At 44.1% G+C, this 213,630-nt stretch overlaps 5 protein-coding genes and 3 non-coding genes across 23 annotated transcripts; 5 read left to right on the top strand and 3 right to left on the bottom strand.

The window, feature by feature from the left end:
* The first annotated feature begins 1,653 nt into the window (after window positions 1-1,653).
* FGFR4 (fibroblast growth factor receptor 4) lies at window positions 1,654-12,436 on the top strand. Of its 4 annotated transcripts, none has more exons than XM_067732729.1 (19): window positions 1,661-1,773; window positions 3,389-3,539; window positions 4,120-4,263; window positions 4,952-5,215; window positions 5,303-5,383; window positions 5,504-5,670; window positions 6,221-6,344; window positions 6,877-7,067; window positions 7,198-7,336; window positions 7,692-7,885; window positions 7,994-8,139; window positions 8,226-8,347; window positions 9,858-9,968; window positions 10,056-10,246; window positions 10,620-10,742; window positions 10,829-10,899; window positions 11,120-11,257; window positions 11,534-11,639; window positions 11,738-12,436. In XM_067732729.1, the coding sequence occupies exons 3-19, from the start codon at window positions 4,173-4,175 to the stop codon at window positions 11,882-11,884; spliced, it is 2,406 nt and encodes an 801-aa protein (XP_067588830.1). In that variant the 5' UTR covers window positions 1,661-1,773; window positions 3,389-3,539; window positions 4,120-4,172; the 3' UTR covers window positions 11,885-12,436. The 4 variants fall into 4 exon arrangements, with proteins under 4 accessions (XP_067588829.1, XP_067588830.1, XP_067588828.1 ...); XM_067732727.1 differs by having other exon boundaries at window positions 1,666-1,773; window positions 3,386-3,539; XM_067732728.1 differs by lacking the exon at window positions 3,389-3,539 and having other exon boundaries at window positions 1,654-1,773.
* Window positions 12,437-31,859: 19,423 nt separating this feature from the next.
* LOC137222827 (U6 spliceosomal RNA) lies at window positions 31,860-31,965 on the top strand. Its single transcript, XR_010942618.1, has one exon. It is a non-coding gene; the product is annotated as a U6 spliceosomal RNA (small nuclear RNA).
* Window positions 31,966-38,215: 6,250 nt separating this feature from the next.
* On the top strand, window positions 38,216-174,954 carry NSD1 (nuclear receptor binding SET domain protein 1). Of its 11 annotated transcripts, none has more exons than XM_067732717.1 (24): window positions 38,220-38,336; window positions 40,259-40,372; window positions 41,113-41,202; window positions 87,803-87,938; window positions 97,578-97,750; window positions 99,971-102,542; window positions 116,536-116,660; window positions 118,658-118,928; window positions 120,492-120,601; window positions 125,335-125,410; window positions 127,893-128,011; window positions 128,951-129,094; window positions 131,746-131,869; window positions 138,242-138,442; window positions 140,569-140,748; window positions 148,401-148,557; window positions 149,902-150,107; window positions 153,046-153,158; window positions 157,527-157,796; window positions 159,645-159,761; window positions 161,069-161,210; window positions 165,563-165,669; window positions 167,232-167,436; window positions 168,555-174,954. In XM_067732717.1, exons 2-24 carry the CDS (start codon window positions 40,343-40,345, stop codon window positions 170,183-170,185), a joined length of 7,299 nt encoding a protein of 2,432 aa, XP_067588818.1. In that variant the 5' UTR covers window positions 38,220-38,336; window positions 40,259-40,342; the 3' UTR covers window positions 170,186-174,954. The 11 variants fall into 11 exon arrangements, with proteins under 11 accessions (XP_067588813.1, XP_067588818.1, XP_067588812.1 ...); XM_067732716.1 differs by lacking the exon at window positions 38,220-38,336 and adding an exon at window positions 38,755-38,816; XM_067732718.1 differs by lacking the exon at window positions 38,220-38,336 and adding an exon at window positions 38,830-38,850.
* TRNAG-CCC (transfer RNA glycine (anticodon CCC)) lies at window positions 53,508-53,580 on the bottom strand. Its single transcript has one exon. It is a non-coding gene; the product is annotated as a tRNA-Gly (tRNA).
* RAB24 (RAB24, member RAS oncogene family) lies at window positions 172,621-178,464 on the bottom strand. 2 transcript variants are annotated; one of them, XM_067732721.1, is made up of 8 exons: window positions 177,939-178,464; window positions 177,787-177,855; window positions 177,501-177,579; window positions 177,324-177,391; window positions 177,137-177,236; window positions 176,859-176,909; window positions 176,658-176,720; window positions 172,621-173,522 (listed from the first exon to the last, which is right to left on the bottom strand). In XM_067732721.1, exons 1-8 carry the CDS (start codon window positions 178,053-178,055, stop codon window positions 173,365-173,367), a joined length of 705 nt encoding a protein of 234 aa, XP_067588822.1. In that variant the 5' UTR covers window positions 178,056-178,464; the 3' UTR covers window positions 172,621-173,364. The 2 variants fall into 2 exon arrangements, with proteins under 2 accessions (XP_067588822.1, XP_067588823.1); XM_067732722.1 differs by lacking the exon at window positions 172,621-173,522 and adding an exon at window positions 176,173-176,538 and having other exon boundaries at window positions 177,939-178,456.
* An 88-nt stretch (window positions 178,465-178,552) lies between these two features.
* On the top strand, window positions 178,553-181,929 carry PRELID1 (PRELI domain containing 1). Of its 2 annotated transcripts, XM_067732723.1 has the most exons (5): window positions 178,557-178,807; window positions 179,380-179,605; window positions 180,871-180,984; window positions 181,098-181,176; window positions 181,387-181,929. In XM_067732723.1, the coding sequence occupies exons 1-5, from the start codon at window positions 178,716-178,718 to the stop codon at window positions 181,533-181,535; spliced, it is 660 nt and encodes a 219-aa protein (XP_067588824.1). In that variant the 5' UTR covers window positions 178,557-178,715; the 3' UTR covers window positions 181,536-181,929. The 2 variants fall into 2 exon arrangements, with proteins under 2 accessions (XP_067588826.1, XP_067588824.1); XM_067732725.1 differs by lacking the exon at window positions 180,871-180,984 and having other exon boundaries at window positions 178,553-178,807.
* A 268-nt stretch (window positions 181,930-182,197) lies between these two features.
* On the bottom strand, window positions 182,198-186,739 carry MXD3 (MAX dimerization protein 3). Its single transcript, XM_067732726.1, has 6 exons — window positions 186,553-186,739; window positions 186,183-186,288; window positions 185,499-185,528; window positions 185,253-185,367; window positions 182,744-182,927; window positions 182,198-182,669 (listed from the first exon to the last, which is right to left on the bottom strand). Exons 1-6 carry the CDS (start codon window positions 186,620-186,622, stop codon window positions 182,554-182,556), a joined length of 621 nt encoding a protein of 206 aa, XP_067588827.1. The 5' UTR covers window positions 186,623-186,739; the 3' UTR covers window positions 182,198-182,553.
* Window positions 186,740-201,179: 14,440 nt separating this feature from the next.
* On the top strand, window positions 201,180-201,286 carry LOC137222807 (U6 spliceosomal RNA). The gene has a single exon (XR_010942599.1). It is a non-coding gene; the product is annotated as a U6 spliceosomal RNA (small nuclear RNA).
* The last annotated feature ends 12,344 nt before the right edge of the window (window positions 201,287-213,630 follow it).

Below are 213,630 nucleotides of genomic sequence, written 5' to 3'. Positions count from 1 at the left end.
CCAGTTGAAGGGTTTCCTTTCTCCTCCAGAAGCCTTCAGAGGAGCACGGGGCTTGGACTTAATGTGAGGGTTGGGTAGAGGTCAAGGGTCGGCTAACCTAGGACATGCTCAGCAGAGCTGTGGGTGCAGGTGAGACAGACCTGAGCCTAGAGGAGCGTGGTAGAGCTATTCCGGGTGCACCTATTGTGTACCAGGCACTTGAGATATAATGGTATGGCCTGCAGGCAGTTCCTGCCTTCTATTTACAGAATTAACTGTTTAGTTACAATTTTGGAACATGTGATGAGGAATTAACAAGTCCTAAATAATCACAGCTAACATTACAAAGCAAGTGCTGTATGTCAGGTAGTGTTCTAAAGGCTTACACATAAGAACATATCTACTTTATTTTTTCTTTTTATTGAGGTATAGTTGCTATACAATCGAATATATATATATATGCCACATCTTTTTTATCCATTCATCTGTTGATGGACGATGCTTAGGTTGCTTCCATATCTTGGCAATTGTAAATAATGCTGCTATGAACATTGGGGTGCATGTACCTTTTCAAATTAGTATTTTCATTTTTTTCCATATACACCCAGGAGTAGAATTGCTGGGTCATATGGTAGTTCTATTTTTAGTTTTTTGAGAAATCTCCATACTGTTTTCCACAGTGGCTGCACCAATTTACATTCTCACCAACAGTGTGTGAGGGAAACATGTCTACTTTTTGCAACCACTTCTTGAGGATGATACTATCATTATACCTGTTTTACTGATGAGAAAACGAAGACACGGGGATGGAGTAACTTGACAAGGCCACGTGTGATGGTGCTGAGATTTGAGTCCTGCAATTAGTGATCTGAATCACTTCACTCTCTGCTTCTTTCCCCATGCTCACAGGAGAGAAGACGTGTAAGAGGAACTGGCAAGTTAAGAGGGCTTCTCTGTGGATGAGCTGAGACCTAAGAATGAGGTGGAACTATCCAGACCTAGAGCGGAAAGCTCATCCCAGGAAGTGGAACCACATGTGCAAGGCCCAGAGGTAGGGTGGGAGCAAGGAAGAAGTGAATGAAGGCTTCATCTGGAGGTGTGGGCGGGGCCAGGTCATGCTAAGAATCTCTATAGGAAACTATTGGGAAGTTTTAAAGAGATGGTTGTGGTCGGTACAGCCAGATTTGTATTTTAAATATCACTCTGAAGGTTGTGAGGAGAACGGATGGGGGTGGGGGCAGAGGGGGTGGTCTGTATGACGATTGCGCAGAAGACAGAGGAGCCAGGTTAAGCCAAGGTCTGTGGAGGTGGCAGCTCTGGACTGCTGGGTCTTGTTCCTTGGGAGGTGAAAAGCAGGGGATGGAGCGATGGACTAGAACTTGGAAGCCAGGCCTGGGTGGGGCAAAAGAGGCGGAGTCTGAAGGGGTGTGCCCAGCCGGGATTGGGCTGGCCTCCTAGGGTGCTCGGCGCATTTGGGTTTGAGGAGTGGCCTCCAGGTGAGCGAGACGCTGTGCCACCCGCTGTCAGGAGCTGGTCTAGGCCAGGCGGGACCAGAGATGGGCGGGGCGCTGGGCCTTTGCAGGCCAAGCAGCTGTCAGGATAGAGCTGGTCCAGGAGGGGCGGGGCCCGAAGTAGGTGAAACCCGAGGTGGGCGGGGCGTTGCACGCCGCTGTCGCGGGTGCTTTCCTGGCTCTCTGGCCGGGGGCTGAGCAGCTCCAGAGCGGAGTCTTCGGTCTCCCTGGCCGCGGGGGTAGGGGCGGGCGGGAGCTGGGACCGGGGCCACGGAGGACCCAGGTGAGTTGGAACCTTGTGCCGGGAGCGGGGCCATCTAGAGGTTCGAGGTGAGCTGGGACCCTGTGCAGGCCCAGGCCGCGCTCCCAGCCGCCAGGGGGCGAGCGGCGGCGGGGCTCCGGGAGCTGACCCCTCCCAGCACTGGGAACCTGGGCGTCCGCTCGGCGAGGGGGTGAAGGGGACGGTAAATCAGTAACCCGCAGCGCACACAAGGGCCTTTTGTCCCGCTCCGTCCAAAGAGCACCCTGGCCGCGGAGCTGGTTACTCATTGCCCACCGGGGCGGGGGCGGGCCAGCTGTCCCTGCAGCTCCCTTCAGGACCCGCTGACAGGCACTTCCCCTCAAGGTGGCCGGGTAGGGGTGGAGGAGGAACAGCGCGCTGGTCCCTCTGCTGCTGGACCGTGTGCGCGCCCCGAATAGAGATGAGCAAGTTGAGGCTCCGAGAGGTGCAGTCATTTGCCCAGGCTCCCCAAGCGCTTGAGTGCGAGAGGCTGGAGAACACAGGACTCCTTGATGCCAGAGTCAGGCCCTTCGACCCCACGTGCAGGGCAGTCAGTCGGTCAGCTGCGGGCAGGTGACCCGACTAAGGTTCTGAGGTCAGGGTAGCCTGGGGGTGGGAATAAAATCCCTGGGCCTCTCACTCCACTCCCAACCCAGAAAACTGCCCTCCCTGCAGAGCAGAGCAGAGTGAGGGGATTTCACAGAGACGGGGCAATGGAAACCGGGGGTGGGCACAGAGACAGTGGCATCTGAACCAGCTGGAGAAGTGGGGACAGAGAGGTATGGGCAAGAGAGAAGACATGCCCGGTTTGGAAAGCCAATGGCTTCCCAGTGCTGAAGAAGCTGACTGTGCAGCCAATGAGATTGACAAAGGCAGGGAGGGAGGCCTTGGATGCTGGATAAACAGTGTGGACTGGATCCTGCTGCACACAGGCAGCCATTAAGGGCTTGTAAGCTGGTGGGTGTTGGGGGGTGGGGGGCGGAACATGGCAGACTTGTAATTTTTAAAACACTGCTGGAGAACCCAGGGAGACGTTTGCAAAGGCCCAAGCTAGAGATGACCATAGCGTGCTCTGGGTTCAGGCAGGGAAGGTGAGATGGACTAGAGGGGGATTGGACAGGTTGTGCTCCAGCTGTAGGGGCAACCCAGGGAAGAAGCAGTTCAAAGGGGGAGATAATGGCTTTGGCCAGGACAGGCTAAGTGTCCCCTGCCTCAGAACCAGAGCTGGACAGGGGGGCAGTGGCTGAGGAGAGAGTGTGCAGTGGAATTCCCGGGCAAGGTGGATCCAGAGACACCAGTGCCACCTGACTGTTACCCAGCCCCAGGTGACAGCAAGTAAGCCCCTGGGACTACACTAGTCACCCTCTTCCCCTGCCAGCTGAGGCTCAGTTTTGAGTGTTCCTTTCAGAGGATGGAGACATCGTTGGTGGCATTTGGAGGAGGGTAACTAGATGGGGTGGGAGTGTACATCACACCTGACAGGAACAGCACCCGCAGCGGAGGTGACTGGCCGAGAGCTGAACAAGGGTGACAGTCATGGGGACGGGGAAGGGGAAGAAAACATTCCAACATTCTGTGTGCCCAGCCCTACATACATTCTCTTTTCTCCTCAAAGCAGTCCTGTGAGGACAGCAGCCCAGAGAAGGACAGGAACTTGCAAGTTGGTAAGAGTCAGGATTTGAAGTTGACTCTGTCAGACACTGGAGTCTACATTCTTTACAAGAACTTGTGTGCCTCTGACGGAGCTGTGGGGACACAAAAAAACAGAGGTAACCCCAGAATGCAATTCTGGTTCAGAATGAGGAAGAGCTTTTGCTTGCCGTAGAATGTACTGCCTTGTTAGTAGTGAGCACCCTGCCACTGCAGGTATCCAAAGCTGGTCATGGAAATGTCAGCAATGCTGTAAGGAGTGGGGGTCAGATCAGATAACATCCAGATGCTGAAGTTTGGCCTTGTATTATATTTCAGATTTTCTTCAGTAATAAATTCATTTATTCAGCAAAAAATAAATTATGTGTGCTGAGAGAGAGCAGAATACGTGTCTCCATTCTCTGCTTCCTTCCAAGGAAAGAATCCCAAGCCTGCCCTTTTTGTGAACTTGTGCCGGGGTCTCAGCAGGACCCAAGGAGAGCAGGAAGCCCAGCCCCAGCTCCGCACCACACAGCCTACTGTGGGGAGGCCTTGGGCTCTGACAACAGCAGAGCTGGTTCTAGTCTCTGCCCTGACGCTGCCTAGCAGGGGCTTGAACAAGTCAGCATTTCTTGTCTCAGTTTCCTCATCTGCAAGATAGCGGCGTAGCGCCAACAAAGGTGCACGTCTAGCAGGAGTTCTTCGCCCTTTCTGTTTCAGGAAGGCAGTCAGTGGGAGGCCCAGCCTGGGTCCCTGCGAGCAGCAAGAAGGAGATGCGGCTGCTGTTGGCCCTGTTGGGGGTCCTGCTGGGGGCACCTGGGGCTCCAGCTTTGTCCCTTGAGGCCTCTGAGGAAGCGGAGCTGGGTATGGCCTCTAAGATGGGAGAGGGTGGCAGGGGTGGGAAGAGTGGGCATCAGGAGGGGGCTGCTGGCTGAGCAAGGCTGGAGAGGATCCTGGCCCAGGCTCTGAGGAAGTGGCAGCAGGGCAGGACCAACCACTGAGACTCAGTGTCTGGCTCCCAGCAAGCATCCACCTATCTCTGTGTCCACAAGAGAGACTGGACTTGCAGGGTGCAGGGCCCTGAGGTGGGCCACAGAGCTGGTGGTGAGCCCCTTGGCTGTGTGTGTGTGTGTGTGTGTGTGTGTGTGTGTGTGTGTGTGTGTGTGTGTGTGTGTTCTGTGCACTGGGTGTGTGGCTTGGGAGGCCCAGCCAGCATGTGTGGTGTATGCACTGTGAGTGTGATATGCCCCAGAGGTGTAGGCGTGTGCCCTACATGTGGCACCTGTAGCATGTGCCTGTGTGTGTATGTGTTTCTTGGGACAGTGGCATGTCCTGTCCAGCATGTGTGCCATGCACCATGTGTGTGATATGCACCAGAGGCATGGCATTTGCCCTGCACATACCGTCTGTGGTTGTGCATGTGGTTGTGTGTATGTGGAAGAGCAGCGGTGTCCAGCATGTGTCGAGGGGTTGCTCCTGCCATGAGTGTGCAGCATGTTCTCTGTATGCAGGGGGCTGACTCAGCTCACTGACCTCTGCCCTCGGCCCACAGAGCCCTGCCTGGCCCCCAGCCCAGAGCAGCAAGAGCAGGAGCTGACTGTGGCGCTTGGGCAGCCTGTGCGGTTATGCTGTGGGTGGGCTGAGCGCAGTGGCCACTGGTACAAGGAGGGCAGTCGTCTGGCACCTGCTGGCCGGGTACGAGGCTGGAGAGGCCGCTTGGAGATCGCCAGCTTCCTACCCGAAGACGCTGGCCGATACCTCTGCCTGACACGAGGCTCCATGCTTGTCTTGCACAATGTCACCTTGGTTGTGGATGGTAAGGGGGTCTGGCAGTGGCTAAGGGGTCCCTGGGGAGAGAAACTCTGTCCTGGGCCTCAAATGCCTCCCTCTGTCCCTGACATAGACTCCATGACCTCCAGCAATGGTGATGAGGACCCCAAGACCCACAGAGGCCCCTCGAATGAGCACATTTACCCCCAGCAAGGTCAGTGTGACTCCTCAAGGACTCATTCCCCTGTCTTCCAGCTGGTCACTGAGAAGAGATCTGTGTGTAAACAGGTGGTCCTCCTGAGGGCACTGAGTTCTCCCTTCCCCTCCCCGCCAGCACCCTACTGGACACACCCCCAGCGCATGGAGAAGAAACTGCATGCAGTGCCTGCCGGGAACACCATCAAGTTCCGCTGTCCAGCTGCAGGCAACCCCATGCCCACCATCCGCTGGCTCAAGGATGGACAGGACTTCCATGGGGAGCATCGCATTGGAGGCATTCGGGTGAGTCTCCGGGTTCCCCCACCGGTCCCCTCAAGTCAAACCCACAGTTCTTTCTCTACTGAGAAAGGCAGCTGCAGGGCCCCAGAAGGAGCACTAGACTGTGGACTTGGACAGCTCTGGTTCAAGTTCCCACTCTGCCACTCTCTGGCAAGTGACTTAACCTCTCGACCTTAGCAACTCCATGTGTAAAGTGGGAAGGATCACTGACCAGCAGGTATTAATATGTTTTAGCAGCTCATTCTCATAAGACCCTACAGGGTCAGTTCCAGGCTGTAGTCTCAGAGGAAGCTGAGACTCAGAGAGGGCAAAAACTGGTTCAAGGGGGCACAGCTCAGAAGAAGTAGAGCTAAAACTCAAGGACTCGAACTCACGGCTCAGATACTTCTTGGGGCCTTCTCCTTTGTTCCAAGGTCCCTAGCCTTGGTGTGGCCTCCCCAGGGCCTAGAGAGCTTGAGAAGACCCCCGCGGGCAGAATATAGCCTCCTCATGCTCTGGTCCCCTGGATGGGCATGGTTCGGTGGCCCCTCATGGACACTTCTCCTGCTCCCAGCTGCGCCACCAGCACTGGAGCCTGGTGATGGAAAGCGTGGTGCCCTCGGACCGTGGCACATACACCTGCCTTGTGGAGAACTCTTTGGGCAGCATCCGCTACAGCTATCTGCTGGACGTGCTGGGTGAGCGGGCGGGCTAGCGGGCGGGCAAGGCGGTGTCAGGGTGGGAGCCCTGACCCTGCCCTCAGGTGGGACCCAGTCTGGCAGGCAAGATGGACTTTTAGATGACTCACTCAAGCTACTCAAATTATCCAGGTGGGTCCAAGAGAAGCACAGGGGATAATGTGGGCTTGGAGGAGCAGGGTTGGGCTGAGGAGAAACATGGGAAAGACATCCAGGCAGAGGGCACAGGCTGAGTAAAGGCCCTAGGCATAAAGAACACAATGCATTTGTGGGGACGTGTATGCCTAGAGTGTGGCATTTAAGCAGAGAGCCAGGCCTGGAGGGTTTTTGAGTGCTAGGCTGAGAAGTTGTCCTTGACCCCAAAGGCAATGGGGAGCCATGGAAGGTTTAAACAGTGTAAGAAGGGGATGAACGAGGTCTGAGCTGAGTATCAGGAAGGTCCCTCACTTGAGCTGGGGGGGAGGCTGGAGGCAGGTGACCAGGGTGCTTCTGTGGGTGCCTGGTCAGGGCTGACGGCCCGGCCCCGCCCCAGAGCGGTCCCCGCACCGGCCCATCCTGCAGGCGGGGCTCCCAGCCAACACCACAGCTGTAGTGGGCAGCGACGTGGAGCTGCTCTGCAAGGTGTACAGCGACGCCCAGCCCCACATCCAGTGGCTGAAGCACATTGTCATCAACGGCAGCAGCTTCGGTGCCGATGGCTTCCCATATGTGCAAGTCTTAAAGGTCCAGTCCCTGCCAGCACCTGACTCTACCATTCTCCCACGGGTGGTAGGGAGTGGTCCCCAGCTCCCTTCCTGGCCGCAGTGTGGCCCCAGGCCCTTCTGTGACCCCTGAATGTGTCCCCCTTCCCCAGACAGCAGACATCAATAGCTCAGAGGTGGAGGTCCTATACCTTCGGAATGTGTCTGCTGAGGATGCAGGCGAGTACACCTGCCTGGCGGGCAATTCCATCGGCCTTTCCTACCAGTCAGCCTGGCTCACGGTGCTGACAGGTGAGCTCCTGAGGGGGCCAGGAGAGGCTGTGGGATTCTGCTGTGGTTCCACAGTGGGCTGTGACCTGTTGGGTAGATAGTCTTCCTTGGCCTGTGGGGTCTGGATTTGGGATGTGGTGTGTGGATTTGTGTGTTTGATTCTGCTTGTAGCAGTCCCTCTATGCGTGTCCACATGTGACTGTCCATGTGACTCTCTGGGGTGTTGGTATGAGGGATGGGGTGTAAATGCAGTTTCCTTGGTGTGTGTCCCTATGTATGTTGGGAGCTATGAGGGCCTCAGTTAGAGGGAATGGGGCCAGCCATCTGATCACTGACTGGTCAGTTTCTCTCTGTCTGTATGTCTCCCTGTGGGCAGAGGAGGATCTCATGTGGTCGGCAACAGCACCTGAGGCCAGGTACACGGACATCATCCTGTACACATCAGGCTCTCTGGCTTTGATGGTGCTCCTGCTTCTGGCCGGGCTGTATCGCAGGCAGGTGCTCCTCGGCCGGCACCCCCGGCAGCCTGCCACTGTGCAGAAATTGTCCCGCTTCCCTCTGGCCCGACAGGTACCAACCATGCTGTCCCCCACCTCTGTGTCCCCGTCGTGAGGCTCTGGGCCTGCTTTCCTGCCTCAGCTGGGCTTCAGCAGACAGACCAAGTCTCTCACTTTGCAGTTCTCCCTGGAGTCAGGCTCCTCAGCCAAGTCAAGCTCGTCCCTGGTGCGGGGTGTCCGTCTCTCCTCCAGCGGCCCCCCCTTGCTTGCGGGCCTCGTGAATCTAGACCTACCTCTCGACCCACTGTGGGAGTTCCCCCGGGACAGGTATGCGGTGCTGAGTGACGGTGGGGATCAGACTCTGGGCAGGAATGATGCCCTGATGGCTGAGGCCTCATCTCTCTCATCTCCAGGCTGGTCCTGGGAAAGCCCCTGGGCGAGGGCTGCTTCGGGCAGGTGGTGTGTGCAGAGGCCTTTGGTATGGACCCCATCCGGCCTGACCAAGCCAGCACTGTGGCCGTCAAGATGCTTAAGGGTGAGTGTGGCAGCCTGGGGGAGATCCAGTGGCCTTGGGAGTAACAGACGGGGCTCTCAGTGCTAGCGGGTGCGCACTGAGGGCCAAGAGAGGCCACCCAATCCCACCCGAGGGCCTGGGGCCCAACTCTGCTACTGACCCTGGCAAGTCATTTCTGAGCTTCAGTTTCCTTACGTGTCACGTGGAGTAAATAATAGTCCCTGCCTCCCAGCCCAAGGTTTGTGGGAAGTGCCTGGTGCCTAAAGTCTTAACCACTGGGATGATGATGACTACAAGGGTTTAGGGTGATGGGTTTGATACCCCGTGTCAGACTTGGCCTCAAATAACCTTGTCAGCCTTGAAGGCCTTCACCTCATTCCCCCACGATTCCCCCACAAATTGCACCCTCAGCCTCCCCCGGGCCCTGTTGCCCTGTGTTCACCACTGTCTCAGAGAACAGCCCAGGCAGCAATCCCAAGGGGCTCAGAGCATACCTGGGACCCACCATCGGGGCCTCTTGCTGCTGTTCCCCAGCCCCCTCTTCAAGAGCAGCCCAAACCGCTGTTCTGCTCCCCCCGGCCCCTCCTCTCTGCACAGCTGGGGCCACCTGGCACTTTCTGGGAGGCAGGGATTGAGAAATGTGCATTGTGAGGTCTGGTGGGGAGGGTATGTCATTGGCCCAGGGCCACAGGTCAGCCCCAGGGGCTCAGCCCCTGGTCCTTAGCCTTCTCAAAAGAAGCTGGAGCAGTGTCTTCCTGGCCTCCTCGTCTGCACCCCACTGGCAGCTCCCTGAATTCCCAGGCCAGATGGACGCCAGGCCTTGGTCAGACAGACCTCAGGTCTCCAGCCCACTTCCCGCCCCCAGGAATTCTCAACCCATTCAGGGAGTAACACCAAGCCCTCCAGACAGAGCTTCCTTCCTGTTCAGAGCTCTTCCCTCTCTCTCCTGTTTCCTGGTCCCACTCACTGGCAGGCCTACCACTTTTTTTTTTTAATTTATTTATTTATTTATTTATTTTTGGCTGTGTTGGGTCTTCGTTTCTGTGCAAGGCCTCTCTCCAGTTGCGGCAAGCGGGGGCCACTGTTCATCGCAGTGCACGGGCCTCTCACTGTCGCGGCCTCTCCCGTTGCGGAGCACAGGCTCCAGACGCGCAGGCTCAGTAGTTGTGGCTCACGGGCTTAGTTGCTTCGCGGCATGTGGGATCTTCCCAGACCAGAGCTCAAACCTGTGTCCCCTGCGTTGGCAGGCAGATTCCCAACCACTGCGCCACCAGGGAAGCCCAGGCCTACCACTTTTAGATCCTTGATCTTGTTGCATCCTTGCAACTGCTATGAGAGTAGGGCACGATCCATTGTCCCGTTTCATACAAGATAATCCTGAGGTTCAGAGAGGTTAAGGGATTGTTTCAAGGCCACACAGCCTAGCAGGAATTCAGGCCCAGACCGTCCTGACTCATGAGTCCAGGGCTCCGTGTCCTGTCCCCAACCCAAAGTCTCGCTTATGTAGTCACCCTGGCTGTCATCCTTACAGACAATGCCTCCGACAAGGATTTGGCAGACCTGGTCTCTGAGATGGAGGTGATGAAGCTGATTGGCCGACACAAGAACATTATCAACCTGCTGGGTGTCTGCACCCAGGAAGGTGGGGTGGGGCAGGGCTAGGGACAGGGACGGTTGGGATGCAGAGCCACAGCCTCAGTAGCTTCCCTGTCCCCCCTCGCCTCTGTAGGGCCCCTGTACGTGATTGTGGAGTGTGCCGCCAAGGGAAACCTGCGGGAGTTCCTGCGGGCCCGCCGCCCCCCAGGCCCTGACCTCAGCCCTGACGGGCCTCGGAGCAGCGAGGGGCCACTCTCCTTCCCTGCCCTGGTCTCCTGCGCCTACCAGGTGGCCCGGGGCATGCAGTACCTGGAGTCGCGGAAGGTACAGGCAGCGGGCAGCACTCTGGACCACTCCAACTGCCCCATCCCCACACTTTCATGCCCTGCATTAAATGCCCCAACTTCTCCCTCCCCTTTTTCATTAGCCTGTGTCCCTCAGTCCTTCTGTACGCAGTTGAAACTGCATATCCCCATTCCTTCCTCACATACTCCCTACCACACAGGTAGGAAGAGGCAGTGCAGGAGAGAGGGTGTGGGCCCTGAAGTTAGTTGGCTTAGGTTTCCTCTCTGTGACTCTTGACTTCCTCTTCTGTAAAATGGGTGGATGATCCCTACCCCGAGGGTTACTGTGAGGTCCTGTGTGCCCAGCTTCCTGCTCTGTCCTCATAAACCCAAGACCCCTGCCCTGCCCCCAGTGCATCCACCGGGATCTGGCTGCCCGCAACGTGCTGGTGACCGAGGACAATGTGATGAAGATCGCTGACTTTGGGCTGGCCCGCGGCATCCACCACATTGACTACTACAAGAAAACTAGCAACGTAAGGGAGGCAGGGCAGAACTCAGTAGGGGCGGGGCACCGGGACCTGTGGGACTTAGCAGCAATGTGCCCTCTTCTCCCCTCCAGGGCCGCCTGCCTGTCAAGTGGATGGCACCTGAGGCCTTGTTTGACAGAGTCTACACACACCAGAGTGACGTGTGGGTCCTAGAAGCTGGGGCCCGGGGTGTCTGCAGGCGATCACAGAAAGGGCAAAGCTCTTGCCCAGGGTCGCACAGCCCTGGGACCTGAATGGGACTAGACTCTAAAAGAAACCCTAATCCTGACCCCCATGGTGGATCATAGCTGTGGGGTCCCCCGTCCTAGTCCCAGGGGTAGGGAGTGAAGCTGTGCCCTGCTGAGCCTGGGTTCTGCCTCCAGGTGGTCATTTGGGATCCTGCTGTGGGAGATCTTTACCCTCGGGGGCTCCCCATACCCTGGCATCCCAGTGGAGGAGCTGTTCTCGCTGCTACGAGAGGGGCATCGGATGGACCGGCCCCCACACTGCCCCCCAGAGCTGTGAGGCCTCACCCCACTCTCCCCCACTTTCCAGTCCTTACCCTCTGCCCTGACCTTGACCTCAGGGCCTGGCCATAGAGAGTGGTTAGCACTAACACTGTCACCACCTCCTCCTCAGCCCAGCAGGGAGGTCCTGGCCTGGTACCCTTCCACTGAATGGCCTCACTTACCCCACATCAAACCCTACCCCTTCCTCACACCCCCCACCCAGGGCCATGAGGTCCCCGCTCACCCAGGCCTGAGGCTCCTTCTGACCCTCCCCCACACTTCTCCCAGGTACGGGCTGATGCGTGAGTGCTGGCACGCAGCACCCTCTCAGAGGCCCACTTTCAAGCAGCTGGTAGAGGCACTGGACAAAGTCCTGCTGGCCGTCTCTGAGGAGGTACTGTGCCCCTATTGTCCCATGACCCCCCTGTGCCCACTGCCCTCTGGGCCTTGTCCCACCTGACCACCAGGGCTGACCAGCACTGTTCCCCATAGTACCTCGACCTCCGCCTAACCTTTGGACCCTACTCCCCTGCTGGCGGGGACACCAGCAGCACCTGCTCCTCCAGCGACTCTGTCTTCAGCCACGACCCCCTGCCCCTGGGGCCCAGCCCCTTCTCCTTCCCTGGGGTGCAGACATGAGAGCGGCACAAAGTTGTATGGGCAGGCCGGCCATCAGCCTTGGGCCTCCTGGCTGAGCTGCAAGCTGGTGGTGCTTGACCTTGGCACCCCCAGGCCCTGACCTAAAGGTACTGTCCCAGATCTCTGGTTCTGCTTTGGGGAGGTCTGTCTTTGGTCCTGGGGTCCCCAGTTGAGACTCCTGCTCTGGCCTCTGGGTCTCAAGCCAGAGTTCAACCCCAGTCTCAAGGCCTTGCCCTTGCCTTGGAGTCATGGCCCCAGTGTTCTAATGGCTTGTTAAGGTTCTGCTTGGCCTCCTGGGCCTGGGCACTCGGTCCTTGTTCCAGGGCTTTGGTTGGTCCTGGCTGTAGGGCTGTCCTAAATCTCCCCACTTCCCTACACCAAGAAAGGTCTTGGGCCTCTGAACCCCATGTCCCCAGGCCTCCCCTGCCTCCCCTCTGCTGCTTATCCCAGCATCTCGGCGGAAGGAGCACTGGCCCCTTTGCTAGCTGAGAGGCTGGAAGCCTGCCAAAACACAGAAGCAAATGGCCTTTTATAAATTATTTTTTTTTGCAATAAACCACTGTGTGCCTGCCTGGTGTCTTCCCTGCAGCGGGTGGAGGGGGAACAGGGTGGAGAGATCCCCGCGCTGGGAGTTTTGCCTGGGTGACACAGACTGAGAGCTCCATGCCCAGCCCTGGGTTTACATCCACCTCCAGCTGCGTCAGGGTGGACCCAGGAGCCTGTCTTAGTCTGTCTGTCTTACCAGCACCATCTTGTATATGTGAGAGTGTGAACGAGTGCTAACGGGCAGCGGAGTCCACACGGCACCATCCACTTGGCAGGACTCCTGTACCCTCTACATATGCGTATGTGTGTGCGTACCCTGGGACTGTCCCCAAGGGAGCTGGCAGCACCCCTCCCCCATCTGCTCAGCATTAACCAAGCTGACCGTTAACACAGCGTGAAAGCCTGAAACTCAGCTTCGAGGCTGCTGCCCGCTCCCACGCTCTGCGGCTCAGGCTGGGGGCTTGTGGGGGCTGTGCCCGCCCCGCCCCACCCTGGCCAGTCTCCCAGGCAACAGCTGGTTGCCGCCTGGCTGGGCTGCAGCTGTCTCTGCCTGCCTGGTCCTTGCCTGGGGAGGCCATCATGGCCCTGTTCTCAAACACCCTCTGGGGGGTGGAGGGATCAGCTTCCCAGGGCTCTGAGCCTGGAACCTTCTCCAGCCCCATCCCAGTGGTTACTGCTGCTCTTCAGCCCCTGAATCACAAGGAAGAGGTACCAGACCCAGTGCCTGGTGTTCTCTTCTGCCCTGCCCTGCTGGAACAGGGGTGCCCATCCAGGACACATCATTTGTGGAAGCTGCCTGGATTGCCCCCATGGCCTCTCAGCGGGTGGTGGCTGAAAATACATACAGAGTCAGAAGGGACTGGATATAAGGATTTGGGACTGGGGCCATCCTGGAAGACTGAGCAGCAGCTCATGGCCATGCTTCTCTTCCTACTCCAGGTCTCCTGACACACCCATTGTGCCCTCTTTGCTTCACCGTGTCCCAAATTGAACTACTCATTTTCCCCCCAAAACTGTACCTCCTCCAGGACGCTCCATCTCAGAGGAAGCACCAGGCCTAAACCCAGGGAGTCATCCCTGACCACTTCCTTTCCTTTAAGAGCCCTGTTCCCTAATGGATGGAGAGAACACTGGACTTGGAGCCAGGAAGTTCAAAGCCTGCCACTTCCAGTGTCCCAAGGCCAGTGCTCTCACTTCTTTGATTGTCACTTTCTTTGCCTATATGAATGGGGTGCTCCTGCCTTGCCTACCTCCCAGGGCTTAGGGTTTAGGATGAAATAGGTCTTGGATGAGTACATGTTTAGGGAAGGACGCCCTGAAGAGTTCACATGGGTCATGCCAAGTGTTTCGCTAAGAACAGGTGCTTGGGGCTTCCCTGGTGATGCAGTGGTTAAGAATCCGCCTGCCAATGCAGGGGACACGGGTCTGAGCCCTGGCCCGGGAAGATCCCACATGCCGCGGAGCAGCTAAGCCCGTGCGCCACAGCTACTGAAGACCGTGTACCTAAAGCCCATGCTCTGCAACAAGAGAAGCCACCGCAATGAGAAGCCCGTGCACCGCAACGGAGACCCAACACAGCCAAAAATAATTTAATTAATTAATTAATTAATTAATTTTAAAAAACCAAACAGGTGCTTGGCCTTTGCGGCGGCCCTGAATGTCCCCCTCCCCGCCCAAGGTCTCCTCCATCCCCTTCCCTCCCATTCCCTTGCGGGTGGCTCTACAGGCAGCTTCCAAAAGCAGCTCTTGGCTTATGCTCCCCCTGCACTCAAGAACCCCCTCTGGCTCCCTGGAGTCCCCCAAACTTTCTGACTAAGCCCCAGTCCCCACTGGGGTCACTGGCCAGTGACTGTGTTCTTCACCAGCCTAGCCCATCACAGGAGAGGCAGATCCCTCACAGCCTGCCTGGGGAGGAAAAGGGTTGGGAGGCTAGAGCAGTGTGTAAGGACAAGAGGGTGACAAATGAGAACCCCCACTTTCCACTTTCCCACTGTGAGCCCACTGCTGTGCCAGGCTCAGCCACCCACCACTCTCTCTCACCACAGCCTCGCCAGATAAAGATTTGTATCCCCAATTTAATGGTAGAGAAACAGGATGTGATGGGCACAGGGTCACAAGGGTTAGGGTCTAAGGAAGGAGATGAGTTGATCTCCCAACCCCAGGTTCCCGGCAGGTCCTGTATACATGGGAGATTCATCAGAGTGACAGGAGCAGCTGCCGCCTGGTAGATCCTGGGGTCCAAGAGGGGCTCAGCTGCCCACCCTGTGCCCCCTCCCTGCTAGCATCCCTGGCAGGCACGTGCTTACTGGGGCCTTTCCACATTCCTCACAGCCCATGTCAGAATGAGACAGATGCTACTAATTCCCCTGTGCAAGCTTTGCTGCTCCATCTCCCCTCCCCCAGGCCTGCTCTGGACATCATGGCAGCATGTGGAGCCTGACCCCCTTGGTCTGCCTGGGTTCTGAGCAGCTTCCTAGCTAGTGTCACCCGCCTCAGGAGCCTTTCCGAAAAGCACTGGGTCACCTCCGGACTCTACCACTTGCTGGCTGCTTGTGTCACTCAAGGCTCTGGTGGGAGCAACAGATAGACAGCCACTCAGATGTCAGAAGCCAGAGCCAAGGGGCAAGAGGCTGCTGGGAGGGAATCAGCGCCTGGGAGGGAGGGGCAAGCTGGCCACAGTGTGTGTGTGTTGCTGTGACTGAAGTTACCCTCTCTGAGCCTGAAACACAGGAATGACAACATGCCTTGAGGAGTGGTTGTAAATGTTCAGTCAAAAATGGCTGTTGCATGGGGATTAGGAGGGAATGGCCCCCAGGCCTGGGTTGCCATGATCTCATGCCCTTTTCATGGTAGCACTTCCCAGGAAGGCATTCTTGTCCCCATTGCCCAGATGAGGACACTGAGGCTCAGGAGGAAGTGACTGGCCCAAGGTTACATGGGGGCAAATGGGAGAGTTGGTGCTTGGGACCAGGTGCCTATCCCACTGCGAGGATCATTCCCAGAGCCCTGGTGGCCCAGCCATTCTGAGGACCAGGAGAAGCTCTGGATTTCCATGAAGAAGAGGATACCTGTTGATGGAATATTCATGCACACTGGTGGATGGTCATTCGTGACACCCAAGCACAGAGTTGCTTGGTCCAGCACTTTGCGCTCCAGCCCTGTGGCCTCCATCCCTGCCACCTCAGGGGCCTCACATGGGCTGTTCCTTCTGGGGGACACTCCTCTTCACCCCCTCACCTGGCTAAGCCCCACGTGCCCTTTAGATCTCACTTAAACCTCATTTCTGGGGTCAGCCTCCCAAGGGCCCCTTCCAAGTTGGGCGCCCCCTTCATGCTGAGCCCTCCTATTCAGAGGCTCTCATTGCTATAGAGAAGGATGCCCACAAGAGTCTCCTCCCCACAAAGTGTGATCCCCAGGAAGCAACCACTGTTTTGGTAGTTTTTTTTGTTTTTGTGTTTTTAAAATAAATTTATTTACTTTATTTATTTTTGCCCACGTTGGGTCTTCGTTGCTGTGCACGGGCTTTCTCTAGTTGTGGCAAGCGGGGGCTACTCTTTGTTGCGGTGCCCAGGATTCCCATTGCAGTGGCTTCTCTTGTTGGGAGCACGGGCTCTAGGCGCGCGGGCTTCAGTAGTTGTGGTACGCAGGCTCAGTAGTGGTGCACAGACTTACTTGCTCCGCAGCATGTCGGATCTGCCCGGACCAGGCCTCGAACCTGTGTCCCCTGCATTGACAGGCGATTCTTAACCACTGAACCACCAGGGAAGCCCGCTTTGGTAGTTTTTCAATCAGTAGTTCTAAAATTTTAGCATGTATCAGAATTACCTGTAGGGGTTGGATTGCTGGGTCCCACCCCAGAATTTTGTATTTGGTAGGTTTGAGGTAAAGCCTGGAAATCTGCATTTCTAGCAAGTTCCCAGGGGATGCAGATGCTGGGCTGGGGCCACACTTTGAGAACCACTTTTTTTTTTTTTTTCGGTACACGGGCCTCTCACTGTTGTGGCCTCTCCCATTGCGGAGCACAGGCTCCGGACGCGCAGGCTCAGCGGCCATGGCTCATGGGCCCAGCCGCTCCGCGGCATGTGGGATCCTCCCAGACCAGGGCACGAACCCGTGTCCCCTGCATCGGCAGGCGGACTCTCAACCACTGCGCCACCAGGGAAGCCCTGAGAACCACTTTTTAAAGAGGCATTCCGTGTTCATGGTTTAAATAATTGAAACAAAAACTTCAATGGCACAAAAAGTTTTCAATGAAAAACTACCCCCTTGTACCTACTCTCTCTCTCTCTCTCTCTCTCTCTCTCTCTCTCTCTCTCTCTCTCTCTCTCTGCTCCCCAGGGAAAACTGCCCCCATTTTCCAAGTCGTCTTGCATTGCCCCCCTTCCCCTGCCCATGTTCATGTAGCCCTTGATCCAGGTTAGCGGTTACTGTCCTTGCCCTCCCAACTCCCACTCAGGGCAGCACCAGGCAGAAGTGAGGCAAAGTAAAGAGTTGAACAAAGGGAGGGATGGAGGAGACCCACTCTCAGGTACAGACACACTCAGGTGTGCGCTGCCACTGCCCGCCCCTTCCCACACTCCGGAACCCTAACTGGGAGCCCCCCTCCTACCCTGCCACCTGCTGTTGGATTTAGCCTAATCCCAGAGTATGTGTGTGAGGCAGCTGCAGCTCTCTCTGGGGGGAGAGGGCCCCCCTCCAGAGGAAATCTCCTTTTATTCTCTTGCTACCGAAATCTGACCTTCATCGGCACCTGGGCCCCAAGGCTGGGGCCTGTCCGCAAGAAGTGGCTAAGGAGATGGCGTGAAATTGCCAACAGCTGAACTCACCCTGCCTCTCCCTGCTTCCTCTCCTACCCAGTCGCAGCTCACATGCCACAGCACCAGCCCCTTCCAGGGCCCCTAGTGCCAACCTCATGTTCTTGTGCTGGTACTTGGGGCCCAGCCTGACCTGGCCCTACTGATCGCACCCGCTGACCCTGCGGCATATGGCTGTGGGCTTCTCGCAGCTTTTGAACCTCCAGACCATCCTTGTTCCCCTCAGGGCTTGGCTCAGCTATCACCTCCTCCAGGAAGCCCACGCTAATCTCACAGCACTGCCTAGGCATTCTGCCTCTATGCGCAACTGGAATGACCCATTTATGGCTCTCTCTGTCTCACTCAGGGCAGGGGCCTCATGGGCTCCCCCTTTAAGTCAGGTCCAGTGCAGGGCAGGCCCACAAAGTTTTCTCAAACGACTGAATGACCTGGTAAGGGCGATGATAAGGCTCCTGGTCAGGGAGGTCCTTTCCTTTAACAGCTGAGACCCCTAGGAAATCAGGTCCCAGGAGAGGAGGGTTGGCTCAAAAGGCTGAGATGGCCAGACCCATATTGGACAGCACAGCTCTACAACCTTGTAAAAGGGGTAGCCCTTGGATCCTGGGGGACTGAGATTATTGTAATTGCTGGGGGACCCACTGCATGTGCTGAGGAAGGCTTCACCTCACATAGCTGAGCTTCTGCCTCTATGGTGTGGCCCCTTCCAAGCCACCCCCTGAAGGCAGACAGGCTAGAAATAAATGATGGATAACATGGAATTCTCTAGAGCAGCACTGTTCAGGAGAACCGTCTGCAGTGATGGAAATATCCTCTATCTGTGCTGTCCAATATGGTAGCCACTGGCCATGCATGGCTATTGAGCACTTGAAATGTGGCTTGTGTGACTGAGGGACACAAGCCATTATTGTAATTAATTTAAATATAAGTTTAAGGAGCTGTGTATTGACAGGACAGCTCTAGAGCCTTCACAAAGGGGCTCTAAGTGTTCTGATGGGGAATTTGCTCTGCGTTACACTACTGAGGGGAAAATTCAAGATGAAGCAGCACATGCGTGTCCCTGTGAAACATGTACCTGCAGTTGTAGGGATGCGATCGCTTGGGAAGGGTGGGCAGGTGGTCACCATGGCTGCTTCTGGGGAGGGGAACTAGGTGGCTGGGGTCAAGGAGGGAGGAGACCTTTGTTTCTTTTGATTTTTGTACCTGATACGTGTACTATTTATCTACAAAAATTGAAATTTGAAATTTTTTTGAAAAAAAAAAGAGGTAATTCCCTGGCAGTCCTGTGGTTAGGATTCTGTGCTTTCACTGCTGTGGGCCCAGTTTCGATCCCTGGTTGGGGTACTAAGATCCTGCAAGTTGCACGGCGTAGCCAAAAAAATAAATTAATTAAAAGAAAAGAAAAGAAAAAATACCAGAGAAGAAAAGTATCCCCTCTGAGTACACACCAGTTTCCAAGGCTGCCTGGCCCAAACCTCAGGCTGCCCCAGAGCCAGTTTCAGAGTTTCCAGGGCCCAGCACCCTCCTACACAGCCACACTCTCCTCCTGCCACTTCACACACCAGCCCAGGCTGAACCCAGGCCCATGGGACGAAGCCTGAACTGACCCCTGCCCACTCCCCAAACTCCTCGCATACCCCTCCCCCATTGATTCTCCACCTCCAGTGACCTTCTTTCTGTTTTTCCACCACCCCAAGTTCATGAGAATCTCCGGGCCTTTTACTTGCAGGTCTCTGCTTGGAATGCTAGTCCACTGGTGTTTCTGGCTAGCTGTCAGAACAAAGGTCATCAGGACTTCCCTGGTGGTCCAGTGGTAAAGAATCCGCCTTCCAATGCAGGGGATGCGGGTTTGATCCCTGGTCAGGAAACTAAGATCTCACATGCCATGGGGCAACTAAGCCTGCTCACCACAACTACTGAGCTCTTGAGCCTCAACTGGAGAGCCTGTGTGCCACAGCTACAGAGCCCACATGCCCTGGAGCCTGTGCACTACAGCTAAAGAAGAGAAAACCTGCATGCCACAACTAGAGAGTAGCCTGCATGCCTCAACGAAGAGCTTGCACACCGCAACGAAATATTCCACATGCCTCATCGAAGATCCTGCGTGCCGCAACTAAGACCCGACACAGCCAAAAATAAATAAATAATAAATAATTTTTTTTAAAAAAGTCAAACACAAAAAAGTGATATAGGGCTTCCCTGGTGGCGCAGTGGTTGAGAATCCGCCTGCCAATGCAGGGGACACGGGTTCGAGCCCCGGTCCGGGAAGATCCCACATGCTGCAGAGCAACTAAGCCCGTGCACCACAACTACGGAGCCTGCGCTCTAGAGACTGAGAGCCACAACTACTGAGCCCGTGTGCCGCAGCTACTGAAGCTTGCGTGCCTAGAGCTCGTGCTTCACAACAAGAGAAGCCACCGCAGTGAGAAGCCCGTACACTGCAACGAAGAGTAGCCCGGCTCGCCTCAACCAGAGGAAGCCCACGTGCAGCAACAAAGACCCAATGTAGCCAAAAATAAATAAAATAAAAATAAATATTTTTAAAAGTGATATAAATTATTAAAGAAAAAAAGAATGAAAGTCATCTCCTAAGAGTGGACTCTCCTGACCGCTCTGGCCAAAGTACCCCCCCACCCCGTTATTCCATATTTTAGCCCCTTGTTTGTCTTCTTCTGTAATTATCTTATTTGCTCACTCTTTACTGGTTGCCACCTCACTAGAAGGCGGGCTCTGAGAAGCCGAGGGACTGTCCCATTCACAGTTGTACCTGAATGTCGACAACGGGGCCTGGCGCATGGTAAGTGCTCCCTAAATGTGCACAGAATGAATACGTGTTGAATGAATTTCTCAGATTCAAAATTTAAATTCCAGGCTGGTGAGCTGATCTCAAAGAGGCTTCCCAGCCCCTTTAGGAGCTAAGACAGTGCCCCCCAAAATACACACATAGTCTTGGACCACAGTGATGAGCCCTACAGTGTCCACCGAGGGATGGTCGACCCTCCTCTCACCCTCTGATGTGGGGCTGGGAACCCCAAGAGGGCTCAGGACCATCACTGCCCTTACAGCACCTAGGCGCCTACAGGGTGTCTGCCTATAAGCCAGCATTCTCCCACACTGTGTCAGGACAGCATGGGGCACCTAAGAAGGGCCTACAAATCCACAAGGAAAAGACACCTCAAAATACTACAGGGACTTCCCAGGTGGTCCAGAGGTTAAGACTCTGTGCTTCCACTGACCGGGTTCGATCCCTGGTCAGAGAACTAAGATCCCAGCAGCTGCACGGTGTGGCCAAAAATTAAAAAAAAAATTTTATGGTGAGGGTATGATGAGGTGATTGAATGACAAGGAAATCAGAGGTTAGCAAGCTTATGAAGAGACCCTGAAACTCAAGAATTATGCAAGAGATGCTCTCCTTTTTCACTTATCAGACTGGTAAAAGTTAGCAAGCTAGAGAATGCCAGGTGTTGACAGGGATATGGGGGGCCCACCTGGACTGTGGGTGCAGCTATCCCAGAGCCACCTGGGAGCTTTCAGCTAATTATATAAACGAATGTTCTATGATCTAGCAATTTTTCCCTGAATATATACTACCCCCTTTCCCAAATCCTCACACGGGACCACATGGGGAAGTTTGGAGGAGGGGTTGGAGGCAATCTGGAGTCCATCACTGGGAGATGGATGGACTACATGTGCAGAAGACCCAGTGGATGTGCAGCCATGTGAAGGGACCTCAGAAGCCTAGTGCTGAGTGGAAAGGGTAAGAAATGTAGTGAGCTCAAAAGCATAAAGCCATTTGCACAAAAGAAATGATGACACAGAGAACACACATGTTACAAGAACACACACAAAACCATTAGCAAGGCTGCCTGGGGCGCAGGGAGATAAGAATGGGGAATGAGGCCCAAAGGGAATTGAAAAGCAAACAAAGGAATGAAGCCCCGAAATGAAGCCCAGGAGCAATGTACACCCAGGGCAGGGGTCAGTGATGCTTTCCAGAGGAGGTGACGTGGGTGACCAAGCTGAAGAAGAAACCACAGAAGAGGGCTGGGAGGCACAGTAAATCAACAAACATTTATTGAGCACCTACTATATACCAGGTGCCATTCTAGTCAGTGGTTATACCCTGTGATGAAGACAAGCCCCTGCCCTGAGGAGCTGGAAATCTAGAGGTGGGGACAGACATTAAATAAACACCCATGGGCTTCCCTGGTGGCACAGTGGTTGAGAGTCCGCCTGCCGATGCAAGGGACACGGGTTCGTGCCCCGGTCCGGGAAGATCCCACATGCCGCGGAGTGGCTAGGCCCGTGAGCCATGGCGGCTGAGCCTGTGTGTCCGGAGCCTGTGCTCCGCAACGGAAGAGGCCACAACAGTGAGAGGCCCGCGTACCGAAAAAACAAAAAAAAAACACCCAGGAAAGCGTTGACTATAATTAACACAGACTCTGAAGATCGATTGGCTGCAGCTGTGAATGTCTACCATGGGGACTGATCCTGGTCCGACCCAGGGAAGGGCTCCATTAGGAAGTGATATGTGAGTTGAGGGAGGGGAGCATTTGGCCTTGTGATGACTGTACGGAAAAGCATTCCAGGCAGAGGGAACTGTCTGCACAGAGGTTTGGAGGCAGGCAGGAGTGGGGAGAATCTGAGCCACTCCAGTTCAGCCAGGGGACAGAGCACAGACAGAGTGAGGGAGGACATGCTGCCGGATGAGGCCACACCACAGAGTGCCTTGCAGGCTTCGGATTTCACTCCCAGAGGAGTGTAGAGACCAGAGAGTGAGGGGCTGCTAGCACAGATGTGGGGAGATGGGCGAGTGGACTTTTTTAGTTCCTGGTTAGAGCTGGAAACTGGGACAGCACCCCCAAAGGACACACGTGGTCTCCCAAGGTGACGGAAGTAATGAGTCCCAGAGCATCCACAGAGGGACTGTCCATTTCCCCTCCCATCCTCTGGCCTGGGACCAGCACCATCCTGCACAGCCACATTGCAGGCCCCCATGGTGGCCAGGCGATGGAAAGAAGTGGAAATTGAAGGATGTCTTTAGAATAAGAGGGCTTGCTAACGGTGGCGGGGGGGAGAGGAAGGTGGTCAAGAACTTGGAGGTTCTTGGGCAATGGCCAGGAGCTGGGTGAACAGGCTGGGTCCCTGTGAGTGTTTCAGGGGCCTGACAATGGGCTGCATGGAGGAGGGTGAGGCACACAATGGTGAAAATCTAAGTCAGACTAATATAACCTGCTTGACCCTGAAAAAAATCAAACGGGAGCCAGTACCACCCCAACTCTCCCGTCCTGTGACTTGCATCCCAACCACCCCTTGGGCCCTTGGCCTCCTCCTCTCCTTTCCTCACTCACCTCTTCTTTCCTCTTTGGTCTCTGCACCCTGGGAGGGGTCTCCAGAGCAGGGAACAGGGTGGAGAGGACACGCTGTGGTGATGGTGCCACCTCCTGGAGGCCACAAGAAGTGTAGCATCCCACTTCAGCCTCGTGTTCGGTGGGGCTGGGACCTTGGGCTGTACCCATAGAGGTTTCAGGTGGGAATCCTGTGAAGAGATGACTTTCCTTGCTGGTGATCACGTCATTCCTGGAGGACTGTTCAGTTCTGGGTGCTCCATTTTTCAGAGCGGTGCTGATATGCCCTCTCTACCCTACCCAGGGGAACCGCTGTAACCGCCCCTGCTCAAAACCCTCCCACTGCCCTCGGAACTGGGGTAAGGATTTGACCCTGGCCTTAGGCATGCCTTGTTCCTATTAGCTTCAATCCCTACCTGTTCCCCTCCCCCAACACATGCAGCTCCATCCCTTTACACAGGTTTGTTCTCTCTTCCCTACCGGTTTTCCAAACTCTACTCCTCTTTCAGGTCTCAAACTCTCCATTCCTCTCCCCACCCACTAGAACTTCCAGCACCTCCACATTAACTACGCAAAGAGAGGAGGGAAGAGTGTTTCAGTCTATGGGAACAGCATTTGCAAAGGTCTAAGGTGGCTTCAAGGAGATGGGAAGGGCCAGAGACCAGAGAAGGTGACAGAGCTGGTAGGGCTATAGCAACTGACCACACATGGCTCACAGGCAGTGGTGAGGGGCTGAGTCCCCAGCGAGCAGTGGGAGGACAAGATCTTCAGCAGCAAAGGACATGATCAGATGTGTGTTTGGAAAGGTCAACACGAGGTTGCCCAGTGAGAAAGGCACTGGAAAAGGCTAGAGTGGGTGTTAGGAGAACAGGTAGGGGCTACATAGGTGATAGCTGATGGGAGCTTGGTCCCCTGAGCCCCTACTTTTTGCTGGCCGGGTCCTGAGCTGGGCCTCCCAGTCATTGATTCCAGCCTCCCTAATGGGACCCCGACTTACCCCAGTTGTGTTCCATACCAGCTCTGACTGCCAGCTGTGATACCCTCCCCACTTCTCATCCCTGGTGTTATGTCCCCAAACACTGCCTGTCCCCTGGAGCCAGCACCTGTGCCTTGTGGGGGCTGCCATCTCATTTAGAGGAAGACAGGATGCTTGAGCTCAAAGTTGGGGAGTCAGTAGTGAGCAACAGAGGTGGGATTTGAAGTGAGGTCTGTCTGCCTTCTCCACCATACTAGGTGTCCTAGCAGTTATAGGCAGGGCTTTGTCACCTGATGGCTGTGCGACTTTGGGTGGATCACTTTACCTTTCTCTGCTTTGGTGTCCTCTTCTATAAAATAGGGGCAATCATAGCAAACTTCCCAACAGGATTTGTGAAGAGTATATGGAAAAAATGCCCATAAGGGGTCCAGCACCAGACACACAGTAGGTGATCAATACATGGTTGCTGTTCACGTGAATACAGTCCCAGGAACTTAACATGCTTACTGGGGAAATGTACTTCAGGGTCCCGAATCAGGGGGAGGACAAAGGGAGCTCAGGAGAGATGGGAAGGGAGGAGAAAACAGAGGGATCATCTCGAGTCAGGTCTGGAGCTAGATGGCCCTGATTTCCAAGCACAGAGCAGGTGTCAAGGGTACCAGCTCTGAAAAGGCTTGAATGACACAGCGCAGAGCCACCAAAAGTTCTACAGTTAGAAAAGGCACAGCCAGTGTCCTAAACCTGGGTGGGATGATTTCTCCTCCACAGGTGATAGCACTGACACTGGAGGCCTGACGGAGCCTAGACAGCAGAGCACTGGCAGCAGGGAGCAAATTCTCAGGTTTCAGAAAGCCCAAGTCTAAGTAGCCCTTTTCAGGCCAAAGAATCTCCCTTATGTAATTTCCCATCTCGTCACACGGTGGCGATAGTGCACCACTGGGAAAATCATCTTTACCTGCTGTCTCTGGGCCAAAACAATAGCTAAGTACCAATGCCTGCTAGATGCCTCTAAGAGCTCTGGGAAAATCCCTACAAATCTCTATGAGGTAGAGTCTATTCATATCTCCAACTTACAGGTGGAAATGTAGGCTCACAGAAGTCCAGTAGGACCCATATGATCACCCGACCAGGATTTGAACTCTGGTCTGTATGTCTCCCAGTCTGCCTGCAGCAGTTGCCTGTCCTAGGATGGCAGCTCCTGGTTCTCTCTCCTGCCCCATCACTGAGCAGTGCTGCCTTTGTGGAGTAGACTGCCCTGGGAGTAGAATATTAGACAGGACAAGGAGGACTTTCACTTCAGCTATTTCTTGTTTACCTTGTTTACCTCACTTACGTAGCTTCTGCATTGAAGGTGAGGTGATGGGACAGTTCCCATCCCTGGCATAGAGAGGAGCTAGGCTGAGGGACGAGGCAACTAACACTGAGCACCTCCTCTGTGCCAGGCACTATGCCGACATTCATTTCTACATGAATTCAGCACACAGTAATGAAGAACCCACTGTGTGCTTGTCACAGGTGACACAGTACTCCCAAGCTTTTGGCACACAGCAGTAAATACTTACATATTTATTTTATATGTAAAGATATGTTTTTAAATATTTATACTGTAAATGAGCCCTCAGTTTAACAAATATTTATTGAATGAAACACCTGCCTTCAGCCTTAGGCACCAGTGAGACATTCAGGTAGCAAGTTTGGAGCTGAAGGACAAATCCAAGCTAGAGACTGAGGCTCAGAAATTACTGGCATTTAGGAGATGCCAGTGACCAGATGGGATCCCTCAGGGAGTCTGGGTAAACAATCAGCAAAGACAGGAAAAAGAGGAGGCATGCCCATGATGGGGCGGCACAGAGAAGGGCTTGGGAAAGAGGTAGGAAGGGACCAGACAAGAGTGGGAGCTCCAGGAAATCTTGTCGGTTCCAAAAGGGTCAACAGAGTCAAATGCTGCAAAGTGGAGCAACAAAGATTATGAAATACCACCGGTTTTGGCCAGAGTGGGACTGCTGGTGATCTGAAGCCAGACTTAAGTGGGATGAGGAGGGAGATGAGAAAGGGAGGCCAGGGTCAGTGGAGGCAAAAAAAAAGGCAGAGTCTGGCTGTAGAGGCGTTGAAATCTTTCTCTTAACAGGGGAAGAGACTACACGGTTTGTGGGCTGCCAGGAAGGAGCAAAAAGACAGGAAGGCTTGGAGCTCCAGGGGAGCAAAAGGAGAAAGATGCACAAAAGCGGGAGGAAGCATTAGGGCGGGACCCAAAGCCCAAGAGGAAGGCTGGTCCAGTCCTCTTTTCTATCTCTGAGCGATGGGGCAGGGCTAGGGGCAAATTCTGATAAATAGGCGTAAAAGGCAACCGCCGGCTGGAACTGGGTTATGCCAGACATTGAAAGCCTTTTCCCAGCGCGGCCCCACGCATAACACAACCTTTTCTGAGGCTCCACGCAGGCAGAGCAGATCGCCCAGCCCACCTCCTGGCCTCTGGTGATTGGCCCGCGGGAGACACCTGACCGAGCCGGCCAATCAGAGGCGCTCTCCCAGGAATGAGGTCCCACGTGTCGGGCAGAGCGGAAGATGAGCTGTTGTGGGACCTCGGGGCTGTGCGGGTGGCGTGGGTACAGCCATTCTCAGCCCCTGCGGAACTCAGAAGTTGAGGCCCGGCCTCCCCCAACTCCGCCCGGTTCCTGCCTATCCGACTGCTACGACCCCAAGTCCTTTTTGCTGAATCTCCTTCTCTCCTGCCAGCTACTGCGGCTAAGCCGCGGTATGGTCATCCCTGTACCACTGCCTTGACTGGTCCAAAGTGGTGATTTGGCGGAAGACAGACCCAAGTTCCAGTCATCGTGTGACCTACGACAGGTGTTTAACATTGCTGACGCTCATCTGTAGAATGGGATTCTTAATGCCTACTGAGGTGTTTTTGTGAGGATTGTAAAGCCCAGTGCCTGTACACCGTGAGCTCCCAAAAACATAGGTTATATTTTTTATGATTGTTGATATGCCTACCTTTCAGGAATTCACAATCCTCATTATTTTTTATTCCTCTTCTCTTATTAGAATGTAAACTGCTTGTCCATGGGAATGTGCCTGTATGCCTTTTTAGTCTTCCAACTCCATTATTCCTTCACTTGGTCTGACAAGGGTAAATTTAACCTACAGAAACAGTAGCGGGACAAAGTATACAAAATCATGGAATATATAGCACGGAAAATCTCAGCAGTTAGCTGGGGATATTCATAATGCAACAGTGATGTACTGGAAAAAAACATCTTAGAAAACTGCCAAGTACCAGCTCTGTGAGTTCAGGCAGATCTTGACCTCTCTGAGCCTCGTGAGAACAATAATCATGACTGTAACAACTGCAGGACTCGCCATGTGCTAGACACTATTTGAAGCTCATATTAACATTTCAACAACATCACTTGACAGAGGACACACAAGCACAGAGAGGTTCTATTACTTCCTTAAGTTCACACAGCTATTAAGCGGTAGAGCAGCGGTTCAAGCGAGGCTTCTGGGCCAGAGGCTGTACCCATAACTTCACTGTGTGCTACCTCTCAGGCACCAGCACAGGCAGCTGGCACACTGAAGACCCACTACACAGAACTATGGAGAGGGCTAGGGCTAACAGGGCAAAGTCTTCTGCATCCAGGAACCAAAGGAGGCCAGTATGGCTGAAGGGTGTAGAGGCAGGGGAACAGGGTAGACAATGAGCCTGGACTTGCAGGCAGGTTCACATCTTGCGCGGTGTTCTAGGCCACAGTGAGGAGCTGGTGTCAGCACAGTGGAAGCATGTGACTAGGTGTTCCGAGGGCATTTCAGACCCCTTGTTGCCACAGACCTGAGATGCAGAAGGCAGCAAGGGCCTCTCTCTTACTGTTAGCTTCAGTCCCTGCCCAGCCTGGAGATCCAGGGCCTATCATATCCCTAAGTCACCTGGCTGTCCTCCAGGGTCCCCTCCCTGGGCAGGGCTAGAGATGCCACCACCTTGAGGCCCCCTCAACTCCTCCTCTCTGGTCTCTTAATTGCCTTAGGCTCATTAATATGACTAATTAGATAGGCCTTCTGAAATCACCTGCATCCTCCCATTGGCTACTATACAAACCCTGAGATGCCCTATTATTTAAGGCCTCTGCAAGTATCCCTGGGGCTTATTATGAACTCTAGACACATCAACTGACTCTCCAGGCAAGGGGCCCAGGATTTGTGGGAGCAGGGAAGCGCTTTTGTTGACTGTCATGCCTTAGTTGTTCATCTCATTGGTTCTGTCTTATCACTGACTCCTCTGGAAACTCCCTGGCATTCTCCTCAGGAAATGTTGCCTGTGGTCAGGGGCCCTGGGCTATGGCTTCCCTCCTGCCTCTGCCAGCCTGGGGCCCAAGGCCAACTTCACATGCACCCTCTCTAGCACTTCCCCCCTTGACCTTTCATCTGATAACCTTTTCACCCTAGAACCCTGGAGGGGATACAATCATGAGTGGAGGGTGCCCACTGGTTAGGCCCAAGACTGGGCTCCAGCCCCAAGGTCACTCAGCTGTCCTCAGCTTCCTTGAGCCTGCAGCCCCTCCCTTCCCCTTCACTTCCTATCTCTGGAGAAAACAGAGGTACTGGGTGGGACCTCTCTCAATTTCCTTCCCTTCCCACTTAAAACATAGCTGAGGCCCCTTGCCTTTCCCTACATGTCCTCTGCTCTGTGGTCCATCCATCCACCTATGACCCCATTCATACACCCTGCACCTCCTTGACCTCAGTGACTTCTCATTATTGTACCCTCAACTTTCCCCTCTCAACTGGCTTCTTCCCAAAAGCATTGTACTTATTCGAGGATTTATTCATTCAATCCACAAATATTTATCAAGCATCTACTCTGCACCAGTCCTTGTTCTGGGCATTGGGAACAGAGCAGTGAACAAGTCCTAACTTCTTGGTACTTCCATTCTAGACAGTGAGAAAGATGGAGGTGTGGACCAAAAAAAAAAAATTAGGCAATTAAGACTTTGTAAGTTGGGGGGAGGGATATATTGGGGGTTTGGGATTGACATGTACACACTGCTATATTTAAAATAAAATGCCTCTCCATAAAAAAAAGAAGACTTTGTAGTACTGGCATAAAGATAGATCTATTGATCAATGGAATATATTGAGAAATGAAAAAGAAACCCATGCTTCTATGGTCAATTGATTTTTTGACAAGGGTGCCAAGACCATTATTCAAGAGGAAAAGATGGTCTCTTAAAAAAATGGTGCTGGAACAACTGGATATCCACATGCAAAAGAATGTGAAGTTTGATCCCTATCTCACACTATAGTAAAGTAACTCAAAGTAGACCAAAGTCCTAAATATAAGGGCTAAAACTATAAAAGTTTAAGGAGAAAGCATAGGGATAAATTTTCATGACCTGGGTTAAGCAATGCTTTCTAAGATATTACCAAAAGCACAGCAACAAAAGAAAAAAATAGATAAATTGGACTTCTTCAAAATTAAAAGCCTTTGTATTTCAAAGGATACTATCAAGAAAGTGAAAACGGGGCTTCCCTGGTGGCGCAGTGGTTGGGGGTCCACCTGCCGATGCAGGGGACACGGGTTCGTGCCCTGGTCCGGGGGGATCCCACATGCCGCGAAGCGGCTGGGCTGGTGAGCCATGGCCGCTGCGCCTGCGCGTCCGGAGCCTGTGCTCCGCAACAGGAGAGGCCACAAACTGTGAGAGGCCCGCGTACCGCAAAAAAAAAGAAAAAGAAAGTGAAAACACAACCTACAGAATGGGAAAAAATATTTGTAAATCTTATATCCAAAAAGGACTTGTATCCAGAATACGTAAAGCATCCTTATAACTCAACAACTAAAAAAGACATTACCCAATTTAAAAAAATGTGCAAAGAGGGGACTTCCCTGGTGATCCAGTGGTTAAGAATCCGCCTTCCAGTGCGAGGGATGCGGGTTTGATCCCTAGTCAGGGAACTAAGATCCCACGTGCCGCAACTACTGAGCACACAGGCCACAACTAGAGAGAAGCCTGCGCACCGCAATGAGGAGCCTGCGCTCCGCAGTGGAGGATCCCACAAGCCGCAAAAAAGATCCCGCATGCCGCAACCAAGACCCAACACAACCAAAAATTTTTTTAAATGGGTTCTCTTTAAAAAATAATAATAAAAGATCAAAAAATGTGCAAAGAATCTGGATAGACATGTCTTTTTAAAAAATAATTTATATTTTTTGGCTGCGGTTGGGTCTTTACTGCTGCACGCGGGCTTTCTCTAGTTGCAGCAAGCAGGGGCTATTCTTCATTGCGGTGCACATGCTTCTCATTGTGGCAGCTTCTCTTGTTGTGGAGCTCTGGCTCTAGGTGCGCGGGCTTCAGTAGTTGTGATGCGTGGGCTCAGTAGTTGTGGCGCACAGGCTTAGTTGCTCAGCGGCATGTGGGATATTCCTGGACCGGGTCTTGATCCTGTGTCCCCTGCATGGGCAAGCAAATTCTTAACCACTGTGCCACCAAGGAAGTCCCTGGATAGACATGTCTTAAAAGAAGATATACAAATGGCCAATAAACACAAGAAAATGTGCTCAACATCACTAGTTGTTAGGGAAATGCACACTGACTGCTAATGGGTACAAGGGTTCTCTTTAAATGATGAAAATGCTCTGGAATTAGATAGTGGTGATGGCTGCACAACTTTGTGAGTATATTAGAAACCACTGGGGAATTCTCTGGCAGTCCAGTGGTTAGGACTCTGTCCATGAAAAAATTTGTACACAAATGTTCATAGCAACATTGTTCATAGTAGCCCCAAAGTGAAACCATCACTGATAAACGAAACATCAACTGATAAGTGAAATGTATATCCATAGAATACAGTATTATTCAGCGATAAAAAGGAATGCAGCACTGCTACATGCCACAACATGGATGAGTCTGGAAAACATCATGCTCAGTGAAAGAAACCAGACATAAAAGACCACATACTGTATGATTCCATGTATATGACATATCCAAAACAGGCAGATCTGTAGAGACAGAGAGTAGATGAGTGGTTGTCAGGGCCTGGGGGGAGGGAGGGAATGGGGAATGACCAACTGCTAATGGGTACAAGGTTTTTCTTTAAGTGATGCAAATGCTCTGGAATTAGATAGTGGTGATGGCTGCACAACTTTGTGAGTATATTAGAAACCACTGGGGAATTCCCTGGCGGTCCAATGGTTAGGACTCTGCCCTCTCACTGCTAAGGGGCTGGAATTTACTCCCTGGTCTGGGAACTAAGATCCCACAAATGCAAGGTGTGGCCAAAAAAAATTTTTTTTTTAGTTAATTAAAAAAAAAGAAAGAAACCACTGGATTGTACATTTAATTTTATTTTTTAAATTTTATTTTTTGGCTGCGCCACATGGCTTGTGGGATCTTAGTTCCCTGACCAGGGATTGAACCCTGGCCCCCTGCAGTGGAAGCTCAGAGTCCTAACCACTGAATCGCCAGGGAATTCCCAGATTGTACACTTTAGAAGGGTGAAGTTCATGGTATATGAATTGTATCTCAATAAAAAGAAAATAAAGAAATAAGTGGGGAAAAATCAGATCATTTCAGAGAATGGTAATTGCTATAAGTTACCTCAACAGGAAGATGTAATAGAGTGACCTTGGGTCAATTAGGGGTCCTCAAGGTGAGGGAGAAGCCAAGTGAGCCTGTCTGAAGAGGGACTCTTGAACTGATAGATGGAAAGAGCCCTGGCAGAGCTGGCAGCGGAATCTTCCAGACATAGGAACACAGGCCCTGAGGTGGAATGGTTTACACAAGACCAAGTCCCTTCTGCCTTTAAAAAAAGCCCTCCCTCCTAGCCCCTCTCCAACAGTTGCTGCCTCCTGTTCTACACAGATACATGTTTTCCAGTCATGGTTTTTGCCTAAGGTCTTCACCTGGGGGATGTGAAGACTTTCCAGATTGTTCCGAGCATAGTTGGAGTTAAGGGTACAAATTCCCAGACCTTTAACTTCCATCTGAACTCCTTGATGTGCCTGAGAAAACACCTCTCTCTAGTTCTTTCAGATGGCTTCCCACTCATGAGAGAAAAGCCACATCTCACCCAGATGAATCTCCCTGAATGGGCACCTCTGGAGAGGAAGGTGCTGGAGAGCCCTCAGAGCTTCCCAAGGACTTACTTCACCCAGTAAACTCAGGGCAAGGCTTTGGCCTTGTCTGTCAGTCCTAGAATTAGAACCCAGCAGGGGGATGGTTGTCATGGGGAGACATATTAACATGCTGGTTTTAATTGAGAAGTGGAGTCAAATCTTTTCCGATTGAAAGTCAGTCTGAGTGCTGCTTCAGCAACACATATACTAAAATTGGAACACCACAGAGAAGATTAGCACGGCCTTTGTGCAAGGATGATATGCAAATTCATAAAGCATTCCATATTCTTATATTAAAAAAAAAGTCAGTTGGCTGAGGGATTTGATGATGGGGCCTGGTTTTGGCATTTCAGACACATGAGAGACGTTTTCTATAAATTGATAGAGTTGAATCTACAGCCCCAAGGTTTTGATTAAGATATATTTAAAGCACACATGTAGTACACCAAAAATTATATTATTTGCAATATATGACTTAAAATTAGATATCGACTTTCAAAGATGAGTGGGTATATACATATTCTCTTAAAATTATTTTCTTATAAGTTTATTTACTTATTTTTTTTTGGCTGCATTTGGTCTCTGTTGCTGCGTGCAGGCTTTCTCTAGTTGCAGCGAGAGGGGGCTACTCTTCTGTGGGCTTCTCGTTGCAGTGTCTTCTCTTGTTGAGGAGCACGGGCTCTAAGCATGTGGGCTTCAGTGGTTGTGGCACATGGGTTCAGTAGTTGTGGCGCACGGGCTTAGTTGCTCCGTGGCATGTGGGATCTTCCCCGACCAGGGCTCGAACCCGTGTCCCCTGCATTGGCAGGCAGATTCTCAACCACTGTGCCACCAGGGAAGCCCCTCTTGAAATTCTTTAAAGGGGTACTTGATCAAAAAATTTGGAAGACTGGGCAGTCCAGTGGTTAAGACTCCGCACTTCCGCTGCAGGGGACCCAGGTTTGATCCCTGGTTGGGGAACTAAGATCCTTCATGCTGCTCCACATGGCCAAAAAAAAAGAAAAAAATTGGAAGACCATCCACTTTACTAAACCCTTACCCCAGAGTCTCATCCCTGCCTTTATATTACCTGAGCTCCTTTTAGTATTTATTGAATGACTACCGGGTATAAACTCTGAGCCACCCCATCACTTGCCAGAGCAGGACCTCTTATAAGCCACTGCTTCTTTCTCAACCTCTGTTTTCATCTGTAAAATAGGATAATATCCTCTTTTTGCAGGGAGAAGATGGGTGGTTGGGTGTAAAATGGTAACCCTTAGGCAGGCAGAAGGTAGAGCCACTCTCCTGGCCACAGGCTACAGACCTCCCCCTTCCTCTGACTGCATCCCCCCAGAACCCAGCATTCTTCAACTTCCCCTTCTTCCCCTGGGAATCAGTATGTTCAGAAGTGCTCCTCTGGAGGCTAAGGGTACATCTGAAAAATCAAGTGCCCAGAGAAGGAGAGGTTTGGGGTTAGGGAGGGAAGACTGACCTGTCGGGCTGGGAAGTCTGGTGGCATCTGAAGGAGGTGTCTTGTGAGCAGCTGCTCTGTGTAGGCCCTGCCTACATTCACATATTTAATCTGCACAACCACCCCATTTGTGAGGCTCAGGGAGAGGATGGAACTTGCTGGTAAGCGGCCCCGGCTGCAATTTAAACCGACATCTATCTAACTCCAGGTCCTATAGGCTCTCTTACACTTTCTGAAACTGTTGTCTGGCACAGAGACTTGTGTGTTCCTCAAACATCCCTGAATCCTTTTAGGGATGGTTTTACACAATCATTTAGTCCACAATTTGAGCTATAATTCTTCTGTCTTTTGGAGACACAGACTTAGAGAAGAGGGGAGGGGATAGATGAAGCATTAGGAAATGTTTCTCCAGCACTTACCCTGATCCTCACAGTCCTGGGCTTGGTCACTGGAGGTCAGAGAAGCATATGCGCTCTGTCTTGTATAAGGGGCTCACCAACTGGCTGGGACCAGAAATGTAAAGCCAATAGTTACTGCAGGGGCTCATTCAGGAAAAAATGACTGCCTGTAAGGGTGGAATCAGGGGAGACTGCCAGGAGGAGGAATCTTCTAAACTGGGCCCTGAAGGATGAGTAGGAGTTTGCATGACAGGGGAAAAGGCAGAGTGACCAGCATGAGTGCAGGCTGGATGGGATGTGGCCTGTCCTGGCACAGTGAGTATACTGGGCAGCTGGGGAAGTGATGAGGGCAGGGGGGCAGGGATTAGTGGCCACTACACACAGGGCTTTCAAAAAAGAATGTCTGAGAGACAGAACAGTTGAAGGTGAAAATTTGAGTCCCTGGGGTGGGGGCTAGGGCCGGGGCTAGAGGGTCAGATTAGCTGACATTTTGGGTAGGAAGGAAACTACTGGAGGGCTGCATGGCTTCAAATGTGGCCAAACCTTCCTCGATCTTAAGTTCCTGATCCAGTTCTGGGGAAACCACTCGGTGAGAGAGAAAGAAAACAATTCTTGGACCCATCACAGGGATGGTTGTGGTGTTCACCAGATTAGTTTGGGACTAATCACCAAAGGCCTCCAAACCTGGCTGTTTCATCAGAAAGCAGATGCTGCTCCTGTCCAGTGAGGATGAAGAGCTTGCACTGGGAGTTGGGGTTGGGAGTTTGACTTTGAATAGGTCACGCTTCCTATCTGGAATATGGGGCTAACAAGAGTGCCCATTTCAGGATTAAATGAGAGAGTGTCTTACAGAGTAGCTGGCACAGAAGAGAAGTCACACTGTTATTATAACCTAACAGTCCTAGCATATCCTAAGGTAAGGCCCTTGTGTTTCTAGAGGAGGAATCAATCTCTTCTGGACACTGCTGGCAGAGTGAGCTTTCAACTGCACAAGTGAGATTCTTAACCTGCTTCTTAACCTTCCATGGCTCCCTGCTGCCTTCCAGATAAAGCCTGAATTCTTTAACTTGACCAAGAAAGCCCTCCACTGTCAGGCCCCTGTGGCTTTCCCCATCTTCATCTGAGGCCTCTTATTGCACTCATCACCTCTACTGCTTCCGCCACGCACTACCCTCTGGTCACACTGAACTGTGGTCAATTCCTCCAAAGCAAGGTATTTCTCTGGGCTCTTCTGCTGGAATCTCTAGCTCATCCCCTTCTTTCCAAACTATTCCTGTGAGTCCTTCTGGACTCCCTCTGGATGTCACTTCTGTGGAAGCCCTTCCCTGACTGTCCCTGAGGCCACCCCAGCTCCCCCAGCAGCTCTCTGGTTTCTCTCTCAGTACTCAGCTCTCTACCTTGTTACTTATTCTCTGCCTTTCCCACAAGGCTCTGAGGGGGAGCTCAATAATTATCTGCTGAATTAATGAATGAAAGGGGGGGCAGTTGTAAGAAAAAAGAAGTACACTGGTGGAATGTCTCGACAGGTATCTCTTTCAGCAGGTTAGGAGTAACAGTAATTTACAGATGAAGAAACTGAGGCTAAGGTAATCTCACTTTGCCTGCCACTCAAATTCCTGAGCACCTGTGGGCAAGACACTGTGCTGGGCCTTCTCACAGACAGTATCTGGAAGGTGTGCTGGCTAAGAGCAAGGGATTTGAGGCTGATCACACCAGATGACAGGATGCTGAGACCTTGCAGAAGGGCTTAATCTTTTGGACCTCATTTCTTCACAGGGCTGCTAAAGGGTTAAAGGAACTCATGTGTGTCAAGTGCAAGTGCCCAGCATGGTGTCCAGTACACAGCATAGACTCAGAGAGTATTATTGATGCTAATCTCTGTCTTAAGGATGGGAGGCGCAGGCCCAGAAAATTTCCCTGTGCTGAGACAAGGAAGGCCAGCCACAGCCAGCCCTATCCCTTCTTCCCCCACTTCAGAAGCCAGTGTCCTTGTGAGAATATTAGGTCCTGTGGGTTCCCTCAGCCCAGATCTGGCACACATGAGGTGCTTGGCCAGTGCCTGCTGGATTGGGGAGGCTCCAGTAGGGGCTGCTGTGAATGAGACCTCTGCAGCCGTATTCCACTCTAAGAGGCAGGAAGGGACACTTGAGTCATTCCAGGAAAGTCCAAGAGATTTTCTCTGGGATTCCAGTCTTTTCCCCGAGACCATCAGTAAGCTGTTCATCCCCAGCTGCCTGTCCCCCTTTAGCCCCTACTCCTATTCCGTGGGGCCTGGGAGGTTGGAGAGCAGGGTTCCTATATATGGCAGGGATGTGTAGAGGTCAGCCCTGGGGGGAACCACTGTCCCGGCCCCTCTTCACACCTTAGCACCTTTATTTAACTGTTTCTTCCTAAGGCCTGGGGCTTCCTAAGGCAGGCATCTCATCCTTTGTTTACCCAGCACCCAGCAATACTGCCTGGAATGCAGGAAATGGTTACTGAATGAAGCGGTGAAACACATTTCAGCATTCATCAAGTGCTTAGTCTGTATAGGCCCCTAACACTTACTTTCACCTTGCAGGATCCTCACAGCCACCCTGTGCATTGGAAGCCATAGGTGAGGAAACTGAGGCCTGGGGCTGTTAATCGACTGGCTCAAGGCCATACAGTGGCAGCTCACAGGCCCTCAGGATGGTCGTGGGAAAGTAAAGTGTTGAGAGTAACCTTAATGAATTGGGGCAACTGGCAGGGGGTAACTGTCAGTCAGAAATGATTGGCTCAAATTATTAGGTGTGAAGAAGGAACCAGTCAGAGCTCCCCCACTGAACTGCCTAGAAGGGATTAGCAGGAGTCACTCCTTAGTAGAACAAAGGGCAGGTCCCTGTAGGGCAGTACCCTGGGGTGTAGACCCAGCTCTTCTCTGGCTGATCCTAGCACACAGAACACTGTCAACTTGATTTCGCACCTGGGAACAGTCAGGGTACCTCATCTCTTCAACAGAAGGAGGCCCTCTGGGGTCACAGTGCTCCCCTCATCACTCTGGTTCCAGGGGGCGCCTTCCTTCAAGACAGCCTGCTGCTCTCTTGGCAGGAACTGCATCCCAGCACTTAGGTGTGGTAAGGACCTGTTGTGTATCTCCTTGGCTGGTCTGTGGGCCTTGGAGGACAGGAGGCTAAGGGTATCCTGAGCTCCAAGCCAACTGGGGCCAGTTTTGGGGTGAAGGTTGGAGAAGGCCGAAGGATGAAATTTAGAGAGCTCCGCGCCAAAGCCAAAACCGCGCAGAGCAACGCCAAAAGTGGCCTTTCTCCCAGGTGGTCTCACGGTTAACAGATAGAAGGATGGCGGGTAAACACTCCACTGGGGCAATAATTATGCACATTTACTAAGCCCTGGGAGGAATGGTAGTCACGTGGCTCTCGAGGGCGCCGCCCTCAGCTTTGAGATGGAGTTAACTCTAATCACAGAAGGCTTTCTGGAGGAGGCGGAATTTTTATGGCGGTCGATTGTGGTTTTCTCTGAATAGCGAGGATGAGTTTAGCACTCTAGGGACCAGATAGGTCCCGAGGTGAGCTTTTTGTCGGGGAGCAAGCCTGGGGCGGGGGTCGGAGTTGGATCGGGTTAGGGGAAGGACCTGGGGGGGTCGGCGTCGCGGGGTCAGGTTGTTTGCGTTCCCCCGCTTGCCTTCACGTTGTCTTTTGTGATTGGACGCGCTGCAGCCGCGCTAGGCCGGTGCTACGGGGCCCCGGGCACTGGGTGCAGGCCTCGAGGTGCCTGGCGCCCGAGAGCAGAGCGCCCCAGGCCAGGGATTAGGCCAGCAGGCTTGGCGGGGCCAGCCCGGCGGTCCGCCCTCCCAGCGCTGTTCCGCCGGGGTCCCGATGCTCAGCCCGCGGGGGTGAGGCGCGCGCTCCCCGGGGAGCAGGGTTGCTGAGCAGGCGGCCTGCGCCGGGCGGAGGTGGCACGAGAGGGCCATCTGCCTGGGTGCAGAGAACTGCAGCGTCCGCGGTGCGAAGCGCGACCCCTCCGGGCCCCCAGCTCGCGTCCACTGCCCCGCGCGCACTCATCTACTGACGCCCGCCCGCGCCCCCGGCCCAAGTCCCAGTGCCAGGCCCAGACCCGGACTAGGCGCGGGAGGCGGTGTAGGGATTGATTAGTGGACCCCTCCCCCAGCACTCCCCTCGCCCCGCCCGAGGCTGCGAGGACCCCTGGGCCCAGGGGTGGTGAGGGAGCTTCGTCCCCGCGGTGCCCGGGCTGGGGACTCGATCTCACTGGGCGGGGGCCGCACCGCGGCAGGCCGAGGTGCGGGCGCGCTGTCAGACTGCTGCCCGGCTCGGGTGCGGGGGGGGGGGCGGTGGGCTCAGCGCGGGGGTCGCCCGGCCTCATCCCCCCTGCCGAGGCCACGGCTGGGCGGGCAGTGCCCGGGCCGGTAACCCGACCCGACCCAGCTCCCGGGAGCCGCTCACCCCGCACGGCCGGGCAGGGGGAGGGAGAGGAATGGGGGGGAGGGGGAAGGGAAGGGGTGGTGGGTGAGGGGCTGTGGGGACCGCAGGGCCGAGTCCCCGGCCTGTCTGCGCTGCTCTAGGGTGGCTGCCTTTGGTGCCTGGACGAGCCAGCCCCCTGCCTCGCGGGCGTCGGGCCTGCGGCAGAAGGGAGCCCTGGGGCTGTACAGGCTTGGCTCGGGGAGGCAGACCCGAGCTGCTGCCTCCATTTTGTTTCCTGCTCAGCTTGGTCTGTAGTGGTGGTGGTGTGGGCTTGGGGTGCGGCCGGGCAGGGGGTTCACCTGCGGCCGCGCCTGCTCGGGGTTTGAGGCCTCGAAGACCCCAGCCCCAGCCCCCAGGTGAGCCCCGCGGTAGGAGGGGGGTTGCCTTGGCCTCGGGCCGAGCGGAGCGGGCTGAGGGCAGGTGCCCAGTGGATGGGGAACCAGGGCTGTAACCTAAGATGGAGGCCGGGACTGACGCGGGCCCGAGCGGGGCTGGCGGGGCGGTCGGACAGGCCTCAGCCCGGCCAGGTGCCGCCGGGGCTGGGGCTCGAGACCGGTAGGGTGCTGGAACCGTGTGCAGCCCGGGGCCGGCGCAGCTCCCTGAGGTAGGTGAGGGGATCGGAGTGCCACCCACGACGCCCGCAGGCCCCGACACTCCGGTGAGGCGCGCGAGGCCCCTGGGGAGCCCGCCTCAGGCCCCGCCCGGGCAGCCGGGCCGGCCCGTAGGCCCGGGCCGCGAGCTGGCGCGCAGGGGGAGGAGAGGGGGCGGCAGCGGCGGCTCCGCTGATTGGGCGGCGCGCTCGCGAGCCCGACTTCACCCGCCCTGAACCCCGAAGAGTGAGGCAAAGGAGCGCGCGCCTTGGGGGAAGGGGTGCGCGCGCACTCGGGGCCCCAGCCGCACGCGGGCCGGCGCGAGGCGCTCGGTCGCTCGCGCCGCCGCGGGGGCGCGCGCGGTGGGGGTGTGAGGAGGAGGAGGCGGCGGCGGAATAGGCCGGGGCAGGTCGCATTCGCTGCCTTCTACCCTGAAGAGAGACGCGGGGGGAGGGGGGTGCGGTGAGCGGCTCCGCGCTCTCCCCACCGCTCCGCTCGCGCCCCAGTGTAATGAGGGTCACCCCCTCCCCCCAGCCGGCCCGGGAGGGGGCACGGGGCACGGTAACTAGTGCGCTGGGGTGGGCGGCGGGCAGGAGCGAGCGGAGGGGGGAGGCGGGCGGGCGGGGAAGATGGTGGTGGCCGTGAGGTGAGGGGCGCGGGGGAGGGCCGGGCGCGGCACAGGGTTGGTGGCCGGCGGCGTTGCAGCCGCAGGCCCCCTCCCCCTCCATCACTACCAGCCGGGCTCAGGCCTAGCCGGCCGGGACGCCGCGAACTTCCTCCCCGCGCGGCCAGTGCCCCGCCGGCCTCCCGCGCGCACCTCGGCCTCCGCCTCCCTTCAGGTAGCCGGCTGGGGGGCACGGGGCCGGCTGCCCTCCTGCAGCAAACTTTGCTTGTTGCTGAATATTGATGAGTGAGATCGGCTCGGCCAGGAGGTGCTGCCGGCGCTGCGGGAAGGAGCGCGGCCCGGGCAGGCGGCGGCGGCGTCGGCAGCAGCCATGTTTGTCAAGCTGTAGCAGCTGCTGCTGCCCTGACTCGGCTTCACTGGCTGCCTCCGTTTCTCCCCCTGCCGCGTTCCAGCCTCTGGGCCCTGCAGCCGTGGACCGAGCAGGCCTGCAGTCAGAAAGGCGAGCTTCGGGGTGCACCCGCTTCGGCCGACTCGCCTGCGGCCAGAGCACGGCCGCTGCAAAGGCTCCGGCGCCGGCTGGGGCGCAGGGTGCAGCGCTATTGTGACCGCTGCGCCCGAGCGAGCCAGAAAGGATGGGGGGGATAACCTTTTTGTGCAGCGTCCCGGAGCCCCCCTCGAACCCTACAGCCCCCTCCCTTCGGGAGATCCGGCCACAGGACCCCCAGCGGGGGAATGGAAGGACTATTGCTGTTTGAGATTTGGAAATTTCTACTGCCAAAGGGATTTTAATTTTAGATCAGCCCAACTGTCCACCAGTCTGCAGTGCAGAAAAAAGGGACGGCTGTTTCCATGTGGCAAGATCTGCCTATCTCCGGGAAGATGGAGTTTGCGGAGTCTCTCCGAGGCCATTTTTCCATCGTCAGCTGGGGAACTTTTTCCGCCCATGGAAGTGCAGTAGAACTAGGCTTCGAGGCCACTAGGCCTCTTGAAGTGGCTGCCATTTTGAAGATAAGAGCCAAATGGCCTATTAACTCAGATTAATTGCTGTGTTTTTGGATTCCAGGTTGATGCTGACCCAGGATGGATCAGACCTGTGAACTACCTAGAAGAAATTGTCTGCTGCCCTTTTCCAATCCAGTGAATTTAGATGCCCCTGAAGACAAGGACAGCCCTTTCGGTAATGGTCAATCCAATTTTTCTGAGCCACTTAATGGGTGTACTATGCAGTTATCGACTGCCAGTGGAACATCCCAAAATGCTTATGGACAAGATTCTCCATCTTGTTACATTCCACTGCGGAGACTACAGGATTTGGCCTCCATGATCAATGTAGAGTATTTAAATGGGTCTGCTGATGGATCAGAATCCTTTCAAGACCCTGAAAAAAGTGATTCAAGAGCTCAGTCGCCAGTTGTTTGCACTTCCTTGAGTCCTGGTGGTCCAACAGCACTTGCTATGAAACAGGAACCCTCTTGTAATAACTCCCCTGAACTCCAGGTAAAAGTAACAAAGACTATCAAGAATGGCTTTCTGCACTTTGAGAATTTTACTTGTGTGGACGATGCAGATGTAGATTCTGAAATGGACCCAGAACAGCCAGTCACAGAGGATGAGAGTATAGAGGAGATCTTTGAGGAAACTCAGACCAATGCCACCTGCAATTATGAGCCTAAATCAGAGAATGGTGTAGACGTGGCCATGGGAAATGAACAAGACAGCACACCAGACAGTAGACACGGTGCAGTCAAATCGCCATTCTTGCCATTAGCTCCTCAAACTGAAACACAGAAAAATAAGCAAAGAAATGAAGTGGACGGCAGCAATGAAAAAGCAGCCCTTCTCCCAGCCCCCCTTTCACTAGGAGATACAACCATTACCATAGAAGAGCAATTAAACTCGATAAATTTATCTTTTCAGGATGATCCAGACTCCAGTACCAGTACATTAGGAAACATGCTAGAATTACCTGGAACTTCATCATCATCTACTTCACAGGAATTGCCATTTGTAAGCAGTTTTTGGTACAACTTAAATATATACATAAATGTATATATACAGGCAACTTAAAGGGAAACTATAAAAACCAGTTATAACTAATTGGTTTTTTGTTGTTTATCAGTTCACAGATGAAAGCCTATTGCTAACGATAAGCTCTTTGGGGAAATTTTACTTTGATTTAAAAAATCATCTTCTATTATATGAGTTTGGTTCTTTTTTGATTTTTCCCAATTAACTCTCCATTGAGGACTGGCTAAGAGTTAAACTTTAAGGGCATTTGATTGAGTTCAGATTTAAATGTTCAAGGTGGAGGTATACATTTGTTTAGCTTTTTCTTTTTTAAGTGAGCCTGGCTTTGGCTTGCTGGTATCATGAGTACAGGTGAACCAGTTAATTACCTGGAGTCCTGTTTCTGCGTAAGGCATGGCTTATATTTTTAGTTGATGGGGTGACTTTTGCTGCAGGTCGAAGTGCATTTGGGGTAAACATTCAGAGTAGCTAAGATGAGAAGGCCTTCTTGGACATCAGTCAGAATTTAAATTGGGCTGATTTTCCTGAACTACCTGTTGTACAGCATCCTATGCTTCAGGTACCTGCCACCATTAAAACCTTTCCAAGTTTTAAATTTTGAAGTGTATAAAAATGTGTGGTATGGGTGTATGTGTATAGAAATGGAAAAAAATGTAATTTGAGTTACTCATTAGTGCTACATACTATTGTTAGATAGTGGTAAATGATAAAGTTTTTTTAAAAGTTTGATCTTACGCGGAATTTTTTGACTATTCCTAGTTAGCTAAATGATCAGTTGACTTCTCTTAGCTTCAGTTTAATCACCTTTAAAATCTGATTGTTTTAACTTGATTGTTAAAAGATTCCTTTCAGCTTTAAATATTTGATTCTGATTTTGTTTCTGTCCAGACACATTGTCATGGTCACCTGTAATGTCACCAAAGAGGGTCCCATTTCCTCCCAATATACTGCTGAAATACTATGTAAAGATTTAATCAGAGAAAATTTTATGGTGTGTGATGATAGTTACGAGTGCATTAAACATTCATTTTACTGTATAGCCCTGCTGTTCTTTAAAGTTAGAGTGAGAATGTGGGTGTGTCACTTTTGTTTCTGTTGATTCATATCTTAAATATGCTTTAGTACTCCTTGATTTCTTAGCTTGCAGTTGCAGATTTAAAAAATTTGTTTTGGTAGTAATCTAGAGTCTGTATTGTCCGAGGTATTTTTCAGGGTAGATAGGCTGTATTGGCAGCCTATTGGCAGCTCAGACAAATCCTTCTTCGTGGGTTCATGTTGAAATTTATTTTACATGTATATAGTTTTGTCTTTTGAACTACATAAAAAAACTTAGATCTGAAGGTGGAGATACATATTTCTCTAGAAGCATACAAATATAAATCTATCAAAGAAATGTCAGTGGAGTATAGGTTCTATTAAAAACAGTTGAAAATACTGGAGCCTATAGAAAGTATGTTATGCATCTAAAATGAGAGTTAACAAACTTATATAAATGTAGAAAAACTTTTTTCAGGTAGAAAATCTAAATTGCTTAAAGATTATGGACTTGAAGAAGCAAGTATCTTTATTCTTTTTTTTGCCCCCCCCACCCAGCTCTGCTGCTTGTGGCTTGCGAGAGCTTAGTTCCCGGACTGGGGACTGAACCCGGGCCACGGCAGTGAAAGCGCCAAGTCCTAACCACTGGACCGCCAGGGAATTCCCATCTTTATTCTTTCATTCCGGTTGTAGATGAAATCTATTGCTTTGATTTTCGCTTTTGATGTGTGTGTATATATATTTTTTGCCTTTGATATTTTTTAACTGAGGATTTAAAGCGAAATCAATCTCAAAATGCAAATGTAGTTGAACAATAAACCACACACTTGATGTTTTGAGACTATTCACAGTTGATTGGTTGATGTGGCAGGTACAGAGTGCTTACTCTGTATTAGATCCTGTGTTCAGGGCTAGAAATTAGAAAATCTTTTGCAAATGCTATTTGTCTTTTTTTCTGTCTGTAATATTGTGATAGAATGAGATTCTCCTGGCGAGATTAAGAGTAGTTATTAGGGTTTTAAGCCCTCTGTCTGGAATTAGGGAAAGACACATAGTTCAGCATCATATTGCCAGTTGTTTTGTACAACTAGCTATCAGCAGACTTTTCGCCTCCTGTCATAAACGAGCAGCCTCTTCAGTTTACCTTCATGTCCTTCAGTTTTTTCTGTATACAGTGATGTGAAATGGTTGTCATTACAGTTAATAATCCTGACCTGGTGCTTTTATATTTAATTGTGTTGATACTGTCTAATTTCTGCCTATGTACATATACAATGTACAGTGCTTTGTACATTGTAGATACTTGGAAAAAATCTTCAAGGAAGGTTGGTCCCCAGAGCTCCAAGTTAAAGCAGTCAATAACTTACAGTTTATTAAGTGCTTTGGTCTGTATTATCTTATTGGGTCTTCATAGCCTTGTAGTAAAAACAGATGTCATAGAAGACATAGATCAACCTTCAAGGCACTTGATGTTATTGGAGACAAGACTGAAACCCTTGAAACCATAGAATTATCTGAGTACTCTTGGTTTTCTTTAGTGACTTTTGAAGGTCTCTGACACTCTTGCCTGGGCCTGAAGTGACTCATGGTTTTCTCACTAGGCTTATTGCAGCAGTTGTTTGTTTGCTACTCTTCCTCACTTAGATATTTTATGGAGATAAATATGAGTAGAGTTAATTTATGCTATGGTGGTATTCATGAATTTGGGGATCCTCAAAGTTCTTAGGATGTAGCCAGCCTCCAGGATGGTCTGACATACACTTTATATTAGTGATCCTCTTTATCTAAAGACTGCTAAAAATGAATACACTCAAAATGAGGACTAAAATTTCATAAGTAAATAAGGAGAAAAAGGTTTATTTAGGATTTTATATTAAAAAGTAAAATTAAGAATTATAAAAGTAAGTTTTATTTATTTATTTTTGAAAAGACACATATATATATCTTTTAAATATTATTTTTTATTTATTTATTTTTGGCTGCCTTGGGTCTTCGTTGCTGCGCGCAGGCTTTCTCTAGTTGCTGTGAGTGGGGACTATTCTTGCGGTGTGCGGGCTTTTTGCGGTGGCTTCTCGTTGCGGAGCACAGGCTCTAGGCACGTGAGCTTCAGTAGTTGTGGCACATGGACTCAGTAGTTGTGGCTCGTGGGCTCTAGAGCGCAGGCTCAGTTGTGGCGCATGGGCTTAGTTTCTCCGCAGCATGTGGTATCTTCGTGGACCAGGGCTGGAACCCGTGTCCCCTGCATTGGTAGGCAGATTCCCAACCACTGCGCCACCAGGGAAGTCCTTAAAAGTAAGTTTTAAACCTTTATCAAAATTTTGATTATGGGACTTCCCAGGTGGTCCAGTGGCTAAGACTCCATGCTCCCAATGCAGGGAGCCTGGGTTTGATCCCTGACTAGATCCCACATGCTGCAACTAAGAGCCCGCACACGGCAACGAAGATCCCACATGCCGCAACTTAAGACCTGGTGCAGCCAAATAAATAAATACTAAAAAAAAATTTTTTTTATTATGATGGCAACTATTTGTTATAATAAGGCAAGAATCAAATAGATTTTTAAAAATTTTGTCCAGCAAAATTGTACCATAGGAGATGGCATACTTTATTTTGCTTCATTTTCTCATTATGATCATAAGGAGGATAAATTTTTAAAAATATTTAAGGACTTAATCAGTTTTACTGAGGTTTTTGTTTTAAGAATATCCATTATGGAAAATTTCAGGTGTATACCGAAAAAGAGAAAATAGTTGAATTTCCATGTGCTCCTCACTTAGCTTCAAGAATTACTGATATTGGGACTTCCCTGGTGGATCAGTGGTTAAGACTCCGCGCTTCCGCTGCAGGGGGTACAGGTTCGATCCCTGGTTGAGGAAGTTACACATCCCGCGAGGTGCAGCTACTCCCCTCCCCCTGCAATAAAAAAGAATCACTGATATTTTGCCAGTCTTGTTCTATCCTCTCTCCACTGTGTCATTCACTAACATTTCTTAACCCTTTGATGTTCATATCACTCTTTGAAGCTCCTGTCCTGTATCCTTATCAGTTGTCACTTGTTTACTGGTTGACCTAGATCAACTTTTCCTTGCCTGTAATTGGGGTGATTCTTCTTTATTATTTACATTGACTTTAAGGAACACAGCATCTTTTTGCCAGATTTGTTTGCAATTTTACCTTGTAATTGACTTGCAATGTAATACTAGTTAGTGCTTCATTAGGTAGTGACAGACACTGTATCGTACATGGGATGGATGTTTGTATAGAGACTTTTTCTTGGCCACTTAAAAATAGATATCTTGGGACTTCCCTGGCGGTCCAGTGGTTAAGAATCCGAGCTTCCACTGTAGGGGGCATGGGTTTGATCCCTGGTTGGGGAACTGAGATCCCGCATGCTGCGTGGTGCGGCCAAAAAAAAAAAAAGGTATCTTGGTGTTGTAACAATATCCACCCGGTACAATCTTGGAGATCCAGAAAATACTCAAAAACCACTCCGTGTACTAAGTTCTGTGCTATGGATGTTTACATGGTTAAGGAGATCAATGGAGAGATGAATGAAACTTAGAGCTTCAAGGAAGAAGTGGGACTTGAATTAGTCTTGACTGGGTTAGGTTTGGTTAGGTTTAGAAGGGTACTTTGGATAAAGAGAACTAAATTGAACATAGTATTTTCAGAAGGTTGGGTAGGATGGGTGTCCTCAGGTAATAAGGCCTAGAAATCCAGACTGTGGCATTTGGTATTGATGTGATAGGAACTGGGATCCAGTGAGCAATTTCAGCTGAGAAGTGATTCAGTGAAATCTGTGTTTGGAAAACTTTGGCTAGTAGAGAGTAGAGGCAATGTTAGGATGTAGGAGTCTGTTGCAGTAGTAATTAAAAATTAGAATTGATCAGAGTCAGTAGTAGAAAGAAAGGGGGTAAGTCCAAAAGATTATTTCAGAGAAGGGAAAATTGGCAGCCCTTTTAGGGTTGCCTGGATTGGAGGCAAAATTGGAGCCTGGATTTAAGGAATGAAGGAAAGAGATAAGTGCAGACGATGTCCACGGCTTGTCATGTTGGTGCCTGAGACAAAAATGATTCCTCAGGGGTTTTCTCCTCTTCCCTTCTCATCATCCCAGCAGTTCTCTACTCCCTGCTTTTCTGTCTCCACACGTCTCAGTTTCTGCTCCTTATCTGACTCTGTCCTTGCTGGAGGCCCTGGTTTTATTCATTACTCTTTCCTCTTTCCCTCTGGGATCTTTATTCTCAACCTTCACTGCATCACTTTTTCTGCCTAAAAACAGAATGACATCTTCCTATTCTAAAGGAATCTTCCTTTATCCTGTAACCTCTCCGATTATCTTTCCTCTTTACTGGTGAATTTCTTGAAAAAGTTGTCTACTTTGTTTACGTCTCCTTAAGCTCTGTGAATTGGCTTCTTTTTTTTTTTTTTTTTTTGCTGTACGTAGGCCTCTCACTGTTGTGGCCCTCTCCCGTTGCGGAGCACAGGCTCCGGACGCGCAGGCTCAGCGGCCATGGCTCACGGTCCCAGCTGCTCCGCGGCACGTGGGATCTTCCCGGACCGGGGCACGAACCCGTGTCCCCTGCATCGGCAGGCGGACTCTCAACCACTGCGCCACCAGGGAAGCCCTGAATTGGCTTCTGTACCCTGTTGAAACTGTTCTTTTCAGAGTCACAAATGACACCTCCATACTTATCCTACTAGATGTGCAGCATTTTGACCACGACTCCTTTTATGACTGCTTGTTCTCTTTTCTTCCTCTTTCCTTCATTCTCTGCAGCCTCATCTGCTTTCATTGATTCACTTTACTGCTTCTCTACTGTGTGAAAACTCTCAATCTGACTTCTGAGCTTCAGACCAAGAAACTCAAACTGCCACCCGAGTTTCTCTTCCATCTGTATCATACTCACTTTTTTTTTAAAGCTTTTAAAAAAATTATTGACATTGCTTTTTTATTTTTATTTGTTTATCTATTTATTTGGCTGCGTTGGGGCTTCTTTGCTGCGCGTGGGCTTTCTCCAGTTGTGGCGATCAGGGGCTCCTTTTTGTTGCGGTGCGTGGGCTTCTCGTTGCGGTGGCTTCTCTTGTTGTGGAGCACGGGCTCTGGGTGTGGGGGCTTCAGTAGTTGTGGCATGCGGGCTCTAGAGTGCAGGATGAGTAGTTGTGGCGCAGGGGCTTAGTTGCTTCGCGGCACGTGGGATCTTCCTGGACCAGGGCTCGAACCCATGTGCCCTGCATTGGCAGACGGATTCTTAACCACTGCGCCACCAGGGAAGTCCCCATACTTACTTACTTTTGACCCTATCTCTTTTATTGCCAAACATGCTTTTCCTTCTGTCTTAATGATGGCATCATCCTCCATTTCTTCTCGAGGCTGGAAACCTTGGAGTCACTTATTTGTTTATATGATTCATAATACATTTGAGTGCCTCCTCTGTGCTATGCACTGCTAGTATTAAAAAAGGGAAAGACGTAGACTTGCTTTTAAGGAACTTTACTGTGGAAAACAAGTGTAAACAATGACAATAACAGAATGCCACGTGGTCTGATAGGTGTTATAGGTACTATGGGAGTGTGGAGGAAGGCATGCCTGGAGTAATCTGGAAGAACTTCATAGAGGGTTATATATAATTTGAGCAGAGACATGCCAGTAAGTAAGAAGGAATAGCATATGCAAGTGGCAGGAAATTCTTTGATAGGAATCTGAGAGGAGTGGGGTTGTCAGGAGATAAAGTGTAAATATAGGCCTTGTATTCCGTGCTGTAGGGTTGAATTTTTATGCTATTTCCATTCTACTATGATGTCTTTATTACTGGTCTTCATATAGTTTTTCTCTCCAGTCTGTCTGGAGAGACAGACAAAATTACCTCTGACCTCCAAAATGAGAAAACTAGGTCTCTGGTTAAAGCTTTATCTTCAGTGCCTCACTCCTCTCCCCATTTGCCTAACAAATAAGCCCAAATTCAGTGTCCTCTTTGATAGGACCTCATCCCGACTTTCCCAAATCTCATATGCTACACCCAGGGAATCCTGGCAGGGTTCAGCCAGGCTGAACTGTTAGCCTTTGTCTCCCTGATGTGATTCATCTTTTTGCATCTTAACGATGTGTAGCATGGTGCCTTCTTTGTAGTAGACACATATATTTATGGAGTAAAAGAATGAATGGTGGGGCTTGCCTGGTGGCGCAATGGTTGGGGGCCCGCCTGCCGATGCAGGGGACATGGGTTTGTGCCCTGGTCCGGGAGGATCCCACATGCCGTGAAGCGGCTGGGCCGGTGAGCCATGGCTGCTGAGCCTGCGCGTCCGGAGCCTGTGCTCCGCAACTGGAGAGGCCACAGCAGTGAGAGGCCCGCGTACCGCAAAAAAAAAAAAAAAAAGAATGAATGGTGCTATTCCAGAGATACAAGTTGGGAATGGGAGTAAATTTTAGGTAGGAAGGTGATGAGTAGACTGTGAATGCTCATCCTCAATGTACCAAATTTCAAAACTTCAGTGATTTTTTTGACTTTATCTCCTCATGCATTTAATTTCTAAGGGCTTTGAATTTGTGCTCCCTGTATCTCAAGCATTCATTTTTCTCTCCATTCTCACATTTAGTCTCTTAATTAAGGATATTAAATCATAATAGTTTTAACTTGGATAGATCCCTTGAGAATGTACTGTGCTACCTGTTTAGTAGAAGTCCCTTTAATCTCTCTGAGGCCCAGTTCCTCATCTCTAAATTGGGCGAATACTGTGTAGCCTACACGTTTGAAAGGATGCAACAAGATAATTTATCTGAAGCAGCTAGCACAGTGCTAGTTCTGAAGTAGGTGCTCAGTAAGTGATGCCTATTATTATTATATGCCAAGAGCCAAATGGACATTTGGAAGAGTTAGTTGTGAATTTTGAGAAACGTATCTTTGCACTTTTGCTTTTTTCTCTATTCTTGTAAACTGTTCTTCCTTAATCGGTAAGATAAAGGCATTAAGTATTTTTTCTGTTTTTGTTTAATAATCAGGAGAATTTGATCCATTTTTTTGTTTGGTAATCAGGAGAATTTGATTTGGGCCATAGGATCAGTATCTCTGCACTCCAGCTATTAAGTAGTTTAACTTTATTACTTGTTGCTTTTTGCCGGTTTTCTTTTGTCATGGATATAAATGTTTCATTTCCACCCCCTGGTTTTCAGGAGAGACCACCTCTTTTCTGGTGGTGGGTTTGATTTTCACTGAATGATCATTTCTGAAACTTTTTTAATGATCTCAAAATGTAGCCTTTTGAAGAAATTGCTATGAATAGTTTTAGTTAGAAAAGTAATATAAATTCATGGTAAAAGTGAAAAATGGAACATTAAAACAAAAAGGAACTTTATTTCTGTCACCCTTCATATGCTCCCTTTTTTTTTTTTTGGGCGGGGGGGGCCCACACTGTGCAGTTTGTGGGATCCCAGTTCCCTGACCAGGGATTGAACCCCAGCCCTCTGCAGTGAAAGCACAGAGTCCTAACCACTGGACCACCGGGGAATTCCCAGTTGTCACTCATGTTCATTCTTTATATTTTATTAGAATTTTCTTTGTGTTTATGTACCTTTTTTATCTTTTGGTAACACGAATGGCCTGATAAACATATTTTTGAATACCTAATGCGTTGAGGATATCCATTCATATGAGCATGTAGGTAGATCTCCATTTTTTTATTATTGAAATTTTTATTGAAATCACTAAGTTCACATGCTGTTGTTAGTTGTTAGAAATAATACAGAGAGATCCCATGTATGTTTTGCTTGATTTTGCAATGATAATGTTTTGCAAAAACACCTAATATCACAACCAGGATATTGACATTGGTATAATCTACCAATCTTATTCAGGTGTCCCAGTTTATGTTTTTCATATTTTTTTTTTCAAGAAAATTCTATAGTTCTATAAGGACATATTCCAGATGTCCCTGGTTTTACTTGTACTTGTTTGTGTGTATGTACTATGTTAAGTTCTCTGCATTTTTATTGCCTGCGTGGGTTTGTATGTGCACTACCACACTCAAGATGTTGAACACTTTTAATGCCACAAGGATATCTTCTGTGGTCCTTTTATATCACACCCATCTTCTTCCTGGCAGTTCCTCCTCCAACTTTTGCCAACTACTAACCTGTCCTTTGTTTCTAAAATTTTGTCATTTCAAAAATGTCCGTAAGTGGAATCATGCAGTATATATATAGCCTTTTGGGATTGGGTTTTTTTCATTTAAAATTCCCTGGAGAGTCATCCAAGTTATTGAGTATATCAATATTTTATACCTTTTTATTACTAAGTAGTATTCCGTGATACGTATCTACCACAGTTTGTTTAACCATTCACCTGTTGAAGGACATCTGGGTTTATTCTAGCTTTTGGCTATTAGAAGTAAAAGTGCTGTGAACATTCATATACAGGTTTTGTGTGAACATAAATTTTCATTTCTCTGGGATAAATGCCCAAGAGTACCATTGCTGAATCATATGGTACTGCATGTTTACTTTTATAAGAAACTGCCAAGCTGATTTCCAGAGTAACTGTACTATTTACATTCTCACCAGTAGTGTATGAGTGATCCAGTTTCTCTTCCTCCTCACCATCATTTAGTGTTTTCACTATTTGTTTTAACCTTTTTTTTTTTTTTTTTTCTTTGCGGTACGCGGGCCTCTCACTGCTATGGCCTCTCCCATTGCGGAGCACAGGCTCCGGACGCGCAGGCTCAGCGGCCATGGCTCACGGGCCCAGCCGCTCCGCGGCATGTGGGATCTTCCCGGACCGGGGCACGAGTCCGTGTCCCCTGCATCGGCAGGCGGACTCTCAACCACTGCGCCACCAGAGAAGCCCTGTTTTAACCATTTTGATAGTTATGTAATGATATCTCATTATGGTTTTTGTTTTTAATTTATTTATTTTACTTTCTTTTTTGGCTGTGTTGGGTCTTCGTTGCTGCACACAGGCTTTCTTTAGTTGTAGTGAGCGGGGGCTACTCTTACTGCGGAACACAGGCTCTAGGCATGCGGGCTTCAGTAGTTGTGGCTTGCGGGCTCTAGAGCGCAGGCTCAGTAGTTGTGGTGCACAGGCTTAACTGCTCTGCGGCATGTGGGATCTTCCCGGACCAGGGCTCGAACCCATGTCCCCTGCATTGGCAGGCAGATTCTTAACCACTGTGCCACCAGGGAAGCCCTCATTATGGTTTTTATTTGCATTTCCCTGATAGCTAATGATGTTGAACATCTTTTGTTTGTTTGTTTGTTTTTGTTTTTGCTGTACACGGGCCTCTCACTGTTGTGGCCTCTCCCATTGCGGGTGCTCCGGAAGCGCAGGCTCAGCGGACATGGCTCACAGGCCCAGCCGCTCCGTGGCATGTGGAATCTTCCCGGACCAGGGCACGGACCCCCGTGTCCCCTGCATTGGCAGGCGGACTCTCAACCACTGCGCCACCAGGGAAACCCTGAACATCTTTTTGTGTGTTTATTTCCCATCTGTATATCCTCTTTGGTGAAATATATTCATGTCTTTTGCCCATTTTCTAATTGGATTGTTTGATTTTAATTGTTGAGTTTTGAGAGTTCTTTATGTATTCTAGATGATCTACATTCTTTATAATACCTGTACACAAGTCATAATTTTTAAGTATTGTTTCTACTTTTAGATAACTTATTAAAGAAACAATAAAATCATACAGACTTGTGGGTTCCCCTTAATAAATTGGAACAGATTTTAGTGTTCGTTACTGTTCTTAGGTGAAATTACTTTATTAAGGCCTCTAAAGTTCTTTTTACATGTCCAGTGACCTTACATAAAATATCAATACCATAGTACTGTGTTAAAGATTGTTGGAAGGATAAAATCCATTTTGGAGGATGAACAATTATATTTACACATTAGATTAAATTAAAAATAATTACTGGTTATATGATGTCTCCCCATATACCAGGCAGAATCTGAAGGTAGTCTTTCTTTGTAAATTACTGAGGGTATATTCCTCTTGGCATCTCTAATTTCTCTTGATGCGGTAATTGGAGCTGTTGGGGATCCCTGGTGAAAGTCGGCAATGTTCAAGTTTTATCTATACCCAGTAAAAATAATAGACATCAATGCCATGCTAATAGTTATTGGATTATTATATCCAAAGGCATTTTTTTAACATTTCAGTTGGTTCAATGGACAATGTATTGAATCTAATCAGCATATGAAGAAAAAACACTTCCACCATGCCATGATCTGTAAAGAATTGCAGAGCAGTTGTTGAGAGGTAATACAGTTCTACATTTGAAGTGCTTCCTTTTTTTTTTTTAAACATAGTAGAGCTTTGAGGCAGAAGTGTTATAGTGCAGGTAATTAAACCACTGAAATTAGTTCTTTGGTGGAGCAGATATTAGAGTTTTAAGTAAAGTCTTGGTAGGTACCTTATTAATTTCATAGTAATGTCTGTGGAATTATTTCCTAAGGATAAACTGCTGGTAGGGGAATTATCAGGGCAATTGGTTAAATGTTTTGTCTCAGATGTACCTACTTCTTTATGGCTTTCCAAAAGGAGTGTACCATTTCACACAGTTCTAAATAGTGTATATACGAGTACAGCATTTTCCTCCCTTTGATAGCATGCCAACTTTGGTAGCATTGATGTTTTAAGTTTTTTACTTCATTAAGTAGGTGTATACTTCTACCGCAAGTTTGATTTTATTAATACAACTTTATTGTTGAAAATTATTTCTTTGTTTCTTGTTTGTGTTTCTCCTGTGGCCTTTGCTGTCCATATCCTTTGCTGACTTATCTGTCTGGATTGTAGTGTTTTATAGCCATTATCCTTTTATCTTACAGACATAAATATTTCTTCTCAGTCTGTTTTTCATTTTAGTTAATTTTCTATAGTTGTAGACTCGAAGTTTCATTTTTCATGTATCCAGATCTGTTTGGAGTAGTTTCTTTTATCGATTCGAAGCTTCTATATGTTGGATAAACCAACTTTACACACTTGTAAAAATTTGAAGAAATTCTGTCTGCTACAGCCTTAAATTGATCTAATAGGGATTTTATTTTAATATCCAGCACTGTGCTGATGATAATTTTTATAGTCTTTAATTTTCTTTTTGAAAACAAATTCATATAGCTGTGCAAGGAATGTTTCCCTTTGTATTAGTTATCTTTTAAAAAAAATATTTATTTATTTGGCGGAGCTGGGTCTTAGTTGCGGCACGCAGGATTTTTCTAGTTGTGGCATGCAGGCTCTTAGTTGCGGCATGTGAGATCTAGTTCCCTGACCAGGGATCGAACCCAGGCCCCCTGCATTGGGAGTGCAGAGTCTTAACCACTGGACCACCAGGGAAATCCTGTATTAGTTATCTATTCTGCCTAACAAATTACCCTCAAACTGAGCAGTCTAAAACAATAAACATTTCTCTCACACAGGGTTAGGAATCAGGGAGTGGTTCAGCTGGATGGTTCTGGCTCAGTCTCTCACGAGATTACAAGCAAGATGTCCATCACTGCTGCAGTCATCTGAAGGCTGTAGGATCCTTGTCCAGTATGGCTCACTCATATGGCTGTTGGCTGAAGGAGGCCTCAGTTCCTTGCTATGTGTGCCTCTCCATAGGGCTGCTCACAGTATGTAGCTGGCTTCCCCCAGAGTGAGTTGTCCAAGAGAGGAGAGACCTAGCAAGGAGATCCAAGGAGATACAATGTGGTAGGGGAATACCCTGAAGTGTGGATCACTGGGGGCCATCTAGGGCAACTGGTTACCACGCCCACCCAATAAGAAATAAGTAGTTTTAATTAAAGGAGAAAGCTTAAGTATACAAAGTAGTGACACTTTAAAAAACGTATTTATTTATTTATTTATTTTTGGCTGCTCTGGGTCTTAGTTGCGGCATACATGATCTTCGTTGTGGCATGCAGGAACTTTAGTTGTGGCATGAGGACTCTTACTTGCGGCATTCGAACTCTTAGTCGTGGAATGCATGTGGGATCTAGTTCCCTGACCAGGGATTGAACCTGGGCCCCTTGCATTGGGAGCATGGAATCTTACCCACTGGACCACCAGAGAAGCCCCATTGACTTTTTTTTTTTTGCGGTTCGCGGGCCTCTCACTGTTGTGGCCTCTCCCGTTGTGGAGCACAGGCTCCGGGTGCGCAGGCTCAGCGGCCATGGCTCACGGGCCTAGCCGCTTCGCGGCATGTGGGATCTTCCCGGACCGGGGCATGAACCCGTGTCCCCTGCATTGGCAGGCGGACTCTCAACCACTGTGCCACCAGGGAAGCCCGCCCCATTAACTTTTTATTTTTATTTTATTTTTTTAATAAATTTATTTATTTATTTTTTGGCTGCATTGGGTCTTCGTTGTTGTCTGCGGGCTTTCTCTAGTTGCAGTGAGTGGGGGCTACTCTTTGTTGCGGTGCACAGGCTTCTCATTGCAGTGGCTTCTCCTGTTGTGGAGCACAGGCTCTAGGTGTGTGGGCTTCAGTAGTTGTGGCTCACGGGCTCTAGAGCTCAGGCTCAGTAGTTGTGGCTCATGGGCCTAGTTGCTCCGCGGCATGTGGGATCTTCCTGGACCAGGGCTCGAACCTGTGTCCCCTGCATTGGCAGGTGGATTCTTAATCACTGTGCCACCAGGGAAGTCCCCCCATTAACTTTTTAAAAAATTAATTAATTAATTATTATTTTTTGGCTGCGTTGGGCCTTTGTTATTGTGCGTGGGCTTTCTCTAGTTGTGGTGATCAGTGGCAGCTCTTCATGCAGTGTGCGGGCTTCTCGTTACGGTGGCTTCTTTTGTTGCGGAGCATGTGCTCTAGGTGCCTGGACTTCAGTAGTTGTGGCACACGGGCTCAGTAGTTGTGGTGCACAGGCTTAGTTGCTCCGCGGCATGTAGAATCTTCCATCCCCTGCATTGGCAGGCAGATTCTTAACCACTGCGCCACCAGGGAAGTCCTAGTTTTAATTTTTTTTTTTTTTTTTTTTGCGGTACGCGGGCCTCTCACTGTTGTGGCCTCTCCCGTTGCGGAGCGCAGGCTCCGGATGCGCAGGCTCAGCGGCCATGGCTCACGGGCCCAGCCGCTCCGCAGCATGTGGGATCCTCCCGGACCGGGGCACGAACCCATGTCCCCTGTATCGGCAGGCGGACTCTCAACCACTGCGCCACCAGGGAAGCCTCTATATTTAATTTTGATAAAATATACATAGCATAAAATTTACCATTCTAACTGTTTTTTTTTTTTTGGCTGTGCGATGTGGCTTGCGGGATCTCAGATCCCCGACCAGGGATTGAACCCAGGGCCGTGGCAGTGAAAGTCCGGCATCCTGACCACTAGGCCACCAGGGAACTCTCCATCCTAACTATTTTGATGTGTACAGTTAAATAACATTAAGTGTGTTCACATTTCGTGCAGCCATTCTCCAGAACTCTTTCCATCTTAGAAAACTTACCAATTGAACAACTTGCCACTTTCCCCTTCCTCCCAGCCCCTGGTAACCACCATTCTGCTTTCTGTATCTGAATTTGACTGCTCTGAATACCTCATGTAGAATTATACAGTATTTATCTTTTTTGTGATTGCCTTATTTTACTTAATGTAATGTCCTTAAGAGTTCACCCATGTTGTAGTCCGTGTCAGAATTTTCTTCCTTTTTAAAGATTTTCTGCTGTATACCACATTTTCTTTATCCATTTATCAGTCGATGGCCACCTTTTGGCTATTGTGAATAATGCTGATATGAACAAATACCTCTTCTGGATTCAGTGGGGATTCTTCTTTTTTTGGGGGGCGCATCATGCAGCTTGTGGGATCTTCGTTTCCCACCCAGGGATTGAGTCTGTGCCCTCAGCAGTGAAAGTGTGGAGTCCCAACCCCACGGGACTGTTTTAACATTTTGAGGAATGGCCAGACTGTTTTTGCACAGTGGCTGTACCATTTTACAGTTGTGATTTCTTCATATTCTTGCCAACATTTGCTTTTTTTTTTTTTTTTTAAGCCATCCTGGTGAGTGTTACATGTTATCTCATTGTGGTTTTGATTTATATTTCCCTGATGATGTTGAGCATCCATTTATGTGCTTTTTGGACATTTGTATAGCTACTTTGGAGTCTATGTTGTAAATCCTTTGCATATTTTTAAAAAATTGGGCTATTTTTATTGTTGAGTTGTAGTTCCTTATATATTCTGGATTAAGTCCCTTATCAGATATGATTTGCAAATATTTTCTTCCATTCTGTGGGTTTTTTCATTTTCTTGATGGTATCCTTGAAGCACAAAATTTTTTTTGTTTTCTTGTTTTTTAAATGTTTTTGTATTTGACCATGCCGTGCAGCTTGTGGGATCCTAGTACCCTGTGCAGGGATCGAACCCTGGCCATCAGCAGTGAAAGCACAGAGTCCACTGGACCACCAGGGACATTCCAAAGGTTTTTAATCTTGATGAAGTCCAATATATCTATTTTTTTTCTTTGCCTTGTGGTGTCATATCTAAGAAACCATTGCCTAATTCAAGATGAAGAAGATTTACTCCTGTGTTTTCTGCTAAAAGTTATGTTCTTACGTCTTACACTTAGGTCTTTGATGCATTTTGAATTTTTGTACATGATGTGTGGTAGGGGCCAAACATCTTTTGCATGTGGGTACCCAGTTGTTCCAGCACCATTTGTTGAAAAGACTATTCTTTCCCTATTGAATGGTCTTGGCACCCTTGTTGAGAACAGATATAGATTTATCTCTGGGCTCTTAGTTCTGTTCTGTCGATTTATATGTCCTTTTTTTTTTTTAAGATTTATTTATTTATTTCGCTACATCGAGTCTTAGTTGTGGCACGTGAGATCTTTATTGTTGCGTGCAGAATCTTTTTTTTAAAATAAATATTTATTTATTTGTTTATTGTTGGCTGTGTTGGGTCTTCGTTGCTGCGTGCAGTCTTTCTCTAGTTGTGGCGAGCGGTGGCTTCTCTTGTTGTTGAGCACGGGCTCTAGGCATGCGGGTTTCAGTAGTTGTGGCACGTGGACTCAGTAGTTGTGGCTTGCAGGCTCTAGAGCGCAGGCTCAGTAGTTGGGGTGCACGGCCTTAGTTGCTCCATGGCATGTGGGATCTTCCCGGACCAGGGCTTGAACCCATGTCCCCTGCATTGGCAGGTGGATTCTTAACCACTGCGCCACCAGGGAAACCCTGGCAGGCGGATTCATAACCACTGTGCGATCAGGGAAGTCCCTGTCATTTTAATTATAATATGTCTTGGTATAGATTTGTTTGGGTTCATCTTGTTTGGGACCCTCTGTGTTTCTTGTACCTGGATATCTGTTTACTTCTTGAAGTTTGGGAAGTGTTCAGCCATAATGTCTTCAGATATACTTTTGTTCCCCTTTTCTCTTCTCTTTCTGGAATCTCTGTTATGTTTAGATTAGCACGCTTTATATTATCATAGGTTTCTTATATTGCTTTCAGTTTTTTTATCTGGCTTTCTGTCTGCTGTTCTGATTGGGTGATTTCCATTATTCCGTCTTCTGCATTATTCAGTCTGCAGTTTATTGTCTTTAGCTCAGGTTTTATCCAGCAAGTGAGTTTTCTAATTTTTCTTGGCTCCTCTTTATAGTTTCTAGTTCCTTTTTACAGTAATCTACATTTCTATTGATAGCCTTTCTTTTTTTACGGTAATCTACATTTCTATTGATAGCCTTTCTTTTTTTTTTTTTTCTGCGGTACGCAGGCCTCTCACTGTTGTGGCCTCTCCTGTTGTGGAGCACAGGCTCCGGACGCGCAGGCTCAGCGGCCATGGCTCACAGGCCCAGCCGCTCTGCGGCATGTGGGATCTTCCCGGACCGGGGCACGAACCCGTGTTCCCTGCATTGGCAAGCGGACTCTCAAACCACTGTGCCACCAGGGAAGCCCTCATTACCTCTTTTTTGAACTCAGTGTCTATTAGACTGAAGAGATCTGTTTCATTGTTCCTTCTTTCAGGAGAATGCTCTTGATCTTATAATTGGTAGTGGTTCTTTTGCTTCTCCATTTTACTTATATTTCTCTTACTCTATGAGTTTAGGAAAACAGTTGTCTGCTGTGGTCTTAGAGGGGTATTTTTATGTGGGAGTGTCCCTGTGTAGCCTGCATAGGTTTAGTATTTTTTGGTGTGAGGGCTGTTTTTAGTATGGATGCCTGCCACCTCTTTCCTCAATGTGTGCTGGCCGATATCCCCTTGATAGGGGGTGTAACTGGTGTTGTGGTGACCAGAGCCCACACTGGAAGTTGAGCGGGGCCTCCTCTTTGCTCTGTGGTTGTCACAGCCCTGTTAGGGGCAGAATCTGCTCCTTAGTTTTTGGAGTAGAAGGTCCCAGATCCGTTTCTAAGCTGCCGTGTGAGGTCGGCAGGATTGGAGCGCTTCCACTGGGAGAGGAGCTACTGAGTATTCCTCCACTGGAGCTGTCCACCAGGGAGCGCGCTCTGTGGTGTCACCTGAAACCCATTGTGTGGGCTCACAAAGTACACTGTTGTTGGCACTGTCCTTGTTCCCTGCTCAACCTTAGGAATGCTGGCAATAGACCCTGGTGACCCTCAGGTGCTGTGTTTACAAAGCCACCAGCACAGATCCACCAGCTCAGATCCAGTGAAGTCAGGTACCAGGACTGGAGTAGTCGCGCCATGTGAGCTATGGAAGCAGCCTGGACCCCGGCCCAGCCTCCGCGTGCATACTCCCGCACAGCCCACAGCTGCTAAGGCCAGACCTGTCCCAGCCTCAGGGGCACCCGTTGTCTACTCATGTCCCACAGTCCGAGTTTACAAAGCCAGCAGCCTTGCCCTTTTCTTTTTTTTTTAACGTCTTTATTGGGGTATAATTGCTTTACAATGGTGTGTTAGTTTCTGCTTTATAACAAAGTGAATCAACTATACATATACATATATCCCCATATCTCCTCCCTCTTGCGTCTCCCTCCCATCCTCCCTATCCCACCCCTCTAGGTGGTCACAAAGCACCGCTATGATCTCCCTGTGCTATGTGGCTGCTTCCCACTAGCTAGCTATCCTTGCCCTTTTCTTTCTTTCTTTTTTAAAAATAAATTTATTTATTTATTTATTTTTGGCTGCGTTGGGTCTTTGTTGCTGCATGCGGGCTTTCTCTATTTGTGGTGAGCAGGGGCTACTCTTTGTTGTAGTGCATGGGCTTCTCATTGTGGTGGCTTCTCGTTGCAGAGCGCGGGCTCTAGGCTTGTGGGCTTAAGTAGTTACGGCATGCGGGCTCAGTAGTTGTGGCACATAGGCTCAGTAGTTGTGGCTCACGGGCTCTAGAGCACCTCAGTAGTTGTGGCGCACAGGCTTAGTAGCTCTGTGGCATGCGGGATCTTCCCGGACCAGGGCTCGAACCCGTGTCCCCTGCGTTGGCAGGCGGATTCTTAACGACTGTGCCACCAAGGAAGCCCCTCTTTGCCCTTTTCTTGATTAAGCATTTGCTTGGTTGTTCCAGACCTTTTTAGTAGTTTCCCCAGTTCTCATAGTTTTTTGTGTAGTTCTTTGTGATAGTTTTTCCCTTGTTCATCTGCTATTTTTGTGGAGGTACTGGCCCTTGAAGTTCCCTACTCCCTCATTTCTTCTGTTGTCACTCGAGACACGTTTGACTGTTAGAACCTTTCCTCAAAATATTTTTGGAGTTTATTTTTTGTAATAGTCTTCAGACCTTGTTTTTATTAGGGAAAATCAAGTAAGGATTGAATCTGGTGAAGAAGTTAAACTAATAGATCGCAGTTTAGGTTCTACATGTGGTTTGGAATTAACATGAAAGGTTTTTATCATGTAATATGTAGAATTGACTTGTTAATGGTAGTTTTTGACAAACTGCAGATAAATCTGGCCACCACCTGTGTTTGTAACAGCCCTTGAGCCAAGAACAGTTTTTATGTTTTTGAATGGATGAGACAAAATCAAAAGGAAGATATTTTATAACATGTTAAACTAATATGAAATTCAAATCTCAGTGACCATGTATGAAGGTCTGTTGGAATAGTTGGGAAAAAGACTATGAAATATTTACTGTTTGGCCCTTAACAGAAAAAGTTTATCGCTCTACTGTGTATATTATCCTAAGAGTTATTAAATGGTCTTGTAAGGACAATACTTGTTTACAAGTTCTGGTGTGTATGTCAAAATATTATTTTGTTCATAAGCACATCTCATATTTTAAGTTTTAATGAATGAAAACAGTAATTCATTAGTTAAATTAACTACAAATACAACTTTTCTGGTTAATCGGAAGGATGTTTATAGGTAGTCTGATATTCATATTGTCATTTGGTTAGCATTTCTTCTTACTCTCTTAATACTTTTCCTTGGTTTTCAGAAACGTGGATAAAAAGTTCTGTGTTCCCATAATACTGTTACAGCATTTTTCATAATATGTTTTGATTATTGTTCTGTCCTGTATCCCCGAGTAAACTTACAACTTCAAGCTTGGGATTGTGTTGTCTTTATTTTGTATCCTTGAGTCCTACTACAGTTTCTCATAAGTAGGTAAGCAGCAGATATTTTTAGGAGGAAAGAATGAGTATTGTTAGAGAAATATCTAGGTCATTTCTCATCTTGATCCTCCTGCAGAGAGGAAAGCTAGATTTATACTTTAGAGATATAAATTAAAATAAGTAGGGACTTTCCAGAGACTGAGTCAGTTGTAGGAAATTATTATACATTCAAGGCACCAATAGCCAAAATGGTTATTTGGTTTTTAACTTATCAGTGTATAGCTTGTACATATTTATTATTCTATTGATTTTGTTTTTGGGCTGTGTCATCAACTATATGGTCACAAAAGATTAAGATTAGTTTTCTGTGGTGAGTAGAAAGATAATTTGAATGCATGTATGTTATAGAAAGTAATAGCATTTAAAAAGTCTCATTCGGGATAATTCTTGCAAGGACAAATAATCTTAAAGCTTTGACAGTAATATGTAGTATATCATTTAAACCACGTGGAAAAGGATATTTTGTATGTCATTTAAAATAATAGGCAGGGTAAGGTTTTAAAAAATTAATCTCCAGAATGGCAAGTGATATATCCTGTCTGCATTTTACAGTAAAGCTTACTTGCGATGTGAACATTCAAATTAGAAAATTCTACTTTTTCTTCATTTCACTGTCTTCAAACTCAGTGTTTTGAAATTGAACTGTTAAAAACTATTCTTTCAGTTTTTATCATTGCAAATCCAGAACACTGTCTGCATTTACCTGAAATGTTTAAAATAGGTTTTGTCATTACTTTTCCTGATTAGTACAGTATAAATCTAAAAGGATTGTCTTGGAAGAGCTTATAACAACTTAAAAATTCTTTTAAATGTTTATTTTGCAAAAAATCCTCTGGTGATGAGCTCAGGATTCTTTAACTCTAGAACTTAGTCCAGAGCCCAGGCCCAACTTTTTGCATAGAGCAAGATGATGGGTACCCAAACTTTGGGGATTAGTCAGAATTGAGCTTGACAATTAATGGTGTCACATTGGAAATTTGGTTTTGGGTTTCTCAGTAGTAAATGGAGGTAATACCCACCTATTAGCATTTATTGTAATTCCATTTATATTATATGTAAAAAGGCTTGGCACATGGTTGAAGGTTCTCAGAAATGTTTTTTTCCTGTAAACCTGAGATTCAACTTGGTCCCAATTTTTAAAATGTCAAGATTTTTCTTTAAAAATTCAAATACTGGCCCACAAACATTGGGTTTTCAAGTTATGAATGTTACCTATTAGCTCAACATACTTACTTGACTCAGTAGACCTAAGACCTTTGGGCTCTTCCTTCATCATTCAAATTGGTGTTTGAGCCTGTTTGTTCACCAGAAACTTTGGATACACAATTTCCATAAATCCAGCAGGTTTAGCTTTGAGAATCTAAGAAATGTGCATAAAGTGTGAGACTTGTTTTCTGTTCCCTTCATATTTGTATCAGGAGCCTCTTAGCAGATGCTATGGCTTTTCTTTTCTCAACTGCTCTTTGTATTTTGTTATTCCTATTTCTTTGTGGGAGTCAAACCATACACCACTGAAGGAGATTAGTTAAATTTCTGGAATATTCCTAGTAGACTACTGGCAACTGGAGGAGAAAGTGCACACTGGCTATGATTTTTAAATATGTGTGACACTTCAGCAGATGCTTTGCACCTTTGTGCATTCAGACTTTCCCTTTGCATTGCATGCTCTGTTTTCCCACCTACATATAATTACGACTTAAAGTTGCTTTATGTTGCAAGGACTGAAGTGGAAGATAAAAACTTTTACAGTATCTCATTATTTTTTAAATCTTTCATTTATTCGTTCATTATTCAACAAATATTGAGCATTAACAGTGTGCCAGACAGTATTTTAAGCACTGGGAATAAAGTGACCCTCATGGATCTTCCGAGTCCTGTGGGGAAGACAAACAATTAATAAGATATTCCACAATACTTATGTAACAGCAGTTAAACTGAGGATTAGGAAGAAGAGAAGTAGGGAATTCCCTGGTGCTCCAGTGGTTAGGACTCCGAGTTTTCACTCCCAGGGGCCCTGGTTCGATCCCTGGTTGGGGAGCTAAGATCCCTCAAGCCGCACCACAGGGGCGGGGGAGAGGAAGAGGAGAAGTGTAGGGAACTCGTAGCATGCATCCTGGGGAGACTTGATCTAGTTTGGTGCTCAGGGAGTCTTCCTTAAGAAAGTGATGTGGAGACTGGGAATCCAAAGTTAACTGGGACATAAAAGGGGCTGGGAGTGTGGTGATGAGAGTAGGAGAGAGGAATTTTTTTTCTTGTCATGTGCTAATATCTTTTTATTTTTTAAATTTTTATCGAAATATAGTTGATTTATAATGTGCTTCAGATGCACAGCAAAGTGATTCAGTTATACATGTATTCTTTTCCATTATAGATTATTACAAGATAGTTCCCTGTGCTTGTTGGTTATCTATTTTATATGTAGTAGTGTATGTATTTTAATTCCAAACTCCTAATTTATCCCCACCTCCCTTTCCCCTTTAGTAACCATAAGTTTGTTTTCTGTGTCTGAGTCTGTTTTGTAAATAAGTTCATTTATATCCTTTTTTTTTTTTTTTAAGATTCCACATATACAGGACATCATATGATTGTCTTTCTCTGCCTGACTTCACTAGTATAATAATCTCTAGGTCCATCCATGTTGCTGCAAATGGCATTATCTCATTCTTTTTTATAGGGGAGAAAGGAATTGAAAGAGCATGTTAGGCAGAGGAACCAGCTTGAGTAAAGGCTACAGTAGTTTCAGTAATTGTGCAAAGTCTGTGAGCTTATGATCGAATCCTGGACATCCTGAGGGTCTGCCATTCAGGTTTCCTTTCTTTTTTTCTTCTTCTTCTTTATTTAAATTCAGTATTAGATTGTGCATTCACACTGACTAGGGTGAGAGGAAACTCTTTATACGAATGCCCAGATTTTCCTCTCTGCTCTAATTATACTCTCTCAAGATGTCTTCCAAAGAAATATTTATTTCAGTTAAGATTTTAGAGTCATTCTTTTTTGTTTCCTGCTTGAAAATGGTATTACTTATTACATTTGTAACACTTACATGTTTTATTTTAAAAGATTTTAAAATTTTTATTTATTTATTTATTTTGTCTGCTCTGGGTCTTTGTGGCGGCACGTGGGATCTTTAGTTGCAACATGTGAACTCTTAGTTGCGGCATGTGGGATCTAGTTCCCTGACCAGGGGTCGAACTCAGGCCCCCTGCATTGGGAGTGCGGAGTCTTAGCCCTGGACCACCAGGGAAGTCCCTAAAGATTTTTTTTTTTTTTGATGTGGACCATTTTTATAAATTTATTTATTTATTTGCGGTACGCGGGCCTCTCACTGTTGTGGCCTCTCCCGTTGAGGAGCACAGGCTCTGGATGCGCAGGCTCAGCGGCCATGGCTCACAGGCCCAGCTGCTCTGCGGCATGTGGGATCTTCCCGGACCGGGGCACTAACCCGTGTCCCCTGCATCGTCAGGCGGACTCTCAATCACTGCGCCACCAGGGAAGCCCTATAAATTTATTTTTATATATTTATTTTTGGCTGCATTGAGTCTTTGTTGCTGCACGCAGGCTTTCTCTAGCTGCGGCGAGTGGGGGCTACTCTTCGTTGCGGTGTGCAGGCTTCTTTATCCATTTGTCTGTTGTTGGGCGTTTAGGTTGCTTCCATGTAGTGGCTGTTGTAAATAGTGCTGCAATGAACATTTGGGTGCATGTGTCTTTTTTTTTTTTTCCATGTGTCATTTTGAATTATGGTTTTCTCTGGGTATATGCCCAGTAGTGGGATTGCTGGGTCATATGGTAATTCTATTTTTAGTTTTTTAAGGTACCTCTGTACTGTTCTCCTTAGTTGGCTGTATCAGTTTACATTCCCACCAGTACTGCAAGAGAGTTCCCTTTTCTCCACACCCTCTCCAGCATTTGTTGTTTGTAGATTTTCTGATGATGCCCATTCTAACTGGTGTGAGGTGATACCTCATTGTAGTTTTGATTTGCATTTCTCTAATAATTAGTGATGTTGAGCAGCTTTTCATGTGCTTCTTGGCCATCTGTATGTCTTTGGATAAATGTCTATTTAGGTCTTCTGCCCATTTTTGGATTGGGTTGTTTGTTTTTTTAATATTGAGCTGCATGAGCTGATTTTATATTTTGGAGATTAATCCTTTGTCTGTTGATTCATTTGCAAATATTTTCTTCCATTCTGAGGGTTGTCATTTCTTCTTGTTTGTAGCTTTTGCTTTGCAAAAGCTTTTAAGTTTCATTAGGTCCCATTTGTTTATTTTTGTTTTTATTTCCGTTACTCTAGGAGGTGGATCAAAAAAGATCTTGCTGTGATTTCCGTCAAAGAGAGTTTTTCTATGTTTTCCTCTTACAGTTTTATAGTGTCTGGTCTTACATTTAGGTCTCTAATCCATTTTGAGTTTATTTTTGTGTATGGTGTTAGGGAGTGTTCTAATTACATTCTTTTACATGTAGCTAGCTGTCCAGTTTTCCCAGCACCACTTATTGAAGAGACTGTCATTTCTCCATTGTATATCCTTGCCTCCTTTGTCATAGATTAGTTGACCATAGGTGCATGGGTTTATCTCTAGGCTTTCTATCCTGTTCCATTGATTTATATTTCTGTTTTTTTGCCAGTACCATATTGTTTTGACTACTGTAGCTTTGTAGTTATACTCTGAAGTCAGGGAGTCTGATTCCTCCAGCTCTGTTTTTTTTCCCTCAAGACTGCTTTGGCTATTCGGGGTCTTTTGTGTCTCCTACAAATTTTAAGCTTTTTTGTTCTAGTTGTGTATAAAATGCCATTGGTAATTTGATAGGAATTGCATTGAATCTGTAGATTGCTTTGGATAGTACAGTCATTTTCACAATATTGATTCTTCCAATCCAAGAACATGGTATATCTCTCCATCTGTTGGTATCATCTTTCATTTCTTTCATCAGTGTCTTTTTTTTTTAATTTTATTTATTTATTTATATTTATTTTTGGCTGACTTGGGTCTTTTGTTGCTGCACGCGGGCTTTCTCTAGTTGCGGTGAGCAGGGGCCACTCTTCGTTGCAGTGCGCGGGCTTCTCATTGCGGTGGCTTTCTTGTTGTGGAGCATGGGCTCTAGGCGCGTGGGCTTCAGTAGTTGAGGTGTGTGGGCTTCAGTAGTTGTGGCACTTGGGCTCAGTAGTTGTGGCTCGCAGGCTCAGTAGTTGTGGCGCATGGGCTTAGTTGCTCCACGGCATGTGGGATCTTCCCAGAGCAGGGCTCGAACCCATGTCCCCTGCATTGGCAAGCGGATTCTTAACCACCGCGCCACCAGGGAAGCCCTCATCAGTGTCTTATAGTTTTCTGCATACAGGTCTTTTGTCTCTCTAGGTAGGTTTATTCCTAGGTATTTTATTCTTTTTGTTGCAGTGGTAAATGGGAGTGTTTCCTTAATTTCTCTTTCAGATTTTTCATCATTAGTGTATAGGAATGCAAGAGATTTCTGAGCATTAATTTTGTATCCTGCAACTTTACCAAATTCATAGATTAGCTCTAGAAGTTTTCTGGTGGCATCTTCAGGATTCTCTATGTATGGTATCATGTCATCTGGAAACAGTGACAGTTTTACTTCTTCTTTTCCAATTTGTATTCCTTTTATTTCCTTTTCTTCTCTGAGTGCCGTGGCTAGGACTTCCAAAACTATGTTGAATAATAGTGACGAGAGTGGACATCCTTGTCTTGTTCCTGATCTTACAGGAAATGCTTTCAGTTTTTCACCATTGAGAATCATGTTTGCCGTGGGTTTGTCGTATATGGCCTTTATTATGTTGAGGTAGGTTCCCTCTTTGCTCAGTTTCTGGAGAGTTTTTATCATAAATGGGTGTTGAATTCTGTCAAAAGCTTTTTCTGCATCTATTTAGATGATCATACGGGTTTTATCCTTCAATTTGTTAATATGGTGTATCACATTGATTTATTTGCATATATTGAAGAATCCTTGCATCCCTGGGATAAATCCCACTTTATCATGGTGTTATGATCCTTTTAATGTGCTGTTGGATTCTGTTTGCTAGTATTTTGTTGAGGATTTTTGCATCTATATTCATCAGTGATATTGGTCTGTAATTTTCTTTTTTTGTAGTATCTTTGGTTTTGGTATCAAGGTGATGGTGGTCTCATAGAATGAGTTTGGGAGTGTTCCTTCCTCTGCAATTGTTTGGAAGAGTTTGAGAAGGATGGGTGTTAGCTCTTCTCTAAATGTTTGATAGAATTCACCTGTGAAGCCATCTGGTCCTGGACTTTTGTTTGTTGGAAGATCTTTAATCACAGTTCCAATTTCAGTACTTGTGATTGGTCTGTTCATATTTTCTATTTCTTCGTGGTTCAGTCTGGAAAGTTATACCTTTCTAAGAACTTGTCCATTTCTTCCAGGTTGTCCATTTTATTGGCATAGAGTTGCTTGTAGTAGTCTCTTAGGATGCTTTGTATTTCTGCAGTGTCTGTTGTAACTTCTTTTTTTTAAAATTTATTTATTTTATTATTTTATTAATTTATTAATTTATTGTTTCTGACTGCATCGGGTCTTCATTGCCGTGTGCAGGCTTTTCTCTGGTTGTGGCGAGTGGGGGCTTCTCGTTGTGGTAGCTTCTCTTGTTGTGGAGCATGGGCTCTAAGTGCGTGGGCTTCAGTAGTTGTGGCTCGCGGGTTCTAGAGCACAGGCTCAGTAGTTGTGGCGCACAGGCTTAGTTGCTCCATGGCATGTGGGATCTTCCCGGACCAGAGCTTGAACCCGTGTCCCTTTCATTGGCAGGCAGATTCTTAACCACTGTGCCACCAGGGAATCCTGTAACTTCTCCTTTTTCATTTCTAATTTTACTGATTTGAGTCCTCTCCCTCTTTTTCTTGATGATTCTGGCTAATGGTTTATCGATTTTGTTTATCTTCTCAAAGAGCCAGCATTTCTTTTTATTGATTTTTGCTCTTGTTTTCTTTGTTTCTATTTCATTTATTTCTGCTCTGATCTTTATGATTTCTTTCCTTCTGCTAACTTTGGGTTTTGTTTGTTCTTCTTCCTCTAGTTCCTTTAGGTGTAATGTCAGATTGTTTATTTCAGATTTTTCTTGTTTCTTGAGGTAAGCTTGTATTGCTATAAACTTCTTCCCTCTTAGAACTGCTTTTGCTGCATCCCATAGGTTTTGGATCATCGTGTCTTCGTTGTCATTTGTCTGTAGGTATTTTTTGATTTCCTCTTTGATTTCTTCAGTGATCTCTTGGTTATTTAGTAACGTATTGTTTAGTCTCCATGTGTTTGTGTTTTTTTTTCCTTTTAATTGACATCTAATCTCATAGTGTTGTGGTCTGAAAATATGCTTGATATGATTTCAATTTTCTTAAATTTACTGAGGCTTGATTTGTGACCCAAGATATGATGTATCCTGGAGAATGTTCCATGTGCACTTGAGAAGAAAGTGTAGTCTGCTGTTTTTGGGTGGAATATCCTATAAATATCAATTAAATCTATCTGATCTATTGTGTCATTTAAAGCTTGTGTTTCCTTATTAATTTTCTGTTTGGGTGATCTGTCCATTGGTGTAAGTGAGGAGTTAAAGTCCCCCACTATTATTATGTTACTGTCGATTTCCTGTTTTATAGCTGTTAGCCTTATGTATTGTGGTGCTCCTATGTTGGTTGCATGTATATTTGTAATTGTTATATCTTCTTCTTGGATTGATCCCTTGATCATTACGTAGTGTCCTTCCTTGTCTCTTGTAGCATTCTTTATTTTAAACTCTATTTTATCTGATATGAATATTGCTACTCAAGCTTTCTTTTGATTTCCATTTGCATGGAATATCTTTTTCCATCCTCTCACTTTCAGTCTGTGTGTCCCTACATCTGAAGTGGGTCTCTTGTAGACAGCATATATATGGGTCTTGTTTTTGTATCCATTATAGCAAGCCTGTGTCTTTTTTTTTAAGCCTGTGTATTTTGGTTGGAGCATTTAATCCTTTCACATTTAAGATAATTATCAATGGGCTTCCCTGGTGGCGCAGTGGTTGAGAGTCCGTCTGCCGATGCAGGGGACGTGGGTTCGTGCCCCAGTCCAGGAAGATCCCACATGCCGCGGAGCGGCTGGGCCCGTGAGCCATGGCTGCTGAGCCTGCGCGTCCGGAGCCTGTGCTCTGCAACGGGAGAGGCCAAAACAGTGAGAGGCCCACATACCGCGGAAAAAAAAAAAAAAAAAAAAAAAAAAAAGATAATTATCAATATGTATGTTCCTATTACCATTTTCTTTATTGTTATGGGTTTGTTTTTTGTAGGTCCTTTTCATCTCTTGTGTTTCCCACTTAGAGAAGTTCCTTTAGCATTTGTTGTAAGCTGGTTCGGTGGTGCTGAATTCTCTTAGCTTTTGCTTGTCTGTAAAGCTTTTGATTTCTCCGTCAAATCTGAATGAGATCCTTGCTGGGTAGAGTAATCTTGGTTGTAGTTTCTTCCCTTTCATCACTTTAAATAAATCATACCACTACCTTCTGGCTTGTAGAGTTTCTGCTGAGAAATCAGGTGTTAACCTTATGGGAGTTTCCTTGTATGTTATTTGTCGTTTTTCCGTTGTTTCTTTCAATAATTTTTCTTTGTCTTTGATTTTTGTCAATTTGATTGCTATGTGTCTTGGCGTGTTTCTCCTTGTATTTATCCTGCCTCGGACTCTCTGTGCTTTCCTTTCCCATGTTAGGGAAGTTTTCGACTATAATCTGTTCAAATATTTTCTCTGGTCCTTTCTCTCTCTCTTCTCCTTCTGGGACCCCTATAATGTGAATGTTGTTGCGTTTAGGCTGTCTTCATTTCTTTTCATTCTTTTTTCTTTATTCTGTTCCATGGCAGAGAATTCCACCATTATGTCTTCCAGGTCACTTATCCTTTCTTCTGCCTCAGATATTCTGCTATTGATTCCTTCTAGTGTATTTTTCATTTCAGTTATTGTATTGTTCATCTGTTTGTTTGTTCTTTAATTCTTCTAGGTCTTTGTTAAACATTTCTTGCATCTTCTTGGTCTTTGCCTCCATTCTTTTTCCCAGGTCCTGGATCATCTTCAGTATCATTATTCTGAATTCTTTTAGTGAAAGGTTTCCTATCTCCCCTTCATCTAGTTGTTTTCTGGGGTTTTATCTTGTTCCTTCATCTGGTACATAGCCCTCTGCCTTTTCATCTTGTCTGTCTTTCTGTGAATGTGGTTTTTGTTCCACAGGTTGCAGGACTGTAGTTCTTCTTTATTCTGCTGTTTGCCCTCTGGTGGATGAGGCTATCTTAAGAGGCTTGTCCCCCTGCTGTTTTTTAATATAAAAAGATTTTAATAACTGGATTTAAAAAATTTTTATTTTATATTGGAGTGGAGTTGATAAACGATGTTGTGAGTCAGTTATACATATACATGTATCTATTCTTTTTCAAATTCTTTTCCCATTTAGGTTATTACAGAGCACTGAGCAGAGTTCCCTGTGCTATATAGTAGGTCCTTGTTGGTAATCTATTTCTTTTTTTTTCTTCTTTCTTTCTTTTTTTTTTTTTTTTGCTGCACTGCATGGCTTAGGGTATCTTAGATCCCAGACCAGGGATTGAACCTGGACCCTCAGCAGTGAGATCAGAGTTCTAACCACTGGACTGCCAGGGAATTCCCTATCTATTTTATTTTATTTTTTAAAAAATATTTATTTGGTTGCACCGGGTCTTAGTTGCGGCATGCGGGCTCTCTCGTTGAGCTCAGTAGTTGGGCTCAGTAGTTGCAGCACTCAGGCTTAGTTGCCCCGTGGCATGTGGGATCTTAGTTCCCTGACCAGGGCTCGAACCCACGTCCCCTGCATTGGAAGGCAGATTCTTTTTTTTTTTTTTTTTTTTTTGTGGTACGCGGGCCTCTCACTGTTGTGGCCTCTCCCGTTGCAGAGCGCAGGGTCAGCGGCCATGGCTCACAGGCCCAGCCGCTCTGCGGCATGTGGGATCTTCCCGGACTGGGGCACGAACCCGTGTCCCCTGCATCGGCAGGCGGACTCGCAACCACTGCACCACCAGGGAAGCCCGGAAGGCAGATTCTTTACCACTGGACCACCAAGGAAGTCCTTTGGACTTGGTTTTTTACTTTTAAGCTTCAAATGGAATCTCATACAGAACACCAGTATAGAACAGAAAAAAGATGGAGCTGCTTTAATTTGGGATAGAGAGCAGGCAGGTTTTCTTCTCACTCTCTTGGGCAGCACCTGAGGGGACTCTCCAGGACACTTTCTGAGGAACACAATGGAAACTACCTTTGGCATGGAGTTTCTTTCTTCTTCTTTTTAAAATATTTATTTATTTATTTATTTGGCGGTGTCCAGACTTAGTTGCAGCACATGGGGTCTTCGTTGCAGCGTGCAGGCTTCTCTCTAGTTGTGGCAGAGTGCATGGGCTCAGTAGTTGCGGCACGAGGGCTCTCTAGATGTGGTGTAAGGGCTTAGTTGCCCCCGCGGCATGTGCGATCTTAGTTCCCATACCATGGATCGAACCTGCGTCCCCTGCATTGGAAGGCAGATTCTTAACCCCTCGACCACCAGGGAAGTCCCTGGGATGGAGTTTGAAGAGAAGGATTTTCATAAGTCCAGAGGGAGAGATCACCTAAACCAATAAATGTAAAATACGTTGTTAGAGGGGGAGAAAAGTTGGTGTCACATGTGGAGGAGGCAAGGGGGAAGGAAGGCACTTACCTGTGTTTGGGCTGTCATGAAATTATTTCTGTTCTTTAGAATAGTCTAGTAGTAGATAATGTTAATTAAAAGTTTCTTTGGAGATACATACTGAAATATTATGAATGGTATCTGGGGATTTGCTTCAAAATAATCCAGGTATGAAGTCTGTAGGTCACCACAGCCTGTACCAAAATTCTTGCATCCTGGGCCTCTCCATTGTATGAGGGATGGGGTTGTATGATACTAAGACTGGAAAGACAGCATGGCTTTAGGGAAAAGACACTAGAATAGAAGGCCAGATGTTCTAGTCTTTTTGTTCTCTTGAGAAAATCACTTAGGTGTGGCAAAGAGCTGTTGTTTTTTTTTTTTGTAAGGTACATGTAAAGTTTAGAGTAAAAATTGTTCTTTTTTTAATTGCAAAAGACTATATACAAATTGTTTTACTGTGTTTTCTGAAAGTATCTGTGTTTTCCACATGAGCTAACTCTAGACTTAAGTTTAATATTATCCGTTGGTGACTTGCCTTTTAACAGCATTGATTAGTTTTGACCCAGGTAAAGAAGTACAGTAAGGAGCATAGATGTATGTGATGTGTCGGTTTTTTTTGAAGAGACAGGCATCTTCTGTTAATTGAATTATGCGGTAAAGGTGTTGTGAGGAACATTTGCCTCATGAGAGTTTATGAGCAGAATTCCCTTATTGAATGAAGAGTGTAAGGTCACTAATTGTGTTGAGGTTAAGTACAGTTACCAATACTAAAGGCTGATGTTTTTATTTATTTTTCTGTGTTGTGACCTAGTGTAAAGAGCACAGGCGATTGAACAGAACACAGACATGGCTCTGTTTGGCATTTGGCCAGCTCACTTCCCATTTCTGAGCCTCAGATTCTACAGCTATAACAAGGAGATAGTAATTAATACCTGCCTCATTGTCAGTATGAGGTTTAAAAGAAAAACAAAATATATAAATATTCTTAGCAGTTTCTGGTACTTGGGGTATCAGATAAATGCTTCCTTTTTCCTGTGTGACTGTTGAAATTAGTCAGTTACCTCTTGCTTGTGTCAGGATACCTCTTTTTTTGTTATCCTGTCTTACCTCTTCTCCCCCCAAAAACAAACTCACTCAGACCTGTAATTACAATAAAATACTAACTAGCTATATGATGCATTTGTTTTCAACCCTGGCTGTTCATCAGAATCACCTGTGGAGCTTTTTAAAAAAATTGGATGCCAAGAGCCTCCCCCCATACATACTGAATCAGAATCTCCAGGCCTGTGGGTGGGTAGGAGGTTCTGTATTTTATAACTCCTCAGGTGATTCTGATGTACAGCCGGGGTTGAGAACCATTGATCTGCTTCCTCTAGCACTCAGAAACAAATCCCTGAAAGGCTCAGACTAAAGCAGAAGTCAGAGGAAAAATAAGCCCCAGGTCATACCCAACAGTGATATGATGTAATGATAAATGAGAATTGCTGGATGCATAGTAGATTCTCAAACATTGAAAGAAAAATTTATGGCCAGAAAGACTATGCAGAGTAAAATTGATTTTTGTTGGAGTGATTTGGCACTAGATTTTCTATTGTAGGGAAAATGCCTATGGTCATTGTTTTGAAATTCTCCAGATTAAGAGCCCAAGGATAGCCCCAAACTAATGTTTAAATCATTCAGTTCCAGTATAACATACAGGCATAGCTGCATACAACAGTTTCTTTTGTTGTGTCAGGCTGGAGAGTATAGCTCTCCTCCCTGCTTTAATTTAAGCCTTCTAGGGTTGTAGAGGGCTGCACCCTTTCAGGCCTGTGTTCTGCACTGTCACCAACCCTGTTTTATTGTGGGTCTGAAAATTCTTATGGCATAAAGCCAAAGGCCTGGGCTAGCAGGAAAGCCTTGGCCTGCATGTTTCTGTTCTACCTCTTGAGCAGGCTGCCCTCTGTGAGCAGCTTCATGCTACATACAGGCTGGGCTTTCACTAATAGTCTCCTTAGCCTCAACCTTACCGTGTGGTCCTCAGTACACCAGTTTCCATGACTAACCTAGCAGCTGCTCTGCTTTCCAGCTTTCATTGGACCAGTTCCCTGCTTTTACGCTGTCCTTTTCCAAGACTTCAGTGATTCCCTTTGATCTATTGTCCATGCTTTCTCTTTGATATATTGTTCCTGGATCTAGCCAATAAGCAAGGGTCATTTCTTACTCAGTAACAATTAAGTTTTACACAATAGTCTTTAGTCTTTTGCCTTAGCCTGCTGCAGGCTAAAATTGTAATGCTGCCAGAAACCATTTATCTAACTACTTGTTGCTAGATTTTCTTACATCAGTCTCAGATCCCCCTTTCTTCTCAGTGCAAGTTAATAGACCTAGCTCTGACTCCCATCTACCAGGTAGAGAGGATTGGTGGGAGGAGACTTCAAGTACTCTAGTTCACTCTTTTGTTCTGTGGTTGGTGTGGTGGAGTAGGGATCAGAAGATGCTGGCCTCTAATCCCTGCCTTTTCTTGAAGGCTTCTAGACTTCTGACAGGGTCACTCTGAGCCTCTGTTTCCTTGTCTGCCATAAATATGGGATAATAAAATCTGTGCTGCCTACCTTACTTGGTTGTTTTTGAGATTCATATGATATAATGGATGTTAAAAGATCTTTGACAACTAGAATACACACATGTATTTATTAGGCTATGTGGCTGTGAGTGAGGTGGGAGTAATGCAAATGCTTAACATAGTATTTTACTTTTTATACTATTCTGGAGTTGAATATTTCCTTTGCAGTTTTGGTTTGAGACTGGGAAAGGAAATCACAATTCTTGTAAGGTAGAAGAATTGTAATCACTGACTAAAAATAGCTATCATTTATTTACTTAAAATATTTATTTATTTATTTATGGCTGTGTCAGGTCTTAGTTGCGGCACTCGGGATCTTTTGTTGTGGCACGCAGGCTTCTCTCTAGTTGAGGTACACGGGCTATGTAGCTGTGGCATGTGAGCTTGGTTGCCCTGTGGCATGTGGGGTCTTAGTTCCCCAACCAGGGGTTGAACCCGTGTCCCCTGCATTGGAAGGCAGATTCTTAGCCACTGGACCACCATAGCTATCATTTATTTTTGGTAACTTGTACTCAATTAAAAATAGAGTTGTTCAGTTGAAACAGCCTGCTACAAAATTGGAGGCATTATTATACTACTTTCACAAGCAAAGAAACAAGCTCAGAGAGGTAAAGTAACTGTCCAGAGTCTCACAGGTGGTTTAAGAGCATAGCAGAAATTAAGCCCATGCATTTCTCTATTCTGGCAGTGTGTATAATTCCTCATTTAATTGTAAGCAAATGTAATGTATATAAGGGATTAAGACTTTAAAGACTTAGTGAATTACAAATGCACAGAATAGTATAGATATTTATCTTCTTTTTTTTTTTGCGGTACACGGGCCTCTCACTGCTGTGGCCTCTCCTGTTGCGGAGCACAGGCTCCGGACGCGCAGGCTCAGCAGCCATGGCTCACGGGCCCAGCCGCTCCGCGGCATGTGGGATCTTCCCGGACCGGGGCACAAACCCACGTCCCCTGCATCGGCAGGCAGACTCAACCACTGCGCCACCAGGGAAGCCCAGATATTTATCTTCTTACCCTGCTTTATCTCATAGTCTTAGACAAGTCATTTGGTCCCTCTGTCTTTCATATTCTGTTTGGGAATAGTTTATCCCTCAGAGAGGACGTTCATTTTTAATGTTATAATAATACCATATAGATCATGTAACAGCATTGGAATTGTGTTACTACTTAAATATTTTTAGGTCAGTTATTTGGAAATTGAAATATTTTTGTAAACATAGTGTTAAATGGAGGTTAAGTGCCTATACTGCCATATTAATCCTTAAAGTAGTTTAAATGTACCTTTTCAAAGAAATACAGTGAATAATGTTACAGCAGCTGCTTTTTGAGTTGTAACTATGTGTTAGGCGCTTTATAACTTTATGAAGTATGATTTCAGAGAGCCTAGGTTTTTAACCATTACACTGTGCTCTTAAAATGATACCTTTATACTAATTAACATAAAAAATAAATAGAGCCCTTAAATGTTGCAACTTAGGGTAGAATCAGGTTTGAATAGAGGAGGAAGAACAAGTTTCTGATATCAGGGTTTTGAAGTAATGTAAGTTAACACCTATAGTGCTAACACATTACCAGCTACTGGTACTTAACATATTAATAATGTTTACATAGGAGGCTTCCCTGGTGGCACAGCGGTTGAGAGTCTGCCTGCCAATGCAGGGGACATGGGTTCGAGCCCTGGTCGGGGAGGATCCCACATGCCGCGGAGCAACTAAGCCCGTGTGCAACAACTGCTGAAGCCCATGCGCCTAGAGCCTGTGCTCTGCAGCAACAGAAGCCACTGCAATGAGAGGCTCTTGCGGCACAGTGAGGAATGGCCCCCGCTCGCCGCAACTAGAGAAAGCCCACGCGCAACAACGAAGACGCAACGCAACCAAAAATAAATAAATAAATAAAATAATGTTTACATATTAGCTTATTCAATACTTCCGGTAGCCCTGTGAAGTAGGCATTATTAATTGTCCCCATTTTACAGATGATACAAATGAGGCACAGAGACAAAAGCACTTTCAGATATTTATCAAGGCAGGCAGTTCAGAGGATTATAATGCTTATTTCTTGGGCTTCCCTGGTGGCGCAGTGGTTGAGAGTCCGCCTGCCGATGCAGGGGACACGGATTTGTGCCCCGGTCTGGGAAGACCCCACATGCCGCGGAGCAGCTGGACCTGTGAGCCATGGCCGCTGAGCCTGCGCGTCCAGAGCCTGTGCTCCGCAACGGGAGAGGCTACAACAGTGAGAGGCCCGTGTACCGCAAAAAAAAAAAAAAAAAAGCTTATTTCTTTGGTGCACTTTTCTCACTGTGGTAGGAAATTCTGTCTTGCTGCATTTCTATACATTTTTATTTTTCCCTTCAAAGGAAATGTGTGTTAAAATTTACTTTAAAATAGTATGCAAGATATACTAAAAACCATGAAATTGGATACTTTAAAGTGGTTAAAAAGGTGGTTTTGTGATATGTGAGTTTTATCTCATTTTAAAAAAACTATGCACATAATACATGTTCAGTGTACAAAAATTAGAAAATGTAGATAAGCCAAAAATCACTTGACAGTATCCACAGATCCATTTATCATTCTGACCTCTATCCTTCCAGACATTTTTTGTGTATGTTTGTGTATGAAAATGTATCTCTGTAAGATTTGAGATCATTGTATTACATGCCTTTTCCCTTAGTATATATGTATAAAATTTCTGTATAGCATTCAAATGTATAGGTGTTCTGTAATTAGCCAAGTCTGTGTCCAACATCTAGATTATTTTCGTTTCTTCCATCATTTAAAAAGTGAAGAGATTAAGTTACATTTAAAGTACAGTTTTTCTAAAGTATGCCATGTTCTCTCAAATCATTTCTGAGGTATTTTTTCTTTTCTTTTTTTTAAATTCAAGTATAGTTGCTTGTTTCTGAGATTTTAGTCACTGCCCTCCGTGGCTGAAGAAAAGGCTCTTGGCAAACCAGAAAATGTGTTGACAGCTGCAGAACAGCTACAGTGACTTTGCTTGTGTGAATAGACTTTTTAAAGTTAGTTAATGTGTGTGTGTGTTTTTTTTTTCTTGGCCTCGCTGTGCAGCTTGTGGAATCTTACTAGTTCCCCGACTAGGGATTGAACCCGGGCCCTGGCAGTGACAGCCCCGAGTCCTAACCACTGGACCGCCGGGGAATTCTCTTAAGTTAGTTGTTCTTGATAGGGGAATATTGAATTTCCAAGATATTTGGGGGGATGTGAGTTATATTTAAATATTTTGGAAATTCATATGTAAAGTGTAGAATCCTGTGTAAAGAAAATTCTGGTTTATCTTCTGGGAATAGACTGGTGCAATGTTAAAAGCATTTTTTTTTTAATTTTAAGTTTTATTTATTTATTTTATTTTTGGCTGTGTTGGGTCTCCGTTTCTGTGCGAGGGCTTTCTCTAGTTGCAGCAAGTGGGGTCCACTCTTCATCGCGGTGCGTGGGCCTCTCACTATCGCGGCCTCTCTTGTTGTGGAGCACAGGCTCCAGATGCGCAGGCTCAGTAGTTGTGGCTCACGGGCCTAGTTGCTCCGTGGCACGTGGGATCTTCCCAGACCAGGGCTTGAACCCGTGTCCCGTGCATTGGCAGGCAGATTCTCAACCACTGCGCCACCAGGGAAGCCCTAAAAGCATTTTTATTGGAGTCAGGTTTGAATCCCTGCATTGATATTTTAGTACTAGTTTTGTGAACCTGGGCAAATGACTTAATTTCTGCCTCAGTTTTTGCATGCATGATATGGAGAAAAACACACTCCTACTCTATTCTTAGAAGCTACTGTGACATCAGAGATAATTCAGTATTAAGTGTTCAGCAGAGTGCCTGAGTTTTATTGTAACCAAATGTAGCTGGCTAGATCACTATACTTAGTAATTTTACTTAGCAGTTACTCAGTGTGTGATGTGGTTGAGATGCACTTTTAACCCTCTTCAATTCTGACTTGAATGAAATACTGTTGTGAGACTGGGTTGGAGAGCTATTTTGTTTTGTTTTGTTTTTAAACTATCTTTGAAGAGGGCTGGGGACCCTAGAATGATTTTGAGCACTCACACATGACTATGAATGCTTCAATCGAAAATAATTGAAAATAGCTGGGGGGGCTTCCTTGGTGGTGCAGTGGTTAAGAATCTGCCTGCCAATGCAAGGGACACAGGTTCAAGCCCTGGCCCGGGAAGGTCCCACATGCCGCGGAGCAACTAAGCCTGTGTACCACAACTACTGAGCCTGTGTTCAAGAGCCTGCAAGTCACAACTACTGAGCCCATGTGCCACAACTACTGAAGCCTGTGTGCCTAGAGCCTGTGCTCCGCAACAGGAGAAGCCACAACAATGAGAAGCCCGTGCACTGCAATGAAGAGTAGCCCGGGCTCACCACAACTAGAGAAAGCCCGCGCACAGCAACGAAGACCCAACACAGCCAAAAATAAAAACAAACAAACAAACAAAAATTAAAAAAAATAAAACGAAAATGGCTGGGGATGTTTCTAACACACAGTAATAAAACATTAAAAGTGGGTTCCATTTTCACTTGTGCTTAGAAAGGTTGAAGGCAGAGCCAAGGGAGGCAGAGAGGAAGGTTGGTCTGTGACCCTTCCCTAGAACCTAGGGTTAACTCCATAGCTTTCATGAAACCAAATTTGTTAGCGTACCCAGTTTCTGAATAGACTAACAGCAGTTCATGACACCATGACGGATAAATGTTGGAGAAAGAGACACTTCCATTGTACCAGAATATTTGTTTTGAATAGCCAAAGTGTGCCCCCTTTCCAAAATCTGGATATGTGGGAGATTAACTGGTAATCTGAAAGTTGCTTAGAGAACTATAGCTTTTTTTTTTTTTTTAAGAACTATAGCTTTGAAATATAATACTCTGTGACTAAATTCTGATATGCTATCCTTGTCCCAAATTTAGTGCCCGTTCCCAAGCCAGGGAGTTTTGGGGAATATGTTGGCCAAGCAATTCTAGCAGAGCTTAAAAAGAATCCTTACCTGTTTGTACCCCTCAGGACTTAGTCCTCAGGCACCTTTCTCTACTATACTCACTTAAAAAAAAATTAATTAATTAATTTATATTTTTGGCTGCGTTAGGTCTTTATTGCTGTGCACAGGCTTTCTCTAGTTGTGGCGAGCCGGGGCTCCTCTTTGTTGCAGCGCACAGGCTTCTCGTTGCAGTGGCTTCCCTTGTTCTGGAGCACGGGCTCTAGGCACACAGGCTTCAGTAGTTGTGGAGCGCGGGCTGAGTAGTTGTGGTGCACGGGCTTAGTTGCTCCGCGGCATGTGGGATCTTCACAGACCAGGGATCGAACCTGTGTCCCCTGCACTGGCAGGTGGATTCTTAACCACTGCGCCACCAGGGAAGTCCCTGTACTCACTTTCTTGATGATCTTTTGTCATCAAGACTCCGCAAAGTTCTCTCTAGTCTGGATCTTCAGAACTCCAGAATCATATATACATTGGCTTTCTTGACTTTTTCATTAGGTTGTGAAATTGGAGTGTTATACTTGTTCAAAACCAGATTCCGGATGTACTTCCCCAAACCTGCTTTTCCTGTAGTCTTCTCTATTTTAATAAATGGGAACTCCATCATTGCAGTATTTAAGTTATAAAGGAATGATCCTTGATTTCTCTGTTTCTGTAGCATACACATCCAATCCATCAGCAAATTTCACTGGCTCTTCCTGCTTCGTGCCCCCCCTCCCCCAATCCCAGCTAGGTTCACATAACTATTACATCTCATCTGGAGTGGTCGCTCTGCTTTTCACCCTAGCACCCTAAGGCTGTTTTTACCATGGCAGTCAGAGTGATCCTTTTAAAATATCAGCCCTTCAAAGACTTCTATCTCACTCACAGTAAAAGGGCATAATAGGATATGTCTTGGGCTTCCCTGGCGCAGTGGTTGAGAATCTGCCTGCTAATGCAGGGGACATGGGTTCGAGCCCTGGTCTGGGAAGATCCCACATGCCACGCAGCAACTAGGCCCGTGAGCCACAACTACTGAGCCTGCGTGTCTGGAGCCTGTGCTCCACAACCAGAGAGGCTGCGATAGTGAAGAGGCCCGCGCACCGCGATGAAGAGTGGCCCCCGCTTGCCGCAACTAGAGAAAGCCCTCGCACAGAAATGAAGACCCAACACAGCCAAAAATAAAAATATAAATAAATAAGTAAATAAAAGATTACTATTAAAAAAAAAAAAAAGACATGTCTTCCTCTCTCTGAATCATTTTTTTGACTTTATTTCTTCCTATTTTGTAGGTCACATTGACTTTCTTTTTTTTTTATTAATTAATTAATTAATTATTGGCTGAGTTGGGTCTTTGTTGCTGGGTGTGGGCTTTCTCTTGTTGCGGCGAGTGGGGGCTACTCTTCGTTGCGGTGCACGGGCTTCTCATTGCAGTGGCTTCTCGTTGCAGAACACGGGCTCTAGGCGTGTGGGCTTCTGTAGTTGTGGCTCGCGGGCTCTAGAGTGCAGGCTCAGTTGTTGTGATGCACAGGCATAGTCGCTCCGCGGCATGTGGGGTCTTCTGGACCAGGGCTCGAACCCGTGTACCCTGCATTGACAGGTGGATTCTTAACCACTGCGCCGCCAGGGAAGCCCGAGTCTTCATTATTGATTTATAGAAATTCAACTGATTTTTGTGTGTTGACTTTGTATCTTCATACTTTGCTGAATTCATACATTAGTTCTATAAGGTTTTTGTGTGTGTGTGTGTGTGTGTGTGTGTGTGTGTGTGTGTGTGTAATTTTTAGGATTTTCTACATATAAGACCTGTGAATAGAGATATTTTTACTTTTTCCTTTCCAATTTTGTTGCCTCTTATTTCTTGTGTAGTTGCTCTGGCTAGAACATCCAGTATTATGTTGAATAGAAGTGGAGAAAGCTGGCGTCCTTGCTGTGTTCCTGATCTTAGAGGGAAAACTTTCAGTCTTTCACCATTCAGCAGTATGCTCTCTGGATTTTTCATATATGGCTTTTATTATGTTTAGGTTGTTTTCTTCTTCCTTTTTCCTTTTTTAAAATATTTATTTATTTATTTTTGGCTGCATTGGGTCTTCGTTGCTGTGCACGGGTTTTCTCTAGCTGCGGCGAGCGGCTGCTACTCTTTGTTGTGCTGCACAGGCTTCTCGTTGCGGAGCATGGGCTCCAGGCACGCAGGTATCAGTAGTTGGGGCAGGCGGGCTCAGTAGTTGCGGCTCGCGGGCTCTAGAGCGCAGGCTCAGTAGTTGTGGCACACGGGCTTAATTGCTCCGAGGCACATGGGATCTTCCTGGACCGGGGCTCAAACCCGTGTCCCCTGCGTTGGCAGGCAGATTCTTAACCACTGCGCCACCAGAGAAGTCCCAGGTAGTTTTCTTCTAATCCTAGTTTGTTGAGTATTTTTTTAATCATGAATGAGCATTGAATTTTATTAAATGCCTTTTCTGCATCAGTGGTGATGATCATGTGATTTTTATCCTTCATTCTGTGAATGTGGTGTATTAAATTTATCTATTTTCATATGTTGAACAGTCCTGTGTTACAGTAATAAATCCCACTTGGTCATGGTGTTTTGTTTTGTTTTGGTTGTTTTTTATTAATTGAGATATAATGACATAATAGCATTATATTAGTTTCAGCTGTTCAGAACAATGATTGATACTTATATTATGGTTTTTTAATATGATGTTCAACTTGTTTTGCTGAATTTTGTTGAGGATTTTTGCATCAGTCTTTATAAAGGATATTGGTCTAGGACTTCCTTGGTGGCTCAGTGGTTAAGAATCTGCCTGCCAGTGCAGGGGACATGGGCTCGAGCCCTGGTCTGGGAAGATCCCACATGCCGCGGAACAGCTAAGCCAGTGTGCCTCAACTACTGAGCCTGCACTCCGGAGCCCGCAAGCTGCAACTACTGAAGCCTGAATGCCTGGAGCCTGTGCTCTGCAGCAAAGGCCACCGCAATGAGAAGCCTGCGCACTGCAACGAGCAGTAGCCCCCACTCACTGCAACTAGAGAAAGCCTGCGCGCAGCAATGAAGACCCAGCATAGCCAAAAATAAATAAATAAATAAAAATAACTTATAAAAAAGGATATTGGTCTGTAGCTTTTTCTTTGTCTGACTTTGGTATCAGTAATGCTGTCCTCAAACAGTAAGTTAGAGTTTATTCCTCTTTAGTTTTTTTCGAAAAGTTTGAGAAGGAGTGGTGTTAGTTCTTTAAATGTTTGGTACAATTTACCAGGGAAGCCACTGGGTCCAGGGCTTTTTTTTTTTTTTTGCCACGCCTCACGGCATGCGGGACCATAGTTTCCAGACCAGGGATTTAACCCCGTGCCCCCTGCATTAGAAGTGCAGAACCTTAACCACTGGACCGCAAGGGAAGTCCCTACAGGGCTTTTCTTTGTGGGGAGATTTTTTGATTACTCACAACTGATTCAGTCTCCTTACTAGTTATAGGTCTATTCACATATTCTGTTTCTATGTCATTTAGTCTTGGTAGGTTTTGTGTTTTTAGGACTTCATCTGTTTCATCCGAGTTATCCTATTTGTTGGTGTACAACTGTTGCTACTGCTCTCATAATCCTTTTTATTTCTATAGGATCAGTACTTATGTCCCCACTTTTGTTACTTCCTTCCGTGTGTTACTGTTGGCATGTTATTTCTTTTTCATCCTCTTTCAGTCCCTTTTTTGAATTTGATCTGAAGTGTGTCTTCTAGACAGTGTAGTTGTATAATATTTTTTAATGTCTTCTGTCAATTTCTGCCTTTGAATTTTAAATCCATATACATTTTATGTAAATAGTGATAAGGTAGGATTGATATCTGTCATTTTCCTCTTTGTTTTTTATGTCTTGTATTTTTGTTCCTCTAATCCTTTGTTACTGCCTTCTTTGGTGTTAAACATTTTCTAGTGTAACATTTTTTTTTAAATTTTGTATTTTTAAAAAATTTGGTTTTTGGCTACGCCCCGCAGACATACGGGATCTTAGTTCCCTGACCAGGGAATTAGCACCAATATGTTTCATCCAACTGGACATACAGAGATATTAGGGAAAGCTGTTCTGAAATGCGCCTATCCGGCCAGTCTAAGCTCACATTGACATTTGTTCACTCTAGTCTTCCCTGATATTCTCCAAGTGCCTTAAAACAGGAATTCATCTTTGTGTTTCTTGTTGAGCTTTGTATGCAGGTGTTTAGTTGAATTATGGGCTTTACAAGGAGTTATTTTGGAGTCTTTCTTTCCCATGTGAGATTTTTAAGCTCTTCTGAAGAGAAGAGTCATATTCCTTTTTTTTCCACCTTTAATTTTCCCTTGTTATTTTCTCTATTTTCATGTTTGGAAGCCTCACTTTGGTCTGGACTTCTTGCCTGTTTCTAATTTTTTATATACTAAAAAATTAGTATATAAATGGATGTTGCTGTTCATTAATAATATGTATTTGTATAGACATTTTTCCGCAATAAGTTTGTATATATTGTTTTATTTGGTCATCCTGGTAAATGAATTAAATAGTAAGGAGGAAATTAATGTCTCAGGTTTATGAAAATCTTTACCCATGATACCTTTAATTTAATGAAACTTTTATTTGTGTTTCTCAGTGACTTTTTTTAATCATAGTTTTGGCATAGTTTCTAAATAGTTGGTATATCATATGTGTGGCTGTGTATTACATTTTCAGTATTCCTTAACTTCATCTGCACTTTGCATATTTCATGGAGTTTTCAGCATAATTTGTTTAACAGGTCCCTTGTTGGATGTTAACTTTTTTAAAAAAATTGAAGTATAGGTGATTTACAACGTTGTGTTTCTGGTGTACAGCGAAGTGATACAATTATACACAAACACATTCTTTTTCTGATTCTTTTCTAATTTAGTTTATTACAAGGTATTGAATATAGTTCCCTGTGCTATACAGTATGACCTTGTTTATCTATGTTATATACAGTAGTTTGTATCTGCTAATCACAAACTCCTAATTTATCCACCCCCTCTTTCCCCTCTGGTAACTGTAAGTTTGTTTTCTATGTCTGTGAGTCTGTTTCTGTTTTGTAAATAAGTTCATTTGTATCATTTTTTAGATTCCACATATAAGTGATATCATATGATATTTGTCTTTCTCTAGGTCCATCCAGGTTGCTGCAAATGGCATTACTTCATTCTTTTTTATGGCTGCATGGAATTCCATTTTATATGTATACCGCATCTTTATCCGTTCATCTGTCGACGGACATTTAGGTTGCTTCCGTGTCTTGGCTATTGTAAATAGTGCTGCAGTGAACACTGAGGTGCATATATCTTTTGAAATTGGAGTTTTTTGTGGATATTTGCCCAGGAGTGGGATTGCTGGATCATATGGCAACTCTATTTTTAGTTTTTTGAGAAACCTTCATTGTGTTTTCCATAGTGGCTGTACCAATTTACATTCCCACCAACAGTGTAGGAGGGTTGTTCCCTTTTCTCCACACCTCTCCAGCATTCATTATTTGTAGACTATTTATTTATTTATTTATTTATGGCTACATTGGGTCTTTGTTGCTGCGTGCAGGCTTTCTCTAGTTGCAATGAGTGGTGGCTACTCTTTGTTGCAGTGCATGGGCTTCTCATTGTGGTGGCTTCTCTTTGTTGTGGAGCACAGGCTCTAGGTGCGTGAGCTTTAGTAGTTGTGGCTCCCGGGCTCTATAGCGCAGGCTCAGTAGTTGTGGCACATGGGCTTAGTTGCTCCGTGGCATGTGGGATCTTCCCGGACCAGGGCTTGAACCCGTGTCCCCTGCATTGGCAGGCGGATTATTATTATTATTTTTTTTTTTTATGTAGAATCTGATCCATTCTTTTTTTCTTCCAATTTTTATTTTTATTTATTTATTTTTGGTTGCATTGGGTCTTCATTGCTGTGTGTGGGCTTTCTCTACTTGTGGCAAGCGGGGGCTGCTCTTCCTTGTGGTACGCAGGCTTCTTGTTGTGGTGGCTATTCTTGTTGTGGAGGTGCAGAGCATGGGCCCTAGGCATGTGAGCTTCAGTAGTTGTGGCACGCGAGCTCAGTGGTTGTGGGTCGCGGGTTCTAGAGTGCAGGCTCAGTAGTTGTGGCGCACGGGCTTAGTTGCTCTGCGGCATGTGGGATCTTCCCGGACCAGGGATCGAACCCTTGTCCCCTGCATTGGCAGGCGGATTGTTAACCATTGCGCCACCAGGGAAGTCCCTGTAGACTTTTTAATGATGGCCATTCTGATTGGTGTGAGATGGTACGTCATTGTAGTTTTGATTTGCATTTCTCTAATAATTAGTGATGTTCAGCATTTTTTCATGTGCCTGTTGGCCATCTGTATGTCTTTGGAGAAATGTCTGTTTAGAGCTTCTGCCCATTTTTTGATTGGGTTGTTTGTTTTTTGTCATTGAGTTGTAGGAGCTGTTTGTATATTTTGTAATATAGAGTCACATTGTTTGCAAATATTCTCTCTCATTCCATAGGTTGTCTAGGATGTTAACTTTTTGTTGTCATAAATAACTGCTTTAGATATCTTTTTACAGTTCTTTTACTTTTTTGGATTATTTCCTTTGGGTTAAAATATTGGGAGTAGAATTAATAGTTATTTTCATTTTCATGGTTCGTGGTAGAGCAAGTGTTTCTTTCCTGGTTTTATTATGTCTTAGGGTGCTGATGCTGAATTAACTGACTTGTTTAAGGTGACACAATTTGTGATAGAGTCAGAAGACAGCTCATTACTGCTTTGTGTGATTCTGGCTTCTGGTTTTAAGCAGTACCACTCATGGTCTTTCTTATCCATCTGTTATTGAAGCCTTGTGTTTTATGGCTTTACTTCCTGATCACTGATATATTCCTGATATATTACTACTACAGTCACTTTGTAGTAGTAATATATGGCAAAGACAGAACCAGTATCATGTTATAGATTGATTATGGCTGAATTTGTCATAAAGCATGTAATAATCATGGGGTTTTATTGTTATTGGGATAGTAGTTGAGAGTTTGGGATCCTGAGTTGGACTGCCCAGGTTTGAATCCTGTCTCTGCTACCTACTACATAACTATATGACTATAGGCATATAGTAACATAGGAGTAATAATATAGTATCTACCTTAAGAGGATTAAAGGAGGAACAGTGCCTGGTATATAGCAGACATCAAGTAAATGGTAGTATATTTAAAGTCGTTTAGGACTCAGATAAATAAGCAAGTCCATATTTATCAATGATTGCCAAATAAATGATTACAAATCAGATTATATCCGAAATTTATGGGAACCTACTTAAATTGTAGTTTTCAGTACAGGGGCATGTAAAAGAGTTTTCTATTCCATCTTGGTATCATGGTTTTAAAGTTTCAAAGCCAACTAGCTCTGAAGTAATTTTTTTTTCTGACAACTTACAGAATGATAACAGGCAAAAATGGCCCTTGGGGCTTGCTTTTCAAAAAAAAATGTTTTAAAAGTTGTAGTTTCTGTCTCATTTCCGAGTAACTCTATATACATGAAGAACTAATGACACTATTTTCAATAAGGGTATTCTGTGAGCTTTACTTCTCTCTGAATGCACAGTCTTAAAGTTGACTGGTAACTTACAAATCATTGAATTGAGCCCAATACTTTGATATCCTTGAGCCCCAGGTATTACTCATCATTTTTATTTGAATGATTTCAGTCAATTCATGCAGCATATTCTTTATTGGACACTTAATATGTACTAGGTGGGTACTGTTTTAGGCATTAAGGAGGGACGACTGAGTCTGAGGGAGGAACTCACCAAGCCTTTTTTAGGACATAGCATTTATAGAAAATCATAATATTTGTATGCCCCCTTGGAGTAAATGGAGTAGGTTGTCCTTTGTCCAAGTACCTTAGGTGCTGCTTTTAGCTACCCAGAAACAGCTCAGCACATGTGAACTCCTTTGTGTGGTTTATGGCTGCGGGGGGAGCTCAGTCCTACTAAACACAAAGCCATCTTCCTCTCAGAGGGCAGGAGACCTCCGTACTGTTGATGCGGTGTTAAAGGCATGGGTATAGGTTTAGAGCTGAGATGGAAGCATTTGGATTGCAGATTAATTAGGTATTATTTTTGGAGAAAAGATGCAGCCAGGGTCTCTGCATTGGATATGTCCAGGGAGCTTGATTCATATTGTGTTGTGCTTCAATGGTATCCCTTGGAGTTGGGCAGTGTACTGTTCTGGATGCAGCCTCTCTTGCATGTCCTGGGAAAAATATGTCAGTTGTGCTGACATTGCCAGAATCTAGCCTGTAGCTTTCAGGATTATTTCAGTAGGCCATTATTGTAAATTAATTAATTAAGAATGTCTGTGTTTGAGAAGGATGTAGAGTATCACCTGCAGAAGGGACCACAGTCTCCCCTTCCCCCAGTTTACTGAGATAAAGTTGGCATATGTAGTGGTATCAGAGTCTCTTGACATTGTTAAATTTCTTCCACCCCCCACCCCCCACCCCTGTTGTGTTGTGATCCAAGGACTTGGGCAAAGATATCTTTTCCTTGGGATGATTCTGTTTATCTATTATTTCAGTTTTTAGCTCTTTAAAAATTTGAAATAGCTTATTTATTTTCCTAGAATGTAGGTAGTTTACTTATGTAAAGCAAATGTAAATTGAGAGCTACTACTGACTTTATAAAGCGCTGTGTTATAAATAGTTAACACAGTAATTTTTAATTGTACTTATTTTGTAATTGTGGTTAAGCTGGAGTGTTTTCATCTAGTATTCATTGGTAATGCTTTCTCAGAAGGCTAGTGGAAAGATGATATGTTGTTTCAAAAGGTTCTGATTTTTATTGATGCCCCATGTTTTGTCTGTTTCAAGTGTCAGCCCAAGAAAAAGGCTACGCCACTGAAGTATGAAGTTGGAGATCTCATCTGGGCAAAATTCAAGAGACGCCCTTGGTGGCCCTGCAGGATTTGTTCTGATCCGTTGATTAACACACACTCAAAAATGAAAGGTAATACTTGCAGTTGATTATACATGATAAAATACAGTATGGAATTGTCAACTTGCAGTTTCCGTTAGTAATAATTCATTCTTACCTTTGAGCATTTTGTTAATGAATTGTTATTATGTATTTTGTCTTTTCTGGATTTTTTTTTAAGGTTTGTTCTATTTTACTCTATGATTTAAAAATTCTCAATTATTCTATCTGTAGATGCCAGAAAATGTTAGGCTTATTAGCTAAAGTCTACATTGTCCAGAATCACTTTTCAGTATATTTATGTTTTTCTACTTCAGTCTTCAGGTTTGTATCATTTTTGTTAGTTTTAAAGCTGAAACAGTTATAAAGATTGCTTATAAGTCATTTTGAATTTTAAAGTCTTGATTTAGACTATTCTCTATAGTTACTAAAGTTTGTTACTTATTTGGTTGTTCTGTATGAATCTTACGTGTCTTAACTTTAAAATGGTATAAGGGGCTTCCCTGGTGGCGCGGTGGTTGAGAGTCCGCCTGCTGATGCAGGGGATGCGGGTTCGTACCCCAGTCCGGCAGGATCCCACACGCCGCGGAGCGGCTGGGCCCGTGAGCCATGGCCGCTGAGCCTGCGCGTCCGGAGCCTGTGCTCCACAACGGGAGAGGCCGCAGCAGTGAGAGACCCGCATACCGCCAAAAAAAAAAATGGTATAAGATAAGGGCTCAAACTTCATTTTGAGCTCCCTCTTTCCTGTTAAGATAGTTTGTGATTTTATTGTAGTTTTAATATATGTGTTTTAGGTTTTAAATTGGTTATATACACACAAGATTAAAAAAATCTCTGGTCTGCCCCACTCTTTACCTCTCCTTTCAAAAAGTAACCAGCTGTTATTAATGTTTCTTTCTAGACTTTCTTTATGTAAATCCAACTATATAGTTTCATCTCCCTACCCCCTTTGATTTAATTTAACGTAAACATAGCATATTGTATGTATGTTCTACAGGGTTTTTTTGGGGGGGGTTAAAAATTTTATTTATTTAATTAATTTTTATTTTTGGCTGTGTTGGCTCTGTTGCTGTGCACGGGCTTTCTCTAGTTGTGGTGGATGTGGGCTATTCTTTGTTGCGGTGTGCGGGCTTCTCATTGCGGTGGCTTCTATTGTTGCGGAGCACGGGCTCTAGGTGCGTGGGCTTAAGTAGTGGTGGCTGACGGGCTCTAGAGCACAGGCTCAGTAGTTGTGGCACGCGGGCTTAGTTGCTCCGCGGCATATAGGATCTTCCCGGACCAGGGCTCGAACCCGTGTCCCTTGCATTGGCAGGCGGATTCTTAACCACTGTGCCACCAGGGAAGCCCCTGTTCTACAGTTTTTTCACTTCTTGGAGATTTTTCCATTGAAAACTTTTTTTTTTTTAAACAGCTCTATAATTTTCCTCTTATGGTGTACTTTATATAACCATTCCCCTGTTGATGGATATTTAGGTTGTTTCTAATCTTGTGTTAGAAAGATTACACATAAAATACATACGTATACACATACACATGTGTGTTTGTGTGCATACAAAACAGTGCTATAAATAATAACTGTGTTTCATGTATTCATGTCTGTTTATCTGTAGGATAACTTGCCTAAAGTAGTATGTTGGATTTTATTTTATATTTTGAATATTAATAGTGAAGTTCCCAAAGACCTTTATAGCTCACTGTTTAAAGAAAATGATATCAAACTTTGTGACCTGTTTGGACATTTAAATTCTACTGTAGAAAATTCTTTTAGTCCTCCCCCTCTACCCTTCCTATGCCTGTGAGACTGATGGTTTCTTACTCATTGTGATATTCTTTATATGCACTAGTTGGGTCTATGCCATTTGTTCAACAAGTAATAAGTACATTCTATAGGTACTATGCTAGCTAGGTATTGGGATCCAGTAATTGGCAAAACATTTTGCTTCCCTTTGTGTATAATTAGAGTCCAGTTAAAGGGTGAAGGCACCAGCAAGTAATCAGACAAATAGATAGTTAACTGAGAGGTGTGTTCAAGGCAAAATATTGATGTACAGTCACTGATATTAGTGGGGGTACCTAACCTGGACTTTTGGTTCAGGGGTAGTCAGGGCCAATTTTGTTAGTAAAATTATCTTTGATCTGAGACCTGATAGGACAAGTAGGAATTAACCAGGGAAAAAAGATGGTTCCAAGCACAGAAAGTAGTATATGTTCAATCCCTGAAAGGGCTGCCGCCCATAGACTGATGGAAGGTGGTACAGTATGAGGCTGGAGAAATAGATATGGGTCAAATCATGCAGCATTTTGTAGACTTCATTAACAATTTTGTATTTTTTCCTAAGAACAATAGGATACCATTAAAGAGCTATGAGCAGAGGGAGATGTGATCTGATTTGTGTTTTTTAAAGTTCACTCTGAGTGCAGTGTGGAAAATGATTTGGAGAGGGACACAAATCAGAGGAGATAATCAAAAGGGTCATTGCAGGGATTATGGTGAGATTATAGTTGTGAATAGGGAATGAAGAACTATTTAGGAGATAAAATCTATATGATTTGCTAATGGACAGATAATGGGGAGTGAGGGAGAATGAAGCCTAAGGTTTCTATACCTCAGGCAGGTTCCCAAGTTTTTAGCTTTACCAGTACATACATAGTGTCCTCATTTACTGAGAGCACTGGAACATCTATAACTTAGAGGTGACATCTGCTTGTTGATATTAGTCAAAGCCATGGGTAGGGCATGGATGAGATGGCCTTGGGATAAAATATACGGTGAGATAAAAGGTGGCTCTGAGGAAGCCAACGTTTGAGGTCTGTAAGGAGGAGACTTCAGTGTGCAAAAGAGATGGGGGAAAATCAGAGATGGAAGAGAAATACCAGGAGAATATGGTATTGATGGTGACTAGAGCGTTGCTGCTGTTGTTGTTGTTTGCCGCTGCATGAGGCATGTGGGATCTTAGTTCCCTGACCAGGGATGGAGCCCACGCCCCCTGCAGTGGCAGTGTGGAGTTTTAACCACTGGACAACCAGGGAATTCCCTAATAATAGTTTTTAAAAAGATGTTTCTTAACTTGGTTTATTAGAGCATAGAATTAGTGTGGCTCTTTATAGTACTGAAGGGAACTAATATTTGAATAAACCTATTGTCCTAAAATTCCTACCCATGACTCTGTCTTCCTGACACCTTCCCTTCATAACCACTCTTGGAGGAATCATCAACTTTCTCCACTTCCAGATGGCCACTCGTTTCTGAACGCACTGAAATTTCTCATTCTCTCCTTTTATTCCACTAACCTTGTTCTAAGCAGAGTCATTAGTGACCTGGTAGTACAGTGGATACTAGTTTTTAATTTTTTGGTTGTCTGGTGCAGGAAAATTCTTCCTCGTAGTAACTCTCTATCTTGTTCTTGACTTTCATGTTCTCTTCTCCTCCTTCTTCTCCTTCTCCTTCTTTCCATCCTTATTAACTCTTGAGTTTTAACTGTCATCAGTAAACTGAATTCATATCCACAGTGCTAGTGTTTCCCCAGGCTTCAAATCTGCATCCCAACTCTATACTTGAAGCTTTCACCAGGAGGTCCTTTAGGCAGTTAAGGTCAGCTTGTTTAAAACTGACCTAATTATTTTCCTCCTCAAACCAGTACTTTCTGTTTCATTTCCTGCCTTAGTGAATAAATTACTGCCACTTAGTCACTTAAACCAAATACCAAGTAGTTACCCTTTCTTCCTTCTTGTGTCCTATACCATTAAGTCTTTTTCCTTTTTTTAAAACAGCTTTATTGAGATGTAATTCATATAGCATACAATTCACCCCTTTAAAGTATACAATTAAGTGGTTTTGGTAAGTCACAGAGTTGTGTAACCAGTAAATTTTAGAACATTTTCACCACCCCAAAAAGAACCCCATGGGGACTTCCCTGGTGGTCCAGTGGGTAAGACTCCACACTCCCAATGCAGGGGGCTGGGATCGATCCCTGGTGGGGGAACTAGATCCCGCATGCATGCCACAACTAAGAAGTCCGCGTGCCACAATTATGAGGTGCATACCACAATAAAGATCCTGAGTGCCGCAACTAAGACCCGGCGCAGCCAGATAAATAAATAAATATTTAAAATAAGAAAAAGAGGAGAAGGAAAAGAAAACCCATGTCCTTTACCTACCTTCCCCCTAATCTTTTTTACCTCCCGTACCCCTTTGCCCTAAGCGACCAGTAGTCGACTTTCTGTCTCTATAGATTTGCCTATTTTGGATATTTAATATAAATGGAATCATATAATATGTCCTTTGTGACTACTTTTTTTACTCAACATAATGTTTTTAAGATCTATCCATGTATCAGTGCTGCATTCCTTTTTTTTTTTTTTTTTGGCTGCATTGGGTCTTAGTTTCGGCACATGGGATCTTCCTTGAGGCACACGGGATCTGTTGTTGCAGCAGCGTGAGGGCTTCTCTCTAGTTGTGGCCTGCGGGTTTTTCTCTCTCTAGTTGTGGTGTGTGGGCTCCAGGGTGCATGAGCTCCGTAGCTGTGGTGCGCAGGGTACAGAGCACGTGGGCTCTCCATTGTATGAAATATTATACATGTTTTATTTATAAATTTATCATTTGATGGGCATTTGGACTGTTTCCACCTTTTAGCTATTACGAACAGTGCTGCTGTGAGTATTCATGTATAAGTGTTTATGTGGACATATATTTCCTATCTTTTGGGTTTATACCCAGGAGTGGACTTGCTGGCTCTAATGGTAACTCTGTTTGACTTTTTGAGGTACACGCACAGACACACAGACACACACACACACATACACTCACACTCTCCGCCTTGGCTGCACTAGCTTGTGGGATCTTACTTAGTTCCCCAACCAGGGGTGGAATCCGGACCCTGGCAGTGAGAGTGCCGAGTCCTAACCACTGGGCCACTAGGGAATTCCCTGACTTCTTTTTTTTTTAATTTTTATTTATTTATTTTTGGCTGTGTTGGGTCTTCGTTGCTGCACGTAGGCTTTCTCTAGTTGTGGTGACTGGGGGCTACTCTTCCTTGCGGTGCACAGGTTTCTCATTGCCATGGTTTCTCTTGTTGCAGAGCACGAGCTCTAGGCGCACAGGCTCTAGAGCGCAGGATCAGTAGTCACGCAGGCACAATAGTTGTGGCTCACGGGCTCTAGAGCGCAGGCTCAGTAGTTGTGGTGCACGGCCTTAGTTGCTCCACGGCATGTAGGATCTTCCTGGACCAGGGCTCAAACCTGTGTCCCCTGCATTGGCAGGTGGATTCTTAACCACTGCGACACCAGGGAAGCCCCCTGACTTTTTTTTAATTTAAATTTTTTATATAAATTCAGGTGTACAGCACCACAAGTCTAATTACCATCCATCACCATACAGTCTCCCCCGTTCACCCATTTTGCCCATCCCCCTTCCCCTCTGGTAATCATTAATCTGATCTCTGTATATATGAGTTTTTGTTTTATTTTGTTTGTTCACTTGTTACGTTTTTTAGATACTACATATGAGTGAAAACCTATAGTATTTATCTTTTCTCTGTCTGATTTATTTCACTTGGCAAAATTCCTTCAAGGTCCATCAGTATCGCAAATGGCAGGATTTCATTCTTTTGTGGCTGAGTAATACTCCATTGTGTATATATACCATATCTTCTTTATCCGTTCATCCGTCAATGGATACTTAGGTTGTTTCCGTATCTTGGCTGTTATAAATAACGCTTCAGTGAACATAGGGGTGCATATATATATATTTTTTAAATTAATTAATTAATTAATTTTGGGCTGTGTTGGGTCTTCGTTGCTGCACATGGGCTTTCTCTAGTTGTGGTGCACGGGCTTCTCATTGCAGTGGCTTCTTTTGTTGCAGAGCATGGGCTCTAGGCACATGGGCTTTAGTAGTTGTGGCGCATGGGCTCAGTAGTTGTGGCATGTGGGCTCTAGAGCGTAGGCTCAGTAGTTGTGGTGCATGGGCTTACTTGTTCCACGGCATGTGGGATCTTCCTGGACCAGGGCTTGAACCTGTGTCCCCTGCATTGGCAGGTGGATTCTTAACCACTGCACCACCAGGGAAGCTGACATATTATCTTTTTGAATTAGAGTTTTTGTGTTCTTCAGATAAATACCTGGGAGTGGAAGAGCTAGGTCTGCCAGACTGTTTTGAAAAGCTACTGTACCATTTTACATTCTCATCAGCACTGGATGAGGGTTTTAATCTCTCTATATCCTTACTACCAATTGTTATCTGATTTTTTTGGTGGTAAAAAATATATGTAACATAATTTTATCATTTTATCTATTTTTAAGTTTATAGTTTAGTGGCATTAAGTAAATTAACATTTTTGTGCAATTATTACCACTAGCCATCTCCAGAACTTTTTCATATTCCTAAACTGAAACTCTGTTAACAATTTAACAATAACCTTCAGTCCCTGGTAAATGTTGTATTACGTGTATCATTCATTTGCAAGGCTCAGTAATTCCATTGATGTATAATGTTCAATAATGTTCCATTTTGTTCATGCTTTCATCCTTCAGTGGACATTTGGGTTGCTTTCACCTTTTGGCTATTGTGAATAATGCTGCTATAAACATTGGTGTTCAAGTATCTTTTCTATCTGACTTTTTTTTTTTTTACATTTAATTTAATTTAATTTAATTATTATTATTTTTAACATCTTTATTGGAATATAATTGCTCTACAAGGGTGTGCTGGTTTCTGTTTTATCACAAAGTGAATCAGCTACACATATACATATGTTTCCATATCTCTTCCCTCTTGGTTCACCCACCCTCCCTATCCCACCCCTCTAGGTGGTCACATTCTATCTGACTTTTAATTAATATCTAGTCCTTTTGATTTGTCTTCTTAAAAAAAATCTTTCATATTTTGTTCTTTTAATTCCCATTGCTACCACCTTAGTTTAGGTTTTAGTCATCTTGAGTATATACTATTTTGGTAATCTCTGGTCTCCTGAGTTTCCTGTTTCCTGTTAAATGTGTTATTCAGAGGTCAAGGAGATTTATCTTTTTAAGATGGAAAACTGAGCCTGTGGTTCCACAGTTTAAATGAGGTTCAGGGCCAACAGGATAATGGTCAAACTCTTAACATGGAGGGTCTTAGTGTGGCACATGGGATCTCAGTTCCCTGACCAGGGATTGAACCTGTGCCCCCTGTGTTGGAAGCGCAGAGTCTTTTTTTTTTTTTTTTACATCTTTATTAGAGTATAATTGCTTTACAATGGTGTGCTAGTTTCTGCTTTATAACAAAGTGAATCAGTTATACATATGTTCCCATATCTCTTCCCTCTTGTGTCTAAAAGCGCAGTCTTAACCACTGACCACCAGGGAAGTCCCAGTGGTCAGACTCTTAACATGGTATCCAAGCTGTTCAGGTCTGGCCACTGCTTACCTGCTTAGTTTCCCTTTCCTTCCACTTTATGATTTAGTGTTCTGAACTACTTGCAGTTCCTAGCTATTTCATTCGTTTTATTCATTCATGTCTTTGAGGGTTCTGAGCCCTTATATAGGAATTCTCCCCTCAACAAACTGTTTACCTTTAAATTTTCTGCTCAGGTGTCCCATTTGTCCTCCAGTTAATGATTTTTCACTTTGAAAAAAGTGAATGTTAACAACTAAGTGTCCATCGATAGATGAATAGGTAATGAAAATGTGGTATATATACATAATTGAATATTATTCAGTCATACAAAAGAACGAAACCTTGCTATTTGTGACAATGTGGATGTACCTGGTGGGCATTTTACTAAGTGAAATAAATCAGAGAGAGAAAATATAAATACTGTATGATCTTACTTATATGTGCAATCTAAAAAAACCAAAATTGAAAAAACAAAACCAAGTTCATGGATACTGAGAACAGACTGGAGGAGCAAAATGGGTGAAGGGGGTCAAAAGTTATAAACTTCCATTTATAAAAGAAATAAGTCACATGGATGTAATGTATAGCATGGCAACTATAGTTAATACTGTATTGTATATTTGAAAGTTGCTAAGAGAGTAGATCTTAAAAGATCTCATCACAAGAAAAAATCTTTTTATAACTACGTGTGGTGACGGATGTTGACTAGACATTGTGGGGGTCATTTTGCAATATATATAAATATCGAATCATTATGTTGTATACCTGAAACTAATGTTATTCGTCAGTTATATCTCAATTTTTAAAAATGCCATCACCAATAGATACTATCAAATAGTAAAATGTAGTGTACTCAAGACATACTTGAAAAATTAAAAAAAAAATGAATGTTCATGTTATTGCAATTAGCATGCTGTTTTACCATAATCTCTTTATACTGTATATCTCTTACCCACCAGGCAATGAGTTCTTTTCAGTCCTCTGTATAGTGCTGGGACGTCATGAATGTTCAGTCTGTGTTAGTTGAATTTACTTATTTATGGGAGAATGATGTACTTTTCAGACTGACTTTAAGAACCTGTGTGTGTGTGTGTATGTATGTGTATATATACACATACACACATTTAATCCCCCTTTATAGGTGGTTTCTATTGATGTGTTTAATTTAGTAGGTAGAGACTAAGGAGTTCAGGTTTTTTTGTTTGTTATTTTTACAGAACTTGTTTTTAAAATGTACAATAAAACAAAATTTTACCAGGTTGTAATTCAGTGTGAGTTAAAGTGAATTTTTATATAAAATGATTTCCTTTTCTAAATAGAGACAAATCATTACACCTGTGTAGCCCTGACTATATTTCTTTTGTGACATTTTTTACTGGTATGAAAAATGCAAAGATGGTAAGTGTGTAGAAGATAACACATACTAGGTAAATTTGATTATAATCTTTTCTGGATGAGATTTGTATTTTTATTTTTGGTAATTGTATGCATAGAACTTTGGACAGCCAAGAAACTATAGAATAAGTGGATTTTTGGTGGGGAGGGGGCTGTTGAGATTTCCTTTTTTAAAAAAAAATTCTGTAGTTTGAAATATCAAGTTTCACTTTCTCTGCAAAACCAATGTTTCACTCTGAATTTTCCCTGTCTGAAGTCGTTGGATTTATTATTCTGTCTATAAAATGGAGATTATACTACTTATATTTTAGAGTTCATTGTTGTGAAGAATACATGCAAAGCACCTAGTATAGTACCTTGCCCAGAGTAGCTATGTCATAAATGTTAGCACATCATACGTGGCATGGTGTTGAAACATTTCTTCCTCCTTGTATTTTAGCATAATGTTTTAAGAGTTTATTTGGTGGTTAGTTCTTGTTGATTATTATATTTGTGATGCTGTGGCTTATCATATGCCTTTTGTGATTTCTGGTAATGAGGGTATAAAATTTTATAGATTGATGGTAGAAAAAACTTAGTTGTTATATTAATTTGTTATATGATTAGCTAATCATCCTCCAACTGGTTTGGAATATATAGCATATCATCAGACCAAACCATTAAATTCGTTCATTACACTCTTAACCATTTTCTTGTCACATAAATTGAAAATTGAAAATTTACCTTCTATCTGACCTCCTTCAGAGTTTCTTGTTCTGTAGGTTTTTTAGCTTGTTGAGTTTTTATTTTATTTTAGTTTTAAGTGAAAAGAGGCTTCTTTGGCCACTGCTATGTGGCTGTTCTCTTGATGATGAATATCAGTTTTTTAAAGCAATGACACTGTGGTTTTTATTTTTATCTAGTTTCTAACCGGAGGCCCTATCGACAGTACTACGTGGAGGCTTTTGGAGATCCTTCTGAGAGAGCCTGGGTGGCTGGAAAAGCAATCGTCATGTTTGAAGGCAGACATCAATTTGAAGAGCTACCTGTCCTTAGGAGAAGAGGGAAGCAGAAAGAAAAAGGGTATAGGCATAAGGTATTTAAAAAAAAAAAAAGCCTCTCAAATTATCTTCTTGGGTGTAGGTAGGGAGGGTTTACAGGATCAATCAAAGGAAGAAGTATTATATTTTTGGAATATAAGTTATTTCCTTTGGTAGTAGGATGTTGGTGAGAAAAATTGGCAGAAAGCAAGTTTTTTTGCAGGGATGAGATGGGGCTAGCCTTCCAAATATTTATACTCAATTTTTTGAGAAATGATTTCAGTTAACTTCTGCCATGTCACTTAGATGTGATAGTAAAAAAAGGCATGATCAGTCATCTTTGGTTATATCTGATGTAAGAAGAAAATGATCATCAAAATGAAATATTCTACTTTTCACTCTCTGGATTAATTATTTCTCTTAAAAATGAGAAAGATAAGACTTTAAACATTTTTGTTTTGTTTGTTGTTTTGGTTTTTGTGTGTGGTTGTTAAGGCTTAAGCAGTTTCAAACCTGGTTATGTTTTAATAAAGAACGTGATGTTTTTGTTTTATTTGCTTGATGTGTTAAAGTTTTGGCTGTTTCTTTTGATACTCCTTTATAGTCTATTCTAGAAGAGGAAATAGTTCCTCTTAGATTTGTGTTTCAGACTTTTAGACTATTTTATAAGAATCACAGTTAGGATAATTTTTAGTCAGTATGCAGTCCCTGCTATTTACAACTGGAGTTCCTTCCTCTGTAAAGCTAATGTAATAATATGTACCTTGTCAAACTGTTGTGAGGATTAGAAATAAATATTTTATATGTCATACATCTGATGCTCTGAAACAACTAGTGTGTGCTATTGTTAGGATAGAATAGAAGAGGATAACTTTATCCTTTCTAATACTTCGGGTGGTTGGTGGTGGGGAGGTGTCAGAGTTTTTGTGTCAAGCCTTTAACTATGTAGATTAACCAACCCCCTTTTCAGAGGAGTTCTCTAGGGCTTTCAGGTTCTGGAAAATTGATTTACTATGGTCATAGTTAGAAAGTCAATGGGTGTGTGTTTGTGTGTAAAGTAAACCAGATGATCAGTTTATTGCTTTATAAGAGGAGGCTTCCTGTCTAGTGGCCTTAATTTTTACATGGTCAGCAGAACATGACCTTTCACAAGTATTAAAGTGTTTGTGAACACTAACTGATAGAACCTTGACTGACATTTATTGTATGAAGCCAGGGAGGGAAATAAGTGTCTTGAAAATTAGGTATATTTCACAGAGCCTCAATGTCCTTATGCTGTGAGGAATCAAGAAAAGAGCATATGTAACTTGTCATACATCCAGGGTGTATTGATGTCTCTGGACTACATGTTTAAGCCCAGGACACTGCTTGGTTATAATCCAGATTTAAAAGAAAATTAATTAATTAATTTTTTTGCTGTGTTGGGTCTTTGTTGCTGTGCGCGGGCTTTCTCTAGTTGCGGCGAGTGGGGGCTCCTCTTCGTTGCGGTGTGCGGGCTTCTCATTGTGGTGGCTTCTTTTGTTGCAGAGCACAGGCTCTAGGTCCCCGGGCTTCAGTAGTTGTGGCGCATGGGCTTAGTTGCTCCGCGGCATGGGGGATCTTCCAGGACCAGGAATTGAACTCCTATCCCCTGCATTGGCAGGCGGATTCTTAACCACTGCACCACCAGGGAAGTCCTTATAATCCAGATTGTATGTAACACGTATAGAAGAATCTTGATTAGCCAAGGGCCTGGTGATAACCAGAGTTCCAAATTTCATTTCTTCTAGGGCAGGTCTGCCTTACTCATTTCTCCAGTCCTAGTTTTTCCACATGCATCTCCTTTCTTTAGCCTTTTGCTTTCTCTTTTATGTAACTGAGCAAGTGCTTGGCCTTCATAAGTCAGGAGGGAAATCTTTATTCTAAGGTTGGAGGGGTAAGTAGGAGTAGTCTGGTTATTCCTTGATTTAGTAATATAATGTTGATTAGTAATGTAATGTTGTAGTCTAATTTATGGTGCACTCTTTTGTGCTTTTAATGGTAAGGGGAGTGGAGGGTTTATGGGATCAATCTTTCTCCAGTGATAGATCTTAGTGGTAGAACTAGTGTTGAGGAATCCCCATTAGCTAAGTTCTGGGTGAACTGTGGGTGATAACCACCTGGCAGTCCCATAAAAGAGGCTTGAAGAAGCACAAGGCTTGGAAAAGCTTCTGATTTGAGAGGTGTTCACTGATCATCTGCCTGTTTCCCCTTCTATTTCTTAGACTAGTGATAATCTTTTTCTCTTTAAATTTAAGGTTCCTCAGAAAATTTTGAGTAAATGGGAAGCCAGTGTTGGTCTTGCTGAGCAGTATGATGTTCCCAAAGGGTCGAAGAACCGAAAATGTGTCACCAGTTCACTCAAGTTGGACAGTGAGGAGGATATGCCGTTTGAGGACTGTACAAATGACCCTGAATCAGAACATGACCTGTTGCTTAATGGCTGCTTGAAATCTCTGGCTTTTGACTCTGAACATTCTGCAGATGAGAAGGAAAAACCTTGTGCTAAGTCTCTAGCCAGAAAGAGCTCTGATAATCCAAAAAGGACTAGTGTGAAAAAGGGCCACATGCAATTTGAAGCACATAAGGAAGAACGGAGGGGAAAGATTCCAGAGAACCTTGGCCTAAACTTTATTTCTGGGGATGTATCTGATAAGCAGGCCTCTAATGAACTTTCCCGGATAGCAAACAGCCTCACAGGGCCCAGCTCTGCCCCAGGAAGTTTCCTATTTTCTTCTTGTACAAAAAACACTGCAAAGAAAGAATTTGAGACTTCAAATTGTGACTCTTTACTGGGCTTGTCTGAGGGTGCCTTGCTCTCTAAACGTTCTGGGGAGAAGAAGAAACTCCAGCGAGGTCTGGTGTGTAGTTCAAAAGTGCAGCTCTGCTATATTGGAGCAGGTGATGAAGAAAAGCGAAGTGATTCCATTAGTATCTGTACCACTTCTGATGATGATGGAAGCAGTGATCTGGATCCCATAGATCATAGTTCAGAGTCTGATAATAGTGTCCTTGAAATTGCAGATGCTTTCGATAGAACAGAGAACATGTTACCTGTGCAGAAAAATGAAAAGGTAAAGTATTCTAGGTATCCTGCCACGAACACTAAGGTAAAAGCAAAGCAGAAGACCCTCATTACTAACTCACACACAGACCACTTGATGGATTGTACCAAGACAGTAGAGCCTGGAACTGAGACGTCTCAGGTTAATCTCTCTGATCTTAAAGTATCAACTCTTGTCCGAAAACCCCAATCAGATTTTAGAAATGATGGTCTTTCTCCAAAATTTAACACACCATCAAGCATTTCCAGTGAGAACTCAATAATAAAAGGTGGGGCTACAAATCAAGCTCTGTTACATTCGAAAAGCAAACAGCCCAAGATCCGAAGTATCAAGTGCAAACATAAAGAAAACCCAGTTGTAGTAGAACCGCCTGTTGCAGATGAGGACTGCAGTTTGAAATGCTGCTCTTCTGATACCAAAGGCTCTCCTTTGGCCAGCATTTCCAAAAGTGGGAAAGTGGATGGGCTAAAACTACTGAGCAACATGCATGAGAAAACCAGGGATTCGAGTGACATAGAAACAGCAGTGGTGAAACACGTTCTGTCAGAGTTGAAAGAACTCTCTTATAGATCCTTAAGTGAAGATGTCAGTGACTCCGGAATGTCAAAGCCATCAAAACCATTACTTTTTTCTTCTGCCTCTGGTCAGAATCATATACCTATTGAACCAGACTACAAATTCAGTACATTACTAATGATGTTGAAAGATATGCATGATAGTAAGACCAAGGAGCAACGGTTAATGACTGCTCAGAACTTGGTCTCTTATCGGAGTCCTGGTCTTGGGGACTGTTCTACCAGTAGTCCTGTGGGGGCTTCTAAGGTCTTGGTTTCAGGAGGTTCCACTCACAATTCAGAAAAAAATGGAGATGGCACTCAGGATCCAGTCCGTTCTAGCCCTAGTGGGGGTGACTCTGCACTGTCTGGGGAGCTATCTACCTCCCTACCTGGCTTGGTGTCCGATAAAAGAGACCTCCCTGCTTCTGGCAAAAATCGTTCAAACTGTATTACTAGGCGCAACTGTGGTCGATCAAAGCCATCCAAATTAAGAGATGGTTTTTCAACCCAGATGGGAAAGAACACAGTGAACCGTAAAGCCTTAAAGACAGAGCGCAAAAGAAAACTGAACCAGCTTCCAGCTGTGACTCTTGAGGCTGCACTGCAGGGAGACAGAGAGAGTAGGGGTTCAGAGAATAGCTCCTCCAGAGGTGAGGCAGAAGACCCTGGTAACGAAGAACCCCTTCAATTAATGGGCCATTTAACAAGTGAAGATGGTACCCATTTTTCCAGTGTTAATTTTGATAATAAAGTCAACCAGTCTGACCCTGATAAAGTTCCTGAAAAAGACCCCTCTTTTGAAAACAGAAAAGGGACAGAGCTGGAGTCTGAAATCATTAGTGAGAATGATGAACCCACTAGTGTAAATCAAGTGGTGCCTAAAAAGCGGTGGCAGCGTTTAAACCAAAGGCGCACTAAACCTCGTAAGCGCACTAACAGATTTAGGGAGAAAGAAAACTCTGAGGGTGCCTTTGGGGTCTTGCTTCCCGCTGACCCTGTAAAGAAGGGAGATGAGTTCCCAGAACAGAGACCTCCTCCTTCGACGAACATACTAGAGGATGCACTGACAGATCCAAATCATGCCGACTGCTTAGATTCAGCTGGGCCACGGTTGAAAGTTTGTGATAAATCCAGTGCCAGCAATGAAGAGGTGGAAAAGGAGCCAGGAATTCCCAGTTTGACCCCTCAGCCTGAGCTCCCTGAACCAGGTAAGGACTCCTGACTGTGAAAGAAAGGGACTAGAGGAAGTGATGATAATGATACCCTTCTGAAGTTGGTCTGTTTTCATGGAAGGCCTAAGTGTAAGTTGGGAGGGAAGGATTATCACTTGAAGTGAAGAAAGGACTTTATGTAGAAGGATCTGAATTTTGAGGACCAGGTTTCCATATACTTTCAGAAATTGTTTTACCAAGAAGCTCTTTTTTCTTTTGCTTTTATTGAGTCTCAAGAACATTTTGTTCCTGCTCCCCATTTCCTACCTTTTTCAATCTGTGAACTTTTGGGGACTCAATTTGGTATTGTAAGTATTAAGGAAGGTCCTCCTGTTATGTAGACAAAGGGGACGTGCTTTTGAAAAAGTGTAAGTGTTCTGTAGTACTTATTTGAAGGCCTTAGATGTCTTGCATCCCTTCTGGAATGAGGTTTGAGAATAAATTTTTAAAAATATGAAGTACCAGGGTATCCTTCCTTAGCAGCAGAGGGAAAACAGCAGGAGTCTTTCAAAATATAATATTATACAATATTGTTATTGAGGATAAAACTGCCTTTCCTTAAACATAAGTTTTCAATGTTGTTTATCATAGTAGATTCTAACAGCTTTATTGAAACATAATTCACTGACCATAAAATTCACCTGTTGAAAGTTTATATACTTCAGTGGTTTTTTAGTATACTCAGAGACTTGTGCATCTATAAACATGATTAATTTTGGAACATTTGCATCACCCCAAAAAGAAACCTTGTACCCTTTCTCAATCTCCCTTCATTTCTCCCCAATCTATAGATTTGCCTGTTCTGTACATTTCATGTAAATGGAATCATACAATATGTGGTACTTTGTTTTTTTTACTTAGCATGTGCATCAACGCTTTATTTTTATTGTGGTAAAAAACACATGAATTCACCCTCTGAACAAGTTTAAAGTGTATATTACAGTATTAACTGTATGCACATTGTTGTATATAACACCATTTATTGAAGAGACTATCTTTTCCGCATTGTAAAGTCTTAGCACCCTTGTCAAAGATAATTTGACCATACATGTAAGGGCTTGTTTCTGGGCCCTCTATTTTGTTTCATTATCTATATGTTTGTCTTCATGGTAATATCGTATTTTTTTTTGTTTTTAATTACACTTATTTATTTAATATTTTTGGCTGCGTTGGGTCTCTGTTGCTGCGCGCAGGCTTTTCTCTAGTTGCGGCGAGCAGGGGCTACTCTTCGTTGTGGTGCATGGGCTTCTCATTGGGTGGCTTCTCTTGTTGCAGAGCACGGGCTCTAGGCACATAGGCTTCAGTAGTTGTGGCACTTGGGCTCAGTAGTTGTGGCTCACAGACTGTAGAGCGCAGGCTCAGTAGTTGTGGCACACGGGCTTAGTTGCTCCACGGCATGTGGGATCTTCCCAGACCAGGGCTCGAACCTGTGTCCCCTGCATTGGCAGGTGGATTCTTAACCACTGCGCCACCAGGGAAGTCCTATCATATTGTTTTGATTACTGTAGCTTTGTAACATGTTTTGAAAACACAGTGTGTGAGTCCTCCATCTTTGTTCTTTGTCAAGATTATTTTGACTATTTGGGGTCCTTTGAGATTTCCTGTGAATTTTAGGATGTCTTTTTTCTATTTCTGCAAAAAATGCCATTGGGATTTTGATAGAGCAGTGAATCTGAAGATCGCTTGAGTAGTATGGACATTTTGTTAATGTTAAGTCTTTGAATCCATGAACACAGGATGTCTTTCCATTTATTTGTGTTTTTAATTTCTTTCAGCAATGTTTTATAGTTTAAGTGCCCAACTCTTTCACTTCCTTGGTTAAGTTTATTCCTAAGCGTTTTTATTCTTTTTTATGCTATTATAAGTGGGATTGTTTTCTTAATTTCCTTTTTGAATTGTTCATTATTAGTGTGTAGAAACAACTGATTTTTAAAATAAATAAATAAATAAATTTATTGATTGATTTTTAAAATAAATTTATTTATTTATTTATTTATGGCTGCATTGGGTCTCCGTTGCTGTGTGTGGGCTGTCTCTAGTTGCGGTGAGCAGGGGCCACTCTTCATTGAGGTACGCGGGCTTCTCATTGCGCTGGTTTCTCTTGTTGCGGAGCATGGGCTCTAGGTGCGTGGGCTTCAGTAGTTGTGACATGTGGGCTCAGTAGTTGTGGCTCATGGGTTCTAGAGTACATGCTCAGTAGTTGGGGAGGATGGGCTTAGTTGCTCCGCGGCATGTGGAATCTTTCCAGACCAGGGCTCAAACCTGTGTCCCCTGCATTGGCAGGCAGATTTTTAACCACTGTGGAAGTCCCACAAGTGATGTTTGAATGTTGATTTTTTTACTGAATCCATTTATTATTCTTACAGCTTTTTTGTGGAATCTTTAGGGTTTTCTTTACATTAGGTCATGCCATCTATGAACAGAGATCATTTTACTTTTCCCTTTCCAATTTGGATGCCTTTTATTTCTAATTCTTGCCTAATTGGACTTCTAGTATTGTGTTAAATAGAAGTGTCAAGAATGGGCATTCTTAGAGAAAAAGCTTTCAGTCTTTCACCATGGACTGTCGTGTTAGCTGTGGGATTTTCATAAATGACCTTTATTTTAGATTATTTCCTTCTGTTTCTAGTTGAGTGTTTTTTATCAGGAAAATGTGTTGAATTTAGTCAAGCCTTTCTGCATCAATTGAGATGGTCATGTGATTTTCTTCCTTCTTTTAATGTGTTGTATTACATTTATTGATTTTTGTATGTTGAACCATCCTTCCATCCCAGGAATGAGTCCCACTTGGTCATGGTGTATAATCCTTTTAAAGTGCTGCTGTTGAATTCAGTTTGCTAATTTGGTGAGAATTTTTGTGTAAGTGTTCATAAGGGATATTGGTATGTCTTTTTAAAAAAATTTTTTTTATTAACGTGTATTTGTCTGGCTCCCCCGTCTTCCATTTTTTGGAAGAGTTTGAGAAGGCTCGGCATTAATTCTTATTTAAATGCTTGGTAGAATTCTCTAGTGGAGGCATCTGATCCTGGGGCTCTTCTTTCTTGGGAAATTTTTGATGACTGATTTAATCTCCTTACTATAGGTTTTCTATTTCTTCATGATTGAGTCTGGGTGGATTGCATGTTTCTAGAAATTTATCCAACTCTTGTAGGTTATCCAATTTGTTAGCATATAATTGTTCATAGTAGTCTCTTAAAATTCTGTTTCTGTGGCTTCCATTGAAATGTCTTCTCTAATTTCTGGTTTTCATTATTTGTGTCTCCCTCGCTCTCTCCATCTAGCTAAAGGCTTGTCAATTTTGTTGATTTTTAAAAAACAAACTCTTAGTTTTGTTTGTATTTTTTAAAAATTCTCTATTTTGGTTATTTCTGCTGTAATATTTATTACTTCTTTCCCTTTGCAAATAACCTTTGTGCTTATTCTTTTTCTTATTCCTTGAGTGTAAAGTTAGGTTGTTGATTTGAGGTCTTTTTTCTTTATGTATGCACTTCGTGCTGTAAACTTCCCTTTTAGTACTTCTTTTTGCTACATCCCATAAGTTTTAGTATATTGTGTTATTGTTTCCATTTGTCTCAGAGTATGTTCTAATTTGAGGGAGGAGATTTCTTCTCTGACCAATTTGTTGTTCAAGAGTGTTAATTTCCACATATTTGTGAATTTTTTATTTCCCAACTGCTCTTCATTTTTAATTTCATTCCATTGTGATTGGAAAAGATACTTGGTATGATTTCAGTATTTTTAAATTTGTTAAGACTTGTTTTGTGATCTATTATGTGATCTATCTTGGAAAATGTTCCCTGTGTGTTTGAGAAGAATGTGTATTCTGCTGCTATAAGGTTGAGTGTTCTGTATTTGCCTGTTAGGTCAGGTTGGTCTACAGTGATGTTCAAGTTCTCTGTTTTTCATATTGATCTTCTGTCTGGTTGTTCTCTTCATTATTGAAAGCAGAATATTAAACTCTTTTAAAAAATATTTATTTATTTTGGTTATGCCAGGTCTTAGTTGTGGCTCACGGGCTCCTTAGTTGTGGCATGGGAACTCTTAGGTGTGGCATGGGAACTCTTATTTGCAGCATGCATATGGGATCTAGTTCCCTGACCAGGGATCGAACCTGGGCCCCCTGTGTTGGGAGCGTGGAGTCTTAGCCACTGTTTCACCAGAGAAGTCCCTAAATTCTACTGTTATTGTTTTACTGTCTGTTTCTTCTTTCATTTCTGTTACTGTTTGCTTCATATATTTGTGTGTTCTGATGTTACATACATATTTATTTTTGATTGTTTATGATTGTTATCTTTTAAAATATGTTTATAATTGTTTATTTTCCAGGTAAATTGATTCTTTTATCATTATATAATGTCCTTATTTGCCTCTAGAGATAGTATTGGCTCAAGTCTATTTTTTCCATTTATGGCTACCTCTGTTCTCGTTTACATGTAATATCCTTCATCCTTTTGGTTTCAGTCTATATGTCTTTACATCTAAGGTGATGTTATCTTGTAGAAAGAATATAGTTGCATCTTGTTTTTTTCAGTCCATTTAGCCACGCTATGTCTTTTGATTGAGCATTTTAACCCATTTACATTCAAATAAATTATTGACAGGGAAGGACTTATTGCCATTTTAATTGTTTTCTGTTTTGCAGCTAATCTGTCCCTCTATCTCTCTTGCAGCCCTCCTTTGTATTTCTTTGATTTTTTTATATTGATATACTTTGATTTCTTTCTGATTTTATCTTCTGTAGGCATTTTCTTTGTGGTTACCATGGGGCTTACATAAAACATTTTATAGTTATAGCAAACTGTTTGGAGCTGGTAACAATGTAACTTCAATTGTGTACAAAAACTCTACTCTTGGGGCTTCCCTGGTGGTGCAGTGGTTGAGAGTCCGCCTGCCGATGCAGGGGATGCGGGTTCATGTCCCTGTCTGGGAAGATCCCACATGCCGCGGAGCGGCTGGGCCCGTGATCCATGGCTGCTGAGCCTGCGTGTCCAGAGCTTGTGCTCCACAACGGGAGAGGCCAGAACAGTGAGAGGCCCGTGTACCGCAAAAAAACAAAAAACTCTTTTACATCTTCCCATTCCCACTTTGTTATTGATGTCACAAATTACATGTATTCATTAACATAGTTTTATAATTATAGTTATTACTTATGTTTTTGTCTTTTAAATTCAATACCAGACTTAAAAGTGCTTTATATGCCACCATTATAGTATTAAAGTATTGTATTGGTCTATATATTTACCTTTATCAGCTATTTTTATTTTATATGGCTTGGTGTTGCTGCCTAATGGCCTTTTTTTGTGTGTGTCCACGTGGTTTGTGGGCCTCTCACTGCTGTGGCCTCTGCCATTGCGGAGCACAGGCTCCGGACATGCAGGCTCAGCGGCTATGGCCCATGGGCCCAGCCACTCCGCGCCATGTGGGATCCTCCCAGACCAGGGCACGAACCGGCGTCCCCTGCATCGGCAGGCGGACCCTCAACCACTGCGCCACCAGGGAAGCCGCCCCCCTAATGGCCTTTTGTTTCAACTTTTAGGACTCCCTTTAGCATTTTTTTGTAAAGCAGATCTAGTGGTTATGAACTCAGCTTTTGTTTTACATTTTAAAAAAATTTATTTAATTTATAGTTTTGGCTGTGTCAAGTCCTTTTTTTAAAAAAATAAATTTATTTATTTTATTTTTTGGCTGCTCTGGGTCTTTGTTGCTGCGCGCGGGCTTTCTCTAGTTGCGGCGAGCGGGGGCTACTCTTTGTTGCGGTGCGCAGACTTATTGCAGTGGCTTCTTGTTGCAGAGCATGGGCTCTAGGTATGCGGGCTTCAGTAGTTGTGGCATGTGGGCTCAGTAGTTGTGACACTTGGGCTCAGTAGTTGTGGCTCGCGGACTTAGTTGCTCCATGGCATGTGGGATCTTCCCACACCAGGGCTCGAACCCATGTCCTGCATTGGCAGGTGGATTCTTAACCACTGCGCCACCAGGGAAGTTCATGTCAAGTCTTAGTTGTGCCATGCAGGGTCTTCGTTGAGGCGTGTGAGATCTTTAGTTGTGGCACGCAGGCTCTTCGTTGTGGCACCGGACTTCTCTTTAGTTGTGGTGTGTGGGTTTTCTCTCTCTAGTTGTGTGTGGGCTCTGTAGTTGCGGTACACGGGCTCTCTTGTTGAGGTGCTCGAGCTCAGCAGTTCTTATGTGTGGGCTTATTTGCCCTGCAGTATGTGGGATCCTAGTTCCCTGACCAGGGATTGAACCTGTGTCCCTTGCATTGGAAGGCGGATTCTTTACCACTGGACCACCAGGGAAGTCCCGGCTTTTGTTTTAGAAAATTCATTTCATCTTCATTTTTGAAGGACAGTTTTCCAGATTATAGTAATCTTGGTTGGAAGTTTTTAAATTTTAGCACTTTGAATATATCATGCCACTCTCTTCTGGCCTGTAAGGTTTCCACTGATAATCTAATGTGAGTTCCCTTGTCCTTGACTAGTTGCTTTTCTCACTTCTTTCAAGATTCTCTCTTTGTCTTGGTCTTTTGATAGTTTGATTATAATGTGTCTCACTGTGGGCCTCTTTGAGTTCATTCTGGCTGGAGATCTTCAGCTTCTGATATGGGATGGCCCATTTCCTTTTTCAGATTTGGGAAAATTTTGACCATAATTTATTCAAATTCTCTCCTCCTTTTGGAACTCTCTTAATGTGTGTATTGGTTTGCTTCAATTTTTTTTCTTTTTTCTTCTCTGACTTGATAATTTCAAATGACTTGTGTTTGAGTTTGCTGATTCTGTCCTATGCTTAAGTCTGTTGTTTAATCTCTCTATTGAATTTTTCAATTCAGTTATTATGTCCTTAACTCCAGAATTTCTGTTCGGTTCCTTTTTATAGTTTCTGTCTTGTTGATACTCTCAGTTGTTCATGTTACTGTTTTCATGGTTTCTTTTAGTTTTCCGTGTTTTCTTGTAGATCATTGAGCTTCCTTAATACAATTATTTTGAATTCTTTCCCATAATTCATAGATCTCTGTTAGTTTCTGGAGATTTATTTTGATCCTTTGGGCCATGTTTCCTAGTTTCTTCATGTACTTCATGAGTTTTTTCCCCTGAGTTTTTTGGGTTTTGTCTTTGTTTTTGGCTGTGCCACGCAGCATGTAGGAATCTTAGTTCAACCAGGGATTGAACTCGTGCCCCTGTGGTAGAAGCTCGCAGTCTCAACCACTGGACCACCAGGGAAGTCCCCTTCCCCTGAGTTTTGTGAGTTTGACACTGGCTTCATACAGGGGAAGACTCACCAATCAGCTTGGCTAGAGATTCTGGGGACCTCTGGAACCTTTTTTGGAGGATGGGCTTCTCTGGGCCTGTGTGTGTAATTTCCTAATTAGAGAGGTTTGTCCATTTCTTTTTCAGGAGCTCCTAATCTCTTGCTTCTTCTAGTGTTTTTCTGCAGTACTGAAGGTTAGCCATTGCTACTGCAACAAGCTTTCTCACTCTCTTTAATTCTCAGTGGTGCCTAGGTATCTGAAGCATGTTGGCTCTCTGTCAGCTCCCAGAAGCAGGCAAAACAGATACTAGTCCCTTGGGCAGTTTTCTAAAAATCTGGATTGCCAAATGCTCCCTTTTTCTCCCTTTGTAGAGAGAAGCCAAGAGTTGAGTGCCTTCTCCCAATCTTACCAAGCCCTGCTGGCCTCCATCTGTGTCACTACAGGCCCTCTGGTTCCACAACATGCTGCCCAGTCTTTCATTTGTTTTCAGTGCCCCAAGGAGTCCAAACTGTGTGGCTTCTGTTTGTGCTCCCAGTCAGGTTAGACAGAAACTGGCCCCTTGGGAAGCCCTATGAAAAGCTGGAATTTTGAACATCCCCACCTCCATTCCCCAGCTTTGAGGGGGAGCTCAGCTGTGCTTGCTTTCTGAGTGGCAATCTCAGATAAAGTGAATTGGCTCTTGTAATCCATTTCAGTGCTATTGTTCTTGGCTTTGCACTTGCCCTGGGGTATTGTAACTTCTTAACTGATTTCTAGAGTACTCATAAAGGTATTTTGATGCATATATTGTTAGTTTGGTATCTCTGTGAGGGAAATAATGTGGGGACTTTCTATTCTGCCAGCTTGCTGTTGTCTGCTCTTGCTTCATGCCTTTTTAATGCCAAATAATATTCCAGTGTACAAATAAACCATGTTTTATTTATTGTTTCATCAACTGATCAACATTTGGATTGTTTTTACTTTTTGGCCTTTATGAATAATGCTGTTATGAACATTCGTGTGCAGTGTTTTGTGTGGAAGTGTTTTTATTTTTACTGTATACCTAGGAGTGGAATTCCTGGGTCATTTGGTAATTATATGTATAAGTTTTGAGGAACTGCCAGAATGTTCAGTAGTTGTGGCACGTGGGCTCAGTAGTTGTGGTGCTCGTGCTTAGTTGCTCCATGGCATGTGGTCTTCCCAGACCAGGGATCAAACCCGTGCCCCCTGCATTGGCAGGCGGACTCTCAACCACTGTGCCACCAGGGAAGCCCTGCTTGTTTTTTAATTGGGCTATTTGTCTTTTTATTATTGAATTGTAAGAATTCTTTACATGGTCTAGATATAAGTCCATTATTAGATATGATTTGCATATACTTTCTCCTGTGGGTTTACCTTTTATATTCTTGATTATATATTTTGAAGCACAAAAGTTCTTAATTTTGATGAAGTCTGGTTTGTCTGTTTTTTCTTTGATTCCTTGTGCTTTTGGTGTCATACCTAAGTACCCATTGCCTAATCCAGTTGTCTAAGCACCATTTGTAGAAAAGGGTATTCTTTCACCATTGAATGGTCATGGCACCCTATTTGAAAATCTTTTGACCATAAATGTGATGGTTTATTTCTGGGCTCTCAGTTATTTTTTATTGATATGTATGTGTGTCTTTATGCCAGTACCACAAAGTCTTAATCTTTGTAGTAATTAATTATTGTAGCTTTGAAATCAGAAAGTGCAAGTCCTCCAACTTTATCTTTTTTCAAGATTGTTTCGGCTCAAGATTGTTTCGGCTTTGCATTTCTGTATTTATTTTAGGAGTTTCTTATCTTTTCTGCCAAAAAGCCAGCTGGAATTTAGATCGGGGTTGTGCTGAATCTGTAGGTCAGTTTGGGCAGTGTTGGCACTGTAACAATGTTAAATTTTCCAAACTATGAACAAGGGATGGCTCTTCATTAATTTAGGCTGTCTTTGTTCTCTTTCAACAATGTTTTGTACTTTTCAGTGTAGAAGTCTTGCACTTCTTTTGTTCATTTTATTCCTAAGTATTTTAACCTTTTTCAACGCTATTATAAATAAAATTGGTCTCTTAATTTCATTTTTGGATTTCCCATTGCTAGTATATGGAAATACAGTTGATTTTTATATATTGATCTTAGGTGTTGCAACCTTGCTGAACTCATATTTTAGCTTTAATCATTTTATTGTGAATTCCTTAGGATTTTCTATGTGCATGATCACGCCATCAGCCAAAAGAGATAGTTTTACTTCATCCTTTCTAATCTGGATGCCTTTTATTTCTTTTTCTTGCCTGATTGTCCTAGCTAGATCCTTCAGTGCATTGTTGAGGGTAAGTAGAGTGAACAGACATCCTTGTGTTGCTCCTGATCTTAGGGGGAAAGCAGCTGGTTTTCAACCATTTAACTATGATATTAACTGTGATTTTGATAGGTGGCCTTTCAGGTTGAGAAAGTTCCCTTCTGTACCTAGTTTGTTTAGTTTTTCAGATGTTTTTTCTATGCCTATTGAGATGATTATTCCTGTTTGTTCTGTTAACATGAATATATTAATTTACAGTTTTCTTTTGGGGGCTTGAATTTTCCTGGCCTATCAGACTGCAAATCCACAGGAGGACCAGTCACAATTTCTCAAGGACTTGTTCTCACTCCTGCTCCCCTTTTACTTTGTGCTGAGGCACCTTTCCTTGTGGTCTCCTGGGGGTTGCGACATGGTTTACTTCTGTTTCACCATAACTCTTCTGCCTCCTAACAGGATGGCCAAAAAGCCCTCAGGACAAAGTCAGTTTCAGGGCTCTCTACTTGTTTCCCTGGGTTATTACTTTCCATTAGTTTTTTTTTTGCGGTTCGCGGGCCTCTCCCCGTTGTGGCCTCTCCCGTTGTGGAGCACAGGCTCCGGGCGCGCAGGCTCAGCGGCCATGGCTCGTGGGCCCAGCTGCTCTGCGGCATGTGGGATCTTCCCGGACCGGGGCACGAACCTGCGTCCCCTGCATCGGCAGGCGGACTCTCAACCACTGCGCCACCAGGGGAGCCCTCCATTAGTTTTTGGTTTGTAGTTCTTTACAATTTTGTCAGTTTTTTGCTTCTTTTAAGGTGGTTTTTAAATTTTTTTAAATAAATAAATTTATTTATTTATTTATGGCTGCATTGGGTCTTCGTTGCTGCGCGCGGGCTTTCTCTAGTTGTGGTGAGCAGGGGCTAATATTCGTTGTGGTGTGCTGGCTTCTCATTGCAGTGGCTTCTCTTGTTGTGGAGCACGGGGTCTAGGTGCATGGGCTTCAGTAGTTGTGGCACATGGGCTCATTAGTTGTGGCTCACGGGCTCTAGAGCGCAGGCTCAGTAGTTGTGGTGCACGGGCTTAGTTGATCCACGGCATGTGAGATCTTCCTGGACCAGGGCTCGAACCCGTGTTCCCTGCATTGGCAGGCAGATTCTTAACCACTGCACCACGAGGAAGTCCCTAAGGTGGTTTTTTGAAGACTTTATACAGCATTTTTATTTGCTTTCAACAGGAAATTTGGGCTGAGTAACTTGCCATTATTATGAAGAATTGTTTGGGTTTTTGCCTTTTTTCCCCCCCTTAAGTTCTTTTGCCTCTGAGGTCCCAGAACTAGGGGAGTAGAGGTATGACAGGGGCTAATAAGATGTATGGGCAGAGTGATGTTGCTGTTAGTACTCTCGTTTTCTGGGAAACATCACTGTTTTGAAAAAAAGAAGAAAACTCACTCAAGGTATAATTTACATACCACAAAATTCACACACTTTAAGTGTTCAACAAATGGTTTTCAGTATATTTACTGAGTTCTGCATCCACCCCCATAAATCAGTTTTAGAATATTACACCACTCCCATAAGATTACGCTATCTCATTTATAGTTAGTCCCAGGCAACCACTAGTCTACTCTCTATCTCTGTAGATTTGCTTTTTCTGGGTGTTTCATATTAATGTAACCATACAATGTGTGATCTTTTGTGTCTTGGTCTTTTCAGTTAGCATAATGTGTCTGTGGTTTATTTATATCATGGCACGTGGCTGTATCTTGTTCTTTATGACCATGTGGCCAGCACCGTATGGTTTGGTACCCATGTCCCAGATGTCATACTTCTTATTCCCAGGGTGCTCCTCACTTTGCACATCCTACCTTGTATTTTGGGACTCGCATGCCTTGTGCCTTCGATACCCCATGTCCTGTGCATCCTGTGCCTGGGTACCCCCCCTTTCTGTGCACCCTGTGCCAGAAAATCCCACATCCAGGGTGCCACATGCCTAGAACACCCCACTTTCTGGCTCCCTTTGTCTTCGGGACCCCATATTTTCTGCACCTAACACCTTGGGCACCCTGGCCTCAGACATGGATGGCTCTGCTTACCTGTCCCCTGCTCCCCAACCCTTGCCTGCCTTTAGTTGCGCCCAATGTCTTGGGCTCCCACGCTTTGACTACCCTGGGTGTGCACTCCTCCACCCTTAACTGTCCCCAATGCTCTGAGTCCTTTACCTCAGGCCTAGTGCCCTTGGTCCTGGGTATCCTGTGTCAGGCTGTTTAGTTCCTGTGTGCTGGGCCAGACCCTGTAACATACATGAGGTAAGGCAAGAACTAGGGGTGGGGAATTTTATTTTTATATATATATACACACGTGTGTGTGTGTGTGTGTGTGTGTGTGTGTGTGTGTGTGTGTGTGTGTAGAGGTGGGGAGAGGGAGAGGGAGAGAGAGAGGGAGTTTTTATTGTTGAATAGTATTCCAGTGTGTGGATATACCACATGTTACTTATCCACTTATCAGTCGGTGAACATTTGGGGTTGATTCAGCTTTTTGGATATTTTATTATTTTAACTGGTATGTGTCCACTCTAGTCTAAAGCTATTGCTAGACTTGTCCTATATGAACAATTCATCTCCATTCTGCACAGTAGGTCCTGGTTCTGTGCTTGGAATTGATGTGTATTTGCCAAGAAAGTTAGTGGTGGTGTATTTTAGCTCCTGTTCGGTTTCATGTTTGCTGCGTACCATGTATTGAGGTTTGAATGATCTGCTCCTCGTTCCATTGGCTTTTGCAATTTTCTAGCTTTTAATATTCCCTTCCAGTATCAAAAAGGCCATATTCTTCTTTTGTTTCTGATATTCCTTACCTTAGCTTGGCAACCACTTTATGTAGTCTCCATAGTTTTGCCTTTTCCAGAATGTCATATAGTTGGAATCCTACAGTATGTAAACTTTTAGATTGGCTTTTTTTTTTTTTTTTTTTTGCGGTACGCGGGCCTCTCACTGTGGTGGCCTCTCCCATTGCGGAGCACAGGCTCCGGACGCGCAGGCTCAGCGGCCATGGCTCACGGGCCCAGCCGCTCCGCAGCATGTGGGATCCTCCCGGACCGGGGCACGAACCTGCGTCTGCTGCATCGGCAGGCGGACCCCCAACCACTGCACCACCAGGGAAGCCCTAGATTGGCTTTTTACACTTGGTTATATGCATTTAAGTTTCCTTCATGTCTTTTCATGACTTGATAGCTCATTTCTTTTCAGTGCTGAATAATAATCTATTGTCTGAATGTACCGGAGTGTATTTATCCATTCACCTACATCTTGGTTGCTTCCAAGTTTTGACAGTTTTGAATAAAGCTGCTATAAAAATCCATGTTCAGGTTTTTATGTGGTTCTAAGTTTTCACCTTTTACATTAACTTGAAATAAACTAAATGATGTGTTACTACTGTTTACTAATGTGAAATTACAGCAGTTAGAATTAGTAAAAAATTCTTTTCCACATCTTGTCCTAATGAAGGCTTTATGGCTTGTTTCCATATGTGCTAGGGAGTAAGAGCCTTTGCCAAGCTTGCTGAGCCTGTTACCTTTCCTTTTTGGTCTCTACTTTTGTGTTTCTTTTATTGAGAGAACACCAGTGTTGCCACATTCAAATGAGGCAGGAATAGCTTTCTCTGAGGTCATCGTATGATGAAATACTGCCCTCTTGAGTAGATTGTATCCTGCGTTCTATAGGCATTAGGCTCTGTTCCCAAAGAGTTTACAGTATAGTAAAATGATTATAGCATGTTAAGTATATTAAAACTGGGATGAAGTTTTTTAGGGAAATTAATAATAGATATTTGTTTCACCATTAATTCAAGGAAAAATGGCATGATACTTTGATATTTTGATCATAAAACATGACAAGAGTTGTTTTTTTGTTGTTTTAAGAAAGTATCCAAAATTCTATACTCTTTTATCTTTTTCTGTCTTTGGCATACATGGCATACATTTTTTTAATGTTATTGAGATAATGGTATACATATTATTAATTATATATTTTTGATGTTTCTAATGTGAAACTCACTATAACCATGATATAAAGTATATGTAAAATGCTTTTGAAATTCATGTGGTAGTGCTGATTAGGTAAATATTCTATCATCTATTCATCCAATATTCTGCATAGTCCAGAGATGTTATTTAAAATGTTAATTCATTGTGTTTTTTATGAATTTACCTGATTTAGAATCCATATTTTAATGTTAGCTTTGTAACTGTAGGACACTAGTTTCAGTTTAATTTCGTTAACATTGGATAGGCTGTGTGTGTGTGGATAGAGCAACAAAAGTCTCCTTTCTCCCAAATTTTGCATAGGATAAACCATAGCAAATAGCCATAGTATTTTTGTGAGTTTCCTATTTCTGTACCTTTGGAAGCACAGAGATAGTTGCATGAAAACATTGGGTTTCCCTCAAACTTTTTGGTTAATACTGAACTTGTTTCTCCTCTTTTAGCTGTGCGGTCAGAGAAGAAACGCCTTAGGAAGCCAAGCAAGTGGCTTCTGGAATATACAGAAGAATATGATCAGATATTTGCTCCTAAGAAAAAACAAAAGAAGGTACAGGAACAGGTGCACAAGGTACATTCCACCATTTCAACAACCTTTCATCAGTTCTTTTAGGATACTGCAATTTTCCCTTCAATATCATATTTTATCTTCATGGGACAATAATTTCCTTAACTGGGATCTTGTTTTTCAGGGTTTTTTTTCCAGTTTCTGGCACAGTACTTAGCCTGTACTAGTTATACAGGAAATGTATAAATGAGTTTATGTACTATGTGTGTATAGTGTGTGTATATATAGTATATTTTCCCCCTTTGCTTTCAAAATGTATTTGATTTAGGAATATTGTTATGATAAAATGTTTAGTAAAAAATATAGGGTATTAAAAAGAATAGTATGATCCTAATTCTACAAACAAATGTTACAATACCTTATATGCTTTATTTTTAAATTCAATTTCTTTAAACTCAAAGTATTTTAGAGTAAGTTAGAGATATTTTGACTCCACGTCCCTAAATAACATGCACCTCTAAGAAACAACATTTTTCTTCACAACCAATTTATCATGGTCATATCTATTAAGGTCAGTTTATCTAATAACAAATCCATGTTCAGATTTCCCCAATTATTTCATAACCTTTACATTTAATTTATCCAAACCAAGATCCAGTCTAGGACTACACATTATATCTGGTTGTTACATTTCTTAAATCACCTTAAATCCAGGACAGTCCCCCCTTTTCATGACCGTATGTAAGCAATGAGAGCAACACATTTAGAGTATCTGCCTTCTTGATTTGTGTGATTGCGTCTATGTTCCCTTTTAGGTAGTAGTTAATAAGTAACAATTTGATACATTCAAGTTAAACATTTTTGGCTAGATTACATGGTAGGTTTCATATGTTGTATGACATTGGAAGGTATTTAACCTTCAATAGTTCACCACGGTGACTAACTGATTTCTCTTTTCAGTTATGTTTTACCTCTTTTGATCAAGCAGCAGTATATGTATAATTACTTCGGCTCCAAGAGAATGTCTTGTTCCCCATCAGCCATTTCCCTGATGTTTTTTAAAAAATATCAATTGTACATCCTTTTCTATATGAATAATTTCATTTGGGGTTACAAAATGAAGATTTTCAGATTTTATTATTTCTTCTACTTATATTATCTGTCAGTCTGTCATTTTATAGTACTGAAATACATGAAAGGCATGTATTGCTTTCCCGTTAATTTACCAACTCAACTTTGGAAGTTTATTATTAGCTGCTTTTATCGATGATATATTAGGGAATCTTTTTTTTTTCTTTTTTCTTTTATTTATTTATATTTTTTGCGGTACGTGGGCCTCTCACTGTTGTGGCCTCTCCCGCCGCGGAGCACAGGCTCCGGACGCACAGGCTCAGCAGCCATGGCTCACGGGCCCAGCCGCTCCGCGGCATGTGGGATCTTCCCGGACTGAGGCACGAACCTGCATCCCCTGCATCGGCAGGCGGACCCCCAACCACTGCGCCACCAGGGAAGCCCTTTTTCTTTTTTTTAAGATTATCACTATGGCTTTAATGAATTTTTATAGCTTCAGTGTATCTCAATCCAATGACATTTTTACCCTTTAAAAAAATTATAGTAAAATATATATAACATAAAATTTACAACTTTAGCCATTTTTTAGTGTACAGTTCTGTGGCATTCAGTACACCCACATCATTATGCAACCACTACCATTATCACCACTACCCATTATCTTCAGAAATTTTTCATGGCCCCACACTGAAACTCTGTGTCTATTAAAAAATAACTTCCCACTTCCCCATACCTTTAGCCCCTGACAACCACCATTCTGTTTTCTGTCTCTATGAATTTTACCATTCTGGGTACCTCATATAAGTGGAATCATACAATATTTGTCCTTTTTTGTCTGGCTTATTTCAGTTAGTGTAATGTTGTCTTCAAGTTTCATCCATTTGTAGCACGTGTCAGAATTTCATTCCTTTATAAGTACATTATTCTTTTTGACACTTAAATTATAATGACTTTGGCCTATGGATTCCACGTTTATCTTTTGCCCATAGGTAAGTTCCCGCCGTGAAGAGGAAAGCCTTTTAGCCCGGTGTCGATCTAGTGCTCAGAACAAACAGGTGGATGAGAATTCTTTGATATCAACCAAAGAAGAGCCTCCAGTTCTTGAAAGGGAGGCTCCGTTTTTGGAAGGGCCCTTGGCTCAGTCAGAACTTGGAGGTGGACATGCTGAGTTGCCACAGCTGACCTTGTCTGTGCCTGTGGCTCCGGAAGTCTCTCCACGGCCTGCCCTTGAGTCTGAGGAATTGCTAGTTAAAACACCAGGTAAGATGGGGATGGGTCTCAGTATATAAGTGGATATAATTAGAGGAAGCAGGAGATTTTAGTATGTTTTGATGGAAAGCCAGTAGTGTATTTCTGTACAGCAAACTACCCACTTTGATTCTGGGAAATCCCTAATACTGGCTAATTGGATATAGTTAATGACCATTAATTGGTGTACTGTCAGGAAGACATATTTTTTACAAACTACTTTCTTTCAGTGTTATTGCTCTTCATGATTATTGATCAACCACAGTGTGAATCAACACCCAGGGTAACAGGGTTTGGGGGAGGGGCACTGCATACTAGTGGAGTAAACACATAAAAATTATACTTCAGATACTGACTTTACCAATCTTTGTGTTATTTGGGAAGTTGTTTAACCTCTGAACTTGTTTCCTCGATGTATAAAATGGAGACTGTGATGCAATGTATAAAGAAATTTACCTGACACATAGCAAGCAGCTGAGTGTGAATACTCCCTTGAAGTTAATTACCAATTTCTTTTCACTTTATCATTCTGTATAAACATGTCACCTGGTGAGAATTGAATCTAAACAACATACTGTCTCTAATTCACCTTCTGACTTTTTTTTTTTTTTTTTTAATTGGAGTAACCTTCTGACTTGAGTATTGTAGTGGGCCAAGGAAAATTTTGGATGTAACTTTTTTTTTTTTTTGTGGTATGTGGGCCTCTCACTGTTGTGGCCTCTCCTGTTGTGGAGCACAGGCTCCGGACGCGCAGGCTCAGCGGACATGGCTCACTGGCCCAGCCGCTCCGCGGCATGTGGGATCTTCCCAGACCGGGGCACGAACCCGTGTCCCCTGCATTGGCAGGCAGACTCTCAACCACTGTGCCACCAGGGAAGCCCTGGATGTAACTTTTTTACATTCCCAACAGTAGCTTGTGATGTTATTCTTTAAAAAGGGATCCCAATTGTGCATAATCAAGTAAGGTGGAATCAAAAAGAATAATAAAGATAGTTACCACCTCATTGCCCATTATGTGCCAAACTGTGTTATTAGGCTCTTTTATATAATTGCTAAGAGCAGTCCTACAAAGTAAACAAGTGTCTTTTACTTATTTAGGAACAGAACAAGAATTCTAATCCTGGTCTATTTATGCCCAGAATTCAGGCTCTACTTTACCTCACTTCTCCTTTTGTTCTTACCACCAGTTGATTGCTCTAAAGGGAGTTTTGCCCTTTTGATTTCTCCTTAGTTCATTTGTGATTTTTAAAAAATGTATCAACATATATGTTTTTTAGTAAGTGTGTATACATACACACACACACACTCTGACATAAGAACATCCTCACATTAGTTTGTGTCTGTATTGAGAAATATTTTCTGGTTTTATGTTAACTAGTATTTTAGAATAATGTTTACCTTGTCCCTCCCCACAAGATGATGAGAAAAATATTTTAAAATGACTAATTTTTTATATTTTGAGAAAAATATAAAAAAATGACTAATTTTATATATATATATATATATATAGGTTTTTAAAAAATTAGCTTGTGCCCAGTTTCTAAATCATCTAATGAAAAGATACATGCATTTCAGGAAATTATGAAAGTAAGCGTCAGAGAAAACCAACTAAGAAACTTCTTGAATCCAATGATTTAGACCCTGGATTTATGCCCAAGAAAGGGGAACTTGGCCTTACTAAAAAGGTATGTTATTTTAGTCAATTCTAAAATAGGGTTTAATCCAGGAAATAGGGGATTTTAAAAACAAATCTTTTAGTAATACTTATGACATCAGTGCACATATACATAGAAATTATAGAATGTCAGTACACTTGGTGATCTGAGAGATCCTACATTAAGAGGCTGTTTTGCATTTGTACGGAAAATGTGTATCATTTGATTTTAGATTTTCTTTTCAAGTGAAAATGAAAAAAGCTTTAAAGTTGAGTAAAGTTTGTGTTTGTTGTAATTTCTTTTCTGGGCTCGAAACCTCTTACCTGATTTCTACTTCACTTCTGTCTCTACAAGCCACTAACCTACTCTTATGCCATTGCCGTGTCTGCATAATACCTCAGAAAAGACCTAGCTCAGCTATAGTCCAGGCAGAAACACTTGATCTTCAGTTTTGCAAACTTGGTTTCCATTAGCCAAGAAGGCATCATTAAATTGTAGTTGGAAATATGATTTTCTAATTCTATAATGGATGATAACTGGATATTGATTCCTTAGGATACATCCTGCTCTCTTTGTATTTGAGGAGTAACTCAGTGTATATGTTATAAATTCAGTTGTAAGTTGCACAGATTTCCTATTTTAAAAAATTCTTTTTCTTTAAAGAAAAAATGCAGATTGTAATCAAATCATAAATAGAGTTTTTGGAATTCTTTCCTTAGCTGTAGCAAACTTCTATCCTTTAATCCTATATTAAGGCTCCTAGTTTTTGTTAGTCACACATCTGTAAATGTAAAATTTAATTTATTTGTGTTTTTATACCTTATTTAAAGAGTCACATTATGTACTTTAGTTCCTTTGTTCTTCTCAAAGCAGTTTTATGACATGGACTTTTTGGTGGTTCTTAGACTCATCTCCTGCCCTCCGAACTCTCTCTGCAGTTTGTGCAACCTTCAGTGACAATGTGTCTCTAACTCACTATCCTCTCATTGTACCCCACACTCTAGTAAGGCTGTGGTCATCTTCTGCAGTGCTTTCTCTCCTGGATTTATATTATTCAAATCTTAGCCACTGCGCAAGATTGTTGGCAGAGGTAGATGGGAAGGGCCAGGGAAACTGGGATTCAGTTGCACGTTTTGAGTGTGGAAGTGACGTTTGCAATCAGGTGATAAATTTAATGGTATTTTACAGGGTGAGTCATGGGAGGCTGTTGTCTTACTGCTAGAGGTGAGGTGCTGCAAATGTCATTGAAAGTAAGAATTCAGGCGAGTTAAGTGAATGACCCCCCCCCGCCTTTATGGAGCTATAATTGGCATATATAAGTTAATGATTTGAAGGAATAAGATGAATTTTGAATCCTCAATGTTTTTGAGACTGGATTACTTAAAAAATAGTGTTAATTTGTTTTTTAGTAACTGTAAATGGAGTATAACCTTTAAAATTGTATAATTTGTATGACCTTGCTCTGCCAAGTGCAGTTTTCTAATCTGAAATTTAACTTGTCGTGTTTGTGGGTTAATTTTTTCCCTAAGGGGATAAAAAGCATGATTTAGTTGATAATTTTAATTTATATAGGCGAAAGTGTCCCAGAACTCTTTGAGATTTAATTTACACCAATAAAATGCACAGATCTTAATTGTTCTGTTTCATGGCTCTAGACAGTTGTATATACCATGTTAAGTACCACCCAAACTAAGTATGCTCTATATCTATCACCCCTGGAAGTTTTCTTGTTCCCCTTTTCACTCAACTCCCCATTCTCATCTCTTCAAGAGGCAAAATTTTCTAACTTCCGTTACTATAGATAAGTTTTGCTTGTTCATGAATGTCGTATATGTTGTTTTGTTTTTGTTAACTGGCTTCTTTTATTCAACAGATGTATTTGAGATACATCCACAAGGATGCTATTTCAGTAGTAGTTCAAGTACAATTTGCTTGTCCTTTCTCCTGTTGATGCACATTTGCATTTTTTCATTTGAGGGCTATTAATCATAAGGCTGGTATGAATATTCTGAGTCTGTTTGTGTACATATATTGTCATTTTTCTTGGTGGTGTAAATACTTAGGGGTGGGATTGCTGGCTCATGAATATATCCCTTTTAAAGAAATTGCCAAACACTTCTCCAAAGTGGTTGTACAACTTCACGTTCCCGCCAGTGGTATATCAGAGTTCAGTTGCTCCACATCTTTAATAGCATTTGGATTGTCAGTCATTTTAAGTTTAGCCATTCTAGTGGATATGAAATGATATCTAATCATGTTTTTAATTTGTATTTCCTAATGATTATTGATTTTGAGCCCCTTAGTATGTGCTTACTGGCCATTCCTATATCTTATCAAACGACTGTTCAAGCACACTTATATTTTTGATTGGGCTCTTCATTGTTTTTATGGTTGCTTTTTTAGGAGTGCCTTTATATTTGGGATACAAGTCTTTTGTCAGATATATGTGCTTTAAATATTTTTTCCCAGTCTGATGCTTGTGTATTCATTTCCTTAGTCTTTCATGAGAAAGAATTTTTAAAAGTTTGTTTTTTCTTCTTTTTATATTTTGTGTCTATTTCAAGAAATCTTTGCCTACCACATCAACACAGAGATATACTTTCTGTGTTTTGTTTTAGGAGTTTTATGGTTTTGATTTATATACAGTTCTTCATTTTTTGAGATGGAGTTTTGAAGTGGATGTCCAATTGTTTTAGCACCATTAGTTAAAAATCTCTGTTAGCCATCCAGTTCTCTGTCTTTCATATTTTTGGTCTCTTTAAGCATTAGATATAATTAATAACTGTCACTGTTGAATTTCAGCTTTTCTTGGTAGGGAGATAGGCATCATATTTGGTGCTAGAACAAGAGAAAACCAGAGTTATTGGTGATGGCTAGACCTGGACCCTGGGGAAAAGTGACCTCTTTTCTGTTTTAGAAGTGAGTTCTGCTATCTGACCTAGTCAGCTTCACAGTTAAGGTCCTGCTTACTGTGAGGTATATTTTGCCATCAGGTTGAAACCATGATTCAGCTCCATCTTGGGACTACACCATGGGTTACCAGGCAGGCCACACCTTGTCTTTGGATGGATCAATCAGTGGGTTAGAGAAAGAGGGATTGTCTGTTGAGGTAGTGGTAACTTAAGAGTGCACAGACCTTTGTTATAAAGCAGAAACTAACACACCATTGTAAAGCAATTATACCCCAATAAAGATGTTAAAAAAAAATGCACAGACTTAATGCATATCCTACCAGATTATGCATAAAGTAAGTTACTGGCATCTTTGACATGTCCTCCAAGGCACTTACAGAGTTCTGTGGGTTTTTTTTTAAATATATTTTATTATTATTATTATCATTATTTTTCAGCCGTGCCTCGCGGCACACGGGATCTTAATAAAAGCACAGAGTCTTAATCACTGGACCACCAGGGAGGTCCCTTTTTTTATTTTAAGCAGAGCAGATGGAATTTTATTCATGTAGTGTAGTGTGGGGGGTGTGTGTGCGTGCGTGCGTGTGCATGCTGTTATTTCTATTTTAACTTATAAAATTGTTGACATCAGAAATGAAAATTTTTTCTGTATCACTCTCTGTAGTTTTGGGAACATTCTGATTGTTTTTGCATCACAGCTTTTGGGTGAATGTTAAACAGTGAAGTATAAATTGCTTATCTAAGTAATGTAGATGGTAGTTTTCTTTAAATTATGCAGTCTATTTTGTGGGTTTGTCTACTAGTGTTTTGTTCCATTTAACTAGGTACCTAACATTTGCTCCTTCATTTTATTTGACTTCATAAGACTCTGATCTACACTGAACATGAGGAACATTCTTATGATTTATTAATGTATATAATAAGTGTTCAGAAATTCACAGCTGCATTTTATCTTGTTTTAACCTCAGACTTGGGAACTTCATAGCAAGAATAGCATCCATTATATTGACTTCTGTGACCACTAAATTTTGTTTTACAGTCATGATGAAGAATATTATTCTTGTAGGAGAAGACATTTTCTTGGAATAGAACTAATTCATACAAGCATTAGTAGTAGGGGAATAAAATGTGTAGTGAGTTACTCTTGACGTTTAAGGTTTTTCTTGTTGTTTTTTTGTTTTTGTTTTTGGCCATGCCACGTGGCTTGTGGAATCCTAGTTAGTTCCCTGACCAGGGGCCCTTGGCAGTGAAAGCGTGGAGTCCCAACCGCTGGACCACCAGGGAATCCCCAATGTTAAGTGTTTTGTTTTTAGTTTCAGTGTTGCTTTAATTTATATTAATCTGCAGCAACTTAAATTAGAAAGACTTTCCATGATTCAGAGCTTTTTAATATTTAGAATTCATCAAGTAAATAAGTCTGTGTAAAATCCAGTGGCTGTAAGTATAACATTAAGAAGGAAGATTTTAAATACACCGTGGTGTGGAACAGAATTGAGCTGGTGGGTCTATAAGCACATACTTTTTCTCTTTCTCTCCCACTTTAATCAGAGCAGTGTTCTATATCTGCTTTATATATTGGGAGTCTCTGAGTAAGCCAGTCGTTGTCTGTAGTCCCCCCACTGGAGTATGTGGTTGGTGGTTTTGAGTTTTAGAGCATGAAAAAAACCCAAATCTCATGCTTTTCCCCACAAAGTTTCTGTTCAACCCTTTACTATTATATTGTTCCTTTAATTGTTAAAAACAGCCAAGATTCTGTATCTTTGGCAATAGACAGTTCAGCTTTTGGCACATAGTATAAAGGGTTTGTTTTCTATTCCTTTGTAAAACATGATGCATTTTACTTATTTGTAGTGTTATGAAGCTGGTCACTTGGAGAATGACATTACTGAATCATGTGCTGCATCTCGTTCTAAAGAGTTTGGTGGAGGTGAGTGTTTTTGAGATTTAAGAACTGTATTGCAAAAATAAGTGTGAAGTACCCTGTCAGTTAACGAGAAAAGTTACTAAGCAGGACTAGTAAGGTTGCAAGTTCTAAGACTTGTTTGCCCAATATATGCTTCCTAAAACTGCATATGACACTAGAAAATTGTATTGATTCATTTCCAACTTTATACTGAAGTTAGTTAAATGGAATTAGAATTAGTGTTAAGGAAATGTTGGGAACAATAAAGAAAAATCAGCTCCTTAATTTTCTTATTAGATAATTCTCCATACTGCATCATTACTTTCTTGGCTTTGATTCCTATAGGACAGAAAATAACAGAATTTGAGTTGAGGGGGCAATTGCAAATCGTCTTAAACAAGTCTTTCATAGTCTTACTTTCTTATATCACACCTGTGACCTTTGGTCAATGAACATATGCTTGAAAAAGAGAGCTTACATTTGAGCCTAGTCTATTATGGCTGCTTTCAAAGGCCTTGGGAATCTTCTAGATTAAATTGGAATCTGTTTCCTGGAACCTCTGCTTGGTCATCTTATTTCTGCCCACAGCAGGAATGGGCAGCCCTTCATTCAATAACAGATAAAATAATCATAGTTTAAGTATCTACTCTACCAGTTTCTTTGTGTAAGGACTGTTACCTCTGATGAATCTAAAGCATTACAACAAATTAGGATATTACTCATATTATCCCTGTCTTGTAGAATAAGCACGAAGATGAAAGAGGTTGGAAGGGTTGGGGAACTATATCCAGACATGACCAAATTTATTGCCACACTACTGTCTCATTATCCACCCTGTGTTTCTCCATACCAATTCTTTCTATCCCTTTGATCATTTTGTCTGCCTATGCCATTTATTGATTGGTGTCATTCCTGAAATATTAGCTTAGATTTGAGCACGCTGCATCAGATATGATCTATCAGCAAAGGATATTAGGGGAGATTATATTTTATGTGGTCTTAAATGTACACTTCTTTGAATGTGATCTGTGATTATTAAGTTTTTTAGCAAGTAAATTAAACGATATGTTAACTTATTTTAACCCTGTATGCAATTATAATATAGGTTGGTCAACTTGTTTGCTTGATTTAAAAAAAAAAAAACTGCTTTCAAAATAATATCAGCTCTTTCCCTATACATTTGTACTTTAGTTTTCTGTAAAACCTACAACCTGCACTTTATCCTCTGTAAATTTCATCTAAATGTTTCAACTTGTGAGAATTTTGAAGCTTTATTCTGCCATCATATTAACTCTTCCCTTTTAGTCTTAGGCTGTCAGCAGCTTTGATAGCAGAGCTTCTCCATCTCGATCAGGCAGATCAAGAAGAGAGCCCTAAAGCAGTCTTCCAAAGTATTTGATACCTAGCTTAAATATCCTGGAACATTTTACAAAATATCTCTTTAAAGATTCCTCTTAATGTTTCTATAACAAAGAGTTGAAATACGTATAATAAAAAATGAGTGAGAGACTAAATTCCATTTTCTAAATATGTCAAGATTAGGCATTCATATTCAGGGTTATAGTACCGCTGCATGAATATCCTTTTTTTTAATTAAAAAAACCCCGTTTATTTGTTTATTTATTTTTGGCTGTGTTGGGTCTTCGTTGCTGCGCGCGGGCTTTCTCTAGTTGTAGTAAGCGGGGGCTGTTCTTCCTTGTGGTGCGCAGGCTTCTCATCGCGGTGGCTTCTCTTGTTGCGGAGCATGGGCTCTAGGCGCATGGGTTCAGTAGTTGTGGCACACGGGCTCAGTAGTTGTGGCTCACAGGCTCAGTAGTTGTGGCTCATGGGCTCTACAGCACAGGCTCAGTAGTTGTGGCGCACGGGCTTAGTTGCTCCACGGCATGTGGGATCTTCCCGGACCAGGGCTCAAGCCCATGTCCCCTGCATTTGCAGACAGATTCTTAAAACACTGCCCCACCAGGGAAGTCCCTGCATGAATATCCTTTTGGCCAAAAATGTATTGGTTGGAGGAGGGAGGTATTTTTCTCTCCTCGTATAAGTCAGATCTTATGTATTTCATGTTTTTGTCTTAATCCTTAAATCATAGAGTGATATAATTTATTGTCTTTAATCTTGGAGGCCAGGTTTTAGTATCTTTTCCTGACTACTAAATGCATTTCCTCTCCATCTGTAGGATATTAAAGTCCTTTGTGGAACTAGAAAGTCTTTCATTTCAATCATATAAAATGAAATTGCTTTAATAACCTGTATGTTTACTATTTAATCCATATGAGGCAGAATTTTTATATATGTAGCCATTTCCCCAACTAGTTATATACTAATGGGTAAGTCTTTTTTTTTTCCTCTGCCCTTGTTTTCCTCATCTACAAAGTTGGAGAATTAAAATTAAGGTTGGTGTTTACTCTAACATTCCATAATTCTGTGAGGTCCCTTTAGTTGAGGATAGGAGTTCTTGGACATGCATGTAATCAGCCAGCAGGTAACACCTGTTTTCCTGTCCTAGGCACCACCAAGCTGTTTGATAAACCAAGGAAGCGAAAACGACAGAGACATGCTACAGCCAAGGTGCATTGTAAAAAAGTGAAAAATGACAACTCATCAAAAGAAACTCCAAGCTCCGAGGTATTATGCAGTTCTTCATCTTTTGACCTTCCAAAGCGAAGCTGCTTTTCACAGTAGAGGCCACATCCCTTTTCCCTTTGAGTTTACCTAAAAATAGTATTCTGTTGAAACAGCTAGTAGTGATAAGGAATCTTGGAGAAAAAGATGAATCTGATTCTAGTAGAAATAAGTCAAAGCACTATGGCAGCTGTAGGTGTGACCTTTTTAAAAGATCACACCCCATGCTGTAGGTGTCAGATGAAATACATAACTGTTTCATCATGAAGTAAACTTGTTCTAAAACCAGAGAGCACAATATCAAGTAACTATATAATCCAGATGAACTTGGTATTGCCCTTTAAAAGTTGAGACTGCAGTTAGGGGAAAAACTCATTTGCTTATTTATTGAGACCACCAACTGCTTAATTTTAGAGTAATGTTTGTAAACAGCGACTTCTAGGAAACAGAGGTTTAAAGCCATTTTCTTGAAGAGCATCAGTGCAGCCATTGATGCTATCCCTAGCTTTCCAACTCAGGTTAAAAGAGAATTAGAACAAGTCAGGTCAGCATCACATATTTTGATGCAGAGTGTTTCTTTCCAGGACAATTTGAATAGAATGCCCAAGGGGGGCATTATTTAGGAAACACTGATCTTGGAAGGACAAATAAGTAATCAAATAAACTTAAGAATGTTTTCTCTCCCTTAGTGAAACCTTAAAATGGAACAGCTCAAAAAGTTCCAGTGGAACAGCCTCAGAGCAGTTAGTGGCAGGGCATGAGGCGCCCACTACCCGCCCAATCACAGCAGGGTTAGAACTAACATTGCATGCAGTCCGCCCACGTGATTGGCTGAACATCTGTAAGTGCTTAATGGCTAGACAAATAGCAGCCCAGAGGGAGGGGGTCAGATGGAGGAGACATCAATAATATAGATGTGGGGCGTTATTTTTTCTCTGCAAGGGAGAACTGATGACACACAGGACAGCTGCAAGCCCCAAGGAAACCATTGAGGAGGGTGTAGAAAATGACCACGGAATGCCTGTATCTAAAAAACTGCAGGGTGAACGAGGAGGAGGAGCTGCACTCAAGGAGAATGTTTGTCAGGTAGAGAATGTTTGCCCACTTGCATTTGAATTGCATGCTTATCTTTTAAGAGAAGTCCTCTCCAGTCTCTTGATGACCTAGTCATGGTTAGAGTAAAAATTCTCTTGGATGATTCCAGTGGAATCACTTACTTTAAGGATTTAACACTTCTCTCTTCCCACAAAAAAAGAAGAGAAATATTTAGTGTTGCCCCTGGGTAGATGCCCTGAAGTAGGTCTGAGATGGAAGGGGTGAATCTGTGGTTGCTCAGCCAAAGATAATTTTCCTGCACCTCTCATGGTGTGAGAATGTTTGGGTTTCTAAGGAATTTTTCAAGGAGAATTTTCACATAGATTGTTGGGTTTGTGTGTGTGTGTGTGTGTGTGTGTTTTGTTTTTGTTGTTGTTTTTCGTTTTTCTGCTTTAAAGTACTGACTTTAGAGAACCTACCACCTGTATTTTTCTATTTATTTAATAAACATTTATACAGTGTTTTTTTACTGTGTCAAGTGTTTTTCCATTCACTTTGTAAATATTACATCATTTAGTTATCATAACAATCTCATAAGGTAGAGGATCATTATTATCCTTGTTTTATAGATAAGAAAATTGAGGTACAGGGAGGTTAAATAGCTTGCTTGTAGTCACTCAGTGAAGCCAGTATTCAAACCCAGGCAATCTGGGTTTTGAATCTTAACCACTGTGTTGTCTTGCTTCTCTGTGAAATGTGCCTCCACTTTAATGTCAAATGCCTTTATCTTACTTGGGAGTAGAGTCAGTTAAATGGATGCATTGGTTATATTCTCTTTTCATGGTCTTGATTTAACCTTGTAAATACTTAAAAACTGGCATATAAAAAGTTGAAAATATTAGTGTTTTTTTTTTTTCTAATTGAAACTGCTAAAAAATAAAATTTCCCCAGGCCTAGAATATTATTATGGTCAGTATAATTTCAACTCAGTTTCTTTGTCTGTTCATTTCACTGCTATATAAAGAAGGTTGATTATATTCAGACCTGCTCCCAAACAGTGTTACTCCTCAGAGACTGTTAAGCCCACAAAGATTGTCATATAAGAAGGTATTGTAACCCATGGTCCTGGTTTGTTTGGATCAGTCTTTGTTTAAATCTGTTGTGCTTGTATAATTTATTAATAGCACCTCCTTTCATGCTCAAGTGTCCTAGTTTGAAGGATGAATTACATGCTCATCCCAATTAAAGGGTTAGTCTGTAACATTTGGTTAATTTGAAAAATTTATTCCTCAGTACATACTGTAATTGAAGTTTTCCTGTTTAAGTGATGAAGGCGAATTTGTTTATCGTGCAGGAAAGCTGATGTTGCTGGCCGTCTGAATATACAAAACAAAACATGTAACATTTATGGCATTTGTCAATTTTTGGTCATGAATAGTAGATCATGGGAGAGCCAAACATGAAAGACTAGCTCAGAATCCCTTGGGGTCCCCTCTTAATCCCTGGCTGCCTCTGGCCTTTTATTCCCAAAGCTCTCCTACTCATTTGCTTATTTAAGCTTTGATGTTAAGTGGCCAAGACCTGTTCTGTTTCTTTGGGTTCTTGAGGATATTAGACTTGCCTGGCCATCTTTCCCCCTTTCTTGTCTTACAGAATAAGTATAAGAGTTTTTTCATTTTTATCATTTTTCTGCTAATCACTATGGGGAAACAAGTCAGGATATTAGAGGGGTGAAAAGTAACAAATGTTGGGAATGTGCAGAATTTTCATAAATCATACAACGTTTTCAAAAGCAACAGATCCCGATCTTTATTTCCTAAGGCTGTATCATCATTGACACCCTGTTTTAGTGAGATTGTCTCAGAAAGGTGATCTCTCTGATTTTAATATGGTTCTAGGTGTATCTCAGGGATTGTTCAAATCTTAATCAGGGCCCTTCTGGACTGTTACGACCCAAGTCACAGCTGGCCAGTATCTCTTGCTTGAACCATTGCAGTAACCTGTTTGATTATCTCTGCTTTTCCTCTCACCTTTTTACTCTTGAAATTTTTCATGTAGCAGTCATAGGGATCTGTTTTTAGATGAATACCTGATTTCAGCCTTCCCTTGGTACAGCGCTCATTATAATGGCACACCTTTGCAATTAGAATAAAATCTGAAACTCTGTACCGTAATCTGTAAGGCCACACAGTCAGGCCCTTGCTTGCCTTTTTCTTACTTCATTTCTACCACTTCTAACTTTTGTTCACTTTTGTCCAGTGACACTGGCTTTCATTGTGATTCATAGGAATGCCATGATTTTTCCTGTCTGTGGGCTTTCTGTACTTTCTGCCTTCTTGGTCCCTTCTTCAGATCATGTGGCTGACTTGTCATTCAGAGCCCAGTCTAAGAAGTCATTCCTAATCACCCAATCCAAAGTTGTTGTTTGAGGGCTCTACCCAAATACTTACATCTTCTGATATCTTTTGTTTGTTTAATTGTTTACTTATATCTTTGTATCCTTAGAGTATAAGAATGATGGGAGCCAGGGACCTGTGGTACCTGGCATAGAGGAGGTAATCATTAAATACTAGCTGAATGAATGGTGGGATTTTTTGTTTCTGGCAAAGCTGCTTCTTAACTTTTGCTTTAATGAAGACCTTCTGCTTGGGATTTTTAAAAATCTTTTTCTATAGACAGATCTGTTTTCTTTCTCTTAACAGAACTGTGAGAAACTGGGTGAGCTGCTATTATGTGAGGCTCAGTGCTGTGGGGCTTTCCACCTGGAGTGCCTTGGATTAACTGAAATGCCCAGAGGAAAATTTATCTGCAATGAATGTCGCACAGGTAAAGTAGTTAGAGAAAGGTCTTCTTCCAAGGAAGGTTTGAGTTTCAAGTTTTTTAGGAAAAAATCATTTATTGGAGACACTTTTTTTTGTGGCAATACTGGGCTAATTCCTACAGACATAGAGATAGGTGCTCTGTGGTCTTTGCCTTCAAAAAAACTCAAGTGAATAATGAATGTATAGTATAATACAGTGCAAAACGTGTTGTTGTGAATGTTAAAGTGCTGTGTGAATGAAGATGCACCAGTGCTACAGAGGAAGATATCTGAGTTTGGTTTTAAGAGAGAAATAGAAATTGGTGTGTGGAGGGGAAGGATAGAAGGTCTAATAAAGTAAGTATGAAATATTTGGGGAACAGGAAGCATATAGGTCAGTATGTTTGGAGTTTAAGATATTTTAAGATATTTTAGGGAAGAGGTGAGGCATAGGTAGTGACGAGGAGGACTTCTGGGTTACTGATGATATTTTATGTTTCTTGATCTGAGTGGTGATCAAGAAATATGTTCACTTCATGATTATTTGTGAACTTATAATGTGTGCAGTTTTCTGTGTATATTATACATCAGTAAAACTGCTTAGCAAAAAGAAGAGAGCTATTTTGTGAGAGTTACAATATACGGATTGGGTCAGAAACTAGGAATGGTCAGATGAGACCAGCCTGTAAAGCACCTCACAGCTGTGCTCTCTCAAGGAGATTGCTCGTTTTTCAGCATTATGAATGGATGTTACAGTATGAAAGTAGTAAAGAAATTAGGGTTGACGGTAAAGATTTTATGCTCGTAAGGCATTAAAAACCATAGCATGATGCTGCCCAAAGAGAAAGCGTCTGTAGAGTGAGAAGAGGGCTAATGACACTACTGGGGGATATCCACTTAAAAGGGGCTACTGGAGGGTGAGGAGGAGCTACTCAAGAAGGAATGTCTGTGAAGCCATGGGGATGGGGTGTCATCAGCAGAGGCAGATGGGGCAAACAGACCAAGGAGGTTCTAGAGTGAAAAGGGGATCTATTGTATTTGGCAGTGAGAGAGTGCCTTACTAATCCAAACTGAAAGATGAATGGGTAGCAGTATACACTATTTCTTACAGAAGCTTGACTTCAGTGGAAAAGGGAGCAGTAGCTGAAGGGAGGATATTAGAGGGTCAGGAGGAAGAACATCTTGAGTAGGATGAAGGTTAAGAATTGTGTAGGGAAATAAATTTCCGTAACAGGAGGGGGGAATAATTGGAGTACAGTCACAGAGACAGGAGAGGATAATCTTGAAGAGATAAAAAGATTAAAAGGGAATGTACCATGTAATTGTGAGGGAGATGAACACTGAGGTTTTTCCTTGGCTTGGTGAGAATGGTGGAAAAAAATTGTTTATAACCTGAAGGGAAGAGTGTAGGCTTAGACTAGCCCCTGTGGGAAATAAGAGGTGAAATTAACTTGTGTCTGTAAATAGATGGCCATGTCAGATTGAGTTATTTCATCTTTCTGCTACCACTTTCAGCAGTGTAGGTACAAAAGCTGGAAGACAAGATAGTTGTGGGGTTATTTTGCCTTCTACACACGTTGGGCTTTTGATCATTATGTGCCATACGGTGTCCCGGCCCTGTAATTAAAATTTAGAAACAAATTTTAGATACGTGCATATCTCTATTGCCCTAATTTTCTTAGAGAGATCTTCTTCTTCTTTTTTTTTTAAATTTTTTTAACTTCTTATTTTATATTTGAGTATAGTTGATTAACAATGTTGTGTTATATCAGTTGTACAGCAAAGTGATTCAGTTATACATATATCTATTCTTTTTCAAATTTTAAATATAGCAGTGAGTACAGTGTCAATCCCAAGCTCCCTAACTATCCCTCCCCGCAACTCTTCCCTCCTGGTAACCATAAGTTCCTTCTCTAAGTCTGTTTCTGTTTTGTAAATAAGTTCATTTGTATCATTTTTTTTTAGATTCCGCATATAAGCGATATCATATGATATTTGTCTTTCTCTGACTTACTTCACTCAGTATGACAATTTCTAGGTCCATCCATGTTGCTGCAAATGGCATTATTTCATTCTTTTTAATGGCTGAGTAATATTCCATTGTATATATGTACCACATCTTCTTTATCCATTCTTCTGTTGATGGACATTTAGGATGCTTCCATGTCTTGGCTATCACTGCTAGTGCTGCAGTGAAGATTGGGGTGCATGTATACTTTCAGACCATGTTTTCTCCAGACAAATGCCCAGGAGTGGGATTGCAGGATGATATGGTGGTTCTAGTTTTAGTTTTTAAGGAACCTTCGTACTGTTCTCCATACTGGCTGTACCAATTTACATTCCCACCAACAGTGTAGGAGGGTTCCCTTCTCTCCACACCCTCTCCAGTATTTATTGTTTGTGGATTTTTTGATGATAACCATTTAGAGAGATCTTCCTGCCTTTTGTACCAGTGATCCAGTTTTGCTAGTCTCATCTTTATTATGATGTGATATTCTCTGAACCAGGCTAATCTAAGGCAGAACTACTTTTTTAAAAAATCAACTTAATTGAAGAGTAATTTGCCTACTATAAATGTACCCCTTTTAATGTATGTTTTGATAGGTTTCGATAAAATGTATACACCCACACCAGAAAGTTCCTTTGTGATCAGACCCAGTCAGTCTTTTTTGCATCTCACCCCTTCACCCCCATCACCAATTTCAGGTTAAACAGTGACCTGCTTTCTGTTCAGAGCACATTAGATTTGCCTTTTTTTTAGAGTTTGTGTCTGGCTCAGCATGTTTTTGAGACTCATCTGTGTTGATGTGTGTATCAGTAATTCATTTTCTTTCTTAAAACAGCTTTATTGAGGTGGAATTGATGTACAGTAAACTACACAAAGTGTACACTGTGACGTTTTGGTGTGTGTTTGTGTACATACACCTTTGAAACCATCACTCAGCCTAGTTACTTTGAGATTAAACAACATTGTTGCAGGTATTGAGAATTCATTCTTTTTATTGCCAAGTGGTATTCCATTGTATGGATATAAGAGTTTGTTTATCCACTCATCTATTGATGTACATTTGGATAGTTCTCAGGTTTGGCTATTATAAATAAAGCACTGTGTATCCTTTGTATGGATACACTTTCTTTTCTGTTGTGTAAATATCTAACAGCAGAATGGCTGCATATGGTAGGCTTAACTTTTCAAGGAACATCCAAAGTGTTTGTACCATTTTATATTCCCATCGGTAGTCTGTGAGAGTTTTAATTCTGCCACATCTTCATCAACATTTGGTATTGTCAGTCTTTTTAATTTTAGCCATTCTGACAGATGTGTAGTGGTATTTTATTGTGGTTTTAATGTGTATTTCACTAATGATGAATGATGTTACACATCTTTTTATGTGCTTATTTTTCTGTCTTCTTTGAGGAAGAGTGTTCAAAATTTTTTTTTAATTTGGGGTTTTTTTCTCCCTATAAATTTATTTATTTACGGCTGTGTTGGGTCTTCGTTGCCGTGCGTGGGCTTTCTCTAGTTGACGAGCGGGGGCTACTCACTCTTCATTGCAGTGTGCGGGCTTCTCATTGTGGTGTTTTCTCTTGTTGCGGAGCGCAAGCTCTAGGCGCGCGGGCTTCAGTAGTTGTGGCTCGCGGGCTCTAGAGTGTAGGCTCAGTAGTTTTGGTGCATGGGCTTAGTTGCTCCGCGGCATGTGGGATCTTCCCGGACCAGCGCTCGAACCCATGTCCCCTGCAGTGGCAGGCGCCTTCTTAACCACTGCACCACTAGGGAAGTCCTGGGTTGTTCTCTTACTGTTGAGTTTTAAGAGTTCTTTATATGTATTCTGGCTACAAGTCCTTTATCAGATATATACTTTACAAATTATTCTTCCAATCTGTGGCTTGTTTTCTAATTTTCTCAATGGTATCCTTTGAAGAGCAGAAGTTTTTAATTTTGAAGAAGTCTAGTTTATCACATTTTTTTAATGGACTTTGGTTAAGAAATCTTGCTTAACCCAATGTCACGAAGATTTTGTTTTCTGCTGAAAATTTTTTAATTTTAGTTTCACATTTAGGTCTGTGATCTATATTGAATTAAGTTTTATATGTTATGTGAGGTAAAGAGAGGTTATTATTTTTGAGGGTAGAAAATTTTACCCTAGTTTTAGTAAAGATGTATAGAGTAAGAATAAAGGAGTCATTTACTATTTCTTCTGGGTCACCCTGTTTTCCTATAGTAGGATGACCACACCATAATTTAGGCTACTCCAGTTAAGTATTGGCTGCCAGTTATTCAGTATCAGGCAGTAGATTGCTTCTTTTCAAATACTTATTTAAAATTTTTTTCTAAAATTATTATTAGTTGGTGATCTCACTGTTTATAAAGATGAGGAGGATTATTTTACTGTGTTCCTATTTCCAGCAGCTGCCAAAGGCAGGATTCGTGTTCAGGTCTGTCTGTCCCTCAAGCCTGGGCTCTTTCCCTTACATTGTTTTGCTTCCCAGCGAGAGGTAGAATTTTTTTTTTTCTCTTAAACTTTTTATTACAGAAATCCTCAGACATATACAGAAGTAGAGAGAACAGTATAAAGAATCTCAACATATTCATCACTTAGCTTCAGTAGTTATCAACTTCTTGCCTCATTTTACTCATATAGTTCAAAATATATGTAACTAGCATATTTTTTTTAACATTTTAAAAATATATATCCATTGTATACAATGACTCCTATGTGTCATCAACTACCCAGTCCCACTTTCAAATTTTCCCACTTTGTCTCAAAATATATTGTTTTATAGTGTTTTGAATCAAGATCCAAATAATGTCCCTGTATTGTATTTTTTAATTAAAAAATTCATCTCTTAAACTTCTCTTAATCTACAACAGTACTATTCCCCTCACCCAATTATTTTTGTTTTTTACAACAAAAATATGTTTTATTTAACCCAATATATTCAAAATATGTCAGCATATAATTAATGTGAAAATGACTGAAATTTTTTACATTCTTTTTTATGTGCTAGGTCTTCAAACTCCAACGTGTATTGACACTGACTACACATCTCAATTTAGACTAGTGCCATTTTAAGTGCTCAGTATCCAAATGTGGTTTCCCTACTGGGCCTGTGCTAAATCAAACCTTACTTGTCACCCCTACATGACAAACCTCATTGCTGGATCCCAATAACTGCACATATTTGAGGGACCCCTCACCCAATTTTTTAATGTTCTTTATTTCTTGAGACAATGGTCATTTGTCTGCCAAGTTTTCTACATTCTAAATTTGGCTGATTGCATCCTTGAGGTGTCCCTTTTACTTGTTCCTCTGTCCTCCGTATTTTATGGAAACTTGTAGTTAGATCTAGAGGCTGGATCAGGTCAAATCAATTTTCCTTTGGCAAGAATCCTTTGTGGGGGATGTGTACTTCCTATAGCATCACATCAGCAAACATGTATTAAATTTTCCCCCTTAATAGTGGTATTAAGATTGTTCAGTAGGTTTGTGTTGTCATCCTGATCAGTCTATTATAATGTTCTTCACTATGATATTGTGATTTTTAATAAATACATATTTGGTCTTTGTCCAGTTTCTGGCACAGAGCTCCTGAAACCCTTGAAATTTCCTAAGTGATGAGGGCTATAAAGATGTATCTTTTTTTATGTTAATGAGAGATGACTTTTGGAACTAGCTAAGGATGGGAGCTGGTTGCCAGGAGAACCAACCATGTGATTAGAGGGTTCCATCTCCCCCTGACCTTTTTGGAGGGGAGAGTGCTGGAGGTTGGATTAGTCCTCAATTGCCAGTGATTTAATCAGTCGTGCCTATGTAATGTGGCCTCCATTAAAACCCAAAAGGATGGGGTTTGGAGAGCTTCTGGGTTGGTGAACACATGGAGATTAGGGGAGAGTGGCGTGCTTGGAGAGGCCCTGGAAGCTCTGAGCCCTTTCCCCATACCTTACTCTATGCATTTCTTTTAACTAGCTGTTCCTGAACTACATCATTTTTTAGTAAACTGATGATCTAGTAAGTAAAGTGTTTCTCTGAGTTCTGTGACCCACTCTTGCAAGTTAATTGAACCCAACCTCTGATTTATAGCCAGTTGGTCAGAAGTACAGATGACAGCCTTGACTTAGAACTGGTAAGGGTTGGGGTGGGAGGCAGTCTTGTAGGACTGAACCCTTACTTAATCTGTGGGATCTGATATTATCTCCAAGTAGATGGTGTCAGAATTGAGTTGAATTGTAGGATACCAGATGGTATCAGAGAATTGCTTTGTGGTGTGGGCACCCTCCACCCCCACCCCATGTTGGAATTTGGTGCAGAATTGTGTACTCACTAACTTTTCATCTAATGGTTTAGCATTGAGTGAATTCTTGAGTTAGTATTAATTTGTTTCTTCCTGTTTCCTAGGAATACATACCTGTTTTGTATGCAAGCAGAGTGGGGAAGATGTTAAAAGGTGCCTTCTGCCCTTATGTGGAAAGTTTTACCATGAAGAGTGTGTCCAGAAATATCCACCCACTGTCTTGCAGAACAAGGGCTTCCGGTGTTCCCTCCACATATGTATAACCTGCCATGCTGCTAATCCAGCCAGTGTTTCTGCATCTAAAGGTATGGGTTTGTGTAGACCAATCTAATTATAGAACCTCAGTCTCATTGGCAATGGATGTTTCAGATGCTATCTGGCATATCTCTTCATAGCCTCTAGCTTTTGTCAGAGTACCAGCATTTTATGTGAGAGATAAGAGAGTAATGGACAAATTTAGCAGTCACCACATTTTTACATGTGCTTTATGGAACCCCCGGCATTATGTGGTAGTTTTAAATATTTGGAATTCATGTGACATTTAGTTTGAAAAGGTGTTCTGCTGGACATCTTGTTTTGTTTTGTTCTGTTCTGCGCTGCGCCATGTGGCTTGTGTGATCTTAGTTCTCCAAACAGGGATTGAACCCGCGCCCTCTGCAGTGAAAGCACAGCATCCTAACCACTGGACCACCAGGGACTTTCCTCTGCTGGATGTCTTCCTTCATCAGAATAAAGTGTATTCTTCTTCTGTGGGCCCTTATATGTATGGTTATCAGATGTGATATCATTCAGACATGCATATAGGGCAGAATTGAGGTTTTTGTTTTGTGCTGATTTGTTTTATTTTTTTAAATGGAAATTCCTATCCAGAAAATTTTTTCCTGCTTCATGGTTAGCTTGAGAGCTGAGGTTTCCAAAACTATTATGTGGGTGCAGATAAACTCAAGTTTCTAAATCCATTCCCAGTGGGAAAACAATCATTTCTTTCTTTTTTAAAATAAATTTATTGATTTTTTTTTTTTTTTTTTTTCCCCTGGATGCCTTGGGTCTTTGTTGCTGCGTGCAGGCTTTCTCTAGTTGCTGCGAGCGGGGGCTACTCTTCCTTGCGGTGCGCAGGCTTCTCATTGCAGTGGCTTCTCTTGTGGAGCATGGGGTGTAGGCGCGTGGGCTAAGTAGTTGTGGCTCACGGGCTCTCGAGTGCAGGCTCAGTAGTTGTGTGCAGGGGCTTAGTTGCTCCGCAGCATGTGGGATCTTCCCGGACCAGGGTTCGAACCCGTGTCCCCTGCATTGGCAGGCGGATTCTATCTATCTATTTCTGCGTTGGGTCTTTGTTGCTGCGTGTGGGCTTTCTCTAATTGTGGCGAGCGGGTGCTGCTCTTCATTGTGGTGCAAGGGCGCTTCTCATTGCGGTGACTTCTCTTACTGTGGAGCAAAGGCTCTAGGCGCATGCAGGCTTCAGTAGTTGTGGCACGCAGGCTCAGTAGTTGTGGCACGTGGGCTCTAGAGAGCAGGCTCAGTAGTTGTGGCTCACAGGCTTAGTTGCTCTGCGGCAAGAGGGGTCTTCCCAGACCAAGGCTTGACCTCGTGTCCCCTGCATTGGCAGGCGGATTCTTAACCACTGTGCCACTAGGGAAGCCCCAATCATTTCTTTCTGCTCAGTACTAGTGGGTCTCTTACTGATTTCTCTGAAAGCCAAATATTGTATCTCTACTATTAAATGCTTGTAGGCCCAAAGAGCCCACTTCTCCCAAAGGGGATTTGGCAGGAAAAATGTGGCAGTGTTGACTTTTCTTTTAATCAGACTGGCGATATCTTCTGTAAGATGATTTCCTGGCACTATAGATCTTGTCAGTCCTAAGTACAGTAACATGCTTGATCAAAATTGCAGCTTAACCATCAGCTACCTTCTCCTTTTCAGCTGCTATTGTAGGTAGCATTGGGGTGGTTTGGGTAGTGGTTTTTGGTTTGTAAAGTATGTTAGAGGATATATCTCATGGGGGGGTGGAGGTAGAGAGGTTCATTCATTCACCTAAAAGGCTTTAAGAATCACAGAGTACCAGCCAAGGAAAGCAAGCATTAGTGTTTCTCCCATCTGGTCTTTTAATCTGATTGTACACACACACCAACCCCCACCGTTTCGTCTGCAGCTGATTCTGTTTTCCAGTCAGGACAGTGGTTTGAGTAGGGCTTATTCTTGTTGAGGTAGACTCACTTACTGTTGTGAGATTGGACTCCTTAAGGCCATTTATCATATAGTTCCCATCTGAGCTTTTCTTAGGGAATTGGGTGTTTAAGGTCTCTTGATCTAGTAGTGCTTCCATTTGTTTGTGGCATTTTCCCAGTGCTAGCAAATAAACTTGAATAACTCACATCGTTTTTATGTTTAATCCCTTTTTCTTTTGTCTCTCCCTGGTTTTTCTCTTATTTTTAGGTCGACTGATGCGCTGTGTCCGCTGCCCAGTGGCATACCATGCCAATGATTTTTGCCTGGCTGCTGGATCAAAGATCCTTGCATCCAATAGCATCATCTGCCCCAATCACTTTACCCCCAGACGTGGCTGCCGAAATCATGAGCATGTTAATGTTAGCTGGTGTTTTGTATGCTCAGAAGGTAAGACATGACTTCCTGATGTATGAATAGTCTAAAAAGAGATGAATGCAGTATTTTAATTGAAACAAAAGTATAGTTTTCTTCACATTGCCATTAGAAGAAATACTGGGAAGTGATGTCCTTAATTATTGATAACATAACAGTACAGTGGTTTTGTTCCCCAATAGAGAGGGTTTTATTTTTGTTATTTTGAATAATGACTTAATTTTAACAAAATGATAAACAATTGAAGCAACTTAAAGAAAAGAGAAAGGAAACAAAATTGTTTTTAGAAAATGGGGGAATGTGGTCAGAAGGTACAAACTTCCAGTTATAAGATGAATAAATTTGGGGGATGTAATACACAGCATGGTGACTATAGTTAACACTACTGTATTGTATATTTGAAAGTTGCTGTGAGAGTAGATCTTCTAAGTTCCCTCTCTCTCTCTCTCTCTCTCTCTCTCTCTCTCTCTCTCTCTCTCTCTCTCTCTCTCTCCCTCCCTCTCTCCCTCCCTCCCTCCCTCCCTCCCTCTCCCTCTCTCTCTGTCTCACACACACACACACACACACACACACACACACACACACCGCTTAAAATTTTAACTATGTGAGTTGTTGAATATGTTACCTAATCTTATTGTGGTGATCACTTCACGGTATATGCACATATCAAGTACATATATATTGTACACTTTAAGTCTACACAATATTATATGTTAATGATATCTCAATAAAGCTGGGGAAAAAAGTAAAAAAATAAACTGGAGGTAGGGCTTCCCTGGTGGCGCAGTGGTTGAGAGTCCGCCTGCTGATGGAGGGGACACGGGTTCGTGCCCCGGTCCAGGAAGATCCCACATGCCGCGGAGTGGCTGGGCCCGTGAGCCATGGCCGCTGAGCCTGTGCGTCTGGAGCCTGTGCTCCGCAACGGGAGAGGCCACAACAGTGAGAGGCCTGCGTACCACAAAAAAAAAAATAATAAACTGGAGGTAAAAAAATAAAATAAGAAAGAAATTTTAAAAACCTTAGATAACCCCAAGTCCTACATCAGAAAAAACCATTGCTTAATATTAAGTGATAATACTCCAGACATATGTGCATATAAGCAGATAGAAGGGGTAGATATCTGGATAGGGACAAGTCTAGAAGATGCTGTTATCAGGTAATTGTGTGTGGTTTTTCTAAAATCAATTTTATATTAGTTTAAAGGGAATAAACAAGGTGAAAGTAAAAGAATTTATGAACTTCTGTTAAATATTTTCTCACTGTAAGGGATAATAGTTCCTACAAGGTCTTCAGTGGAGGACAAATAAATTTTATATCTTTATCTGTATCTCCCCCCTCTCCAACCCCTACTTAAAACATACTTCTCCTAATTTAGAGCAACGTCAATATTATCCTTCTTAAACATTTTCTTTCCTTTCCATTCCTCACAGCCTGATTTTTGCTATTTTGTTAAGTGGAGGATTTAGTACTCCACCAGTCTATTTACTGGGGTGCTTGTAGTTCTGAATTCCTTATTTAAATTTTTCTCTTGGTTGGCTGAACTTCTGAGAAACACCCACAGGTCCTACATTTCTCTGCTTGAGACGGTTCTTCATTTGCCTCTGTTCTAGAAGCACACATTGGGTTACTATAAGATCTTAGACTGCTTGTTCTTTTTCCAAAACTTTTGTGGACATTGCTCCCCTGTTTTCTAGTGTTGAGGGTGGCACCAGTTCTCTTATACAGTTTTTTCATTTCCTTTTCAAATTGACTAAATTTTGTTGATTAGTAATTTGGGGGAAACAATTTCCTTGATTTTTCTGTTTTTTAAGATCTACTTATTGGTGATACAATTTCACAAAAATTTGGTTGGTTATGAACATTCTGAAGGACTAATTTTAAAAAGAGTCAACATGTGTAATTGAATTAGCATCCCTTTTGAGAAATTGGGATATACTAAATAGTGCTAAAGCCATAAAAGAAGTTTTATGACTCCTTTATATGATTGAAAATGGTCAATAGGGACTTTTTTGTTGTTGCTGTTGTTGCTCTTAAGATTTATGTAACATGACTAGAGTTTGCATCAGGACATAGTTGTAATCCTCAAACTAGTTCTAATATAGAATAAATAAAATAGAGTATTAAGTGCAATCATGTGGGTGGAATTTTGATATAGTTAGGGATGTTTTAGTGCACAAAGTACTATGCTGTTTTTGGTTTTAGATATGTTAGCTTTGTGATTCTCCTGTATCATACATTCCTTTTTGCTTTTATAATATCTGTTCCTTATAAAACTGTGGTGAACACTGCTGCCTGTTTATCATTATACCACCTGTCTTTTGTTTAGAAGAAAGTTAAAGACAATTTTGATATTTAATAGCATTTAGATACAACATTCTATAATTCTGCTCTTAGAATGAAAATAGATGTCTGGGAGGCTGAAATGTAGGCTCTAAAAATTTTACATGTTTTGTGAAGATGGGGAGATGAAACAGTTTCAGCATTAGACTGTTTTTCATTCCATAGTGGAATGAAATGTTTTCAGAGTAGAGGTTCCTTTGTGTTGGCAGTCCTAACTTGTGGCATAATAATGGATACTCGTAATGAAAACGTAGTCCCCAAGAAAACTTAGTAGCTGCAGCAGTGGCTCTCAGATCTTGATCTTTGGGAAGTGGAGAAGATCCAGAGACCCTTTCAGGAGCCTCCATGAGATCATAATTCTTTTCATAATAATACCAAGATGTTACTTGCCTTTTTTCTTTGTTGACATTTGCACAGATGGTGCAAAGCCAATAGTGAGTAAAACTGCTAGCACCTTAGTGCAAATCAGGGTGATGGCTCTAAACTGCACAAGTAATAGCAGTCATTGAATTCTGTGTCACCACACACTTGCAGTAAAAACTTGGACATTTCACATAACTATGTCCTCGATTTTAAAAAGTAAGTAAAATGTATTAAATCTCAACTGTCATGTGAACATTGTTTTAATATTCGGTGTGATAAAATGGGAAGTATACATAAAGCAGTTCTGTTGCATACTGGTGGTTATCTTAAGTTAAAGCACTCATGCAATTGAGTTGCAATCTGAACTGGCTGCCTTGTTCATGGAACACCATTTTTAGTCTTAAACATTACTAAAAATGTAAATCAACTATACTCCAATAAAAATAAATTAATTTTAAAAATTACTAAAAAACTATGGCTCTTCATACTTGGATATTTGTCAGACATTTCTTGAAAATGGATAAAAAGGAGCCTGTCAATTCAAGGAAAAACAACTGGCAAATTGTTGCCAATGATAAAATTTGAGTTCTTAAGTGAAAATTAGAATTTTGGAAAACTGTCATCTACCCACCCTGAGCTTAACTGCTTCCTAGTATTTACTGATGAAATCATGGGGATATTAATAAATGTGACATTTTAGTATTACATAACGAAATAGATCAACATTTGGAAGATTACCAGACTCAGCAAACCAATATTTTCCACATGAACAATGCATGATGTTAAAAACCATGCGTATGTAAAAGATCCATTCAAAGTGCAAGACAGATAAAAGAATTTTGATGTAATAGTTACATTAGTAGCTATTAGTAACATATCAATAGTATATTGATACAGTTTCAGATTAGACACTGCAACTAAGGTTTACCCTGTGAAGTTTTAGTGTATAGTATCAAAGAATATGTAGTTATTGAACAGGTTATTAAAATATGCCATTTTCCACCTGTTTATCTGTGAGAGACCAGATTTTCTTCATATACATCAACCAGACAACATTTTACAACAGATTTAAGTAAAAATATCTGCAAAAAAATATGATCGTCACTGACACTGGTCAGAATGGCCATCATCAAAAAGTCTGCAAATAACAAGTGCTGAAGAGAGGGTGTGGAGAAAAGGGAACCCTCCTACACTGTTGGTAGAATGTAAATTGGTGCAGCCACTATGGAGAACAGTATGGAGGTTCCTTAAAAAAACTAAAAATAGGGCTTCCCTGGTGGCAGAGTGGTTGAGAGTCTGCCTGCCGATGCTGGGGAAGTGGGTTCGTGCCCCGGTCCGGGAGGATCCCACATGCCGTGGAGCGGCTGGGCCCGTGAGCCATGGCCGCCGAGCCTGTGCATCCAGGGCCTGTGCTCCACAACGGCAGAGGCCACAGCAGTGAGAGGCCTGTGTACCGCAAAAAAAAAAAAAACTAAAAATAAAGTTACCATATGATCCAGCAATCCCACTCTTGGGCACATGTCTAAAAAAGATGAAAATTCTAATTCAAAAAGATACATGCACCCCAGTGTTCATAGCACCATTTACAATAGCCAAGATATGGGAGCAACTTAAGTGTCCATCGACAGATGAATGGAGAGGGAAGATGTGGTGTGTGTGTATATATATATATATACACACACACACACACACACACACACACACACACACACACATGCGCGCGCACACACACACACAGTGGAATATTACTCAGCCATAAAAAAGAATGAATAATGCCATTTGCAGCAACATGGATAGACCTAGAGATAGATTATCATACTAAGTGAAGTCATCAGTCACAGAAAGACAAATATCATATGATATCACTAATATGGAGAGTCTAAAAAAATGATACAAATGAGCCTATTTACAAAACAGAAATAGACTCACAGACATAGAAAACAATCTTATGGTTACCAAAGGGAAAAGGGAGGGAAGGGATAAATTGGGAATTTTGGATTAACACGTACACATATATGAAATAGATAAACAACAGGCTCCTACTGTATATCACAGGGAACTATATTCAGTATTTTGTAATAACCTGTAATGGAAAAGAATCTGAAAAAGAATACATATGTGTGTGTGTGTGTGTGTGTGTATGTATAAGTGAATCACTTTGCTGTATACCTGAAATACTCTAAATCAACTACACTTCAATTTAAAAGAAGAACAAAAATAAAATAAAATGTAGAACACTGAGCTTATTAAAAATGTTCATTTTGGAAAATATAGTTATTCATAAAAATGTGATTTATGTTAACATAATAGATTTATTGTTACTTTTAAATGAATTAATCAGTATTTTTAGCCCATAAACACAAAAGCTCGGGGCTTACCTGGTGGCACAGTGATTGAGAGTCCGCCTGCCGATGCAGGGGACAAGGGTTCGTGCCCCGGTCCGGGAGGATCCCACGTGCCGCGGAGCGGCTGGGCCCGTGAGCCATGGCCGCTGAGCCTGCGCGTCCGGAGCCTGTGCTCTGCAGCGGGAGAGGCCACGGCAGTGAGAGGCCCGCGTACCGCAAAACAAAACAAAAAAAACCAAAAGCTCTCTGGGAATCTCCTTATTTTTCAAAACTATAAAGTGTTCGTGAGGCCAAAAAGCCTAAGAACTGTTGATCCCACTATCTAGGATTATCTTGCTGTTAGAAGACAAGGAAAGAGTAGAGTCTTGGGACATTTTGTTTGTTCATGTATAGGAGAAAACCGAAGGTGGTTATCAGAGTGTTATGGTAATAGTATGGTAAATCGCTAAATTGGAAATAATCATTTCCTAGAATTCAACAATATGTTTAAACTCTATTTTCTCTTACTGTCTTCTACCAAATATCACCTTTTCATCTTTTGGTTTCTTATGATGGTTCATGTGGTTTTCCCTCTTTTCGTCTTCCTGTCTTTCTCCTATATGTTTCCTTTACTCCTACCAGACAAACCCTCCTGCCTGCCTCCCACTCATCACCCAGACTAATCCTGTCAATTTCTTTCTTCATATTCTCCCTTAGCTCATCCCATTATGTCCTTCCCTGCAAAATTGTTGTGCTTGCCACCATTTACTGTTCTTCACTGGTTATTCTTCTGTCCAGATTTCTTTTCATGCCTTCTTTGAAGGCCTAATTCAAATGCCTTATTGTACATGACATATTTCTAGTTGTCATGAATGTCAGCTTAGTAAAAGGAAGATTTTTCTACCAAGGCCATGTAGTTGGCAAATTGTTATTAATCAGATTTTGAACTCAGCAGATAACTAAGCATAGAGAGGAATGTTGTAGAAGGTATCCCATTACTGGGGCAGTCACTTATGTGACTGTGTGTCACTCTGTGTCCCATGCAAAGATTGTTTACCTCATCCACAAAATGCACAAGAATAGCAAAATATGACTTTGAAAGCATAGAGTACAGGCTATATGTATTGAGTAAACAAGTTCTTGGAACTTGTAGCAACAGACCTTCTTCCCAAATGAAACCTCACTCTGAATCTGAGGTGTACAATCTCCAGCGTACAACACAGGTAAAAGGAGAGCTTCTCTAGTTGAAGCAGGAGTTGGGTCTCAAAAGCACATCCCTGTCCCCAACAAAACAAACACCGCAAAGCTTGTTTTAAGAGCCTGCTCTCGATTATTGAGAAAAAGAAAAGGCACGGTAGAAATCGTTTAAGGATGGGGTGTCAGAAAATTAAGTTTTTCATAGGTTTTTATGAGGAAAGAGAAGCACAGTGAAACCAAGAAGATAGACATGAGTATATACCTTGCTTATGACTTTATCCCTCACTGTCTCTTCAGGATGAAACTTGGAATTACGTGCTTGAGTCTAGCATGTTTGAAGCATGCTCATTTCTGGCATAAGATAAATAAGGCATTTATTGTATTCCTTAAATGTGAAACCTCTTTACCTGAAATTCTTTATTATCTGCAACCATGAGGATTTCAGATTCAGATATGTAAAGTGAGGCACTTTGGGTAAAAATCTTTTAAGAAGTGGAAATTCATCATCACTGCAATATATGTAATTAATCTGGTATCCGAAAACTTGGATGGAGAGGGTAGATCTTATACCTAACTGAAGTTTAGGCTACAAAGAACATTAGTACCTGTGATTTTTGTCACCAGTGAATTTTGTTGTACATATCTTGAAGTCTTGTTTCCAGTCATTACTACTGCTACGTCTTCTTATTTGTGCTTTACAAGGAAACATATATAACTCTAATCTCTCGTTCTAACATTCTGATCATTTTAATATAATCTATGTTCTTTTGTGTATTATGTTTATGCATTTATAAATGTTATTCTGCAGAGGGCCTTTAGGTGTTGTGAGAATGCCAAACAAAAAAGATTAAAATGTAATTTAAAAAGAGGGAAGAAACTGGCCTTGTGGAGACTACTTACGTGTCAGACACTACTAGGCAATTTATTTAACTTATTTAGTTCTCAAACAGGTGTGATTATTTATTGTTCATTGTAGAAAATACCTTACCACTGAAGAAATTAAAACTCAGCAAAGAAAGAGAATTCCCCAAAGTCATATGATCTTAGAGCTCCAGTCTGACATCAGTTAAAGCTTGTGCTCTTTATACTCTGGCATTGTGTATCATTGATATTCTCTTTATAGTGTGTTGTCTCTTAATGAAGAGGAAGAAGTGTGTGTGGGGTGTGTGTGTGTGTACATATATGACTTTTAGAGGTTTACTTCTGCCCTCATTGCCCTAACCTAATTTTGCCAATAAGGGTAAAATCTGACAGACCCCCAGGGGTGTGGTTCAAGTACATTGGAGAAGGAATACTCTTGCAGAAAAGTCTTTCTGAATAATTAAATTACTAAGCCCTTGGCTGGGAGATAAATAATTGGTTAGGAGCTGAGCAAGAGCTGTTTCAGCTGGGTCGTTATATGCAGCCTTGTGATGCTAGTGCCAGATTTTTTGATTCCCACAGGAGGCAGCCTTCTGTGCTGTGATTCTTGCCCTGCTGCTTTTCATCGTGAATGCCTGAACATTGATATCCCTGAAGGAAACTGGTATTGCAATGACTGTAAGGCAGGCAAAAAGCCACATTACAGGGAAATTGTCTGGGTAAAAGTTGGACGATACAGGTAAGTAAGCATGAAGGAGACTGGCACTTAGTTCTTTTACCAGCCTCTGTTTCTTGTGCTTAACTTTTTTAAAAAAATGGTCTGATTAAACAAGGTTCACCCCCTCCCCCATTAATTTTCCATTATAGAAGAAAAAAACTTTGCTTTATGTTTTGCAATTATAGGAATATCCATTATAGAAGAAAAAGACTTTGTTTTATGCTTTGCAATTATAGGAATAATATATATCCTCTGTAGGAACTTTATAAATTAAAACAAACCCATAATCTCACAAACAAGGAAGAGACATCGCTAACATTTTGGCATATTTACTTGCAGACACACCAATACATGCACCTTCAACATAATTAATTAGCCTTATCGTTCTTTGTACCCAGTTTTGTTTCTTGCTTTTTCTTTTTAAAATTATTTTTATTGGATATGGAATGTACAAAAAATATTATAACGTGCTTGATTTTAAAGAAACACTTGTGTATGTACCTCCCAGTTAAAAAAAATAGTACTTTACTGGCACCTTGTACTGCATTTTATGTTTTTTATTTCTTTGCCTGGTTATATAGGTTTACCACATGTGTGTTTTGTTCTGTATGTTTTAGATCTTTATATAAAGGAATTGTTGCTGTATTTTCCTGCAGCTTGCTTTTTTCATTCACTGTTACACTCCTGAGATATATTATGGTTAGTGCAGTGCTCTAGCTCATTCGTACTTCACTGTTCTACAGTGTTCCTTTATATAGTCATACAGTGTGGTGTAGTTATTTATCCATTCTCACATTCACGTTTGGACTATCAATATTTTATCAATGTTTCATGGTGTACATGCATGGGAGCTTCTCTAGGCCATTCTCAGGATAGAATAGCAGGGTCAGGGTTTCCAGCTTTAATAGCTAATGCCAAATTGTCTTCCTAAAAGTCGTTGTAGTAGTTTCCTTCTCAAAGGCCAATTTGTATCTCATTGTATAGCATCTGTCGTTCCCTTAACTGTTGAACATTTAAAATTTTTCCAGGTTTTCATTCTTACAGATAATACTTCAATGGACATTATAGTCATAAAGTTTTGTTCATATCTCTAATTATTTCCTTTTATAGATTCCTTGAAGTAGAACAACGGTCTAAGGGAGTGTGTGTGTGTATATTTGAGCATGTGCGTGAGGGTGGGCATCTTCAGCCTTTTGGCACATACTGCTTGTTTCTTCTCTAGTTAGATTGTAAGAATGCTCTGGGTCGGACATTAATGTGGGTTAGAGAGACATTGCTTTTCCTTATTCCTGTCCCAAAAGTAGGATTCTTTTTCATTCCTTGCAGCCTTCTAGAGGTTTCCTTCCTTCTTTTCACCTTTCCCAGGTGGTGGCCAGCTGAGATCTGCCATCCTCGAGCTGTACCTTCCAATATTGACAAGATGAGACATGATGTGGGCGAGTTCCCTGTGCTCTTCTTTGGGTCTAATGACTATCTGTGGACTCACCAGGCCCGAGTCTTTCCCTACATGGAGGGGGATGTGAGCAGCAAGGATAAGATGGGCAAAGGAGTGGACGGTACATATAAAAAAGGTAACTTTATCTATCCTTTTTGTTTCTCAGGCCAACACAGACCTCTGTTGCCCACGTATCTGCTCTCTGTTAGAATTGTATGTTTTAGAATTCATATATGCTCTGTTAGCAGCTATGTTCTGCCTTCCGGGGCAGTATGTGGCTGTGGCTACAGGATTTTACAGAGAAGTTGACCCATGTAGTTCATTAGTTTTGAACCTAACCTTTACTTAACTAGAATTTCCTTAAGGGAAGTTCCTTATCTTACCAATTCTGTTTTGTCAGTGTCTCATCAGGTAGGTACCAGAACTTTGAAACTGTTTTGTAGAATAAACACTACAGTTTGCAAGGCAAGGGCAAGAATATCTAGCAGAGCCACATTTGTTCCAAGGAGGTGTTTGTTTGTTTGTTTAGTTTGTTGAGAAGAAATAAAATTCACCCAAAATTATAGAGCAACGTAAGATGGTAAAGGCGCATAAATGTTCTAATCAAAGAGGTTTTTGTAAGCTGGCCTAACAGTGAAGGAGAGAGGGGGTATTTGAGGCCAGGAGGGGTTGACAGCATTCTCTCTGCCAATATAACGAGTAAGGGTTGCTTTGAGAATTCAATGAGATAATACAAAAATCATCCTGAAGGGCATATAGTTGGTATCCCATCAATGATAATTAGCTTCTTCCTTTAGCTGTTCTTTGAAAGGCAATACAGGTATCTCTTGTTATTTGAATATATTTGGACATTGAAGTATAAGATTTTGTTTGCATGGTGAGGTGAAGAGGGGATTTTAAGCAAGTGAAACTTCCTGGTGAGGTGCCATAAAATTCTAAGCAGGTGAAACTTCCTGGATGGGGAATGAGAATGATGTCCATAAGGAAAAAGTTCAACAGAGGTTTTGTTGCCCTCATGTTATTTCAGGGGTCCTCACTTACCTGTTGACAGTGTGCTTTCTGTGCAGATAGGCACTATCAGTACTAATACTACAGGAGTTTGGGTCTTGAGTCTTATAGTCTCAGATGGTCAGGGACCAAATGACCAACATCTTTGCACAGAGCTGGCCACCGTCAAGGCTGGGGACGAAAGTGGAGTGTAGGCAATATCGCAAGTCTGAGCCTGCTGAAGCTCTGCAATTCTGCTCTTTCTGTACCTTGACCTTAGGCTGGCCTCTGCCTTCAAGGAACACACAGTTTTGTGGGGGAATTGGACACAGATACAGGTAGTCAAAATGCCATTCTTCGAGAGTGCTGTGGCAGAAGTGTGCATGGTATGCTGTGGGAGCAGACCAAGAGGAAGCAAAACAGTGCTGGGGATCAAGGTTTGGAAGTCATGGATGGCTTCTTTCTTAAGTGATACTTTGAAGAAGAACTATAATAACGGTTACCAGTTGTTGATTGCCAGGCCCCGTTCAAAGTGTGTTTTCTGCTTTAAGTCTTTGCAGCAACCCTATAAGTTAGATGCCATTATCTTTATCTCATAGGTGAGGAAATTGAGGCACATAAAAATTAAATTTGGGGAATTCCCTGGTGGTCCAGTGGTTAGGACTCCGTGCTTTCACTGCCAGGGCCCGGGTTCAGTCCCTAGTCAGGAAACTAAGATCCTGAAAGCTGCGTGGCGTGGCCAAAAAAAAAAAAAAGGTTAAATTTGTTGCACAAGGTTCCAGTGCCAGTAAGTCATAGAGAAAGGTTTCAAACTCTAGTATAGTTGGGCTCCAGAATCCAAACTCTTAACCCCTACACTGACTGTGAGGAAGTTAACAACTTAAATGTTGTAACAAAAAGACAGCCTATGTGAAAGCACACATTGAGTCGAACGTGATGAGTTAGTGACCTCCAAGTATTTGCTGTGGTTTAAGCACGGGGTTGGGGGAACACTGGACTGCTTTACTGAAAAGGTGGCTAAGTTACATGGTCAGAGCAGATTTTAGAAATCTCAGTCTGACTAGAATGTCAGGACCGTAGAAAGTGAGAGGTTGTAGCCAGGAATGTCAGCGAGATGGCTGTTTTTAGTAATTTCAGGCAGAGATAATGAGACTGTCACAGAGAATAGCGCATGGAGTCGAGAGGATGATGGGTACTAGATAGATATTAAGTAGATAAACTAGGTAGGACGTGCTGAATAATAGGATGAATGAAGGAGGGAACAACTCCAGGCAACATCAAGTCTGCTAGATGGTGACAAGGAAATGGAGAAAGGGGTGTGGATTAGAGGGGAGATTTTCTTTAAAGAACTGGCAGAGCTTGGGGAAAACTACAGAGAGGAAAGTGGGAAAATTTGGAATTCTTTAAAGAGTTTTTAACCTGAGTCAAGAATAATGAATTAAAATTTTGTTTTAAGCGGAGAAGAATGAGATTAAGATTTTTTTCAGACTTTTCAGACACTACAATCTTTTAAACATATGAAAGTTCAGGACTTGTATGCAGATTAGCTGCAAAGATCTATCTTTGTATTAGGCTAATAACTGATATTTACAGAATGAGCTTTAGGAGAAGAGTAGGATAGGTGCTCCAGACAATAGGGAAGAAGGAAAGGAAAACTTCTAATTTTAATTTCTTCCAAAGGAACACAGCATGTTACCTGGACACCTAGGAGGCACATTATTTGTGGAAGCAGAAAACTCAAAACTGAGGAAAAAGGCTTAAAGGCAGTGACTTTGCTGAGCAGATGCAGTCTAGTTGTTGTTAGGAGATGTTATATGTGGGCTTTTTCAAATTATTTAGCTTTGTTTTTTGTTTTAAGTTTTCCTCTGACACTGGTAGTCTGTATAGTGCCATTTAATGATGGATTATGTTTTATTTTAATGCCATATATGAACACTCTGGGGACTGTAACTTACTAGAAAATAGAAATCATATATATGTCTTAGATTTTTGTCTAAAACGTGAATTTTCTCCAATTTAAAAGGGGGAAAAAGCGAAATAAGTAACACTACCCAGAGATTAAGTGACTGTGCTATATGTTTTCTTAGCTCTTCAGGAAGCTGCAGCAAGGTTTGAGGAGTTAAAGGCCCAAAAAGAGCTAAGACAACTGCAGGAAGATCGAAAGAATGACAAGAAGCCACCGCCTTATAAACATATAAAGGTGAGAAAAGACCTCAGGAGGGACCCTGTAATAGCTTGCCTGCTTCCCGCTCTGTTCATGAGGAGAACTGGAAGCGCAAGCACAGTTGCTTTTAGGTAGAGGTATGAGCTTGAAAGAAGATAAGAAAAAAGTGCCAGAGCACCATTTCTAGCACATTGTGTGCATTTTATAAAATTAGTTGTGTGTTGATACAGTGTTGTTCCTGTTGCTTTCGAAAGTCTTTTCATAAAGTGGATTGGAATAGATTCTGTTCACAGTCAACGAACCTTGTGGTTTGAAAGGGAAAAAAGAGCCTTGATAAAAAATGATAAATGGCCCTGAGATAGTGTGAATAATACACATGGTAAGTCTTCTCATAATGGCTAATAGTAAAGATATTTTAGGTGGCCAGTGTGACTAGGATTCCCAAGGTCACAAGAATACATGTTAAGTGTACCTGATGCTAGTGTACCTGGTAAAACAGTCATCATCATTTCTCATCTGGGTCCAGTAGACCCTTTATATTGTTAAGTCATTTTTATAAATACTTTACAGAAGTAAAAATAAAGGAATAGTGAGGAAAAAACTTATTAGGAATTTTAGTAAGTATTTACTGAAACCTCGTTTTTAAAAACCTTTTAATCAAGTTAGTTTTGGTGCTCAAATATCAGACCACATGAAAGAATACTATAAGCTCTATTAACAAAATGAGATTGCCCAAGTTCTTGTTGCAAGATATTTGTGATGATGTCATTCCTGGATGGGAAGACCATATATATATATATTTTTTTGTCATTAGAGAAGCATTATTTGTGTACTCATTGATTTTTTTTTTTCGAGTTTCTGAAGTCTGAGATTTTCACTTAGAGATCAATTTTTAGAGTCTAGTGTGTTAAGTATGTCCCAAGTATTCCATGGGACGTACTTAAACTAAAAATCAATTTGTTTTTTATCTGAAATTCAAATTCAGTTGGGTATCCTGGATTTTTACTTGCTAAATCTAGCAACCCTACTAAAAGTAGACTGAAAGATGTTATCTCCAGTCTTTTATACTTTCTGGAGAGAAGATGTAGTACTTTGGGTAATGCAGTGCAGAAACTAAACTGTGACTGTTTCACTGTTGCATCATGTTTTTATGATTCTGTCATTCCACTTATTATTTTTGTCTTTTTTAGCATAGTTGGCAATCATTGATGAGTAACAAAGAGTGATGATGAATTAGTAAAGAATTATGAGATACAGGAAAAGTAAGAACACTAAAACTCCATAATAAAGATTAGATTTATAAAAGTCTAATGGACCTGCCTAGTAGTTGCAATATAGAATGAGTTTTTTTAATAAGTAAAGTTTCTTCTTGATTTTTTGAAAGACCTCTGAGAAAGTGTCATAAAATATAAAATATCAATCCTTACGAATAGTTAAAACTGTTGGGAAAAAAACAAAACAAAACCTAAAATTGGGTCTAAATGGACCCTGATGGTAAAACTGAGAGTTAAGTGGAGTTACTGTGCATGGAGACATAACACTGAGGTGTAGTTCATCCTCAGAAAAAGGGAAAGTAATTTGTTTCCACAGTCGTAGATGTCACATATAGCAGAAGTTAGGCCCTTCAGAGTAGCCCGTCAACCGTATTGAACCTGTATATTGAGAAACCAACTAACGTCCCATACATGATCTAATCACAGAATTTAGACACCAACTTCTTTCCTCCACCTTTAAAACAAAAACGTATTTCCAGGAAAAAGATTTAGAATAGGGGTTGGCAAACTATGGTCCATGGGCCAAATCTGGCCTACTATGTATGGTTGGGAAAATTTGTTTTTTACAGACTATTTCCTGACACATGAAGATTTTATAAAATTTAAATATTAGTGTCCATAATTAAAGCTTTATTGACACACAGCTATGCTTATTCATTTACATATTGTCTATTGTTGCTTTCGAGCTATAGTGGCAGAGTTGAGCAACATGCGCCAGAGATCTATGGCTTGCAAAAGATAAAATATTTACTGTCTGGCCCTTTACAGAAAAAGTTTGTCAATCCCTGATCTAGAGCAAGTGTAAATACTACAATTACATATCTGTATTGTTCTTAACCATGTGTGGGGTTTTGTTTTTGCTTTATGTTGTATTAGGCAAGAAACTTATTTGGGATTAATAACAGGTTAGATCATATGTCAAGGAGGAATGATTGAAACATACCTTTATAGAGAGAAAAGGAGTAGGATGAAACTTTTTTTGGATGGCAGTGTGTCAGTCAGGTAAAGGTATTCACCTTGAATCAGAGGTGAATATTCAGATGCCTTATGTAGGACCTGTAGTCTCAGGTGATTGAGCTCAGCCCTTGTTTATGCCTTAGAATTTGCCTTACTCAGTAGGTTTGTGACTTCCAGTTGCATATGGTGAGGGTGTTCCTCCATTAACAAGTTAATACTGTTTATCAGTATTTTAAAGAAGCTGGGAAGAGATCTGGCAGTGAGACTTACGTCATTTTAAGTTGTTCTGGAGAACGTTTGAGGGCAGTATACTTCTACAAACAGATTATTCCCCACAACAGTCTTGCAAGTAAAAGTGACTTGTCAAAATCATGCAGTTCCTGAGGAGTCAAATTTTATGTATAGGATGGGTTTTTGAAGACTCGTGGTTTGACTGTTCCCACTGAAATAATATCAAGTAGGGGAGACTCGTTTTTATTTTATTTTATTGAAGTATAGTTGATTTACAATGTTGTGTTAATTTCTGCCATACAGCAAAATGAGTCAGTTATACATATATATATATATTCTTTTTAATTATGGTTTTATCTCAGGATATTGAATACAGTTCCCTGTGCTATACAGTAGGACCTTGTTATTATCCACTCTATACATAATAGTTTGCATCTGCTAACCCCAAACTCCCACTCCCCAGTGCCCCCCACATACTCCCTCCCTCCCTCCCTCCCTCCCTCTCTCTCTCTCTCTCTCTCTCTCTCTCTCTCTCTCCCCCTCCCCCCCCCTCCCTCCCTCCCTCCCTCCTTCTCTCTCCCTCTCTCTCTCCCCCTCTCCCTCCCTCCCCAATTAGGGGAGACCATTCTTATAGTGCACAAATCCATCTCTGTTGTGGAACATCCTTTTTTTTTTCTCCACATTGTTGTTAGTATTTGTGAAAATTCTAATGGCTTCAGAATCACAGAAATTGTTTGGTCTCTATGTTTTACCACACTGGATTTTCACGGTGGTTTTCAGTACTAGCACCACTAAAAATGAATGCCTGGGTGACATTGCTATAGTCTATTAAAAAGATTTCAAGTTATGATAGTCAATATTAAAATACATCTTCACAAACAGGACTCTGATTGCTCAGAGACCTTTTCATGTTAAATATCAGTTGAGAATGGTGATTTTTTTTTTTTTAATGTAGCAGCTAAAGTGGCGCCACCATGTGGCAATAGCAGAAACTCATTTTACAATTTACTTGGCTTACCAGCCTTGAAATTATGATTTTTTTTAAGAGATGAATTTTTTTAATTTGTGGTATTTACATTTTGCGTATCAAGTGAGGCTTTATTTTTATGTCAAATTGCCTAAATCTTTATTTCCTCCAGGTTTTTTTTTTTTGGTTTTTGTTTTTTTGCTCTACGCGGGCCTCTCACTGTTGTGGCCTCTCCTGTTGCGGAGCACAGGCCCCGGACACACAGGCTCAGCGGCCCTGGCTCACGGGCCTAGCTGCTCCACGGCATGTGGGATCTTCCCAGACCAGGGCACGAACCTGTGTCCCCTGCATCAGCAGGCGAACTTTCAACCACTGCGCCACCAGGGAAGCCCTCCTCCAGTTTTTTAATTGTGGTAAAATACAGATAACATAAAATTTTTGATCTTAACCATATTTAAGTATACAGTTCAGTGGTATTAAATGCATTTGTAATGTTTTGCAACCGTTGCCACCATCCATCTCTAGAACTCTACATTTTGTAAAACTGAAATCTATACCCCAGTAAACAGTAGCTTCCCATTTTCCCCTCCTCGCAGCCCCTGGCAACTATTATTCTACTTTCTGTCTCTTTGTATCTAAGTAGAATCAGTATTTGTCTGTTTTGACTGGCTTATTTCATTTAACATAATATCCTCCGGGTTCATCCATGTTGTATATCGTGTGTCAAAATTTCCTTCCTTTTTAGGCTGAATGAGATTATATTATTTTTACCACATTTTGCTTATTCATTCGTCGGTGGACACTTGTGTTGTTGCCACATTTAAGTTATTGTGAATAATTCTGCTAAATCTTGATAATTCAAAATCATGTAAAATGTGGCATGTGACTTTAAAGGAAAGAAATCTGCCTTTCATAGGTCCTAAATTGTCTTGTGTTGACTTGCCTGCTATACTATAGTATGTGTTTCTACTCCAGGTGAACCGTCCTATTGGCAGGGTACAGATCTTCACTGCAGACTTGTCTGAAATTCCCCGTTGCAACTGTAAAGCTACTGATGAGAACCCCTGTGGGATAGACTCCGAGTGCATCAACCGCATGCTGCTCTATGAGTGTCACCCCACAGTATGTCCTGCTGGAGGGCGCTGCCAAAACCAGTGCTTTACTAAGCGCCAGTATCCAGAGGTTGAAATTTTTCGCACATTACAGAGGGGCTGGGGTCTCCGGACAAAAACAGATATCAAAAAGGTGAAGAAACCTATTCTTAATTTTCAGATTTTTTTTCTTTGCAGTTGCTTAATATGAGTAATTGTTCTTGATGAATATGAGAAAATTGATCATGGAGGAAAATAATATTGTGTGAGGATTAACCTTATTTTTATATCTTGCCAATCCTTCCAGAAATTAGAGGCTTGAAAATAGATGGTCTCCTTTATTTCTAAAGTTCAAGTATTGATCATGTTCACTATGCATGAGAATGATAAAAATGAGGGAAATTCATAGAGATACTTGTTTGCTCGTTTGCGGAAATCCTGGAACCTGTAGTTAGGATAGTGAGAGCATGATACAGTGGTGTTAATCACCAACTAATAAAATAAAATCTATTTTTACTGAGAGAAAAATAGGTTTGGGTTCATGGAACATGCAGGAGAAGAGGATTAGGTCTTCTCTAATGAAAATGCAGTAACATCTTCAACTTGAAACTTGGAAGGACCTGCAGGTTTCTAATAAATAGATGGTATTGTACAGTCTTTGAGTAGAATAAATTATATTTGACATTTTAATAGAATAAACCTTACTCTGGTTATACCTTCTGAAGAATTTTATTGAAGTTTGTTTCTAGGAAAGGAAGTGAATATGGGGTGGTCTATTTTAGTCATTTGCTAAGTAACCATTATATATTGTCTGTGTGTCAGGCATGTTGCTGTGTGATGCAGTGCTCAGTAAGAGAGACATGGTCCATGCTTTCATACAGTTTACATTCTAGATGCGGAGAGACATTGAACAAGTAATCACCCAATGTGGAAACACAAAGGGTTCTGGAGGCATGTGGCAAAGGGCCTGAAACTAGCTTGTCTCTGAGAATTTTAAATTTTGTTGTTGTTGTTGTTGTTGCGCTTAGTTGCAGCAGGCAGGCTCCTTAGTTGCAGCTCAAGGGCTCCTTAGTTGTGTCACATGGGCTTCTTAGTTGTGGCATGTGAACTCTTAGTTGCGGCATGCATGTGGGATCTAGTTCCCTGACCAGGGATCGAACCCGGGCCCCCTGCATTGGGAGTGTGGAGTCTTAACCACTGCACCACCAGGGAAGTCCCTGAGAATGTTTTTTTTTTTTTTTTTTTTTTTTTTTTTAAGCGGTACGTGGGCCTCTCACTATTGTGGCCTCTCCCGCTGCGGAGCACAGGCTCCGGACGCGCAGGCTCAGTGGCCATGGCTCACGGGCCCAGCCGCTCCATGGCACGTGGGATCTTCCCGGACCGGGGTACGAACCCGTGTCCCCGGCATCAGCAAGTGGACTCTCAACCACTGCGCCACCAGGGAAGCCCCCTGAGAATGTTTTAAATTGAGGCTTGAAACATAAGTAATTGTTGGCTTAGGCTGGTTGAGTGTTCAAGCATTTCAGGTAGAGGGGACAGCATGAGAGAAAGCCAGTATGACTATTGTATAGTGAGTCAGGAGGACAGTGATGTGAAATGTGGTGGAAGGGCAGTAGGCAGGGCATGCTCCAAGGAAAAAGAGGATAGTTTAGCGAAATTGACTTTTAGGTTCTTGGACAGGTAAAGGGATCAACTATCCATATCACCATTATAGTGGAGCTTTAGTTTACTTACTTTTATTTTGGTTGATCTTAAGGTGTATCCCAAGTTTTCTGCTGTTGGCTGTGGTAGGAGTGGGGAGATGGTGCATATTTTCAAATAGTTGAAGTATCATATTTATATTATGTGGTTTCTTGAATAAACCTTTGTTAAAGTGACTAGTTAAATGTGCATGAATTGCTTTGGAGAATCTGTTGTTTTCATTAATTTTTTAAAATAAGGTATACCTGTGAACACAGTTATGCTTTTTGTCACTTAAGTGAAGAGCTATTTCTTGTTCCAGGGTGAATTTGTCAATGAATATGTGGGTGAGCTAATAGATGAAGAAGAGTGCAGAGCTCGAATCCGTTATGCCCAAGAACACGATATCACTAATTTCTATATGCTCACTTTAGACAAAGTAAGTAATGAAAAGTGTTATTTCCACTGTTATAAGATTGTGAATTAGTGTTGTCCCAGCTATAGTGTTCATAGGCATGTCATACACTGTCCAAAACAGTGTCTTTCCCCCATATTCATAGGGATTGCTTGATCAGGGTCCTGGAGTTAGGTAAGGTTGCTCATTTCTAGCTGTACATCCATGGCAAAAGGCAATACAGCTGCTTTTAGCATTATTTTTCAGTGTCCAATGTAAGTGATTATGTCTTTTAGTGTTTTTTCTATAAGATTAAAACTTGAAGCCAGAAAAATAATAATTCTTTTACTTTTTATTTTACAGATTGAGACACTGATTTGTTCGTATTTAATTAGTGCATTGAGAAGGTCATATAAATTGACTATAGAACTCAGCTTACAAACCCAAGTCAGCTCTCCAATTATTGGAATTTCTGATGAGTTACATTTCACTGGTGTCTAGAATTATATTTGGGATTTCTTTTTTTGTATGTGTGTGTTTCCAACATGTTTTATTTATTTATTTTATATTTATTTTTTAATATTTTATAGAAGTATATTTCGTTTACAATGTTGTATTAATTTCTGCTGTATAGCAAAGTGATTCAGTTATACATATATATTCTTTTTCATATTCTTTTGCATTATGATTTATCACCAGATATTAAATATAGTTCCCTGTGCTATACAGTTGGACCTTGTTGTTTATGGGATTTATTTCTAATTCCAGCATCCTAATGTGTTTTGTTTCTGTGTATACTGAGATTCCTCTTTGTACCTGAGTATTATGTTCTGCTAGGTTCCTCTCCCCCACCCTCCTTTAACTTTTATAATAGACCTTTCTTGGTGTGAAACTTTGTATTTACCGAGTTGTACTTCTATGGTGAGATTCTCACCTCAAGATACTCTTGATCTTCATTCAGGATGGGGTCTTGATGTCATTATTAAAATATTAGGTGATTTCTGATGTGTAGCCAGGGTTCAGGACTACCTAATTTAGAGAATGGAACAAGCTACTATTTCTAGGATGGTGGTCCTCAAACTTTAGCATATATCATAATCACCTAGTGGGCTTAACACAGATTGCTGGGCCTCAGAGTTTCTGCTTTAGTATATCTGGAGTGCAACCCAAGAATTTGCATTTCTAACGGATTCCGAGGTGGTGATACTAGTGCTGGTCAAGGGACTACACTCTGAGACCACCCCTCTGGAAGAATCAAACTTTACAAATAGAAACTCCAGCTTATTTATTATCACTCTAATTTTAATCAATAATAGTAGAGGTCTGCTGAACAGCATCTCTTGGAATTCTAGGATCGTATTATTGATGCTGGTCCCAAAGGAAACTATGCTCGATTCATGAATCATTGCTGCCAGCCCAACTGTGAAACACAGAAGTGGTCTGTGAATGGAGATACCCGTGTTGGCCTTTTTGCCTTGAGTGACATTAAAGCAGGTAAGAATTATTTAAGGATTCTGGAGCTAGGAATGGGATTTCAGTTTTTATTATCTAAAAATCCCATATGTTCTATAATCCAAAATGAGGTTGCAAATTCCCAAGGATACATAAAAGACTTTCCAGGTGGTACTTAGCATGTACCAGGTATTTTTTTTGTTGGTGGTGGTATGGTAAAATACACGTTACATAAAATTTACCATTTCAGCCATTTTTAAGTGTACGGTTCAGTGGCATTAAGTCCATTCACATTGTTGTGCAACCATCACCACCATCTATCTCCAGAACTTTTTATCTTCTCCAACTGAAGATACCCATTAACCAATAACTCCCTCATTTCCCCCCTCCCCGAGCCCCGGGCAACCACCATTTTATCTTCTGTCTCTGTGATTTTTTTAGCTACTCTGGGAATCTCATGTAAGTGCAGTCATACAATATTTGTTTTGTTGTGGCTAGCTCATTTTTACTTAGCATGATGTCTTCAAGGTTTGGGCATGGATGTTTGGGTTTTTTTTGTTTGTTTGTTTTTTTCTGGCCGTGCCACATGGCTTGTGGGATCTTAGTTCCCCGACCAGGGATTGAACCAGGGGCCACCACAGTGAAAGCACCAAGTCCTAACCACTGGACCACCAGGGAATTTCCTGGATGGTTTTAAAGGAATAAATTTCCAGACCTTTTCCATAGCCTTTATATGAACTCCTTAAAAATTGGTCTGCCTTAGGACTTTCCCTGGTGGCACAGTGGTTAAGAATTCGCCTGCCAATGCAGGGAACACGGGTTCGATCCCTGGTCCGGGAAGATCCCACATGCCGCGGAGCAACTAAGCCCGTGTGTCACAACTACTGAACCCGCGTGCCACAACTACTGAAGCCCGCGCGCCTACAGCCTGTGCTCCGCAACAAGAGAAGCCACCGCAATGAGAAGCCCGTGCACTGCAACGAAGAGTAGCCCCCGCTCGCCGCAACTAGAGGAAGCCCGTGCGCAGCAATGAAGACCCCACGCAGCCAGAAATAAATAAATTTATTTTTAAAAAAAATTGGTCTGCCTTAGAAAGTGTCAGCAGTCCAGGTCTCCTTTTACAGTTGCCCTTCATCCACTTTATAAACCAAATATCCACCTCTTACCCATCTGAATTTTATGGTTTATGAGCCCAAGGCTAAGAAAAACAAAAACCCTCACCTCTTGGGTCTCAAAGAACTGGACATTTGGAGAATGCACAGCTATGTTGTGGCCTGCCTAGATGCCTATTACGTCTCTGAGAATTCAGAGTGTAGAAGTGAGGTAGTTGTAATCAGCACAATATTAAGATGTTTATTTGAATTGAAAGTAAACCTGATAGGGCTAAGAGGTTTGAAAGTAAAGTTATATGATGGATATTTTCCATCAATTAAAGGAGCTTAAAATTTAGTGTCAAGGTTTTGATGAAAAAGTTGTAAGCATATCGTATATACATATACATATGACACCCTCTAAATTGCATGATTTTTTAAAATATTTAGACTTGTATAAGTTTGAATGTATAAGGATGTATATAATTTTTCAAAATAAGTTTTGCAGGAATACTAGCAAAGCATTTTCAGGATCACTCTCCTAACTCAAAATGAGATCAGACTGGCCTGGGTAGTTTGTAATTGACAGTAGCGTAGTCCAATGACTTTCAAAGCAGAAATCCCATATGAGCATTCTGCTTTGCCCAGTCAGTGTCGTTTACCTCAGCAAACACTAATCAAGATAAAGTAATTAAAGAGCAATTTTGTCAGCTTTTTGTCTGTTGCCTTTTCTTTTTTTCAATCTGTGGATAACACCCAACACCCCCCGCCCCCCCCCCCCCCCCGATATATCTATTTCTCTATAATTTAAATATACTGCTGCCCAGGAGTCTTTTAGGCTCTTTAGAATTTTAAAGGCTCTGACAGTTTTCATATTTTAAAAATTGAGCCACTGTTTTGCATTGCTTCACATAAAAGTATTTAATGATGAAAGTAACAATGCTTGAGCATCACTGTGCACTGTGCTCTGTTGGACTAAATGATAGTGATTTTTAAAATCAGTAAGTTGTATCAAATTTTTGGAATGGATGGCTTCAGAGTAAATTGGGTAGATTTCTGCTTTGTAACAGGAATTATCAAGTGAGTGTGTAAGAGCTACCATTTATCCAATGCCAGACACTGTTCCAAGCATATTGTCTCATTTAATCCTTACAAAAGTACTGTAAAGTATTTGGTAGCATTATCTATGTTACTTGGATTCTTGGATCTGATATATCTCTCATTCTTTTCTCCATTTTTCTCTGTAACCACACTGGGGGAGGGAGGGGCAGTGTTCCTCTGTATTAATTACTTAAATGTTAGCCATGTGACTTCAGTTCTTATCTCTGTCCTGACTGCTTTTAGTACCACACTTCTACTTTGAACTTTAGTCTGTGTCCATGGGGATGGCCTCTTCTACCATGTCTAGCCACAAATTTCTCTTCTCCCATATTCATTCAGCTCAGGTAGAATGGTGTGGGAATTGACAGACCTTATTTTTGTCCTCCCAGTCTGCAAGGGTGGGTGGGGGAATTGAGACAGAATGTGCTCATTGCCATGCAGAGTGCCCATAGGAGCTTCAGCCTTGCGAATGGAATCAGAACTTTAAGCTTGCTCTCCTCCTTACACATCCAACCTCATGGGCTCTTCACATACCTGTTACTTTCTGTCTTCAATGTGTCATACTCACTCCTTGTTTATCTCTTCTCCAGTGCCATTTGCCATCCCCCAGATTGCAGATTATTGTATTTTGGACTGTTTTCTAGAATGGCTTTCCTGTATGCACACTGATGATACCTTCTGATTTATCTCCTTGTGTGGTTTTGTTTAAACAGTGGATGCTGAGTGAGCAGCAAGTTATGCCAAGTATCTTGCTATCTTGTGGTTGAGTTGCACTGTAAGCACATTAAATATATGAAAATTCAGCTATATGCTCATAAATTTTTAAATAAGATTAGTGTGAATAGAATTACCCATCATTCAGTACAATAAGTTCACAGTGGGGAGGGGAGATGTGACCCTGCTGTTACCTTGGTCAGTCTTGGTTCCTACAGGCTCCTCACAATGTGAGCCTCTTACCAGGCCACAAATGATTCTAGCATTTGTACCATATGAACTCCTAAATATAAGCCAGCTGCTTTATAATTTGCTCAACCAAATTAAAAAATAATTGTTTCCAATATTAGATGAAAAACTGTATATATTAATTAGTCTCACTGATAGAAGATTTGTCATTCTGCAAAGGGAAATCTTCCTAAGTTTTGACAATTTTGACTGAACAATTATCACTTTGTACATTAACGGTAAGCCATGACCCCCACCCAGAGATAACCTCTTTGTATGTCTGTATAAAATTCTTCTATTTGTTAGGCTTTCCCTAACATGCTTTGAGTTTGAATGTGTGATTTATTTGCTCTCAGTTTTGATGAAATGCACTTGTGACAGAAAGGGGACTTTTTTACCTTAAATTTGTACATCTCCTATTAAAGTTTACAAATTTCTGCTATGTACATTATGTCATTCTCAGTAAGCTTGTGAGATTGTTATCTGCATTTAATAAATGTACTCTTCGGCTCAAATCAGCCAGCTAGATTGTGGTGTAACTGGGATGTATAGCCAGGGCTTAGGTCTTGTGGTCTAGAGTTCTCTGGTATTATTCTGTATTGACATGTCTCTCTCCCTTAAGTGCTGCCTGGTAAGATGTACTCACCTTGGCACAGATGACAGGTTTCCTTCATACTTGCTTTCCCAGTGCCTGGCACATCAGTGCACAATAAATTGCTGTTTGTCTGTTTTTGGTAATGAAATAATATATTTTGAATCTGAATGGTTAGAAAAAAATAAAAAACAATTTGGGATTAACACATCTATAGTAAAAGTTATTTTAAATATTACTTGTTGGGACTTCCCTGGAGGTCCAGTGGTTAAGACTTGCCTTCCAGTGCAGGGGGTGCATGTTTGATCCCTGGTCAGGGAGCTAAGATCCCACATGCCTCGCAGCCAGGAAACCAAAAGGTAAAACGGAAGCAATATTGTAACAAATTCAATAAAGACTTTAAAAATGGTCCACATCAAAAAAATCTTTAAAAAAAATTACTTGTTAAGTCATGTAAGTTTTTCTGTTATTAAGTTATATTAGCTCATTAATAATATTATATGATTAGGATTTATTAGTATGTTAATAATACAGTGTGATTAGAGTTAATCCTTTTAATCCTCTTTTAAAAATTCATCTGTTCTCTTGGAAGTCTGCCTTTTGTGATTAATAGAGAAATAATGTAATTAAAGCCATAGATATTAATATTTTCATGGTCTTTTATGCAGGCACTGAACTTACCTTCAACTACAACCTAGAATGTCTTGGGAATGGAAAGACTGTTTGCAAATGTGGAGCTCCGAACTGCAGTGGCTTTTTGGGTGTAAGGCCAAAGGTACCTTTTAAACATAAAGCTGTAAAATAGGAACCTGTAGATTACTTCCCATGTCTTTTATTGGTCTTAGTTGATCTTACCTTTCCTAAGAAAGATTCTCAGTCTCTGTGTCTCTTTTTGCCTTTTTAAAGATATCAAAGAATCTGATATTGAATTTAAGATTCTAAATGTACTATAAGACTGTAGATAAACATAGGACTTTTTTTTTTTTTAAGGACCCTTAATCTTAACCATGTACCAGTATAAACTTTGTTGTACCTTACTTCCTGGTTTTTTATGTGTACTTTAACTGAATTATAATTCTATAACTGTTAAGAATTGTTTATAATTCTTAAATATTATACATTTTTCCTTGCTGTTACATAATTTTCATAACCATCATTTTTAGTGACTGTTTAAATTTTTATATAATGGATGAACCATAATAGATGAACATCTGGATGCTTCCAGATTTCTCTATCGTAAGTAACAGCATGCTGAAAATTGAAATTTAATTTTGATGCAAAGTAGACTACACCGTGACTCCAATTGGGTATTTCCCATTATGCTTGTTTGATTGTGAAGTCAACATTAAGAACTGAAAAATGCAAATTAGCATGGAAACCACTAGCTAAAGAGGGTAATCATTTTGAGCTATAATAAATGAAGAACACCCAGTGATTATTCTTTTATTTATTAAATAAGAAAATTTATATTGGATTTTGTATTTTGTTTAGTTAGTTGGTTAAATGGTCTTGTTCCTTAAGATGTGCGGTTGACTTAGTCCCTATAAATTAAAATAGTAACAGAGTTTAATGGTGTTAGGTGCACTAGGGATGTCAGTTTCTATATCTTTAGGGTCTGTGTAGCATTTCACACATGAATCAGTGAAAGGGAAATTCGGGAGCAGAAGTTTAGAAATGGGAGGAGATCACTGTGGGCAGGCAATAAATTGGATTGGTCCTGGATGTTCCTAGGCTGAGATAAATAATGTGATGAAAACCATGCATTTTGATGACCAAGTGTGGTCTGCAGGGAGCACAGAATAGACCTGTGGGCTGCACCAGGATCTATCTTGGGGAGTGGTGGACATGAACCTAAACTGACTTAGGTAAAGATGCATAGCTTGTCAAGAGCAAGGGCCACAAATTAGTTTTCTGTGTCTTCCTAGCACATGGCTCATACTAAGTGCTCAGTGAAGGTTTGTTGAATAAGTTAAGAAATGTGTGTGACACATACACCCAGAGAAGTCTTCCTTAGTTTTTGAAATTAGACAAACATAAGAATAAAAATAAAACTTACTGTTAAAGGATGATCTTTCATACCAGTCTTATGTATCAACAGAAAGCAGCACATTTCTCTCTTAATTCGCTCAAGTGGTAGGAGTAGTTGATACCAGATAAAATTCATGCTACCATTCATTGGGTACCTATGATATTCCCAGTGCTTTTCCTGCATTTTCTCTTAACTTCACAGTAGTCTATGAGGACTGTGTCTTCCCAGAGGAGAGTCTGAAGCTCAGAGAGGATAGTTAACCTGGTCAAGATCATACAACTAATGTGTCGACAATATTTGACCTCTAGAATCAACCCATTGCCACAGAGGAAAAGTCAAAGAAATTCAAGAAGAAGCAACAGGGGAAGCGCAGGACCCAGGGTGAAATCACAAAGGAGCGAGAGGATGAGTGTTTCAGCTGTGGGGATGCTGGCCAGCTCGTCTCCTGTAAGAAGCCAGGCTGCCCCAAAGTTTACCATGCAGACTGTCTCAATCTAACCAAGCGACCAGCAGGTTGGTGCCAAAATCCATTTAGAGTTCTCCTTGTTCTCTGCCAGAATTCTCAGAGCCCTTTGGTCTTCCCATGCATAGTGTTGAGAGGTGTCAAAATAAATGACAACAAAGGCTTAGAATCCTAGGTTATAGAGAAGGGAACAGAAACTCACTCGCTCTGTCAAGCATTTTATGTTATTTTATCCTCCCAGCAACCCGTAGAGAGGGGTGGGAATGACAGGAGTTTGTCCCCAAATTAGGTTTCCTTCAATATGTGGTTGCCAGGGTAATGAAATAATAGAAACTAAGGTAGTGTAGGGGCAAGGCCATAACACTGACCTCAGTGCCAGGAAATGGAAATGGGGAATTGTTTCAGAAGCAATTACTCAGGGCCGTAGCTGGCACAGGTTGTGATAGAACTGATCTTGCCAATGAGCCAGGAGTGAGTTCTAGCATAGTTTACTTGGAAGGAGCTGGGATGGAACACTGTCCATGGCAGAGATTCGGGTATCATGAAATGAGGGTAAAAGAGAGCAGCTTGGGTTGGCTTTGGGTCTTTCCTGCTGATTCTGTGTGGACAACACAGGTAAAGTTTGTGCTAGTTTCCAGACTTAACATTGAGCAAAGGTAAATCTGCTTCCATTTTTCACCTTTGTGTATCTGCTCCCTGTTCCTAGTAATAACCAAATAAGCAGTTTAATTGGCTGAGATTTTCCCCATAGGGTTGAATATTTAAAGGTTGTACAGGACAAATGGAGTTTGTAAAAATATGAAAGTAATATCTTCACATTCCATCTAAGGGGAGCTTTGGGTTTTGTTTTATTGTTGTTGCTTTTCTCCTTGTTGGAAATAGTTGTAGAAATCAGGGTTTACTCCTGCTTGGGTTCTTTTTGTTGTTTTTTACTCCTGCTTGGGTTTTAACTGATGCTCAGTTGCTACTTGATAGTTGGCTGTTATTTTTATGCATTTTGCAGAAAGTAAAGCTGAGATCCTGGGGGAGGGGAGGTGGGCAAGTGGCATGAGCTCTCTGCAGAAGGCAGCAGTTTGAAATCACTCCTTTGACTTAGTTCCAGAGCCATGACCCATCTCATATGCATGTCTTGTTTTCCTAAGCCTTTGTTTCACACCTGTGTTTTCAGGGAAATGGGAGTGTCCTTGGCATCAGTGTGACATCTGCGGAAAGGAAGCAGCCTCCTTCTGTGAGATGTGTCCCAGCTCCTTTTGTAAGCAGCATCGGGAAGGGATGCTCTTCATCTCCAAACTGGATGGGCGTCTGTCTTGTACTGAGCATGATCCCTGTGGGCCCAACCCTCTGGAACCTGGGGAGATCCGTGAGTATGTACCTCCTACAGTACCGCTGCCTCCAGGCCCAGGCACTCACCTGGCAGAGCAATCATCAGGAGTAGCTGCTCAGGGGCCCAAGATGTCGGACAAGCCATCTGCTGACACCAACCAGACGCTGTCGCTGTCCAGAAAAGCTCTGGCAGGGACTTGTCAGAGGCCACCGCTGCCTGAAAGGCCTCCTGATAGAACTGACTCCAGGCCCCAGCCTGTAGATAGGGTCAGGGACCTTGCTGGGTCAGGGACCAAACCCCAATCTTTGGTATCCAGCCAGAAGCCATTGGACAGGCCACCTGCAATGGCAGGACCAAGACCCCAACTATCTGACAAACCCTCTCCAGTGACCGGCCCAAGCTCCTCACCCTCAGTCAGGTCACAACCACTGGAAAGACCTCTGGGGACAGCTGACCCAAGGCTGGATAAATCCATAGGTGCTGCCAGCCCAAGGCCCCAGTCACTGGAGAAAACCCCTGTCCCTACTGGCCTGAGACTTCCGCAGCCAGACAAACTGCTAGTCACCAGCGGTCCCAAACCCCAGACTTCAGACAGGCCCTCTGAAAAATCCCATGCCTCTTTGTCCCAGAGACTCCCACCTCCTGACAAAGTACTATCAGCTGTGGTCCAGACCCTGGTAGCTAAAGAAAAAGCACTGAGGCCTGTGGACCAGAATACTCAGTCAAAAAATAGAGCTGCTTTGGTGATGGATCTCATAGACCTAACTCCTCGCCAGAAGGAACGGGGAGCTTCTCCCCATGAGATCACACCACAGGTTGATGAGAAGATGCCAGTGTTGGAGTCGAGCTCGTGGCCTGCCAGCAAAGGTCTGGGACAGATGTCACGAGCCATTGAGAGAGGCATTGTGTCAGATCCTGTCCTTCAGCCACCGGGCAAAGCAGCGGCCCCTTCAGAGCACTCCTGGCAAGCTGTTAAATCACTCACCCAGGCCAGACTTCTTTCTCAGCCCCCTGCCAAGGCTTTTTTGTATGAGCCAGCAACTCAGGCCTCAGGAAGAGCACCTGCAGGGGCTGAGCAGACCCCAGGGCCTCCCAGCCAAGCACCAGGCCTGGTGAAGCAGGTGAAGCAGATGGCCGGAGGCCAGCAACTACCTGGACTTGCTGCCAAGAGTGGGCAGTCCTTCAGGCCTCTTGGGAAGGCCCCATCCTCCCTCTCCACTGAAGAGAAGAAGTTGGCAACCACAGAGCAGAGTCCCTGGGCCTTGGGCAAGGCCTCACCAGGGCCAGGGCTCTGGCCCATGGTGGCTGGACAGACACTGGCACAGTCTTGCTGGTCCTCTGGGAGCACACAGACATTGGCACAGACTTGCTGGTCTCTTGGAAGAGGGCAAGACCCTAAATCAGAGCAAAATACCCTTCCAGCTCTTAACCAGGCTCCTTCCAGTCACAAGTGTGCAGAGTCAGAACAGAAATAATACCAGTAAATGCCACATGACTAGACCAGCTGCCCCCAGGGTTCTTGGGGAAGGGAAAAATCTTATTTTTCCCTCTTAAAAAACAGACCCCAACACTTTTCCACTGATATTCTCTCCTTATATCCCAACATTCAGAACTCTTGCAACATTAGCCAGTGGGGGCTTGTGGTTGTGTGAACCATGTATGGAAATCCAAGTGGGCCCCAGCCAAGGAGACAGACAGACTCGGGTCTCTTTCCCCCAACCGTTACTCATGGTGAACTTGAAATAAAAAGTCCACTCTGGAGTCAAGCATGGGATTCGATTCCACTGGTCAGGTTGAAGGTAGCGGGGCTCTCAAAGCTATTTCTCTAGCCCTACCAAGCCCCACTGAGGGTACCTGATGAACCCTTGGGAGGAACTGATACCCATTCAAATCGGTGGTGATTTCTTGAACATTCATGTGTGCTAGGCCTGGTGCTAGTCACTGGCAGGAGATACAGAGATAAATAAGACCTGATCCCTGTGAGCCTAACATGCTTGCCTGGGTTCCCAGGTTATTTTTAAAGAACCTTTGACCAGGAAATAACAGGAAGTTTGAGGGGCCTTGGGGCTCTGGGCTCATTTTGTCATGCCCTTTGTGGCCCCAGAAGTGGTTGTTTTGAGTGTCTCCTGGTCAGGTGTGCCTGTGTGTATGTGCTTGCGTGTACACTCATGCGGAGGTCTCCTCTATAGGCAGGTAGGGCCTGTTGGCTGGGCAGCCTCTGCTGCTTCTGTCTGGGCTCTGGAGAGTCTAAAGATCTGTCCTTGGTGGAGCAGTTGGTTGGGGGGCTGGGCTCTGTGAGGACACAGCTTTCCCTCAGTGTAAGAAGGCAATTGGCAAGCTTACCTTTCTTTTCTACAGATTTTCCTCCTTTTACATCAACCCACCCCATGCCTGTCCCCCAAACACTGAGGTGCTTTCAGATTTCAGAGTCTCGGGCAGTAGACCTAGGGAATCTCTGGCAAGCTCTGGGCTAGATCCACCACCAGCTCAGGGAGAGTGCCAGATCCTGGCAAGAAATTACTTCTCTCCTGATCCTTTGCCCTCCTACCTGAATGGAGGGAGTCTTCTTCACTAGTGGATTCTACCACCCTCTTCCTGAGAAATGCTGTGCTCTGTATTGAGAACACCTGCCTGCTGACTTAGCTCAAAGGCAAGCCAGAACCCTTCCCCATGACTGGCAAGATGTGGCGTTTAGAGCAATGTCCAGTCCAAGAAATGACTCCTCATAACTGCTGATTATCTGTTACTGCTGCCCTGAGCTGGGGCCCAAGGGCTGGGAAATCTGTTGGTGCTACCCTGCCCTACCATTCACCCAGCTCACTGACTGCCAACAGGAATTGCTGTTTGGCCAGTTCCTTCCCATTACCCACCCCCTCTTTGTCCCTAGACCAAACATGTTTACCTCTCTGCTTTGCCAACTTAGCCAGCAGCTTTAGCCAACAGGCCATCTCCTGGCCCCAAGGTCTCCTGGCCATTTCTGTCTCAGTTATGGCTTTTACACCCTCAACAGGATTCTGTATTTTGTCCCAATTTCCTCCTCCTGAGTTTCTATTGAGGTTACTCCCATACTTCTAAGGAGGGAACAACTGTTGTTATAGAAGCATTTGCGCTTTATATAAAGATTTAAAAAAGAATTTGCTTTTATTTCCCAAAGTCTGTCTCTGGGGTTGAGACATTTGAACTCAGGCAGAGGCATGAGGCTGGGCAGGGCTGCCCTGAGTTTAGGGGCCTATTCTTGCATCTCACTTAGACCTCGGACTCTCCTCTGTAAATTCCACCTGCCTAGTTCTCCCCTTTCATCCTGTCTCTCTTCCCACATCATCAGAGAGGAAAAGCTCTTTGTTTTAGAGGAAGAGAAAACAAAGCATCTTATTTTCTTTTAAAAAAATTTTAAACCATGGAAAAGATATTTTTAAAGAAATCCACCCAGAACATTAAAGTTCATTATATTAAGTATTTATCATGTGTGAGAATAATAAGTATATAACTGCAGCTAGTAGGTCCCTTTCCCTATTCTCTTAGGTTGTATGAGTAGGATTTGCTTGGTGCCAGTCCTGTGCCCTTTTTTTCTCCTGTCATCTGTAGTTGTGATCAGAAAAAGATACCCGCACTGCGCTGTCAGAATCTCTTTCCACTGTGTTGTGTGTTAAATTACCGTAGCTCTTTGTTTCATGAAATAAACTGTGAATTTTGTTGGGGGGTGGGGTGTGCAGGCTATGTAAAATTTTTAAGTGGAGAAGTTTGATCCTGAAGGAGCTTCTCTTATGTAGGCTTTGGTAGGTAATTGACTTGACAGCCACTCTAGATATGTCTCACAGGACAGGAAGGAGTGAGGGAAAGGTGGGCCACTTTGTGGTTTTGTTTCAGTTTTTTCCATTCTCCCATTCACTGGAAAGCTTCCTTCCAGACCTGCGTAGGAAACAACTTCTGAAGCTGTTTATTTAAATGGATGGACAGCCAGCCTGGCTTTCATGAGGGCCATTGTAAGACTCTCTTAGGTTGATTGGAAATTAGATGTTCAACTCTCAGGCCCACTGATAGCATTTGATACTAGATTGTTAACATCATGAAAGCAGTCACTATACAATTAGAAGCAGAGTCGGAAGGTCTTTTGGGAAGTGAGACTCTTGCATGACCCTTTGCGGGGGGTGACCTTGCCATCCTTAGGGGATTCTCCTGGAACCTATACTGAGACCTTTTCTCCAGGGGGTGTGACTTGGCAGTTAAAAGGAAATCTTTACTCTTAGAAACTCCTGATCTTTGTGTAGGATGCTATTTTGGCATTTGGCCAAGTGCTTGTAAATCAGGATCTCAATAGAGCGTCTGCCTTTAAGCCAGTTCCCCAGGAAGCCTTTCTGAGGGGGAAGCCATAGCTTCCATAGGTAGTTAGAGAACTAATACCTGTCCTGGCCCTGTTAAGTCAGAAAAAATTATGGAAACTGTTGAAATTTGAATTCAAAGCCTCATTTGCTTCTCTACTGGAGCAAACCCATTCTAATAGCAAAATAGTTGTCACTGCTACAAAAGCATCCAAGTTTTTAAATGTCTGCTTCCCCCTGAAGTTACTGAGTTTGAAGTGATTTAAATCACTGTGTTGATCCTCTTCTGAACAACTACCAAATCTACATCTTTAGCATTGATGAAAATAATTATTCTATTCTTTACATCCTCCACCCCACACTACAGTCAGGGCATGAAGTGCATCAGCGATCCTTTTCCAGGCTTGGTAGCGTCTACTCACAGGAGCTGGACTCCCAGGTTGCCTCGTGAGAACAGAGTGGCAGGAAGGAAGGCTGGTCCTGGCAGCTTCCCCTGTGGAGAAGAATCAGGAGAGCACTAAATGTGGATGGATTTTTTTTTCCCCCCATCAGCTCCTATAAAGCAGGTTTTCTCCTAAGGCTTTTTTGGGGGACACTGTCATCCTCTTGGGGTCTGTCAGGAGGTCAGAGTAGCCCAGTGTCCTTACATCTCTGAGATCATGGCAGGAAAGGAGCTGCCACAAGCCCCTTTTCCTGCTGAATAATGTTTGGGCTGTTCCATGTGTTAGACATTCCAGATCATTTAGAGCTGGGTAGCTGCTGCACGAGACTTTCCTTGGCTGTGGACAGTTAGCTCTCAGCTGAGCTTCCTAGAGTTAGTGCAGCAGGGCCAGAGGTTGCTGTAGTATAAATTGAAAAAAAGAATAGGTAATTGCTTTGTACACACACAAAAAATGCAATGATGGTGCTAATTTCCTGGTATAAATAAGCACTGCCAAGGGTTGAGGGACTGGTGACTTGAGAAACCCAGATTCCTGTTTGGGAAGAAGAGATCTTATGTAGTTTCCTTGAGGCTTTATTAGAGGAGGGGAAGGTAGAGCCTTGGTGAATCTTGCATCTGACCCTGAAATAGTCCAGTGCAGTCCAGAGGTGGAAGAGATGCTGTTTCCAGATGAGGGTGGCCATTGAGTTTCTCAGGGCTGGTGTCACCTTGTCCATAGCCTCTGTCCACACTGCCTGAACAGGTTGGTAGAGAGCTCCAAGTGTGGGGTCTCCCTCAGCTACCTTCTGCCCCTCTCTACCTCTTCCACTCTCATGGGAGCACCTCTATTGCTTATGAAGATTAAGGGTAATATTTCTTAAGGAAGTGGAAAGAGTTTATTTTAATTAGAAATCCACAGCCTGGGGAGAAATGTTTCCTATCAACATAAGCAAAAACAGCACATGTTAAACTCATATGGTCCCTTTTCTAGAGCTACTTTCCCATGACTCTCAAAACATCAGGCTGTTGAGGGCTTCAGGTGTAACACCCTGGAAATCGAGCAAAGCTTTTTGGACAGGAGGTGAGCCTAGGGAGTTAGGAGCAGAAATGAGTGGTTCTGGTGCTTTAGACTTCCAGGGTAGGGGCAGAGAACAGGTGGTCTCTAGGTCTGAGGTGGGTGCTGCCTGTGTGTGCATGTAGGTGAGAGTGTTGAAGACGGGCGAGTGCAGCACACAGGAGATCATGGAAGAGCAGCTAAGTCTTGGCAAAAAAACAAGCTGACAATAGAGATCTATCTTTATATTTTTAAGAAAGGGGCAGAGGGGGTGTCAGCTGTGGTCCATCACTTTTTTTGCCCCCCTTCACCCCAATAGATTGTCAGTGATAAGTGGAACTCTTAGTGAAAAAGAGGGGAGCCCTGTGCTAGGAGTCCCCATAAACATGTACTGTAATTCTTTGTATATAGAAAAAAATTACTGTAAAGTAAAGTTTAACTTTACTCTTATGGCCCTTGCCCTGTGTTTTGTTTTGTTGTCCGTGGGGAGATGTAGCCTAACAGGAGGGAGGATGGGTTTGGGGTGAGAGCAGAAGCCAGCCCCTGAGGTAGTTCCCAGGGACACGGAACTGAGCCCTTCCTCCAAGCACCTCATGGGAGTGGTGTGGGTTTCCTCCCAGTAGCCACAGCTGTCAGAATGTCTTTCTGCTGCTTTTGTGAGTGGCTGGCATCAGTTTCAGTCCCTACACAGGAAGCCTCCATCACCCACGAAGGAAGGGTATTTTGAGGTTTTTAAAAAGGAAGTGGAACCAAAGCACTTTCTGAGTGTGAGTCTAGACATTTTGGCCAAGTTTTTAGTTTTTTAGAGCAGGTGCTGGGCACTGCAGAGGACTCAGCCTAGGCCTAAAATGGTAAAGTGAGGCAAAGGGGCTGAGCATCCCATAACAGAAAAGGCTGCCATATGCTTCCTTTTGGTTGAAGGGTTGGTCCTGTCTACAGTAACATCTGATTCTTCAGAAATATCTGGACGTCCAAGGCCCAAAAATACACTTTCAGGAACCCCTGGGAATCTGCTTCCCTTCTGACTTAGTCCTGAACTTTCTACCCCAGAGAAGAGTGTGGGAAGACAAGCATTTAGTCCTTACAGTTACTTTTCACTCATGATCTTCAAGTCCTGAACTGGGTAGTGGTCACTTCATTTTACGGATGAGAAACACAGGCCAAGTTTAAGTCCCTTTTCTGAGTAGCTGAGTTGGATCCCAATCTGGATCCATAAAACCTTTCTAAGTCTTGCAGAACCTATGATTTTTCTGTTAAGCCACATTATAGGGTGTTGCTAGGAAGCTTAGGATCTGAGCCACAGGCATGACTCATGGACTTAGACATGACAGAGGTGCAGTAGAGCCAACCAGTCTGAGGTAGAAGTGCTTGATCCTTTGATCTCTGGATACTACTTTAGTGCCTTCCTTGCTCTTAGCACCAAGAAGGAAGTGTGAGCTTTGCACTGCCCCAACCCCAGCTTCTCGCCCTACCTTTTCCCCCACTAAGGAATAGGAAAGGGCCCTTCTGCTTCTCCATTATCTCAGCTGCAACCCTGGGGTGAAGCCAGTTGGTTTCCAAAGGAAAGTAAGAGCTAAGAGGAGCCTTGATATAGGAAGCGAGGGCCGCCAGGTGGCCCCAGAAAGTACTAGGTATCTTGACACCCAATCCACACAGCAGGGAAAGGGGTTGAGTGTGATTCACAGTGCATTGATTTTATTTACAAATCAGAAGCCACTTAAATAATTTGTAGACACAAGTGCTGTCCAGGGCAGAAGCCTGGGGTCCAAATCAGCCCTTACCCTCCTTGTGCCCATCAGTCAGCCCAAATGCTGCCTCCGTTCCATGGGCCAGCACAGGCAGGTGCCACCTCTGCCGCCATGGGGACCCAGGGTAGCTCAGACGTGTGATCACCCAAGCCCAGACAAAAGCTAGGTCCAGCCTCTCTGGGGGAATTCCTTTAATTCCCCCAGGCCAGGTGAGTGGTGACTCAGTGATGACAACAGCTGTAGAAGTAGGGGTTTGCCTTCTGGCCCAGGTCCACGCCCTTGTCCTCTGTCAGAGAGAGAGGTGGCAGCTCAGCATCATTCTATTGGGGGATCAGGTAACTCATGAAGGGGGCCAGATGCTGTGGGCCTAGAGGAAGTCTCCACAGGAGCTAGGGAAGGACACACCTGTCATCACCTGGAAGGCGGCCACACTGACGTAATCCTCTGCTACTTTCTGGAACAGCTCATCTGGCAGGAAAAAGGGTGATAGGTGAGGATCAAATGCCAGTGGCCCTGGGATCACCCAAGTAACCAGCCCTCTAGGCTTTCCTCTGTCTCCCTTGTTGCCCTTGCGTGTTCTGCTGTGAGGCCCAGGACCGCACTCACCCACACTCTGGCCTGTCTTGCTGGATGTTTCAAAGAGCTGAGCTTTGATATCTGTAAAGAGAAGTGTCTAAAGCCTCATACCTGAGAATTAGGTGGACACAGACAAAGGGGAAGGCTAGCAGTACAGGGAATCTTCTGAACCCCACAGATTCAGGGAGGCCAGAGAAAGTCTTCCCATGGAGGATCTTGCCATGGTAGCCAAGGCAGTCCCTATTTTCTGTGACCCACCCAAGTAGCCACTTCCCTCCCCCAGCCCTAGGGAGCTAAGGAGCAGCTACTGTCAGCATAGTCCTGGACGTCGTGGAAGTCCACACGTCGGCGCCGCCTGTCCTCCTCCAGCAGGTCACTCTTGGTGCCACACAAGTAGATCTTACAGCCCTGGAGCAGAAGACAAGGTGAGGGTCACCCCCTCGGACCACCAGATCCCCAGCCCGTCTCGTCTTTTGGTGAGGTCGGGCCACCTACCTCCTCTAGGTTGCGCAGTTCCTTCACCCAGAACTTTGCCCGTTCAAAGCTGCTGCTGTCCGTCAGGTCTTGGTGTGGGACACGCAGGAAACACAACCAAGGGTCAGAAGCTGTTCTGTAATGCCAGCCTGGCACCCTCCCCTTCTTGTTTGAGAAACAGGCCAAAACCATCCTTACCATAGCAAACGATGGCAGCCTTGGCGCCCCGATAGTAGATTCGGCTCATGGCCTCATAGCGCTCAGAGCCTGCTGTGTCCTGAAGGGCAGGGGGAGGCTCAGCCCTGGCCTGAGTTGCTGAGCTACTCCCCAAAACTGCAAACTAATGCCACGTTCTCCAGACCCCGTTTTTAAACTGTGGTCTAGAGAACAGAAATGGCCTGTGAGGCCACAAGTCAGCCAGTAATAGGCAGGACCTACGCCTCCTCAGGAATGGGTTTTCCCAGGACTTGCCCAGAGAACTTACCCAAATACCCAAAGTCACCGTCCGGTCTCCGACGGACATCACCTTGGCCACGAAGGCGGCCCCAATGGTCTGCAACCAAGGGGAAGCAATCAGGGCCTCGGATGCGGGTTAGCCCCCTCCCACCCGTGCTGGGCCGCGTCGGGCGCACTCACGTTCTGATAGGGCCCCACCAGGAAGCGATCGTGCACGTATCGCTCCACCAGGCTTGTCTTGCCCACGTACTCCTTGCCCAGCATCACCACCTTGACGTCCACACGCTGCCCGCTCATGCTCCCGGGGCTGCCTCACCCGCTTCAGGGTCCTGAGCGGGGGCGGGAGGCAAACCGGATCTCCACTACGAAAGGCAGCGCCCGAGCCTCAGTCCCCGACCCCAGCCGCCAATCTAAGGCTCCAGACGCCGCGACGATATTGAGCTACAGCAACGCCTCCGTCCGCCCCCGCTCTTCGGCCCCGGGTGCTGATCCTCCTTCTGAGAGCCCAGGACCCGGGGCGGCCTGGGAGCGTGCGGGGAAGCGCACTCAACGCCGGCGTCCGGGTCGCTAGCTCGCTCCGCTACTCGCTTGCCCGCCCGGCTTAGGGGCCGCTCCGGCACGGTTTCCCCACAGAGCCTGGGAAAGGTCCCTCCAACCTGGCTCCGGCCCGGAGCACCGCGACTCCCGCGTCGGGGGAGGAGGTAGAGGCTGGGGAGGCGGGGCCGCCCGGTCACGTGGGCAGGCGCCGGAAGAGGTGGGCAGTGCGCGGCTGCGCCGGAAGTGGCGCGCGGCCAGACAAATCCTCATGGCGGCGGTGGCGCCTCTTTGGGTGCGGCGCTGGAGTGACTGAGCTGCTAGCTTGGCGGCCGAGCGTCGAGCTCCAGCCCGGTCTCCGCGTGCCCCCCGGGCTCCGCACCCCTGATGTTGCGCGGGCACTGAGCCCGCCCGGCCTGGACAATGGTGAAGTATTTCCTGGGCCAGAGCGTGCTCCGGAGTTCCTGGGACCAAGTGTTCGCTGCCTTCTGGCAGCGGTACCCGAATCCCTATAGGTACGTGGCCCTGGAAAGAGCAACCCTCCCACCTCGCTGTTTGGAGATCGGAGTGTGGGGGCCGGGAAAGACTCGACCTCGAGTCGGGGGATCGCCGGAGCCGTGGCCACGTTTAGGACGAGAGGACCTATCGGGGAAGCGGCCAGGCTAGTACTGGAAGGAGGCTGGGTCTGGGCAGTAGTTTACTTGAGGCCCTAGTGAAAGGTTCTCTCATCTCAGGGTGGTGAGACAGGAAGAGGCGGCGGCACCGGAGCTGGGGAGGGATCTTGGGGTTGGAAATCCGGGCGCTTGTCTACTTCTCTGCCATGACGCTCTCCAGTGGTGCAATAAATCATGAGGTCCAGCCCTGCTGGAAGGCCTAGGAACCCAGGTCAGCGAGGAGGCGGGAGTTGGAATTTGCCCTGGGTTAGGCTCAAGGGACTCTAGTTCAGGTCTGAGCCACAACACAGATCACTCTGCAAGTTTGGGGAAAGTCATGGCCATTCTGGACCTGGAGGCTCCAGATGGGAACCCCAACAGGCAGTCTCTTAGGGCCAGGCTCCTGAGGGTCACCTTCACCCTGACACCTGCAGCAAACATGTCTTGACGGAAGACATAGTGCACCGGGAGGTGACCCCTGACCAGAAGCTCCTGTCCCGGCGACTCCTGACCAAGACGAACAGGATGCCCCGCTGGGCTGAGCGACTATTTCCTGCCAATGTTGCTCACTCAGTGTACATCCTGGAGGATTCTATTGTGGACCCACAGAACCAGACCATGACCACCTTCACCTGGAACATCAACCATGCGCGGCTGATGGTGAGACCCCTCCCTCTTGGTTCCCCCAGAACTAGAGAGCTCCAGGTACATGTGGCTAGGGAGCCATGAGGGAGCTTCTATGATCCAAGCAGATCTGAGGAGTGTTGGCGCTAGAGTACAAACTCAGATGATCTCTTCAGCTGGTCATCTTCTCTGGACCTGTGTTTTGACTCATTCATACAGTGGTGGAGGGGGTTACCTCTTTTACAGAGTCATTGTAAGTACTAAATGCAGAGCACTCACACTGTGCCTGGCATGTGTGCAGGTTGGGCCACAGGCATGATGCTGAGGGACGGAGGGAGGCAGTGGTTTTCAAACAGGAATCTGTCAAGCCATAAAGGGTACCGTGCATGTACCTTAGAGGGGGAGGATCTGGGCCCCTTGCACCAGTTTGACTAGAGTCTTTTATCTGTCTTATGTAGTGGATTTCTGCCTGAGATTTCAGGGGAAAAGGGTTGCATATACCTTTGCTTTAAAAAAAATAAAAAAGGCTTGAAAACCTGTGGTTTGGTTTAAGGAACATCCTACAGTATCTTCTCACCTGTGAGTACCCTAAAAGCTTCCAGAGAACTGTTATTTTCTTTCTCAGTTAATCTTCACAATAACACAGGGAGGTGGGTATTACTCTCTATTGTGCAAAGAGGAAAGTGAAGTCCAGAGAGGGGAAGTCACAGAGTGAGTAGGCAGCTTAATGCTCTGCCCCTGAGTTATCTGAGGGCCTCACAGCTGACTGCCCTGAGGGCGCTACAACTGTGTTTTGTAAATTACAAAGAAAAGATCCAGCTCTAAGAAATGTCTTTCAGTCCAGCTGTGACAGGTGTCTTAAGTGTTTCTCTTGGAAGTGCAGGTCCACTTTCTCCTCTCTGATAATGAGCTGTGGTGGTTGCCGGATTCTTCTTTTTTTTTTGGATTGTCAGGAGCTCAAGGGCCAAAGTGGGTGGAAGCCAGGTTGAAAACACCACACATGTCTAGATGTAAAGGTACAAAACATCCAGGATGGAGCTGGAAGGCCCTCTGCTGATCTCAAGAGTCCATGTAGCTTTTCGTTTGAAGGGTCAGAAGAGAGGTTTTTAGAGAGCAAAATGACTTTTTTTCATCTTCTTACTCTCTTCCCAAAGTGCAGCTTGGGAATACAGTAAGGGAAAGGAATCGGTTTTCATTTTATTGCTTTCCCTAGTGAAAAGAGGCAGGGAATCAAATTTATGTGCAAGCTGGCAAAGTGAAGGACTCCCACACAATTGTGGTTGGCTTGACTGCCTGCACAGGTGGTAGAGGAACGATGTGTTTACCGTGTGAACTCTGATAACAGCGGCTGGACCGAAATCTGCCGGGAAGCCTGGGTCTCCTCTAGCTTGTTCGGCGTCTCCAGAGCTGTCCAGGTGAGCAGCGTTGTTGTGGTGCTGGGGCTCTGGGGCCCAGGGCATGTAACATAGAGTCCAGGCTGGGGTTCAGTGGGCAGCTCAGAATCCTTCCCCTTCTCATCTTTTGCCAGGAATTTGGTCTCGCCCGGTTCAAAAGCAACGTGACCAAGACTATGAAGGGTTTTGAATACATCTTGGCCAAGCTGCAAGGTGAGGGTTCTGCACACAGGCAGAGGCTGAGTCAAGTCCTAACTGCCCTGCCTGGGCTGGAGCCTGGAGCTGTCACCACCCTACTCTGAGCAACTCATCTGTACCCTGGGTATTTCCTTCAGGGCCTGGTGCACAGGAGATGAATGTCCTGGGAGGTGATTTAGGTGGGTCTTGGCATTCTTTGAAACCAGTCCCCACCCTTTGCTCCAGGTGAGGCCCCTCCCAAAACCCTTGTTGAAACAGCCAAGGAAGCCAAGGAGAAGGCCAAGGAAACGGCACTGGCAGCTACAGAGAAGGCCAAGGACCTTGCCAGCAAGGCAGCCACCAAGAAGCAGCAGCAGCAGCAGCAGTTTGTGTAGCCAGCCCAGGCCCTGGGGCCACAGCACAGCAGACCACTTGCTCCAGTCCCTGTGCTCTTTCCTCCTTGTACTTTATTATTAAAAGTCAGCTTCCAGCCCTGTCTGCTGTCTGGGTGGTGGGCTGGGGGTGGGTGTGTTGTTTGGCCTCTCCAGCACACCAGGCCGTTACCCATGTCTGAGCTGGGCCTGCTTCTTCCTGCATCAGGTGGCTGAAGATAGAGGTACAGTGACTTGCGCAGGGTCACGTCCAGGTGAAGTGGTCATAAACGCTAGACTGTAAGCTCCATGAGGGCAGGGACCTTTGTTTTATTTTCTGATGTGTCCCAAGTACCTGAAACAAAATCTTGCACATAACAGGCACTCAATAAATACTTGTTGAATTCAGTTGGCCCCAGCTCTGGAGTCAGAAAGCTTTGGTTCAAATCTTGACTCAACTGTTTCCTGGCTTTGGACCTCAGGCGGGTCACGTCACTCAGCCTCAGTCCCACTGTGACAGACAGGGACTGAGGCCTCTGAGTTGTGAGGAGTAAAGGGGCACTGCCCGGTGTGGACAGCAGTGTTTATGGTGGCAATGGATCTCATTTCCTCTTTTCCAGTTTGTGGCTGGGAGTTCCCCCATTCTCACCAGGCAAGACCATGGACAGGAAGTTAAGAAAGAGGCTTTTAATGAAAATATAGTATGTGGAGGGCAAAGGCCAGGGGCCCTTGTTTAGGAAGGAACATGAGGACCCAAGAGGCTTCCTGCCCCTGTGGACAGCAGAGCCAAGTGCTACAAAAAACGCCTGGAAGGGTGGCCTGGGCCCAAGCTGCCTGCCCTGCAGGGCTCAGGGGGGCTCGGCGCCCCGTCCTAGGTGGGACTGCCAGCAGCCAGCAGCAAGGTACGGGGAGCACCTGTTCCCACACGGTCCTTTTAGTCCATTCCAGCAGTACTCTGAGCAGCCCTGGAGGCTTGGTGAGGGCTCCAGCCTGGCAGAGCAGAGGGTGGGCTGAGGGCAGAGGTCGCTCCAGGAGGTGAGGGTCATAGCCAGGTGCTGCTGCTGTGTGAGTAGCTGTGCTCCTGGCCCGCGCTGAAGCCCCGCAGCAGCTCAGCCTCGCCCCCGAACACCAGGCTCTCCACGTCCACCTCCAGCTCCTCTGCACGGGGAGCAGGCCAGTCAGGGGACCTGGGCCACTCAGCCCACTCGACCCCTCCGCTTGAGGGCACTTACCTTGGTCTGAGTCGGAGCGCTCAGAGGAGAGGCCTGAGGAGTCCAGGCTGTCTGCTCGCAGCCGCTCGCGCTCGCCCGCCCCGGCCAGCCCCCGGAGCTGCTCCAGCTGCTGCCGCAGGCTCTGCTGCTTGCTGTGCAGCTTCTCCTTGAGCCGCCGGGCCCGCTGCTCCTGCTCCTCCAGCTTCTGCAGATCCGAGGGAGCAAGGGGCTGGGGTCAGCTACCTGGGGTCTCGGGCCTCAGCCCAACACCACTTAACGGCGAACCTTGGCCACGTGGTGACTGCTTGCTCCACACGGGCTCACTAGATCTGGGCCCCAGAGGGTCGCTCCCACATCCTACAGGAAGCTAGGCCCTCCTGCCCTTCTGTCCCATGTAAATGGCCCAGGAAGTCTGTCCAGATGGGTGGGGAAGGGAGGGCACCACAATCTCAAAGGCCCTCGGGGCCCAGTCAAGTGATGTGAATGAGTGGAGTGTCTGGTGTCAGGCAACAGGGACTGTGGGGGACTGGGGCACACCAGCGAGTGCATACTAAGGCTCAAGGCAGTGGCCCAGGCCAATTACTGCCACATGGAAACAGGCCCAGTGTTGCCAGATCGCCCAGTTTTTTAAAGAGAAGCAGGGAGATCACATTTTTTCATGTCAAATGTCCTTTTAAGTGCTGCCAACTAATTTAAATTTTTAGAAAACTACAGACCAAACAAAGGCTACCAGTTTGTAACTCCTCAAGACCCTCCCAGGAGTCCTAAGTCTTCAGCATTAGTCCCCTTCTGCTGCCCCCACGCAAGCTCTGCCAGCCCTGAGTTCCAGGGACTGGAGGACCAAGGGTTCTCCCATCAGGGTCCTCAATGGACGGAAGCCTGCATTCAGTCAGCAAGAAGGGGAGAATTGGGTGAGGGGGCATTTGGACTGGGAGTAGATGAATGAATAAGAGCTGCCCAGGCAAAGATAGGGGAGGAAGAAGCATCCAGGCAGAGAGAAAATGGGAAAAGCATGGAGAGTTCAGCTTTTTTGGTGCGGAATGGGGAAAGATGAGACCAGTGGCAAAGCCTGTGTTGTGAAGGGCCTTGGGTATCACAGGAAGAAAGAAACTGAAACTGTCCTTGTCAGGAGCCATGGAAGGTTTTCAGCAGGAGGCAGACCTGGACAGATCTATGTGGTACAAAGAACATTCTAGGGGGCTTCCCTGGTGGCGCAGTGGTTGAGAGTCCGCCTGCCGATGCAGGGGACACGGGTTCGTGCCCCGGTCCGGGAAGATCCCACATGCCGCGGAGCGGCTGGGCCCTTGAGCCATGGCCACTGGGCCTGCACGTCCGGAGCCTGTGCTCCTCAACGGGAGAGGCCACAGCAGTGAGAGGTCCGCGTACCGCAAAAAAAAAAAAAGAACATTCTAGGGCAAGGTGGGGAGGGCAGCCAGGTGGAGGCAAAACAGGAAGCAGGGAGTCCAGGAGAGGGGTGATGGGGCTTCAAGGAAGGAGCAATCCCTAGGTCCTGCCCACGGGCCAGCCAGCACCCAAGGTCACACATCATCCCTCCAGGAACCAAATCAGCAACTCCATGTGAGAAACTGGAGCCGGCTATCTGGCCAGGGTGTTATTCAGCCACAATGAGGAGAATGCAGGCACCTTTGGGACAGTGCTGACAGTTTCCACACCACGATTTATTTGCTGCATGGCACCTCCATCTGTCTCTGCCACTGCCCCCTGTGCCCACAACAGGGCCTGGCAGAGCAGCTGCTCACTTGTTGAAGAAAAGAATGCAAGTCAGGAGACCTAGGCCTCGGTTCTGAATCTGCCTCTCATCAGCCGGCTCTGCCTCCATTTCTTCCTCTGTCAAAAGGGCCAGGAGAGCAGGAAGAGGCCTCTATTGTTTCCAAGTCCCTTCTAATCCCCACTCTGTGGAGCTGCCTTGTGCTTGAGTCAGCACACCCCACTCCCATCCATCAGGGGGCGCTGAGCTCAGCCCGGGCAGCAGCAAGAGCCCTGGGAGGGTGGCTCACTGGCGTCCTCTTGGTACTTTCCCCCTCCTGGCCTCTGGAGCTGCCTCCCAAAGCAGCGTTGGGACACCCCCCCGCCCCTCACCCAACCGCTGAGAACAGGAGGCCTTCAAGGATGGGGGAGAGGAAGAGCAAGAAACAGCCCTCTCCAGTCCGAGGGACCCTTACACATGACCCCTCACAGAATGCCCCCCATACAGAGGAGGAAATGAAGTCCAGAGAGACTACATAACTCGCTCAGGGTCTCACAGTTGGGATCCAAGTAATAATTGCTGTAATAACAAGTGAACTTTTATTGGAGGAACTTGCTTAAAGCCTCAGAACAATCCTGAGTTATTTTCTGCTTTTCTTCCTACTTAACAAATTTGGAAACTAAAAGCACAGAGAACTGTCCAATGTCAGGCAGTTGGGCTATCACCTCAGACCTCTCTCCCCAGTTCCACCCAGCCCCTCCCTACTACCCCTTTCCAAGCATCCTGGCAAGCTGGCCCTGGGGCGCCAGAGTAGCTTCTTACCTGGATGTGCATCCTGGCCCTGCGCAGAAGGCTCAGTGTGGTGTATCGGGCACAGTCAGCCCCCAGGGGCATCTGCTGCTTCAGCTGCTCCAGGCACCGCTTCAGCTGGGCCCTCCTGTGGGGGAAGGGGTCTAGAGGGCAGTGCCAGCCCAGGCTTGCTGGCCAGATGAGGGACGGCAGAGGAGGGAAGGCCAGAGGGAGGCAGTTCCTGGGACCTGGTGCTATCAGGGCAGGGTTGGGACTCACCTGCGCTTCTCCAGCTCGTTGTGCACAGACCTGCCAATGCCAGGGAGGATGGGGTGAGGGGGTGTCAGCTACTGCCCACACCTTCAGTCCCAGGGCTCCCAGGGCCTCAAAATTCACTACAGATGTGTATCCCAAACTAGCCCACTGTGGGGACCTTGTGCTGGCCTCAGGCACCTGAGTCCCAGGCAGAGGCAGAGACAGGAGGCCTGCCCAGGTGACTGTGGGGTCCAAAGGAGGCCCCTTAGCAGCAATCAGGAAGGGCTTCCTGAACAGGTGACATGTGAGCTGAGCCCAGCAACACAAGTTGCCCAAAATGGGTAGTGGGGGGAGAGGCATTCAAATTGGGGGGAACAGTGTGCAAAGGGTTGAGAGTAGGAGAGAAAAGGAGAAAGCCTGTGGGGGAAAGCGAGTGGTTTGATATGTGGTGTATTAGGAGTGTGAGTGGAAGCAGGACCCAGAACTATTCACCGTTCCAAACACATCAGGGGTCCTCGAGAAATAGTCCTTGAACGAAGAGTGTGTGTTTGGGGGATGGGGAAACGGCAGGAGGTGTCTGAATGCCTTCAGAGCAGGGTACCTGGCCCAGAAGATGCGAGCAATAAGGAGGAAGGTGGCAGTGGAGGGGTCCGATGAAGGACGGCGTCCATCCCCCCCCCATTCCCCGCTGCCCCAGGCCCTCCTCACCGCCCACTGTCCAGCGCGCCAGGAGCTTGGGGAGACCGCTTCCTCCTCCTGTGGACTGGGCCCGGACTTCGGTGTGGGCACAGGGACGCATAGCCATGCTCTGCCTCTGCGAGAGACAGCCCCCGCCCACGTCAGGCTGGGGCTAGTTCCAGCGGGATCCCCTGGCACGGCACGGTCAGGGAGGGGCTTTTGGCTACAGGGCCATTTCCCCACCCCCTCCAGCCCCACTGCCCGCGGACCCCTAAATTGAGGGCGGGGGTGCCCCAGGACTACTGCCCTAAGGCCATGCATCCAAGTTGGGAGCCAAGTCCAGCCCAGGCCAGTGTCAGCGAGGTCGCCGCCTGGAGTCCGACCAAGGGTTCTTCCTCACCTCTCTCGCGGCGCTCCAGGAACTCCGCCGCCTGCAGCAAGACCTGGATGTTGCTGGCCACGGGTTCCATGTCGGCGACAGCTGGCTGCGGGCGGGCCTAGGATGCTGGCCGGAGCAGCGGCTGCACCACTTTTGTTACAATGTAACTGACACGGTGCAACAAACACAGACGCCCGGCCCGCCCCCGGAACGCCCCGCCCCGGGACAGCCCAGCTCTTGGCCCCGCCCCTGGAGCGCGCCCGGGAACCGCAGCCCACCCTCCGCGAGCCCGCCTGCCCCCTAGGACTCCCGTAGGGCTTCTATGGGCGCCGGATCCAGGCCCGGCCCTTGGGCGAACTCCCGGGCTGGGGGTGGGGGTGGGGTTGTGCTGCGTCTTGCCGCTTCGCTCAGCGACCCAGCGCCGGTTACTTGGCTTTTCTGGGCCTCAGTCTCCAGCCCCGTGCTGGTGGCAAGAGGCCCGCACACTGAGTGGTGCTCTGGGGGCCAGTGGTCCCGGGGAGGCCCCTGGCTCCGCCGCTGCACGTGGGCGCCACGGAGGTGGGGCCGGCGGGCACCCTCGCCCATTTGCTCTTTGCCTCTTGAGGCTCGCGGACGTCACCTTGGGGGCGGGGCAGGGGGCCTCTCAGGCACTATTGGCTGCGTGCGGCTCCGCCCTCTCCCGCTGCTGGTCAACACGTTCGGGCGGGAAAAGGAGCAGGTTTCAAATTTGAAAACCCTGGCTATGGGGGCGGGGTTGAGCGGGGAACAGGGCCCAGTGCGCAAGCGCCGGGGGAGGGGGCGCGGACCTGGCTCCTGCGCTCCAGGGTCTGTGCCCTTGCCTGCTTGCCATCTGCCCCCGTAGCCTCCGCTGGGCTCCTCCTCCTCATCTGCAGGGAAGCTATTGTTGCTACGAAAACGTCAGAAGGGTAGCAACTTGAGAACTGGCTTGCTTCAGAGTCCTGGGTTCTGGAGTCAACAGAGTTGAGTTCCTGTCCTGTCACCGCTACTTCTCAGCTGTGTGACTCGGGAAGTGCCCTCCCTCCCGTAAGCTCGGGAAGCCCTGAGACAGCGTCGTTGAAAGATCAGAGACCACGCCTATGCCGTGCATTTCCAAGGCCTGTTGCAACCTCACGCAGGCTTCTTCCTCCCACAGAGCCCCTGGATGCCTTACTCAGTCCATGAGCTCTTCTTTTTTTTTTTTTTCAATATTTATTTGTTTATTTAGCTGCGCCGGGTCTTAGTTGCAGTGTGCGGGATCTCGCTCCCTGACCAGGGATGGAACCCGGGCCCCTTGCATTGGGAGCGTGGAGTCTTAACCAGTGGACCACCAGGGAAGTCCCCATGAGCCCTTCTCTAACGTTACTTTCTAGCCTCCCAAAGAAGATGATGCGGTGATTTCTAGGGGCAGCACCAGTAGGTGTAGCCACACCTTCGGGGACAGTGACAGTCTAAGGGTGGAGACTGGAAGATAAAAGCAGCTGTTACGGGGTGGAGCATTACTGCCAGGCTGGGGCTGAATCTGTGACCTGGAAATGGAGAGGAGGGAGAAGGAGGAACTAGATTCTCTATAAAGAGACAGTCCTGGGTAAACACATGGCACATGGCAGTCAGTCCTCAGTTCCTTGGAAAAAAACCTTTGAGTTTCTCTAAGAGTCAATTCCAGAGAAGTCACTGACATGCCCAGCCAGAACTGCTGCCTGGGACTATCCACCCCTACACCCATCCATTCACTCATGAAATATTTGCTGAGCACTTGCTGGACCTTAGGCACTGTGCTGGGAGCTGGAGAATACAAGCGTGGGCAAAACCAGACAGGGTTCTCGCCTCTGCAGAGCTCTCAGGTGAGGGGCAGAGAGACCGACATAGTAATCACACAGTAGAGATATGCTCTGACAGGTCCTCACAGGAAAAGACACAATGTAAGGGCACGTCCTAAGGAGCATTTGACCTAATCAGGGAGGTCAAAGAAGGTTTTTCTGGGGAGGTGGATGAGTAGGTTTTATCTATGTATAGGAGGAATGTAGAATCCCAGTCACACTAACAGCAGGTGCAAAGTCCCTGAGGCTGAAAGGAATGTATGCAGATGGAAAGAGGCCAATGTGGCCAGCATAGAGAGATCAAAGAGCATGGAGCAGGCTGACACTGGAGAGGCTGGCAGGGCCCAGAACAGGCTGAAGTGTTCCCCAAACCCCCACCTGCAATTAGTTACGTCTGAAGAAAGGAGTCACAAGACTTGTGAATGAATTTCCAATTTCATTTCACTAAAGTCAGCACCCACACAGTGTAGGCACAAACCCACTAGTCAGATATCTGGGACCCAGGTGGCCCAGCCTTGGAGCAGGGGTAGGATTGGGGCAGGGTTGTGGGGGAGTATCTGAAGGAGGAGAGCTCCCAGCAGAGGGAGGGAGCTCTTATAAAAAGAGTTAGGGCTGCTCCAGCTGGAGGCTGTGGAAGTGAGGCAGGGGCTGCAAGGGGAGCTGAAGTAACCGCATTGAGGAGTTTGGACTTCGTCCTAGGAGGGTAGGATTCGAGCTAGGGAACAACATGGCCTCAGGGCTCCCATGAATTGGGCCAGGGCCACTAGCCAGAGGAGCAGGAAGCAATCCTTCCCAGGGAGCAGGCAGGTGGAGAGGATGGGGCTCCTGCCCCAAGCCCTTGGATGCCCTTCTGGGCCCCTCTGAGAAAATGCTAGTGCTAGTGCCATCTGCACAGGGCTGGGCAGAGGCCTCCAAGGCTCTTGCCCCCTCAGCAGTGACTGGTCTTAGAACCTCTTCCCCAGACCCCCAGGTCCTGCATGGTCCAGCCTGCACACTGCAGCCTGTGGCCTCCCTGCTGTCTCCCCACCCCTTGGCCCTTCCTGCCTACAGTAATTGTGGCTATGCTGCCTGCACTTCAGTGCAGGTTCTGTCAGAAACCAGTATCCTCTGGGCTCCAAGGGACAGTGTCTGCCTCTGTGCCCTGAGTGGGAGAGGAGAAGGAGACCCCTACCCTGCTGTCCTGCCCCAGTAGGACTCCTTGAAGAGGGCAGCTTGCAGGGCCTTGGCACCAGGCTCACCATCCTCTCCCACCCTAAGGACAGGATGCCTGAGGAGATGGCTCCTGCTGTTCCCCTAGAACCCTTTCACTTCCTTCCCCGCAGCTGAGAGTAACAGCAGGAGGGGAGGTGGGAGTTGGGGCAGTATTGGAGCTAGGGCCTGGCTCAGACCCCCGACCCTGCCCAGCCCCCTCCCTATGCTCCCTGTCCCAGCCTCTCCCACTTCACTCATCCTCCCCTCTTCCCAGAGAGTAGCATTCCTTAGTCACTGAGCTAACCAGGTTGTACCCCTGCTGAAAGGCCCACCAGGAGTCCCTCGGCCCTCAGGACAAAGTTCAAGCTGGGCTGTGCCCCTCCTCCTGCCATGTCAGGCCACACACCCTGCCCCTGCCCATTTCCCTGCCTCTGCCAGCTTGGCTTAACTGTCACTTCCTCCAGGAAGTTCTCAGGCCTCCAGTTTTCAGAGCACCCTTCTGAAAGCAGCAGTGGCCCTGTGTCCCTCAGGGTCAGCCACCTCTGTCTGACTATAACCACGGTGATAGAGGAAGCCAGTGATAAGAAAGGGGCCTGGCCAAGCTATAGTGGAGGAGCAGGGGGCTGTGGGCCTTGGTGGGCCTGGGTCTCTAAGTGCATAAGAGGCTGGTGTTGTAGCAGTCAACAGGCCCCCAACTTGGAGGCCACAGTTGGAATGCCACGCCCCCCAGGCATGTTGTCAGGAGCTGCACAACACAGTGATTGACAGAGTCAGGGAGGCTAGCTGCTCCCTCTTTAAGTGCAGCGGAATAGGCCATGAGGCCAGGCCTGGCTAGACTACAGTCCCAGTTACCCTGGATGAGGTCACCGGGAAAAGGCCTCTGTAGGACCTGTAGTATGTCCACTTTTTTATTCCTGATATAGGTAGTTTCTCTCTCTCTCCCCCGTCCGTCTTTCTGAGAGTTTATCAATTTTGTTAATTTGTTTAAAGAATCAACTTTGGATTTCTTTTGCTCCTTTGTTTCTTAAGATGGAAATGTACATAATTCACTTTATTCCTTTCTTCTTTTCTGCACATTGCTTTCACTGCATCCCAAAAACTTTGATGTGTTATAGTTTTGTTTTATTTTGTTTTTCATCCACATAGAGATATTTTCAGAATTTTTCTTTGACCTGAGACCTGTGGGTAATCTGAAGTGTTTTCCATAATGTCCAAATATTTGGGAATTTTCTAGATGTCTTTTTTTATTGGTTTGTAATTTAATTCTATGGTGGTTAGAGAATATACTCTTATGATTTTGATCATTTGAAATTTATCAAGGTTGTATGGTCCAGTACATGATCTATCTTGATGAAGGTTCATAGGCATGTAAAAATAACGTGCATCCTCCGGTTGTTATGTGTAGTGTTCTCAAAGTGTCAAATTAAGTTGGTTGGACTTCCCTGGTGGCACAGTGGTTAAGAATCCACCTGCCAGTGCAGGGGAAACGGGTCCGATTCCTGGTCTGGGAAGATCCCACCTGCCGCAGAGCAACTAAGCCCATGCACCACAACTACTGAAGCCTGCGCGCCCTAAAGCCTGCGCCCCACAACTACTGAGCCCGTGTGCTGCAACTACTGAAGGCCGTGCGCCCTAGAGCCCATGCTCCGCAGCAAAAGAAGCCACCGCAATGAGAAGCCCGCGCACCGCAATGAAGCGTAGCCCCCGCTCGCCACAACTAGAGAAAGACCACGCGCAGCAACAAAGACCCAACAAAACCAAAAAATTTAATTTAATTTTAAAAAATTAAGTTGGTTCATTGTGTTGCAAAAAAGAAAAAAAGTTTATATCCTTACTGATTTTATTTTGTCTACTAGTTCTATCAAGTACTGAGAGATAAGGTTTTTCGTTTGTTTTGCGGTACGCGCGGGGCTCTCACTGTTGTGGCCTCTCCCGTTGCGGAGCACAGGCTCCGGACGCTCAGGTTCAGCGGCCATGGCTCACGGGCCCAGCCGCTCCGCGGCATGTGGGATCTTCCCGGACCGGGGCACGAACCCGCGTCCCCTGCATCGGCAGGCGGACTCTCAACCACTGCGCCATCAGGGAAGCCCAAGAGATAAGTTTTAAAAATCTCCAAATTTAATTGTGGATTGTCTATTTATCTCTCTAGTTCTGTCACATTTTACTTTATATGTTGTGAAACTCTAGGTGCATATGCATTTATGATTGTTATATCTTCTTGTTGACCTAATTATTTTTGTATTCTGAAAAATCCCTCTTTATCTTTGGCAATCTTCTTTTCTTTAATACTATTTTGATATTAATATAGTCACAACAGCTTTTTTTTTTTTAATTTTTCTTTTTATTTATTTTTGGCCGTGTTGGGTCTTCGTTTCTGTGCGTGGGCTTTCTCTAGTTGTAGCGAGCGGGGGCCCCTCTTCATCGCGGTGCGCAGGCCTCTCACTGTCGCGGCCTCCCTTGATGCGGAGCACAGGCTCCAGACGCGCAGGCTCAGTAGTTGTGGCTCATGGACCTAGCTGCTCCGCGGCATGTGGGATCTTCCCAGACCAGGGCTCGAACCTGTTGTCCCCTGCATTGGCAGGCAGATTCTCAACCACTGCGCCACCAGGGAAGCCCCACAACAGCTTTTGATTAGTGTTCTCATAGTGTGTTTTTTCCCATCTTTTTACCCTTAACCTAACAGTGTCAGTATTTAATATGTTTATCTTGCAAATAGCATATGATTGGGGAGTTCACCCCCTGTGGTCTGATAATCTCTGCCTTTGAATTGTGTTTAATAAAATAATTTTGACATAGTTGATTTTAGGTCTATCATTTTGATTTTTATTTTGTATTTGTCCCATCTGTCCTTTTCCCCTTTTCCTTCCTTTTCTGACTGCTTTTGGATTATTTGTCTTTATCAGACTTCCATTGTGTATCTACGATTGGCTTCTTATCATTACCTCTTTCAAGTGGTCTTTCAAGTGTTCACTTTAACAACTATAATAATATATATCTGGGCTTCCCTGGTGGCACAGTTGTTGAGAGTCCGTCTGCCGATGCAGTGGACATGGGTTCGTGCCCGGGTCCGGGAAGATCCCACATGCCGCGGAGCAGCTGGGCCCGTGAGCCATGGCCGCTGAGCCTGCGCGTCCGGAGCCTGTGCTCCACAACGGGAGAGGCCACAACAGTGAGAGAGGCCCGCATACCGCAAAAAAAAAAAAAATATATATATATATATATATATTGGGACTTCCCTGGTGGTCCAGTGGGTAAGAGTCCGTGCTCCCAATGCAGGGGACCCGGGTTCGATCCCTGGTCAGGAAACTAGATTCCACATGCATGCCGCAACTAAAGATCCTGCACGCCACAGTGAAGATCCCGAGTGCTGCAACTAAGACATGGCACAGCCAAAATAAATTAATTTTTAAAAAAAGAACTATAATAATATATGTCTTTAAATTATCACAGTCTACCTTGAATTAATATTATACAATTTTAAACATAATGTAAGAAACATACCATTATGCTCCCTTTTACTCTCTACCACCATTTTTACTACTGTTGTTATATATTTTATTTCTATATGTGTTAAAATTCCTAAAACATTGCTATAATCCTGCTTTAAACAGTCAATTGACTTTTTAAAAATTAAGAATAAGCAATCTTTTATATTTCATTACACTTTACCATTTCCAGCATTCTTCATTCTGTCCTGTAGAGCTGGGTTTAACCTGGTACCATTTTCCTTCAACCAAAGGAACTGCCTTTGGCGTTTCTTATAGTGTGGGACTTTTAACAACACATTCTACCAGCTTTTGTTGACTGAAAATGTATTATTTCATCTTCATTTTGGAAGCATATTTACACTACATATAAGATTCTAGGTTGATTGCCTTTCAGCACTTTAGTTATGTCACTCATTTGCCTTCTGACTAGTATTTCTTTTCCAAGTCAGCTGAAATTCTTATCGCTCTCCCCCCACATATGTAATGTGTCTTTTTCCTCTATTTCTTTTTTTTTTTTTGCAGATTCAAAGAGTATATTTTTATTTTACCATGTAAATAATTTTGGAAATATGACAGTACATTAAATATAAGCTTTTTTTTTTTTTTTTTTTTTTGCGGTACGCGGGCCTCTCACTATTGTGGCCTCTCTCATTGTGGAGCACAGGCTCCGGACACGCAGGCTCAGCACCTATGGCTCACGGGCCTAGCCGCTCCGAGGCATGTGAGATCTTCCCGGACTGGGGCACGAACCCGTGTCCCTTACATCGGCAGGCGGACTCTCAACCACTGCGCCACCAGGAAAGTCCAATATAAGCAATTTAAATACTGCCATCTTAGACGTGAGAGAGGCAGTAGAGAGAGGCAGTATCACGGATATTTTTTACTACAGAGAAATAGTTTACCACAGCCCTCAAGAAGGTACATGGGGGCTTCCCTGGTGGCGCAGTTGTTGAAAGTCCGCCTGCCGATGCAGGGGACATGGGTTCGTGCCCCGGTCCGGGAGGATCCCACATGCCACGGGGCGGCTGAGCCCGTGAGCCATGGCCACTGAGCCTGTGTCTCCGGAGCCTGTACTCCGCAACGGGAGAGGCCACAGCAGTGAGAGGACCGCGTACCGCAAAAAAAAAAAAAAAAAAAAAAAAGAAGGTACATGAGGAAAGAAGTTGGAAAAAAATATCATTCCTGCAGCTCTGAGAATCCTTGGGTGGGACCTGTGGAGGCAGGAGGTGCCTGTGGAGATGGACAGCAGACTGCAGAGGTGCACCATGGCCTGTTGCCGCCATCTTTCTTTGATCTTATATCCACATTGCCACCATCTCATACTATGATATTTGAGAACATCCCAAGATAAGAAGTGATAACCATTTAATATGTTCTTAAATGCTTTAGCTTCTTTCAGCTTCTCTAAGAGTTTCTGCTTGGTGCTTCTGTTACCTCCAGAGTTGAATGCCACTCCAAACTCACTGTCACATCCTCATCTGCATACTAGGGCCTCTTGTGGGTCATGTGCTGTCAGGGACCAGCGAGTCTGTAAAGATCTATTTTGTTTTAATATTTTCTCTTTATCTTTGATTTTCAGCTGTTGGATATGATACACCTGCGTGTGGTTTTCTTTGTGTTTGTCTTGCTTGGTGTGTTTTGAGCTTCTGGAACGTTTTTCAATCTTTATTTCTTCAAATATTTTTTCCTCCCCTATTCTGTCTCTCATCTCTTTGACCTCAATTTCATGTATGTTTCCCAGTTTCATAGTATATCAAGGGTAATTGATGCTGTTAATGTATTTATGTGTTTTTTTACTCTCTGCTTCAATGTGGATAAGTTCTATTTACTTGTCTTCAAGTTTGCTCATTCTTTCTTCTGTAACATCCAATTTGGTGTTTAGCCCATCCATTGTGGTTTTTATTTCAGCTATCATATTTTTCAGATCTAGAATTTCCACTTAGTCATTTTCTGAAACTTTTCTCTCCATATCCCAGAATATCTCATTATCCCATGTGTTAATTTCCTAGGGCTTCCATAACAAAGTATTATAACTGAGTGGCTTACAAAAATAGCAATTTGTTCTCTCACAGTTCTGGAGAAGTCCAAACTCCAGGTGCCAGCAGGGTTGGTTCCCTCCTGAGGGAGCATCTGTCTCAGGCCTCTCTCCTCACCTCTGGGGCCGCCAGCAATTCTTGGTTTTCCTTGGCTTGCAGATGCATCACTTCAGTCTCTGCCTCCATCTTCACAAGGCATTCTCCCCTGTGTCTCTCTGTGTCCAAACTTCCCTCTTCTTTTTTTTTTTTTTAAATATTTATTTATTTATTTATTTTGGCTGCACTGGGTCTTAGTTGCAGCACATGGGATCTTTAGTTGCGGCATGTGGGCTTCTTAGTGCGGCAATGCTGACTTCTTAGTTTCAGCATGCAAACTCAGTTGCGGCATGCATGCAGGATCTAGTTCCCCAAGCAGGGATCAAACCCAGGCCCCCTGCAGTGGGAGCGTGAACTCTTACCCACTGGACCACCAGGGAAGTCCCAAACTTCCCTCTTCTTATAAGGACACCAGTCACTGGATTAGGGCCCAAGCTGACCTCATTTTATAACCATATCTGTAAGGACCCTATTTCCAAATTAGGTCACATTCAAAGGTTCTGGGTGAACATGAATTTTTGAGGGACACTATTCAACTCATTATTCCCCCTTCTCTAACCCAATTATTGTTCTTTTCCCATTAAGTATTTTATATATTTATAATAGTTGTTGTATGTACTTGTCTGCTAATATCAATAACTTGGCATTTTGTTTTTTTTTTTATGTGGAGGGGACTTCTATTGACTCTGTTTTCTCTTTAAAATTAAAGCACATTTTCTTGCTTCTTCTCATGTCTTATAATTTTTTACTGATTCTAGAATATAAAAGTGAGGGAAAATGTAATGGAGTATAACCATATTGAGGTATATATTGTTTTGCTTTGTTTTGGTTATTTTCTTAAGAGTGCAAGTCCTTACCTATCTGGCAGTCAGAGGGAGAGGCCCATCATTCAGATTCCTCTTGAGCTGAGCTTTGTGAGAAGTTTAGCAAACTGTACAGTTAGAAGGAACACACTCCACACAAGACCACCATCACTTCTGACCCTAACTGCAAGTTCAGGGGTTTCTCAAAACCACTGTTGGGGATGACAGTTTTCTGGGACTCACAGAACCCACTCAAAGCTATTATACTCACTATAAACACTGTATTATACAGTTTCTTACAGGGAAGGGATACAGATTAAGATTAGCCAAGGGAAGAAGCTCATGAGTCTGGGGAAGTATGAAATGTGGGACTTGGGACTTCCCTGGTGGCGCAGTGGTTAAGAATCTGCCTGCCAATGCAGGGGACACAGGTTCGAGCCCTGGTCCAGGAAGATCTCACATGCCGTGGAGCAACTAAGCCAGTGCACCACAACTACTGAGCCTGCGCTCTAGAGCCCATAAGCCACAACTACTGAGCCCATGTGCCACAACTACTGAAGCCTGTGCACCTAGAGCCCATGCTCTACAACAAGAGAAGCCACTGCAATGAGAAACCTGTGCACCACAATGAAGAGTAGCCCCCACTGTCCATAACTAGAGAGAGCCCGCACGCAGCAATGATGACCCAATGCAACCAAAAAATAAATAAATAAAAATTAACTTAAGTTAAAAATAAAAAAAAAAGAAATGTGGGACTTCTGCTCCTGCTTTCTGTGTAGTCAGGACATATTACTTTCCCAGTATCAACATGTGACAATATACACAGACTATTGTGAACTAGGGAGGCTATTCTGAGCCTCAGTATTCAGTTTTAGGGGCTCCATTACTTAGGCGCGATTGATTGATTGGTTAATCTCAGTCTCCAGATCAACTGATACCATGTAACCCTAAATCACCTGTGTGGTCTTTCTGGTGTGACCTGTCCCCACCCTAAGGTGTAGTCAGCACCCACCCTAAATTATGCCTTGTTCTCTGGCTAGCCCAAGGCCCCCAGAGAATAAGGCATAATTTAGGAGAAACAAAGATATCACCCAGAACCTGAGGGCAAAATCCAGACCTCTTCTGGGGCAAAGTTAAATTCTTTAGGACACAGGCCACCCCTTGCTTTTGGCCAAGACTCTTACAGCAAAATGATCCTATTGCCTAAGAGTTGGGGGGCCAGTGTTGGTATAGGGATAGACTTAAGGAAACAACTATCTGTCCTATAAAGCCAGTACATACATTTTCATATTTTTGTACTAATTCAGTTATTAATTTCCCCCTTGTATCTTATGATAAACGTGTGCAGAACTATTTAGCATAGAAATTAGCTGATGATTAGGTAAATCCAGTCCTTCCTCAGGCCAGTCATTTTCCACCTGTTTTACTTCCTTAGGGGCTTTAACTCAATTTCCCAATACATTTGACTATGAATATCAGTATCATAACAAGGCCAGTGTTATACCCTATCCTCAGTGTGGCAGCAGATGTGACCTGAAAAGCTCTGGCACATGACCAGAGTCCCACTCAGCCATTAACAATTAGTCCAGTTATAGAAATGTCTCCCAGAGTGATGGATGTCATTCAGGTTTGCAGACTTCCATTCAATTATTTTAGGCTCCAAACGCAGGAGTGGTCTCAGCAACATGTCATCATCCTTTCAGGCATTCTGGTGTAATCGAGCTAAGAGACAATAACGTCTCACTCTGAGCCTCTCCCAAGGCACCAGTGTAATATTGGATTTCTCTCATTGCAAAAACCATTAAACTTTATGCTCAGCTACCATTCCTCCTCCTCCTCTCCATTCATACCCTAACTTTCCCACTTTGGGAGAGGGCGTTAGTGGTGGCCACTGTGCTGGTCCAGATTGTCAGCAGCAATACAAGTCTATGGGACTTCCCTGGTGGCACAGTGGTTGGGAGTCTGCCTGCCAATGCAGGGGACAAGGGTTCGAACCCTGGTCTGTGAGGACCCCACATGCCGTGGAGCAACTAAGCCTGTGTGCCACAACTACTGAGCCTGCGTTCTGGAGCCCGTGAGCCACAACTGCTGAGCCCGCATGCCACAACTACTGAGCCTGTGCGCTGCAACTACTGGGGCCCACGCACCTGGAGCCCGTGCTCTGCAGCAAGGGAAGCCATTGCAATGAGAAGCCCGCACACCGTAACGAATAGTGGCCCCCACTCGCTGCAATTGGAGAAAGCCCGCACACAGCAGCGAAGACTCAATGCAGCCAAAAATAAATAAATTAATTAATTAAAAAAAAAATACAAGTCTAGTCGAGCACTTGCCCTCCCACAGGCCACTCTCACTCCTGTGGGGTAGGGTTAAAAGGGTACAGAACTGGTGGGCCATCCCAATTACTAAGCAATATAGCTGCATTCACTCTCAGTGCCAATTTTGCCAGATGGGGTGAAGGCACAACCCACACCATCAGATCCTTAGGAATCTGACATAAAGGTTTAAAGGTATAGTGACAGTTTCTTAGGGATCATATCTGCTTCCAGCACCTGCAGTTGCAGCCCTTGCCCCGGGACCACTGCATCAGGTAGGACAAAAGAGGTTGAGGTGATGTGAGGAAAAAAGAAAAAAAGTATAGTTATACCAGTTATACCACCCTTCCCACCTCCTCTTCCCCAAGTACCACTCCCCCAAAAGCAGAGGATCTATCTAGTGGGGACTATCCCTTGCCCCCCCCCATGCTGACTGTGAGTGCACACTCATAATGGTGTATAAACCAGCCCTTCATGCCTTTATTTCTCCGCGTTTTAGACAAAAAAAAAAAGTTTCACATTGATAATTAGAGAAATGGAAATCAAAACTACAGTGAGGTATCACCTCACACCAGTCAGAATGTCCATCTCAAAAAGTCCACAAATAATAAATGTTGGAGAGGGTGTGGAAAAAAGAGAGCCCTCCTACACTGGTGGTGGGAATATAAATTGATACAGCCACTATGGAGAACAGTATAGAGGCCTTAAAAACTAAAAATAGAGTTATCATATGATCCAGCAATCCCACTCCTGGGCATACACCCAGAGAAAACTCTAATTCGAAAAGATACACACACCCCAATGTTCATAGTAGCATTATGTACAATAGCCAAGACATGGAAGCAACCTAACTGCCCACTGACAGATGAATGGATAAAGAAGATGTGGTACATATATACAGTGGAATATAGCCATAAAAAGAATGAAATATCGCCATTTGCAGCAACATGGTTAGACCTAGAGATTATCATACTAAGTGAAGTAAGCCAGAGGAAGACAAATACCATATGATATCACTTACATGTGGAATCTAAAACAGTGGTACAAATGAACATATTTATGAAACACAAACAGACTCACAGACATAGAAAACAAGTTTATGGTTACCAAAGAAGAAAGGGGGTGGGGAGGGATAAATTAAGAGTTTGCGATTAACAGATACATACTACTTTATATAAAATAGGTAAACAACAAGGTCCTACTGTATAGCACAGGGAATTGTATGCAATATCTTGTAATAACCTCTAATGGAAAATAACCTGAAAAGGAATATATATATATATATATTCCTTTTCAGATTATTTTAGTTTTATATATGTATATATAAATGAATCACTTTTCTGTGCACCTGAAACTAACACAACATTGTAAATCAACTATACTTCAATTTAAAAAAGTTTGAATTGTCTGTTCACTTCTCCATAAAACTTACTCTGAGGATGACATCTCTGTCCACCCACTTCATGAACCCAGGCGGCCACCTCAAGTGAGCACCTCAGGAAACCTACTTGTTAATTCAAATCATCTTCCAAACCTGGAAGGGGTTCTTCTGATGGGCATCACATACTATTTTAATGCACCCCTCAAGTTCCCATAATGGTTTCCACAGGGCTGTGCCCCATATGGTCATCCTGTTAATAGGTCAGTTTTGCATTGCCCTCTGCCTGACCATATGGTCAGGCCATTGGCCCCTGTCTGTGAGTCAGTAAAAACCCAAATATAAGGGCTTTTTACTATTATCCAATTCTTCCATCACTGCTAGGGAAAAAGCAATCTGGCTCCCTGAGTTGATTTGCTTTGATTTTCTTCTATCAAAGAAAGTCAAATTTTCTACCAAAGATTTTCTTCTATCTTCCTTCCAAACAGGAAGCTGTCCACTCACCATGGAACTACCATCCACAAACCAAGCAGCTCTTTGGTGGTCAGTGGAGGGCTGTTCATAGGGCACTGGCCAAGTAGCCCTGTGACCATAGGATCCAGCAGTTCCTCAGGTGGTTCCAGAGTCAGCACTGGAGGAAAAGAGTGAGTACACCCTTCCCTTCTCTGGTAGCACGTTCCTGTACCATTTCTATTGTATGATGCGACCCTCCTGGGCATTGCCCTCCCCATTAGAGCATCTCTCCAACATCACCCAAGGAATTGTGGGTGTTTCAGGTTTCAAGGTTATTTTATGTCCCTCAGTCACAGGGGAAATCTCAGAGTCCAAAAGCAAGCTAGTTAGTACTGATTTTCTCTCAAATGCAAATATTCTGGTCCCAAATCCCAGAAGTTGCCACTAGGTGGCACTCACAGGCTTTTGCTGTAAACTCCAGTCTGCACTCCACACCGGGCTTTGGTACAGCAAATTAACAACCTGTTGGGCTCTGGCAATCTCACTGGTTCCCACTTAGCGTGTTCAATCAATACTGGAGGAAGGGTAGATTTCCATGCCTTCTGATTTACAACGCTGGTAGGGGAAGCTTTCCGCAGTCAGACACAATATCCATCCCCATAATACATTCAGGTAAAGAAGATGCAACCACTTCACATAGTCTGTTCACACCTTCAATTTTCATCCAAACTTTCACCTTTATCCCATCAACCACTGCATTCCTATATCCTCACAATCTAGCTATAGCACTGTTAGGACTTCACATACAGATTTTGGAATCACAGTGCATGGGGGTGGGTCCCATAACAAGGAGTCCCAGAAAAGTCTCTTCAGCATCCTCTGACCATTTTACTCACTCAAGTTCATATGGCTTTGGGCCTCCAGCAGGGGTCAGTCTTTATCTTGATTAAACTGCAGGACCATTGCCCCAGGTAATTGGAGGTCTCTAGCCATCTTTGCCTTCCAGCTTTTAAAATTCCTCCATACGAGGGTAAATAAAGCAGACTTATTTACGGCCCTTCATTATTGGAGCTCCTGCTCGCTTCAGCAGCACATATACTAAAATTGGAACGATACAGAGAAGATTGGCATGGCCCCTGCACAAGGATGACATGCAAATTTGTGAAGCATTCCATATTTAAATAAATAAATATATATATATATCAGGGCTCTCATCAGTCCACAAAACTTCCAAGAGTGCTGGATTATGACCTTTGTTTTGACCCCCATAAAGGTCTGCCTTATTCATCCCATCACTAAATAATCATTGACAGATTTCCATGCTGCTAGGATGCGTCCCATGACCCTCCCTTTGTTTTTCCCCAGTCTCTCGTGACTCATTCCAACCATCTTCACTGTTTGTTGTTTCAGTATCATTTTTCCCTTCGATAGTGGCCCTAAGACTACTGTCTATAGCTCAGACCAACTGTAATCCAAGCTTGGTCCAGTCTCAGGATCTGCCTCAACACTCTCTTTTGCTTTCATTGTAGCTATTACAGATAACACAAGGCAGAGTGTATTTCACTTATTTCTTGTTACTTTGCATTTCCCTATGCATCCAGTGAACCAACTCCTTGGGAGTGGATTCTATCATTTCTAACTCCCATTATTGACTTTTGCCTCCAGTAACTGATCACGGCATAGCTGCAGTTCTGTACCATGGTGAACACATGGCCCTCCAGGAATGAAAGCTTCATCATACCCCACCGTCTCTCCCAATTCCTAGAGACAGTGAGCGACTCATCTGCGAGTACACCTTTCATACTCAAACCAACCAATCTGGAGCCCACACCACCCCCCTTACACTCTGGGTCACCCTCCCCCTTCCCTGATCACCCCCCTCCCCTTCCCTGATCACCCCAGAGCCAGTTAACAGACAGCGCTGGACAGCCCACTGAAATTATTCAAATTAGCCAATTCTAAGCCTACTTACCCCACCTCACCCATTCCCTCCTGCAGAAACCGCAATACAGGCTTTTGCCCATATTTCCCCCTCTGCCTCCTGACCAAGGAGGGAATGCTTCCCAATCCATTGTAGGAGACTGAAACCACCTGAAGTTTAACCCCGTGTGGCCCTTCATGGCCTGGCATGCCTCCAGTTTCTAGGGACTCTGAGTATTAACTTATTCCTTCATGACGGTCATTTCCTGTCTGTGTGTCTTACAATACTTGATTAAAACAAATCCCAGGAACTCTAACAATTGGAGCAGGATAGTTACAAACTGCTCTTGGCTTACTAACTGGATCCAACAGGCAGCAGCAATTGCCAGGAAGGCACTGCTGGTTGTTGGTGTGCCTGCCTCTTGTTGGCTGTTGCACCATATTGGTTTTTGTGGGGTGCTGCTAAGGAATTCCAACCTAAATTGTGGATCATGAAAAGCTGAGTCCTCCCTGAGCTGCTGCATAGGCTACAGTGTCAAGTGTCTGAGACTGAGTGCCGAGGGGCATCTTTCTCCATGTAGGCAAAGCACCCAGGGTCCAGGACAGAGTGCCTGGGGGTGTACAGGTAACTGTATAGTTACCTATAACTATAGTCCCTACAAATAGTCCCTACAGAGGACAAGGAGTGACTTCACTCCTGGTGCCATGAGATAAGTCTGATCCACTGACCAGGCAGCAGACCATTGGTGGGGCTGACTGAGTCATTTATAGAAAGTGCCTAGTGTCTGGGATGTTATATGCTCCTGGGGCACTTGATAAACCACCACCCCTTTTCCCTTTGAGCTTTGCTGAGTCAAAATTCTGGCCTGTTCTGTGGAGTAGTGGGAGAGTACTCCACTACCTGCTCTCTCGTGTGTCACGGGCCATTCGTGGAGTCAGTGTGAGAGTATACTCCTCAAGGGACCATGGCACCCTACAAACGTCATTTTTCGGGTGGCAAACCTCTTTGCCGTTGTCTGCTTGTTACTGTCACCATTCGTCCCCTGACCCAGTGGGATGTCAGGGGCCATCCCTGGAGACCAGTGGCTCAACGTTTAATGAAACAGGAACATCTGGGTCTGGCTCTCCCCAAGCCCTTGAGAATGGAGTCCAATTACTGTTCACAGGCAGCAAGACTGGCCTGAGAAAGGTGTGATTATCAGGAATCCAGATCTCTCAGAAATGAGGGTTTGGGTTACATCACCAGATAAGCCACCAAGACCTGTTAAGGTGATAGCTGAGGATGAGGAAAACTTACAGTGGATACTGGAAGAAGGTGAGGATGGAAACTAGCTGCAGCCCTGACACCAACTGCAGGCAACGGTGAGTGTAGTTTGTCTCTCTAACCTTCCTTTTCTAAGTTATCCTCCTGCAAGACAAGAGGCCAACAGGACCCATGGAGGAGGTCCTTCCTGAGCCTGGAGATCTGTGTGGTGCAACAAGTGGACTGTCGTGGCTGTGAGTGTATGCTGGTTGGAGAGTGTGAAAATGGTCCCTGCCTCTCTCTCTCTGGACCCACTGCCAAGCTTTCACTAGAGCCCCACGTCCCCGAGCCAAAGCCTGACCACAAGTCTACCTTTGGGTAGAAAGGCAGACCCATTCAGGCAAGATGAGTCTCCCTTTGGGCTTGAGAACTCCTCTAATGCTTGACTGAATCTTTCTTGGAACCGTGCTGCAGTCTGAGACTTTCCCACCCGGCTCTTCATTCTTCCCTCTCTCTGTGCACAGGTGTCTGGCCTGCAACTTGGTCTGAAGGCTCTCCCCACCTTCTCCTGCTCCCTGCACTAAAAAGTCTCCAGCTCAGGCTTCCCTGGTGGCACAGTGGTTGAGAGTCCGCCTGTCGATGCAGGGGACACGGGTTCATGCCCCGATCCGGGAATATCCCACATGCCGCAGAGTGGCTGGGCCCGTGAGCCATGGCCGCTGAGCCTGCGCGTCTGGAGCCTGTGCTCCGTGACGGGAGAGGCCACAACAGTGAGAGGCCCGCATACCGCAAAAAAACAAAACAAAACAAAACAAAATGTTGCTCCCATTTGTCTTGCTTTGTATGATACTCCCAAGAAGTCTTTGTCTAACCCCAAAATCACAAAGATTTTCTTCTAGACATTTTATAGTTTTAGGTTTTACATTTAGGTTGGTAATCCACATACAAAAGTATGTTTATATATGGATCATCAACCTAAATGTAAAACTGTGTGGACGTCCAGTTGTTCCAGCACCATTTTTAAAAAGACTATCCATTCTCCATTAAATTACTCTCGTACCTTTGTCAAAAATCAATTGATCACATATGTATGGATCTATTTCTAGATTCTATTGTCTTCCACTATATGTCCATCCTTTAGCCAATACCACAGTGTCTACTATGGCTACTACTATAGCTTTAGAATAAGTCTTGAAATCAGGGGCAATGAGTGCTCCAAATTTGTTCTCCTTTTTCAAAATTGTTTGGGCTGTTCTAGGTCTTTACTGTTCCATTTCAATTTTAGAAGCAGCTTTTCAATTTCTACAAATAAAATTGCTGATTTTTTTGGTGAGATTGTATGCATCTATAGATCAATTTACAAAGAATTGAAATCTTAACAATATTGAGTTTTCTCATTCATGAATACTATATATGTCTTCATATATTGAGCATTTCTTTGATTAGTCCCACAGATATTTTGTAGTTTTCAGCATACAATTCTTACATATATTTTGATAGATTTTTTCCTAAATATCTTACAATTTTCAGCACTATTATAAACAGTACTGGTTTTTATTTTAAAATCCAATTTCCAAGTGTTTGTTGCTAGTGTGTACAAATACAACTGATTTTTTTTGTATTTTGACCGTGTAACCTGTAACTTTGCTAAACTCACATTGATTTTAGTAATTTTTTGTAGTCTTTAGGGTTTTCTAGGTAGGACTACAATCATGTAGTCTGTGTTTTGTATCTTTATAATCAATGTCAGAGGTCCCCAACCTTTTAGGCGCCAGGGGCCAGTTTCGCGGAAGACAGTTTTTCCATGTATGTGGTGGGCGGGCAGGGGGGAAAGGTGGGGATGGTTTGGTTCAGGTGGTAATGAGAGTGATAGGGAGCGGCAGATGAAGCTTCACTCGTTGGCCAGCTGCTCACCTCCTGCTGTGCGGCCTGGTTCCTAACCTGCAGACCGGTAGCAGTCCGCGGCCTGGGGGTTGGGGACCCCTGATCTATATGACTTTATTTTTTCTTGCCTTATTACATTAGCTAGTACTCCCAGTACAGTGCTGAATAAAAGTCATGAGACTGGACATCCTTGCTTTGTCCCTGAACTTAGTAGAGAAGCATCCAGTCTTTCACCATTAAGAATGATGTAGCTGTAGAAATTTCATAGATTCCTTTATCAGGTTGAAGAAGATCTCTTGTTTCTAGTTTGCTTAGTTTTTTAATCATAAATGATAATGAATTTTGTCAAATGCATTTTCTGCAGCTTTTGACATGATCCTATGATTTTTATTCTTTGGTCTGTTGATATAGCAAATTACAGTAACTGATTTTATAATGTTGAACCAACCTTGCATTTTTGGGATAACTGCCTCCTTCCTTTGGTCATAATGTATTATCCTTTTTATACATTGCTGTATTTGTTATTTAGAAGCTTGCATGTTTATTCAGAAGTTTTTTTTAAATTTCCAAATATTGGGGAATTTTCCAGATATTTTTCTGTGAATTATTTCTAATTCAGTTCCTTTGTGGCCATAGACCATATTTTCATGATGTAAATTCTTTGTTTCACGGCCCAGCAGTCTATCTTGGTAAATGTTCCACATGTACCTGTTTTCAGAATATGCATTCTGCTGTTTTCAGGAAAGTGTCCTATAAATGTTAGGCCAAGTTGATAGTGTTGTTCAGGTCTTCTTTATTATTACTCTGGTTTTTTTCTGTTTAATTTGTAAAGAGTGTCTTCAAGTATAATTATGAATTTCTCTATTTCTCCTTTGAATTCTATCAGTTTTGCATCATGTGTTTTGAAGGTTCATGTACACATAGGATTGTTATGACTTCTTGATAAATTGATCATCTTATCACTGACCCTAATTATCCCCAGTAATAATCCTTAGAATGACATCTACTTGGTCTAATATTTATATATCCAATCCAATTTTTTTTAACTGGAATATGGTTGATTTACAATGTTGTGTTAGTTTCAGGTGTACAGCCAAATGAATCAGTTATACATATACATATATCCACTCTTTTTTAGATTCTTTCCCCATATACGTCATTACAGAGTATTGAGTACAGTTCCCTGGGCTATGCAGTAGGTCATTATTAGTTATCTATTTTATATATAGTAGTGTGTATATGTCAATTCCAATCTCCCAATTTATCCCCCCCCACCCTTTCCCCTCTGGTAACCAAAAGTTTGTTTTCTACATCTGTGACTCTATTGTTGTTTTGTAAATAAGTTCATTTGTACCATATTTTTAGATTCCACATATAAGCCCAATATTCCCTTGATTAATGTTTCCATCCTCTTACTTTTAACCTACCTGTGTCTATATATTTAAAGTGTATTTCTTGAGAACTTCCTAGCTGTCCACTGGTTACGACTCAGTGCTTTCACTGCCAGGGTGAGGGTTTGATCCCTGGTAGGGGAACTAAGATCCTGCAAGCCACATGGTGCGGCCAAGAGAAAGAAAAAAAAAGTGCATTTCTTGTAGAAAGCAACTAGTTGGGTTTGCTTTTTTATCTAATCTAATAATTGGATACGTTTTGGGGCTAATAATTGTGTTGTTTACACCATTCACATTTAATGTAATTAATAATATTGCTGGATTTAAAGCTACATCGTGAAAGTTGTTTTCTATTTGTTCCATCTGTACTTTTTGAATTAACTTCTGAGTTTTTAAAATGACTGTATTTAGTTTCATTATTGGCTTGCTATTATACTTAAAAAAATACTGGTTGCCTTAGGGTTTACAATATATATATTTTGACCTATCACAGTCTACCTTCAGATAATATTGTGTCACTTCACATACAGTGTAAGAAACTTACAAGAGTATACTTCCAGTTCCTTCCTTCCATCCTTTGTGCTATGGTTTTCATACATTTTACTTTTACATATGGTATCAACTCCAGAATATAGTGTTACTCTTTTTGCTTTGGATAGTTATTTACTTTCTAACATGATTAAAATGAGAAATATATATTTTCTACCTTTATTTATTTTTACCATTCTGGTACTCTTCATTTCTTTGGGTTGACCAATATTTCTTTCAGTTATCATAATCATATTCCTTCTGCCTGAAGAACTTCCTTTAATATTTCTTGTAATGCAGATGTGCTAGCAATGAATTCTCTCAGCTGTTGCTTGTCAGAAAAATTCTTTACTTTCACTTTTGAAAGATATTTATACTGGGTACGGCATTTGGGGTTGACAGCTTTTTATCTTTCAGTACTTCAAACGTGTTGCCCATTTATTCTGGCCTACATAGTTTCTGATGAGAAATATGCTATAATTCTTATCTTTGTTCCTCTGTATGTAATGTGTCTCTCCCCAACCCACTGCTTTCCAGATTTCTTCCATCTTTGGTTTTCAGCAGATTTACTATGTTGTTTCTCTGTATTTGTTTTTTATTCTGAAGAGGAGAAGCCTTAGCCTGCTTGGGGTTCTCTGAATTTTATGGATATGTGGCTTGATGGCCCTCATCAGTTTTGGAAAATTCTCAGTCATTACCTCTTCAAATATTTCTTCTGCCACTTTTCTCTCTTCTCCTTCTGGAACTCCAGTTACACAATGTTAGACCACTTGATATTGTCTCATACTCATGGTTACTCTGTTCTGTTGTGATTTTTTTCCTACCTTTTTTCTCTTTGAATTTCTGTTTGGATGCTTTCTATTGACCGATTTTCAAGTTCACTGAGTCAATCTGACTAGTGAATCCACTGAAGGAATTCTTCATCTCTGATTTCATGGTTTTTACTTCTAGTATTTCCATTTGACTTATCCTTTTGGTTCTGTCTCTTCTGAAGTTCCCCGTCTGTCCTTGCACGTTGTATAACATTTCCACTATATCTTTAACATACTAACCATAGTTAGAGTCCCTGTCATCTCTACGTCTGGTCTGTTCACAGCTTTATCTCTTAACGATGGATTGTTTTATTCTCACTTTTTATGTTTACTAATAATTTTCTCATTGAATAATAAGACATCAAGGGTAAAACAGAAGAAACTGCAGTAAATAGTTTTTATACCTGGAAATGGCCACACCTCTTCTTCAGTCAGGCTGTTAATATGGTGACTTAAGTCCAGCTAGGCAGGAGTTGGGCTGAGATTGCATTTTACAGTTGCTCTTTTTACCTTAGGTGTACCACAGGTTTCAAATTCTTCTAGCAGAGGGCTGCTGGTGCCTAATGCTTAGGATAATGTTTGAAATGCCAGAGAGGTTTTTCTTAGTATTCCTTATTCCCCCTGAGCTTTCATCTTTTCCTACCCACCTGTGCCACAGAGATGGTCTCTCTTTATCCTCTTGCCCCTTCCTCAGTGATAGGCTGCTATTTCTCTGACTGGATGCTATGCTTGTGGTGGGGCAGGGAGCTCTACTGTTGTCCTGGTCCACATGCAGACTTAGGCAGGTCCTATCTGCTTGGGCCTTGGGGATGTAGCTTCTTTATTTTTTAAGTTTTTTTTTTTTTGTCTGCATTGGGTCTTCATTGCTGTGTGCGGGCTTTCTCTAGTTGTGGTGAGTGGGGGCTACTCTTCATTGCGGTGCACGGGCTTCTCATTGCGGTGGCTTCTCTTGTTGTGGAGCATGGGCTCTAGGTGTGCGGGCTTCAGTAGTTGTGGCACTCAGGCTCAGTAGTTGTGGCTCGCGGGCCCTAGAGCGCAGGCTCAGTAGTTGTGGTACACAGGCTTAGTTGCTCTGCAGCATGTGGGATCTTCCTGGACCAGGGATCAAACCCGTGCATTGGCAGGAGGTTTCTTAACCACTGCACCACCAGGGAAGCCCAAGGATGCACCTTCTAAGCATCCCTGGCCCTTCTCCCTGTGGCACTCAGAATCTGCTTAATATTGTGGTTGTTCTTTGGAGGATTTTCCCGCCCCTCCCCCAGTGATAGTAGACCTCTGCTATCTCTTGGGATTATAAGCCCAAGAGAGTTGCTTGCCTGTATCAGTCAGGGTCTGGCCAGAAGACCAAAACCAAACAGGGAAATGTGAACAGAGAAAGTTTAATGTAAAGAATTATTAGCTATTTACAGGGAATTAACTACTAATAGAAAATAAAAGAGAATTCTAAAGAATACCCTAGGCTGAGAGAGAATACCTATGGATGGAACAAACTTAGTTGGGGGGATCCTTTATCAAAGGCTGGGATTTAGACATCCTTGGAGAGGGTGTGACTGCAGCTCACTCGATGGTGAAGAATTTTTATTGACCTGTCTCAGGCCACAGCTGGTCCACATCTGCTGGACCGAGGGTGGTAGGCAGGTAACTACTGGCCAGAACTAGCAAGCTGGAAGCCCATGCTCAGGTCCTGTTGGGCCACAGACGGTAGGCAGGGAACTGTGAGCTGTAACTTGCTACAAAATTTTCTGGAAGATGAGCACCCCTGAATGTCTTGCACACAAACTGCTGCACTGTTGGAGCAGAAGAAAAAAGACACATCTTGACCATGAAGAGAAGCCCCTTCCTCCCATAGTATCTGTCCAGCTCCTTCTACTGACAGAGCTTATTATCATGGCAGAGGGCAAAGAAAAATGTCTGCAGGGTCCAGCTCCAATATTCCAAGCAAGGCAGTGAAGGCTGGATTCGGAGCTAAGATGCAATAAATTGATAACTGACACAGTCTACCTCCTGGCTACTCAGCTTCCACAGGCAGCCTTCTATATAGATTAAACTTCTGTATGACAACAAATCAACTCTGCATTCCACCAACATACAGCTGTCCTTTCTACAAGGGAAGAAGTTATTATCACTCTTTCCTCAGCACAAGAAGAAGCACTGTCCCAACAATCACCATATCCATTACTGGCTATAGTAATTACTCCTCAAACTCAGGTCACAGCCCCACTGAATATTGTTACCTAAAAAGTAAATTGTAAACTTAATCTCCAACCATTTGGACATAATAATTGGAATAAAGAAAAACAAGAGGGACTTCCCTGGTGGCGCAGTGGTTAAGAATCCGCCTGCCAATGCAGGGGGCACGGGCTCGAGCCCTGGTCCGGGAAGATCCCACATGCCGCGGAGCAGCTAAGCCCGTGAGTCACAACTACTAAGCCTGCGCTCTGGAGCCTGCGAGCCACAACTACTGAAGATCACGTACTTAGAGCCCGTGCTCCACAACAAGAGAAGCCACTGCAGTAAGAAGCCTGGGCACCGCAACGAAGAGTAGCCCCTGCTTGCCACAACTAGAGAAAGCCCACGCACAGCAATGAAGACCCAACGCAGCCTAAATAAATAAATAAATAAATAAAACTTTCTAAAAAACTTAAAAAAAAAAAGAAAGTAGCATATACAAATAAACACTCACATATAGACATCAAAAAGAAGACTTGCAAAGCCACTATAGTCCTCATTATTGGGCATAATTATTGGTACAATCATGCCCCTTCCACACCTTGATTTTCAGACTCATAGCTCTGAGGGTAACAGCACCATATAATGGCCTCAGAATTCTGTATGACAGAACCCCATTCTTTTGCAGTGTTGTCTCCCAGAAGGTACCATAGCTAAGTCTTCAGAGAGCTATTCCACATTTCCACTGGGTCAGCCACTCCTGGGTGACAGAGTATGTGGTAAGGCTGTGACAGAGAAGAACAAACCTGACTGCATATTGGATCTATTCCTTTAGCTCTAACCTTTGTGCCCTGTTGCCTGTTGAAAGAGTGTTGCCTAGAGCCTGAAATATACATAATAGGCCTTTCTCAATGCTCTGCCTTCCAGGCTTGACCTTTAAAGGTATAACACCTTTCCATTCATATAGAGATAAAAAGTTGCAGAACAGAAAATAACAATTGTCTTGTTGGAGGTTTACAGGAACATTGTGACCAGACTTATGCTGAGAGCTGCAAGAACAAAGGATTAAGGGAATATGGCACCAAGAAGTGTACAACAACCAGTCACACACCCCCTCCCCTTTTAGAATAAAAGAAGCCTGAATTCTAACTCGGGTAAAATGGTCCTTTGGGACACTAGTCATCTTCTCAGTCTGCTGGCTTTCCGAATAAAGTTGCTATTCCTTGCCCCAACACCTCATCTCTCGACTTATTGGAGCTGTAGGAGCTTGGACTTGGTAACAAGACCAGTAGTGGGCCCAATGCTGCTTCTTTGCTGTGGAATTAATTCCTTGGTCAGAAGCAACGCTGTGCAGAGTACCATGACAGTGGGTAGATCACTGTGTGAGTCCAGAATAGTGGAGCTGAAAGAAGTATCAGGGGCAAGGAAGACACATCTAGTCTCAGATCTAGATTGAGGGTTTGTGTCTATTTCAGTAAGGGTGAATTTCTGTCCCCTCTGTGATAAGACGTACACTGTAATCAAATAGAAACCAGGTGGATGGCTACTCCTCCTTCATCAGGGACTCAGGGCTGGTCTCTGCAGTTGTCATATGGGTCACTCGGCGGCAGCATTACCCCAGTCAGGTATGGTCAGGGGAAGTCCATGGTACTGAACCCTGCCCAGGCTCCACTGCTGCCACTCTGGCCACTTTGCTCATGGGTCCATTGAGCCTGCTGTGGCTGGGAAAATGTTGATGGACACCCACAGAATGTCTCATTTTTTCCACCTGATTATGAAAGGCCTCCTCTGCACGGATGCCCTTTTGTGGGCATCCACACAGAACACAAAAACCTTCACAGTCTGTTCCCTTCCAAATGTCCATACATATACTTCTTCTCCAGACATCCTCATTATTAATTTTCCCATTCTGATCCTCTTAAGACCATGAGAATCCAGCCAAATCATTAGCCACTGCCCGTACATCAGGTTACACCCATTATTCTGGCCATTTCTCACTCCAGACAAAGTGCACAATCAGATGTGCTGCCCAGAGGATTTCTCTTCACCACTGATCCCAATTCAGAAGGGTCAGAGTCAAGAGAAAAACAGATTTGAAGATGTTATACTATTGGCTTTGAAGATGGAGGAAGAGGTTATAAGCCAAGTAATGCAGGTGGCTTCTAGAAGCTGGACAAGGCAAGGAAACGGATGACCCCTTAGAGTGTCTAGGAGAAACCCAGCCCTGCTGTCCCCTTGATTTAGCCAGTGAGATTTCTGACCTACAGTAGGGCTGTAGCACTGGAGCTGTCCACTTCTGGATGCCAAAAGCTTCTCATGCAGACCATCTGTAAACCAAGTTCTTTCTCCCTTGGTCAACTGGCCATGAAGAATTCCCATAAAGTCACAGGCCTGGACTGAGGGACAGGAGGCAACGCAGCAGGAGTTGGCAGTGGAGGAGTCCAAGCCACCTCCTTGTGTACCCTACATGTACCTTTGGACACGCCCAGGCTCACTCTCTAATGTGCCATTGCCACTGCTGCTCTATTGCTGCTGTGTGCACCCAACTTTACACATAAGGAAAACAATGCCAAGTATGTCATGGGAAACTCAGGCTGCATCATCACCTGATGTCCCATGGTTTGGCCTTTCTGACCCAAAGCCAGAAGCTGTTTCTCAAAAGGAGAATGGTTATATGAAAAGGAGGGGGTGAATTTGCTCTAAAATCCTGAGGTCTGTGCTATAATTGTCCTCTTGGTGCTTTCCAGAAGCTCCGCACAGCATTCCTATTTGCCACAGACATTGAAAGTGTCATTTGGTTCTGCTGGATCATGAGGCCCAAGTGTTGGAGCAGATTTTACTGCTGCACAGCCTGCCATTGCTCTGGTCTCCTCTCAAAACTGGGAGCTTTCCAGGTGGCTCGCAGTTGGGCAAAGGATCACACACAAACATGGTGTGTGTTGTCTCCCCAGTCTGAAAAGACTCACCAAGAATTGTGCCTTTTTTTTTTTTTTGGTGGTAGGTTGTGTAAGGTACATTTGTCTTTTATCTGAGAAGAGATATCTTGACATGCTCCAGATCATCAAAGCCCCCAAGTGAGGAAGTGGTGGACCCCTGAAATTGTATGAGGTTTATTGCTCAGCATATGATTTGTGTACATCTTATTAAGATATCTGAAGTATTTGCTGTTTCCTGTTCATCAGACCGATCAGCAGCATGCCAACGTAGAGGATCATTGTGATGTCTTATGGGATGTCAAGGTGGTCAAGCGGTCTATAGATCATATTATGGCAGAACAGGAGAGCTGACATAGCCCTGAGGCAAGACTGAAGGTGAGCTGTTGGTTGCAGCAGATGAAAAAAACTGCCTCTGGAGGTCCTTACAAATTGGTATAGAGAAAAAGGCATGAGCTAGATCAATAGCTACCAAGTGGCAGGAGCTGTGCTGACTTGCTCCAGTGAAGATACTACACCTGGGACAGCAGATGCAATCCGAGTCACCAATGGATTAAGTTTATGACAGGCCAGTCATTCTCCAAGTTCCATCTGACTTCTGCACCATCCAAACAGCTGAGTTAAATGGGGATGTGGCATTAACCT

The sequence above is a fragment of the Pseudorca crassidens genome, chromosome 3 (genome assembly GCF_039906515.1).
Source record: "Pseudorca crassidens isolate mPseCra1 chromosome 3, mPseCra1.hap1, whole genome shotgun sequence".
NCBI classification, from domain to species: Eukaryota; Metazoa; Chordata; class Mammalia; order Artiodactyla; family Delphinidae; genus Pseudorca; species Pseudorca crassidens.
The sequence above is the reverse complement of the archived record's forward strand: the minus strand, read 5'-3'. Positions and strand labels throughout refer to the sequence as shown.

Bases quoted from the DNA above. Each gene is read 5' to 3' on its own strand.
- FGFR4 (XM_067732728.1), top strand. From the start codon at position 4,173: ATGCGGCTGCTGTTGGCCCTGTTGGGGGTCCTGCTGGGGGCACCTGGG. The intron at 5,216-5,302 runs GTAAGGGGGTCT...TCCCTGACATAG, and splicing joins TGTCACCTTGGTTGTGGATG to ACTCCATGACCTCCAGCAAT. The intron at 10,247-10,619 runs GTACAGGCAGCG...CCCTGCCCCCAG, and splicing joins AGTACCTGGAGTCGCGGAAG to TGCATCCACCGGGATCTGGC.
- NSD1 (XM_067732712.1), top strand. From the start codon at position 40,276: ATGGATCAGACCTGTGAACTACCTAGAAGAAATTGTCTGCTGCCCTTT. The intron at 102,543-116,535 runs GTAAGGACTCCT...CTCCTCTTTTAG, and splicing joins GCCTGAGCTCCCTGAACCAG to CTGTGCGGTCAGAGAAGAAA. The intron at 128,012-128,950 runs GTATTATGCAGT...TTTCTCTGCAAG, and splicing joins AAGAAACTCCAAGCTCCGAG to GGAGAACTGATGACACACAG.
- RAB24 (XM_067732721.1), bottom strand. From the start codon at position 178,055: ATGAGCGGGCAGCGTGTGGACGTCAAGGTGGTGATGCTGGGCAAGGAG. The intron at 177,392-177,500 runs GTAAGGATGGTT...TCCCACACCAAG, and splicing joins GGCTGCCATCGTTTGCTATG to ACCTGACGGACAGCAGCAGC. The intron at 176,910-177,136 runs GTAGCTGCTCCT...TTCTCTTTACAG, and splicing joins CGTCCAGGACTATGCTGACA to ATATCAAAGCTCAGCTCTTT.
- PRELID1 (XM_067732723.1), top strand. From the start codon at position 178,716: ATGGTGAAGTATTTCCTGGGCCAGAGCGTGCTCCGGAGTTCCTGGGAC. The intron at 178,808-179,379 runs GTACGTGGCCCT...TGACACCTGCAG, and splicing joins CGGTACCCGAATCCCTATAG to CAAACATGTCTTGACGGAAG. The intron at 179,606-180,870 runs GTGAGACCCCTC...CTGCCTGCACAG, and splicing joins TCAACCATGCGCGGCTGATG to GTGGTAGAGGAACGATGTGT.
- MXD3 (XM_067732726.1), bottom strand. From the start codon at position 186,622: ATGGAACCCGTGGCCAGCAACATCCAGGTCTTGCTGCAGGCGGCGGAG. The intron at 185,529-186,182 runs GTGAGGAGGGCC...TGGCATTGGCAG, and splicing joins GGCGCGCTGGACAGTGGGCG to GTCTGTGCACAACGAGCTGG. The intron at 185,368-185,498 runs GTGAGTCCCAAC...CTTCCCCCACAG, and splicing joins AACGAGCTGGAGAAGCGCAG to GAGGGCCCAGCTGAAGCGGT.